The sequence below is a fragment of the Mirounga leonina genome, unplaced genomic scaffold, assembly GCF_011800145.1.
Source record: "Mirounga leonina isolate KUSES-001 unplaced genomic scaffold, KU_Mleo_1.0 Mir_91, whole genome shotgun sequence".
NCBI lineage: Eukaryota > Metazoa > Chordata > Mammalia > Carnivora > Phocidae > Mirounga > Mirounga leonina.
The window spans coordinates 19,073,968-19,314,450 of NW_023270839.1; the positions used below are offsets into that span (position 1 = coordinate 19,073,968).

Consider the following 240,483-nt stretch of genomic DNA (forward strand, 5'->3'; position numbering starts at 1 on the left):
CTTTTAAATGACATTTTGTTTCAGGTTGCCTATATTTTGAAAGTTGCCTATGGCTTTGTATTTATTAAGTGCTCATTTATTTCCCCCTTTTGAAAATAAAGTTGTATATACAAAATTTCGTCCAGTAAACACCCACTGAGGAGTACTGCGTGCTGGGCACTGTGCCAGGCACAAGGGATGTGAAGGTGAATAGGGCCTGGCCCTGGGAGAGTCACATAAAGAGATCATAAATCATAACAATGCCTCGAGGTAAGGACAGTGATGGAGGGTTTGCACAGCGCTGCGGGACTTTGGTGGTAAGACCCTCTATCAGCCTGGAGGGATGGAGTAGAACAGAGAAGCCCCATGACAAAATGATGTCTGACCTGAATCTTAAGAAATGAGCAGATGTTATCCAGGGAAGAAAAGTGGAAAAGGTATTCTGTGCATCAGGGAGCTCATGGGCCACTTATTAAAGAGCAGCCCCGAGGGGTATGGACAGACAGCCACCAGATGCACAGTGGTCCTGGGCTGAGTCGACATACTTGAACCCGAGCAGAGACTTCAAAGCTGTGGCCTTATCACAGAGCACTCACAACTCCCACTGGCTTTTTTTTTCAATATATTTTTTTAAAGATTGTTTTTATTTATTTGACAGAGAGAGAGCGAGAGAGGGAACACAAGCAGGGGGAGTGGGAGAGGGAGAAGCAGGCTTCCCGCGGACCAGGACCCTGGGATCATGACCCAAGCCTAAGGCAGACGCTTAACGACTGGGCACCCAGGCGCCCCTCCCACTGGCTGTTCTGACACGGCCTCCCCCGGCCCCCCAGGCACACTGTGTCCACAGGCCTCTGGAGACCCTAAGCTAGAAGTCATTTCCTCAGGACTTCCCTGAACCCAGCGGGACAGCCAAGGTCTGCACCATCCCTTCCCTCGTCCTTCATGCCTCAGCCAGGGCCCTGAAGAGAGGGCTGTGGGGAGGTCAGGGTGTCTACCCTCACCTGTGATGTTTACTTTCCCTCTGTGCCCGTCCAAGAAGCTGAGGCCCGAGCCCGCAGTCTTCAGGAAGATCTCCTCCACGCTGGCTGCAAAGGCACTGCCCCACATACCTACGGGGAAAGGCAATGCCCTGGGCTCTCACAACTGCCCCCATCTCAGGGCCCGGCCCCACCCCTGCCGCATCCCCAGCCCTCCAGCCCAGACTCACCCTGCAGGTAGCAGATCCGGGGCTCGGGCCAGGGCTGCAGCAGATGCCCCATGAAGAACTCAGAGCCAAAGAGCTCAGTGGGGACGTAAGCCCCATACTTGGGGAAGCCGACCTCGTGGGGGGTGAACTCGCACCACTCTGGGGGCCCAGAGTGAAGGGAATGTTACCCAGGGCCTTTCACCAGGACCCCAGGGTTTCCCCTCACACTCGAGTGCCTGAGCAGGAATCAGACTTGCCACGAGCAGGAGGCAGCAAGCCCACTGTGCGCCAAGGCTCCCGTCTGTTCGCTGCCAGCACTGGCCTCTCACACCCTCCTACCGACCACCGCCTCCACCTGCTTCCCGGGTCCCCACAGCCAGGCACCTGCGAAGTCTTCCCCGCTGATGTGGGTGAGGACATTGATGCTGGCGTAGATAGGGTAAGGGTTCTGGCCCTGGCTGACGGCCTCCTGCTGGTCAGACAGCCTGGCGGGGTTTTCCTGGCAGGCAGGAAGGGAGGCACTTGGCTTTTGGGGACCTCCCTTCGCCCACCCCCAGGGCGTGAGGCCCGATACCCTTCAGGGGATGGCTTGCCCACCAGAGACTGGGGCTGCCAAGGCCGGTGCTCTAGAAATAGCTCTCTAAGGGCCAGGCTTTCGGCTGCAGCCCAGGTAAGGCCACGGTGAGTTTTGTGCAATTCCAGGGGCATTGGGAACACTCTCCCCACTTCTTTCCTGTTTAAGAAAACATATTAGAGCCCAAGGGAGTCAGTGACCTTTTTTAAAGGAAAAACTGAAAAAAAAAAAAAAAAATCCAGTTTACGTTCTTCAAAAAATAAATCATTCAAAAATATGGATTCTTTTCTTAGACATGAGAAATCACTTGTGATTTACATCCACACCCTGGTGGGCCAGGCCCCCAGGCCTGAGACCCTCACTCAGCTCTGACTCCTCTCATCTCCCAGCTTGTGCAGGGCCTGCAGCCCTAGGAGCAGGGGGCAGCTTGGCCGGTTGGTAGGAGACGCGTTCGGCCGAGGCTGCAAGTTGGAACCCTTGGAACACTTTCAAAACACACGAGTGTTAGCGCTCGAACCCAGACCAATCCCAATCAGTATCTCCAGAAGTGGGGCCCAGGCCTGGGTGTTTCTGAAAGGCAGTGCAGGTGATTCTTTTTTTTTTTTTTTAACGATTTTATTTATTTATTTGACAGAGACACAGCGAGAGAGGGAACACAAGCAGGGGAGTGGGAGAGGGAGAAGCAGGCCTCCCTCTGAGCAGGGAGTCCGATGAGGGGCTTGATCCCAAGACCCCGGGATCATGACCTGAGCCGAAGGCAGCCGTTTAACGACTGAGCCACCCAGGCTCCCTGGTGCAGGTGATTCTAATATGCAGACCGACCCGAGAACTGCAGACCCGCCTCTCCCTTCAGGGGTTAGGGCCCAGGAAAGAGGGAGCGAGGTCAGCCCACTCTTGTCCTCAGAGAGCTCAGACCTAAGGGATAGCTTTGCAAATATTCCATCTTAGCCTAGCCAGGAAGGCAGAAGCATGTGCTGGTGAGTCAAGGGTGGAAAGGAGCCAGGTTTGTTTATTATGTGTTCTTCTCTTACCTCCTGGTAGAGGAAATACTCAATGAGGAGACCCCAGAGGTCGATGAGGGAAACACTGCGGCCACTGCCTTCCAGGCTCCCCAGTTCCTGGGCGTAGTACTGTAGGCGCTCCAGGGACATGGCCCCCATCTTACTGCTGCAGACCCGAGCCTGGGCATGTTCAATGGGGCCCTGCAAGGCCACCTGGGACCAGGCTGGGTCTCGGTAGAGGGTGGAGATGCACCTAGGCATAGAGAGCACTGGGGCAGTGGCGCAAGGAGCACAGCAAGGGGAGAGAGGGATGCGAGTGTCTGCGCGTGCCCCACCTCTCCATCCCTTGTACCCACTGCCCTGCCCCACCCACTCAAGGAGGGCTGGGAACGCGGTGCCTTCCTGCCCCTCCGAACCCCCTTGGAGGCAGGATCCCCAGCACCCTCTCAGGGAATCCACCAGACCACCGGTCACACTCCTGCCCCTTCAGGGCTCTCCTTTACTCTGCCCCCTGCCCGCACCTCACGTACCAGGTAGACCCAGAGACCCCACTCAGGTAGGTCACGGTGTCCAGGAGGCCGAGTTCCTGCAGCCCTGCCAGGCTGCCGTACAGGGAAGACATTGCTCGGGTCCCACCTCCCGAACCCAGCACAGCCACCACAGGCACCTGAGCGCAACGATATCACAACAACACTGACCACCACTGTCATTTAGGTACTATTGCTTACAGTGTCAGACCCTGGTCTAAGAGCCTTATACGTCTATCTCATTGAATCCTCACAGCAACCCATGGGATCCCCATTTTACAGAGTAGGAAACTGAGGCACAGGAAGGTTGGATAATGTGCCCACAGTCTTACAGGTGGTAAGTGATGGGCTGTGAAACCAAAGCGGTATGACTTTGGAGATGGCTCTTAATCATCGCACCGGGAAAGAGAGTAACTGGTAGGTAGACTGGATTTCACCCAAATCCGTTAGAGCAGGGTTTCTCAGTCTTGGCAGTAATGATCATTTGGGACTGGGCAATTCTTTGTCACGAGGGGCTGTCCTGTATGTTGTAGGATGCTTAGCAGCATTCCCGGCCTTTACCCACTAGATTCTCGTAGCATCCCTCTCCCCTGCCCTAGTGTTGGCCATAAAGCATGTCTCTAGACAGTGACAAGCGTCCAGTCAAGAAGCACTGGGCTAAAGTGGCAAAGACCGCCAAGCAGCCTGGACCTGCCCCAGACATGAGAGGCACCCAGATGTCTCTTCAGGATCAGAGGTGCCTGGTGGGATCCGACTAGAAGCTTTTTGGCTGCTCAGCTTTTCCATGAGGCTTTGGCTCATTCTGCCCCCAGACTTTTGGTTCCCTTCCCTGCCCTCCTTTCTTCTGTCTTGAAAGAAATGCTCCCTAGCCAGCACTCAGCAAGGGCACTGTCCCTCCGGAGGGCTGGAGGACACAGAGCTCCCCAAAAGCCAGGTCTGTGCCTTCTCTGTCCTCACCCTACAGAGTGGAGAGCTGGCACAGGGCAGGCAAGACCAAAGGAACGGTCTGGGCTTGCTCACCTTGTCAGTGCCGGGAACTGGCTCCAACTCCCGAGCACACTTGCAGCGAGGAGGAAGCCACCAACTTGTTCCTGATTTACCATAGCTCTCTCCCTTGGTACCGCCTTCCCGCCTGCCTCCCGGCCACAGGCTCCCATGGACCCTCCACTTCCAAACCCCTTTGTCCACGGTTATGGACCGAATTGTGCCCCGCCCCTGTAAATGCCTATGTCGAAGCCCCAGTGTGACTACATTTGTAGAAAGGGCCTATAAGGCCATTATATAGGTTATGTAAGGTCACAACAGTGGGACTTTTATCTAATGGTACTGGAGTCCTTGTAAGAAGAGGAAGAGAGAAATTGCCCTTTACCCTCTGTACCTGCTCAGAGGAAGGGCTATGTGAGGACACAGCAAGAAGGTGGCTGTCTGCACATCAGGAAGAGAAGCCTCACCAGAAACCAACCCTGATGGCATCTTAATCTTGAACTTTCAGCCTCCAGGGGAGAAAATAAATGTTTGTTGTCTAAGCCGCCCAGTCTGTGGTGTTCTGTTACGGCAGCCCGAGGGGACTAATACACCTCGCTTGGCCAGGGCTGCTCGTCCCTCATTACACACAGGGTCCTGATTCTCCTAATTTTGCCTACGGCTCAGGCTACCAAGCCTGCCCCTTCCTCCTCTGTTCCCTGCCCTTCCTCAAGGCTTCCTGTCGCCTCTTGGCCACACGGTCCTCTCAAGGGGAGAGGGTGGATGTGACCCTGGTGACCCTGGGGGCCACCTCCTCCATTTCATACCTGGCTACTGTCAGGAGCCTGGCTCAATCCCAGCACCCGCTGTAGGGCCTTGGACACGATCTGCTTCCTCTTGTCCAGAAACTCCTGTTCCCCGTCACACAGGCCAAAGCCAAGGCGCAGGTCAAGGTCTCCAGAGCTGCCTCAGATGGGGGTGGGGGTGGGGTACTGGGCAACCGTTCACTGGTGGAGAGCCTCGGACCCAGCCCATTTTTCACAGTAGCAGACCCACATCCCGTGGAACCCCTTAGAAAGACCTCACCGGAACCAGACATGCCCTCTACCACCCAGGCTGAGTCGAGGCAGCAGAAGAACCCCTACCTTCCAGCCTAGCCCAAGAGCCTTCCTCCTGAAGTCAGCCTTCCTCACCTCATTTCTGCCTTCATACTCAGAACCACCTCCTGGTCCTGAAAGAGACAAGAGCCCCATCCCTGAGTGTCCTGAGTGGGATTCTCCCACCTGCAGCCCCTGTTGCTCTGGTGGCTCTGGCCCCGATGTGAGCATCATGACTGAAGTCCAGGCTGGCCTGATCTTGACCCCCTTCCTCTCAGGCCCCTTGACCTTCCTCGCAGGCCCCTCCCCAGCCCCCTTTTGAGAGCAGGCAGGGGTCCCTCAGGCACCCAGAGAGAGCCTTACCTCCCCCAGGTCCACAAAATGCCTTTCCTCCTGGCCTAAGGCCAAAGAAGAGAGCAGGATGCCCCCGTCACCCAGCTTGCTGGTCTGGGTCTCTAGCTCAGCACCTGGGTCACCCTGCAGAGAAGAAAACACCCTTCATGACCCTTCATGGTGAAGGAAAACGTGCCTCCATGGTGGCCCTGGGACGCCCCTCTCGGCTGGACTGATTCTCTCATCCATGCCTTCCCAGACTATGGGCTCACTCACCTGCAGGACTGTGAGCTTCTCCCCCAGGTCCACATCCAGCCTGGAGCTGATCACTGGATTCACGTGAAAGGTGAAGGTGGCTGGCAGGCCTCCCTCTTTGGGGGGTTGCAGGGGCAAGAACTGTGGCTTCTCGTAGGCCCCAGGCACTGTCAGCTGAATCTGCCTAGAGCCTGGGAAAGAGGGCCCAGGTGAGGACCTAGGTGAGGGGGTGAGAATGGGGGGGATGGGTGGCACATGATGGTAGCACCCTGAACAGCAACTCCCCTTTCTTTCCCCTTAGAAATGCCAACTCATCGCTCTGCTCACTCTCTGGCTCTGTGCCCCATAGCAAAGACACCATGAAGGACCTTGGGGTCCTTTAACCTGCCCTGGTCAGAACTGGGACCCTGGGGGGGAGTGGGAACCACACAGTGCCTAGGGAAGGGGGAAGGGCAGGGAGGGAGAGGGCTCCTTGCCCAGACTTTATGGGGCTGATGATTTTGAGATTATTATATTAAGTATATAAAATATAATTCTATAATAATTATAATGTTATAATTATCACACATTATTATATTAATTAGCAGTCTTCAACTGATAGTTGCCCCATCTCTTGCCTCCGCTCAAGCTCTGGGTTCACCACTTTGGGGAAGGTTTGTAGCCAGGGAGAAAACAAATAGGCAGCAAGTTGTCCTGTCCTTTATTTCCAAAGTGTACGACCTTGCAAGAAGAGAGGGTGTGCAGAGGAGGTGAGAGGAAGAAGTGGGTGGGTAGAGACTTGGAGAAGCAGGGAGAACCAGCCCAGGCTGGAAGGAGGCGAAGAGGGAGGCCTGTGGGCTCACCCTGTTCCAAGTAGCTTTCTGGGGAGGAGGCAAAACCCCCAAGAGAAATGTGCATGACACTCAGACAGAGGGGACTCCAGACCTTAAACATGACTTGGGAGCAACAGATACCCAGAGAGTCCAGGATGACAGATGCTTCGGGAACAGAGGTCCACATGGAATCTCTCCCCCAACACACCCTCTTTGGCACTAAATGAGACCTGGAGACGTGACATGACCCCAGATGGGTAGGGATTAGAGAAAATAAGGAAACAGTGGTTTATGGCTGGAGATTGCTATGTGCTATTCCGAGGCAGAGACAATAGGATCTGTGATGGAGAGAGCAGACAGGCCCCCAAGTGCCACCGACCTGGGTCTGGTCCTGGCTCTCCCACTTTCAGGCTGTGGGACCTCAAGTGAGTTTCTTGTTTGAGCCACGGTTTCGTAAGTTAAGAGGATAATAGTTGTACTTTACGGGGTTGTTATGAGAATTAAAGATAAAAGATGTGAAATGCTGAGCACAGTGCCTGGCTCACAGTGAGTGCCGGAACGTTCCGTGGACTCATCCTGTGGGCTCAGACTCTCAGCGTCAGAGGGGACCTGAGCTGTCCCACAGCTTCTGCTCTGCTCCAGCATCTGGAACCCCCATCCCCATCCTGAGTGGCTGCCCCCTACGGCACACTTCATCAGTGGCCCTAGTCCTTCGCTCCTGGAATTCCCATACTTTGCCGTGTGACTTCAGTTCCTCCCGCTGAGAGGCCAGCTGGATTGCCGGCCCTCCAACTTTAGGGTCAGCCTTGGGATGTGTCTTGGCTAGCAAAATGTCAGTTAGTGGCTGTGATGTGACCAAAGGCTTGAAAACCACCTGCTCATTTTGGCTCGCTCTTCAGACCACGACTGGCCCGCGGGCCACAGAGGTGGATGAGGGACCTATGGCACAAAGCCAGGTCCCTCCTGCCAAGCCCAGCCTAGATCAGCCAAGCATCAGCTGACCATCCGACACGTGAACTAAATAAATGCTCCCTGTTGTCTGCCCCTGAGACTCAGGGTTGCTTTTTGCAGAGCAGTGTTTGGACTGATAAAACTCTATGCTTGAACACTTCCAGGGACAGGAAATGCACTACCTTCAGAGGCAATCCATTCCATCCTTGGTCCGCTTTGAGTGGTGAAACATTTAAGAACTGCCTGCCTTGGACCCACCTTCTAGAAATCAGCAACCCCCAACCCCCAGGAGAGAAGGCAAGACCCAAGGCCATGGGCCAGACTCACCATACTCTCGATGTGGGGCTGTGCCATCTTCCCCGAGGGTGCCCTGGATTCTCAGACAGGGGTGAGCCTGAGGAAAGCAGAGGCCGCTGGGAGCCAACAGTTCACGGGGCCCTCCCTGCACAGGGCCCAGACCAGGGCAGAAGGAGGGGTATCTGGGGTGGGGCCCACATAGCAACTTTGCCAGGGCCTGTGCCTTGTGGGTAGGAGTCTTCTTTAGCAGCACCCCTCCCAGGACTCAGAAGAAGTGGCCCTGGTGGGAAAGGGGAAGGAGGAGAGGGTCTCTGATAACCATGTCTTCAGCAGTCCCAGCAGCCAAGGGCCCCAGTGCACAGGGGAGGAAGGAGGGCTTCTGAGCTGGCCACTCTGACTTGAAGAAGCTTCTTGCCCTGACCCCTGGAGATGGCTCCCTAGCACATTTCCCCTCTCAGGAGGGTTCGAGTGTCCTTCAGAGGCAAGGGGGCATGGTAGGCTCAATCATGGACTCCCAGTCCTGGACAGCCCCAAGCTTGCCTTCCCTACTCACCACCAGGACCCCATTGGTGATGACTTCAGATGCGGGCACCTGGCTGCAAAAGATGATGGGCTCATGGGACATCTGGCTCCCTTCGAGAGAGCTGTTACTCTAATAATGTGACTAAAGCAGCTGGAAGAGCCTGGGGAGCATGGCCAGGTTTGGGTAGGAGTGGGCCTGTCGCCAACACTCAAATGGGTGTCTGGACTAGGACCTTCCCTCTCAGGCCAGGTCAGGGCAGAACCTGGTGACTGACAGCCGGAGCTGTCCATGATTCTTGGCGTAAATGAGAGGGCATGGGCACCACCTGGACTCACCTCTTCTCAAGAACAAATTCCACCTGCAGCTCCTGTAAGTCCTACATGAATGAAGCAAGGAAGAGTTCATTTTCAAAGAGCTCGGAAAGCATCAGAGACCATCCCTGCCCCCTACCCTGCTCAGCTCCAGGGACTAGAAGAGGTGACTGTTGTCGTGGCTTCTCGTGGGCACAAGAGGGGGAGCATCTTCATGAAGAGCTTCATGCATTCAAGACTGTCTGCCAGGCCCTGTTCCTGACACTGAGAGTTTGGTGGTCGCCAAGCCAGACAAAGTGCTCTGCCCTCAAGGAGCTCACATTTTGGTTCCACTCAGGGAAGACATATTTGAGGGGAAACCTTTGTAGGGTCAGTGGTGTAGGATAGAGGAGGGTCTGTCTTGGAGGCCTGGCCTGTGCTGACCTCAGTGCCCTGTGCCAGACTTCTTCTCCTTGAGTTCAGTTCATTGCTGGCACAGGTGGGGTGGCTCACCTGGTGGTTGAGTAGGAAGGTGTGTCTGTAGGGTTGGCCAGGCTTGAGGCTCCTCAGGTCAAACAGTAGCAGGGAGAGCTGGTCACTGTCCAAGATATCCTTATCATAGAGGGTGAGCTCCAGAACATTCTGGGAATGGCAGGTGAGAGATGGGAGCCTGAGGCAGGGCAGGAGGGCAGACAGCCCTCTCCCTCCACTGCCCGGGCCCTTTGCTGGCCCTCACTTTCACAGCACCGTGGACCTGGTAGTGGAAGGTCTCGTTCCACTTGGGGTCACTGCAGTTGGCCACCATCCTTGTCCGGGTGGGGCTGGAGGACGCAGTGGGCAGGCACAGCTGCACGTAGCAATCGGCTTTGGACACTGCAGGTAGGATGGGGGAGGGGTTTTCATCGTCTAGCTCTTATTGTTGGAAAGGTTCCCTGGAGAAGGCTGGGGCAGGAGGGGAAGGAGCTGAGGGAGGGACAAGGAGATGTGGGGAGAGCCAATGTCCTTAACTCCATCTGGACTGGTTACACCTCCCTTTCAACTGAATCCTGTAGTGGCCAGTTGAAAAGACCACATGGCCGCACAGACCGTTGAGTAATCCCCTGAAAGGACTTGATTCGGGCAATGACGTCCCCTTCCATGGTGACCATTGGTGTGGAAAGTGGCTGGAGAACAGATGCTGATTTCTGGCAACAGCGGGCCTCAGCTCAGTCAGGACGGTACTGCCCCACTTGCTAGACTCAAGGAGGAGTCCGAGGTCTGCACAGGCCCCCCCTCCAGCCCCTGCCTGCCTGCCCCGGAGCTCCCTCACTGGGGAGGACTCCCTCCACAGTCAGCACTACCCCTCTGCTCCACACCAAACACACACACACACACACACACACACACACACACAACTTCAAGCCAGTTCCTGCTGAACTCTGGGGAGGCTCCAGGGAAAGGAAGGGGAGAAAGGGTGGAAATGGGGGTCACTCACGCAGATCTGTGCCCTGGATATTTCTGGCCCTCAGCACCTTCACCTGGAGGTCATAGTATGGGTGGGTTTCCTGCTGAAACAATAGGACTCTGGAACTCAGTTCTGGGAAGCTGGGTGGGGGGCCTGATCTGCCCCCTGTGGTGGTGCCCAGCTCAGGCTTCCCTCGTCCCCTCACAGAGCAGCAGCCTGGCCCAGGGTCACTGAAGTTGCTGTGCCTGGGACCTGAGAGGCCTTGGGGCACTGGGACACTCGGAGTTCAGCATGTCGGTGATGAGCCTGGACTTTGGAGTCAAGTCATGCTGGGTTCAAATCTAAGCTCCACCATGGACTAGCTGAATGGCCTTGGGCAAATTACTTGATTTCCTCATGCCTCATTTTCCCCACCTATAAACAGGGGTTTACAATCCCATAGGGTTGTGGTGATTTTTAAATGAGAAGTTCTATAAAGTGGCTGGTATTAGTGCTTCGTATATGTAGCCATTGTTACTAATTACGGATGTGATGCACCACAGATGGGCAGCTCCCCTCACCTCTGTGCTGCTGCTAAGAGCTTGGGAGCCTAAGTGAGAGCTGGAGGAATGCACCCCGGAGATTAAAGATCAGAAGAGAAAGCCGTGACCGACCCCACCCGCCAGCTCACTGACGAAGGCCACACCCCCAGGAGGCTGCAGGTGAAGGGAAACCAGGTGTCACCCAGCTTGTTCTGGTCCGATGAATCCCTAAGGAGACATCCTGGGCCCAAGAGAGGTAACAACAGACTGCACTCTCCTGGGAGTGAGGCCATCCCCTCAAAAGCCCAGCAAGCACCTTCCTCCTTACCCCCTGGGGCACTCTACGGCCAAGCTGGGGCATCCTGGGCAAAGCCAACAGCTGCAAGTATCATGGGGGCGGGGAGGGGGATTATTTCCAAAAGCCAAGGTCTTGGCCAACCTCTTTAATTTAAGCTCCACCAGGTTGGCTAGAGCAAACTGGTCCCAGCCCAGATCAGAACCCAATCCCGGGCTGGCCTGTCTTCACAGGGCCCTGTGCTCCCAAGGCTCCTGCAGTCCACACTTCCCAGGGAAGACCAGGTACTTTACCCGCCAGTGCCTCCACTGAGGTCCCCTCTTCTCTCTCTTATGCAGCAGCACTGCCCCCAGGAGGGGCAGCCCCTTGCCTGCCAGCCACCTTGGCCAGAGTACCCAGTGCATGGCCAGGCAGCACGGTTCTCGGCTGGAAGCCTGCTTTCCAGAGCCACCCTGCTCTCCTCTGGCTCCACTCACTGCTAGCTCAGGTCTGACAGGAAATGTTGAGGGTGGAGCTGGCCACTCCTGAGGACTCAGGGTTGGGTGGCCTGCTGGGGCTGGAGGTGGGGTTTGATGTGCTCCAGGAAGTGACTGGAGTCCAATTCCCTTACGCAGGAGACACTTCAGTCCCTTTCCAAGAGGATGAGGAACTGGTATTCTGGTTCCCAAAACACGGCCCCTGGTTATCATGGGGCTGCTTATGGAAATAGATACCTGAGCCTCATCGCCTAGATGATTTGATTTCGTGGGTGTGGGTAGAACCCAGGTGTTCCTATTTCCAACAAGCCTTCTAGAAAATGCTGACACAGCAGGTGCTGGGGATGGAAGGCAGGAAGTGCTGCACCGGCCTCGTCTCCTCCAGCTAGAAAAAAGTCCTAAAACCGTCTGCCCTTCAAGTCCCACCTTGCCCACAGCTCTTAAGCAGAAACATGGAAATCTCTGGAGCCAAATGTGTTTCCCATCTCTTGTGACATCCCTCATTTATTCATCAAACACTGACAGTCTGCTGTGTACCAGACTTACACTAGGCCTTGCAACCAAAGGTGAGGAGGATCCATCCGTATCCTGAGGAAATTCACGGCATCCTGATGGCTATGTGGCTTTTGCCCGAGGCCCTCTTCCTGGATCGGTGGATATACCTGGATGGTCCAGGTAAACAGGTAGGGATATCATCAGGTGGTATCAGTACCAGTACGGACAGCTAAAAAGCAGGCCTGCCTATCCTTAAGCTCCTGGAGATAAGGCTTTAAAGAGTCCTCTTTTAGGGCGCCTGGGTGGCTCAGTTGGTTAAGCGACTGCCTTCGGCTCAGGTCATGATCCTGGAGTCCCTGGATCGAGTCCTGCATCGGGCTCCCTGCTTGGCAGGGAGTCTGCTTCTCCCTCTGACCCTCCCCCCTCTCATGTGCTCTCTCTCATTCTCTCTCTCAAATAAATAAATAAAATCTTTAAAAAAAAATAATAAAGAGTCCTCTTTTGATCATCGTAAGCCTTAGGCTACAGATGGTACGTGACCATCTGTGGACCACAGCCGTCTGGATGACAGAGAAAGGCAGTTTCCTGAAGAAAGGATCTCTGGGGCAGTGACCTGTTGGGAGATAATTTCTGTTCGTTAACCGAAATTTAGTCATCTCCACTTTCCTCCCCCAGGCCTGAGGTGGAGATTGAAGAAAAACAACATCCAAAAAAGAGGTAATTCAACTCCAAAATGAACCCTGTAGTCGTTTAGACCAGAACCTCCTAGAAAAGAAGGGGATGACTGCATTGGCCAGGCCCCAAGGGGAGGGCCCATTTCTGCTTAATTTGGAACAGAGAGCCAAGACCTGTGCTGGGGTCTCAGAGATTGCCAGAGTACCCCCCTGCTGGTGGTTTCTAGGCACAGTGTGTGGAAGATCCACCTCAGGGGGCCCCGAGGGGGGGCATGGAGTTAGCTGGGGCACACAGAGCAGTCTGGCGTCCCATGCTCTGGGCTGTACGACACCGTCTCCTGGAAGTCACATGCCCTGTACCTCAATAAATAGAGAACTCAGGATGACCACAGATGGCTAAATATGGGGACACAGGACCAAACTGCCTTTTTGGAGCTGGACCAACCTTTCTCAAACATCCTTGGGCCCTTCAATCCCACCAAGTCCACACCTTTCATGACTCTCCCAGTCATTAGGAGCTGCAGGAAGAGGCATGAGGCCCTACTATGTGAAGTGCAAGGGGAAAACAATCGGGATTAGCTAGAGTTCCAGGGTGTCCAACAGAACTTGGTGAGGCTGGAAATGTTCTACACGCACACCGTCCAACCATCAGCCGCCAGCCACACTAGCTGTGCTGGATGGCACAGATTGAGACAGACAGGACAGAGGTGTCACCCTGACTTTTTTTCTTTATTGTTAATTGGCTTATTCTCAATTCTTAGCTAAATCATTATCTCCTGTTATTTCCATCAAACTTCACAGGAAAGGCGGGGGGAGAAGAGACTCACATAGGCTGGTTTCTTGCTTTCTGATGTTTATTATGAGAGATCCTCATGAGTCATTACAGAGCTTTCATCTCTAGCCTTCTCCATACCTCCAGAGAGGGCAGAGAGAGCCTAGGGAAGAAGAATGGAGTCTGGGAAAACTGGGTCGTGTATGTATTCCAGAAGGAAGAAAACACACGTTCTTTATTCTATTGCTTCAAACAGATGTGCCACACAGGTTGTGGGAATGGAAGATACAAACACAGAAAGCCGGGAAGACAGGGTTTGCGGGGCGGGGTGGGGCGGGTTTCTGCTGCACAGAGGGCTGGCCTGATGACTTCACTGCTGCTCCCAGGGGAAGCTCCTTCGAGCTGGTGCAAACAGGTCCAAGGGCAGCAGGGCTTCTCGTGGGTTGGTATGGCCAAGTGGGACACAGCTCTTCCGAAGCGCTGCTCTGCCTTCCAGACCTGAGCAGAGTCCCTGTCTGGGTGTGTGATGCTGAGGGCATGCACTCTGTACTTCCGAACCCTCCCTGGGCAGTGTGCCTGGGAGGCGCCTAGTCTACAACACCCACAAGGCGGCCTACGACACAGACCCCACATGGCGCGGTGCTGTGGTTTACAAAGAACCAAGATCTGTCAAGGCCAGGCTACTCAAACACTGTCAGGGCCGGGCACCATCGCCCACCCTTCCCACCATTAAAAACACAGAAGCATCAAGACTGAGTCTGCAAGACCCCAGGGAGGACAGGATGCAGGGCCGCTCTCCCCGTAGGTCTGTGGCCTGCTGTGCTAGACACTCCTCCTGTGTGCCTCCAGTGCCCTGGGCGGGGGGGGGGGGGGGGGGTCTCCCTGCCCCCTACAAGTGCTCCGGGGATCTGACGCTGAGTTCCTTCATAAACCCGTGTGCGGCTGCCGCGGCCACCTCCCGCGCGCTTTCGGCTGTCCCCGGGCACCTCACAAGCATGCCCGACCTCCCATCCCCGTCAGCTCCTGATCTGATCGGTCGTGTAACAGAGACCCCCTACCTACAATAGGCCGGCGCAGTCCTCCAACCCCTGCACAACAAAGCTGGAGAAGGACGGCCAGGCCAACTGTGAGGTAAGCGGACGACACTGGCTGCAAAGAGAAAGGTGCCAAAGCACAAAGCACTCGGCTCACAGAGACCAAGCAAACCTGTCCTGGGTGGCTGGTGGGTGACCCAGGAGCGGGCGCCTCCACAGGTGTCTGCCTAAGAGGTCATATGCCCAGTGCAGGCCATCCTGAGAACCACTGTCACACTTGGCCCCAGGGGAGGGAGGACGACGCTCCCCTAAGCTTCTAGGCACAGAGCTCTCAGTCCAAGGAGGACCTGTTTACAACATACCTGACAATCAGTTGTCAGGGTACCCTGGAAACTGAGACTTCCTCTTGCTTCTCATTTTACCTTAAGTATTAGTTATCCCCGGTGTGGGGAAAACGGGAGACAAAGCGTGGGGGGAAGCAGTGAGGGGAGAGATAAAGGAAGAAAATCAATAGTGAGGACGAAACGGAGACTGAAACAGGACATGGTGAGCGGGCAGAACCTGGGGGACAGGGGCTCTGGCGGCTACAGAGAAATGACTGTCATCACCTGGAGAGCCAGGGCCGGCCCGCATGGCAAGAGGAGCTCTAGGAAGGCTCTCCTCCCAGGCTCCAGGCCACCGCGCAGGGGGCTCCACGCCAAGTCCTGCACGTGTCTTAAAAGAAAACTCTGCATAAACAATCTCAGGGTTACAGACACTTGAGACACTTTCCTTGTTCAGGTGATTGGTGTGCAAAGGCAGGACAATGGCCTTCCCCACCTCCTCCCGTCCAAGCAGGTAGTAAATTCTCCGAAATTGCCTGCAACACAATAGTATATAAGGTATAGCTAATCTCTTTTTTCTATCAAAAAGCTGGTAACACCAGACCGCAAGTCTGATAAACTCAGAGATGTTCCAGGGCTCAAGGTAGCCAGGAGTGTCCAAATGGGGAGACACCTGGTGGTGGAAGCAGCCTCCCATTCCTAAGGCCGGTGCTCCTTCCCTTCTCTGGGATAGCCGACTGTCCATGAGAAGAGTCCCTGGCATGCTGGGCTCAGGTGTCAGCCGGGTTGACCTCTTTGGAACAGAAGTAGTGCACGACCACTCCGTTGGGGTATCTTGCAAATGCACTGTAGAGAAGGAAAACGGCTCAGGAGAGAAAACCACTTCCTAGAAAAGGTGCCTTACCCAGGTGCCATCCCAGAAGTGACCCACCCTAACCACAAGGAACGGCCCGCCCCTAGGGCCGTTTGGATTTACACAGCCACCATCTCTGTCAAATAACCAAACAGAGCATGAGTTCCGTGAAGTTTGAAGGCATGGGAATATTTCTTATTAAGTCATCAATGTGAAATACAGGGCAGATGGAGCAGATGGTTCTGCTCATCAGAACAAGTTTTTAGGCTAATTCTAACAACATCTTTCTAAAGAAAAGGATTCTTCTACTCACGTAAGAAAAAGGACAAAGCACCCTGCTTTGCAGGCAAGGGGATAGACTAGAGCATATGCTTTAAACAGAATGATGCTGGCTCAGGATTTTACTCAAGTCATGAGGTAGCAGATGAAAAGATCTTTTTCCTCCTTCACTGGCACACCCTAAAAGAGAAGAACTTTCTCCCACATACAACTCCTACACACCCCCTGGCTACATCACAACGTCTAGCTGCCAGAAAGGAAGGGCTCTACAGGCACGCCACACACTGCAAGTCTTTAAATCCTCAAAGCTAAGCCGCAACAGACAACATGGACTGCTCTCTGGAAGCCCAAGAAGTAACAGTGGCCGAGACAGTTAGCAGCCATGCTTTCCCCTTCAGCTAAAGGGCAGAAATCCATCCTGGGCATGACCCACATCACAGCTGAGGCTGCATAGCCATCGAGGAGGCTCACCTGTTCCCAATCTTCTTCTTACACACCATGCAGACCTTCTCCTCCGTGATGATGCATTTCACCTGCTGGTGTAAAATCCGCTCTTCCTGGACCTGTGAGAGGACAGCGACTGGGATGGAAGCCTCAGAGTCCGGCACACAGAACCGAAGGCAGAGGCTGGAGCTGTCTCACCCCCCCAGCCCCCCCAGATGCCTCTAATGGAAACCCTTGCAACCAACTGTCAAGTTGGTTATGACATCAGTTTGAGCTACAGTGTTCAAGGAACACAAAGCTCTGCTTTTGTCTATGGGGAATATGTGGTTAACTGTCTCATACTAAAAATACAACCCCATCCTAGAGTTTGGAAGGTTCATACCCTCAGAAATTCTGCATGGAGAAGGTTCTTGAGCACTTGATTGAACCGTTTTTTTTGTGCATTTTCTTCCAAGACCTTTTCCAGAAAGATGCGTATATCGTTAATCTGAGTGTTTGCTGGTAGAAGGTTGATGGCCTAGGGACAGGAACAGAGATGGGAACAGGGTGAGACAGAACGGGAGTGAGCCTGAGGAAAAGTCTGAAGCCACACAGCTCTCTCGAACCCCAGTCCCTTTCTCTGTCCCCTCCTCTCACTCCTCTCATTCAGTGCACCCCTAAGTGCCTCCCATCTCCCCAGAAGAGCTCCTGACCTTGGTGGTGTCCAGCTTGCTATGGTGCAGCTCAAGGACCTGCAGGGCGGCCTGGAGGTTGGCTTGTGGCTCCAGCAGTTCCAGCTTGATTGGTCCCAGGCAGTGAACACTGGGGGGCGACAGGTACATCCGGAGCAGGGACAGATACACCTGTCTCATACAAGTCACATACGTCAGGCTGGCAGTAAGCCTCCCAGAACCCCTCAGCATTACCACATCTAAAAATAAGAGGGGTTGGTCTCTAGTAAGAGCTGCCCTGGAGCACATAAAATTCATCATTTTTCACATTTTAAAAGATTTTGGTAAAGTCAGCCAACTGAAGATGTTAAAAATTAAGGACTGTTTTTCCTGAGACAAAAAAAATCAAATGCGTTGTGTTTGTTAAGCATTATACTGTCGACAAAATGCTAACACTGCAAAATGACTCAAAAAGATCCCTCCCAGGAATCTGGATTTGACGCTGTGACCCCGTCACATTCTGGCAAATGAGGATTAACCCGAGCTGAAACACCATCTTTCCTACTGGTACTAGTAACACAGGGTTTCTCAACCTTAGCACTCAACAGTCTGGGCTGGCTAATTCTTTGTTGAGGCTATCCTGTGCACTGTTTAGCAGCAACTCTGGCCTCTACCACCTAGATTCCAGTTACCCCGACACTCCCAGGCATGACAGTCCAAAGTGTCCAGACACAGACAAATCCATGTGCATTCTAGACAGAGCACATGAGTGCACCTCACTGCAACCATTAGATGCTCCTCCTCAACAGGCTGACCATAGAACTTATACAAGCTGGGACTCTTTTAAGTAAAGGGGCAGGGGTGCTACTAATCATCACAAGGATGACAATAAGCCAGAACCATCCCAAGCAAACAGGATGTACGGTCACCCTGTCTCTCCTCAATACACATGTGCAAAATCAGTGATCTCAGCAACTCCTACCAGTGTCACCTGTGGCCGCCCCAAGGGGGTGAGGAGTGCTGTGAGGGACAGTGAAAAGCACACATGTTCCCTGGGGCCAGTGTCACTACTTACGTCTTTGCTGCCATCTCTGTTTTGGTCGTAATGCTTGTGGCAGTACCTGCAAGGGAAAAAGTGGTGAGACTAGGCCAGAGCAGCCATGTCGGGAGAGAGGTCATCAATTCTGCCTGCGGGAACAGCCTCATGAGGGCTCCGCAATCAGGGGCCAGCACGGGAGGCAGAGTGGAGGGGAGGCAGCTTTCTGAACCTCTCCCGCTTCTCCTCTGCCTCTCCTCTCTCTGAGGGGCCTGCTGTTGGACTCGTTGGGCGGACTCATTGGGCGGTGCGGTGGCAGGGTGAACGTACTCCTCGGCCATCTTTGTGTCCTTCAGGATGTGCACGTAGATGAAGAGCGCTTGCTCGTGCTTCCCCATGCGGCCCAGCAGCAGTGCGCGCTCTTCTAAGAGGCCTGCAAGGAGGAAGGAGTGTGAGTAACCCTCACCACCACTGTGTGAGCACAGGCCAGGGGCTAAGCTGTTACACAACTGGGTGAAACTATTTGTATTACTTGGGACTTTTTCAAGGAGAAAATTGCTAAAATTTTAAAAAGGGCGAAGGGAGCTATTTTAGAAAGTACTTTATCCCATCTTTTTTGTGATCACTTCTAAACTGGGAAAGAACGCTCATCCAACAACCAAGTGCATAATAAGCGCCCACAATGTGCCAAGCACTCCAGCTAAGGAAACACTTGGGCTCTGCTCCCCCGGAGTTTATACATCAGACAAACGTGTGTCTTTTTCAGACAAATTATGCCAGATTACAAATATTGCTAAATAATGAACTTGCCCAAGAACATGTACTGATGCAATAAACAGGTTTCAACCTGGCCATCAACTGCCAGGTGGTTCACACCCAAAAGAGACTCCTCTCAGTCACGGTACAAAAGCGAATCTTCAGATGGGATAGAACAGCAGCCCTGGCCTGAAACATGGGGCTTTTTCCAGCCCCAACTTTTGGGAAGAGTAGGGAACTGGGGAAAAGAGAAGGATGAGTTTTTGCATTACTTTCCGCTGAAGTGGCTTCTGGCCATGAGCCAGACACTCACCATCAAAAGGAAAGTCACAGATTAGCCGGCCTGGATCATAGTAGCCAGAAATTTCCAAGAACATAAGGAGCTTCCGTCGGTATTCTCCCAGCTCACCCTCTTCCTCTCCAGCAGGAACTGGAGTTTGGCCTTCAAAGGAAACCAAGCTCAAAATGAAACGATGCTGTGGGGCAGCAATGTGGGGTCATCAAGAAAAACGAAGGGGATGGGGTTCAATGATATCACCACAATGATCAGAAAGGGCCTCCAGAGTGGGTTCCAGTTGGATTTTTCTTAGTTTACGGTCTCTACACGACCCCAAAACATCAGCTTGAGAAACAAAGGAAATCAAGCTACACAGACAAGCGCTCTTGCAAGCAAACCTGTTTCTTATCAGCACAGCTGTCGTCTTGCAGACAAATCTGTTCCTTCCCCCTCCCATATGGGCGATGCTCAGCAATGCCCAGATCCAGACAAGAGCTCTTGAGTCTCCCATGCTGGCTCACTTAGCTGCCCTGGCTCCTCTGAGGAACTTCCCACCCCCCTGGGCCCACAGAGAAGAGTAAGGTCTGCTTCCCTGTGCCACATGGCACCCTCGGGTCCCAGGTCACCTCTAAGGCCCAGGGCCACCTGGCTTTCTATTAGAACTGGTACCTGCAGGGAAGGACAGGAGATACTCCTTCATCAGACCTTGCACCTTCTCACAGTACAGCTGGATCAGGCAGTTGTGGAACCGAGAGCCTGTCTCCTCCCAAACGTGGATGACATGTTCCTGAGGCAAGACATGGGTCTACCTGGTACCCTCTACGCTGTGGCCCAGCTCTGTCACCCCATCTCCCTCACATTTTTAAGGCCCAACAGGTCCCATCGAGATTGTCTCCTAAAATAGCTCTTCTAAAACCACCAGGAAATTTTGGAATACAACCCAGCAACATCAAGGATTATTTTCTTGATTTGCAATCTAAGCTCATTCATTAATTTTGTCCCATAATCCTCTAAACTCTTGCATCAGCCCACGTAGTTACGGTTACATAGTTGCATTCCGGTACTTAAAACCAATTTGGTTGTCCTGTGGTCACGGATGAATCTGAATGGCCATACAAATGTGGCTTTGAGATGTTTTTCTTGAACATCATTCTCTTTTATCCCTCTGTACTTTACCTCAATTTAGAAGGCATTCATCAAAGGTAACATTTCCAGCTTGACTACCAAGATCTTTCTTCAGAGGAGGCAGAAATAATCTTCTTTCTTACATTTCTACCAATCCCCAAGTGACACAAACCCCAATCTGAATTGCCGGATAACTGCCCCATGCGGCCCTGGATCCCACATTTAAAGGTTTTTAGTTCAGACCAAAAAAAGATCTTACCAGATAAGGAATAGCCAGACCCTTAAAATTCTCCACTAAGAAGCCAAGCACTCGGTCACGTGGCAGAGACTCCACCTCCGGGAGGTCTTCGGTAAAGATCTATGGGAACAAACCCGAGTTCTAGCAGCAGAACCATCTGACTGCAGTGCTGCCAACCACACACCTGCACACACACACACACACACGTGCACGCGCACACACACACAGTGGAGGGTCAAGTGGACTGCTGAAGGGGGAAGGGTCTACCAGATGGCACCTTAGCTCGTATGACAGACTAGGTCATGGGTGCCGGTCTCCTGATGTCTGCACAAGGCTCTCTCTACCACATTATTACACTGTTGTCTCCTCTTTCCCGGACTACTCCTCTGAACACCAGAGAAACTGCATGAATCCTACCCCCACCACCCCACTGTCCTTAGTCGAATCAGGACCCAGCATGGGACTAGATAAATCCAAGAGACCCCTGTGACCTACCTTCAGGCCATCCTCTGGGAAGTCTCGCAGCACCCACACCGAGTAGGAAAAAATCAAATGCAGGTTTTCTGTGCCTGAGAGGGAAAAGATTCGTCGACAGGTGAAGCCCACCCTGGCCACAGGACTGAGAAGGCAGGTGCCCAGGTTGCCCCCGAATTTACTTTCCAGGGAAGATAGTTCTGTCCAAGCACCAGTCACTTAGGGCTGCTTGGCCCTACTGGGCTGGCTACATGCCAAAGGGCTATCACAGTTCCACCATGGGGGTACTCTTACCCCAACTGGAGAAACAAAGTTGGGTGAGCACAAGGGAGGTAGGGGACTGACCCGCCGGAATCAGAAATGGACGGAGATCAAGTCCATTTGAACACAATCCTTCCCCACTTCCCTTTCAAAAGTTGGACTTACCCAAATGCTGCAGATACTGCACTGTTCTCTCGTGGCCTTTCAGAGGCGAGTTGGCCTTCTTGGACTGGTCCACCAGCACCTGCAGAGCTGGCCATGAAGCGCCCCCCAAAAAAGGTCATTAGCCTCTTCCAGGAGGCACATGCCCACGGGAGAGTTATCGTACTTCAGTGGGTTTCCCCTCTCCCCAGACAAGAGACCCTCCCAGATTCGAGAAGCCCCTGCTCCGGCCACCTTTCTCATGGAGCCCCTTCTTCTCGTAGAGGATGATCAGCTCGCTGTACTTGTGCGCCTTCTTCAGCACGTGCTCGCTCTCCTCGATGTGGCAGTGGTTGTTCTCCAGGCGCAGCAGAGGGGCCACCAGGGCCACATTTGTCTGTGGAGGAAGCAGGACGTCCGTGGCAGCCGTGTCGTGAAGGCGCACCCCCACCCTGTCCCCCTCCTAGCCCAGGCCTGCTTCAGGCCAAAAGGAACTGAGGTTCTGAAAAGAACCCAAGCCAGAGAAGGCCAACCGGCCTTTATCAGGACTACAGGGAGTGGCTTTCACAGCATTATGCTCTTTCACACAGCAGGTTTTCATGTGCTGGAGGGGAGTGGGGGGCAGGCAGGGATACATTCAGGAAACACTGTCCCTGTTTGCCCTGTAGCACCAACCCCAGTCTTACCAGAGAAGACCAGCCCACTGCAAATTCTGGGGCAGTATCTTGCCTTATCCTCCTAATTCTCAGAAGCTGAGAGGTGTCAGGTCAAGGCTAGGTGGTACCCATCATCAAAGATTTCATTCTTACTGATGGCAGTTACCCCAAAGTAGCCCTTTCCCAGCTTCAGGGGACTGGGGAATTGTGGGTACCAAGTGCTTGGAGAACTCACATGGAGGTAGCACTTGAGCAGGGTGGTGTCAATGATTTGCAACAGCTTCTTCTTGGATTTGATGGTGGGAGTGCCTTCCATAAGCGGGGAGGTGCTAGATTGGTGATCAGAGTCATTCAGCTTCTTCACCAACTGGCTTCGTTTCTGCCAAGGCCCGGAAATGTGGGGTTAAGGCCAGGACTAAATCATCCTTATCACCTGAGCTACCAGGTAATTCCAAATACCGCCAACACAGCTCACACCTATCCACCCTGATCTCACATTAGCATATAATCTTTATCGGGGATCAAAAGAGATGAATGCCAAATTGCCACAGATCCAGTTTATGGGTACAGATCCAGTAACAATTATTTATCGGGTAGTTACTACACACCAGGCACCATGCCAAGAACTTTATGTCACCCTATTTTAAACCTACAACAAATGCAGACATTATTATCATCCCTGCTTTACAAGTAAAGAAGCCAAGGCACAGATAATTAGATCTCTCACAAGCAGCTGAGGCAAGTTTCAAATTAGGATCTAATTCCAAAGCCCATGTTCTTTTATTAAAAAAAAAATCAACTTTCTTGAGGTGTAACATGTAATAAAATGTACCCTTTTAAAGTATGAAATCCATTTTGACACGTATGTACATGCATATAACCACGACCCCAATCAAGGAACAGAACATTTTCTATCACCCCAGAAAGTTCCCTTGGGCTCTTCTCAAAGAGTCCCACCCACCTCTGACACCAGGGATCTGATTTTGATCACTAGAGATTAGTTTTTACCTATTGCAGAACTTCACATAAATACAATCACCCAGGTTGCACTACACTGTGTCTGGCAATGCCCTTGGTCTTAGATGCTCCACCATCTCTCTGGCATAGCAGCATCAGTGTCAGCTAACCCACACATCCCAAATGTCAGCGGAGAAGTCCAGGGAAAAACGTGTGCTCGGAGTCCTAAACAAAGACACTGGCAATAGAGGGTTTTCTTCAATACCACAGGCTTAGGAGACATTCTGCCCCGGGAACCTTCTTCACTTGACAAGCCACATGAGCTGTGCAGGGTGCAGACAGACACATGTCCGGGTACCCCTGGAGCCCAATGTCAAGGAAGTGCCGAGGCTACGCATGCCTGACCAGACCTGTGGGACCTTCACTAACCCAGAAGCAGGCGGCAGGTAGCTGGCTTACAATTTCCCGGCAGTCTTTCTCAGTGCCTGCCCAGGGGACCCCTCACAGAGGTCTTCACAACACCTATGGGGAAAAAAATTTACTAAGTTCTCGGACTGGGTGAGTGCCCAGAAAATAAATAATAGCCCTTTGTGACAGAAGTTTGTGGTGAACAGTCTTTAATGGAGACATTAATTTGAGTGTTCCCTTGAAAATTTCACTTATCTCTCCATAACAGTAAACTGGAAAAAAAACAAATCTACTCCCTCTTAAAAAAAACCCATGTTATAGAAGAATATTTATTGACAGAGAAGGATTTTCTCAATATACAGCTAAATTTTTAAAAAGTAAGCTATAGAACTTTAGTTGATATCCATTAGCAATAACCCCATAAATAAATTTTATTTTTATTTTTTTATTCTTTAAAGATTTATTTATTTGAGAGAGAGATTGAGAGATCAAGTGTGCAGGAGCAGGGGGAGGGGCAAAGGGAGAGGGAGAAAGAATCCTCAAACAGACTCCCTGCTGACCGCAGAGCCCAATGCAGGGCTCAAACCCAGGACCCCGAGATCATGACCTGAGCCAAAACAAAGAGTCAGCCGCTCAACCGACTGAGCCACCCAGGGGCCCCAATAAATTTTTAAAAAACCGAATTCATGAATACATATCCAAGCATACCTCAGAGACATTGTGAGTTTGGTTCCAGACCACTTCGATAAAGCTAGTATCTCAATAAAGTGAGTTAAATTCATTTCTTGGTTTCACAGTGCATACAGAAGTTATGCTTATGTGTAAGTATGCTTATGGTAGTATTATGCCTAACAAAATAATGTATATACCTTAATTTAAAAATACTTTATTGCTAAATAATGCTAACCATCATCTGAGCTTTCAATGAGTTATAATCTTTTGGCTGGTGGAGGGTTCTGCCTCGATGTTGATGACTCAGGCTGTGGCAATTTCTCAAAATAAGACAAGGAAGTTTGCCACATCAATTGACTCTTCCTTTCAAGAATGATTTCTCTATAGCATGCGATGCTGTTTGATAGCACTTTACCCACAGAACTTCTTTCAAAACTGGAGTCTACCCTCTCAAACCCTGCCACTGCTTTATTAACTATGTTTATGGGTAATTTTAAATCCTTTGCTGTCATTTCAACAGTCTTCACAGCATCTTCACCAGAACTAGATTCCATCTCAAGAAACCACTTTCTTTGCTCTTCCGTAAGAAGCAACTCCTCATCCAGTACAGTTTTATCCTGAGATTGCATCAAGTCAGTCACGACTTCAGGCCCCACTTCTCATTCTAGTTTTCTTGCTATTCCCACAACATCTGCAGTCACTTCCTCCACTGAAGCCTTGCACCCCTCAAAGTCATCCTTGAGGGCTGGAATCAGCTTCTTCCAAACTCCTGTTCATGTTGATATTCTGACCTCTTCCCATGAATCATGAGTGTTCTTTTTTTAAATTTAAATTTTATTAACATATAATGTATTATTTGTTTCAGGGGTACAGGTCTGTGATTCATCAGTCCTTATATAATACCCAGTGCTCATTACAACACATACCTCCACAATGTCCATCATCCCGTCACTCCATCCCTCCAGCCCCCTCCCCTCCAGCAACCCTCAGTTTGTTTCCTATGATTAAGAGACTCTTATGGTTTGTCTCCCTCTCTGGTTTCGTCGTTTCATTTTTTCCTCTTCCTCTACAATCCTCTGCCTTGTTTCTTAAATTCCACATATCAGTAAGATCATATAATTGTCTTTCTCTGATTGACTTATTTCGCTTAGCATAATACCCTCTAGTTCCATCCACATTATTGCAAATGTCAACATTTCAATTTTTGATGGCTGCATAATATTCCATTGTGTGTGTGTGTGTGTGTGTGTGTGTATATATATATATATATGCGCGCCACATCTTTATCCATTCATCTGTTGATTGACATCTGGGCTCTTTCTATCATTTGGCTATTGGGGACATTTCTGCTGTAAACATTGGGGTGCACGTGCCCCTTCGGGTCAATTACATCTATATCTTTGGGGTAAATATCCAATAGTGCAATTCCTGGGTCATAGGGTAGCTCTATTTTCACCTTTTTGAGGAACCTCCATACTGTTTTCAAGAGTGGCTACACCAGTTTGCATTCCCACCAACAGTGTAGGAGGGTTCCCCTTTCTCCGCATCCTCACCAACATCTGTCGTTTCCTGACTTGTTAATTTTAGCCATTCTGACTGGAGTGAGGTGGTATCTCATTGAGGTTTTGATTTGTATATCCCTGATGCTGAGTGATGTTGAGTACTTTTTCATGTGTCTGTTGGCCATTTGGATGTCTTCTTTGCAGAAATGTCTGTTCATGTCTTCTGCCCATTTCTTGATTGGATTATTTGTTCTTTGGGTGTTGAGTTTGATAAATTCTTTATAGATTTTGGATATTAGGCCCTTTATCTGATATGTCATTTGCAAATATCTTCTCCCATTCTGTCCGTTGTCTTTTGGTTTTGTCTACTGTTTCCTTTGCTGTGCAAAAGCTTTTTATCTTGATGAAGTCCCAATAGTTCATTTTTGTCTTTGCTTCCCTTGCCACTGGAGACGTGTCTAGCAAGAAGTTGCTGTGGCTAAGGTCGAAGAGGTTGCTGCCTGTGTTCTCCTCAAGGATTTTGATGGGATCCCTGTCTCACATTTAGGTCTTTCATCAATTTTGAGTCTATTTTAGTGTGTGGTGTAAGGAAATGGTCCAGTTTCATTCTTCTGCATGTGGCTGTCCAATTTTCCCAACACCATCTGTTGAAGAGACTTTTTTCCATTGGATATTCTTTCCTGCTTTGTTGAAGATTAGTTGACCATAGAGTTGAGGATCCATTTCTGGGTTCTCTATTCTGTTCCACTGATCTATGTGTCTGTTTTTGTGCCAGGACCATACTGTCTTGATGATTATAGCTTTGTAATAGAGCCTGAAGTCTGGAATTGTGATGCCGTCGGTTTTGGTTTTCTTCTTCAACACTCCTTTGGCTATTCGGGGTAATCATGAGTGTTCTTATGGAATGTAGAATAGTGAATCCTTTCCAGGTTTTTTATTTATTTGGCCCAGATACAGAGGAATCATTACCTATAGCAACTATAGGCTTGTGAAATGTTATTTCTTTTTCTTTTTCTTTTTTTTTTTATTTGCGAGAGAGAGAATGAGAGACAGAGAGCACGAGAGGGAGGAGGGTCAGAGGGAGAAGCAGACTCCCCGCTGAGCAGGGAGCCCAATGCGGGACTCGATCCCGGGACTCCAGGATCATGACCTGAGCCGAAGGCAGTCGCTTAACCGACTGAGCCACCCAGGCGCCCCGTGAAATGTTATTTCTTAAAGAAGACTTGAAAGTTAAAATTACTTCTTGATCCATGGCTGCAGAATGGATGCTATGTTAGTATGAAAACATTAATCTTACTGTACATCTCCATCAGAGCCCTTGGGTGACCAGGTGCATTTCAAATAACCAGTCATATTTTGAAAGGAATCTTTCTTTCTGAGCTGCAGGTCTCAACAGTGGGTGTAAAATACTCAGTAAACCATATTATAAACAGACGTGCTGTCATCCAGGCTTTGTTGTTCCATTTATAGAGCACAGGCAGAGCAGATGTAGCGTCATTCTTAAGGGCCCTAGGATTTTCAAAATGATCAATGAGCATTGGCTCCAACTTCAAGTCACCAGCTGCATTAGCCCCTAACAGGAAAGTCAACCTGTCCTTAGAAGCTTTGAACCCAAGCACTGACTTCTCTTCTCTAGCTATGAAAGTCCTAGTTGGCATTTCCTTCCAACAGAAGGCTGTTTCATACACTGAAGATCTGCTGTTAAGTGGAGCCACCTTCATTAATGATCTCACCTAGATCTTCTGGAGAACTTGCTGCAGCTTCTACATCAGCACTTGCTGCTTCACCTTGAACTTTATGTCATGGAGACGCCTTCCTTCTTAAACCTCATGAACCAACCTCTTCTAGCTTCCAACTTTTCATCTGTAGCTTCCTCATCCCTCTCAGCCTTCATAGATTTGAAGAGAGTTAGGGCCTTGCTCTGGATTAGGCTTTGGCGAAAGGGAATGCTGTGGCTGGTTTGATTTCTACCCAAACCACTAAAACTTTCTCCAAATCAGCAATAAGGCTGTTTCATTTTCTTATTCATGTTACTGATGTAGCAGTTTTAATTTCCTTTAAGAATTTTTCTTCTGCATTCACAACTTGGCTAACTGGCACAAGAGGCGTAGAGTTTGGCCTATCTTGGCTTTTGATATGCTTTCCTCGCTAAGCTTAATTATCTTTACTTTTGATTAGCAATTCTTCCTTTTACTTGAACACTTAGAGGCCATTGTGGGGTTAATAACTGACTTAATTTCAAAATTATTGTGTCTCAGGGAGTAGGGAGACCCAAAAAGCAGAAGAGGCAGGAACAGCCAGTTGGTCGAGTAGTCAGAACACACAGACATTTATTAAGTCTGCCATCTTATATGGGCACAGCTGGTGGCATACCAAAACAATTACAACAGTGACATCAAAGATCAATGATCATAGATCACAAAAATAAATACAATAATAATGAAAAAACGTGAAATGTTGTGAGAATTACCAAAATGTGACACAGACACAAAATGAGGAAATGCTGTTGAAAAAATGGTGCCAACAGACTTGCTCAATGCAGGGTTGGTGCAAATCTTCAATTTGTAAAAAAAAAACAAAAACGCAGCATCTGTGAAGCACAATAAAGGAGGTGTGCCTCTAAAGGTCTAGAAGGACAACACTATAATGTTTGTTACTTTTCTCTGGGTGGTAGGGTTATGGGTGATTTGTACTTTTGCTTTATACTTTTCTATGTTTGCCCAGTTGCCTGCATAGAGCATGTATTTTTCCACAAGTATGTATGTTCCAAAAGAGTATTTCAAAAAACTTATTTTCTATCAACTAAGATTTATTCTTTTTAGTTCCCAGAAGAGCTTAGTGTAAATTTACCAGAAATCAAGTACGTTTCCTGCTATCAAGATTTGGCATCAAACAGCTCAATGGTATGACTGAGCAGGGAGATGGAGGAGAAAGAAATGTGCCCAGCCCACCATGACTTCTACAGCATTCATTTATGGAATGCCTATGGAATTTGAGAAGGCCTGCCCTTCTCTGCCACAGAAAAGAGGTACTGGAACTCCCAGGTAAACTCTTCCACACACCTCTGTATCATACCTACCTGTGTCAGGTAGTCAATCAGAGCTAAGTGTGCCTTCTCCAATTCAGCCCCCGAGAGCACAGGCAGCGGGTTAGGATACTGCAGCTGCTTCCTATAGTCTGTGGGCAGCAGGTCCGGGTACAGGCCCATCACATGGGTAGGATCTACATGGAAGGTAAACATGATTCCCCAGAAAGGAGCACAGCAATTTAGGGACCAGATAAAACAAGACCATTACTACAGCAAAATAAGTTCCAGACTGATTTTTTTAAAGATTTTTTTATATTTCACATAATCTCTATACCCAATATCAAGAGTCGCATGCTCTACCGAATGAGCCAGCCAGGCACCCTCAGACTGATTTTTTTTAAAAAATTGACTCCAAGTTCATAAAAACTCAATGAGCTCTACACTTCTATAGTTTGAGCACTATTTATATGTATATTTCACTAAACCATTACAAAAATGCTTGACTCTATCTTCCAAGCCGTACACAAATACACATATGCAGAATTAGAATGGAAAATTTATGAATTCTCTGAAAGTGGAGAAGAAAACATATTCCAAGAAAATATTGCTAAGATATTAAAGTTGAAAAAAATCAATAGCCTTAAAAAATAAAAGAACTGTATGTCAAAAAAAGAATTATTACCAAAACAAATTACTATTACTAAAACAAAGCCAGACAATAGGCTAAGGAATATATTCGCAGCATATATGGCAAGAGGCTAATAAGTTAATTATATAAAACATAAATTGGTAAAAAAAAAAAAGATTTCATCTGATAAACAGGCAAAAGACATGAACAACTGACAAGAAAATAATATAAATAAGTGGGAAAACATTCTGCTACATTAAGAATCAAAGCAATACATTTAATTAGTAAAATTAGTAAAAAAAATTTTTACATGATACTACCCAGTGCTTGCAATATTATGAGACTGAATCACTCTTACACTGACTGCCAAGGCAAAAATACTCTACCTCAATAAGGAAAAAGGCACTTGGACCCACTAATCCCACTTCTAGGAGCTTACGCTAAGAAAACAGTCTAAAGGCGGGGGGGCGGGGGGGGAGACACATCTGAATAAACAGGTCATGTAATGAACATTATTTGTAACAGTGCAATTCTGGAAAAATTGTGGAATTCCTTCAGCAGCAGAACTACAGTCTATTCAACTAAGAGACTATAAGGCAATCATTACAAATTGTAATTATGAAGGGCACACAGCAACATGGAAAAACCGTGTAACAATTCTAAGTAACAAAAACTATAAAAGCATATACTGTTATGATTATCATTACATTGAGATGTACACATGTGAAAAAGCTTGGATGAAAAAGAGACAAAACGAGAGTCAAGGCTAGATCTAGAGTAAATTTTTTTTCCTTTAACACTTCAATAAATGTTTTGTCCCAGCATTACTTTATTTTCATTAAAATTAAAAAAAAAAAAAAAGTTGGAGGACCAGGAGGCCATGTCCCTTCTAGAAGGAGCTGAGCCCCAGGCAAGCAGACCAGAAGAGAAATGTTACCCAGCCTTGCCTTGAAGCCTCCAGAACCCACATCATCCCCAAGAAACCTTTGTCTGACCCCGGTATTTCTGCCAAGCTAGGAAGACTGTGTTTCCTCAAAACCTGAGAACCATGATAATGTGAAACAGACACTCCTGGGAAGCTGAAAGGGACAGCAGGCGGATCTGTGTGGCTGCCACACAGAAGCACAGGCTGAGGAACGCAGACAACCACTGGGGGCCCGGAGTGAACCCACCGCCCTCGCCTAGGCTTTGCCAGGCTCCCGCACCACTGTGTATGTCTACAGATGTGGCTCTAATCACATCGCTCTACTTAAAACCTTGTGATGTCACCTGAAGCCTACAATACAAAGTCCAAAGTCCCTTGCAGCACTCAAGGTCCTCTGAGATTTAGACCCAACATCTCTTTCTCATATGACCTATCAAGCACCACCAACATCACACTGGGCTGGGGCTCACAGACCCTCAGCCACCACTGAGTCCTCTTGCCAACCACCCTTCCTTTACACTCTGCTTTTCCTTCTATCTTCCAGAGCCTGGGCACCTCCTCTTGAGACTCCTGACTTACTTCTCCACAACCCTGGAGATGCTTATTCCAACATTTCACTGATGGTTTTACATGCAAGCGCTCTGTGGCCATATAAGAGGTCTTATTTATCCATGAAGCCCAAGATCAAAGGTAGAGCTGGCACTGACATCGCTTATCTGATTTGCCTTTGGCCCGCATGTTCACCAAGTCCAGGATTATGCCACACATTGAATCCCCAGTAATACAGACAGGTAATTCACAATGGGATTATATTCCTTATGCAGAACAAAGGATACAGATCAACTATGCTCTAGCCACATGGATCTGGCTGCTCCTGGAACACACTAGGCAGCATTCCAAACTCACCACCTTGGCACTAGCCATTCCCTTGGCCTGCAGTGCACCTGCCTAGACACCTGCCCGGTTCATTAAATAGCTTTCTTCAGGCCCTAACTTCTCAGAGATGCCTTCCCTGACCATTTTATCTTAAATTGTAATCCTAATTCCCATCTTCAGTACTCCTTATCCCCATTCCCCTGCTTTATTTTTCTTAGGATTTACCACTTCCCAATATATTATAAATTTGCTTATTTATTTGGTTGTCTGCCCCCTCTCCAACAGAATATAAGCCCCACTACCTGGTACCCAGAATAGTCTCCAACGCATGGTAGAAGCTTGATAAAATTTTTATTGACTAAATAAGTAACGAATATAGTATCTGAACAAATTCAATAGTCTAAGGCTCAACTTCAAGATCTAAATATGGGTTTCAAGAAATATAAAAACTGGGGCAACTGGGTGGCTCAGTCAGTTAAGCGTCTGCCTTTGGCTCAGGTCATGATCCCAGGGTCCTGGGATCTAGCCCCAAGTGGGGGCCCCTGCTCAGTGAGGAGTCTTCTTCTCCCTCTTCCTCTGCACCCACCCCCTGGCTTGTGCTCTCTCTCTCTCTCAAATAAATAAATAAAATGTTAAAAAAAAAAAAAGAAATATAAAAACTATCTTATTCACATTCTTGCCATTCCACACATCCTGCTCAACCACCAAGACTCCAACAAAACTCCATGGTCTCAATGCAGTGTGTCTTCTTATCAAGCCCTTGTGCAAATACCTATAGTACTTACGTTTCTATCTTGCCTTAGAGCTTTTTATGTACAAGTTGTAGGTTGCCATAAGGAAATAATCTAAAATATTGGTTCTTAAACATTTTTAGGATCTAAGACATCAGAGGATGTGATCAAACATACTAATCCTCTCTCTAGAAAAACCCACGTATGAAAAAAATTTTATATCAAGTCTAGGGTGGTTCACAAACTTGATAAAGTCTACTCACAGGCCCTATGTCCCCAGTGGGAGCAGACAGAGCTTCTTTCTCACTCACAAGGGGTAGAAATAGGCCACCCTTATAAGAAACCTATCTGTGGAACACAGTAAAGTGAGAGGCAGGAAAAGCAAACCTGGGCCCAGTCCATCCTACACTAGGGGGATCAAAGGACACTGGGCCTGGCAGTATGACATTCCAGCTGTCTGAGACTATTCTCTGAAGCCCGGCCTCCCTCTGGCTCAGAAGAAACATCCCTCTACAAAATTTCCTTTTGCTCCTATTCCATGCCTCCAAAAGCAGTCTTCTGACTTGGCATCCCAGGTATACTCTGTTCTGCTACAACCTGAGTTTCTTTCATATGAATTAGTTAACACAGTTCATAAGTGGGATAATACTATCATTATGAGGCAAAAGTTGTGTTGGGGGGCACCTGAGTGGCTCAGTTGGTTAAGTATCTGCCTTTGGCTCAGGTCATGATTCCAGGGTCCTGGGACTGAGCCCCGCATCAGATACCCTGCTCAGCGGGAAGTCTGCTTCTCCCTCTCCCTCTGTGCTCTCTGTATGCTCTGTGCTCTCTCTCTCTCCAGTAAATAAAATCTTATAACAACAACAACAAAAAGTTGTGTTGATTTGTATGCAAATTTCCCCAGCTTGTTAATGTTTTAAAGTGACCAGGCAGGCAAGCTTCCTCACAATTTTTTTTTTTTTAAAGATTTTATCCCTTTATCTGACAGAGAGAGAGACAGCGAGAGAGGGAACCCAAGCAGGGGAAGTGGGAGAGGGAGGAGCAAGCTCCCCACGGAGTAGGGAGCCCAATGCGGGACCCGATCCCAGGACCCCGGGATCATGACCTGAGCAGAAGGCAGACGCTTAACAACTGAGCCACCCAGGCACCCAAGCTTCCTCACAATTAAAGAAAAAGCCTTACCTATACAGGGAGACCTAAAGAAAAGAACTGAAACAGAAGTGACCTCTTTTACTGCAAGGAGTGGCTGGCTAGTTAGTAGCTTCAAAATCCACTATACTTTCTATTAAGTTAAACCACCTGGAAAAGCTGAGAGTAAAAATAAAGCAAAGATGTTCCCCCCACATTCATTTTTTGGGGGGTCTCATAAAGAAGTCTATACCCAGGATCAGACTTTTTATTTTGATGAAACTAGTTTCTATTAGAAGCAAATATTCTCAAAGATTTGTATCTCAAAGGAGAAAGCATAGCCACAGAGTTCAAGACTGCAAAGCACTACCATGCTGAGTACCAACAACAGTGGGGATTTAACGTTAGTAGGACAGCTATTGTTTTAATTAGTGTTCCACTTACCAAGCTGCCTATGCCTTGAGTGGTCTGCCCCAACCTCATTTCTCCCATAAGCCCTGTTATTTCCCAAGAGTATTTATTATAGAATACAAGGTTTTCCAGGACCACATTCAAGGCCTCATAGCAAAAATGCCTGCACCTTGATATACATACAGAAGAGTGCCTTGGGTGCCATGTATGAATATTCTAGCCACTGGAAAGAGATCTCACCTCTCTACTGTAAGTAAATAAAGGGATATTAGAAGTCTGTGTTTATGGGTGAGACCAGTTACACAAGATAAGGACTGTAAATATATAACACTGTGACCACCCACAAGATCCTGTGAGGCACGAGGATCAATTGAAATGAGCAGAAACTAGTCCCAGTTTCAGATGTCTAGTACCATTTCTCCCATCCTTTCCAGTTTCCCCTCCCTCTATGAGGTCCATCCAAGGCCAAACCCACGTGTTACCTGTGCCAAGCTTAGCAAAGACCTGCATAGACTCATCAAAACGCTTCTGGCAGAAGAGGTTGAAGGCATACAAGTTCTTGATGTGATGGATCTGTTGCTGCTTTTCGCTGTCGGAATCATCTTTCATTTCCTAAGTAAGAGAGTAGAACAGGTAAGAGCGCATTCATTCAACAAATATTTATTCAGTATATACTAGGGATCAGACAACATCGTAGGAGGTCCGCATGCCAAACTGTACAAGAAAAGCCACGTGGCACCTGCCCTCATAGACTGTCCTGACAATCTAACCACAAGACTGAGAAGAAACTCTGCAATTAAAATGTAACAGCGTTTCTACAAAATATCTGAGCAGCACCCCTGAAAACGGTCAAGGTCACAAAAAACAAGGGAAGAGTAAGAAACTGTCATACAGGGGCGCCTGGATGGCTCAGTCGTTAAGCGGCTGCCTTCGGCTCAGGTCATGGTCCCAGGGTCCTGGGATCAAGCCCCGCATCGGGCTCCCTGCTCAGCGGGAAGCCTGCTTATCCCTCTCTCACTCCCCCTGCTTGTGCTCTCTCTTTCACGGTGTCTCTCTCTGTCAAATAAATAAATAAAAAATACTAAAACAACAAAAAAAAGAAATTGTCATACATCAGACAACACTAAGGACACAGACCAACTAAATACAATGTAATTTCTGGATTTGAAACTAGAACAGAAAAAGGGCATTAACTAATGGAAAAACTGGTGAAATCTGAATAAAGTCTAGAGTTTAGTTTAAAAACACAGAAAAATCAAAACTAAAAACACGGTGAGTGAGGACAGAATGCAGGGCATTTAATGTCACTGGCGCAGCTGGGCAAGGTCCTGTTCACAGTAAGAGCTAAATTAATGCAGCTATTTATTATCTTTGTTTCTTCCTTATAACCTTTTATTCCCCTTATATTCTTTTTAACCAATCTTTACTACATTTAATTTCTTCCTTCAAAATTTTTTTCCATTTCTTCCCTTCTTTTCCTTTCCTATTCTGTTGCCATCACCCCACTCCAGACCACCACCACAGGGCCATACCCCGTCTAAGCCCTCTTGGTGCTTTACAGGTTTTCAGAACCGGCACAGCCTTCTTCTCTAGCTTATTCCCAGATGCTCAAGCATCACCCTCCACTCCAGTCAGGATGAGCTCCAAGCCATTTCTACACTTGTTTTCACTTCTTTAACTTCCTCAGGCTCTTCCTCCTCCCTGTTTCCCCATCTGATCCTGATCTCACCTATTCAGAAAGGGTCCAACCCCGGGATGTCCTGTCTAGCCCACAGGGAACTGTCTGTCCCCTGGCTAAAATTTTGCTCCACATTTTGTCAATGGCAAAGTTTAATGTGTACTTGCCCTCTGAAAGTTTCATGTATATTCTTTGACTTATTTAAATAAAAGACAGGTTCCTAAAGAGCTAAGATGGTATCAACCAAACTTCTTTCATCATAGCACGAACACCTAGTAAGTACAAGTCTAGAAAAGAGAAGGGAAAAATGGAAACCCACTTCCACCTTCTCTACCAAAGATTAAACACACAACCTGCAGCAGGAAGATCACTGAAAACACCCAAGACCTTCCTGTGAAGAAAAACAGATACTAAAAAAGCTATGTGCTGCATGACACCCTTTAATGTTCAAAACTAAATAACATATTCAAGCACACATATATATGTAAATGGTTAACAAAAAACAACCTTTTAAAATTTATTAATTCCAGTGTAATTAACATAGTGTTGTATTAGTTTCAGGTGCACACTGCAGTGACTCCACACTTACATACATCATTACAAGGGCACGCCTTAATCCCCAGCACCTATTTCCCCCACCCCCCACCACCTCCCCTCTGGTAAGTTAAGAGTCTGCTTTTGTGGTTTGTCTTTTTTGTCCTTTTGTTTCTTAAATTCCATATGAGTGAAATCGTATGGTATTTGCCTTTCTCTGACTAATTTCACTTAGCATCATACCCTCTAGCTCCATTCATGTTGTTGCAAATGGCAGGATTTCATTCTTTTTTTATGGCTGAATAATATTCCATATTACTGATTTATATATATATATATATATATATATATATATCAGCTCTTCTTTATCCATTCATCTATTGATGGACACTTATGTTGCTTCCGTATCTTGGCTATTGTAAATAATGCTGCAGTAAGCTTAGGGGTACATATATCTTTTCGAATTAGTGTTTTTGTATTCTTTGGGTAAATACCCAGTAGTGGAATTACTGGATCATATGGTAATTCTTTTTTTAATTTTTTAAGGAACCTCCATATTGTTTTCCACAGTAGCTGCACCAGTTTGCATTCCCGCCCACAGTTCATAAGGGTTCCTTTTTCTCCACATCCTCGCCAACACTTGTTCCTCGTGTTTTTGATTTTAGCCATTCTGACAGGCGTGAGGTGTATCTCACTGTGGTTTTGGCAGCTCCCTCCCCCTTCTGTTTATCTTCTGATATCTCCCCACAGTTTCACGACTCCCCACGGTTTACCTTGCCAAAGGCAGTTGCTTTTCTGCTTGTAGAGATCCAGATATATATTCTTACATCTCAGGCTGATTTTTCACGGGTGTTCAAAATGGTTTGATAGATATCCAGCTAAATTCTGGGGACTAGTTGAAACGGGGTCCCCTTCTCTGCCATCTTGCCTTCACCTTTCATTGTGGTTTTGATTTGCATTTCCCTGATGATGAGTGATGTTGAGCATTTTTTCATGTGTCTGTTGGCTATCTGTATGGCTTTCTTTGGAGAAATCTCTGTTCATATCTTCTGCCCATTTTGTAATTGGATTATTTGCTTTCTGAATGTGCAGTGTTACAAGTTCTTTACGTATTTTGGATACTAACCCTTTATTGAATATATCATTTGTAAATATCTTCTACCATTCCATAGGTTGTCTTTTAGTTTTGTTGATGTTTTCCTTTGCTGTGCAGAAGCTTTTTATTTTGATGTAGTCCCAATATTTTATTTTTGCTTTTGTTACCCTTGCCTGAGGAGATATATCTAGAAAAATGCTGCTATCGCCCGTATCAGAGAACTTACTGCCTGTGTTCTCTTCTATGATTTTGATGGTTTCAGGTCTCACCTTTAGGTCTTTCATCTATTTTGAGTTTATTTTTGTGTATGGTGCAAAAAAGTGATCCAGTTTCATTCTTTTGTATACTGCTGTCCAGTTTTCCCAATATCATTTTTGAAGAGATTTTTTTACCCATTGTATATTCTTGCTTCCTTTGTTGCAGATTAATTAACCATATAATCATGGGTTTATTTCTGAGCTATTCTGTTTCATTGACCTTTGTGTCCATTTTTCTGCCAGTACCATACTGTTTTGATTCCTACAGCTTTACAGTGTATCTTGAAATCTGGTATTGTGATACCTCCCCTCCAGCTTTGTTTTTCTTTCTCAAGATTATTTTGGGTATTTGGGGTCTTTTGTGGGTTACATACAAATTTTAGTACTGTTATAGTTCTGTGAAAAATGCTCTTGGCATTTTGATAGGGATTGCACTGAATCTATAGATTGCTTTTGGTAGTATGGAGATTTGAACAATATTAATTCTTCCATTCATTGGCATGAGCTATCTTTCCATTTGTATCATCTTCAATTTTTCATCAATGTTTTCAGAGTACAGGTCTTTCACCTCCTTGGGTAAGTTTATTCCTAAGTATTTTATTCTTTTTGGTGCAATTGTAAATAAATAGTTTTCTTTCCACTATTTCATTGTTAGTGTATAGAAATGCAATGGATTTCTGTAGATTGATTTCGTATCCTGTGACTTTAGTGAATTCATTTATCAGTTCTAGCAGTTTTTTGGTGGAGTCTTTTGGGTTTTCTATATATAGTATCATGCCATCTGCAAATAGGGATAGTTTTACTTCTTCCTTACTGATTTGGATGCCTTTTATTTCTTTTTGTTGTCCAACTGCTGTGGCTAGCACTTCCAGTATTATGTTGAATAAAAGTGGTTAAAGTGGACATCTTTATCTTGTTCCTGACCTTAGGGGAAAGGTTCTCAGTTTTCCCCATTTAGGATGATATTAGCTGTGGGTTTTTCATATATGGCCTTTATTATGTTGAAGTATATTCCCTCTAAACCTACTTTGTTGAGGGTTTTATCATGAATAGATGTTGTATTTTGTCCAATGCTTTTTCTGTGTCTACTGAAATGATCATTATGGTTTTTATCCTTTCTCTTATTGATGTGATGTATCAGGTTGACTGATTTGCAAATACTGAACCACCCTTGCAACCCAGGAAGAAATCCCACCTGATTGTGGTGAATGATTTTTTTAATGTACTGTTGGGATTCAGTTAGGAAGTATTTTATTGAGGATTTTTCCATCTATGTTCATCAGGGATATTGACCCAGGGATACTGTAGTTCTTTTTTTGTAGTATCTTTATCTGGTTTTGGTATCAGGGTAATGCTGGCCTCAAAGAAGGAATTTGGAAGCTTTCCTTCCTCTTCTATTTTTTGGAATAGTTTGAGAAGAATAGGCATTAACTCTTCTTTAAATGTTTGGTAGAATTCACCTGTGAAGCCATCTGGTCCAGGACTTTTGTTTTTTGGGAGTTTTTTGATTACTGATTCAATTTCATTGCTGGTAACCAGTCTGTTCAAATTTTCTATTTCTTCTTGATTCAGTTTTGGGAAGTTATATGTTTCTAGGAATTTATTTATATCTTCTAGGTTGTCCAATTTGTTGGTATATAATTTTTCATAATATTCTCTTATAATCCTCTTTGTATTTCTGTAGTGTCAATTTCTCCTCTTTCATTTCTAATGTTGTTTGAGTCCTCTCTTTTTTGATGAGTCTGGCTAAATTGGCTATTACCAATTTTGTTGATCTTTTCAAAGAACTAGCTCCTGATTTCATTAATTTGTTTACTGTATTGTTTTGTTTCTATTTCACTTATTTCTGCTCTAATCTTTATTATTTCCTTCCTTCTGCTGGTTTGGAGTTTTGTTTGTTGTTTTTCTAGCTCTTTTAGGTGTAAGGCTAGGTTGTTGATTTGAGATTTTTCAACAAGAAATACATTTTTAAAGGGCACAATAAACACAAATTTAGGATGATGGCTTGTCTGGAGGGGAGGCAGAAGAATGAGATGGAGAGGAACATATAGGTTATGTAAGCTATTTTTCTTGGGTAGGATGGTGGGTTCATGGGTATTTATTATTTTAAAAATGAAAATAAAATAATTTAGGGCAATGCATGAGTGACAAAAAAATAAAAATAAAGTAGTAAGATGCTGAAATTAAATGCCCCAAGAAAAACACAATCTTTATGGGATATTAAATATTTCTAACTATTAAGACTGGATTTTTGTTTTAAATCCAAAATGTATATATCCAAGATAAATACTGCCCTTCAAAAGTATCTATCAGGGGCACCTGGGTGGCTCAGTCGCTAAGTGTCTGCCTTCGGCTCAGGTTATGATCCCAGGGTCCTGGGATCGAGCCTTGCATCAGGCTCCCTGCTTGGCGGGAAGCCTGCTTCTCCCTCTCCCACTCGCCCTGCTTGTGTTCCCTCTCTCACTGTGTCTCTGTCAAATAAATAAAAAAATCTTTAAAAAAACAAAACAAAAACAAAAAACAAAAGTTATCTAACACATGTGACTATAAACATAAATTCCAAAATTTATGATCACTGCTTTCCTCTCAGAAATAATTTACAAAATACTCTAAAAACTAAGCTTTTTAAATATTATCTTCATAAAAATCTCTTCTCTTTTACTAAATTAGCACTGTCTAGTTCAAGGTCTAGGATCAGAATGACCTTTGGTTGTTTCCTAAAATCAAATCCACTCTCTACAGACAATAATCACCACTGGGGATATTTAAAAGAATAAGACAAGTCTCAGAAGTCAGTCTCCACGAAGTGTGTTGGCAATGAGAGAACCGCCAAAGCAAAAGCATGGGCACTACTTGGCTGTGAACAACATTCCATTCTAACATTCAAGGAGAGTGGCAGCCATAAATATAAGAGTGCAGCCCCCCAGTGCAGCAACTCGAGGTGGTTTCAGAAACCTGAAGAAGGCCTGCTTATCCAAAGACAGGGATCTACTGTTGAAAGGAATTCTGAAAAGCCCTCTAGTTGTTGCATTCAATCAGACTATAATCTTACATTATGACTGTTCTTTTATTTTATTTTTTTAGGATTGTTATTTTAATGCTTGCACTGTCTAATTTTTCAAGGCTATTAAATTCAAGGCTATATCATATCTATTAAATTATTTTATTGTCTTCTAAATTCTAGGAGATACTATTATTGTAATTGGCATTCATTCTACATTTGACAGATAAACCATCTGAAAAAGTGAAATTATTTAGAGTTATATAGGTATTTTATGGCAGAGTCAGACCCTGAATCCAAGTCCCTTAACTCGCAGCTCTGTGCTTATTTTACCAGTCCAAACTAAATATAAACATCTAAACCAAAATCACTTGCTTTGGAGAACAATGAGGAAGGCAGACTCAAATTCAAATCTCAGAAATAGTACTTACTGCGAGTTGTAGAGCCAATTCAAACTGCTTGTCCTGGAGAAGCTGTTGGATTTGGGTTGCCATGGGGACAGGAATGAGTCTCCAAACAAAATGATTGCTGGCCACATAGATAATGTTTGATCTGGAGGCAGGAATAAGAATATTAGCAAAAGAGCACAGGCTTTATGATGACACAGGTGATTTTAAAAGTTCTGCAATAATATGGCAGCTATAGTAAAAAAAGAAATTCCTTACCCTCCCGAGGTAATGAAGCGGGGCCTTTGCAATTCAATGCTCTGGACCAGAAGCCTTGGTTCAAATGTTCGGATCTCCACATATCGAGGTAAAACTGCAACGATGTAGGGAGGCTGGTGCTCTGTACAAGAAAGAACACTTTGAGTTATAGATCTGGTCTAAGGCTTTAGGTTTACTGATTGCTTCAGTTCCCCATTTCTAAGCTGCATTCAGATGGGATCTCCAAATAGTCCACTACTCAAATACCAAGCCAGGATCCTACGCTGTGGTATCCAAAGGGAAAAAAAAAAATTTGTTTTGTCCAAGTGACGCTAAGAGAAATCTCGTGCACAAGAAGGATGCATCCAGCTTTGCTGAGAGTGACCTGATCCCACTCCTACCATCAGGTGAAAGCTTCACCTGCTCCCTTTCTCATCAGTCACAAAACCAAGGCAGAGAAAGGGCAGCTGCAGCTGCCCCTAACAATGCATCAGTGGGAGAAGGTTACATGACCTCTTCTTTCATTCTCTTGGGAAGGGCAAGAGGAAGGCAACTTCTTTTTTCCCTAAAATGAGGCTAAAGAGAGTTCCACATTTCTGGCAAAGGTTATTGTTGCTTGAGATTTTCACAGGGAAAAGATGGAAAACTCCACTCGATGCTTAATGGGTCACAAAGAAAACAGCTGGTTGGCATTCTCAGTGTGGCAGTTTTCTACCACTTATATGAGGTCCAATCATGGAAACAGAAAGTGGAAGGGCCAGGGGAGGGAGAAAAGGCTTGTTAATAGATACGGAGTTTTACTGCTGCAAGATGAGAAAGTCTTGAAATCTGTTGCATGGACAATGTGAATATGCAAAACTACTGAACTGTAATAGAATGTAATGGTAAAGATGATGATAGATTTTGTTTTGTTTTTTTTTTACCACAATTAAAATAGAAAATTTTTTAAAGGGAAAAAAAATAAAAAATGAACCACTAGATGCATAATTATCATATAGAAACTTAACCTCAAAGACTATATTCATAGTTTCTTAGTGTGGCTAATTTGCTATGGATTTATTTTTGTCATTTATTTTCTGACAAAAAATTTTTCATAGTATATATGCAGTTTATACAGTAAAAATTTTAAAGCCAGAAGGGAACTGGCCTAATAGTTCCATCACTTTGAATGCTACTGCTGTTACTATGCTAGTATTTTTCATCTTCTAAAAAAATTAAATTAAAAAACATGTTGTTTGGTATTGGATTTTTTACTTCTCTTTTTATGCTGGCCTCATTCTTAAAAACTAGTATAATCCCCTTTATTGTTAATCTGTATAAATATGTAAAATTTCTCTCTCCTTTAATCTGGCCCACTTTAATAAGGTCTAATTTAATAAAAAAAGGTAATCTATAATAGAAAGGCTTTTGGTTGTCATATTATATCATGGTCCGGTCTCCCCAACTCTTTGACAACAGAGTTGGTCTGGATCTCTGTATCTTCAAAACTTGGCAGAGTGGCAGGTATACAGCAGGCGTCTAATAAATGGCCGACAATGACAGTGATTCATCCATTCAGCAAGCATTTCCTAAAAGGCTATGTTATGGGCCCTACTCCAAGTGGATCAAGACATACGTCCAGAGCTCACAGAGCTCCTACACAAAGGAGACAGACGACTCACTGCATCCAGTGGGACAGTGTGGGGGCCATGACAGAGAAACCTGAAAGGGCTTTGGAAGCACCACGGGGGAAGTGATTCACTCTGCCTGCGCGTCGAAGACTTCACAGAGGAAGTGCCACTGAACAGGGCCTTGTCACGTGAGCAGGACAGTGCTGGGCAAAGAAGAAAAGAAGAGGCAAGAGCACAGGTGATGATGGCTCGGTGAGGGGAGTCCAAGACGAATGGAGTCTGGGTGAAGTGGTTCAGTTGAGAGCGTAAGTAAAAATGAAGTTTAAAATGCACACCACTGAAGAAGTTTAGTCTTTGTCCTGTCAGATGGTGGTTCTCCTACCCTACCTAGAAAGAACGCCCTCTTCCTCCCTCAGTATGTTAAGGCACAGAAACGTTTTTGAGAAACACTGCCAAAGGCACTGGGCACTAACAAAGGTTTGAAAACAGGAACTCTCACACTAGGGAATAGGAAGCATAGTTCAAGCATATTACACACATCTTCATCAATTCTACCGTAGGGAACACAAGCGCCCCCCAGAGCACCATGAAGCTTTTCATGAAGCTCTTAGCCCCTCCAACTTGTTAATATACATAATCTTGGGCCTTACAAAATACTGTCCTTTTGACTTTTCTTCCTTCTGATCTGTTCATCTCTAACCACCACCAGAATAATTACCCTAGAACATGATGCTTTTACCAAACATTCTACCAGTTGGGAATCTACTGGCATCTCAGACCTTTGCATGGGCCTCTAACAACCGGCCCTACCCTTATTCCTCCGTAATTCACACCACCTGTTTTAACCAGGTCAGTCTCTGTAATGCTCTGTCACAAATGAGCATCTCCAATCATTTTTCGAACTATTTTTTTCTGCCTAGAATGAAAGGAATTTTTCTTCAAGCCAAGTCCTAAACTCCCTGCCTGGTCTAGTCCAATCTTACCTATGTAATGAAACTTCTTACTGGCAAGTTGAACTTTCTGAACGACTGAATCTCAACTCATCCAATTTAACACCTTAAGCAGTGCCTTGTTTTCTCTCTTTATCCAAGATGTTATCCTTACCTCCCCAGCTAGAGTCTTTAAAGATGGCATGTCTGTATGCCCCACTCCACAGCAGTAACTATTTTTAAAATGCTCACTCTTCTGACTGAAAATGAATTGCTGTGAGGGTGGTCACACACTTCCAGGCAATACCACTGCTGAGAGCCGGAGGCAGGGTAGGAGCAGAAACACTTAATGTGCCAGCCAGAGACTTACATCTAAATGCAATCTGCACCTCCAAGCTACAAAACAACAGAAGCAATAACCACCACGTCAAAAGCACATCAATACTGAGTTACATGTATTACAGGAATAAAGAAAGAATTGCCACTAATTTCCAAATGTAGTCTATCTGGCAGAGGACACAATAAAACCATTACAAAGAAGGTAAAACAAAAAGGACTCAGAAGTAAAACTATATGGCAATAGACAATCACTTCCTAAAACACATAATTCTGTTTATATTTTTCCCCCTCTGGGGCAAAACCTGGCTTCCTACAAAAATCAGGATATCGCATTTTTAATAACTTTAAACACTTGTCTACTTCTAAGAAGGGGAACTGAGAGTAAATGACATTATAAACCACAGTCTGTGAAAGCCATAAACGGAATTCCATTCTGCAAGGATGACACACAACCCCGGCCCACAGTGGGAAATGGCCGCTATGATGGTCTCACCCATGGCCACTGGTATGTCTGTCCAGTTCAAGGCACATTTCTGTGTGCAGATCCCCTCCTCATTGAGCACCACGGTGAGATCATCCTGACCCACAGCCACTTTTCCATCCGCCAGAGGTGCAACTAATGGCTCCAGCTGTTTTCCTGTTGGAAAGAGCTCTTTGATGGACCCTTTTCCATCCACCTATAGGAAGACACAAAGTGAGTCAACCAGCATTCTCTTGCTAGAGGCATGAACACGGCCTGAAAAATCCAAATAAAACCCCGAACCTACAGAAGCCAATAATATTCCTTGTTTGGCATAAGGAAATATTATGGAGTTTGTTATGACAAATTTTGTCATCACAACATAGAACCAGTTCTCTTTTTCTCTAACACAGAGACAAGCATCTAACCTGGCAACTAACAATGTCAAGTGCTGGTGAGGATGCAGAGCAACTGGAACTCTCATTCGCTGCTGGTGAGAATGCAAAATGGTACAGCCATTTTGTTTGTTGGCTTCTTCTAAAGTTAAATATACACTTACCATACAACCCAATAATCCCATTCCTTAGGCACTTGCTGAAGAGAAATGAAAACTTACGTTTACACCAAAACCTGTACGTAAATGTTTATAGAAGCTTTATTCATAATGGCTAAAAATTGGAAACAACTTTGTCCTTCAACTGATGAATGGATTAACAAACCATAGTACATCCATACCATGGACCACTACTCAGCCATAAAGAATATAATGACACACACAATACAGATGGATGTCAAATGCATTATGCTAAGTGAAAGAAGCCATATTCAAAAGGCTACATACTGTACGATTCCATTTATATGACATTCTGGAAAAGGCAAAACTATAAGAGATGAAGAACAGATCAGTGATTACTAGAAGTTGGGGCATAGGAAAAGAGGTTGACTTCAAAGGGGCAGCATGAGGGCATTTTTTGAGTGATGGAACTGCTCGGAATCTTGATTGTGGTGGTGGTTACGTGACTCTAAGCATCTATTGGAACTGTACATCAAAAAGAATGAATTTTACTGTCTGACCTAAATGAATAATTTTTGAATAGCTCGGGCCAAACCAAGATTTCCCACCCTCAAAAAGAGGGTGGCAGCATTCAAGATAGTCAGAGGAAAGAGAGCCTACTCTCCAGCTTCTGGCTCTGTATCCTCAGCCCTCACAGACTTCTTTCAGCACCTATAGGCCTCACTGCTACTCTGCTCATCAGTCAGCTGGAGAGGAGCGACTCCTCTATGAGTTTGCAACTCTGACGCTGATAAAATCAGGATATTCCAACAATGTAAATATAGTACAAATATACTAACTAGATAAATAATGAATAGCTACCACAGTGGGGAGTAGGGAAGTGGGGAGAAATGGACATGGGGGAGAAAGGCTTCTAGAATTGCCAAGACTGGAATATGAGAGGGGTATAAGGCTAAGGAATTTGGATTATTCTATGAAATGCATGGTATATCAACCTATTCTACATACAGTATGCATAATGGAGGAGAAAAACCAATGTCATGGGTATTTACCACTTAGGTTAAGAAAAAGAGGTTATAAAACAATGTGTATAACATGCTATTTTTGTAAATAGATGGAAGCTCATCTACTGAAAGTTTAACGGTGATTATTTCTGAGTGAAGGGATTATAGGTGATTTGTACTTTCTTTATCTTGCTTATTTATATTTCCTTATTTTTTATATTAACATATGTGGCTTTTGAAATTTAAAAAAGAAGTAAAAATAATTTTTAAAATAAATATACTAAAAGATTTTGAGTTGCAGGAAACTCAAAGTCTTAAAAATACTTAAGTTAATACTCGGGGCGCCTGGGTGGCTCAGTTGGTCAAGCATCTGCCTTCGGCTCAGGTCATGATCCCGGAGTCCTGGGACCAAGTCCCACATCGGGCTCCCTGCTCAGCGGGGAGCCTGCTTCTCCTTCTCCCTCTGCCTGCCTCTCCCCCTGCTTGTGCTCTCTCTCTCTCTGACAAATAAACAAAATCCTTAAAAAAATAATACTTAATACTAAAATTAGTTTATAATTCCTGAGCACTGAAGCCTTAAGATGACATTCCATGGTAATGCTGCTGAACGGAGGCAAGCAGCCCTAATTATCTGTTCCAAAAATTAGATACAGGATATGGATAATTCATTATGTAGAGAATTGAGAGTTGATGCTGACTGGCATCAGACATCTATTTGTAGAGATGCTGAGAAGCATAAAAAAAAATAACCAAACATACAAACACAAACCCTGTTATGCCAAAACACCACTTAAGGCAGTCTCTTGACCTGTAGTTCAAATCACGTGATCCTATCCCCCAGGTAAATGGATGATATATGCAAAAGAATAAGTTTTACCCTTATTAGGTAGTAGTCTCTCTTGAAACCCACACAGATAGAATTTTCGCACCAGGCCATGGACTTGGGCACATCTGGTACACTAAAGTCCCCCTGAAGAAAGAAAGCAAGAGTTCAAATGGAAAGACGTTAAAAGAAAAAAAAAAAAAACAAACAACAAACTATGACTTTCCTGTTATTCTGCCTCCACTCTGCAAAATCACCCTCATTCTCATCTAAACACAAGTCTGTAAGTGCAAGGCCAGGAAACCACCTGTAACAAAAATTTATGTCACCCATGAACTGGATGACTAGATGCCTTTAGAAAAGGTGAAACCCACTTTGAAATAAACCAGTCTGTATAAACGATGCAGAACTGGATTACCACTGCCTCTGAAGACCAGGAGACTGACGAGTGGCGGTGAACAGGCTCCCCTGTACTCACGGCAGAGCCTTCATCCAGACAGAGCTCCAAGACTGAAGGCCCTGACCTTCAGTATTACTGAAGAGGAAGCCTTTCAAGCTTTGGACTTCACCTGCAATTCATGGAATTCCCTGTCCTTCCAGAAGTAGAGCTGCAGCTTCTTTTTCACGGCCACACACATCCGCAGCACCTCCTCACCAGTCTCTGTGTGCTGGGAAGAGACACCCGGAGCAAATGAGGGTATGTATGCGATGACTCCATAACTGAGTGACAGCTAAATTCAAGATTTTCTACCTTGAAATGGCTACTAATCTGAAAATCCCCTGTAATACAAAGTCACCCTTGCCAGACAAACTGAATAGAAGAACACCATTTTTCTAAGACATTCTTAGAAACAATAGGCTGAGGAGCACTTCCTCCCCAAGGGCTGCTAGCCAAAGACCCCAACCCCAGCAAATCTCTAGGACATTCATAATTCACACAGGAAAATCCCAGGGCAGGCCTTCACCTATGTAACCGCTTACTCCTTTTTTTCTTAAATGTTTCTCACTCATGGCTGTCAATACATGCTGGTCAGGGATCAGCATGTGTCAGTGGCCATTTTCAATCTTTTAAGGAGGGAGGAGAAGAGAAAGGTCTAAGCATAAAACAATGCATTGTCGATGTAGACCACAAAGGCTAAAAAGTGATCTAAGCTGAGTAGAAGGGTAAGGCAGATTTTGAATAATGTAAGGATGATGAATTGGCACAAATAAGAAATGTCTTTCTCAAATGACCAAAAAACCCCTATAGAGAAAGAATACAATAATATGTTCAGAACAAGGTCAACTTAATGCCCCATTGCTATGTTCGTGATACTGGTTAAGTCTGGATTTCCCCACTAATGGTTTGTTCATGGCAAAGGCTTTTAATCGTGGGTTAGTTGGTCTGATGCTCTAATTAGCACAAACACGGGGAACCCAAATGTTTCCCCTTCAGACCACATACAAAGGGGGAAATTTCTCTAATACAATCCAAAATCAAACACTTTCTCTGGAGTCTCTGCTGGGTTCGCATATCAATGTTATTCTTCCCACCTAATGGTAGGAATAATATAAGAAAGACCCTATTTATTAAAACATGAAGTCAAATTTCATCTTGCCTACACTTACCTGGAGGTCACATGTGAACAGTGAGGCTCCCTTTGCCTTTGAAACCGTAGTGATTTGTTGAAATGTCAGTAAGTCATGGACATAAATGTTATTTTCTGTTTGGAAGGAGGAATAATAACAGTATAAATTATCACAATTCTCTACACACACAAAAATAACTAATGATGAGAAGAACCAAATGGTAAGTGTTGGTTGAAGATGTATCTTCGGTTTCACTAACAATGATTTATTCTGGCCTATTATCAGAATTACATTACAAAATGTTAGAGGTCACTTTTGTTCCTTTAAATTCGGGCTGGCTGAAGCAGAAGAGCTCTCTCGCTACCAAAGCAATCTTACACTCTTTCTCAAGTCTGGAAATTCGTGATGCAATATTTGTACAAGAATAGACTCTCAAAGCTACTTCCATTAGGAGGCCTCAGCGGAAGAAAGGAAATCCTCTGTGGATTTGGTACAATCCCATGGCAAGGATTTCTTTTCTGGCAAAGCAAGCAAAATAATTTCACTCGGGCCTCCTACCTAGTTTTACTCCTGAAGATTTAGTTACTTTAAATGTTTCTCTCTCCACCTAGAAACTTAGTTTAAAATGATTCTACCATCTTGGCCCTGGGCTGAACAGTACAAAGCATGAGGCAAGTTTCCAATCCTCTGTTTGTTAAGAAAAGGCCTTGCTGGCTGCCTTCAACTGAATCTATGGCTTTTCAAATGAGGCCTGAATAGCCCAGCCTTGATGTGTCTCTCCCCTATCTCTTGCCACTCTGCCACTCTCCACCACACTTCCTAGATCTGGCCAGACTCCAGGGCCTCTGCTTAAAATGCTCTGCCTTCCTCTCTCTTCCTGTCAAAATCTTAATCATCCACTAGATGATGTTGTCTTTCCCATTACTAAGATCCACAACATTTTTTATAAATTTCCACTGTAACTTACCACACTGTATCATGATTACTTTCTGTCATTTCAGTCTTCACAATCAGAACATAAATTCAAAGACAGAAACCATGTCTCATTCAACTTGGTATCCCCAATGCCTAGAGCAGAGCTCAATAAATATCTGCTAGATGACTGAATAAATGAATGAATGAATGAATGACACTCCATGGAGAACAGAGCTCAAGTTTATGAGGGATGCTGTTGCCTTTAATACCTGTGTACCCTGCTGTGTCTGGTTTGGAACAGGTCAGTTTCATTGTCTATCAAATTAACCATAAAGAGTGATTAATCAGGTCATAGCTTTTGTTTTTCGACACAGGAGATATAACTGCAACCCCTTTTCTTACCTAACAAGCTGACCAGAATCTTAAACTGGGAAACCACATGGATCTGGAAAAGAACAAATCATTAGACTCAATTAAACATTTCCAACAAGGCTTAACAAATGTTCATTTAAGTACAGTACTAAAAAGGGACTGAAAAGTCTATGCCAATGACAGGGATCTGACTGATATTTATGTGCAATCGCAATTTCTGCTCATTATAGAGGATCTCAGGCACATGATGGATGAACCCAGATCCCTGAATAAATGGGAGAACAGACAGCAGAAGATTCAGAGTTAATAAATAATGTTATCAAAGTTCTAGCTTTGACAGGGTCTCATGGAAGTCAAATATTCTTGTAGTTACCACTATTACTGCCTACCTGCTGAATCTTTTTGGAGAAGTTTTTATTGGATTTCTCTAGTGTCACTTCAAACCTGTTGCAACCTATGGAAAAGAAACAAACGTTCACAGTTCCAAACATGTAAAAATAACCACAACAAAAAACGCTGCTCCACATTCCTGCAGGAATCTAAAAATTCCTAAAGACTGGAAGCTGGAGATCTACACTAGACAGCTGTCTTCACTGAGTACAGGAAGCTGCTTTCAATTCCAGTTTTAGAACAGAGGGTTTCATGCACCTTCACTTGGCATTAGCAGAAAGAATCACACCACAGAAATTCACTGAAGCTGCCAAGGTACTTGTGAGTCTGAAGGTCTTATCCTATAAAACAGTACCTTGGCTAAGTGTTTGTAAAAAGTAACAGTCAAATACCAGAGCCCAAGCAATGAAACCCTGCCCAGAGCATCCTTAGATCTAGACCAACTAAAGCCCAGCAGCTACCCTATGTCCTGCATCATGGGACACAGCAAACGCTCAACACTATCCCCTCAGCTAAAGCAATTTAATGCATCTACACTTACTGCTGCTCTCAGGAGATGCGACATTGGTTGGCACTGTTACAAAAAGGGAAGAAAGTGACATACCATAAAAACATGTGATGCCCGCCTTGTGGAGATGACAAAAACATTCAGCCTCAAAAGTCACCAAAAGGTCAAAAAGAGAATAATCATCATAATAATCACAGCAGTTATCACAAACTAACCAATAACTAAGTGCCACGTTCTGGGTTTAAAAATTTATATATATTCCCTATAACCTCACAACTACCCCCAAGAAGTCAGTATTATTATTCCAGTTTCGTATGTGAGGGACCTGACTGGTCAAGTAGTTAGGTAGCCATCAGGGAGAGACAGCCCAGAAGCAAACTTGGGGCTGACTGTAAAGCCCGTGTGCTGAACCGACACCCTGCCACCTGCCTCCCAGCTTGTGAAGAGACTGTTCACACTGCTGACCCCAAGCTGCTCCCCACAGCTAGTGTGGTCCATGGCTCAGAAGTCTGTGGAGCGTCTCCGAGGCAACCACAAGGGCCTATGCCACCAAAGCTGGTCTTACTTCTTCCACATGTCCCTCAGCAGAGGAGATGAAGGGGCTCTGGAGTTGCGGGAAATTCAGAAACATGCCCTCTATTCTGCCATTATATTTCACAAGAAAAAAAAATTCAGCCACTTCCTGCTTGATAAATAGTTCTGTATCTGAAAAGGGCTTTATTATTACTTCCAACAATTCTCTTCATAAGTAGAATTATCTAGGACTGAGATTCTCAAACTTTGTGGTGTCAGGATTCCTTCACAGCCTTAAAAATTATTGAGAATCCCGGGGCGCCTGGGTGGCTCAGTCGTTAAGCGTCTGCCTTCGGCTCAGGTCACGATCTCTGGGTCCTGGGATCGAGCCCCGCGTCGGGCTCCCTGCTCTGCCGGAAGCCTGCTTCTCCCTCTCCCACTCCCCCTGCTTGTGTTCCCTCTCTCGCTGTCTCTCTCTCTGTCAAATAAATAGAAAAATTAAAAAAAAAATTATTGAGAATCCCAAAACTCTAACATGGGTTGTAGTTACCAATGTATACCACAGTAGAAATTAGACTGAGAAAATTTTAAAATGTATATTTATTAACTCATTTTCAAATATTAGTGAACTTAGTTTTGACCTGGTAAACCTTCTGAAAGGATCCTGGGGACCCCGTGGGGTCTACAGAACACACTTTGAGAACCACTGCTCTAAGGCGATGGCACCACTGAAGTAAACCTGAAACTGTTAAGACATCTGATGTGAGCTAATCTAACACCTCTGTTTAAGAGAGGAGTAAAATGAGGCCTAGAGGCATTTCTGAGCCCAAAGAAGATGACTCACATCTGATCCCAAGTCCCCTTAATTCCAGCCTCTCCATGACATCTTATCATCCTCTCTCTTTCCTCAGAAAGACAGTCTGGTTGCAGCCCTATTTAGGTTTGGAATATCTCAAACTTAGAAACCAAGTTAGTTCTATGGCTGATTCATGGAGGCCCAAGTCTATTTCTATTTCGGGCCATAAACAGGCGAGAGCTGAGCCAGAACTGAACTGTTCTCTAAGGGTATAGGGAGAAGTCAAGTTTCTGATCAGAGCTTGATTCCCAATTGTCTAAGGCCGGTGGCACTGCTACTGAAGTTACCTATGCAGAAATTGAGCCCCAGGAATTAAGGTCTCAAAAGTCACATGGTGAACTCATCACAGGGCATGGAATAATCACCACCAAAGTTCCAAGTCAGATTAGCACTAATATTACCAGTTTGAGTCTATACTGTGTTGAGATTTACTCTTATAGTCTAGTTTTCAATTCCCTACCATTTATATAGCAATGACCTATCAAACAAATCACGTTACCTTGGTATTTAGTATTTGATGCTACAAAGAACTGCTTATCTACTGGAGTAAAGAATATTAAGCTCTCTTATCTCCCTGCCCTGCACAGTATCTGAGCCTATGGTGGATAGTCAAATCATGGTTGTCAAATGCTGAATAAAATCCAAGGCAAGCTTAATTTTTAAATTATAGTCTAATAGGTGTCACAGAATGGAAATATTCTGGCCCTGAGAACTAAAAATTTACAGCAAGGGCAAGCAAAGTACTGCCCCAGGGCCAAATCCAGCCCTCAACATGTCTTCATAAATAAAGTTTTGTTGGAACACAGACACGCCACTCCTTTGCACGCAGTCTATGGCTGCTTTTGGCTAAAATAGCAAAGTTGGTAGTCACAACAGAGATCTCAGAGCTTACAAAGCCTAAACTGTGTTTATTTTTTGGGCCCTTTTGGGAACAAGTTTACCAACCCGATTTAAAGGAAAGTTGAAAAACTTAGAAATGAAATACACCCTCTGCTTTGACTTCTGGTTTCTCTTTCTGACCAGGTGCCTTCCTCTTTCCTTATTCCACCAGTGATGGGTAGTAGAATAGGTCCCCCCAAAATATGCCACTTTGGGATAAGGATTATTTTGAGCTGAAGGGAACTGAGAAGAAGCAGATAAAGAAAGGCTCTCTCCCTACCTCTAATTTTGCCTAAAAACAGAACATACATTTACAAAGGTGTCCGTCCTCCCCTCTCTACCACGGACAGAATTTAATCAGCGGAGACAGCTCTAGACCCTCATCAGCCCAGAGAGGACACCAGAGCAATCTATAAACAAACTTTACTTACTCATCCTTATTCCGTTAGTTCCCCCATGTGTCTGCCTTCTAACAATTTGCCATCCTAGAAACTCAAAGTCCTTTTCCTTTGTCTTATCCCTTCTCTAAAAATTTGTTGTTCATTTGTTAAGATGTTATACAAGCCCAAATTCCAACCACCCCTTTGAGTTACCCATCACTGAGTGTTCCCATGTGTATGTGTAATACACATGTAAATACACTTGTTTGTTTTTCCCGTTAATCTGTCTTTTGTCAGTCCAATTTACTTACATGTTCCCACCCAAGGAACCTAAAATGGGTAGAAGGAAATTGTCCCCACATGCCCTAGAAAGATGTCCTTTTTTCCCATGTTACCCTTGCTCCAGGCTCCACTCTTACCTTAAGCTATTTACTACAGAAAGTTTATTGGGTTGAAAGTTATGAAATTTATTTTTTTCTAATATAGTCAAATAATAACAATTTCATACGGTTTAACACACTCTGGCATTAACAGATTTCTCCAGACTGGAGCTCCAAGGTATATTATCCAAACACATCAATTTTCCATAAAGAGAACATAGAAATAAAATCACAAAACGGAAGTGAGGTGCTTTTTCCCCCCAACAGAGGAAACCCTAACAAAATAAATTTCAAATACTTTAGTTATTATTCTACATTTTTACTGATGAAGTCACATTTGATTGGAGCTTTACTTTTCAAAGTCCTTGCATCTGACCCCAACAATTTTGTGAGACAGTTTATAGAAGAGGAAAATGATATTGGAAAGGACCTACTCAGGCATTCGGCCAAGGAAAAGGAAAGCTGGGTTCAAACCCAGGCCTCCTCTCTCCTAGTCCACCCCTCACAAGTTAACAAAAGTTATTAAATCAATGGTTCCTAATTTTGTTTCTTACTACCACATCATTTAGACAAAAATCTTATTCGCATCAGTAATAGGTCTTATTTCTGACAGTGAGTCTCCTAGAAGCAAGGAGGGGAGGAACACTCAACCTCACCTACCAGATCAGGATAGGGGAATAGACTCTGAAAAAAAAAAAAAAAAAAACCCTAGAGATTTTCTCATGCTTCTCCCCACTTTCCCACTGTACTACTTTCAACCCCAATCATTTTTAATGGCCCAGGAATCACTGATTTCACAGTTGTATACTAGCTATCATAATTTTTTGCATGAGTAATAAGTCACCTCTCTCTTGATGCTGGAGAGCTGCCACTTACCAGTGTCCTTCCGGATCCTATAGAGAAGAAGATGTCCTTGTTTGGTGCCAACAAGAAGCCATTCCTCTGGAAGATAAGAGTGATGAGAAAGGTCAATCAGCTTTAGTTAAAACCCTATTTCTTGAGCTGGGGTTTGTAATCAGAAATCAAAGGGTCAAGAAAATGAATTGCTTTTGATAGCTGGTGCTTTGCAAAGCTAAGGAATATTTATAGTCAAGAAATGTTTGAGGGGACGCCTGGGTGGCTCAGTCGGTTAAGCGTCTGCCTTCGGCGCAGGTCATGATCCCAGGGTCCTGGGATCGAGTCCCGCATCGGGCTCCCTGCTCCGCGGGGAGCCTGCTTCTCCCTCTGCCTCTCTCTCTCTCTCTCTCTCTCTCTCTCATGAATAAATAAATAAAATCTTTAAAAAAAAAAAAAAGAAATGTTTGAGAACCAACCCATCAAAAAAGTATCATCACTGATCCATTACTGATGCAAAATATCCCTGCCTTCAGTGTTTCAAAATTAAACTGACCAAAAATAGGATGAAAATTTATAAAATTATAAAATGGATAGTGTAAACATGAAACTAGGAAACTAATATCAGAAACAAAACTAAACGACATCCTTTAAAGGTTTAATGCTTTTACTTCAGGGAAAATAAGAAGTGCCAAGAATTCATCATTTTAAAAGATGGTCTAGCAGATAAAAACAAGTGTTGACAAAGAAGTGAAGAAATTGGAACCCTCACACGTTGTTGGCAGGAATATAAAATGGTTCGGTCACTCTGGAAGACCATCTGGTTGTTCCTCAAAAGATGATACACAGAGTTGTCATATGACCCAGCAATTCTACCCTTGGGCATATACACAAAAGAAATGAAAACATATGCCCACACAAAAACTTGTACACAAATGTTCAGAGCGACAGCATCTGTAACAGCCAAAAGGTAGAAACAACCCAAATGTCCATTAACTGATGAATGGATAAACAAAATGTGGCAAATCCATACAATGGAATATTAGCCAGCCAGTAAAAGGAACGAAGAGCTAATACATGCTATAATAGGGACGAACCTGACATTATGCTAAATGAAAGAAGCCAGACAAAAAAGGCTACATTATGACTCTATTTATATGAAATATCAGAATAGTCAAATCTATAGAGACAAAAAGATTAGTGGCTGCCTAAGGTTGGTGGGTTTACAGGAAAATGGGGGAATAAATACTAACGGGTATGGGGTTTTTTTTAGGGTGATGAAAATGTTCTAAAATTGTGGCAATACTTGGACAACTCTGTGAATGTACTAAAAACCACTTAACAGTACACTTTAACTGGGTGAATTGTATGATAGGTGAATTACATCTCAATAAAGCTCTTATAAAAAAAAGAGAGAGAGATGGTCTAGGCCAGTGGTTCTTCGGTATGTATCAGAATTATTTGAGGATTTGTTAAAACAGATTGCTGGGCCCTGCCCTCAGTTTCGGATTCAGTAGGTCTTGCAATGGGCCTGAAAACGTCCATTTCTAACAAGTTCCCAGGTGATGCTAATGCTGTTTCAAGGACTACATTTTGGGAGACACTGGTCTATGCTCAGAGGCTCCAAAAAGGGTTTAAATAATTACCCTGATAGATCTGTATTAACTCATTAAGGGAAGGTAAGCATGTACAGACACTTCTGAGCTTTTGGATAGTGTAAAAGGTCATTCATCCCTTGTATAAACTCTCTTGATTGTCTACAAGATAAAATATTGGATAATGGTACAAACTGTTAACTTTATTGAGCATGTATTGCACTCCAGGAAATGCTAAGCACATATCATATGTTACTTCATTAATCCTCACAACTATCCTTTGAGGTATGTTCTTCTTATAAATCCCCATTTTATAGATGAGGAAGTTGAGGCCTAGGGGATAAGTAATTTGTCCAGAGTCATACATGGAGGAAGATGTGTGTAGAAGCGTCAGGATGTAACCACAAGCTGTGATGCAATGTGATTACGAAGGCATCCTATGTCAAAAGAATGGGTGTTGGCCAGAGGTTGTCTGAAAGGCACTGGTTGTATTTATAAAAACAGGTCAGAAGCCTGTTTTTCCAGGTTGATGTCCTTAGTCTTCCAGAAAAATATAGTGATTCTGACTTCTTTCGTGTTTTAAAGCAAAGGCAGGACACAGAAAGTAAGACAGTGTGTGCTCTTAATGACATAAGAGAAATGAGAAACAACACTAGCTCTAAAGGAAGGTTGGAACACTACATCAAAAACTAATGATGTAATGTATGGTGATTACATAACATAATATAAATAAATAAATAAATAAATAAATAAATAAATAAATAAATAAATAAAGGAAGGTTGGTGATTTATGTTGGAGCAGAACGTAGAAAGCAAAAGAAGCAAGTTCACAATGCTTGCTTTGTAAAAGATACTGTGCTTAGAGTTCTACTTATAGATATCACTGTATTGAGCAACTGGGAATACTGAAGTTGATTTTCAGGACACCCACTGCTATTTCAGATATAAATAAAATGAGGTAGAAATTTTTTTAACTCACTTGTAACATACTAAGAATCTATAACCAAAAGGCCAAAAGAATACTCACCATCTTCCCCATTCTTTCCTCCCTACTCTGCTCCCCAAATCCCTACCAGCTCCTGTTTTTGTCTCTTTTAACAGCCTCATCTTAACACTCAGGTGTGCAAGGCCTATCAATTTTACCTCTACAAGGTACCTCACAACAGCCATATCCCAGTCCCTCCAGGGACCCCTGTGATGGCCTCAACTGCTCTCACTATACGTGTTCTTCCACGTTTGCTGTACGTTACTTAGAGCACGTCTGTGATTCTGTCACACTGGGGCTTAAATCCTCATGAAGCTGCACTACCAAAATAATGAAGTCAAACTCATAAGCATGACATTCAAGGGTCTACTTTCCATTTTTATTGAAATGTTTACTTGCCAACAGATGTTTCTTATCAAATGTCTATTGGTCAGAAAACAGAATCAGACAAATTCATTAAAATTAACAAAATTTTTAATTGAGGTTTTATTTAACCCTTTTCACATTTTCATTTGAAGGTGCTCAGGAAAAAATGCATTTATCATACATGTAAAGTGTTGTAACAACTTTCCTTTAATTAGTAAAAGCACCACATCCACGTTCCTAATCCTCACACTCCCAAGGGAAAACAGCGCATCACCCCAGATGCACTAATGGCACACAACCTTGAAGAGACTTGCTTTGGTTAGAGAAGTCAGGGGTGGGGTGGGGGTGCGGCGCCTGGGTGGCTCAGTCGATTAAGGTCTGCCTTCGGCTCAAGTCCCGGGATTGAGCCCCGCACAGGCTCCCTGCTTACTGGAGAGCCTGCTTCTCCATCTGCCCCTCACCCACCTACTCCTGCTCTCTCTCTATCTCTGAAATAAATACATAAAAACTTTGAGAAAAAACATTAATTAAAAAAAGTCAGTGGGGGCTCGGGTGACCAGAGGACCCAACCCATGTTGGGTCTCCACATTCTATGACATGTCATCATATAATACAATCATGGATACAAAACACAGAGAATGAGAGACTTGCAGAGCCAACACAGAGTGGGGTAGACAGTCCCTTCTGAGATTCAACACAGCAAATCAGAAAGTGGAACACACTACAAAAACGGTGTAGTCTGTGGGTAACACATATATAAACAAATGTGAATTAGCCCTAGAGAATTCCTGACAGCCTAATCCTGAGCCACAAGGCTGGACTTTATTCCTCCTGCAAAGTGAGTAGGTGCTGGGCCATCTTGCTCATAATTACCCTAATGAAGCTCCATCGTCCAACAGTACAACCTAGTCCAAGCTCATGTGACGAACAATTCCATCCCTGGCCCAATGCTGACCACTGCAGGGAATACAGAAATGAAAAAGGTAGTGGTCACTTCCCTCTTCCGGGTCATAGGGCAAAGAACAGTGTTCCTTAAAGCATAAGCCTTTTTAGCTGCATCCAAATCACCTGAACTTATTAAAAAATGCACATTCCTGAGTGCTGTTCTCAGAGATTCTGACACAATAATTCTGTAGTGGTGACCTGAAATCTGCATTTTTTAAATCCAATTTTTTAATTATATGATGCATTTATGTAGTTTCAATGTTAAAACTGTGGGAAGTCTGGCTTCCATCCTTGTCCACTCTCCCTGTTTTCTCCCTCTGCTATAGGCAACCATCTTAGTCCTTTTTATCCTACCATTTCTTTGGAAAATAGAATGATTGTGTAGACACACATACAGATACACATACATACAAACATCTGCATTTTTTTTTACAGGTTCTGAATATATATTAAAGTTTGGGAACCAGGGTCCAGAATCAGACATGATTTACTGGATATGTGACCTTGGAAAAATTACTTAAATTCTCAGGTTATTCCTCTGCAAAATGGAGTTATTATTTCATAAAAGTTTAATAAAGATTAGTGCTCAATAAATGGAAGTTATTACTATTAATATCATCATCTATTCATTCATTCATTCCTTCATTCAACAGAAAGATTTAATGAATACCCATTATAAGGAACTATTCTAGGAACTACAAATAAAGCAATGTACAAAACAAAGCTCCTGCTCTGAAGGAATTTTCTAATATGGAGACAATAATATAACATAAAATAGCATTAGGCAGCAATCCATGAGAAGAAGAAAGATAAGGCTGAGGAAGAGAATAGCACCTTGTCTTTTATATAGCATCGTTAGGGAAGGTCTTGTTGATTTATGTGACATTTCAGCAGACATCTGAAGGAAATGAGGAATGAGGCATGTAATATTTAGAGCAAGAGAGTGCCAGGCGGAGGAAAAGAACAAGTGCAGAAGCCCCGAGGTAGGTACATACTTTGTGTGTTATGGAACAAGGAAGACTGTGTGACTAGTAGGAGAATGGAGCAAGGGGTAAGAGCATAGATGGGGTAGATGAGGGGAAGTAACCATAGGCCTGATTATGTCAGATGTAGAAAGCACAGCAAGGACTTTGGAACTTATTCTAGTTGTGACAGGAAGCTATGAAGGGTTCTGAGTAGAGGAGAGATGCAATCAGATTAAGTTTTCAAGGGATCACTCTTCCTCTGTGTGGATAAAAGATTGAAAGTGGCACAATGACACACAAACGGTGATCAGGCAGAGGACTACTACAGTAATTCAGATGAGAGAGGCGGTGCTTTCATCAGAACAGAAATAGTGCAGATGGAGAGAAGTGACTGGATTCTAGACTTATTCTGGAGGTGGAGCAGACAAGATTTGCATATGGACTGGATGTGGTGTATAAGAGAAATGAAGAATGATTCCAAAATCATCAGCAAAATGGGTAAACAGAAATGTCATTTGCTGAGATGTGGGATACAGGTGGACAAGCATGTTTTGGGAGAGTGGAATCAAGAACCATTAAGGCCATGCTATTAGACATCCATATGAAGGTGCAGAAAAAGCAGCTGGATTCTACAACTCTGGAGTTTAGGGAGAAGTCATCATCAGTATCTTCATTTCCATTTCCCAAGAGATGGATTATGGTGTCTCTCGAATATTGTCTAGCCCTGCATGATCTGGCTTCAGAAGGTTCCTGGATGAATTTTAGGTAAAAGGGGTAACAACTAGATATAGCAACATTCACTGCTGCTTAAGTCCAGAAACAGTTTTGAGTCAAGAGGTGGTAAGTAGCCTCCTGTAGCCCAATACCTACCATAGCATCCTAGAAGATAATAAGCATTTCTCATGTAGGGTGGGAGATCAAGGTAGACAGAGGTACCTAGCATTTCCAAACTATCTTTCTGAAAAGCTCAAGTAAAGGGAATCTTTACTGTGACAAAGTGGATTGGTGAGAGGCTGAGATACATGTACTATTAGTTCCATAGGGTATCAGTCAAGGATTCTGGCAAGCTAAGCAAAGCATTGTAAGCAGCTGCATTCACCCTTTCCAGAAGCGTATGTCCTAGGCTGAGGGGGGTACCTCTCCTCCATGTTTCTGTAATAGGCAGCATATGACTCCAGTATCATTTATCTTGTATCATAATCTGTTCCTATGACTTTGTCCCTCATTGTGTGTCCTAGGAGCACAGGCACTGTTTCTTACTCACCCTTTTATCCTTGTCTTTAGCAGAGAACCTGGTCCATATAAGCATTTAATACATATTTGATGACGAATTAGGGAAATGTGTCCCTTTGTGCAGTGTCAAGTCTTTCATTTTTTAAATTTCTTTTCTCCTCTATTTAAATTTTTGCTGAGCATTTAATAACAGAAAATGGAGGTTTTCTTGAGATATCTGGAGGAAGCAAGGTTCTCTCCTTAACCCAAGGGACTAGCACGGCTTACTGTGGGGGTGTGATTTTAAAGAAGCCCAGGGTTGCTAGAGGCAAGATTGTGCACATCAACATGAAGAGCTGTAGAGAAAGCACCCTACTGAAAAGGCTGTGAGGAAGTCTGCAAGACTGCCTGGGTGGCAATGTCCGTAAGTGATGCAGAAGATGCCAGCCACCACCAGACTCCACCAGGCCCATCTTGGGTACCTGACTCAGTATAAGATCTGATTAAGAGTTCTGAACCACCTTTTTATGGCCCTTGATTTCTAGCAACTGGACATTAACAAGAAAGACTGAAATTATTTGTTTGGTCTTTCATGACTGTTATCAGACACAACCACTCTATGAGCATAATGCTCATAATTAAGAGTCAAGGTTTAGACCCCTGAAACCATTTGTATTCTAGAGCATATAAGAGATGCCAGACCCTGCTTTCTGTACTGGCCAATCCCAAGAGGATTACACAAATTTTTAATAGGTTAGGTTTCATGACAGCCTCAAATGATGCTCTTCTACCTACATAGTTACGTAGCTTGAGCACTTTGAACATAAGGCAATCAACCACTTGGCTAGACTGTTTAGAACAACAACGTGAGTTACCTACAGTAATGAGAAGTAAACGATTAGTGATCACTAAGGGAAAAAAGGCATATGGTGTTAACGCATTTAGTGCCCCCCAAATAGTGTTGCTTTTCATCTAGCAAACAACAGAATCATCTGGACAAGTCAGGCCCCGGGCAAGTTGAAAACTCCCCAGTGCCTGCCCCTCCAAACTGAAGACTTATTGGGAATCGAAAGGAGCCAAAGCTGAGCAGTCAATAAGAAAAGCTCTACCGAAAGCAAGAGTCGTACCTAAAATGACTGGGTCCCTGAGGATTGCCCAAACAGTCCCACTGCGCTCGCTGTCTACAATGCTACGCCCTCCCTCATCCCAGGTTTCTTTCGGACAGAGTCCGACCGGAGTTCATACAGTCAGATAGATGCCTGTCCACTTTCCCAGCCTTGTGAAAGGTCGGAACAGCTTCTGCGCTGACCCCGCCTCGGCCCCTCGGGCCCTCAGCTCACCCCAGGCAGCCAGACAGTCGATCTGCAGAGGCAGCTTTTCTAGTATTGGCACCGGCTCGAAGGCGTCGTGCATGGCGGCGAGCAGTCACCACAGCAGTCTCACCCGGAACGGGCCGGGCCGGTCCTGGGCCGGGAACCAGCCCAGTGAAAGGGCCAACCGTGAGGCCGGACCGAGACCCTAGCTACAGGCCGTACGACAACACAGCCATCAACACCGGACTTCCTTCCGGGCTAGACCCGCCTCTTCCGCAGAGGCCCCGCCCCTTCCGCCCCAGCGCCTTTGAGGGACGCGCCGGCGCTTGGGTCCCCGCCTTCCCCCGGGATCCAAGTCACGGAGCCAATTAGCGATATAGGATTTAACAAAAAAGGGGGAAACAAATCTTAAGACTGTTTCAGGCAGCGAATTTGGGCTTTGGCTTGCTAGCCAGGATGGAGATCTGCCATTTAGGAAATTAGCTGTGACGTTTAAGAAAACAAAGCCTCTGGAGATTATCTGCAAAAAGATGGTAGTGTTCCGCACTAACCTAGCGTTGTGGGCGCTTAGCAATTCCTGACCCACTCTCTATATAAACACCCAGTAAATGGTGGTTTTTGCATTACCATTATAATCTCAACCAGTTCAAGTATCTTACCCTTTTTTAAAGGTCGTTCTAGGGCAGTAGTTCTCAAAGTTGATCCCTACACCAGTAGCATCAACACCGCCTGCGAACGTGTTAGAAATGCAGTCTCAGGCCTCATTCGTGCCCTACCAAATCAGAGCATCTGGAGTCGGGGGGTTCAGCAGTCTGTGTTTTAGTAAGTCCCCAAAGTGAGTCCATGCACTTTAAAATTTGAAAACCACCGCAATGAGGTGAATATGGCAACTCCACCCCCCCACTGCCCCCAGAGGAAATAGGAGGTAAGTCATAAAAGTAAGCATTTGGATCTAAAGCAAAAAATGTTAATGAAAAAAGGGGTGAGTCTATGATAAGAAGTAAAAAAAATGGCCTTGGTCAGTTTATTTATTACCCCCTCCTTCACTTCATTTTTATACAATGGCAGTTTCTTCACTTGTAAATTAGGATAGTTGTCCCATCTTTACCAAATGCTATGTCTGATAATCTGGTGAAATATTTTCAAAGTGTTAATACTAACACAAAAATTGCTAAATAAATCAAGTGTTGTGGCTGATTCTCACCACAGCTCACCCCAGGCAGCCAGACAGTCGATCTGCAGAGGCAGCAGAAAATTCAGAATTGTCAGCTGCTGTCCTTGAAGAAGGCCTAATACCTAATAGTTTCAGGCCCAAGGACTAGGAACTAAACAGATCAACATAATACTATAAATTACTTCAGAACCAGTTTTAAGAAATAATACACTGTATCTAATCACAGTGACATAACCCATTAAGAGAAAACAGAATTATCAAGTCCCAGCCTACATAATTTACTATACACTCCTGCTTAGCACAATATGATTTTTTCCCTAGCCTTAAGTCAACATCTACCCACCGTCAGAAAATATTTGACCAACTATCTTGCTGCATCACAACTATTTTTCACTTGCTAAGTTTCAGTATGGAAGAACAGAAGCACACAATAGTACCAATAGCCTTTTGCTAGTGGGTTAACCTGAGAATATAGTCAGTTCTTCATATTGTTCCTTTGATATATTGCCCAGGTGATTTTTTTTTTTTTTAAATCACCACAGCAAACAGCTATAGAGAGATGTTAAATAAATGTAAACACTTTCACTATTTTATGAGTTAGTAAAGATTGCGGTCATGTGGTCCCTGGTTTCACAATAAGATGATGTAGAACAAAAACCATGGAAGGAAAATTCCCACAAGAGTTTAGGAGGAAGAAGGGTCTTTAGAGGCAAGTCCGAAAAAAAATGAGGAAAATATATTAATTTTGTTAAGACTTTTTTATATTAAAAAGTGGCATGAACTTTCTACGTAGAACAAAAATCTTGGGAAGGCAAAATTGGACAAAACCATTAAAACAGAAATATAGTGCTTCAAATGAATCCCATCACCTTGTGATGTCTCTTATAAACAGTCTCTAAACCAACACCAGGTATAAGAACGGTCAATCCTAAAGAATGAGCAGCAGTCCAGGGCCTCCACACTACTTCATGCAGGAAAAACTGTTTCAATTAAGCCAGAAGGACCTGTTTCCTTTGTATTAGCTCCTGCTTAAGCATTACAGTTCCTTTAGCAGGGCGCTCACTCACAAGCACTTAGATGGAGTGCCTCTTTGCATCTAGTGCAACACCCAGTGAATGGCATGAAGGCAAACAAAGCATTGCCTAGGATTCTGCAATGCCGCCGCCCTTGGAGGCTTACAAAACAGTAGTTAAAAGTTCTGGAGTGTGCACCACATTGCCAGCAATGGGATGTGTCACAATAGCAGATGTCAAGAGTTAAGCTAATATTTCTCTCTAAAGTACATCTGAAATAGAAAAATCTTTAATATACACCATTTGTAAACAAAATTGCACTTGATTTTTTTTAAATGATCTGAATCATACTGTAACAGGTTTCTTTCTTGCACACTCTTCTTTTTGTTCTAAATCATCGATAGAACCATGGCTCCTTAACTCAGGATTCTTTTTGTCTCCAAACTACCTCTGCAAGAAGTCTTGGCTTCTCAGGAAATGGAAAAATAATTAACAATTTCCCCCATCACCTATGTAACTCCCTAAATAAATAAAAATTATAGGAAGTTGCTCCTGGAGATTACATATTATGGCGTTGATGTCATAGTTCTTTAGAAGATGTTAAACTTTTTAGTTTGATAGATTAAACAATTTAAACATTAAGGAAGGCTCAGGAACAACACACATAAGTTGCATAAACATCCATGTCTGGGTGTGGGAAGAAAAGGGGCATCAATGTTGTAATAAAACACTTGTAGATTTTTCTCATCCTATGAACTTGTTTTCAGTAAGATGTTCTCCTTGTTCTGACACTTCTCACCAGCTCCAATGCACAAAGGTCAAGGAACAGATCAGGTTTCACTGCCTCCTTTAATTCCATGGAGGAGTGTAGAAGATTAACACAGAAGCTGATCTCTTCCCAGATATTGCCCATCTTCAACTGCACATCTTCCCATTTTTTCTTACTCCATTTTGGACCTTTCAAAGTGTGTGATCATTCGTTCCTAAGGAAAAAAGAAAAAGTTTTTTCTAAGCATTTTAAATGGTCTACATTCCAAATATCTTCTACAAAGATGACACACACACATTTCCCACAAGTACTTTTGCTTACGTCCATTAAACAGTTAGAAACGGTTCCTAACTGGGGTGCCTGGGTGGCTCAGCTGGTTAAGCATCCAACTCTTAATTTCGGCTCAGGTCATGATCTCAGGGCTGTGAGATCAAGCCCTACTTCAGGCTCCATACTGGGCGTGGAGCCTGCTTAGGATTCTCTCCCCACCCACCCCCCACCCCCTCTCTCTCTCTCGCCACCACACCCTGCTTGCACTCTTAAAAAAAGAAAGAAAGAAAGAAAGAAAGAGAGAGAGAGAGAGAGAGAAAGAGAGAGAGAAAGAAAGAAAGAAAAAGAAAGAAAGAAAAGAAAGAAAAGAGAAAGAAAGAAAAGAAAGAAAAGAAAAGAAAAGAAAAGAAAAGAAAAGAAAAGAAAAGAAAGAAAGAAATGGTTCCTAACTGTGAAGATTTTGAAACGTAAGATGTCCAGGCCCCACCTAAGATTAACTGAATCAAAATCTCTAGGTTTCTGGACATTAAATCACAGATCAAAAGGAACTATGTATTTGAGTCAAAGAAAATGAATAAATAAATATCTACTTAAGATTAAACTTAAATGAAAATGTGTACCTCCTCTGATTCACGAATTTAACTTGAAGAAAAAGTCAAGGATGTGGACAAAGATTTAGCCAGAAACATTTCTACTGCAAAACTCAAAATTATGACAAAATAGTAGAAAAAATTAAATGTCCAAAGATATAGGACTGCATAAACAAAATTATGGTATATCCTTATAATGAAATATTACATACTCATTAAAATTACATTTAAAAAAAAGCTCTAGAGATTTGTTGTATACAACAACGTGCATATAGTTAACACTTTACACTTAAGAATAATGAGGATGGTAGATTTTATGTATTTTCATAGTTTTTTTAAAAAAGCATGTTAAGGCAGAGCCTGGGTGGCTCAGTAGTTAAGCATCTGCCTTAGGCTCGGGTCATGATCCCAGAGTCCTGGGATCGAGCCCGCATCGGGCTCCCTGCTCTGTGGGAAGCCTGCTTCTCCCCTCTCCCACTACCCCTGCTTGAGTTCCCTCTCTCGCTGTGTCTCTGTCAAATAAATGAATAAAATCTTAAAAATACCACCCAGGCATCCCCAAAATAAAAAGATGTTAAGAGGCATCTGGGTGGCTCAGTCTGTTGAGCATCCAAATCTTGGTTTTGCCTTAGGTCATGATCTCTGGGTCATGAGACTGAGCCCCATGTCAGGTTCTGCACTCAATAGGGAATCTGCTTGAGATTCTCTCTCCTTCTCCCTCAGCCCCTCCCCCGACTCATGCTCTTTCTAAAAATAAGTAAATCTAAAGAAATTAAAAAATAAAAAGCAGGTTAAAAATTATGTCTGATTAGAAAATAATACTTAGGGGTCTAAGTAGTGGTTCAGTCGGTTAAGCGTCTGCCTTCGGATCAGGTCATGATCCCAGGGTCCTGGAATTGAGCCCCATGTTGGGCTCCCTGCTCAGTGGGGAGTCTGCTTCTCTCTCTCCCTCTGCCCCTCTCTCTCCCTCTGCCCGTCCCCCCCAACTCATGCTCACGAGCAAGCTCATTCTCACTCTCTCAAATAAATAAAATCTTAAAATAGTATTTATAGTATGCCATTTCAATTAAGAAAATTAATGTACTACCATTAAATTTCTTTACTTATGTAATTTTTTTTACCTTAGAGTTAATATTTTTCATTTTTGTTTTGCTTCATTTGCTAAAAGTACATTATCACAAATATACTGAACTCTGACAGAACTGTAAATATATTTTCAAAATGATCAATTACATCAGCTAATCTATCCTTTTCACTTTTTTTCTTAGAACTACTCCTCCTGAAGCTCTCTGGTCTGCTCCATTGTGGACTGGATGCCCTCCAAGACTGTTGCCCAGCTATCACTCTTGGAGTTTCTTACATCATCATCCTGGGAATTTATCCTTGCCTCTCTGTTGGACCCTTATTTCCTGGATCCCGAGTCTTTTTCTTTTTAGTTCTCTCATTTTGTAAAGAACACTTTCTACTACTTTTTTGAGACTGCACACATAGTATTTTATTTCCTGCATGACTAAAAACATCTTTATTTTACCCTCATATCAACAGTTTAGGTGAATATACAATTCTAGGTTGAAAATAATTTTCCTTACAAATCAAAGACATTGTTCTATTATGTTCTAAATTGCAAAGTTGAGGCTGGAGATTCTGATGCCATTTTGATTCCTGGTCCTTTAGAACTTGTTTCTCTTATAATTCATTTAAGTTCTTATTCAGTTCCTGAAAGGTTTTCACACAGGGAAATATGAACAGATGGGTGAAGTCAATACCACCCAAAAATACTATAATAAACCTGTATTGCCATAAAGAGCCCAACGGGGTTTTACATACTCAGCCTTCTCTGCCTGAAATATAGCGGTGGCTGGAGAGCTAAAGTCACAGGGAAGCCCCGAGGGCAAACTATTAGCAGATGCCCTCAAGAAGGAGATTTGGGAACTGCAGAATACACCATAGAAAGCAAAGTGTTACAAAGAAAGGTAAGTTTAATTCTGCATGATAGAGTTCTCAGTTATTTCAATGCACAGAACTGCTAAGGAATTTGACATTGTGTGCTACATCACACAGCAGGTCAGTGGGAAATGAACAATCATTTTTTAGCAGCCAATCCAAAACAATGAGTTAAAATCAGGCAGATGCTTTCAAAGGGCTTTCTAAAATCAAGAGGGTCTAGAATAACCTAATATTCAGAACGAAAGACATGTCCTCCAGTCTGATCATGTAACTTAGGAAAAGAAACAGGGGACGTGTATAGAAAGGAAACATTCTTGAATACTTGAGTTCTCATCTTAGTATTTCTATTCTCATCCTTTTTCAACTATACCAACTATAGTTCTTCAGGGCACTACTGAGTCAAATAAAATTCCCCTGAACAAAGGACCTATGATTTCCTATTAAATCATCAGACCCACAGTTTATATACATGATTTGATTACTAACCTCATCTGAATCCAAAAGGGCTGGAAGTGCTCTGCAGAGAGAAAAACACCAAAATGAACAACATAAAGTCATAAATAGTTCATAAAGGAAAGAATTATGAATACAATTTAAAGCCTTTTTTATAATTATCTAGGATCTGCATCTTATTAATGGCCATTTCAGGGGAATAAAAGCATATACAAAAACAGAAGGTTACTGGAATTGTATAGAAAACAAACATGTTCTGCATTGTGACAAGGCCAATGTTTAATTAAAAACAGTCATGGGAAGGAACTAAAAAATTCCAAAGAATTCTCCCAATGATTTTGGGAAGATGTATTACAGCTAAATCTTTCTAAGGAGAAATGTCATCTGAACAATCCTGATTACTTTTGGTTGTATATCATTTGTAATTTTTATTTAACATCTTTTTAACATTTTTAATATTCTTTTTAAATAATTTAATCTATAAGCATTCTCATTATCATATTCTTCAGCTCATTCACTTAAAATAATAAAAGCAAGACTAACTGAAATAGGATTCTCATGGTAATGATTCAAAAACTTACACATCTGTCACAGAAGAAGGAACATTCTCTTCTACCCACTTCAAATCATCTTCCTGCTGGGAACATAAATACCAGTTGTTACTAAAATGCCCCAAATAATACATGTCAAGTGAGGATATACAGAGGTCTCAAAATTTTTAAATTTAATCTTTTGGGCATTCTGAAGGAGTCTACTCACACAACAAATGGGACTGCTAATAATTTTAAAAACTATATAGTCCAATACGTTAAAAAACTATGTCAGTGAGATATAAAATGATATCTTTAAATGCTTTCTTCTCAGTGGTCTAATACCTAAGAATTTGCCTCATATAAGTTTTGCTCCTTAAAAATGAGTTTAATTCGGGCGCCTGGGTGGCTCAGTGGTTAAGCAACTGCCTTCGGCTCAGGTCATGATCCTGGAGTGCCAGAATTGAGTCCCGCATCAGGCTCCCTGCTCAGCAGGGAGTCTGCTTCTCCCTCTGACCCTCCCCACCTCATGCTCTTTCTCCCTATCTCATTCTCTCTCTCAAATAAATAAATAAAATCTTTAAAAAAAAAAAAAAGACTATTTCATTGTTTAAAAAAAAAAAAAGAGTTTAATTCTAAAGCCCTTAATGTAGACTGCATGTAACATTTTAAAACAAAACAAAACAAAAAACTGCTGAATGAAAAAAAATCTTGGGGGTGCCTGGGTGGTCAGTCATTAAGTGTCTGCCTTTGGCTCGGGTCATGATTCCAGGGTCCTGGGACCAAGCCCCACATAGGGCTCCCTACTCAGTGGGAAGCCTGCTTCTCCCTCTCCCACTCCCCCTGCTTCTGTTCCCTCTCTCCCTGGGTCTCTCTCTCTCAAATAAATAAATAAAATCTTCAAAAAAAAAATATTGATCTTTAACTACAAAAAATACCTTAGGTTATTAAAAGGACTATAACTTGCACTAATGAAAACAATTAAATAGAACCATCAGACTAGGGACGCCTGCCTGGGTGGCTCAGTCAGTTAAGCATCTGCCTTTGGCTCAGGTCATGATCCCAGAGTCCTGGGATTGAGTCCCACATTGGGTTCCTTGCTCAGCAGGGAGCCTGCTTCTACCTCTGCCTGCCGCTCCCCCTGCTTGTGCTCTCTCTCTCTGACAAATAAATAAAATCTTAAAAAAAAAAAAGAACCATCAGACTAGTCTGGTACCTTTTCAGGACACAATAGCAAACCATCTAGTTAAAAATTACTAGGTCTTAGAATCACTTGCTGTTTTTAAAAATGTAAATATAATATATATTAAAAGATCTTTTTATAAAGCAAGCTTAGTTAGAGCACAGATTTAAAAAATCATTAAGGCCTATGCATAATTACTTACCGCTTTGTTTACTTTACTATTTCCATTTGGTTCTTGTTTAGTACTTCTCATTTTCATTCCTTCTGTAAAGGGAAAACAAAGTAGATGGGTTAAGTATATTAATAGACCAGCAATGATTTCAAACATGAATTCACAACATTAAGTTTACTGAAACTGAATTATATAACAATGTTTCTCCATCTTTATGCTAGGAAGTTCCAAGCCAGATTTTCAGCTCCTCTAGTAAGCAAACTGGACATTTAATGTGCAATTATTTACTGAATTTACCACAGCTTCACCTGAAAATTTATACCCTTATTTTTGCTGTCCCCTAATACACCACAGACCAAACTGAGACACAGTTGACACCTAAGTAAAACGACTGTAAAATAATAAACTATATCCAAGTATCCTGATTTGGATACTCACAAACCGTTATACTTGCTCTACTCTATTTCTAAAAAACAGAAAATAATATTTAAAGCACAAATAAAATTTTAACACTACCAAAGCTTTCTTTTAGCATAGGTTCTTTTTGTTCATCCTCTTCCTCTTCCTCAGACAACGGTGAAAAGGCAAACCTGACCGAACAAAGATAGAACAGAAGGAAAAAACTTAGAAAACTACAAAAAATGCTCCACTAACTAGATTTTACAGGCCTTACTACTGAAACTGCAAGGAGTCATTCATAAAATTATTTCAGTGAAAGCAAAATAATTCTTCCTGTTCAGAAAGCTCTTGATTGCCTAAACGTGAGAAGCAGGACGGCATCACACTGATGAGTACAGGCTCAGCCACGTACTACTTATGACTTGAGACAAGTTACTTACTCTCTCTACCTCAGTTTTCTCATCTGAAAATCGGGATAATGAAACACTACTCACAGAGGTGTTTTGAAAAAAGTAAACAAATCATTTCAAAAAATGCTTAGAACAATACCTCACACATAGTAAGCATTTATAAGCATATAAAATCACACAGAGGGAAGTAAATACTCATGTAATTTAAAATCTCAGACTTTGAATTCGTAGTTAAGAGACACAAGTCCTGACCTTTTATGTACCGGTAATTTTAAAATCTCAGTTTCCAAGTGGGGAGCTGAGAAGATGAAGGCCTCATCTTAAAATACCTTTCCTTTACAACTTTGAAGAGATTCAGCTGCCAGACAGGTAATTCTTTTACATATTTTTTTAAATTTTTATTTATTTGAGAGAGAGAAAGAAAGCAGGGGGAGGGGCAGAGGGAGAGAATCTTTCAAGCAGACTCCCCGCTGAGCATGGAGTCCATACATGGGGCTCAATCCCAGGACCCTGAGATCACAACCTAAGCCAAAACCGAGAGTCGGGATACTCAACTGAATGAGCCACCCAGGTACCCCCAGATAGGTAACTCTTAGAAAGCTTTAGCTTTGAACTCACTCTGTACTTACTGTTGCCTATTATCTTCATTCTACCTTGTTTTTAAAACTCCCTTTCATGAATTAAAAAAAACAAAACATAACTCTTTAAAAACTAGGAATAGGGACGCCTGGGTGCCTCAGTTGGTTAAGCATCTGCCTTTGGCTCAGGTCATGATCCCAGGATCCTGGGATGGGAGCCCCGCATCAGGCTCCTTGTTCAGCAGGGTGCCTGCTTCGCTCTCTGCCCCTCCCCCTGCTTGTACTCTCTCTCAAATAAATAAAATCTTAAAAAAAAAAAAAAAAGCTAGGAATAACAGGGAACACACCCATAACCTATTAAAGAATAACTAGCAAAAATTAACAGTAGATGCCAAAGTTAATGATACCTGAGAAGCACTTACTTTAAAGTCAGAATAAGATAAGGAGGCCCACTCTCAATGCCTCAATTCAGTATTATACAGGAGGGCCTAGCTAACGTAAGAAACAGCAATGAGGCAGCAGTATTATTTGGAAAAGAAGGAATAACAATCAATCTACTTGGAAAACCTAGAAATTATCAGAATTAAGAAGACAGAGACACCTGGGTGGCTCATCAGTTGGGCGTCTACCTTCAGCTGGGGTCATGATCCCAGGGTTCTGGGATCGAGTCCCATATCAGACTCCTTGCTCAGCAGAGAACCTGCTTCTCCCTCTGCCTGCTACTCCCCCTGCTTATGGTTGCACTCTCTTGCTCGCTCGCTCTCTAACAAATAAATAAAATTTAAAAAAAAGAACTAAAAAGACAATGTAGGAGGGTTGATGGGTATGATAAATACATAAAAATCAATAGCATTCAAAGGCTCCTGGCTGGCTCACCCCAACAGAGCATGTGATATATGCCCTCCTCCCAAGGGGGGAGGGCATATACCAAGACTTAAGAGGAAACTAAGATAAGCATACTACTGATGCAGGATCAGAGGAATAGAAGAAAAACAGAGAACCCAGAGCCAAACAATTCTTGATGAATAAAAGTTCAACTGTGAAATTTTGAAAAAATTATAGAATAACTTTAGACTTCACCTCAAGCCAGGAAAAAGTTTCTTAAACAAGACACAAAATATACATACATGAAGGGAAAAAAAAAAAAGACAAATTTGACTCCATACTTTCAAGTTTTTCTATGACCAAAAACACCATTAAAATGTCCAAAGATAATCAACAACTAGAAGAAAATACCTGGAATGCTTAGAACAAAATACTGGAATCTAGGTCCGACTGCCTGTAGCCTCCCTGAGGCATTCAGGGGCCATGTTTGTAGTCAGCACTGTGCTTCCCAGATAAGATTCCATCAGCTTGTGATAGACGATGAAACAAATAAACAATTTTCTAAATCTTTTTTTTTAAGATTTTATTTATTTGAGAGAGAAAGAGAGAGCGAGAGGACGAGAGCAGGATTGAAGAGGTTCCAGGAGAGTTCACCCAGGATGATTTAGCAGATGATGATGTCATGTTACTAGATGCTTGGGAACAGATTTTTATTTGGGTCGGCAAAGATGCCAATGAAGTTGAGAGAACAGAATCTCTGAAGTCTGCCAAAATGTATCTTGAGACAGACCCTCTGGAAGAGACAAGAGGACGCCAACTGTCATCGTAAAGCAGGGCCATGAGCCGGCCACATTCAAAGGCTGGTTCCTGGGCTGCGATTCCAGAAGGTGGTAAACTGGTTTTTGTAAGAAAAAAACAAATATTTTGGAGCCACTGTCCCATTGCTGTTTTGAGGGGAAGAAAGGTTTTTTGGTTTGTTTGGTTTTAGAAAATTAACCGGCCCTACGACTATTTTTTAATGCTTACTATTGGTTTGAAATTCTTTTCAAACTAGAATTTTCTTATGTTAGTATTTTAAAATAACCTGAAGGAAATTTTTGTTATGGACCAATGTTAACTCTGCTGGAAACTGACTTATACCTTTTTATATCACCTTTTTTTTTTTTTAAAGATTTTATTTATTTATTTGAGACAGAGAGAATGAGAGAGAGCATGAGAGGGGGGAGGGTCAGAGGGAGAAGCAGACTCCCTGCCGAGCAGGGAGCCTGATGCGGGACTCGACCCCGGGACTCCAGGATCATGACCTGAGCCGAAGGCAGTCTCTTAACCAACTGAGCCACCCAGGCGCCCTTTATATGACCTTTTAAAAGTGAAAAGCTGCACGTAATCTAGGGGAGTTCATCAGGGAATTTTATAATTCAAGAAACTTCAGCCAAACTTGTTCTTTAATATGCCAGAGAAGTAAGCCATAATGCCTTTGAGGTTATTCTCCTTTCCATGTGCTGTGTTCAAAAGAATTGTATATTTGCAGTGAGGTTTATGTTAAGATGGTTTAAAAGTTTGTTGTTATTTTCCTTCTTCAGCCAATGTGACTCTGATACCATTCACTCCTAAGCATCTTTTTCTGAGTAATTTTACCATTTTTGCCTTTTTAAAAGCCTTTGAAATAACAGTTTTTTCATGACAAAATAATTACAGTCTTATCCGGTTGGATGTATGTATTTGACAGTACATGTTTAATACCACAAAGGTTATGTATGAAAAAATTCACTAATGCTGTCTTTCATCATTAAAATGCATCTCTTTTGGAAAAAAAAAATACTGGAATCTAAAATATATAAGGAATTCCTACAAATCAATACAAAAATGATCAACAAGCTGATAAAAAAAAATTCAGATATTAAAAACTGATTGACAGGATAACTAAATGACCAGTAAACACATAAAAGCCATAAAAAGTAATTCAGCCTTAAATGCAACATTTTAAAAATAACAGTGAATATCTCCTCTACCAGATGTGCAAAAATTAAATAATGGGGATATAGGAGGGAAGAGAACTCCTCTCGTACAACTGTTAGTATATATGCAATTTGCTTCAGGTTTTTTTTTAATGCAATCTGACTTTAATACTTTAAAAATTACAAATGTGCATGACCTTCACCCCAACAGTCCCAAGCCTACTCTATTTTCCTTTTTTTAGTTTTTAAAGAACACAAACATTAAATGTATAATAAAAAGGCTACTTTCATGGGATAAAATGGTATCACTTATTTTCTAAGCCTTTTATTGGTATGTCTGATTATAAAATGAGCTGTTCAGTTATGCTGCCTCATCCTTTTCCTCCTTGGTAATATGGGTGGGTAATATAAGCTCTTAACTGTCTAATCACAAAGGGGAGGGCGTGCCAAAGACATGGATGTACAGAAAAGAAAGACAGCCAATTCCTAAATAATTGAGATTTGCCAATAGCTGAACAAAGCAAATTCACATATAAATTTTTAATTCCAAAGTCTGTCACATAAATTTTCATTTTACCCTATTGTTATGAAGTGAGCTGGGCTACTGGCTATAAAAATTGTTCTTTCCTTCCTGACACTGGACAGGTGAGACTCTCATTATAAGTATCACTATCTATCCACTTCCCTTCTTTATTCATATACATACATATTATCAGATGTCAGAATTTAAAAATACCTCATATCAGGTGGTTCAATTCCCTCTTATTATATGAAGAGGAAACTAAGGCCCAGGCTAGTGAAAAGAGGCACCATGACAAAACTCACAATGCAAAAAGGAGAGCTGGACAGGAACCCATTCACTGAATTCCAGACCCAGTGAATATTTTTTTTTTTTAAGATTTTATTTATTTGACAGAGAGAGTGCAAGTAGGCAGAGAGGCAGGCAGAGGGAGAGGGGGAAGCAGACCCTCCACTGAGCAGGGAGCCCAACGTGGGGCTCGATCCCAGGACGCTGGGATTATGACCTGAGCCAAAGGCAGCCACTTAACTGACTGAGCCACCCAGGTGCCCCTCAGTGAATATTCTTTACACTATCTGACACAGCCATGACACTGTCACCCATTCAATCACCCCTAACAGATGACATGGCCATTCAATGGTTAGCGATATAAATAAGAAGTGTCCAAGAACCTCTGGTTGTTTGCAGATGGTCGCCAGAGAACCATGATGACGAAGAGGATCATGGAGAACAGCAACCGCCAGATGGCGTCATCTACCCAAAGCTCCCGCCAATCCTACCAAAAGGGGGAGAAGTACATTTTTATACATAATCTTAACTCTTCACAAAGCCCTTGGCATAGAACAAGAATCAATTATTTATTCCTTCAACTTACATTTACTAGGAGCCTGCTATGTGCTAGGCACTGTGCTAAGTGCTAGGAATAAAAAATAAATGAACACTGTTTCTTCCCTGGTAGTGTTTATTGTTGCTAAAGAAAAGGCACAACTGAATGGAGCACTTTTTTAATGCTTCATTATAGCTCTGAGAATCTTTAGGAAGGATTTTTATACAAGGTAAGAGAAAGTAACATGTTGTTACTTTTTATAGTTTTCATTTTTGTTTATTTTTAACAGCTTCCAAAGAAATGCTACTGGGCAGTCTCTGTGCTCCTATCTTAAGTACATGGCTTCTGCTCAGATTAGCATTATTCATACATACTTAGCGTTTAGGACTCTGGACTTCTTGTTAATAATTTTTAGTTAAGGCAAGACTGGGTTATGAAAAATTGTGATATCCTTTATAATGTTCTCCCCAATACTGGGATATATAGTCAGTCCTTTCTCTCCCACTGTCTGCCAAAAAACCCACAAAACAAACCTACCATATCAAGCTCTGTGATAATACAGAATACTTATGAGGAGGAAAGCATTTCTAACCCTCAGAGTGGAGCTAGCCCTAATTTCTTAAAAGGTGTGAACCTTACCACTGTCATTAACATCACTGTGTATGTATAAAACAGTACACTATTCATAAATGCATGTGCTTATAACTCACCGACTGACAAGTCACTATCCTGAACTTCATGGTTGTCCAGATGATAAACACAATAGATGCTAACAGGAAATGAAAAACCTGGTCAGAGTATGAATGTTAGTTTATATCCCCAATTATTTATCTGATTCTCATCAAGTAGAATCAAACACATCCATAACTCCCAATATATCACAATCATTCTCTCTCATTTATTTTAACACGTTTATTCAACACAAATTTACTTAACTGCTATAAGCAAGGCACACAATGCGTACTCTTGCCAACCCTTTCTGTACTTAAAGAATAGTTTTATTTATCATCTGGCTACTTTGGCAACCCTCAGAAGTGGAAAAGAAGGTATTAGAAACATGTCTTTTTCCAGCATTATCAATAATATGATTGTTTTCCCTTTCTTCATCTTTAGTAACTAAACGTTAATATTTCTTTGCCTGATCAGATGGAAAAAAAGGTTGATAAAATGACTGTAAGACAAACAGAATTATTGGTCCCAATCATAGGCCAGACCTCCCTAATCCTGGTACACAAGCCAAAAGGCAGGCAAATTAGCCTATGTGGGCTATAGTCTAACCTAATGTATATGCATAACGTATATGTTATGCATGTTTAATGACATATGTAAAGGCAATATAATAGCAACATACACTGATCTAAAATCCATATAAAATTCTGTATTTATTTCAATAAAACCAAATAAGCAAATATTAATGTCTTCTAAAAGAAATCTGAACGCATATGACCCTAATGCTAACTTGCCTCAAAAAAAAAAAAGTTTCAGAATGGAGATAGGAAAGGGATATACCAAGAGTTAAAATTATATGTAATCAATTTCCAGCTATTAAAATAAGTGGTTGTCAAACTTTTTTGAACCAAAGACCCCTTCGAGAACTTGACAAAAGTGCAAGACCCCTTCCCTAAGTGAAACACACAAAACTTTCTATGTAATTTTAGAAAGCCCATCTCTGGCCTCTCAGGTTAAGAATCTTTGTTCTAAAGGAAATGCATTTAAACAGCAGGAAGCAAGTCCCCGACTTACCTGCCACTGCCAAGATAAGCGTGTTGGTAAAATGTCGGTACAAAGAGAGTTTTACAATGTTCCTCCGAAGTTTTAACAGCTTCATTGTTTGAGTCAAGCTAATAAATATGTGTTTGCAGGTCAAGGAAATCAACATTCAGAAAAAACAGTAAGCTAGTAAATTAATCCTTACATTTCTTTAAGGATCTGGGGTCATACTGACAGAGCCATGGACGCCAGGCCTTACAGCTCTCACTCTCAACTTTACAAACACTCCAGGCCCACCATGATTAGTAAGAAACTCCTCATTTTCAATGACACTTAAAGAGAGGACAGAACCAGGATAAAATGAGAATACAAAAGACAAGAAAAAAGAAGAGAGGAAAAATATAAAGGAGAAATAAAGATAGGAAACTTTCTAGAGAAACAAAGAAAAAGAAGCAAATGGAAGAAAATGAAATAAAAATGAGTAAGAGGCAAAACAACAGGAGTTAGCATCATCTCCTTTCTTCTTGTAAGGCAGTGGCTCTGTTCTCACTGTCCTAGCTAATCCAGTCTAGAGTCTTACATTCATGCCTACAACCTCCCAGAGTTCTACACTCAGTCCCTTTGTGCCATGCTAAGGAGGAACCTGCCATCACTGAGCTATCCTGAATTAAAAGGACCAGACAATTACAATTGCCTGAGAATCCCAGGCAGTTAGGCTCTAAAAGCAACAACTCTCTACTTTCAAGTCATTATCTCAAGTATAAACTGCTGCACAAAGATAGGGGAGATCTAATGACTACTATAGGCATTTATCTGCTATCTTATGTTCAACTTTCAGAATGAGGGGCAGATATGAAAGCAAGTGAGCTGGAGCTCACTCATGCACTTTAACAGAGCCCTCACTGCTACCTAATTATTGGGTCATCTTCTTGTATGGTCCAGTCTCTCTCCCTACTCCTCTCAATATGCATAGTAGAGATTCACAAAGATAGTGACCTAGAAAAGCTTTGGCCATTTGGACGCAGGACATTTCAATTTCAAACATTTTTGATACATGAAAATCCCCTCAAATTCACAAAATTACTATTTTATTTACACTCAGCCTTTTATAATAGTCACAGTTCATCAGGACAATAATACTGCACAATTGTACATAGGACCAAATAACACAAAAACCAAAATAAATTTTTAAAAATCTCCAAAAGATAAAAGTCCAAAAACCTGAATCCTTCATCCAACAGGCCAAGTCCCTAAATAAACAAATGTTTACTCTTGAAAAGCAGGAAGAAAAGATTATTCAAATAGAAACTTGTTTGTTAGCTGCTGGTTGACTTTTCCTGTAAATGAAATAAGATTTATTTCAAAGAGTAAAGTCTTCAAATAATCCCAAGTCGCTTTTGAATGAGGGTATAAAACACTTATCCTGTAAAGGTTAAAATCTGCTCAATCTACTTAGAATTTTTCAAACAACCTCAAATAGTATAGTTCCTGAAACCATATTTTAAGAATCAAAATATTTACATAATTTTCAAAGCATTTAAGAACTGCCGAAGCTGAAAGAAACAGTAGGACCACAGCAGCCAGTGATTCTAACACTAAGTGAGGTACACAAATAAATCCAAAATCGAAGTGAAATACTCATTTAAAAAAAGGCCAGAAGCTTTTATCTTATTCTCAGTCTGCAGTCACCAACTTTTGATGAAATTTTTAAAATTAAAAACAAAATAACTGCTTACCTGAGCCCCCAGGTTGTTAGAATGAAAATACCCTATTCCCCAAAGTAAGCAGTAATCAACGAAACTGGCAAAAACCATTTGCAGAAAGATCAATGGAAACCCAACTCCAAGGAGAAAATGGACCGCCATCAAACAAGCCAATGAAAAGGATATCCACCAGCACAGGGCAGTGTCTAGGAAAGCCAAGGGGATAAAGGCCAAGGAAGCAAGATCAGTCTGGGCCTGCAGACAAAGAAAAAGAGGTGGTGAAAAAGAGATGTCTAGAGAGCACAGAGAAGAAACCAGCAAATGACTCTGCCTTTACATAATCATCTAGAATGATTCTGCATTCGAACTGAAAGAAAATAAGGAATAATACTTTGTACCTACATCATTCTTCCCTTCTGACAATCGATCACATAGAATGCACAGCTATAAGCATTTCATACAAACTATTGATCACAATCTCAATACAATAAAACATGCTGCTAACTAATACAAGGCAACCACCACAGAGCTCCTAGCATGGCAAGTAAGGTCGTCCATGTTAAGAAGTGACCACACTGAAAAGTCGTGGTGTTACAAGCCCCCATCCCATCCTATCATCTCCCATCATTGTGATTTTGGCTACAAGTCTAATAAGAACCTTCTCATATTTCAAAGTACTGCAGCATTAATACACAATTTTAATTTCCAGAATTATAATACAATATAATTCTACAAATAAGAGCACACCCCAAAATAAAATGTAAGGCAAATATCTGTCCCAAAAACTATGCTGCTTGTTTCACGAGTTTATACATATAAGGTGCTATTTATATAACCGTGATTACCCAAACACCAGAGCATTATTGAAAGGATATCCATAAAATAATACAGGCATCAACTGCTGAGAGGGCCAGGTTTACAAACAGAGCCAAGGGATAAGAAAAATACTATAGCAGCAGAAAGAAAATGAAATTGACAGAGGGTTAAAGTTGCTAAAAGTTGAAGGAAATCACATAGAGGACAGTGTGATCTGAAAAACAAATATGTATCCATAAAATGTTTTATTTAAGGGGCAATTTATTACAAAACTTATTGAGCTCAGTAAGTCAAGTTTACAGCATTTACCACCTTAAATCTAATGGGTGATTACTGAGAGTGATTTTTAAATAAGTAACTACTGGAATGACCAGTTCTTCACATTAATCCAGCTTTAAGATAAACTGCTTTATCATTTTTATTTAGTGCTTTGGTTTCCCTCCCTGACAAAGGGTATGATTTTATAATTTCTCAAGAATGATGTGAAACAATTAGCTGCATTTTAGAAAAGCCTTTGAAACCCAAGTGCTGGTTAAGCAAAGAGCACTCTCACTTTAAAACAAAAAATAGAGGGTGCCTGGGTGGCGCAGTCGGTTGAGCATCTGACACTTGGTTTTGGCTCAGGTCCTAATCTCAGGGTTGTGAGATGGAGCCCCATATCAGGCTCCAAGCTCAGCGGAGTCTGCATGGGATTCTCTCTTCCTCTCCCTCTGCCCCTCCCCAACAAGCGTGTACACATGCACTCTCTCTCAAATAAACAAATAAATCTTGAAAAAAGTAGATTTTTGAGCAAGATTACAATCTTTGCCACTTAATACAAGAATGAGAGCCCACTTTCTGGGAGGAGGAAATGAGTAAGTAGCAATTTGGGGACAGGCAGGAAAGCATTCATTCCTGGTCACACATTAAACTTATAAAGTTCTAACAGATTAAAAAGAAAATTTGAATTATACATACATTTTGAAAATCAGAGTTAAAGGTGATTTAGAAGAAAAAGTAAAGAAGCCCACAGACATTTCCAATTCACCCTCTCAAGACAAAAACAATGTATCTGAACTGACCATATACAACACTTAGATTAAGCAGTACTGACCCCAGTAACTCTGAGGACCCCTTCCATGCCAGAGAACAAAAGATAGAGGGCTCCTGCTACCACAACTTTGTGAAGAGTGACTCCAAGGCGAGGCCTAAACAGGAAGCAAAGAAAGAGTTGAGTACCAATGTCACAAACTCCAAAATAAGTAATAGCAACTCAGGTTAATTAAAATACAGGCCAACAACTTAACAGAGATAAGTCAGACATACTTGATCCACATGAGAAAAAAAAACTCAGAAGAACATATGGTCTTAAACCAAGCTAATACTAGAACTTTAGATCTGGTCCCTAGTTACTATATTAAAAACAAAACAAAACAAAACAAAAAAACTCTTTAATAGAGAATTCTGAAACATTCAATGGTATAATGAACCCCTCTATACCATCATCCAGTTCCAATAATCACTAAGCTATAGCCAACTGTGCCTCATTCAAACCCCATCCACTTCCTATCCTCCCATATTATCTTCAAGCAAATCCTAGATAGCATACCTTTTATTTGTATATATTTCAGCCTATGTTTTTAACCAATAAGGACTTTTTAAAAACATAACCACAATTCCATTATCAAATCTAAAAGTTTTAACAATATAAGCAAATACCTTACTGCAACTCATTAGATAAACTGTACATTTGTAAGCTCAGAATCCAACAAAATATGAAGTCTTTCAAGCACCTTCTGCTTGAAGAAAAAGTCTTGAATCCTTGACATTCAAAATGCCATTCAATCAGAATCTGCATTTTAACAAGATCTCCAGGTGATTCATTAGTGCACTGTAAGTTTGAGATGCACTGCCATAAATCATGTCTACTTACGTCTAAGTAATATTTGTTCTTGTATTTTTTGTCATATGCTAGCAAAGCTCCATATGGGCAAGGATTTTTCTCCCCACTGGTTACCTTAGAAACCTAGGCCACGCCCTGGCATATAGGAAGCATTCAAATATTTGTGAAATGAATTAAACAATTTAAAAAATGAAATCCACTCCATCCCCCTAATCCCACTGAAAACAAAACTCCTTTAAATGAATAAATTTAAAAAATTAAAACCCATTTCTTTAATACCACTTAAAGCAAGACTCCTTGAAATAATTGTCTATACCTGGCTAGTTCCAATTCCTCTGCTTCTATTCTTTCTTGAAATCACTCGAGTCAAGCTTTTATCCTAGCACTTCATCAACACCATCTTATTAAGGTCACTTATATCTTCCATGTAGTTCAACCCAATAGTCATCATTTAACCCTCTGGACACAATCACTCCCTCCGTGAAACAGTCTTTGGGTTTACCTCTCACCACAACAGTCCTTCTCAAATTCCTCTAATTCTGTTTCATCTCATTGAATTCTAAATAACTGAAAATGTTCAAGGGCTCCATCCTTTGACCTCTTGTCTATATACACTTACTTCCTCAGTGACTGCATCCCACTCTCATGGCTTTAAGTAAACAGCTATATTCTGATGACTCCCAAATTCATATCTCTATCCTACTCTCTCCCCTTTATTGCCCCATTTGGTTATCTAACTGAACTCCTAATCTTGCCTCTACTCCAAACTTATTCCACCTAAGATGCTCCTGAACTTATAAATTCCATCCTTTCGGGGCGCCTGGGTGGCTCAGTCGTTAAGCGTCTGCCTTCGGCTCAGGTCATGATCCCAGAGTCCTGGGATCAAGCCCCGCGCATCGTGCTCCCTGCTTGGCAGGAAGCCTGCTTCTCCCTCTCCCATTCCCCCTGCTTGTGTTCTCTCGCTATGTCTGTCACATAAATAATTAAATCTTAAAATAATAATAATAATAATTTTCAGACTTTCAGAGTAACACTCTCACAAAAAATGTGATTTCAAAAACATTTGGGAAGATTAAAAGTAACTAAGTTCACTCTAAAAGTTTGATGTTTTAATGTCATTCACTACATTGCAGACTTTGCTGCATACGCTCAAGTTCTCAGAAGTGAAATAAAACACTTAACATTTTCTAGCTTTTGCAAATCTACAAAATTTTAGATACCTGTCTTACTGCAGAACTATTTCTTATATCAATTCTTTCAGAATTACAATGGGATCCTGCAATACTGTTTCAATTTAATCAGTGTTTTAATATGTCCTTTCCATATAAAAAGTTAATACTTACTTAACTATGCCATATCCCAGGCTGACTATGATGACCAGGGTTCGAGCCAGTGAGCGTTTAACTGCTGAAAGCAGCTCTGCAAGGATCAGGGCACCTTGAACTATGAGAAAGAAGAAAGAGGGAAAGAGTGCTATAATCTAGGTTTGGGAAAAGGCGTGACTCCAGAACCAGAATGTGGATCTAGATAACTAATGCCCTTCAGAATAACCATTGGAATTAGTCCTGTTCAAAGAAAAATACCTCTCCTGCAATTCTTGTAAGTACACAAGCTGATTTCACTTACCTTGCTCATGTGAATAGCAATCTGGGTGCACTCAAATCACCTTCCCTCCCCAACCCCACTTCACTAAAACCTCAACAGAATACCTCACCTACACGGACAGTTTATAACACCTACGGAACTTTTCCCCCATTTTTAAAAACTGGGGAATACACATTGAAAAAATATATATACACTGAAAAGCACAAAACACAAACACATGCAGTTTTCAAATTATTTTCACATCTACTATTTTCAAGCCTTTTCAAAGATAGGGAAAGCTCTGATCAGTAATCTTACAACAATAACCATTAACAATTAAATGGTCTGAGGAGAGAGAGCCAAAGCTAATCACAAAAAACTTCAGTACAATATAATTTCTGTCATTACCTGTTTACTTTAGTGAACCATAAGCACCCTTCTATTTTCTTGGTATTACTATATTTTACCAATTCTTAGAGGCACTTCTCCCTCATATTTTAAAATCTCTGAAATCATAGTAGATCTTATCATCAATGACATCTTACTATTAAGTTAGTAGTATTTATTTCCCTCCTTAGGGGTATAATATAATAATGGTGCCTTAAAAATCAATGGCAATTGAGATTCAATGATGGTGATAATCTTACCCAAAATGGCCACTACTGTTGTAACTTGTGTGGATGTATTTCAGTACAATCACTCTTAAATCACTGAACCCGTAAGTTATGAGATTAAAAACAAAAGTTACAATCATAGTGATTATGCTTAGCTTATTATTACTTAATAATAATTAAGTAACTGAAAAGTTAAACCCACTTAATGACTATTGACCTGAGGAAAACTCACGTCTTACCTGCCCATCATTCACAGACGGGGAAACATTTTTTGGTTACATACCTGATTCTCCTTTGTATCGGATATTCTGAAATTCTGCATAGAAGACAGCTTTCTCAAGCATTCCCAGGAAGATGACAGCACCAATCCAAAACTGAATTCTTAGGAGATCTCTCCAATAGCAGGCAGACCACGCCAGCCACAGAACACCAAACAGGACATATACAATACACATCACCATGAAAAACTGTCATCCAAATGGGTAAGAAATAAAAAGGAGGATTAGGGCCAAGAGCCAATTTAGAATTAATACATAGTCTTAAATTATATTAAAAAATACGTATTCTACCTCCTACTTTAAGAATAATTATTTTATTTCTTTGAAGTTCAATACTACCACAAAAAAATTATCTCCTCTTGCACAGAGAGAAACTACCTAAGGACCTATCATTAAGAGTAACTGTTCTTCTGCATTAAAAGTGCCTTTTCATTACATAAATGAAGAGAACACTTAAAGAGGAAAAAAAGACATGGCAGGGTTAGGATACAACTGAAAGCAATGAAACACAATGTGGGAAAACTATGAAAGGCAAAAGAAGAAAGAAATGAACAAAGGAAATCTGAAAACAGAGTAAGACTATTCCCATGGACACAGACATACACACGACCTAAGTGTCATCATTTAGTTACTTTAAATGTGATCAGAAACTACAGGGTGGTAAGAAGTGCCCCACTCTGGATTCTAGAAAGAATGTGTGATCTGAAATTATCTTTGAGGTACTTTCCAATTCTGAAATTCCTCAAGTCATCAACCTCTTCATTCTACAGATGAGATGAGGTACAGAGTGATTCACTGACACTCTCAAGGTCATATTTTAGTAAGAAGTACGAAACTACAAAGCAGTCTTTTCTGAACTGTTCAGGAACAATTCTTCAAAGAAAAATATTGCCACAAAACATGGACAATCTTTCAAGCTAAACTCATGTAATGTTAAGGTTAAGAATATAAGTCCACTTACAATCATCAAGGGATATTCTTCAAGCGTGAGGTATTCATAGGGACCCTTCACTTCAACAGTCACTGCCAAAACACAGTCCTCAGAATTAATGTAAAGGATGCAGAAATTAAACAAAAACATAGCATAAAATTCGTCTGATGAAATTAATGAAAAGTCCACCGGGTTATTTACTTTTAACCATTTCAATTCTGGTGATTAATACATTTATAGAGCACTCTGAAATTCCTGAGGTGTTCTCATGGTTCATGCTGTGTCCTGCACAGGCCTCCATGCCTCTGCTCCCAGTTCCCAGACACACATCCTGTAAAGACTAGATTGAAGGTATTTCCTCCACAAACCCCAACTGGAACCACAGCCCAGCTCCTCTAAATTCCAAACACATTTCATACATACTTTTTCTTACAACACATCATTAATGTGCTTTGAAAAATAAAGGATTTCATTCCTTCATTCTGCTATCCTCTTTGTCTTCTATCTATCCCTACCTATATTTTCCTATTTATTACTTTATTTACCTACTTCAATTTTATGTGACTTTGCTACATTAATGTATCATTTGCAGAAAATACTTTTTTTTTAAGATTTTTATTTGACAGAGAGAGAGAGCAAAAACAAGCAGGGGGAGTGGGAGAGGGAGAAGCAGGCTCCCCACTGAGCAGGGAGCCCAACGTGGGGCTCGATCCCAGGACCATTGGATCATGACCTGAGCTGAAGGTAGCCGCTTAACTGACTGAGCCACCCAGGCACCCCTCATTTTCAGAAAATACTTAATAACAACAAAGTGGTTTATTTTTACAAAGTATTTAATAACAAGAATGTGAAAAACAGATTTGCCTTACTGAAGCAAAACTATGACTTTTAAAATTGTAATTGATAAAGCTATTTTAGGTCTGATTTGATACTTATGTGAGAAGTGTTAGTCTGTGAAGACAGACTAATAATTGCCTATTCTACAAAAATTTCCTAGTTTTTACCAAGCAAAAAAGACATGCCATTATTAAAAGTAAACCAACAACAACAAAAAAGTAAACCAGGTCCAACATTCGTATGAACAAAGGGAGCACCCCATAATAGCAATCATAAAAACTTTAAGCACACTGGTTATTAAACCTATACCTTCTTAATTTAATAAAATAGCAAATCAAATAATTAGTGAATATTTATATATCCTTTGCTTATTCTACGTCAGGGGTCAGCAAAATACAGCACATGGGCAAATTTGGTCGCCCACTTTTTATAAATAAAGTTTCATTGGAAAACAGCCACATCCATTCACTTACATATTATCTATGGTTGCATTCACACAACAATGGCAGAGTTGGGTAGCTGTAGTAGAGACAACATTTATTATCTGGCTCTTTAAGAAAATTTGGCTAACCCTTGCTCTATGCTAACATATAAAATACATTTACTAAGCACTTACTATGTGACACACACTACAGAAAACAGAGGAGATAAAAAGATGAATAAGATGTCTTCCACCATCTAGTGGATTACCTGATAGAAGGGAGAGAAAGTAGGAAAGCAAGACAGAGAACTGCCCCTCTGAGCCAGACCTAGAAGGATGAGTGTGTATTTCCCAGAACAAAGTAAAAAGCCATCTGGGCAGAAGAAATAACATGAACAAAGACAGGTGTGAAAATACATGATATCTATTTAAAGAACATGTAGTCTGAGACTGCACCTAGTAGCAAAAGGTAAACTGGGACAAGCTGCAGAGTTTTATAAGCCTTGCTGTACAAGATGGACATTTTACAGGCAATGGGGAGACATTAAGGTCTTAATGAAGGCAAAAAAGATGACAAAACTGTTCCAGAGAATTCTAGGAACTTCACATGGCATAGTTAAGTCCATGCTTTAAAGTACCTTCTTCTTGGGGCACCTGGGTGGCTCAGTCGGTTAAGCATCTGCCTTTGGCTCAGGTTACGATCCCTGGATCCTGGGATCGAGTCCTGCATTGGGCTCCCTGCTCAGTGGGGAGTCTGCTTCTGCCTCTCCCCTCCACCCCCCCCAACTCATGCTTTCTCTCTTGTGCTTGCTCTAATAAATAAATAAAATCTCTTTAAAAAAAAAATAAATAAATAAAGTACCTTCTTCTTAGCTCCAAACAACAGATGGATAAAACAAAACAAAATAAGGACATAAGCTCAAAAACAAGATAAATACCTCCAAATATCAAAACTGAACAAAAGCTCAGAACAGTTTAAGAGGCTGAAGCTATGGTCATGTTTGACTCTGGGCCTGAAAAGCAAGCTATGGTAGTTGGGAGTGCATTTCCTATGGGATCACCAAAACTAGTAGGATTCTAAGGAAAAGGAGGAGCAGAGCCAGATTTGATGCATGAAGAGGCTGAAGTGGAATGGAATAGGGCTTCTTTTCCATCCTTTTCAAAGAAAGAAGGTTGAAAGTAAATGTTGGCAACTACTGGGTTAGACTAGTACTCTTTAGAAAGCTATGGGCCTAGAAATACAGGATACATATACATCTTGGGTCCAGAAACTGTGCAGGGCCACCCGCTGGTTTACCTAGAACTGCTATATCCCATAGAACTATAGAGCATAAAACCCATTTCTGGATTGGGAATTAAAAGCATTCAATGCAACAATCTATAAAAAAAATTTTTTTTTAATTAAGTCAAAAGAAATAATGAAATAGAAAAGAAAGATACAGTTGGGAAAACTAACAAAAGCTGGTTCACTGGGATAAAAATAGAGCAAAATACAATTCTACAAAGATTTTTTTAAGAAGTTAAAAGGGAAGATAAAAGCAATATTAAGAATGAAAAAGCTGCAGATACAGATTTTTTGGTAAAGAAGTACTATTCATAACTTTATGCCAATAAAATGTGAAATCTTGAATGACAGGACAGTTTCTCAAAAACAAAAAAAACATCGACTCAAGTAAAAACAGAATAACTAAAAAAACTTATTACTATTAAAGAAAATTAATCAGTCATTAAAATCTATGTAAGGGAGGGAAAAAAAGAACATCAGGCCAAAACACTATTGTAAGTTCTACAAAACATTCAAAAAATGGATAATCCTACCCATACAAAAACTACTCCACAGAATTTGATAAATAGGGGACATTCTCCAATTCATTGAATAAGACCAGCATAACCTGGATGCCAAAACCCATAGATGACAGTATGAGAAAAGACACTATGAACAAAACTTCCAAATAAAATCCTGTAAAACACAAGTCAGCTATGTATATATGTATATGAGTGTGTGTTTGTGTATCAAGACCAAATACTGGCATCTCAGAAATTCAAGAACGGGTTTTTAAAAATTTTTTTTTAAGATTTTATTTAGTTTATTTGAGAGAGAGAGAGGGAACATGAGCAAGAAAGGGGCAGAGGGAGAAGGAGAAGCAGAGTCCCCGCTGAGGAGGGAACCCAACACTGGGCTCAATCGTAGGGACCTGGGCTGAAGGCAGACACTTAACTAACTGAGCCACCCAGGTGCCCCCAAGAATGGTTTAACATTAGAAAAATCGGTTAATATAATGCAACAATAAACAGATCAGTGGGGGAATCTATATGATCATTTTAATCAATACAATCAAAGCACTTGATAAAACTTAGCATTCATTCTCCATACTAAAAAAAAAAGGCAGAAAAACACACTTAGTAAATGAGGAAAAGAAAGAAACATCCTTAACCAAACAGAATATTCTGAAAAGTCCACAGTGAACATAATTAATGGTGAAATGTGCTAAGAGAGACAATAAAGTCAGGAGCAAGATAAGGATGGTCATCATCATTGTTTCATTCAATATTCTACTCCAGAAAGGAGGGGAGGGAAGAAAACTACAAAGTAGGAAGAAACATAAAAAAAGAAACTACAGAAAATAAGACTGGTTAGTTAAGTGACCACGAAATTCCAAGTAAGAGATGATTCCAGGAACTGGGTAAGAGCAGAAAGGAGAATACTAAGAAAAACTGAGACACTAAAAAATTACCAAAGTCAATTAATTCAAAAATTTCCAAGTTTTGACTTGGTAACCAAGTTTTGACGAGTCTAGTTCAGAATACTGAGAACATAATACCAATTATGAATCTTAAAAGTAGGAGGATCAAATGAAGGGAAAATGAAGTCTGGTATCTATAATACATAACAAGAAAGCGTTAAGTGAAGTGCCTAAGACTGTGTCTGGTACACAACACACCTTTTTTTTTTTTTTTTTTTAAGATTTTATTTATTCATTTGCTAGAGAGAAAGGGAAAGAGCGCACAAGCAGGGGGAGCAGCAGGCAGAGAAGCAGGCTCCCTGCTGAGCAAGGAGCCCGACGGGGGGCTCGATCCCAGGACCCTTAACGGACTGAGCTACCCAGGCACCCTCACAACATTCTTAATTATTCCCTCCATTAAAGCAATTTTACACTACCCATCAAGCATGACACAACTAGATAAGATGAATGGTAAAAAGGAACAAAATGTACTTACTGGTAAAAAGATTACTAAGTGAATTTTCTTTTGAGGATTCCTTTGAGGAGGAAATGCCAATATGTACAATAAAAATGTATGGTGCATCTTGCCAAGTTTTCAGTGGATCATGCATTGCCTGGAGAAATAAAAAAAAAAAAGACATCCATCTACAAATCTTAAGAACTAAGAGCACATGTTAATACGAAAATCGTCTTCTGGAATGTGCCCAGAAACACAGCTGAGTTCTTCACTCTGATTCATTAAAAGAGTAGGCACAACAAAACAAACAGGCCTACAGTGCATACAATAAAGTATGTTAGACTACAAATTATTGAAAGACAGGACATTTTATATCTTGTTATGCACAAAAATCACGTATAAACATATTTTTTTTAACAAGGAAAACCTCAGCTAAAAATTACTAAATTGAATCTGTTTCATTAAGCCATGCTAGGATACTTGGTTATATTTTACACAGATAAAGTAAGATTTAAATCACCTCAAAACAAAAACGCCCATGTTGACAGTGAATTATATTATAAACACTAACTCCTGAATTTAATTCCCTTTGTTCAATGTCATTCTCAAGACTACCAGAATTTCTACTGAAAAGGACTCACATATTTATCAAAAATTTAATCATTGGGGCACCTGGGTGGCTCAGATGGTTAAGTGTCTGCCTTTGGCTCAGGTCATGATCCCAGGGTCCCACATCAGGCTCCCTACTGAGCTCCCTGCCACATCAGGCTCCCTGCTCAGCATTTGATAAAAAGCAGGGAGCCTGCTTCTCCCTCTCCCTCTGCCTGCTGCTTCCCCGGCTTGTACACTCTCTCTGCCAAAAATAAATAAAAAATCTTTAAAAAAAAAAATTTTATCATGGCTAGTCTATGTGGAATCACTGTCCCTCATAATAAAGGAAGTGGAGGGAACAGCCTCCATGTTTACAAAACTAGTCACTTGGGAAGAATCTGTTCCAAGGCCAGTCAGTTTATACATAGCCCAAGCAAAAAGCCTTCAAAAGATTTGTTGCCATACTTGCTAGATGGACTATGGACCCTCACAACCACAAGATTAAAACACAAAGATTAAGGAGATAAACACAGAAAATTACTGGCCTCTTCCTTGTGTGAAAGGAGGTATTGCTACTTAGACTTACAATTTATTACCTTCTGGTCTTAAAATTAAAAGAAACTTTTACCCAGACACCTTTGGGTAAGCTTCATTGATCTATGAAACCCCTCAACGTAAATAACAGATTTTACATATTTATGTGTTTTCCCGTGGAGCCACAGGTTTTCTCAAATGTTCAAATTATCCTACAACCCAAGAAAAAGCCAAAACAAGAGTTCAAAAATTATATTCCAGGGGCGACTGGGTGGCTTAGTCAGTTAAGCGACTGCCTTCAGCTCAGGTCATGATCCCGGAGTCCTGGGATTGAGTCCCACATCGGGCTCCCTGCTCGGTGGGGAGCCTGCTTCTCCCTCTGCCTGCCGCCCCCCCTGCTTGTGCTCTCTCTTTCTCTGTCAAGCAAATAAATAAAAAATCTTTAAAAAAAAAAAATTATATTCCACGATACATATCCGAAGTGTCAAAGTAGATTAAATGATTCTACAGCTATAATACATTTACTAGGTTATCTTAGTAACTTAAGAACATAAATGCCATGCTGAATCACATATTGATTTATCTCTGCCTAAAGGCCCCTTTCTGACAAAATTAAGGAGCAATTTATGAGAAAAATTTAAAGCTTCAAAGTTATAGGTACATCATGTCCTTTACCCATAATTCTTTTTTTTTTAATATTTTATTTATTTATTCATGAGTCAGAGAGAGAGAGAGAGAGAGGGGCAGAGGCAGAGGGAGAAGCAGGCTCCCTGCCTAGCAGGAAGCCCGATGCGGGACTCGATCCCAGGACCCTGGGATCATGACCTGAGCCGAAGGCAGACACTTAACCATCTGAGCCATCCAGGCACCCCCCTTTACCCATAATTAACTGAACTTTCCCTGAACTTACATGTGCGTTAACCAATAAAACTTAATTTGGCGTAATAAGCTGCTCTGGTACTAATTTTATCTAACTCTGGGATATACATATTTTGAGCCTGTAAAAATAACCATATGCCAAGTTTTGTCTTGGTAACCAACTTTGACAAGTCTAGTTCAGAATACTGAGAACATAATACCAATTAAGAATCTTAAAAGATATGCCCAGCACTCTTCTCACAGGTTTAACATTATAGTCCTTAATCCTCACAACAACCACGTATGATAGGTACTATTATTAGCTCCTTCATAATTGTCCTTTAAGAGGTGAATGGATAAAATAAACTGGTACATTCAAGTAATGGAATATTATTTAGCACTAAAAAGAAATGAATTATCAAGCAATGAGATCGCATGGAGAAACCTTAAACTCAAAATACTAAGCGAAAGAAGCCAATCTGAAAAGGCTATATATCACACAATTCCAACTATAAGACATCCTAGAAAATGCAAAACTATGGAGACAGGAAAAGAAAACAACAAAAATCTATCAGGGGCACCTGGGTGGCTCAGTCAGTTAAGCATCTGATTCTTGATTTCAGCTCAGGTCATGATCTCAGGGTCATGAGACTGAGCCCCAGATGGGGCTCCACACTCAGCAGGAAGTCAGCTTGAGATTCTCTTACCCTTTCTCTCTGTCCCCCCCATCCCACTCTCTCAAATAAGTAAATCTTTAAAGAAAAAATCAATGACTGCCCGGGGCTTGAAGGGAGAGATGACTAGATGGGGGGAGCACTGAGGATTTTTAGGGCAATGAAACTATTCTCTATATTATAATGGTGTTTATCTGTCATTTTACATTTGATTAAAAACACTATACAACAAAAGGAACTAACACTTATGTTAACTATGGACTTTGGTTGATAACAATGTGTCAATGCTGATTCATCAATTGTAACAAATGTGCCACACTGGCTGGTGCAAGATGGGGATGGGGGACTCTGAGTGTGCATTTGTGGAGGAGTTATGTGGGAACCTTGCCTTTTGCTCTATTTTGTTATGAATCTAAAGCTGCTCTAAAAAAGAAAATATACTAATTTAAAAAACATTACAGTGGTAAATGTATCACATTACTGCTTAAATCAAACCATAAAACTGAATTAATAAAGACATTAAATCTTCTTAGGAAAAAAGGACAGAGAAAGGCCCCTTTGTCTAAAAAACATGTTTTCTGAGAGCTTTAATAAAAGGGGGTAGTGCTGAACTTGTGACTGCCCTTTAAATAGGATTATCAGGGCCGCCTGGGGGGCTCAGTTGGTTAAGCATCTGCCTTCAGTTCAGGCCATGATCCCAGCATGCTGGGATCAAGCCCCATGTTGGTCTCCCTGAACCTGCTTCTCCCTCTCCCCCTGCTCATTCTCGATCTCCAGTAAATAAGATCTTTTTAAATAAATGAATGAATGAATAAATGAATAAATAAAGGATTATTAAAGTATTCTCTTAGGCCCAATTTTCAGGTCGAATGATCAAAGGACAGATAAATCTCTGACTTTTTATTATAATCTGACTAAATATCTCTAAATATTACTTGTGATATTCAGCAGGGTCATCTTTCAGCCAGCTTTAATCACTAGGAACAGGGCTCAAGCCTTGAGTAGAATTTAAAAGTATGCTCTGCACAGGGGCAGCCTGGCTGACTCAGTTGGTGTAGCATGTGACTCTTGATCTTGGGGTTGTGAGTTCGAGCCCATTGTTGGGTGTAGAGATTATTTAAAAATAAATACAAAATCTTTAAAAAAATAAAAGTATGCTATACACAAAATAAATGTTTGGCTTCAACAGTAATTTTTTAAAAATACAATTTACAACAATTTAACCTGACAAACTGCATAAAATCTGTTTTAAATTATAATAGCCATTGTTTGTGAGCCAAGAGGGAAACTCAATCCAATTTTCTTGGGACAATAAATTGCTATAATTTTTCTCTAGAGTACACTGACAAAATACAAAAAAAAACTTATAAACTGTGCATACACTTGGACCTAGCAATTCCACCTCTAGGATTTTAGGCTAAGAAAATATTATAAAAGTGCACAGGGGTGCCTGGGTGGCTCAGTCAGTTAACCATGTTCAACTCTTGATCTCAACTTAGGTCTTGATCTCAGGGTTCTGAGTTCAAGCCCCAGTGCGAAGCCTACTTTAAAAAAAAAAAAAATGTGCACATAGATACAGCTACACATTATGAATTTGGAAACAAAACAATATACATCGTAAAATGAAATAGTATGCAACCATGAAAAAAGTAAAAGAGCACTCAATGTACCAATCTATTAAGTGAAAACAAATTACACAGCAGGATATATAATATGATCTCACTTTGGTCAATATGCATGTGTTCTGTGTAATCACACTGAACTGCTAGAAAATAAAATTACAAGGGATTTTTACTTTTAAGTTATATAAGCAACATGTTTGCCAACATGGAAGTCTTTTGAAATCAGAATATAAAAATTTTTTTAAATCTTCAAAATTAATCACTGAAGTGCTGTTTAAAATTGCAAAATAATGAAACACATAAATGTCTAACAACAGATAGTTTGCTAACAAACTGCAATGTATTCATACAATGAAATACTCTGCAGTGACTTAAATTATGATGTCATAACGATATTTACTAAACTGGAAGGATGTCCATGTTACACTGCCAAGCTAAAAAAAAAAGTTACAACATAATACAAATTGTAGGATTCCCATTATTAAATAAATATAAGCATGCTCAGAGACAAAAGACTATAAAGTAAATATATTTAAACTCTATCAGTGTGTGGTAGTATTACAGATAATTATTTTCTTTGCATTTATGTATGTTTTCTAAATTTTTGAACAGATTAGCAATAAGAAAAAAAACCAACATTGTTAAAAAAAAAAAAAATGTAATGAGTTCTGCAGTGCCAAACTCATCTTTAGGTTAAAATTCTATAACTGTAAGTCAGGGCAGGAAAAGTGGGGACACTTCCAGAATGGCAGAATGAGGACCTCTGAAAATGCACTCACCCCTAAAAGCAACAAGAACACGGGCAAAAATTATCTAAATCAACATTTCTGCAAGTCCAGAAATTAGCTAAAGACTTGCGCCAACCCTAAATGTGTTACCTTAAGAAAAACAGCTGGGTCTCATTAAGAAAAGCAAGCCTGTGGTGTTTTTGTTCATCCTAATCCCATCTCCCTCTTCCAAGCACCTTAAAACCAAAGTTCTCGCAACTGTAACGGCTGTGAAAAACAGCAGTTTGGCAGCCACTGGAAAAAACAGAACAAGTTTGGAGATGCCCTAAAACTGTCTGGCAGGTGCTGAAAAGCTCCTTTCCCAGGTCTTATCTTTTATATGACCTAATCCAGCCTCATTCAGTGGAAAGGATCCTATACTCAGGACACTGTCAAAGGCACTCAGCAGCAACTGTGATAGATCACAACTGTCCCCCCAGCTGATGTTAGGAGGCTGGGCTATCAAGAGGCTGACTAAAAACTTAAAAGGAAAAACTGGAAATGAGATGACCATAGGGGCTTTGAAAAGCTCCAAAATATTCCTGAAAATCTACAAGGCTACAAGCACATGCAGATTTGTGCACATATATGCGGAGCTATACACATACACTTAAGAGAGGCCTGAGAAGGCCCTAATCACTCACCTCTGACTGATCTTAAGGTTCTGCACAAGAAGGAAGTAAAAGTTAAGACAGAGTTTTAAATTGTGAAAGAAGCCAGACACAAGACCACAAACTGCATGATTCAATTTATATAAAAATGAATAGAACAGCCAAATTCGTAGACAGAATAGTGGTTGCCTAGGGCTGGGACAAGGGTGGAAAGAAAAGTGACCACTAATGGCTTTGCCATATTCAAAACAGTGACTTTCTGGGGTGATGGAATTAGATCCTGATTGGTGGTTGCACAACTTGTGACTATACTATACAAAACACTGAATTATAGGTTTTAAAAGGCTGAATTCTGAGATGTGTATGTCTGAATAAAGTAATTATAAAATCTAAAACTTTAATCAGTTTTGTAAAAAGCATGATCCAACATGGTTAACAGTCTTATTTCCTCTATATTTTTAAGAGGTAAAGTTTTGAGGAATTAGTTATCGTGAATTAGAAAGTAAATTATGAAAATAAAGGCATATTTATCATTTTCAATCTTATTTCAATTTTCCAAACTGTCTTCCACTTATATTCTATCATAAGATAACTTTAGATGGAGTTTGAGGTTCTTTCTTAAAAGGTTCTTCCTATTTATGAGTCATATTTATCGGGTGATAATTACAAAAACAACAGATTGTAGCAAATAGGGAAAATTCAGGAAACACATAAAATAAAAATTGCTCATATTATCCACAACGACCATTATTAACATTTTGGTGTTTAAAGTTCATTTATTTTTTTTTAGTAATCTCTACACCCAAGGTGGGATACAAACTGACAAATCCAAAGATTAAGAGTCACATGCTCTACTGACTCAGCCAGGCAGGCGCCCCAACATGGTGTTTAAACTTCCATTCTTAAGTTTCTTTTTTAAATGGTACGATACCAAGATAATTCAAAACACATAAAACTAAGAAAACTGAAATATGTGCTCAATGCCCCAAATTCCCTACCATACTTACAGTTTTGTCTCCAGTAAGGGTAAGATTTGTTCCATTCTCCTTAGCCTTTAAACATTAAAAAAGGAAAATTAATTCAGAATTTTTACTTCACTCTCAGAAATATATAACAATGAAAACAATTACCTCCTGTTTTTCTCCTAAGAGAGGCAATCGCACAAAATCCCCAGAAAAGCTCTATGAAAGAAACATAACATTAAAGAAATATAATAGTAAAGGCATAGTTCAAAATCCACAGAAATGGTTAAAGCAAAACTTACTGTAACAGTAAATAATATGGCACTGACAGACAAAAGATTTCCAATTAACCATAAACAAGTGAATAAAGCCCTGCAGAGAACTAGAAAATAGTATCAGACTAAACTGGCCACTCAATTTTTCTATTAAGAATTAAAGATTTTTAAGAATTAAAAAAAACCTTAAATAGAAGGTATATGCTTAGGATGGAGAGATCTTATGGTTCCCTCTCTTGCTACAGATGAGAAAAATATGGCTCAACATTATAAAGCTTTAGATGCAGAAATGGGATTTGAACGTAGGATTTTTAACTCTTATGCTCCTTCCACCACCACACACTCATGCCTAAAAAAAACTACACTAATTACCTTTCTTATCAGTTATCAGCAGATGAGGCATTCTCCTTCCTGAGTAATTAGGACACGTATTTCAACTCTGTTACATTAGACTGGAGGAGGAGAGGTAAGCTTACCAATAGGGGTATATGCCAAGACCCTGGAAAGATTATAGCAGATCTCAAAGTGAACCTTGGGCAACAGTATACAACAGGTAGCTTCCCATGATCAAATCCAAGAAAGGCCAATCAATCCTCCCAGGCTAGAAAACTAACAGAAAGCCGCTTACTCAACATTCCACTGTTTCTAGATTTCTTATTCTTCCACCATTTTAAAGGTATCTTCTTTTTCCTCCAAATCCATAAAATCTAAGCTATAACAAGAACTCAGTTATCAATTGTTATAGTTCAATTATCAGTTACTTCATTTGCTTATCAATCACTAATTATTAAGTTAAGGCCTTCTTATAAATCAACTTTACTTCTAGTAAGTGGACAGAAAACCTAGCTTTTGGTGAACTCTGCCTCTACAAGGCAATTTGCTAAATATTCAAAAGCAATAAACACAGTAAGGACAAAAAGGCTATAGTTAACAATAACTTTTCAACACCCATAAAATGTATAATTTTTCTATCAAAAAATTGATGCTAGATCCTATTTCTACGAAAAAAAAATTTTAGAATATAAATTCCACTTACATGATTACATATGTGAAAGCATTAAAAACACAACATTATTCAACTCTTCTCCTTTACTCAAGAAAAGGTGTGGGGGGTGCCTGGGTGGCTCAATTGGTTAAGCAACTGCCTTGGGCTGAGGTCATGATCCTGGAGTTCCAGGATCGAGTTCCACATCAGGCTCCCTGCTCAGTGGGGAGTCTGCTTCTCCCTCTGACCCTACCCCTTCTTGTGCAGTCTCTCTCTCTCTCATTCTCTCTCTCAAATAAATGAATAAAATCTTTAAAAAAAAAAAAAAGTGTGAAATTCAACTCTGAGTTCAGATCTGTAGCAATAAAATCTAGAAACACTGATTTTTCTGAGAACGTATCAATTAGATGAGATGACAAGAGAACTGAAAATTGAATGTTTCAAATGCCCATCAGTGGATGAATATATATATATATACACATACACACACACACATATGGTATGTATGTATGTACATATATACACACACACAATTTGTCCTTAAAAAAGAATTAAATTCTGATACATGCTATATGGATGAACCTTGAGAACATTTCACCAAGGGAAAGAAGCCAAACAAATATTGTATGATTCCACTCCTTTTAAGTACCTAATATACTGAAATTCATGGAGACAAAGTAGAATAGTTGTTACCAGGGAAGGGGGGAGGGGAGTGTTATTGTTTAAAGGTTATGAAGTGTCAGTTTGGGATGATGAAAATTCTGGAGATGGCTATTGATAGTTGCCCAATAATGCAAATGTACATAATGCCCCTGAATGGCACACTTAAAAATGGTTAAGATGGTGGCAAATTTTTTTTTCTACCATAAAAAAAAATAGGGATTTGCTTTTTACACACAAAAGAAAGCACATCCTCTTTTTAATGAGATAAATACTAAGTGGCTGACTATGCAACTTTGGAACATGCTTCTAAGTTAGTTCTGTAAGAACAAAGAATTGGGAAGTGGGAAATGGGGAATCACCAAAAATACACATATTACACATTTCACCTCTTCTATTTCTCTCCAACCACTATCAAACATTACCTGTGTTTTAAAGAGTTCACTGCAGTTCTGGAACAACTTTGATGATGTTTGGTATTTCCCAGACAAACCTTTTTTTTCCTTAAGGTTTTCCAAATATGTCTCCACTTCTTCTGCCTATAAAAACAGAAAAATACAAAGTATACAACTTACTTTTCACAAGTAAGGTATTTAGAAGATAACAAATAGATTGCCTATAGGACAGATACATGCTTGGATTTGCTATTTTAAAAGTTAACAGCATCAGATAAAAACTGTGTAATAGTATCCAAGAATCTCACAGTTTTAGACTCTAAAGTACAGAATTCTAGTCCATTGCTCACAAAGAGGACTTCTTCTAAAAATTCTAGGAAGATCTGGAAAATGTGAGTCCAGAAGGTTTTGTCACAAGAAAATATATTTACAAGAGTTAATAAACTAAACTGCCAACACCAACAAAAAGATATACTTGTGCTCATAAGCTAAGATAGAGCACAAAACTGCTGTAGCTATTCATAGCCCACTCTTGATATTCTGAAAAAACTCATCATTTCTGTGGCTGCATCTATCAGTTCTGTGATTTTTCTCCTATACCTATATTCCTAATCTTCCCCTTTTTTTCCTAAGCTCCAGTTTTACATCTCCAACTATCTGCATGTCATTTCCATAATTGTCCTGTGGCAACCCAACATAATTTTTACATTCTTAACTTATCTTACCTATAAAGACCAGATCTGCTAAGCTCTTGACCAGTTTATTCCAAGTATCAAATGTATGAAGGGTTTTTTTTAAGAAGATAATTTTTTTTCAGATTTTATTTATTTATTTGACAGAGAGAGGGACAGCAAGAGAGGAAACACAAGCAGGGGGAGTGGGAAAGGGAGAAGCAGGCATCCCGCTGAGCAGGAGCCAGATGCAGGGCTCGAGCCAAAGGCAGATGCCCAAAGACTGAGCCACCCAGATGCCCCAAATGTATGAAGTTTTTAACTATAAATTCAATTAGTGATTAAGAGGAAAAGATCAATAATGCTTCAAACTATACTCTGGACATATTATCATTTCTCTCTAAATTCTTCAGTCCTTTTAGTCTTCCTCTCCCTACCACTCCTATCCAATGTTGTACAAAAGCAAAAAACAATCACCAACACCACAAAAAAGGTAATGTAAAACCCTAACACAAGGCAGAAATCAAAACGCTTAAGGTTTGAAAAACCAACTAGATGGTGGACATTTTTTAAAGACCAGTTAGAGTATCTTCAGAAAGGAAAAAAGAAATAAATGGAGACTAGAAACAGAATGGAAAAGGCCTGAAATATCCATCTTGGAACCATATATCTTCAGTGCCCAAGTACAGTGTACTATGTCAACTCTGAAATGAGGTCTAAAACTATTTCCACACTACTAATAATAAAATAATATGCTATTTCCCTTGTACTGATAATGCAAAAGTAATGATAGGTAAAATTGCTGCCCCGTATCAGGAACCAAGGCAGTGGCATCTAATTGTACCAGTAGTCGGGACGCCTGAGTGGCTCAGTCGGTTAACTGTACCAGTAGTCATCACAATCGATCACATACAGCTTAAAAAAAAAAAAAAAAAGCCAGTTTTACATAAAAATGTCCTTAATGAAACAGTAAAAACTATTAACGTTATTAAATCTGGACTTTTGAGTTTGTGCATTTTTTTAATATTCTATGAGCCAAAATGGGAAATATGCAAAATATTATAAATGAGATAAAACACTTTACAACTGTTTTGACTTATAACCTGAACTATCCACTTTTTTCATTTGCCTGAAAGAATAACTGACAAGGGGCGCCTGGGTGGCTCAGTCATTAAGCATCTGCCTTTGGCTCGGGTCATGATCCCAGGGTCCTGGGATCAAGCCTGCGTCAGGCTCCCTGCTCAGTGGGAAGCCTGCTTCTCCCTCTCCCACTCCCCTTGCTTGTGTTCCTTCTCTCGCTGTGTCTCTCTCTGTCAAATAAAATCTTAAAAAAAAAAAAAAAAAAAAGAATAACTGACAAACTACAGTAATTCAGATTTGGTTATCTGGGAGATACTTTCTTGAAAATGGGCAAAGGGAGGCTGTTACTTCAAGGAAGACAACCGAGAGTACTCTTTGCCAATGATAAAATTTGAGCTTTCAAATTGTTCTTCCTCACAATGAGCTTAACAGTGTCCAATACTTAAAAAGGAGTTTCTGATGTGACAGGAGGGTAATATTAGCAAACATAACTTCGGGGTGCCTGGGTGGCTCAGTCATTATGCATCTGCCTTCGGCTCAGGTCACGAACCGAGGGTCCTGGGACTGAGCCCCATGTAGGGCTCCCTGCTCAGCGGGGAGCCTGCTTCTCCCTCTGCCTGCCCCTCCCCCTGTTTGTGCACACTCTCTTTCTGACAAATAAATAAAATCTTTAAAAAAAAAAACAAAAAAATATATAATTTCAACTTAATTGTAGAATGAGTTAGTATTTTAAAGATTTATGAAATTCAGTCAAGCAGTCTTTTTGAAATAACCAAAATCAGACGCAGATAAAAGACCAAAGTGCATGACACACCAACTTATTTAAATACAAAAGAGTAAGAATAAAGTTCACTGATATGGTTTCAGATTCCACATTGCCACCAACCTTTAAGAAACTCTACTTGTTATGTTTTGGTATAGAATCAAAGAACACTATCCACAATTATCTGAAAACACTATTAAAATATCATTCCCTTTTCTAACTATGTATCTGTATGAGGCCACATTTTGTACATATACTTCAACCAAAATAATATATCACAATAAACTGAGTGAAGAAGATAGAAGAATTCAGCTGTCTTCTATTATATCCAACATTAAATGAAGGGCTTTGCAAAAATACAAAATAATACCTCTTCTGTGTTTTTTTGGAAAAAATTATTTTTCATTAAAAAAATTTTTGTATTAACATGCAATGCCTTGTTACTGCTATCTTAAAATAAATTAATACATATATCTGTATTTTCTGTTTTAATTTCTAATACAGTAACCCACATGAACAAAAGACTTTTTGGGAACTGCAGTAATTTTTTTTAAGGAATGCTTCATGAATTGGGTGTCATCCTGTGCAGAGGCCATGCTAATCTTCTCTGTATTGTTCCAATTTTAGTATATGTGCTTGTTAGAAGGTGGAAGAGGAACAATAAAGTATTCCACAAACTGAGAAAGTATTTTGAGACAAGAAAACAAAGGAGGCAACTCTCTACAGTTTATGCAGAGTTTTATTCAGGGTAACTTACTGACGGGGAGGAAAATGGGCAGAGGACAATTCACAGCAGTTGCAGAGTTATTCTCTGCAAAATCCAGACCTTAGTCAATAGATATTATACAGTGAGCGGACACATAGGAGGGCACTGTAGTGAGATCAAAGGATTCCCATGCACCTGCAAAGAGCTTGCATTGCACTTAATTAACAGCTAATCATTAATTAGATCTTGTGGCACCATCTGTGCATCAGGAAAGGTAAAGACTATGTTCTCTCTAACAGATTCATGAAGGCCAAAACAAGCCTCCCCCAATCCTGGCTTTGGTAGGCATTCCCCCCCCTTTTAAAATTTTTTATTTATTTATTAAATTCAATTAATTAACATATAGTGTATTATTGGTTTCAGAGATAGAGTTCAGTGATTCATCAGTCTTATATAATACCAGTACTCATATATCACATGCCCTCCTTAATGCCCATTACCCAGTTTCCCTAGCCCCCCACCCCTTCCCCTCCAGCAACCCTCAGTTTGTTTCCTAGAGTTAAGAGTCTCTTATGGTTGGGCGCCTGGGTGGCTCAGTTGGTTAAGCGACTGCCTTCAGCTCACGTCATGATCCTGGAGTCCTGGGATCAAGTCCCGCATTGGGCTCCCTGCTCAGCGGGGAGTCTGCTTCTCCCTCTACCCTTCACCCCGCTCATGCTCTCTCCCACTCTCTCTCTCTCAAATAATAAAAATAAATAAAATCTTTAAACAAAAAAGGTTTGCCTTATGGTTTGCCTCCCTCTCTGATTTCATCTTGTTTTATTTTTCCCTCCCTTCCCCTATGATCCTGTTTTGCTTCTTAAATTCCACATATGAGATCATGTAATTGTCTTTCTCTGACTTATTTCACTTAACATAATACCCTCTAGTTCCATCCACATTGTTGCAAATGGCAAGATTTCCCTTTTTTGATGGCTGAGTAATATTCCATTGTGTATATATATACCACATCTTTATCCATTCATCTGTTGATGGACATCTGGGCTCTTTCCTTCATTTGGCTATTGTGGATATTGCTGCTATAGACACTGGGGTGCATGTGCCCCTTCGAATCACTATATTTGTATCCTTTGGATAAATACCTAGTAGTACAATGGCTGGGTTGTAGGGTAGCTCTACTTTCAACCTTTTGAGGAACCTCCCTACTGTTTTCCAGAGTGCTGCACCAGCTTGCATTCCCACCAACAGTGTAGGAGGGTTCCCCTTTCTCCATATCCTCACCAACACCTGTCATTTCCTGACTTGTTCATTTTAGCCATTCTGACTGGTATAAGGTGGTATCTCATGGTTTTGATTTGTATTTCCCTGATGCTGAGTGATGTTGAGCATTTTTTCATGAGTCTGTTGGCCATTTGTATGTCTTCTTTGGAGAAATGTGGTTCATGTGTTCTGTCCATTTCTTGACTGGATTATTTGTTCTCTGGGTGTTGAGTTTGATAATAGATTTTTGGATATTTCTAAGGTTATGTTATAATAATCTCCAAGGGGCCTGAAACACATAGCCCCACAAGAGAAGCAACTAAACAAACATAAACAAAATGGAGGGCCAAAGATGGGATTCAGTACTGTCAGCATTCCTACAGTGCTGCCAAAGTGAGCAGAAGTCTGCAGTAAATTTTAAGGGTTGAGACCAAAAAGTTTGAGAATTGCTAGCACAGTAGGTTTGCAAACTGGGAAGCACAGAAGATTCTAATTTCAGCTCTTCTCCTGCTAGCTACATGACACTCCTTCCTCTATAAGGTAGGACAGGATGATATTTAAAGTCCAAGAAAGTCTGTTAATTTTATATTCCTTACCTTGAAGTTGTATATTTCATTGTAACAATCAGCACTTTTCAGATACCAGGTTATATTCAAAGACACATCACAAGGTTCTCCGTCAACTATAAAAGAAGAAAACTTTGTGAATAAAGATGATTCCCAAAGCATTTTTCCTAAACTGTTACACATTCTATTTTTCCTGCTAAATTTAGATACTCAAAGACCATCTCTTCTCCCAACACAAGGTACTGAAGTAATATACGTAAAAAGAAGTGGATATTCTTCAGATAAAAGTACTGTTGTTCACAAAAGAAGTTTCTGACCTGCTTAAATGTGTCTACTTTTATGCCTTAAAACCTCAATTTCTGGTTCTCTGTTGCAAAAAACCTGGAAGTGATACAGCAGTCCTAAGTTAAAACCAGTCTTCTATTATCATTCAAATATTTACTGAGCAGAGCACTTAAGTATACAAAGCTACATGACACTGTTAGGCTAGAGAACAGGACTCTGTAGGAGGCTACATTCTAGTTGGAGAAACAAGGAATAACATTAGGGACATCATAAGGCAGTATTCAAAAGAGTTCCACTGAGGGAAAAATTAATGGCTTAGACCTTGAAAGATATCAAAACTAGACAGAAAGAAAAAAGGAAAAAAAGCAAACCTGGCTGGGGAAGGCAGGAAGACCAAAAGCAAAAATGAAAGACTCTTTCCAAAACCCACCTTAAGAGAGGCCTCAACGAACCTCATGAGTCAGAGCCTCATAACTAATTAAACAGTTTGGAAAGAGTATCCTAGTGGACCAAGGCATTAGTCTGAAAATTTGAGAGCATAAATCTGACTATATCACTGATCAGCTGTCCCACCTGGAAGTCAGTTTATCTTTGATTCCAGCTGTGTTACAGAAAATATACTAGAAGATACCTGCCTTATACAAATGTGACAAAGATAAACATGACTGCATCTAGGAATCTATTTTTGGTTCTTAACAAAAGGTCCACACCTAAAATTATTACCTTTCCCTTTTCTTTGTTTTAAATTGTTTTCTCAAATTAATTTTCAAGTGACATACTTTTACGAGGGTCAATTAAAATACACAAAACTCTGATGTGCTAAATAGAATTTATGGAAATGATAAAAAGGATATTTGTGATCTCACTGTTAACTATTCAGAAGAACCATACAAAGATGGGATTAACTCAACAGAGCCAATAAGAAAATCCCCTAAACAGAAGATCTGCAGAAAGACTTGGCTGAAAAAATACTATGTATGTTAAAAGACACCATTCAGAACTTTGAATGGATGGCATTAAGAGACGAAAATGGTCCTGGCAATTTCATGGAAAGCTATATACGATAGCCCTAAAGTATACAATCAGAGACAAGGTAAATGTGAGAAAGCAGAGAAGTAACAAAATGAAAGACAATGTAATTTTTAAGGAGCCTCAAATTCTCCCCAAAAATGAAATGTAAACACTGCAAAATAATGCAGCTTGTGTAAGTTGGCAAAGCACCAGCTGATCAAAATACAGGTGAGAAAAGACTATACATGATAAAAAGGCAGACCGGCATGCAGACTGTCAGGCTATTCAAAAAAACCAAATACTGTTATCCCTAAAAGTTACTCTTATCTAGCACATCAACCTCACAAGACAGACCAGTTTATTTCAGTAATCTGATTTAAACCAAATTTAAGTCATCAGTCAAGAGATTGTATTTTCATAGACATAGTCTATTCTTTATAGAAATTTTACTGGCCCCCTTCACTCCTGTTAGACTGTAAGTTCAGTAAGAGAGAGGGCCTTTTCTATCACTTCCCTGCTGTTTAAAACAAAGCCTGGCACATAATAGGTTTTTAATAACTACTTACTAAATGATTAAAACAAAATCATCCAACTACAACTTACAACTTTGCACTTTCATGGAGAAAGACATGCAAAGAAGCACACACGGATGATCTGAACTTCTGTCCCTGATCCCGAAACAGAGCTATCCATGATCACTTACCCTAAAATAAAGCCAGTTTCAAAAATAAAAGGAAGCCTTTCTTTAATATGCAACAGGATATTCTGGATTCAGATACAGTGGTTTTCTCACTGGACAGACTGGTTTTGTTCTATAATAATCCCTATACCCCGGTAATATCTTTGAGCTTCCTCTTCCAAAGATCCAAATAGTAAAATACTCCTTCTGTAAACAAAGGTTTACTGAACATATTCATTCAGAGCCAAAGGTCTGACAAACCTAAGTCATGTGTTCAGTAAACATCTAACAAGCACACAAAAGCAAAGTCAGTGGTATCTCTAACACAGGACAGATTAAAACACCATGCAGACAATCAAACAACATAATTTGTCTAACTGTATATAGTAAACACCAGAGAAACAAGAGAAGAAAATAAAGTTCACACAAGTATTCTGAAAATTACTCACTGAAAAGACCTTAATTACACTACAGTGTTTATGCCTAGATAGTGCCAGACTATTAAATTTTAAAGTTCATGTTTAGAGTAGGTCAGAGATAGAAACTAGGTAATTTAAAAAGTTTAAGGATCGCTTAAAAACTCAAATAAAAACTTCATGAAATGCAAAAACTCACATTTCAGGAAGATAGTGGTATTTTTGAACAGGATCTTTCCAAAACTAAAATAATTTTTCCCCTGCAAAGATAAAGGAGAGAAAGATAATTAGCATCAGCTCACTTTAATTCCCAAGGCAGAATATAATTGTTATAAAAACCTAAATTTATAAAATGTTTAAGTTAGTTTTCTTAAACAACAAAAAATACATCAACATCCTTCCTTCTAGTAAAATTCAACCATATCCAAACTGCAGTTTTGTAGCTTGGTGCAGACACAATCTTTTCCCCCCCCGCAAGCCATGAAGCAAGGACTCTAGGAGAGAAGCTGACAGAAATCCCAACTTAAATCTTCATGGGAGGTACTCCTTAATTAGTTTATTCCCTTTACTCACTAATCACTGTTCAGAATAATCCAATCATTTCTTCAAATAAACTACTGTATGAGCAGACAAGACGAATTTAACTAGTAACCATTTCAGCAACAACACCTGAAAGTCAGAACCTGAAGATCTTCACCAAATGAACAAAAGCTATAATGCTTGCTATGTAAAAGCTCAAATAAGATTTGGACATTACAACCAGTGAGCAGAGCAGAACGAAACAAAAAGGCCACCGTGGTTTCAAAAGGACAAAATGCTTTTTGGCATTTCCTGGGTGCATCTGATTTGCTGGCTCGCAGGACTACAGCTCTTACTCAAATGAGGTTTAAAGGAGGGGGTGGGGGGACAGAAAGGGTCAACCTATCTAGTAAATTGTCCAAAAGAAAGACTACCTTTACCATATCAAATTTTAGAATACAATTTCTTCCATTTCAGCCATTCTCATGCTAGAATACATTTTATAAATGCCTAGGCTTCCTAATCACACAGCAAAGCTTAGAAGAACCACTGCAAAGTTCCAATGAAATCAAACAACTTCGTAAGTAGAATCACCCAGTAATAAAGAAGTGCAGAGCAAAAAAAGAAAGACACCAACTTCAGATCGCTCTCATCCAACTCGGGGTCACTGGATTCTGTGAAACTTCGGCTGAAAGGGAAACCGTTCTCTACCTATTCATCAACTTTCCCGTCTCAAATAAAGCATTCAAAGTTCCGACTTAGCTGATAAGAAACCGCTCCACCATTCTCCTCCGCTCCTGAAGTGGCCCTGGCACTCCCGCTAACCTACCCACAGAAGTGCACGGCTTTCCACTCCAAGGAGGTGGGTCCTTGCTAACCAGCGACACAGACGCTCCAGGTAATTCCACCCCTTCGGAAGCGGACTTTTGCGAAACCTTCATGGACCCCTAGGGCCGCCGTAGCCCCACCCCTTGTTCCTCCAGGCTCAGTTGCTTCTGAAGTGAACACTCACCGACGGTATCGGAATGTGCCACTTGGATCGGTCGGCAGCGGCGACAGGTGCCGGTCCTACACCGAGGAGCGACAATGGGGACGGCTGAGCCCCCAAAAGAAGAAGAATGACAGGCAGCACCTGAAGCCACGCAGCCGCCGCCATCTTCACAGCCGTGGAGCGCCTACCGAAAGCATTTCACCTTCTTCCGGTTCGCCCCGCCCTCTTCCGGCTCTGCTCTGGGGGCGGGAATATCCGGGTCCTCGAAACCTCGCGGTGCTTGTTTGTTTTGCCACCCAGCAGCCCCTCCCTAAGCCAGCCGTCACGACCTCGTGTGAGTTTTAGACCGTACAGCGCAGGCGTAGTCCCGTGGTAACCCGGTCACCTTGGAGCGTTAGGATGTTCACCAAAAGCCGCCTCCGCTTCGGTCGGCTCTTCTCTCTCCCGGCCCTTAAAGGGCCTGGGGACCAAGCAAGCACCCAGTGTAGCGTTTGGCTCTCTCCTCCTCTCGTTCGCCCCAGCCTGTCATCCCTTCTAGATCAAAGTCAGTCGCTGGGGCCAGAAGTCTGGGAAAGCCGTAAGTCCGCCTGTTTGGCGCGTAGTAGTGAGTTCTCGGTTTTCTGGAGATATTTAAGCAAAGACTGGAATTTGGCAGTGGTAGAGTATAAGCACTTACTGAACTGTTTGGACTGTAGTAGATATGCCCTTTATAAAGACCGTTCTGTATAAAGTATGATGCTGCAGAATTTGACCGGGGAACATCAATCTTCAGCACAGAGCCGGCCAGCACTTTCTATTAAAAACTGAAAGAGTGGGTCAGTTTTCAGTACCTGTGGCGTCACGGTCACTGAGATAAACCTGCAGAAATTTGGCCTGGGTCGGGCAAGCGGTCTCGGTACTTCCTGGTTCTCACGCTCTTGACTTTTATCCTCTAGGGCTCTTTGAGTACACGCCCCCTCCACTGCAAAGACAGTGTTGGTTCCTAATGAAAGCAGTTCTTCGTCGGGCGCTCGTAACCAAGAAAAAGTGGCCAGCTAAATCCCTCGAAACGCAAGTTTGGGCCTGGAAAACCCAGTAGTAAGTGCAGATTTGCTACTCCTCAAGGACCTGGAGAGGACTCCGTTTCCCAGGACCTGACAGTGGTGAAGTCCTGGTTGTAATTTAGAAAAACGTCCAATCGGCGTTTTAAAAAAGACTGCCCTTGGCCTTGCCCTGAGCGCTGCAAGTCAGTCGGATTGACTGGGAAGCCATGGAAGCTGCTGGGAAAGAGGAAATCAGGTAAAGGCCCAGTGGTGGTCCTGCAGGGACTGAATCCAGACAGCAGGGGATAGATAGTAGCTGAAAGCAACATTCTGGTGTTGAAGGTTTTACTGATTGTTTGAATGGCCTCTTATTTGCATGTTTCATATTTATGTACTTTATCATTTTTTCTCAATTCCCCAGGGAATTAGTTGATATTAATAGCCCCTCAAAATACTTTCAGGATGGTTCACAAAACAGTTGAAGAGTTGTGATCAGAACTGTAACATGAGAATTTCAAGCATGTTGCTTTCCATGTTCAGCTGTACTCCCATCTTCCTATATTATTACAGAGCTCATTCTTCAAAGCTGGAAAGCAAAGACTGCAAATTTCTCTAATCTTTGCACAGTTGATTAAAAGAAACAGTGACAAAGGCTGCATCAGTGAAGGATTTGATGACTTCCAAGAAAATAATTTAGTACAGCCAAGTGTATCTGTGTGGGCTTGTTTTCTTAATATCTTGAAATTTGTGTTCAATCATAGTTTACTACATATTCATAGACATGCTGACTACAGCTGTATTCAGCAACATGTCTGCTTGAAGGCCAGTGTGTTTCCCCCTCCTTACAGCCTATGGTTGTTTTAATCATACGGAGGCTAATTTATTTTTTAAAGATTTTATTTTTAAGAAATTTCTATACCCAACACGGGGCTCTCGAACTCAGAACCCCGAGATCAAGATGCTGCATGGACTGACTAATCCAGCCAGGTGCCACTGGACGCTAATTTAAATACATATTCTCTAGTAGCAATATGCATGTATCTTATTCATGTTCTATTCCAGAAACAGCTGTTCTGGGAACTTGGTTTTAGAAAGCATTGGCTCCTAATTGCCAGCATCATCTTAAAAAGCAAAAAATTTTCCTTCTACATCTGTTTCTATTATTCTCCTCCTTGCATATACCTCTGTTAAAGCATTTGTCAGGTTGATTTGTGCTTGTTGGTTAGGCTCTTGTAGGAAACTCAGACACATCTCTTCATATCTTCCTTAGAGCCCAGCACTCAGTAGGAATATTCTGAAAATATTTTATTGAATAAATAAGTGGGTAGATTTTTTTTTTCATTTGGGTTTTTTGTGTGTTTTTGCTTCTGATTTTATTGTTGTAGTCATAGCCTTCAGCCATTATTTTAAAAGAACTCTTCCTTGTAAGTGACAATACTCTTTTTCCAGTGCTTTCAGAGTAATCCCAGAACTTGATGTTTTGTTGTTTATCTTGTGTGATTTACAAAAAGATGTTATTCTGCAGCACAGCGGCTATCGTGTTATGTTATGGCCATGACACAGTTTTGCATTGCAGAAGTTTATTACCTGCGTTCATGCTATAGTTAGAGCAGGAACAAAAATTGGATTCACAGACCTTATAGAAAATATGTTTCTTAAAATGTCTTTTTATTTAGTGTTGAAGATGAAGCTGTGGATAAAAACATTTTCAAAGATTGCAGCAAGATTGCTTTCTACAGGTAAGGAGAGGAAATGTATTACCTAGATCAAAACATTTCAATATTGCAATGTTTATAGGCTTTTTAAGGAAAGGGTCAATTAGGAAATGTAATCATTAAGAAATTCATCAGACAGGAGACATTCACCTTTATACACTTACTTTGTCTTATTTAAATTTCTCAATAAATACATATTTTAAAAGTGTTTATGTATTTGAATAGATAATACTTTTACAGGTTTCAGAAGTCAAATAATATAAAAAGATATACTTTGAAAAGTGTTACTCCCATGCCTGTCCCCTATCACCCCATTCCACATCTTGTCCCTCTAAGTAACCAGATTTATTAATTTCTTATTTATCCTCCCAGTATTTCTTTTTGTAAATACATACATTCTTATATCACTGCCTTTCTTATACCAAGTAGCTTCCTATATATGCTGTTGTGTCCTTTTTTTCTGCTTTATAGTTTATTCTGAAGAGCTCTGCATGAGTATATAGAGATTGCCCTCTCTATTTATAGCTATATAGTATGTACTATGATTTATTCAGTCTCCTTCCTATTGGTAGATCCTTGAGTTTTTAATCTTTTAGCTATAAAATCATGCCATAATGAAAAGCTATACATATGTCATTTCCTACACCTATAAGTGTATTTATAGGATTAATTTCCAGGAATGGTATTACTGCATCAAAGAATAGATACATTTAAAATTATACCTATTACCAGAGGCCCTCTCCCCCATAGGGATTGTACCGTTTTGTACTCCCATCACCACTATATAAGATTACCTATTTCCCCAGAGCTTCAAAAAAAAATTTCTTTAAAATCTTTCTGTTGAATGTCTTTCCGTGATCCTAAACCTGAAACCACCAAAAATTGTATCCTATGTTACAACTTTCTAATTAATTCACACTACTCTAAAGGAAGAAAATCAGATCACCTAAATTCTGAATAGGTACCTTAGAGGGAATTCTATAGGAAACTCTTGGTCATTTTGTTAAGTCATTGGATTATATTGGATTTCCATTAGAATTTATTGAGTTTCTATTGAAGTGTACATTTCATGGAAAGAGGAAGGAAAATTAACAAGCTAATAAATGTCATCTATGAAAACTGCCCCACTTTCTCAATAAAGTGGACAAAATGCCATCCTTGGGCAGTGCTATGTTGAACAATTTCATTCGTATTATTCTTATTAGTACTAATTTTATTGGCACTGTAATAACAAAGTACTCCTGTTAGTACTTTATTAGAGTACTAATACTGCCTGGACCCAGTTCATTTACCATCATAGTGAAGTTTAATGACTTCCACATGATAATATAGTCTTTTGGATGCTGACAGTCACAAATAATTCTCAGGTATTTGTATTCTGTATATCGGCAGGCGTCAGAAACAGCAGCTCTCCAGGAGAGCCACCTATCAGGCATCACTAGACTCAGCCACAATAGGCAAAGACAGCACCAAGTTCCAAATCATCAGCGAAACAACCAAGGTGAGAGAGAAGTATTTCCTACAGAGAATTATTTGTTTCTATATTAAGTTGGGTTTGAATGAAGTAAATTTCCACAAAGGCTAATTAAAACTACGTATGCTTCAAAAATAAACTTCGTTAGGGAAGTAATGTCATCTACAGTAATAATGTAACATTATCTACACTAGTGTAGATAAAGCAATGTTATATACATGAATACTACTTTAACAGTAATGTGAGTGTTAACTTATAGATTGCCTGTGTATCACATGCTTTCCTAGATGTTTTACAAATGTTATTTCCTTTTAATTCGTCCTCATAATACAGAAAAGTGACTAGAAAGTCACCTGCTCAAAGTCATGCAGCTGGTAATCAAGAGTTTTCACCTGCATCTGTCAACTCTATCAAGTACCCATGTTCTGTTACTATTAGACAGTGTGCACTTGAGCGTGCAGCCTGAGCAAGGTACAGATTCAGTGACTGTCCAAACCTCAAAATGTGGGTGGGCCAGGGGAACAAGGGACTATATAGTTGAAAACCTAAGTCACAAATGTTCCATCTCCTAAACTGCTTCACTAGCAGATCACCCTAGTTATTACATACTGAAAGGATTAGAGCAGTATATTAAGTACTTTTTCTCACTTGTCAAGTCATCATGCTACTTCGGATGGGCCAGTCACAGAGGAAGTGCTATATGGGCTGAGCCAGGAAGTGTGACCGTGCACAAGTACCCATGCTCCTAGCCTGACCCTCACTTCCAGAGCCTCCCTGTCTTCTTAGAAGCTAGAGATGCTTCTAAGGCCTCTCAAACCAATATGACTTAATTGGTAGTTCATGTAACTAAAAGACATACTTAAAGCCATGCAGTCTAGGTTCCCTAACAGGTGACTGAGAAGAAATCCCCCCTTTTCCTGCAAAGTTGTGAGAGATCTCCCTGTGGCATAGTTCTCACCCCATGGTGCTGCACTGAGGAACCACTTCAGGGAAGACAGAATAAAAACTTCTCCACAGCAGGGGGTTCTCTATAACATTTGTAAGACCTTTAATTTAGCAAAGGGTTCCAACTTTATTCCCAGACAGGAGGATCAGTTGCACACTGAGGAAGGATACCTTCCTTACAAATTTTAGAAAATTTAGCTATTTCGTAGATGTGGAGTTTTCTAACATACTTTTCTTGCCTGAATTCAAAATAAGGGCTAAAATCATGTCAACAGTTCTGTGTTCTCTATCCCTGTCCCCTGTCCCCAACTTCTGGTTACTTAAGGGTATACTGTGGTAGCAGTATACTTAGTTCATGTCTCTTAACTACACAGATGGGATGGTTAACCTTTCTCTGAAACCTAGTGCTGCTTTTATACCACCTTTTTTTTTTCTGGAGGCATTTGCCCCCTTGCTTGGCATCTTTGATGCCTCTGAGTTCTTAGTTCATGGTACTCCCCCCCCGCCCAAAGTCATAGGTCCTCTACAACTGATCCATGTCTATACTAATCTTTTTTTTTTTAGCATAGTTTGATAGCTATTCATGGGAAAACATGGAGTAGCACTGATTTCCTTCCTGGGGAGCCACCTGCCATTTGCATGTGGTCTAATAGCCTGACACCCAGCCAAACCTCTGTATTCATAGTCAACAGAAGCAGTTGGCTCCAGGAAATGCAAGGAGTCCACTAGGAACCTTCCAAGAGTCATAGTCATTAAGCCTGCCACCAGATGTCAGGTACCTTCCTTTCTTTTTCCTTTATTTTTTTGTTTTGTTTTATGTTTTTTTTGTTTGGGGGGTTTTTTGTTTTTGTTTTTGTTTTTGTCATTTGCTCATTTTCATTCCTGTCTCCAGTGTGTCTAAACCCAGAGAGTTGTAGCTATCCCATAGTCAGGGCAAGAATCGCTTTCCATCCTTGGGGAGCCTCAGTATATTGAGCATCTGAATATCCACTGTCATGAAGACTCATGGTGAAGCAAAGTAAATGAGGCAAAAGCACTCTGTGGGCCAGAATGCAAATGTCCATGCACCTTGATACCAGTGCAGTTAGTGGTAGATCCCCACACACAACCTTTTACAAAACTGTGGATCAGTTCTCTATACACATCCCTCTTTGGAGCCTGAAAACGTGAGAGACAGTGCTGTTCAGGTCAGGTGCCAGAACCAGAGTCCACCAGATCTGGATGCCTCCCAAGGAAAAGAAGCCACAGTCCAGGAGGACCCACAGAATCTCAGCAGAAGGTAGCACATGGCTCAGAAGGGAGTTGAGAAGCCCAACAAGCAAGGGCAGGTTATCCAGGATGTCAGTAACATGGCTCCCAGGACTGAGAACTTTGAGGACCCCTTGGAACAGACTTCATGTTCAGGTATTAGAAATATTGGGGCTGCATAGAGAATCTGCATGCTCTGATCTCAGGCAAATATATATGTTTAGGGGATCACCCTGAAATTCTGGGCTTTCTTGTCACTTGGAGTTGAGATGACTAAGAGAGACTCAGGATTTTATGTCCTCTGTCAGTCTGGTAGAGACAACGAGGACCCGGACATTAATCTCTAAAGTTGTCTGAACCTTGTATCCAGCTCATTGCATAGACAAGCAGCCTCCATTTGAGGTGGTTTCTGGGACGAAATGGGTGTGTCATGGGAGATTTCATGTTAGGACATGGTATAGGTGTGGTCTGGAGATTCAAAACAAGCTGCACGTATCTACTTATTCAGAATGACAGCTTTTTACTTCAGGTTCAGAGAGAGAGAGTCCAAAGTCTAAGAGGATCATATTCAGCTCACAGCTGTAGTTCTCAGATTTCACGGATTCAGCAGATTCTGACAAACCCAGCATTCTTGGTGTCTCTGCCTGCCGCCACACCATTACATCTCTTAAAGCAGTAACTTTGTTCTCAAGATCTGTTAATTTTTGAAATCTTCTCAATCCCCTTCCCCCAATATAAGTAACCAGGAAACAGAACCAAGCTTCATTCAACATTGTCTTAGCTCAGGTTCCCATAACAAAATACCATAGACTGGGTATCTTAAACAACAGATACTGATTTACCATAGTTCTAGAGTCTGGGAAATCCAAAATCAAGGTGTCTTTGGGGACCCTTTTCCTGGCTTATAGACTATCATCTTCTTTTTATATTTTCAGATAGTGGAGAGAGAGCTAAATCTCTGGTTTCTTTTTCTAAGGGCACTAATCCCATCATAAGCCCACCCTCATGATCTTATCTAAACCTAATCACTTCCCAAAGGCCCCATCTCCAGATACCATCATACTGAGGGGCAGTGCTTCAAAATAAGAATTTAGAGTTTGGGGGAGACACAGTTCAGCTCAAACATGATGTTCCTGGGACACGGTCATGTTACAGAACAAACTGAAGTGTGGCCCTGTGTGTTGTCTCCAGCTCAGGACATCTAGGCTTTGAAGAAAAGCCAGTTGTAGGTTAAACTGCATTTAAGTTTTCTCATACAGGGTCCTGTTATAGTGTGTTGCCTATTCCTGATGAAAAAATAATCAGGTAGATATTTGGTAAAGAGACTTCCAAGAGAACATCTAAAAAGAAAGCTAACAGTAAAATGTTGACTGCTTTTTAGAGTTTTGTATTGGTTTTTTTACCAATTTTTTTTTACCTTCAGTGAAAATTTGACCTGGATTGAGAAACATGGTAAAATCCAGTCTTGTGACTTCAGAGCAGAGCAATGTATTCTGTCCGCTGAGTCTAGCTACAAAGCACTGCTATCAAGGCTATCTGGAACAGACCTATGTCTTTGACCTGCTTTATATTGCCAATTTTGAGGCTTTCTCATAACATGGATGACCTTTTAGCAACATGTTTACTTTCCTTTGCAGCCTGTTTGCAAGTTTTCGCCAGAGACTCCACTTCTGGCAGCATCTCCAAGGATGCAGGGATATCTCTGAGCACCTCCATTAAGTCACTCCTTGCCGTTGCCTCTAAGCCTGATGAAAATGGGATTTTGCCCAACCCGCCATCTCCTCAGCAGATGAGGAAGAACTACCACTTGTTAGCCAGTAGTGTTTCTGCAGAAGTGGCCATGAACAGGCAGCTAATTTGGGAACTAGCCAAACAACCAGAAGCACACCTGGACAGGCTGATTGTCCTTAGGGAACGGGCTAATGCCAGCGTGAACTTGCCAGCGTTCTCTGTAGAGAATCAGTGCTTGCGGTAAACCAACTGGCTGCAACAGTGGAAGGGGCAATTAGTGCCCTGTGGCAATTTAATGAACTCTTAGATGGTCCTCTGAATCCTAGGAGATCTTGAGCAACAACTTGCTCACTCTTGTAGGCCTTTTAGATGACTCCTTAGAGTACAGTGAAGACACCTGGTGCCAGAGGAAAGGCAAGATCTGTATCCATCATGGAGAAGTTGACGGGGTCATAATTTCCATTCCTAATACCCACTGCCATTTTAATATGTGTTCTAGGGCTGTTCTGGTAACTCCATCACAGTCTCGACTAGTTGTGATTCCCAGTTCTGGGTAAATAACAGGTTTTGTTTTAATATAATTGTGATCAGTCCACTACTTGAATACAAAGACAAGTCTGTCTCTACCACCATGGTTTTTACAACCTGATATTTTTGCCCATGTGGCCAAAAACAACAACAATAAACTAGATCTATGGATGACAGACTACAGGTTTTGTTTTTATTAAGTATAAAAGAAATCAGATAGGAAAAGAGAATTAATACTCTTTCCCAGACTGTGAGAAGTGAGCCTCTGAATAAAGCTTTATGAAAAACCAAATGGAGACTTGTAGTTTTAAAAGGAACCTCTGGGGCGCCTGGGTGGCTCAGTTGGTTAAGCGACTGCCTTGGGCTCAGGTCATGATCCTGGAGTCCCGGGATCGAGTCCCGCTTCGGGCTCCCTGCTCAGTGGGGTATCTGCTTCTCCCTCTGACCCTCCCCCCTCTCATGTGCTCTCTCATTCTGTCTCAAATAAATAAATAAAATCTTTAAAAGGAACCTCTAAAATGGATTCCTTTCTCTGAGGATTTATCTCATTTTCTCTGCGTAGATGGACATTTACAGATTTTAAATATTTTAAATATTTTTAAATATTTAAGATGCTCAGTTACACGTTTCTTCACTTGTTTTACGTAAATCCATCTTGCTGCAATTTGAGTGTAACTGCTACTATGATCTAAGTACTCACACTAACTCCTAGTTTACGCAGTCTAGCTTCTGTAAGTTAACATATCTTTTCATTGTCATCTCCAATCATCACTAACAGGAAGAAGAGATTCCATCATTTATTTGTATATTACTTTTTCATAAATGTCCAGACAGGAAAAGAAAAGGAATATAGAGAAATTCTTAATGTGTTAGAAGAGTGTAACATTCATGTCCAGGCTTTTTGACAAGAGCAAGGTTTTGGTGGAAGAAGTGAGCAATAACTGGCAATTGAGAAACCTAGAGAAGTGGTTTCTAAACTGTCAGCCACAGAGCCTAGGTCTCCATGGAGGTGTCTCAGAGCTCAGCTCAGGGAGGGCTCAAAGGTAGGGGCTCCGAGCCACTCCCCACTGTCTTTAACCCACATAGCTTTGTTTATTGGACTTCTGAAAATCTGTTGCTGTTTAAAAATGTTTTTAAGTCAATAAAAACAGCATGAGCCAGATCAGAGAAACAAAGCATATGAATATCTAAGGAGATTATATGCTTGGAACATGAAAGCTATGTAGGTAATAGTAGGAGATAATGAATGAATCTGAATATCGACCTTGAAAAGGATTGCCTGTTGGAAAAAAAAATCATTTGCTTAATTGAGCTAAAATGAAAACAAAATGGAGCTTTGACTCTGATTTATGTGTTTGGTTGTAAAAGGTCATTATGGTAAAAAGAAAAGCAGGGTTATTAACTGCCTCCTCATAGAATTAGAATTCTTTCCTGACTGCAGCCTCAAGAACAAAACAGACAGACCAATCTTTGGTTTTAAAAAATACTGTTCTTAAAGAGAGCTATTTTCCTAAAACTGGGAGGATCTCTGAGTAGAGAAACTAGGTGCAATTTGTTCATCATATGTAGGCAGCCTGTGTGCCCTCTGCTTAGGATGTTCTTGCTCATTTTGCCTATCCAGAGTCCTGCTAGTCCCCGAAGGCCCTGCTCCTCCAGAGACAGCCCAGAACCCCTCTCCTTACAAGTCATCATTAATATTCCCTCTGTTCTCCCACAGCACTGTCCTTGTCCTTCTCCCTCAGCACTTACAGCATGCTTTATGTTTACCGTGTTTCGTCTCTAAATTGCAATTTCCCTCTAAGAGTTTGGTCATCTTTTTCACAGCACATCCCAATATTAGATGCCAAGTAACTGTTAGTTGAATTTGAGAGAGCAATGGAAATATAGGTCTCACTTAGGAGAAAACATAATCTGACAGAATTTCAGCTTTATTGGTATTTGAGCACATTTTTAAATCTTAGAATTCTGATGACACACTTGAAGTAATTAAATTTACAAAAGAATGTTAGACATGAAAGGAATAATTACAGTATGATTGGGGTGGGGGAAGGATGATGCTGGTCAAAGAGTATCAACTTCCAGCTGTACATAAAATAAGTCCTGGGGATTCTCCTGTACAGCATAGTGATTATAACTAATAATACTCTATTATATACTTGAAAGTTGCTAAAAGAGTAGATCTTAAATGTTCTCATCACAAAAAGGAAATGGTAATTATGTGATAAAATGCAGTTGTTAGCTAATGCTATAGTGGTAATCATCTTGCAATATGTATCAAATCAACACAATGTACACCTTAAGTTTGTACATTATATGTCTATATCTCAATAAAACTAGAAAAAGTAATTACACTGTGCTCGCTACTACTCTACTATAACTCTACCTTAAGAATTATCTGTAAAAGCAGCCATAGCCACTGTACTCTTTACCTGGTCACTCTCAAGTGTCATGTCACTGCTTAAGTGCCCTGACTACTTTCCTATATTTTCAAGAGGCAGAGTTCCAGCGAAATCATTTTTTTTTTTTTTTTTTTTTAGTGCTGTGATAGTCTCCCTGCTTGCTATCTTACTTGCACCACATTGTACCTGTTCTGGACGAGGGCCCACACAGCCTGCCCAGCTTAGCCTTTCATTGAACACATGTTACAGTGACAATACATGTACCCAAGTGTAACGAGAATTTGGCATCACATGAAGGATTTAATAAAGCATTTGCTGTCAGTCACTGCTATACAGCACAGCGGTTGAAAACTGTCAGAATATTTCTCTGATCAAGCTTTTTTGATAAAGACTGTAGCTCTGTGTTGGAGGGGCTTGCTATCACTCAGAATCCTAAATAATTTGATTTGGGGAGAGGAGAGGAGTCTCATCGAACACTGGCAGGTGATACTTTATATTTTGGGGTCCTTTATTTGGAAGGGAGAGTTGGTAAAGTGAATGATAAAGTAAATGATATTTCTGTAAGAGAAGCATGGAGTTTTGGAAGCTTTGGCACATTTGACCCCTTTTTAAAACTACCTGCTAGAGTAAATCAAAAGGGAACAATAGGTTAGAAAAGCAAATTCTCAGGTGTAGCCCCAGAACCATACCTTAAGAGTCAGTAGAGTAATAGAATGTTCCATAGGCCAGGTGCCCATTGAAATCTCTAAGGAATTGCAGAAGGCACTGAAAAATGGGCAGGTTCATTAAAATGCCCAAAGAGGGGCGCCTGGGTGGCTCAGTCGTTAAATGTCTGCCTTTGGCTCAGGTCATGATCCCAGGGTCCTGGGATTGGGCCCTGCATCAGGCTCCCTGCTCAGTGGGAAGCCTGCTTCTCCCTCTCCCACTCCCCCTGCTTGTGTTCCCTCTCTCGCTGTGTCTCTCTGTTAAATAAGTAAGTAAAATCTTTAAAAAAATAAAAAATAAAAATAAAATGCCCAAAGAATACCTATGAGGAGAAAACTTGTCATACGAAACTAAGATACTACTTGGCCTTTTCCACCATTCTCAAGTAAACTGGATTTTCAAACTACATAAATGAACAGAAAACAAAAGCCCATGAGATCCTAGATGTTTTTTTATTAGAGATTCATGTCTGATTTTAATGTATATATGAATTATAATAAAGATGACTGCATATTAAAAAATACATATTTCTCTGATCTAGATGCCTCATCTTGTAACCTATAGCTAGCCACTTCTGTTCTCTTGAGGTTTGTTGTTGTCTCATGTTTTATTTCTTAAATCCTATATTCTCTATAATTCTGGGTTGCTTCCATGTCCCACTGTAGGCAGAATTTTACCTAAATTCCCCAGCCTCTTAAAAAAGCTGAGAGTATCCCAACCTCCTGAGAAAGTTCCCCAGACCTTATTCCCAGGTATACAGGAAATGCCTTGATTTTAGTATAGCCAAGTCTTAATCATCTATCCTGGGGAACCCCAGTGACCACTTTTATTCTTTATTCTTTTCCATTCTGTGGCTTGTTATCCTTCATCTTTCATTCAGCTGGAATCCAGTTGCCCCTAGTTTTAACACCAAGTTCTTAAGATGTCTGCAGTTTGTCATAGATACAGGGCCATAGGTCCCAGCTTTCCAAAAGCAGTTTCAGTTTATGCCCATCATTCAGTATAATTATTAATAGAGACCTCTTTCATCCTTAAAGGTCCTGGTATGGACAATTATATGTTTGCCTAGCCATAGAACACATAGAAGGTATTTCTTGCTCTACTGTCAGGTATAGCCAAACAAGTACATACAAAGTTTGGGGAGCTTTTTCCTTCATAATTCCCATTGTTCTCCAGTTTATTTGGCCTGTAATAATTCAAACATAGCTTCCTTTTTTTAAAAGATTTTTTTTTTATTTATTAGAGAGAGAGAAAGGGAGAGGGAGCACAAGCAGGGGGAGGGGCAGAGGGAGAAACAGACTCCCTCCCAGCGAGGCCCCTGGGATCATGAACTGAGCCAAAGGCAGATGCTTAACTGACTGAGCCACCTGGGCACCCCAAACATAGTTTCTAATTATTGCAATTTGACTGTAGAACCGACCATCAGTGGGGTAATAACCTATTGAAACTAATCTCGTGTCTGTTCCCAGGTTTCTCTTCTGGCTGAAGTTTATGGTATAGAGGGAAATATTTTCAGGCTTAAAATCAATGAAGAAACTCCCGTGAAACCCAGGTATGAAGTTCCTGATGTCCTCACAAGCAAGCCCAGCACTGTAAGGTAAGCCAAGGAACAAGAGATCTTGGATACACCCTCAATATGGGCGTTTATCAGACCTTGAGTAACAGATTTTGTATGTGCCTCCTGTTTTCTCTATTCAAAGCTACCATCATTTGCCGAGTTCGTTTTCAAGTTATTTGGGGATAAACTTATCCATTTTGTATGTTATCCACTCTGTTTTCTCTTCCTCTACCATGTGATTTATCAGCACTTACAAATGGGGAGAGGCAGAGCTTTTGATCCCTGCTGTCCTTTTTCACAAAGAAAAGGATTCATCAACCCGACTTTGGGGACAAGTAGAAGCAGAGCTATTTAATTTCCTCAGATTAGCAGCAGGGCTCCAGAGATCTGATACACTAGCCAAACTCGCTTGCCGTAATTTATACAGTTAGGGTGACTCACTTTTAATTAAAGGTAGTCTCAGAAGTCTAACATGTGACTTAATTGAGAGTCAGAGATAAATTAATAATCAGTGTCTAGGTGAAAAAAAAATCTTTGGGGATTAAAAAGCATTTTCCATATCCCTGCGGCATCTTCTTCAGTTCTCCACGCACCTTCCAGTGATATTTCAACTTGGTTCTGCCTGTTGATTCCTGTCATTTTTTCATATTATTTCACCAAGGGAATAGAAGATTACGCCAGATGCTTTAATTTTCACTATATTTTCATAGTTTTATGTAGATTATTATTCCATAAAAATTTAATAAAGTCTATAAATTATAAGGAGAAATTATTTCAAATATAGTAGAATCATCGTAAATTCAAAATAGGTCTGTCTGTTCATTGAGCTGCTACTATATGCCAAGAACTTATGAAACAGGAATTAAAAAGAGACTGTTTGTAAGACTTTGCAGTTTGCGTGCACACTTGTGTTTGTATGTATATGGATGTGGGTATATACTTAGTCACAGTATATTATTTTTTACTATCCTGGAGGATTTGCTTTACTGGTACATCCTTTAACATTTTTACAACTCTATTCATAAGCAAAATTCATCTTTACTTCTCTTTTTCTGTGTTATTGTTGCCATGTTTTGGGGTCAGGGCAATAACTAGCTTTGTGTAATAAATATGGCATATTCTGCTTCTGTTCCAACCTCTTTCCAGAGGGCCTGTCTTGACTACTGCACTAACTAGAAAGCTAAAAACTACATTCTTCATCTCCTATATTCCCATGCAGCTAGTTTCTGGTATAATTCAGGTTCTCCCAATCAGATGCACTTACAGGGATCTTGATTTCAGAACTGAGCTTCCCATTTTGCTAATGTGGATTTGGCAGCCATAGAATGTCTCTAGAGGTACATTAGTGAGGGCAGTCATTTCCTGATTTCTGGAGCTGACATGGCATGATCTTGGAGCCCAGCAGTTGCCATAGTGACTTCTGATTATCCAACTTCCTGATTCTAGCTGCAATAGAAGTTCCATTGACCATACAGTTATGCAGTATTGTTCTATGGGTCATTTCTATTACTTCAACACTTCCCATGATGTTGGGATATGTCCCCATATTAAGTCACTTATTTTCTACCTAAAATAACCAGAGTGTTTTCTTTAATCTACAGTTGACTCTTGGTTGATATAGACTTTAGTATCAGAAGTGAGTATAGGTAACAAACCCTCCAGGAGGGGAATATGAGATTGGTTAGCAGATTTGGCTGGATTTGAAAATAGTAAGGACCTGGTTATCATTAAAGGATGAGATATTAGTGTTATGGACTGAATTGTGCCCCCCCCCCCCAAGCTCATTTGTTGAAACCCTAACCTCCTATACCTCTAAATGTGACTATATTTAGAGGTATGGCCTTTGAAGAGGTAACTAAGTTAAAATGGGATCATTAGATCGGACTCTAATACAATATGACTTGTGTCCCATACGAAGAGGATATTAGGACACAAGTAACACAGACAGAGGGATGACTGTGTGAGGACATAGCAAGATGATGGCTATCTGAAAGCCAAGGAGAAAGGTCTCAGAAGAAACCAAACCCACTGACACTTTGATCTTGGACTTCTAGCCTCTAGAATTTTGAGAGAATTAATTTCTGTAGTTTAAGCTACCTACCCAGTGTGGCATTTGTTGTGGCAGGCCTAGCAAACTAATACAACTAGCAGTAAAGCACAGCATGCCATGGCAGAGTTACTTAAATTACTACCCATGGTCAACTGAAATAAAGTGCATATTGAAAGTATGGCCCTTGCAAACCAAGAAATGGGGACATAGCATAGCACAATTGTCATAAAGAACTCAAAACTCTGAAGTGGCCTGTTATTAACTTAACTGAAGAACTTAAAGAAAGAAAAGTACAGTCTCAGGTTTTAAATTCTTAGCTCAGGCATTTGTCAGAAACCAAATAAGTTTTTATGACAGTCCTAAAAGTCTCTCATGTCTGTTATAGCTACCAAGTCCTTATAGCTGAGAGTTTGATTCTGTGGTTCACTGAATTAGACCATGCGTTTAATTTACAGCCTCATCAGTTCTGTGAATTTAGGGCACTAACTGGGAAAAGGGAAAATTAAATATCAACATTTGGGAAGATTTGAATAACTGAGTACCCAAACCTCAGAATTCCATCAAGCCTCCTGTTCCAGCAGAAGCAGCTCCTTTTCCTCTAACATAGCTGATCCTACCTTACTTGGACACCCTGTGTTGACCTCACCTAAGATATATTGTGCAGGGGGATTCCAGTGCTCCTTGTGCCTCATCCCTACCTCCCTTCGCTGCCTTTAAAACCACTATCAGAGCCCAACATGCCTAAGGAGTTAATTACAGTCAAACCCAACACCTACGGAATTACAGGATTTTCTCTTGGCAAAAACCTGGGATATGGATGGAAATGATTTCTGAGGGGCTCCTAGACTGAAGGAAGGAACATAATTTTAGGACCACATTAAATTTATTGACATGAGCACATGTACCAGAAAATCTAGATTTGATATGCTAGCTTGGACAGCAGGGAGTGGATCTAATTATTTGCTTGGTTGGTTAATTATAATCTGTATTCAGCTATGGACTCTGCTAAATGAAGCTGAGCTACCAGAAATTCCTTGGCACAGAGTAGAAGAAATGACCCATAGACTTAGGGAGGTAAAGATGTTGAAGTGGATATATCATATACAACAGCTCATCTAGCCCCTAATTTTGTTTTCCAAGAGGATCCAAAAGATATTCCCTTCACTGAGAAATAAATTGGTAAGGGAACACTTGGAAAGCATTGTAGTGAGTGAATGTCTTTTGTGAGGTAGACATAATGGTGGGAAATGATGCCATCAAAATGGGCTCCCTGAGGGGCATCTGGGTGGTTGTCTACCTTCGGCTCAGGTCATGATCTCAGGGTCCTGGGATAGAGCCCCATGTCACATCAGGCTCCCTGCTGAGCAGGGAGTCTGCTTCTCCCTCTGCCCCTCCCCCTCCCATTTCCCTTCCCCCTGCTCCTGTTCTCTCTCGCTCTCTCTCTCAAATAGATTTTATTATTCTTTGTGTAATAAATATGGCATATTCTGCTTCTATTCTATTCTAGCTGTAATAGAAGTTCCATTGACCATACAGTCCAGCCTTTCTGACAACCAAAACCCATGCTCTCAGTTACCACCCATTTAAAAAAAAAAAAAAAAAGGGCTCCCTGATTTCAGTGAAGATGGTGAGACTCCAGGTGGCAGAATGAAAGCAGAAGCATTTAGTTGATAGAGACATGGTGAACATGTTTCCATAATGTGTAGCCCTGTATGTATGGTACCCAAAATGGTTTAACCCTTGGGGCAATGAACAATATATCAAAGAGTCCATTGGACTGAAATAGATGCACTAAAGTGCAAAAAACAAAAGAACTCCACTTAGGTTTGATGAACAGTGAGATACAACCTCCCACCCAACTCCAGACAGTTTCCAGAACCCAGGCATCTTGCTTGAGAGGGAGGGAGGCCTAGAATCCATGGAGAAGGACTTGATAAGGATATAATAAGAACATAAAATATCCCTCCTCACCTTCCCTAAAGAGGCATGTGACCACTTACCAGGGTGGCTATGCACCGAGAAAGGAATATCTAGACCTCTAAGGGATTTTAAGTGCTGCCTCTGAGCTTACATATTCCTGGGAATCCAGAATATCCTAACAGTCTACCTGTCAAATTAGGGACTGATGGAAGTCAGGAGAGAATCCGTCTCACTATGGACTCAGTGCATCAAAATCCAATCTAGGTTATTTCCTTAGTTTCTGAGTGTATGGTTGGCATGAGAGAGAAAAGCGAAGCGTTTAGTGCACCAAAGTGTTACTAGGCTGTCCAGACCAAAGTAATGATGATGATAGCTAACATTTATTGAGTGCTTATTATGTGCCAGGCACTGCCAAGTGCTTTGCATGCATGATCTCATTTAATTCTCCCTGAAAGCTGTATTTGTTCTTGCTTTTGTTAATTCTACTTTACAGATGAGGAAACTGAGAACTGGATAGACTGATTAATTTGTCCAAAGTTATGCACCTAGTGCATGATAGAGCTACGTTCAATCCAGCCTTTCTGACACCAAAACCTGTGCTCTCAGTTACCGCTTTCCACTGCCTTATCTATGTATGCTATGTTACATGAATATTGATTTACAAATTAATTCTTTTTTTTTTTTTGAGAGAGAGAGCTCATGCGGGGCGGGGTGGGGGGTGAGGAGGGGCAGAGGGCAAAGAAGAGAGAATCTCAAGCAGACTCCTCACCCAGCATGGAGCTCAGTAGCACTCCCATCTCACAACCCTGAGATCATGACCGGAGCTGAAATCAAGAGCCAGGTGGTTAACTGACTGAACCACCCAGGCACATTAATTTGAATTGAGAATCACATTGAGCCATGTAACCTCTTTTTCTCTTCTTGTTTTGTTTTCTAGGCTGATTTCATGTTCAGGGGATGCAGATAGTTTGGTACTGACAGATGGAAAAGGAGATCTGAAGTGTAATATCACAGCAAACCCATTCAAGATAGATTTGGTGTCTGAAGAAGAGGTTGTGATGAGCATAAACTCCCTGGGCCAGTTGTACTTCGAGCACCTGCAGATTCCTCTCAAGCAAAGGTATTTTTGCACATTACTTGACATACAAAGAACTTTAGAAAACCTGATTGTGATTACTAATCGCCTAAATAGTTGATATATCACCATGGAAAATTGGTTCGCCTTATTTGCTGGAATATTGTTCTGAGAAATTTCATCTTTTCACCTGTGCAAGTAAATGCAGGCTTGATGACAAGAATGATTCCCAGACTTTTGCAGACTGATACTCTTAACATATCCTGTGTGTTTAACTGATGGCATTCTCTACCCTCTACACCCCTAAAAAACACTCTGTTGAGACTTGATAAATGTTACTGTGAACTGATGTCTTCAGAATTTCACTTTATCCCCTTACAATAACTTGAGTTATCCTACACTTGAATTTTCAGGAAACAATCACTTGATCAAAGCTGTTTGTGTGGGGGTGACATGAACTGGGAGGTTATGTAATAGGGGGAGATTCTTCTTCCATTTTTACCACTATTGTTTTTAAATCCTCCAGTCTGTAGTTCTACTTTTATCCTAATAATGAACATCTTATGTAATCTGTAGAAAACATTCAACATTCATTATTCCCACGTAGTGATTTTTTTCTGGATTTCAACTTATTTGTATTTTTATATATAAAAGTCTTATTTTCTTATTACAGAGAATAATATCTGTTCATTGTAGGAAAAATAGAAAATATTGAAAAGAAAAATTTAAATACCTGTAATTCTGCAACTTATTAGTACTTTATGAATATTCAATTTTTTTAATTGAAAAATACTGATATACCTCTGGAATAAAACTGCAGGGTTGTTTGGGTAGAAGGGGCTTTTGGTTTTTGCTTTTTACCCTCTGAACAGTTGGAGATTTTCACTATGAGCATTTTACCATTATAATGAAATAAAAAGTGGAAAAAAAAAAAGAAAAATACTGATAGCATAACAAATACCTGTGTACCCAGTACCTGGGTTATTTATATTTAAAAATTTTTTTCTTTTAATAAACTCCCATATTTTTGTTTTAGAGGTGATATCTAAGTTGGGCCTTAATATTTTCATTTATTTTTTAAATAAGCATATGCTACAAAGGGGTATATATTGAAAAGTCTCCCTCACCATTTGTCCTTGAGCTACCCATTCCATCCTTGATAGTAATCAATATTTCCAGTTTTTTATGTATCCTTCCAGAGATAATTTATGTTTATACAGTAAGATACATATGTGCTTTGCTTTTTCCTTTCTTAACACATATGATACCACCTTTACACATTATTCTGCACTTTGCTGTTTTTCCTTTACCAATGTGGTAGTTCCTAATTTCTTTAAAGCAGCTGTATAGTTTCTATTGTATGGTTACACCATGATTCATTTAGTAAATTCCCTCTTGATGGACTTTAAAATTGTTTCTAATCTTTTTTTACAACTACTGACTTCATGGATAACTTTGTATTTGTGTCATTTTGCATACATGCAAGTCCATCCATAGACTAGAGTCATAGAAGTACAATTGCTGATCAAACGGAATTTGTAATTCTGACTGATGCTGCCAAATTACCTTCCATAGAAGTTGTGTACTAGTTCATATTTCCAGCATTTACATTTGTGTTAGGAAAATCAGATTATCCACCTGGAAAAAGATTTAAGTTAGGTCCAAACCTCACAACATTAGCAAAAATGAATCCCAGATGAAAAAAATTACACATAAAAAAAACATAAAAAGAGGCAAAATCAAGATGGTGGTGTGAGAAGATCTTGAGCTCACCTCCTCCCACACACACATCAAAATCTACAACTACATATAGAAAACTATCTCTGAGGAGCGCCTGGGTGGCTCAGTCGATTTAGTGTCTGACTCTTGATTTCAGCTCAGGTCCTGGTCTCAGAGTTGTGAGTTCAAGCCCCATGTTGGGCTCCACACTGGGTGTGGAACCTACTTAAAAAAAAAAGAACACTGTCTCTGACAAGGAACTAGAGACTAGCAGAACAGATCATATACAACTAAGGATATAAAGAAAAAAACACATCAAGATTGGTTGGAGGAGCAGAGACATGGTTTAGTCAGGTCCCACACCCCGAGTGCAGCAACCCACAACTGGGAAGGCTATCACAACTATAGAGGCCTGCCCTTAGGAACAAGGTGTCTGAGCCCCACATCAGGCTCCATGTCCCAGGGAACCTCTACCAGGAAGATGAGCTCCCATAATGTCTGCCTATGAAAACCAACAGTTCTTATGTCCAAGAGAGTCAGAGGGCAGGAGAAAACTGAGACTCTGCTCTTAAATGGCATGTGCACAATCACACTTGGCTTTGAGTCCCAGCACAGAGGCAACCACTTGAAAAACGCCTGGGTGATATGAGAAGGAGATCCATTGACTAATTTTAGGGCATGGGCCAGAATGGCAGGAATCTGTTGGAATGTCCTCCAGGAACAGGTGCACTGGTGGGTACCATTCTTCTATCTAGCTGGCCCAGCATTGGTGGGTGTCATTTCTGGTCCTCTGTATCTACTCTGCTAGTGCCACTCATGCTGTCCAGTGTTCCCCTGCAGACTTGCTCCACCCAAGCCATCTCCCAGCCTGGACCCCCTCCCAGGTGTCTCTACACACTGGCATTCCTGGTGGGTGCCTTTGGCTAGCATCAGAGCTCCTCCTAAGCAGCCTTCAACCCCAGCATTTGCAGCGGGCAGCCTCAGCTAAGACCAGAACCCCTCCTAAGCACCTCCCCCATGGGGGGCCAGCCCTACAAACTAGAACACCTACAGCACTCACAGCTGGACCCCTCAGCAAGCCAAGAAGGAGATATGCCCCACCCACCAGTGCACCCACAGCTGTCATAGCCAGGCCTCACAGCCAGCCATGCCAGGGACCAACCACACATAACAGCATATCCACAACAGTCACAACCAGGCCTTTCAGTCAGATGGGCCAGGGGCTAGCCCCACTAACCAGCATGACCGTAGCAGTCAGTCAGACCTCACAAGACGGTCATGCTGGAGGATAGCCCTACACACCTGTGAGTCTGCACCAATTGCAACCCAGTCACTACAGGAAGGTGCATGCCGCCCACATAGGGAACACACTCTTAGGGCAGCTGACTGGGGTGGCTGGGGGTTTATGCTACTGGACCCACAGAATACCTTCTGCATAAAGCCACTCCTTCAAGATCAGATGTAACTAATCTACCTAATACATAGAAACAAACAGAGACTCAGGTAATGAGGAGACAGAAGAATATGTTCCAAATGAAAGAACAAGCCAAAACTTCAGGAAAAAAACTAAAGAAACAGAGATAAGCAATCTACCAGATAAAGAATTTAATGGTCATAAAGATGCTCACCAAATTGGGGAGATGAATGGATAACACAGTGAAAACTTCAACATGGAAGTAGAAAATACAAAAAGAACCCATCAGCTGAAGGTTACAGTAACTGAAGTGAAAAATACACCAGAGGGAATCAACAGCAGATTAAATGATGCAGAAGAACAGATCAGCAATCTGAAGACAGGGTATTGTAAATCACCCAATCAGAGCAGCAAAAAGAAAAAAGAATTTTTTTTTTTTTAAATGAGGATAGTTTAAGGGACCACTAGGACATCAAGCGTACTAACATTCACATTTTAGGGGGGCCCAGAAGGAGAAGAGAGAGAGAAAAAGGGACAGAAACCCTATTTAAAGAAATAATGGGGGCACTTGGGTGGCTCAGTTGGTTAAGCATCTGACTTCAGCTCGGTTCATGATCTCATGAGCCCTGTGTTGGGCTCTGTGGGTTGAGCCCTGTGTTGGGCTCTGTGCTCAGCAGGAAGTCTGCTTCTTCCTCTCCCTCTGCCCCTCTCACCACTAGTTCTCTTTCTTTCTCTCTCTCAAAATAAATAATTAAAAAACAAAACAATGGCAGAAAACTTCTCTAATCTGGTGAAAGAAATAGACATCCAAGTCCAGAAAGCACAGAGAGACCCAAATAAGATGAACCCAAAGAGACCCACCCCAAGACACATTACAGTGGAAGTATCAATAGTTAAAGATGAGGGAATCTTAAAAGCAGCAAAGGAAAAACTAGTTACATACAAGGGAAACCCCTAAACTTGATAGGCCAGAAGGGAGTGACCTTTATATTCTATATTCAAAGTGCTGATAGGAGAAGAACTTACAACTAAGAATACTTGGCAGGGTTATTCCTCAGAATTGAAGGAGAAATAAGGGGTTTCCCAAATAAGCAAAAGCTAAAGGAGATCATCAACATGAAACCAGCCTTCCAAGAAATGTTAAAGGGACTTCCTTAAATGGAAAAGAAAAGTCCGTAACTAGAAATAAGAAAATTATAAAAGAAAAAAATTTCATTGGTAAAGATAAACATATAATAAAGGTAGTGGTTCAGCCACCTGCATAGCTTGTACAAGGTTAAAAGACAAAAGTAATAAAACCATCTAGACCTACAATAATTAGTCAAGGGATACACAAAATAGTAAGATGTAAAATATGACTTCAGGGGCGCCTGGGTGGCTCAGATGGTTGAGCGTCTGCCTTCAGCTCAGGTCATGATCCCAGGGTTCTGGGATCAAGCCCCGCGTCGGGCTCCCTGCTTGGTGGGGAGCCTGCTTCTCCCTCTCCCTCTGCTGTTCCCCCTGCTTGTGCTCTCTCACTGTCTCTGTCAAATAAATAAATAAAAACTTAAAAAAAAAAAAAGCTTTAAACTATGACTTCAAAAACCTAAAACATGGTGTGGGAGGAGTAAAAATGTAGTGCATTTAGAATATGCTTGAACTTAAATGGCCAAACAGACTTTAAAACAAAGTAACAAGAGACAAGGCCATCACACAATAATGATAAAGGGAAAGATCCAACAAGAAATGACACATTAGACCAGATGAACTTTATACATACATACATGCATGTACAGACATTCCATGCAAAAACAGCAGAATATACATTCTTTTCAAGTGCACATGGAACATTCTCCAGATCAAACCACTTACTAAGCCACAAAACAAGTGTCAATAAATTTAAGAAGGTTGAAATCATTATCAAACATATTTTTCAACTACAATGTTAAGAAACTAGAAATCAAGTACAGGAAGAAAACTGGGGAAAAAACCCACAAACATGTGGCGACTAAACAACATACTACTAAACAACTAATATGTAAATAAAGAGGAAGTAAAAAAATACCTAGAAACAAATGGAAGTGGAAACACAGTAGTCCAAAATCTATGGGTTGCAACAAAAGTAGTTTTAACGGGGAAGTTTATTGCAAAAAGGGCCTACCTCAAGAAACAAAAATCTCAAATGAACATTGTAATCTTATACCTACAGGAACTAAGAAAAACTAAACAAAGCCCTAAATCATAGAAGGAAGGAAATAATAAAGATCAGAGTGGAAATAAATGAAATAGACTTAAAGACAACAGAAAAGATGAGTGAAATGAAGAGCTGGTTCTTTGAAAAGATAAATAAAATTGATAAATCTTTATCCAGACTCATCAAGAAAAAGAGAGGGCACAAATAAACAAAATCAAGTTAAAGAGAAGAAGTTACAATCAATACCACAGAAATACAAAGGGTTATAAGAGACCATGATAAACAATTACATGCCAGCAAATAGGAGAACCTAGAAGAAATGCATAAATTCCTAAAATATACAGTCTTCCAAGACTACACCAAGAAGAAATAGAAAATTTGAACTAATTACTAGTAATGAAATTGAATCAGTAATCCAAAAACTTCCAGCAAACAAAAGTCCAGGACTAGATGACTTCACAAGCAAATTCTACAAAACATTTAAAGAAAAGTTAATACCTGTTCTTCTCAAAGTATTACAAAAATTGAAGAGGAATGAATGCTTCCAAACTCATTCTATAAGGCCAACATTACCTATCATTAAAAAAGAAAACTATAGGCTAATACTCATGATGAACATTGATATAAAAGTCCTATACAGCATATTAGCAAACCAAATTCAACAATGCTTTAAAAGAATCAAACAGGGGCGCCTGGGTGGCTCAGTCGTTAAGCGTCTGCCTTCGGCTCAGGTCATGATCCCAGGGTCCTGGGTTCAAGCCCCGCGTTGGGCTCCTTGCTCGGCGGAAAGCCTACTTCTCCCTCTCCCACTCCCCCTGCTTGTGTTCCCTCTCTGTGTCTCTCTCTGTGTGTCAAATAAATAAATAAATAAAATTTTTAAAAAATAAAAAAATTTAAAAAAAAGAATCAAACATTATGATCAAATGGGACTTATTCCAGGGACGAAAGGGTGGTTCAGTATCCACAAATTAATCAACATGATACATGATACACTGCATTAACAAAAATAAGGATAAAAATCATATGATCATCTCAATAGATGCAGAAAAGGAATTCAATAAAATTCAACATCCATTCATTATAAAAACCTAGAACAAAGTTGGTACAAAAGGAACATACTACAACATAATAAATGCCATATATGGCAACCCATAGCTAAGATCATACTCAAGAGTGAAAAGCTAAAAGCTTTTTCTCTTAGAACAGGAGCAAGACGAGGATGCCAACTCTTCCCACTTTTATTCAACAGTACTGTAAGTCCTAGCCACAGCAATAAGACCAAAAAAAAAAAAAAAAAAGGCATCCAAATAGGAAAAGAAGTAAGACTGTCACTATTTGCAGACTACATGATGCTGTATATAGAAAATGCTAGGTTCCACCAAAAAAACTACTAGAATTAATAAATAAATTCACTAAAGTTGCAGGATGCAAAATTAATATACAGAAATTTGTTGCATTTCTATATACTAATAATGAACTATCAGAAAGAGTAATTAAGAAAACAATCCCATTTACAATTGCATCAAAAAGAATAAAATACCTAGGAATAAATGTAACCAAGGACATGAAAGACCTGAACTCTAAAATCTGTAAGACAATGATGAAAGAAACTGAAGACAGTACAAATAAATGGAAAGATACACTGTGCTCATGAATTGGAAGAATTAATATTGTTAAAATATCCATACCACCCAAAGTAGTCTATAGATTGAATGCAATCAAGATACCAATGAAATTTTTCTCAGAAATAGAACAAATAATCTTAAAATATGTATAGAGCCACAAAATACTCCAAATAGCCAAAGCAATCTTGAGAAAGAACAAAGCTAGAGGTATCATGTCCCTTGATTTCAAAGTATACTACAAAGCTATAGTAATCAAAACAGTATGGTATTGGCACAAAAACAAAAACATAGATCAGTGGAACAGAATAGAGTCCAGAAATAAGTCCATGCATATACAGGTAATTAATCTTCAACAAAGGAAACAGGAACATACAGTTCCTGAGAAGACAGTATCTTCAATAAATAGTGTTGGCTACTGGTATTTACCTAAAGAAAACAAAATACTATTTCAAAAAGATATGTGCACCCCTATGTTTACTGCAGCCTTATTTACAATAGCCAAGATATGAAAGCAACCCAAGTGTCCATCCGTAGATGAATGGTTAAAGAAGATGTGGTATATATGTGTGTGTGTGTGTGTATGTACACACCACACACACACACACACACACAATGGAATTATTACTCAGCCATAAAAAAGAATGAAATCTTGCCATTTGCAGCAATATGGATGGATCTAGAAGATATAATGCTAAGTGAAATAAGTCAGTGTGAGAAAGACAAATACCTAATAATTTCGCTCATATGTGGAATATAAGAAACAAAACAAATGAACAAATTAAAAGAAACAAACAAACAAAAAACAACCCCGGACTCTTAAATATAGAGAGTAAGCTGGTGGTTGCCAGAAGAGAGGTGGGAATGGGGATGGGTAAAATAGGTGAAGGGGATTAGGAGTACACTTACCATGATGAGCACTGAGTAATGTATAGAAGTGTTGAAATATTATACTGTACACCTGAAACTAATAAGACATTGTAAATTTTACCTGAATAAAAAATATATTTCAAAAATGAGTCTAATGTCCACAATAGCCAAACTATGGAAAGAGCCAAGATGTCCATCAACAGATGAATGGATAAAGAAGATGTGGTATATATACACAATGGAATATTATGCAGCCATCAAAAGGAATGAGATGTTGCCATTTGCAACGACGTGGATGGAACTGGAGGGTGTTATGCTGAGTTAAATAAGTCAATCAGAGAAACACATGTATCATATGACCTCACTGATATGAGGAATTCTTAATCTCAGGAAACAAACTGAGGGTTGCTGGAGTGGGGGTTGGGAGGGATGGGGTGGCTGGGTGATAGACATTGAGGAGGGTATATGCTATGGTGAGCACTGTAAATTGTGCAAGACTGTTGAATTACAGATCTGTACCTCTGAAACAAATAATGCAATATATGTTAAGGAAAAAAAAAGATAGCAGGAGGGGAAGAATGAAGGGGGGGAACGGAGGGGGAGACGAACCATGAGAGACGATGGACTCTGAAAAACAAACTGAGGGTTCTAGAGGGGAGGGGGGTGGGAGGATGGGTTAGCCTGGTGATGCGTATTAAAGAGGGCACGTTCTGCATGGAGCACTGGGTGTTATGCACAAACAATGAATCATGGAACACTACATCAAAAACTAATGATGTAATGTATAGTGATTAACATAACAATAAAAAATTTTAAAAAAATGAATCTAGGCATAGACCTTATACCCTTCACAAAAATGAACTCAAAATGGGTCATAGATCTAAATGTAAAATACAAAACTATAAAATTCCTAGAAGATAACATAGAAGAAAACCTAGATGACCTTGGTTATGGTGATGATTTTTTAATACACCACCAAAGGCATGATCCATGAAAGAAATAACTGATAAATTGGGCTTCGTTAAAATTAAAAACTAGTGCTTTGTGAAAAACAAAGTCAAGAAAATGAGAAGACAAGCCACAGACTTGGAAGAAATATTTGCAAAAGATGCATCAGATAAAGGACTATTACCCAACATATACAAAGAACTCTTAAAATTCAACAATAAGAAAATGAACACCGAACTTTAAAGTGTGCCAAAGAGCTGAACAGACACCTTACCAAAAAAGATATACAGATGGCAAGTAAGCACATGAAAAGATGTTCAACATCATATATCATTAGGAAATTGCAAATTAAAACAAGATTCCCCCCAAAATAAAAAATAGTGAAAAAAGTATGTTACAGTACATTTCTATTTGTATAAAAAAAATTTTGAAGGCAAAACCAAATACATGTTGGAGGACTCATACACTTGTGGGAATGCTATAAAGAACAGCAAGGGAATGGTTTCACACAAAATTGAGTAAAGTGGTTACCTCTGAAGGGTCAGGGGAGGAGGTAGATGATACATTTGAGAAGAGGCTCACAGGAACTCCTAAGGAACAAGTCATCTCTGTGGCTTATGTGGGTTCACAGTTCACTTTATATTACTCTTTAACCTCTGAACTTACATTATATATCCATCCATATCCATACTTTATTTTACACTAAAAAATTAACATATAATGCGAATAGACAATTCACAGAAGAAATAGAAATACCATTTAATGTATAAAAAGGTAGTTTACAGCTTTAATGAAAGAAATTCAAATTGAAATGTATTGTCTTTTCTAAAAAAATTTTTTTGTTTGAGAAAATGAGTTTTTTTCTCTTTAACAAATTACATTCCAGTTTTTAAAATCCTATTTTACAAAATCCATGCTAATCAATGCATTGATAGGGCAGCTAAAGTGAAAACTTTTGAGACTCCATCAGAACACTGTCAGGAGGCAGGAAAGTCTTTTCTAAAATTTTAGATTGGCAAAGATTTTAGAAGTGTATAACATCCAGTATTGTTAAGAATGGGGAGAAATGAGCCCTCAAATCCAACTGTACATGATAGAATAAGTTGTCAACAATCATTTTGGAAGACAGTGCATTATGTTGCTCTGTACTAAGGTAAAATTGGGTGAGGGCAGCTGTGTTCTACCTTGCTTGCTTATGTTTTGTTTCATTGATGGATTATGTATTACATGTATAATAAAACTGATAAAATTTTTTAAGGGTAAACAAGAAAATTCAAATATATTTACATTTTAACAAATCAAGCTATTGGATTAATGTTCATCATAAATGTTCAATTTCATAAACTTATGTTTGTAATGACATTATTTTTAATAAGTTAAAAGATATAGTTTATGGGGTCTCAAAATTTGGAAATTAAAATCTTTATCATTGAACAAAATTCTGTCAGTCTTCCCATGAGTGAAACAACGTTATTTATATTGAAACAGAGCTGCCAAAGAAAATAAGAAGGACACATCAGTGGACGCTTCTCAGGTAATCTAGATTGAGCAATTTAGCTTTTTTTAAATCTCTTTCACCATCATTACCATGATGTGGAATATAATGGTTCTGTTCTTCCCTTCCTCTCACAGATGGGTACTTGATAAATACTCTACTGCATATAAATGGGACTACCTATCTCTTTTGCTCACCTTGTCATTTCATTCTTTCATTCATTTGTCTATTCATGTATTCATTCATTCATTCATTCATTCATAAAACAGGTAATTCCTGAGTGCCTGCTTTTGTGCCAGCTGAAAAAATTATGCTAGGCAAGGAGAATCAGCAGTGAGTAAAACAAATCCCAGCCTGTCCTCATGAATCTTAGAATCTAATAGGAAAGATGGACACTGACCAAGTACAAGCATGAGGAGTGTTAAAAAGAGTGCTATAGGAGAATATAACAAGGAACTTGACCAAGATGAGGGTCAAGATAGACCTCCTGAAGGAAATGATTTTCCAACTGAAACTGATGCATGGGGATACATTAGCTAGTCAAAAGGTGGGAAAAGAATATTCCAATAGAGGGAATTTCATATTCAAAGACCTTGAGGTAGGAAGGAGCACATTTGAGGACATTTTAAAATATATATATACTTTTTAGTAGGATAAAGAAAAACAAAGGTAAAGATGCTGTATAACAAGGCCAGAGAGATAGGCAGGGCAATTCTGTGGAAAGTCTTGTAATAATTCTTGCATTCAACAAACATTTGTTGAGTATTTCCTATATGCCAGGCACTGTTCAAGGAATTGGTGATGTATCATTGAATAAATCAAAGTCCCTCATTACCATGGAGCTGGCATTCTTCTATGTCTTGTTAACCTTTTTGGACTTTAAGGGCAAAGGAAAACCCTGGAAAGGTTCTAAGCAGCAGAGATATGTGGTCTGCTGTCTGTTTTTAAAAGATTATTTTAGCTGAATTATGGAAAATGGGCATTCCAGAAATCTTCTCTTCATCCAAAGCCACATGCATCTTTGAAGGATCCCTGACAGTAGGTATGGCCACCAGGAATGGTGAAAAATATTTCCAGTGCAGTAAGGACATGCTTCTTCCTCTTGAAAACTGACCCATGCTGATGAATATGAGAGAGAATATTTCTCCCATTTTCAAATCGAGAAGGACAACTAAGACATAGCTTTACACAGTTTTGTGACAACATGTCCAGTCAGCTTTGGGGAGACCTCTAATTAGATAGCTTAGATAGGGGGCGCCTGGGTGGCTCAGTTTTTAGGCGTCTGCCTTCAGCTCAGGTCATGATCCCAGAGTCCTGGATCAAGCCCCGCATCGGGTTCCTTGCTTGGCGGGAAGCCTGCTTCTCCCTCTCCCACTGCCACTCCCCTTGCCTGTGTTCCCTCTCTCATTGTCTCTCTCTCTCTGTCAAATAAATAAATAAAATCTTCAAAATAAAAAAAAGATTTAGATAGCTTAGATAGTGGTTTTGTGTCATAGATGTCCTTGCAAGAATCTGATGAAAGTTATGAACCACCTCTGTACAACAAAATTTTCATACTGTTTGAAGGAGTTCACAAACTCTAAAGCCCATCCACAGACCCAAGGATAATAGTCCCTACATTAAGAATGCAGTTGCGATTTAAACACACATTCACATAGAGGCTTACTTTACAGAAGCTTATAATTATGAAGAAACCACCTGGAAATGGGCATGGGGCTCATTTTTTAAAAGAAACATGCATTTCACACACACACACACACGCACACAATTTCTAGAAGACTTTTTCATTCTACCAGAGAGGAAGAATGAAACTTGTAAAGCCAAGAAAGGAAACTTGTAAAGCCAAGAAAATTCATTAGCTCTACATCAAAAGATTGTGAACCTGAGCAGTCTTGACTTCTCATGTAGTTTGGCTAACTGAAGCAGGGTGGGGAAGTACCCATCTCATCCAAAATGTCTGCTTTTTACCCAAATTATTTGATTCTAATTATTTTGCCTCACATGTTTACAAGAAAAAAAAAGAATTTTAAAAATCTGACTTTTGTAAAGACTGCATTTTTCAAAGTGTTTTCACATCATTTTGGACTGTGTAAAGATACTTATATCAAATGGTGAGGCAGTTCCTCAGAAAATTCAACATAGAATTACAATATGGTCCAGCAATTTCACTTACGGGTATATATCCGAAAGGGAAAGCAGGAACTCAAACAAATATTTGTATGCTTGTGTTCTTAGCAGCATCATTCACAGTAGCCAAAACGTGAAAGCAGTCCAGAACCCAAGAGTCACTGACAAATGAATGCACACACAAAATGTGGTATATACATACAGTGGACTATCATTCGACCTTAAAAAGGAAGGAAATTCTGACACATGCTACAAAATGGATGAATCTTGAAGATATTATACTAGGTGAAATAAGCCAGTTACAAAAGGACAGGTACTACATGATTATAGTTATATGTGGTATTTGCAGTAGTCAGATTCATACAGACAAGAAGTAGAATGGCTGTTGTCACAAGCTGGGGAAGGACAGTATGGGGAGTTATTGTTTAATGGGTATGGAGATTCAGTTGGGGAAGATATAAAAGTTCTGGAGATGGATGATAGTTGCACAACAGTGTGAATGTACTTAATGTCATTTTAACCTGGTAAAAATGAAAAAAAATGGTGGTGGGGTCCCTGGCTGGCTCAGGAGAGTATGTGACTCCTCATCTCAGGGTCATGAGTTCAAGCCCCACGTTGGGTGTAGAGGTTACTTAAAATAAAAAAATAAATAAAATCGTTAAAGTGGAAAATAAATAGTTAAAATTGTAAATTTTATGTCTATTCTACCACGATAAAAAATTATATTCATGTCAGCTGCAGTTCATAAGGAGGATGACTACTAGCATTTATATAAAACACAGATCAAATTTGTTAAATATACTGACATCACAAACAGGTCTTTTAAAAGATACTCATTTTCTCAGTCTGATTTTTTAACAATCCAAATAAAATATGCTATTGTGGTAACCACATTTGTTGCAGTGTATAAACTCAATTTGCTCCTTTTTTTGTGCCATCAGGAAGACCAAGAGGATCTGGGCCTGTGGGAGGAGAAATTCGGAAAATTTGTGGATGTCAAAGTTAATGGTAAAATTGAAATTGGTGTAGTATTAAAGGAGAACCTGCCAAAATGGCTAAATATCGCTATCTAAAGTCTCTTCAACCTTCCACCCAAATAAGTGATTTCTGTAAGGGGAACAGAAATCTCAGATTTGGGTCTTCTGTTCTTCACTAATGCACTGCAACAGAGAAATAGTGAATGTGTACCTTTTGTGGGGTATGTAAGAGAAGTACAGGCCTCATGGAGTTGATGGTCTCATGTTAGGGGCCTAGGACAGCACACTGCTGGTACTACTCAGTATATCAGACAGCCACAAATGCCACATTCTATTTTTATGAGAGTCAAGTGATGAGAAATGAAGTTCTAGAGCTCATTAGCTCCAACATTGCAAGCCATTGGTTCTCAACCTTTTCCAGGCCTCCCCATCATTCACATGAGTATCACATGCCCATCTGTGACATTTCTCACTAGACAGTGATAGTGGGTGTCGGGGGTGGAGTTTGTCTCTTTAGGATATACAGTTCAGATACTTGGGGCTTATAGAGTTGGAAAAATACTCTCCTCCTCCCTCCTACCAGTAGGATAACAGGTCTTCCCTAACACCTTGAGATTTTCTGTTCTAGCATCTATATCTATAGCCTAGCATAATTATCAGGACTGACAACATGTCCAAAATGTTTAAGTAGGGGGGCCATCAGGCTTTCCTTTCTGTAACATCATAAATCTATTTGACCTTCTCTATAGCATCCCCTTTCCATAAATTCCTTTAAATAAGGACCATTTCATGTCAAATACTTTTACCTAAGAGTAAATTTAAGTCTGTTATTTCTCCTAGTTACTTGCATTTTTCCCATATCTCTAAAATAATGGTCAAATAAAGGAGTTTGTCTCTAGTTTTAAAAAACTTACATATCTACAATCACAGGGAAGGGGTATTTTGAGGAGCCAGGAAAGCTCTCTCTGATGCCCTTGACATTATAGTCCCTGTATGCAGTAAGAATAAATGATCATAAGAAGACACCCAGTCTTCTATCTAGTGAAGATTAAAATTGCTCAGTATCCTTTGTTTGCTAATGTAAAGAAGCATGTGATACATTTTAGGAAAATTTAGATTAGAAAAAAAATCTAAAGCTTCATAGCCATATTTTACAGATAGAAAAGATTTACTATAAATGAGGACACAGAGAGCTTCAGCACATAGCTAAGGAAACACTAATAAGTGACCAGAACTTTGCCTTGAGCATGTTTGTATCCCCACAGTACCTGAATGTAACATCTAACAGAAAAGGCACACACGTGATTTACTGACTGATCAGGGCAAGTTCAGGTCTCTAGATCCCTAGTCTAGTCATCATGCTACACTCATAGGCAAGTAAGTCTCCTTAATTGATTGTCCCACGGAGAAGCAAAACTCAGTATCCTTGTCCCTTCAGGTCCTGCCTCCATTGGTTTGGATTTCTCCTTGCATGGATTTGAGCATCTCTATGGGATCCCGCAACATGCAGAATCACACCAACTTAAAAATACGAGGTAAAGTGAAAACAAAAATTCTTATAGGATACTCTGGTTTCTGGACTGGAAAACTTTGAAGGGAAAATATGTGAGCTTTCCGAGCCTGGGCCAGTATGTGCCTAGCCTTTTCCTCCTTGATAATGCTTGTAGATCTTTAAGAACTTTAAGAGCAGTGGTTTTCAATTTTTATCTTTTTTTTTTTTTTGGCAAAAAGTTGAGAATTATAAAAACTGTAATGTTGAACCTAAAATCTACAGAGGAAGTAAAAATATGGAACTATTGTGGTTGAAGTAGGGGAGAGAGCTTCATCACACTACCTCCCCGGGTTTTGCTTTCACCCCTCAAGGCCTCTCTGTGGAACCTGGGAGAATAAACTATGAAAATCACTGACCTAGAAAAAGGCTTTTACCAAAAAAGGACAATGATCAGAGAATGGAAAAGTGTGGCATCTCATGTCACCTTTGATTCCTTCAGAGAGATAATTTCAAACTAACACTATTGACAAGTAAATGCCAGAGGCATCAGACTAAGAGGAAGCCACACCAAAGAGAAACAGAGTCTGATCAATTCGCTGGGTTCAGATGCTGTTTACACAACAGGTCAACAGGTGGGTGTAGTAACAAGTGAATCAGAAACTGTGCTGCTCACACACCAAGCCAAGCTTTGGACTCCCCACCCCAATTCAGTTCCCCATCTTTCCCTACTCAGCACTGCAGAAGCGTTAGGACACTATTGGTCATTTTGTTTTAGCAGCAGAGAAATACAAAGTTTGCCAGTTATATCTACTGTGCACTTGTTATTGTGGAGAATTCACGGGAAACAGTCCTCACCTCACAAGAAATCCTCAGAAAAGATATCTAAGATATGAGACCATGCATGCCAATTGTCACAGGAGGGGATGCCAAAAGAATCAAAGGAGGAGAATCGTATTAACCGTGGTTGGATTAGGGAAGTGGTAAGAGTTGAGCCTTGAAAAATGCATAGGACTCAAGTGTTTGCAGGGGAGAATGGAGCTATACTATTCATTAATAATATATTTGTGATTGTAACTGATGATAGTCCATCTTTGTGTGTCTCAGTGATGGCGATGCTTACCGTCTTTATAACCTGGATGTCTATGGATATAAAATACATGACAAAATAGGCATTTATGGTTCAGTGCCTTATCTCCTGGCCCACAAACTTGGCAGGACTCTAGGCATTTTTTGGCTCAATGCTTCTGAAACACTGGTGGAGATCAATACAGAGCCTGCAGTAAAGGTGAGCTTATGGATCATGGCTGCATGTCATATGTACGTTAAGAAACAAAACCAATGTGGGGCGCCTGGGTGGCTCAGTCGTTAAGCGTCTGCCTTCGGCTCGGGTCATGATCCCAGGGTCCTGGGATCGAGCCCCGCATCAGGCTCCCTGCTCTGTGGGAAGCCTGCTTCTCCCTCTCCCACTCCCCCTGCTTGTGTTCCCTCTCTCGCTGTGTTTCTCTCTGTCAAATAAATAAATAAAATCTTTAAAAAAAAAAAAAAGAAACAAAACCAATGTAGTCATAGCTCTGGGCGTTGTAGTGACAATTCTCTGCCACCAAAGTCTTTGCAGTATAATCAGTAAAAGCTAATAATATGTACCTGTTAGCTACATATGGATGAGACTTATATACTGTAGGTTAGAGGGAAATTTTTCAGAACTTCATTCCATTCTTTTTTCTAGTACACACAGACCCAGATGGGCCCTGTTGCAGCTAAACAAAAGGTCAGATGTCGAACTGATGTGCACTGGATGTCAGAGAGTGGAATCATTGATGTTTTTCTGCTGACAGGACCTACACCTTCTGACGTTTTCAAGCAGTACTCATACCTTACAGGTACTTGTGGAAGTGTCAGCCTCTTCTTCTATTACATTTCCTCTATCGCATGTATCATCACTGTAAGTTAATATTTATTGCACACCATATAGAATTTATATGCTTTTCAAGAAGCAGGCATTCTCCTCCCACCTTCATCCCATTCAGCTTGGTAAAATTTTATACTGGGGCTAGAACTCTCCACTCTCTAATCCCTAATATTTATTCTCCATCTGCTTTCCTTGGAGCCTTTAAGCCCTGGGCTTTCTCTGCCTTTATCTCAGATAATCAGTGTCCCAACTTGAACTTTTCTGTGTTCTCTTCTCCACTGAAATATACCACTGGCTTTAGCACTAAAGCATTTTATCTTTAAAAGATGTAAAAGATCATCTCTGTTGATGCAGAAAAAGCATTTGACAAAATCCAACACTATTTCATGATAAAAACTCTCAGAAGGCTAGGAATAGAAGGAAGCTTCCTCAATATGATAAAAGGCATTTATGAAAAATCCACAGTTAACACCCTGTTCAGGGGTGAAAGACTGCAAGCTTTCCCTTAAGATCAGAAACAAGACAAGGCTGCCCACTTTCACCACTCCTCCTGAACATTGTACTGGAAGTTCCAGCCAGAGAAGTTAGGCAAGAAAAAGAAATAAAAGGCCTCCAAATTGGAAAGGAAGAAGTAAAATTATTTCTATTCACAGATGATGTAATCCAACATGTTAGAAAATCCCAAAGAATCCACAAAAAACTACCAGAGCTAATAAATAAATTCACCAAAGTTGCAGGGTATATAACCAACACACAAAATCAGTTGTGTTTCTGTACACCAGCAATGAACAATCTAAAAAAGAAATTGAGAAAACAATTCCATTTATAATAACATCCAAAAGAATAAACTACCTAGGAGGGGGCACCTGGGTGGCTCAGTCGCTACGCGTCTGCCTTCAGCTCAGGTCATGATCCTAGGGTCCTGGGACCGAGCCCTGCATCGGGCTCCCTGCTCCGCGGGAAGCCTGCTTCTCCCTCTCCCACTCCCCCTGCTTGTGTTCCCTCTCTCGCTGTGTCTCTATCAAAAAAATAAATAAAATCTTTAAAAAATAATAAATAAATAAACTACCTAGGAATATATTTAACCAAGGAGGTGAAAGACTTATACACTAAAAACTATAAAACATTCCTGAAAGAAATTAAAGAAGTCCTAAATAAATGGAAAGACATCCCATGTTCATGGATTAGAAGTCATAATATTGTCAAGATGACAGTACTACCAAAAGCAATCTATAGATTCACTGCAATCCTTACCAAAATTCCAGTGGTCATTTTTTGAAGAAGTGAAAGAGCTGATCTTCAAATTCGTATGGAATTGCAAGGGGCCCTGAATAGCCAAACAATCCTGGGAAAAAAAAGGTTGGAAGACTCATACTTCCCAATTTCAGAACTTATTATAAAGTTAAAGTAATCCAAACAGTGTGGTACTGGCATAAGGATAGACATGTAGACCAAAGGAAGAGAATTGAGAGTCCAAAAATAAACCTATACATCCCTGGCCAATTGATTTCAACAAAGGTTCAAGACCATTTAATGGGGAAAGAATAGTCTCTTAAACACATGGTACTGGGACAACTGGATAGCCACCAGCAAAAAATGAAGTTGGAACCCTACCTAACACCATATAAGAAAAATTCAAAGTGGATCAGCAACATAAATATAAGAGCTAAAGCCATGAAACTCTTAGAAGAAAACAGGTTAAATCATCATGACCTTGGATTTGGCAACAGATACTTAGAAAAGTCACCAAAATCATGAGCAACAGAAAGAAAAATAAGTTCAGCTTAATTAAAATTAAAAACTTTTGTGCATCAAAGAATATTATCAAGAATGGGAAAAGGCAATAAACAGGATGGGAGAAAATATTTGCAAATCATACATTTGATGAGGGCCTAGTATCCAGAATAAATAAGAACCCATACAACTCTACAACAACAACAAAAAAATAATTCTAAAATGGTCAGAGAGTTGAACAGACAGTTCTCTAAAGATATACGAATGGATTAATAAGCACATGAAAAGTTGTTCAACATCATTAGTTGTTAGGAAAAGGAAAATTAAAACCACATGAGATACCCCTTAGGACAGCAAAAGTTTTTTAAAAATAGAAAATAATAAAGGTTGGTGAGGATGTGGAGAAATTGGAACCTTATTATCTGCTGGTGGGAACATAAAGTAGTTGAGCTGCTCTGGAAACAGTTTCGCATTTCGTCAAAAAGCTAAACATAGGATTTTATGTGTCAGCTTGCCTAGGTCATGGTATCCAGACATCTGGTTAAGCACTAGTCTAGATGTCACTGTGAAGTTATTTTTTAAGATGACATTATACTGTCAGTACTATTAGTTACATCAATAGACTTTGAGTAAAGCAGATTACACTCAATAATGTGGGTGGGCTTCATCCAGTCAGTTGAAAACCTTAAGAGAAAAGGACTGAGGTCCTCTGAAGAGAAAGGAATCTGTCTCCAGACTGCCTTCATACTCAAGCGGCACCTTCCCTGCGTCCTTGGTCTGCCAGCCTGCCTTGTGGAATTGAGTTGCTAGCCCGAACAATCACATGAACCAGTTCTTAAAATCATTCTCTCTATATATATATACGTATAAATATACACATACAAAGCACATCCTATTAATTCTGTTCCTCTGCAGAACCCTAATACACCCAGCAATTCCACTAAAATTGGATGCTTGGATACTTGGATGCCAATGATCATTGCAGCACTATTCACAATAGCCAAAAGATGGAAACAAGCCAAGTACCCATCAAAGATGAGTGGATCAACAAAATGTGTTAAATACATAAAATGGAATATTATTCAGTTATAACAAGGGATGACATTCAGATACAGGCTGCAACATGAATGAACCTTAAAAGCATTATACAAAATGAAATAAGCCAGACACAAAAGGACCAATACTACATCATTCCACTTACATGAAGTACCTACAATAGGCAAATTCATAAGAGACAAAAAGTGGATTAGCTGTTAGCAGAGGCTGGAGGATGGGATGGGCAATGGAAAGTTATGGCTTAATAGTTAAAAGTTTCAGTCTGGGGTGATATTAAAGTTTTGGAAATAGCTAGTGGTAATCCTTATAATACATTCTGAATGTAATTAATGCCACTGAGTTGTACACTTTAAAATGGTTTAAATGGCAAGTTTTATGTATTATATATTTTTGGCCACAATTTAAAAAATGGTAATGTAATATATCCCCAAAAGTTGAATTGTATGCTTTAAGTGGGTGAACTGTATGAATGTGAGTTACATCTCAATAAAGCTGTTACAAATAAAAGTAATGCAGCATCACTTCTGCTACATTCTGTTAAAAGTCCCTGGATCCAGCCCATGTTCAGGGGAAGAGGAATTTGATTCCAACTTTGATGGGAGAAACAACCAAAAATTTATGGACATGGGAAGACACTCATATAGGAAAAAGTACTGTAAAGGTCCACCTACAGACTTTTTCAACATTGTTATTATGGAGAATAAGCCTAGTTTATAAGAAAATGCTTCAAAAACAGTGGATCTGCCACCATGTCCAAAGAAATCCAAGTTTTAAGTTTATAGATTATCTGTTGATGAGGATTTAACTCAATCATATCCCTCCTTCTTCTCTCCCAGTATTGTTATATCATCATTTTTGCTTAAGTCAATATTTAGTGTTTATGCTTTTCAAATGTTCAAGAGTGTCAGATATTTTATTCATTCTTATTTTCTCCCCAGAGACTTCCTTCCCAGATCTCTCTGTCCTGCCCCCATTGGGGTTGTTTCTCTCTGGGCTCCCTGCACAGCTGTCATCCTGGGAGTTTCCTAAGAAAGTGTGCATTAGAGGTACACTTTTTCCATCTTTGCAGGTACAAAAACATCTCTTTTTCTGCCTTCACCCTTGATTGATCATTTGGCTAGCTAGATTGAAAGTTATTTCTCTCAGAATTCAAAGGCATTTCTCTATTACTTTCTATCTTCTTGCTCCAAAATCACTCTGAATTCTGTTTCTTTGTATATGATCTGTCTTTTCTCTCTGAAATATGTTCTGAAATTTCTAATATTCCGAAATTCTGAAATTTGTCAATAAAATGCCTTGATATAGATCTTTTTAAATAATTATTGTGTTGGTTATTAGATGTGGACTCTTTCAGTCTTGAGAAATGTGCCCCTCAGTTTTGGAAAACAATCTTTGATTATTCCTTTGATAATTTCTTCCCTTCCCTTTTCTTTTTCTACTGTACAGATTTTATAATCTCCCTTCTTTTTTTTTTCTGAGCAATTTTATCTTCTAGACCTTCCATTTATGCTGTATGTCTAATTTCTTCATACTTTTTCTTAACCTCTGATTGTTCCTTGTTCCCAGTATCTTATACTAGTCTTTCATGGGTGCAATATCTTTTTTCATCTCCCCAAAGATACTAATGATAATGTTTTGATGTTTACTTTTCTTGTATTGTCCCGGTTTTCTCAGACATCCTTTTATTGTATTTCTACATGTGGGTCCTTCTCATCTTCGAGGATTTGAATAAGGTTCTGCCTGGAAGCCCTCTAGTACTGGGGTTGGAAAGTGGGGGGTGGGGAGTGGATCTTCCATCTGCTAGTGTTCTGGGAGCAGGGGTGAGCTAGACTTCAGTATCCGCCTCACAAGCACTCTGGTGAGAGCTTCCCTCACTTTGCTCAACGGTTACCATCCCTCCCCTGCCTGCCACCTTCCAAAATTTTGTTGAAATTACTCCTCTCCCATTCTCTTTGTTCTTGTGGCTTTATTCTTTATTTCTTTCCTTTACTCTGATTTTATTGGGACTTTAGGAGGGGAAGGAGATAAATGCAAGTGGTTGACCAGAAGTCCTCCATGTTATCAGTAAATGTTTTGATAATAATTTGAGTTTTTCCTGCCTTTAGTCTCCTTGCTTTTAAGTCAGTCTCAACACTGCTCCCTCACTAATTTTTCTAAAACATAAGTCTGCTAAGGTTATATCTTGCCAAACTTTTGATGACTTCCCATAAGAGAAGATTTAGCATTCCTAGCTTGAACTACAGTGCCCCTTACAAACTGACCCTCTCCAATTTCATCTTCTACTGGTCTCTCTCACAATGTAACCACCCTAGAATATTTATTTTTCCCTAAATTTATCATGTACTTCTTTGCCTCTGTGTCTTTTCTATGCCCTGTGCCTAAGTGTTCTATCCAATCTCTCTGGTAGATTCCTCGTATTCTTCAGGGTCCAAACCAAGTGTTACTACCTCTATGAAACCTTTCAAGACCCCACACTTTACTGCAGGCAGAATTTATTAACTCCTCTGTATTCCCATAACACTAGGCTGCTACCTTTAACATAGCAGTTATACCTCAGAGCGGAGCAGTTAATTTACATGCCTGCCTCACCAGCCAAATTGTCACTTTCTTCAGGGTAAGGACTATGTTTTCTTCTCCTTGATATGCTAAGTATCAAGCTCAGTGCTTAGACTCTGTAGACATTCAGGAAATGTTTATCATGTATGTAATTATCATTGTGACGGTAGCCAGCTCAGTTGTCATCTTCCCCTTTCAGGCACACAAGCCATGCCCCCTCTCTTCTCCTTGGGGTACCATCAGTGCCGCTGGAACTATGAGGATGAGCAGGATGTAAAAGAGGTGGATGCAGGATTTGATGAACATGACATTCCTTATGATGTCATGTGGCTCGACATAGAGCATACCGAGGGCAAAAGGTACTTCACTTGGGACAAGAAAAGATTTCCAAACCCCAAAAGGATGCAAGAGCTGCTCAGAAGCAAAAACCGTAAGGTAAAATAAGCTGACCCTTCAAAACCTCTTAATTACAAAGCACTTGTTTAATTTTTAAAACTTGCCTTGGCACATTAGTGGAGGAGAGCCACCTGATAAAAAAGGGCCATGAAAATAATACCATCAAATATAATTGTAACTGTGATAATAGGAAAGCAGTGGTGGAAAGATGGTCCCACCATCCGTCCCTGCCTTAGCTGTCTAGGTCCCCACAGGATAACGGGGCCTCGCATTCAGTCCCGTTTGTTGTGGCCACGCTGTAGGGATATGATGGATACCCCAAAAGCAAAATGTGGTACTGATGTCAACATCAATCTCGAGCTTGAGGACATCATGTGGACACTACAAGGTCTGAAAAGGTTAATTAGTCACATAGTGAGGCATTCTAGGGGAAGCAGGGCTGGCTCCCAGGCTGGTCTGAAGATGGCTTGAGAGATCTGGGAACGGAGACAGCTCAGCTTTTATGGTGGTTAGAGGGTCGGACTTGGGTGAGGATTCCTGTGCATTCCTGGGGCTTGTGTGGTTTGAACTTCCTGCTGGCACCCAAGGAGGAAGCATTAGGGCTTTCTTTGTCAGATGTGGCAGAAGGGTAAGGGGGGATGGAATGGCTTGAAAGCTCTTAACAGTCAATCAGAAATGGAGACAGATTCTTCATTTCCCATTCTCCTAATTTCCCAATTAATAGCTACCATTTGGCAAGTACTTACTATGGGCCAGAGAGTTTGATAGAACACATTATTCTTGCTAGTCATCACAAAATTAAAAGGTAGATCTTGTTAGCCCATTTTTCAGATGAAGAAACTGAGGCTAAGAATAGTTTTGTATTGGGCGCCTGGGTGGCTCAGATGGTTAAGCGTCTGCCTTCGGCTCAGGTCATGATCCCAGGGTCCTGGGATCGAGTCCCACATCGGGCTCCCTGCTCCTTGGGAGCCTGCTTCTCCCTCTGCTTCTCTCTCTGTCTCTCATGAATAAATAAAATAAAATCTTAAAAAAAATTAAAAAAAATTAAAAAATAAATAAAAAAAAAGAATAGTTTTGTATTTTGCACAAAGGCATATAATAAGTAGTAGAGCAAGAATCTGAACTCTGATCTGCCTGACTCTAGAACCCATATTCTTATAAGCAACTATTTATTGAAGCCATCAATCAGATGTTCAAAATGCTGTTCTAAAGATGAGGGAATGCAAAGATGAGCTCCTTGGGGTCTTACAGTGAGTGGGGGAAAGGCAGGTATACAACAACCACAATATTGGGCAATAATATAACAGCCAAAGAAAGGTCAGGGTCAGGAGTGGACTAGGAGAAAGAAGATTGCATCCAGCTGGACTCACACTGGGCTTTGTGCATTTTAGATGAGCCCTGAAGGATGAGCTCTAACTAGCTGAGAAGTGGGGAGGGGGCGGAGACAGTGCAGCCAGAGGCTGAGGCAGCCAGTGGTGTTTGGAAAACAGCGCACAGGTTGGTTTGGCAAGAAAACAAGGCATGTGCAAGGTTTGAGTAGTAGGGAATCTGACCTTATCGTAGGCTGCTTTGTATACATTTGGAGACATTAAAAGTTTTTGAATAAGGGGTTAATATGCAGAATATATGAAGAACACCTACAACTCAACAACCAAAAGCAAACAACCCAATTAAAAATTGGGAAAAGGACTTGATAGACATTTCTTCGAAGAAGATATACAAATAGTCAACAAGCACATAAAAAGATGCTCAACATCACTAATCTTTGGGGAAATGCAAATCAAAATCACAATGAGATACCATTTCATACCATTAGGATGGCTTCTATGAAAAACCAGAAAATAGCAAGTGAGGAGGTGGAGAAATTGGAACACCAACCATGGGAATGTAAAATGGTGCAGCCACTACAGAAAACAGTATGGCGGGTCCTTAAAAAATTAAAAATAAAATTACCATATGATCCAGGAATCCCACTTATGGGAATATACTCAAAGAAATTGAAAGCAGGTACTTGAGCAGATATGCTCATGCAGATAAGCCCATGTTCATATCCACACTATTCACAATAACTAAAAGGTAGAAGCAATCCAAGTGTCCCATCAGCAGATAATTGGGTAAATAAAATGTAATCTACACATATATACAATGGAGTATTATTCAGCCTTAAAAAGGAAGGAAATTCTGATACATGCTACAACATGGATGAAGCTTGAGGACATTATGCTAAGTGAAATAAGGTAGTCACAAAAAGGTGAATACTATATGATTTCACTAATCTGTAATACCTAGAGTAGTCAAAATCATAGAGACAGAAAGAACAATGGTGGTTGCCTGGGGCTGGGCAGAGGAGGGAATGAGGAGTTGCTTTTAATGGGTATAGAGTTTCAGTTTTACAAGATGGAAATAGTTCTGGACATTGTACAACAGTGTGAATGTGCTTAACACTACTGAACTGTACACTTAAAATTGGTTTAGATGGTAAATTTTATATTATGTATATTTTACCACAATTAAGAGTTTTTTAAAGTTTTTGAGCAATGGTGAATTAAACTTTAGTATGTAGAATAAATTTGAATAGACCCGAGGCAGGATGATAAGGTTGTTATAACCAAATAAAGGGTTTTGTGGCTTTAGACTAGGAAATGATAGCATTAGAAAGGTAAAGAGACCTTAGAGACACAGAGCTGTGATTACAGCTCTTCTCAGACCTCCTTCCTAAATATACCTGTACCATTAATTGGGTTGGGAAGGTTTGTTTTGTTTTTTCTTTAGTGTTTGCTTTTGTCAGTATTAGCCTCTAGATGTCTCGGAGCAAGGATGACTTAATCCTTTATGTATAGCACCCAGCACGTCAGACAGAAGCTTAATAACTGCTATTTTGAGAACATGTATTGGTTGGGCAGCAATAATTATGAAAGAGCACTGGCCTGGTTTTGATACCAGTTCAATTTCCATAAGCATGAAAAGTGTTAGGGTTTTACTGACATCTTAAATATTTCAATACTAGTAGTTATTTCTGAGTAAAATCTGAACCTCCAAACTATGATGAAAGCATAAAAACGAACGTATAACTCCTGTGAAACTGATGAGCTCTTCAAACCTCTATGTCCGGACAGCTTGTGGTCATCAGTGACCCCCACATCAAGATCGATCCTAACTACTCAGTGTATGTTAAGGCCAAAGAACAGGGCTTCTTTGTGAGGAATCGTGAAGGAGGAGACTTTGAAGGAGTATGCTGGCCTGGTAAGATAGCACTTTATACACTTATTAATTCACTTGTTTAGTCCCAGTTAATGAAGGTTGCATGGCCATCACCCTCATTTCTGCAAAGATGTCCCTTGCTATAGTGTAAGCACCTTTAAGAAAGAGATGGTATTACCTTCTTTTGTATCTTTCATAACACCTGGTACAGAGTGCTTTGTATACATTTATCAGTCAATGAATGAATAAAAAATGAGCAAGCACTCCATTTCTCTAGGCAAATAAAAATAAAAAGCCAAGAAAAAGTGTTCACAGTCTCTCCCTGTGAATCTTCTATGCCTTGTTAGCTCATAGTTTTGATTTCCCAGACTTTTCATGAGTGACCTCAGCTGCCTCCAGCAACTCTGGATTCTTCATTTCAGAAATTATTAGTTTAAAGCCATGGTAGAAACCCGAGGACAAAGGGGAATCACCACTCTATCATATCCTGGCACTCTATCAGAAATCCACATACTGAAGAGACACCCTACACATTCCTTTTCCCCCTTACACCACTCATGAACATTTCTCTGTTCTCTTTAAGGACAGAAGGGTCACTCCAGGATATTTGCCATGCTTACTTGGGCTATCTTGGGCCATCAGTGAGGGACAGGCTCCATCTGAATGCTTGTTCATTGGCCTTCCCCTGGGCCTCTCAGGTTGGAAGGTCTACTGATTATCACTGGAGTCCAGCATTGCCTTCCTTCATGTCTTGCGCGACCGTGCCTCCACCTCAGCTACCTTATGTCTAAGGTGCCCAGTGATCAGCCAGCTTTTACATCTTTACCGCACATCCTACCATGAATACCACTGTTTCTCACAGTCTACTCTTCTGCCTCTACAGGTCTCTCCTCTTACCTGGATTTCACCAATCCCAAGGTCAGAGAATGGTATTCAGGTCTTTTCACTTTCTCTGCTTATCAGGTTTGTTTTTATTCTTTTGCTCTTTCCTAGTTACTTGGAAGGATGAAAGAAGGAAAAACGTGATAGAATAGAACTACTCCTCTGCTTCATTGAGTAGCTCTTGATAAATACTACTTGGCTGAAAATGCAAGGATAGCAACCACATTACAGACTTTAATGGTGCCAGGAGAGGTGCCATATATATTATCAAAGGCACAAAAGCTGTGATTTCTACCTCAATCATAATAGACTCTGTGACATATCAAAGTACTTAATAATAGAGATTTATATTCTCAAATTACTCCATAAACTTTACATAAAATAATATTCTATAGCTTAAAGATGATGATAGTGACATATATGAGAATATCTTGCAAAGTATAATGTGACATTAAAAATAAGGTATAGGGGTGCCTGGGTAGCTCAGTCAGTTAAGTGTCTGCCTTCGGCTGGGGTCATAATCTCAGAGTCCTGAGATCGAGCCCCACATCGGGCTCCCTGCTCAGTGGAGAGCCTGATTCTCCCTCTCCCTCTCCCTCTGCCTCTGCCCCTCCACCTGCTTTTGCTCTCTCTCTCTAATAAAAAAATAAAATCTTAAAAAAAAATAAAAGATGTAATAAAACTTGAAATTTAAAAAAGTAAGTGAAATAATAAATAATCCTTAAAATATTATAAGAATCCCAGAGAGAACCAGAAAGGCCACTTGTAGAGAACTGTTTTCAACCAATTAGGAGGATGATAATGATGCCTCATATAAATTGAATCCTTTGCTGTGTGCCAAGCACTGTGCTAAGCAGTTTCTGGGCATTTTACCATTTCATCTTCACAAAAACCTCTGAAGTTGGAACTATAATTAATTCTAATCCCACAGATGAGGAAACTGATGTATGGACAAGTTTAAAACCCTACTCAGTTCACCCATGTTACTAAGTGCTGGACCTAAGATTTGATCTCAGTCTGTTTGTCTCTCACGCCCAAGTCTTAACCACTAAACTCTAGTTTCTGAGCATCATATATTAGGACACAGAAAACAACTTAGAGGAGGGATAAATACCATTCGGGTGAAATCTGGCCATGTTCATTCATTTCCCTACCGTCTATGGCTGTTTTCACACTGTATCAGAGTTGAGTTACTGAAAAAGAGGCCTTATGGTCAGCAGAGTTGGAAATATTATCCAGCCCTTTCTAGAAAACATTTGCCAACCCCTGACTTGGAGAGTGCTACAGGAGGACAGTCAAGGTAGTTAAATATTTGGAAACCGTATAGCCTTGTTCATAAAGTATACATGTTTAGGAATAGTTGCAGGTAGAGCCAAAAGAATATATTTAAGTCTCCCCTAGGCATCTGAACGACTGGCATGTGGGTGAGGCAGCAGATGTATTCTGTGGTATCCCAAAAGACAAGCCAGACCCACTGAGAGGATGTTACAAGGGGCAGGACTTTTAGAAAGTAATGGAATGAGCTTCCTGTGGGACTCCCTGTCATTGTAGCTACTGAGTCAAATGCTGAGAGACCAGGGATTCTATAAAAGGGATTTCAATACGGTGTTAACTAGATGACTCAGCAGCCCCTTCCCACTCTCAATTGAACAATTCCTGTGTAGAATACAAAATCTAGACCATGCTAACAAACAGGTATACTGGCTGCCAAGTCTTTCAAAGTAGGGACGGCTGGGTGGCTCAGTCCATTAAGCATCTGCCTTTAGCTCAGGTCATGATCTCAGGGTCCTGGGATCCAGCCCCGCATTGGGCTCCTTGCTCAGCAGGGAGCCTGCTTCTCCCTCTCCCTGCTGTTCCCCCTGCGTGTGCACTCTCTCTCTCTCTCTGACAAGTAAAAATAAAAATCTTTAATAAAAAAGTCTTCAGAGTATTAGAGGGAAGGCAGAATCTTATCGTGGAAAGCTTTAATTGCCCTTAGTTAAGAGTTGTAGCAGATGATGGTTGTTATAGAATCTAACTGTGAACATTCACAACCTTTCCTGTATGGCGGTTCTCCAGAGTAGGTCTTGGAGTGGACTTGCTGGGCAGTGTATATTTCACGGACAATACCACACAGCATTCTTTCATTCATCGACAAATACTTATTGGGAACCTTCTGTAGTTCAGCTACTGTTTTAGGTGTTTGGGATTTATCAGTGAATAAAATGGACAAAATTCCCTGCCCTGTGGACCTTTTATTATAGCATTGGAACAGAAGACAGAACATAGATAATAAACATAGTAATAATACATTAAATGGATTATGAAAGAAGAATAGGATGGCTATCATATTAACATCATCACTATAGGAGTATTATCACGACCAAAGAAGAAATTTACTTCCTAGGGATCTACTGACATCCTCTACATATGGAACGACATGAATGAGCCCTCTGTCTTTAGAGGGCCAGAGCTAACCATGCAGAAGAATGCCATTCATCATGGCAATTGGGAGCACAGGGAACTGCACAACATCTATGGTTTTTATCAGGTAAGACATCCATAAAGAAGCCACTTGGACTCATGTGCCCTGCCTTTTGGGTTGAAAGTCATTTGTAATAGCCATACTATATTGTTCATTTCTCTCTGTGTGACTTTTCTAACAACTGCAATGGATCTTACAGGTTGTAGCCAATATAGGACTTACTATTTCTTTGCACCTTTTCTTTCTCTAATGAACTTGAATTACAGATATTATGAGATTAATGGTAACATAGAAACATCTTCCTTGACAGGAGTCATTAATAAATGGCATTGAATACCTCAAAACTTTTTTTGGAGTAGGCAATGTATAAATACATAAACAAAAGCAATTAAAACAAATTTTTTGAAATTTCACAAACAGGGGCACCTGGGTGGCTCAGTTGGTTAAGTGTCTGCCTTTGCCTCAGGTCATGATCCCAGGGTCCTGGGATTGAGCCCTGTGTCAGGCTCCCTGCTCAGCAGGAAGTCTGCTTCTCTCTCTCCTCCTGCCCTTCCCCCAGCTCGTGCTCTCTCACTCTCAAAATCTTTGTAAAAAATGAAATTTCACGGGACGCCTGGGTGGCTCAGTTGGTTAAGGGACTGCCTTCATTAACTACTTAGCCTTCTCGAAAAATGAAGGGGGGCAAATCAGAGGGGGAGACGAACCATGAGAGACGATGGACTCTGAGAAACAAACTGAGGGTTTTAGAGGGGAAGGGAGTGGGGGGATGGGTTAGCCCAGTAAGAGGTATTAAGGAGGGCACGTATTGAATGGAGCACTGGGTGTTATACACAAACAATGAATCATGGAACACTACATCAAAAACTAATGATGTAATGAATGGTGACTAACATAATAAAATAAACTACTTAGCCTTCTCATTAGAAGATGGTAGAATTGTCTTCCATTTGCCAGTCACATCCAAAACATTTGTCAGTCATTTGCCCTAATTGATATCCATGGTTCTTTGTTATTTTCATCCTGTAACTGTGTTCCTAAGGCCCTCCCACCAACTGGTATATTTTCCAGTGGGAGTTGCTGCCTACATAAACACATACTATCTGAACTGTGCTTTACTTCCTTGAAAGCCTCTTGCTATAACTGCAAACTACTTTAGAGAATTTTCTTATGTAGGCCAGAGCCAGTCACTTAACCTCTCTGAATCTCAATTTTTTTCATCAGTGAAAACGGTCAATCTCAGAGGTTGTTCGATAGATTTTAAGAGAAAATCTTATAAAATGCTTAGCAATAGTAAGCATTGAATATGCTAGCTTATTTACTATCTTCATTTCTCTTTTAATCAAAGAAAATTTTCCACTCTGGATAGGGGAATTTAGTTTCATTACATCATGAAAATTATTTGGTGGATTTTCATATTTTCCATTTTATATTCCCACCTACTGTTGACTTTTTGCATGTTCAGTAGCTTATTAGGGATGTCTGCACAATGTCCTAATCTAATCATCCCTTTGAAATTTTTCTCCTTTATCTTTGTAGCAAATGGCTACCGCAGAAGGACTGATACAACGATCTAAGGGAAAGGAGAGACCCTTTGTTCTTACACGTTCTTTCTTTGCTGGATCACAAAAGTATGGTAAGGAATGGCTCATATGATCAGACTTAAAAACGTAAGTTAGCAACCTGCCTTTTTTTTTTTAACCATTTATGGCATATGTTGCTACTGTTTTGAGGCCTTCCTTTTCAGTGGCAATTGGGAAGGCCTTCGATTGTAGCAAGTGATGTGCCCTGAAGTATGCCTTTTGTCCTGTGAGACAGAGTACATCAATTTTAATAAAGTTTAGTTACTTGTTTCCCATTGAAGAAATGGACACTTAGTTGCTGGGAGAATATCTCAGTTTGTTTGCTGGGATGGTCATCTCTGATTCTGTCTGTTTGATTTATCTAAACCAGGGGAAAATGTCTTCTTAGACATTCCTTCAACCACCTGTTTCACTTAGCAATATGGCTTAAAATAGGCCTGGCTGTTGCTTGTGGTCAGGGTCATCTATAACTGGATTCAGTTTACTAGCTAACGCAGATCTAATTCAACTTAACCATCTTCCAGCAGGAAGGCTCTTTTAAGTGCTCTGGCCTTGCATAAATAACTGGGAGCTTAGGTCCTAGTTTGAAGAATCCAGTCTTTCCTGTATCATAGACATTATTAGGCTTCTTCTTCCAGCCCTGAAAACCAGCCCCTGTGGCACCCTGGAAAAGGCCAAAATATTGTTATCTCAGGCAAGATTCATGTGCAGAGATGCTCACCACAGCATTACTTCCTTAAACAAAAAAAGAAATAAAATCCAAATAAAGGAATATTTATAAAAACATGATGATATATCCATATGACAGACTATTATAAGACTATTTAAAATAGTAGCCTTAATTGCATGAGCAAATGTTTGTGACATCATGATAAATGGGGAAAAAAAGCAGAATGCTTAAATGTTTTTGTAGTATATTATCATGATTTTTTTTTTTTTTAATATAGATGGCAATCGAAATCAGTAAGTTTAGTACCTGGGTGATTATGAATGATTTTTAAATTTTTTTCTTTTTACCTATCTCTATTCTCCATATTCTACAAGGGTCATTTTTAATCACTAAAAAAAGTCAAGTGTTTTTAATGAAAACACTTTTAAGTAGTTTAAAAATGATGATAAAAGATGTGCATACTAAGTAATCTCAGATCCCTTAAATATCGGCCTACTGCCTAACCTTCAGTGCTCTGTGTGGAACTATTGGCCTGCCACAAAGTGTACCAAGTGACTCATTGCAGAGAACACTTCTGTGTCAAGTCTTACACTTAGACCAGTAGCCAAAGAGCGCTTCTGACTGAACAACCATATGAGACATGAAAAGATGTGCATGCTTTTACAAGAACTTTCTTTCTTGATGAGAATGCCGCCATATTGATTTCAAAACCATTTTATCTCATTTGAAGTCAAGGCAAAATTATTAGAGTACCTTTTAAAAACAAAACAAAACAAAACAAAACAAAAAAACAGTCCCTTGAAAAGATTTTTCTTTGCGGGCCATACAACAGCCAAAAATTTCTATGGAAGATTAATACAAAAATAGCTACCAAAGCTATTTTGGTAGAAGATAGACAAAAATGCTTCCAGACTAATCTAGATTAGTAAGATTTTTTTCTTTTGTGGATCTCTTTAGTGGTATATAATCTATCTTCACAAATTCTTATCTACTATACAGTGATCAAGAGCAGTGGCTTTAGAATCAGACTGCCTGAGCTCAGTCCTGCCTCTACCACATAATAACTGTTACTCAGGGTATACTATAATAATCACTGTTTGCCATATTTCTGTCATCTGTAAAATGAAGTTAAATAGTGTTTACCTGGTAGGGTTGTGATGATTAAGTGGGCTACTACAAGCAAAGTAGAATCACCTGGCTCAGTAAGGACTTGAAAAATGTTAACTATTGTTCTTGCTACTATTATTATGTCTCCTTTATGTAGTCTGTACCACTCCTCTTAAATTATAGAGGGTTTTTTTTTTTTTTGAGGGAGTGGAGGAATAGGCATATAAATCAATGGAACAGAATTAAGAATCCAGAAAGAGTCCAACACACATACGATCAATTAATTAGGAAGAGAGTTACCAAGGCAATTCAGTGCAGAAAGGAGTTTTTCAATAAATGGTGTCAGAACCCTGAGTATGGAATGGGGGGAGGGGGAGAGGAAAGAACCTTACCTCTCACTACACAAAAAGTAATTCAAAATGGAATATAGACCTAAACTATAAAAGCTAAAATCAAAAACTTCTAAAAGGAAACATAAATCTTTGTGACTTTGAGATAGACAAGATTTCTTGGAGAGAACACAAAAAGCATGAACCATAAAAGGAAAAAAAGTGCTAACTTGGACTTCATCAAAATTAAAAACCTCTACCCTTTCAAAGATAATAAGAAAATGAAAGTCAAGCTTCAGGTTGAGAGAAAATATCTTCAATATACATATATATCTGTCAAAGGACTTGTACCCAAGATATATAAAGAACTTTTACAGTTGAATAATAAAGACATCTACTTTTAAAATTAAGCAAAAGATTTGAATAGACACTTTACAAAAGAAGACATGAGTGATCAATAAATACATGAAATGATGCTCAACATCATTAGTCCGTAGGGAAATACAAATTAAAACCACAGAGAGACACTACTACACATCCATTACAGTAGCTAGAATTAAAAAGACTGACACTACCAAGTATTGCCAAGAATGTAGAGTGACTGAAATTGTCATACGTACTGATACTGTAAAAGCAGTATAGCCACTATGCCAAACAGTTTGGAGTTTTCTTTAAAAAAAAAAATTTATTTGAGAGAGAGCACAAGTGGGGGGTGGGGAGGGGGGCCTGTGGGCAGAGGGGGAGAGAGAATCTTAAGCAGACTCCACATTGAGCTCGGAGCCCGACGTGGGGTTTGATCTCATGACCCTGAGATCACCATCTGAGCCGAAACCAAGTTGGTTGCTTATCTGACTGCACCACCCAGGCGCCCCCAGTTTGGAATTTTTTTAAGTGTTCAACATACACTGAACACAGACCCAGCAGTTCCGCTCCCAGGTAGTTACCCAAGAGAAATGAAAAACATATGTCATGCAAAGATTTGTACAGAAATGTTTATAGCATCTGCCTTCATAATAGCCAAAACTTGGAAAGAATTCAGATGTCCCTCAGTAGGTGAGTGGATAAACAACTTGTGATCGATCCATACTATGGAATACTATTCATCAAATAAAAAGGAATAAGCTACAACATCATGCTGAGTGAAAAAAGCTAGAACACAAAATAGTATGTTTTATGTTATGTTTATATGAAATTCTAGAAAAGACTTTAAGGAATCAGATCAATGGTTGGGTAAAGTGGAGGGTTATTCACTACAAAGAAGCCGCTTCATGCAGAATCCTATGAATGTTCTGAATCTAAATTGATTTTTTAAACTAAATATTCATATGAAGAGGATTCATTTAAAAAGAATTTTAGTCTGAGCAACATCAGCAAAGCATAAAGCCATTATTTCTGGGGGAAAAAAAGCCCATGTGATCTTTTACAGTTATGGAAATGGTTCTATACCCTGCTTGTGGTGACAGTTACAGGTTTCAAAACTCATCAAACTCTTCACTTAAAATAGGTACATTTATTATATGTAAATTATATTTCAGTAAAGTTGATTTTTTTAATGTTTCTCCTAAAATCAGGCTTGAGTTATACTTCAAAAATAAGTGCCATTTCAGAACATTTTCACAAAAGGTTTTGTGGATTTTAAGAACTTTCTCACATTAGAAGATTAATATATTTTTTTAATTGCTGAAACCAGAATTCGTATATTTTTTTAAAATATTTTATTTATTTATCTGAGAGAGAGAGAGAGAGAGAGAGCCCATGAGAGGGGGGAGGGTCAGAGGGAGAAGCAGACTCCCTGCTGAGCGGGGAGCCCGATGAGGAACTCAATCCAGGGACTCCAGGATCATGACCTGAGCTGAAGGCAGTCGCTTAACCAACTGAGCCACCCAGGCGCCCCAGAATTCGTATATTTTAAGGTCAGAAAGAAATGCTTTCCTTTGCATTAACTTGTCTGTTTCAAATAAAGAATCTATGAAATCAAGTGCATGGGCTGATTTGTGATTTTTTTTTTTTTTTTAATAACTTGTTACCGGTGATCCAAGGTGCTGTGTGGACGGGCGACAACACAGCAGAATGGAGCTACCTGAAAATTTCTATCCCTATGTTACTCACCCTCAGCATTACTGGGATCTCTTTTTGCGGAGGTAAGATGATATCCGCAGGCTTGAAGTGAGAGAAAATAAAAAGCGAGGGTGTTTTTCCGTCAAGCCTGGTCATAAATGCCTTCTCATTTGCGGTTTCAGGCAGGGATAACTGCGGGAACAAGAAAATGAGGAAAGTGAAAGGACGCTTCCAAGCAGTTTGTGTGTCTGAAATGCGGACTTGAAATAAAGTCATCAGAGAGCCCGAGTGCTTCTTTCCCTCTTTCTCTGATTCCTCCTTAGATGCACTTGAGAACTGAGTTTCTCTTCCTGAAACATACCTTTTCTTCTTCAAAGTGAGAAAAATGAAGAGTACAAAGAATTTAGCAAATCAGAAATCAGCCTTACAGATAAGCTTTTTACTCAGGAGGTTTAAAATTCTATGACATATTTTAACTAAAAAAAAAGATACGCTCTTGGGAAAGATAAATTTAGTTAAAATATGATTTCCTGATGGGCTGCCTTCCCTAAATCCTAGTAATTCTCTGCAGATGAGAAATCCCAATATGGAGGCTGCTCAGCATGACTAGTTCCAGCTGTTCCTTGTTTTCGGTAGGAATAGAAGCAAGTTAATGTCAAAAAAACCCAGCAAGTTAATGTCACTTTTTGATAGATGTGTTTCTTATGGCATTGGTCCACATACAAGGAATATGTATCCTGCTTACGGACTAAGCATGAAATTATACCTAAAGCTCTAATTCTGATTGTTTTTCTTTAGTTCTACAATTTTTATCTTGCTTGAGCTGCTGCTTTCGAAAAGAAATAAAGGGGCGCCTGGGTGGCTCAGTCCGTTAAGCATCTGCCTTCGGCTCGGGTCACAGTCCTGGGATCCTGGGATGGAGTCCCACCTCCGGCTCTGCTCAGCAGGGAGCCTGCTTCTCCCTCTCCCTCTGCCTACCGCTCCCCCTACTTGTGCTCTGTCAAGTAAATAAAATCTTAAAAAAAAAAAGAAAAAATCAATTGTCAACCCCCACCACATGGCTAAACACAGACTTAATGAATCAGGTCAACATTTTGCAATTTCTGGGTTTGGGAACATACAGAAATGTTGATCTTGTAGTAAAACCTTTTTTTTTTTAAAGACTATTTATTTGACAGACACAGCGAGAGAGGGAACACAAGCAGGGGGAGTGGGAGAGGGAGAAGCAGGCTTCCCGCCGAGCGGGGAGCCCGATGCGGGGCTCGATCCCAGGACCCCGGGATCATGGCCTGAGCCGAAGGCAGACGCTTAACAGCCTGAGCCACCCAGGCGCCCCAAAACCTTGGACCTTGTGATAAGAAAAAGAGGATTCAAAGAGAATACTGTCAGATCCCCAAACAGGCTGAGTTTTGAAATACGTGCTCCCTAATTTCCGGCCGCAGTGTTGTCCTGGCACTTTGAGCGCACACACAGCCCGCCTGTCCTGGCCGTCTTCAAGCCCTTATCCTACGTGGGTGCAACATGCGTTAGAAGCCCGGTTTCCTCACTCGGCCTCTGTCTGTCTGATCAGCTGATGTAGGCGGCTTCGTGGGGAATCCAGAGGCGGAGCTGCTAGTGCGATGGTACCAGGCTGGGGCCCACCAGCCCTTCTTCCGGGGCCACGCTGCCATGAGCACCAAGCGGCGGGAACCCTGGCTCTTTGGGGAGGAACACACCCGGCTCATCCGAGAAGCCATCCGGCAGCGGTACACCCTCCTGCCCTACTGGTATTCTCTGTTCTACCGCGCGCATGTGGCTGCTCAGCCCGTCATGAGGTAAACAGGCTTCCCCGGTTGCGGGCCCCAGCAGCCAATCTACAGCAGAAAACCCCGGCCATTGGGGAAGGGAGTAATTACACAGTGATTTCAAGAGAAAAGCCATGTGTTTTTAGTCAAATGTCCTTCAGATTACTGAGCACCAGCTGTGAGCGGGGTCAAGGAGTTGAGGTCACAGAAAAACCGGACCCCCCTGCTATTTTGTGATTCAAGTGTTAATACTTGATAGGAGACAGATTTTTTAAAGAAAAAGAAAGTGACTGTAACTGAATTCGCTACTTAATCCACAAGAATCCTCTCATGAACAATTTATTCCGCCAGTCTTAGGCTGTATCTTACCTTAGAGCTAAACCATTCCAAGTTTGAGGCGAACATTTTTCCCATAGTATAAATTATATTCTGATTCTATTTTAGAGGCAGGATGTGGAAAACCAACTTTCTAGGTTAGAGAATGATACAAAGACACATAATACACCGAGGCTTCCAGATCAGCTGATCCTAAACCTGGCTCAGATAAGAATCACCTGGGGAGCTTTTCAAAACTCTAGATTCCAAGGCCACACCCCCAGACCTACTAGGAATCTCCTTGGGTAGGTGTCAGGATCTAGATTTGTTATAAATTTCCCTGGTGATTCTAGACATCAGCCAGATTGAGACTGCTGCTTTGTTACTATTCAGTAGGAAAGTGATATATTTTTACAGAGGCTAGTGAATAAACTAAAAATAAGTTTCTCTTACTCTTACTCATGAGGTTGAAAAAAAATCAGAACCATTAAGTTGATATCCAGCTGCACAGATAATGAAGATTTTATTATCTTCATAAACCCAAATGCCTCCTAGATAGTTGTGTAAAACAATAATAAAAAAAAACAAAAACCACACAACAGTTTCTCAACCCTCCAAAAATGTTGCCTGCTTGAAAACAAGTAAAAACAATTCTTTTCATTTAAATAGATAATGATTAAGGATGCATGCATGAAAGGCAGTGACAGCATGAAAACATGGCACAGATTTTATATCATTATAAAATAATGGTTTTACAAACATTGAATTTGTTCCATACTGAATGTGTTAGGCATTTGGACTTGTGCAGAGCTCTGATTCTGCCTTCAGAGTAGTATTTAGTACTCAACAATCAAGGAAAAATTGTAGGTACCAGAATTCTCAATCTGTCATTGGAACATTTCAGCAAGTAGATAGCTCTTTAACATTAGAAAAAGATACTAATCCTACCAATTGCTTATAAAATCTTAAATCATGAAAAGAATCTTGGCTCTTTGGCTTTTCCAGTTTCCTTTGAATAGTTATAAAATTGAAAATGAAAGTGATTTAATAGTAATAAAACATCTAATGATGTTGAAATAAGAATTTTTTTCTTTTCCCAGACCTCTGTGGATAGAGTTCCCAGAGGAACTAGACACTTTTGGTGTGGAAGATGAATACATGCTGGGTGAGCATTTCTTGATTAATTATCATTATGATAAATACTGTAATTATGTTTTTGTTATATTTCCTAATGTAAGAGCACTAAAAATCAATCCCTAATCTCAGGAAAACCAAAAAAAAAAAAAATTCTGTCATTAAGATTTTTAGTGTATTAGTGGACTGATAACTCTCTTCTGTGGTCAGGTAGCACTTCTCATATTGTTAACTTCACAAACCCATTCTATTTGTGGATGCAATTTGAGATTCTTGTTCTGGATTCACTCCTGGACCTAATGATACCCCTGTAGGAAATGGAAGTAGAAAACAGTAGACCAGATGGTTACAGTAAAGATTGAGAGAGCTTACTTCATGGGCAAAACAGAGTTATTGGTGGTGGTGGTGGTGGTGGCCTCTTCTTTAACAAGGGTTGACCACCAAATCCAGGATATGGAGGTTTATCATCGTGGGAATAGGACTCAAGAAACCAAGCTCAACAGAGAGTTGCCCAAAAGGTGCATCCTATTTCTAAAAAGCAGAAATCCTAAAATGTAAAAAGCCTAGTGCTACCTCTCCACTCATTCTTAGGTCTCAGTTTAAATAGCTACTCCCTTGGAGAACATTTCCCTGACCAGAATTGCTTCTAATAGCTAATTACACCCAACTATAGTCAAAGTCAGTCCCTCTTATTACATAACTTTCATTCCATTTTGTGCTTTTGCCTCTAATTAAATTATAATATCTGTCTATACTGACTGCAAACTCCATGAGGACAGGGACACTGTCTTATTTGCCACTGTATCTCCAGAGCCTAGCATAATACCTGGCACTCAGCCGGAACTCAGTAAATATTTGTACAATTTTAAAGAGTAAATTCTTAAATGGATGAAATTTACATACATGCAGAGCCACAGTCAAAACAAAATTAATAATCCAGATTGCCTTTAAGAGAATTACAGCCTTCCTAATGATAACTGCCCGTGGATATACTCCTATCCATGCTGATCACGCTTCTGGATAACAGTTGTAGGCTCACTGTTCTCAAAATCACTAACAGCAGGCAATGACGCACCTGGAGAAACGCGACGGCTCTTTCAGACTCCCGGCACTAGCGGCGATGTGCAAATGAGACTGATAGACCGTGTCAGGGTCCCTCCCTATTATCCCAATATGCCGTAAGTGGACGAATGATAAGTAAGAATACAGTCACTGGTTTGAGCACCAGACCTCTTTCTAATAATGCGTCTCTCTGATGAATCATTGGTTCAACTAACCAAGGTCTCTACTTTCACCAAGTTCATGGTTGAGTGGTCTCCAAAACCACAGAAGCACTGAAAGGAGAAGGATGTTTTCAGACCTCTTGGAATGATAATTCAACTTTATTTCTTCTCTGTTTTTCAGGAAGTGCTTTATTGGTTCATCCAGTCACAGAACCAAAAGCCAGCACAGTTGATGTGTTTCTGCCAGGATCAAATGAGGTAAGAATATATGACAAACAGCCATGTATCTTGCCTGTCTCCTATCTCCTCCCTTCATTCTGATGAATTAGCCCCTGTTAGGAAATAGATTTCTGCATCATGCAGTTGTGAAGACAGCCCAAATGCCTGTAACAGCTGAAGATTCTTGTAGGTCACAACCTCAATGGAAGAGTGGGGAGAAATTGATGAATAGGGAGAACACCAAGGAAGGTCAGCATGGTTCTTTACCTTCACACTTGGACTTGTGTAAGTGACTCCTTGTAAACACAGGAAGAAATTTTTAGTCTGCTAAGAGGTATCATTTCGCTGGGGGGAAGCATAAGTAAAAAAGACTTTGCTCTTTGTTTCTGGCTCTATCTAAATTCTAAGTTTTTGGTACCAAAACCCGGTCTCCAGACACTCACCAAAGTGGGTAAAAAGTAACAGTGGTGACTTTCCTTTATGCTCCTCTAGCCTCCCAGCTCTTTTGTTGGTTATTGTCATTGATTATTATCACAGTATAAAATATCATCCTGCACTGCTGGAACCCAGGGCATTGAACCCAGGCAGGGCCCAGGGAAGAGGTAGGATTAGCCCCTGGGCTGCAGAGCAGAGGGCCATGGAGAAGAACAGCAACAGCCTCCAGGGACAGACCAAGGATATATGCAGAGGGGCCAGGAGAAGAGGCAGGGCAGAAACTTGGGGCACCAGACCAGGAAAAGAGGGTATGGAATGGGGAGCAAGGAGGAGACAGATCCTGGAGAGAGTCCTTGAGCACTGGAGCATCATCAGAGGCTTCTGCAGGCAGGGGGAGGAGGCATGAAGGTTACCAAACTGATGTGAGACCTCCATGTCAAGATATTCCTGGACTGACTCTGGAAAACAGTATGGAGGCTCCTCAAAAAGTTAAAAATAGAACTACCCTGTGACCCACCTACTGCACTGTTAGGTATTTATCCAAAGGATACAAACATAGTGATTTGAAGGGGCACATGCACCCCAATGTTTATAGTAGCAATGTCCGTGATAGCCACACTATGGAAAGAGCCCAGGTGTCCATTGACAGATGAATGGCTAAAGAAGACATGGTATATATATACAATGGAATATTACTCAGCCATCAAAAAATTGAAATCTTGACATTTTCAATGACGTGGATGGAACTATAGTGTATTATGCTAAGCGAAATAAGTCAATCAGAGAAAGACAAATAGCAAATGATTTCACTCGTATGTGGAATTTAAGAAATAAAACAGAAGGGCGCCTGGGTGGCTCAGTTGGTTAAGCGACTGCCTTCGGCTCAGGTCATGATCCTGGAGTCCCGGGATCGAGTCCCGCATTGGGCTCCCTGCTCGGCAGGGAGTCTGCTTCTCCCTCTGACCCTCCCCCCTCTCATGTGCTCTCTCTCATTCTCTCTCTCTCAAATAAATAAATAAATAAAATCTTTAAAAAAAAAAGAAAGAAAGAAAACAGAAGAACATACGGGATGGGGCAAAAAGGGAGAGGGAAGCTAACCATGGGAGACTTAACTACAGAGAACAAACTGAGGGGTCATGGAGGGACATGGGTGGGGGATGGGCTAGATGGAGGATGGGCTTTAAGGAGGGCACTTGCTGTGATGAGCACTGGCTGTTGTATGTAAGTGGTAAATGACTAAATTCTACCGCTGAAACCAATATTACACTATACGTTAACTAAAGTTCAAATTTAAAAATATGTATCTCTCTATTCCTGGACTGTCTAGGCAGGTGGTGAGGCCACTGAGCCCGCCACGCTCGCTGCTTGGGACTGTCCAGTGCCTGCGTGGCAATACCGTGAAACACCGCTGCCAGTGGTCTCTGTCCACCCAGCTTTGTGTGTTTGCTTGGGCTAGTTTCCTGAGGCCACTGTCACAACTTACCACAACCCTGGTGGCTTAAAACAACACAGAAGAGGCTTGAAGCCCCAAACCAGGGTGTCGGCAGGCTTGGCTCCTTCTAGCAGTCCTGAGGGAGCGTCTCTTCCATGGCTCTGTCCTGGCTTCTGGCGGCCGCCCGCCATCCTTGTGGTTCCTGGCTCTGCAGCCACGTCACGTCACTCCAATCTACGCCTCCGTCTTCACGCGCCTTCTCTGTGCGTCTGTGTCTCCTCTTCTGTTGCTCTTATGGGTGATGTGATGACATTTAGGACCCACCCGGATAATCCCAGATAATCTTCTAATCTCAAGATCCTTAATTTAATCAAATTTGTTACCACAGAAAGTAATATTCACTCCTTCCCAGTATTAGGAAGTGCATATAACTTTCTGAGGGGCCACTTCAGCCCACTACGCTTGTCTTTATTGATAAGACAGTACCCAGGCTTTTCTCCAGAATGTTCATCAATTATGTTCTTTCCTCTTGGTTTCTCCAGTAATTTGTAGTTCTGAAGATGAGGGCTCTTTATAAAGGTTCCCCCACCAAGTAAAAACCTGAGAAAAAGGTTAAATACAACAGATAAATAAATTGTCCTGCCAAGCACTTCACTGAGAGTTTCTCAAGTCGATTTTAACAAAGCAGTAGGCTCCCATTAAGAGGAACTAGCTCCCCTTCTGACGTAGCCACAGATTAATTTTTTAATTAATTTTTAATTAATAAAAACATTTTATTAATGACCTATCATCATTGCAAGCACACTGCAATGACTGTGTAACATATTCCTTCAACGCTATTTCCCTGAGTGTTCTGTGATTGTTTCTCTCACTACATCTTCAAAACCCTAGGTAGATGAGCCAAGCCATTTCTTGCCAGATTTTTACCTCACCAGTTAGCTAGTCCCACATCACACTGTGCAAGGGGGCTACCTACAGTTCCTCGTTGTCACTCTTCCCCATATTTCTAGATGGCCCATTCCCTCTATTTGAAGTCTTTGCTCGAATAGCTTTTTCTCAGTGAGGCCTTCTCTGACCACCTAGTAAGATTACAGACCACTCCCACTGCCCCGGTACTGTCCAGCCCCCCTTCATCCTTCATTTTTCCCACAGAACCCGACACCTTTAACATTCTAGATATTTTACTGATATGTTTTGTTGATGATCTTTCTCTCCCATTAGAATGTTAGCTTCTTAAGGGCAGTGATTTTCCTCTATTATGTTCACTCTCTATCCCCAGCATCTAGAAGGGTACCTGACAGGTAGTAGGCCTTCAGTAAGTACTTGCTGAGGAGCTTGGTGACTGAGCACTAGGTCTGATCTACATAGTACTTTATACCAGTTTTACTCTTCCAAGGCTGGGGACCTTTGTGTATAACACCAGAGTACATACCCTATACATATACCTCTTACTCTAATTAGTTCTGGAAATGGGAGACAGGTAATCCCAAAATCTTATGTAAGTCCATTTTTTTGTTTTGTTTTATTTTTTACCTTTCACTCCCACTACTCTATCTGAAGCTACTGGAATTTGTCAAAGAAAGCTAAGACAATATCTCCCATAAACACAGACACAGAAATCTTTGACAAAACATTAGCAAATTGGATCCAGCCAAAGATAATACATAGAGACAAGGTGGGGTTGATCCTGTTGAATTGAGAGTTCACTGGAGCTGACGATGGTCAGGCCACAGCCCTCTCACCTTCACCGTGGGACAGGGCAGCTCTAGGAAGCATGTGGTAATCCCAGGAGGTGACCTTGTGAAATAGACTGTGGCTGCCAGAAATCATACTGGGCTAAAAAAGAGAAAAAGAGGTTTTTGTTTCCATGCTGCTGCTGCTGGTGGTGATGTCTTAAGGATTTGTCCTATCAGATTACTCTGTAGGACCTTCTTGGTACTTCAGCAACTAAACCGCCTTGACCAGGATCCCAGATAAGAATTTGAACCTTGTCCCTGAATTGTACTCTGCTAAAAAATGATACTATAGTAGCGATCCAAGTTTCCATTTGTCTTTCTCCTGGGTCTGTGTCCTTCTCTGACACTTCCCTTTTCTCCTGCCTCATTTGTAATTTATTTGCTCACAATGTGCTTTTCTTCTTTGGTACTGCTTTTTCTTTCTTCCATCATCTTTTTTACTATAAACACATTAAGTTTATAAGACAACCAGACTATAAAATCCACGAGGGCAGGAACTCTGTCTTTCTGTTCACCCATGCGTGCCTAGCAGTGCTGGGCATGTGGTAGGTTGTTGGGTAAATAACTTGGATGGATGGATGGACAAATGAATGGCCTTTTAGTGAACTTAATCCATCACAGTACTAGGTTAGTCCTTTTGGGGTCTTCATAAAAACATATGTTCTTGCTAACTTCTACTTAAGATTTTTTTTTTAATTATACTTATTTTAGCATTCCAGTTATTTGAAATCCAGATAAATGAATGCTTTACTGAATAATGAGATTGTGAGCAGACTTGCTCAGATACTCTTTTTCATTAGGGTCTGTTCCTTTCCAGGTCTGGTATGACTATAAAACATTTGCTCATTGGGCAGGGGCACGTACTGTGAAGATCCCGGTAGCCTTAGACACCGTAAGTCATTTTCAGGCTGTTATTTTTACCTGTTGTGTTATATCCGTCTGCTTGGGCTGCCACCATAAAATACCACAGACAGGGTGGCTTAACCAACAGAAGTTTATTTTCTCACAGTTCTAGATGTCCCAGATGAAGGTGCCAACAATTCACTTCCTAGTGAGGACTCTCTTCCTGACATGTAGGCAGCCACCTTCTGGCTGTGTCCTCACGTGGCAGAGGGAGAGAGTGAGCTCTCTTAATGTCTCTTCTTATAGACACTAATCCTATCAGTTAAGGCCCCACTTTCTGACCTCATTTATCCTTAATTACCTCTTTCAAGGCCCTATCTCCAAATACAGTCACATTGGTGGTTGGGGCTTCAACATATGAATTTTGGGGGGACACATTCAGTCCATACCATATGCCTACATAGAAAGAACCAAGGGCATTAGTGTTCTAATTAAAAACATTTAATTGTACACCTTAAATGGGTGAGTTGTATGGCATGTGAATTATACCAATAAAGCCGTGAAAACGTGAGATGAAAGTATCCACGTATAGCCTGATTTCACAGTATGAAGCGTCAAGGACAAACAGCTCTTCCCATATATTTCCATTTGTACGCCTAAGAAAAATAGTAACTCTGAAAACGGAGTAAAAATGGCGGTCACCACACACACCATACAGAATGTCCTCCTACAGGACCGAGTCACAAAACATGAGTTTTCAGTTGTAACCCTGGCCCTCTAGGCCCAAGGGAAGGCTGTCAGTTACGATGGTAGAGTCAAGGGGGCCCATCCAGACTGAACTTGTGAAGGGAAGTTTGCTCTTGCCGCTAAATCACAACCACTACTGCAGACCCTAAGTAGTGTTAGGATTCATACAGATATATTGACGTTATTTTTTAAAGCTGTTATCAGTAGTATGATTGGTTGATGAGGGGGAGATAAATGTGCTTTACTTCTTGCTGCCAACTGGGAGTCAGAGGGTGGACATCTTAACTACTCCACCGTCACTCCCAACTTCACTTATTTTCTTGTACTTTTTTCCCTCTTGTACTCAGAGCGAAGTACAAGCCCCCGTATGATCCAAAGAGCTTCCTTACAGAGGATTGTATGGGGACGCAGGAAATTTCCTGGGCTTTCCTTGCTGGGAATGCCATTCCAGAACCATAGCTATGGGCCATGCTTATAAACCTGCGGTTAGAGTCACTTCAGGTGTCTTTGGTGGCCTCTACAACAGAAGTTTCACAAATTTACTCTCAGAATTGAGTCCATCACCCTGGCGATTCAGGGAAGCAGGGAGCAGGAAGAGTGTAGACTCTAGTAAGGACAGAGTCATCTCCCTGAAACCAAGAAACCATAATATTTTTTATGCACACATACATACATGTGGGCCTACTTACACAGGTACAAAAACTCACTCCTTAGCAGGGCCCTAGAAATAAACACGTGTATTATTTGGCAAGAAAATTGAAAATACAAAATAGGAACTACTGATAGGATAGGCAGAAGAGATAACAAATTGATGAAGGGTGAGAAGTTTCCCTGATAATTAAAAAATGGACCACTTTTTAGTCTTGGAACTCTTTTCCTTTTAATGCCATGGCTTCCATATTTTCCATCTGTGTGTTCACAAATTTCTTTCACCTTTGAGTCTATACTTGTAAAGAATGGGAGTCTTGTATAATGAAATATTTTTAGATTCTGCATTGAAATTGCTTTCTACGAATACTCCTTCCCTGAGCATATTGTTCTGTTACAGATACCGGTATTTCAGCGAGGTGGAAGTATAGTACCAATAAAGACGACTATAGGAAAATCCACAGGCTACATGACTGATTCCCCATATGGACTCCGGGTGGCTCTAAGCACTAAGGTATTTGGAAAATGTTACCTTTACACATCTCATTCGTTACTACTTTATCTCTTTACAGGAGTAGTGGCCTTTTGAGTATGTGACACTATGTAAAAATGATAAGCCCCAGTGATGGGATGGGTGCTTCTGATGTTTTTCTAGAAATCAAAGTTTTGAATCATTTCTGAATCATAGTCCAGCTTACCTGGCTTTTCTGGAATTGTTCTGAAGAGAACTCTAAGAACTAGAAATGATAAAAATTTCCTCCGGGGCACTGTGACCCTTGGTGCTCTGCAGCTTGGCATTGATTACCACTGGACGAATTGACCATTGGGCCTAGTCAGCCTGCCACATGGATTAGCCCTAAAACTCAGTCTCCTATAAAAAGGTGCCTATATCTATGCAACATTTCAGGAACACCAGACCCACACAATGACTCTGTTCTCATCAGATGGCTCAAACAACTAAGATCTGGGGTAAAGCTCAGAAGGATCCAGAATTTGTCCTTTTTAGAAGATTTTTTTTTTTTAAAGATTTTATTTATTCATTTGAGACACAGAGATACAGAGAGAGAGAGAGCATGAGCAGGGAGAGAGGCAAAGGGAGAGGGAGAAGCAGGCTCCCCACTGAGCAGAGAGCCTGATGCGGGACTCGATCCCAGGATCCTGGGATCCTGACCTGAGCCGAAGGCAGATGCTTAACCATCTGAGCCACCCAGGCACCCCTTTAGAAAACCTTTTGAGCCAAATGAAACCTATAGCAGACTCCTTTCCTGTCCATTTGCCCACCTATAGTACCAACACAAACTCTTCCTCTTCTACAGGACTGAACACAAATTCATACTCTTATGCAAATATAAAATAATTAAGCTTGCTTTCCTATCTGTTTCACTTAGGACATTCTTATTGGGCCAAATTACGAGCCTCAGACCACAGAATAAATACAAGAGACTCAAGATCCATAGCACATCAAGCATTGTCAATGAACAGTAAACGGCCATTGGCGTGCTGTGACTTTGTTTGACATGCCAGAGGCGTCCTCCTACTGAAAGGAAATAGGAGCCAGATGCTATCCTATAAGTGGAGGGCTTCTAAAGATAGCTGATCTCATCCATTATATACTAAATTTTTTTAGCTTTAGTTTCATTCTGTGAACTTTTTTCAAAGAAGCCACCTATGCCACTGACCATATTTTGTAGTTTAAATTTTTTTCAAGATCTTACTCTTTGAGCTCCTCTTACGTGACTTCCTTATTCATATTATTTCACTAATGGGTATTGAATGTATATATTTATATGACTACATTGTACAGCTTGAATATTAAGTTTTTGTTTAATAAAATTCTTCACAAATTTTTTACTTCCTTTAGGGGGTGACATGCTTTTCCTAGTAAGCTATTATATAAGCACATTCTCTTTCTATGTTTCTATGTTTCACTCTCCAGGATTCTGCCACGGGTGAATTCTATCTCGACGACGGCCATTCATTCCAATACCTCCACCAGAAGCAATTCTTGCACAGGAAGTTTTCATTCTTGTCAGGTGTTTTGATCAACAGGTAAAAAGCTGTGTGCTTTCTTAAATATGCGATCCTCAAAAACACAGCTAATATTTTAAGGTACTACTTAAATTATTGATGGTCATTTATGGAGTGTTTTTTTCAGCTTCACTAAATAATTGACAAGCACAATTCTAACGTATTTAAAGTGTACAACATGGTGAGTCACTACATGTATATACTGTAAAAGGATTCCCACATCAAGTTAATTCATCCATCACCTCACATACTTACTTTTTGTGTGTGTGTGAGAACACTTAAGTTCTACTCTGTTGGCAAATTTCAGTTATACAATATAGTATTGTCAACTGTGGTACCATCATATACATTAGATACTCAGACCTTATTCATCTTATAACAGAAAGTTTGTACCCTTTTACCAGCCTCTCCCTATTTCCATTTGCAAATACAATTTTATTTCTTCCTTTCCAATTTAGATGCCTTTTATTTCTTTTTCTTGCCTAATTGCTCTGGCTAAGATGTCCAGTACTATGTTAAACAAAAATGGTGAGAAGTGTGCATCCTTTTCTTGTTTCTGATCTTGATTCAGCTTTTCCCCATTGAGTATGTTAGCTGTGGGCTTGTCACATACAGCTTTTATTAAGTTGTGGTACATTCTTTCTTTTTCTTTTCTTTTCTTTTTTTTTTTTTTTTTTTTTGAGAGAGAGAGAGCAGGAGCATGGGAGTGGGAAGGGGCAGAGGGAGAGGGAGAGAGAGAATCTTAAGTGGGCTCCACACTCAGCATGGAGCCCGATATGGGGCTCCATCTCACGACCCCGAGATCATGACCTGAGCCAAAATCAAGAGTTGGACACTTTACCCACTGAGCCATCCAGGTGCCCTGAGGTACATTCTTTCTATACCCAGTTTTTTGAGTTTTTATCATGAAAGGATGTTGAATTTTGTCAAATGCTTTTCCTATACCTACTGAAATAATCATATTATTTTTGTCCTTTTTTGTTAAGGTAATGTGTCACATTTATTGATTTGCCTATGTTGATGCATCTCTGTATCCCAGAAATAGATCCCACTTGATCATGGTGTGTGGTCCTTTGTTGAAGAATTCTACATCTGTGTTCCTCAAGGATATTGGCCTGTAATTTTCTTTTCTTATACTGTCCTTGCTAGCTTTAGTATCGCTGCCCTCATAAAATGAATTTGGAAGTGTTCCATTTTTGGAAGAATTTGAAAAGGATTGATATTCTTTAAATGTTCGATAGAATTCAACAGTGAAGCCATCTGGTCCTGGACTTTTCTTTGTTGGCAGTTTTTTGTTTACAGATTCAGTATCCTTACTAGTAATTGGTCTGTTCAGATTTTCTGTTTCTTCATGATTCAGTATTGGTAGGTTGTATGTTCTAGGAATTTATCCATTTCTTCTATTTTATCCAATATATTATTAGCATGTAATTGTTCATAGTAGTTTCCTATGATCCTTAGTATTTCTGAGGTATCAAATATAACATCTCCTCTTTCATTTCTAATTTTATTTAAATTCTAGTATAGTAAACATACAGTGATACGTTTCTGATTTTATTTGAGTCCTCTCTCTTTTTTTGTTGGTGAGTCTAGCTAAAGATTTGTCTATTCTGTTTATTTTTTTTTAAACTAGCTCTTAGTTTCATTGATCTTTCCTACTGATCTTTTTAGCCTCTGTTCCATTTATTTTCACTCTGATCTTTGTTATTTCCTTCCTCCTACTAACTTTGGGCTTAGTTTGTTCTTCATTTTATAGTTCCTTGAGGTGTAAAAGTAGATTGTTTATTTAAGATTTTTCTTTTTCTTAATATAGGCACTTATTGCTATAAACTCCCCCCTTAGAATTGCTTTCGCTGCATCCCATAAGTTTTGGTATATTATGTTTCCATTTTAATCTAAGATATTTTATTTACCTTTTATTTTTTTGTTTGACCCATTGGTTATTTAGGGGCATGTTATTTAATCTCCATATATTTGTGAATTTTCCAGTTTTCTTCTTGTAATTGATACCTCCTCACCTACCATTATGGTCATAAAAGATGCTTAATATAATTTCAGTCTTTTTAAATTTGGTAAGACTTGTTTTTAGTTTAACGTATGGTCTGTCCTGGAGAAAGTTCCATGTGTGCTTGAGAACAATATGTATTTTTCTGCTGTTGAATGGAATGTTCTGTATATATCTATTAAGTTTATCTGGTCTAACATGTAGTTTAAGTTCACATTTTCCTTACTGATTTTCTGTCTGGATGATCTATTCATTGTTGAAAATGGGGTATGTAAGTCCTCTGCTATTACTGTGTTGCCATCTATTTCAACCTTCAGATCTGCTAATATTTGCTTTATATATTTAGGTGCTCTAATACTGGGTGCATAAATACTTACAAATGTTATATAGCCTCTTAGTGAATTGACCCATTATATAACTATCTTTGTTGTCTCTTATTACAGTTTCTGGCATAAAGTCTGTTTTGTCTGATATAAATATTAGCTACCCCTGCTATTTTTTGGTCTCCATTTGCATGGAATATCATTTTCCATCCCTTCACTTTCAGTCTGTATGTGTCCTTAAAGCTGAAGTGGGTCTCTTATAGGCAGCATATAGTTGGGTCTTGACTTTTTAACCATTCAGCAACTCTGTCTCTATTGATTGGAGGATTTAGTTCAAGTTACTTAAAGTAATTATTGATAGGTGATTTGGGGTCCCATACTCAGGTGGGGGCCTTAACACTGGGGCAGTAGGAGTGTGGTCCAAACCTTTCACTCTTCAGGGAGAAGTTGGGAGTTCCCCTCCTAATTGTATGGCACTGTCCCCGGGGTAGTGGTCACGGTAAGCGTGTTTCAGCCTTTCCTACCTGATTTGATGTGGCTATTTCCTCAGTCACCTGATGTATAAGAGTCACTCAGCTAGTTTCTGTATCTCTAAGAGGGAATTGCTCCACAGCTTTACATTTGGTGCATCTGTGGGAGGAAGGAAATTCAGGGGCCTCTTATGTTGCCATCTTGGTCTGGAGTTTCTCTGAAGTATTTTTCAATCCCCCTGTGAACCTTCCTTCCTTATTGTCTCCATCTTCCTGTTCTTCACTCTCTAAAAAATAAAAAATTCAGTTTAAGTTCTGATTAATCCCATTTATCTGCCCATTCAGCAATTCGTTAAGTATCCGATTTCTTAAAATCTGATTGCAGTGTCCAAGTCACATTTGAGACTTCAGTGTCCTTAGGTGATTTCTCTCCAAATGGCTTGTTAAATGGATTCTGGTTTGTCTACTGGTTAGGCAGTCCTCGGCACAGGGAATCATCGTTTCCATCTCTTCATCCTAGTAAACATGATAACCATATGGTTCATGCCTCCATAGGGAAAGATGGGAGGGGAACTCCCAAGGCTAGGATGTTGACCTAATAACCAGTCCAAACCCCTATTCCTCTCATTTTCCTAATACCACCTAATATCCATATTCCAGTTGTGCCGACAAAAGAGGTCGTTATCCCAGCAAGTGTGTGGTGGAGCAGATCTTTGTCCTAGGCCTCAAGAAGCAGCCATCTTCTGTGACCACCCGTTCATCTGGTGAGAAAACAGGTCATTTGTTTGTGTAAACATGGAAGTATCTGCAGCAAAGAAATGATTAGTCCTAAAACTGATGTAGCACGCTTAGCCAAGTGGACCCTGCACTTTCTGATGGAGGTCAAATATACTGGTATCTAGGGGGAGCAAGGCCATCCTGCTTCTCCTCATCAACTGGGCTTTCTGTGAACTGTAAGCTGTTGATATTTTTCTAAGGGAAATTATTTGGGGCTTGAAATAATATTGTAGCTTCTCTGAATGTATTTTTGACTGTAGATGTCTGAAGCCCCAGAGAATCCTACCCATGTTTATGGAGTTATTTAAAGAGCTATATCCTTTCTTATCTACTGAATTTCTTAGATAAATCACTTTGTTCCTTACAATTTCCTTTCAACCAATCTTGCACTCAAAATAATGGAGTGTTTAATGTTTAAAAAATTCATGGACATCCATGGGTAAAAGTGCTATTAAATTGGATTCTCCCAGGTGGGGTATCAGGTTTTATGATCGAGTCAGAAATATTTTAGATTCAAAGGAAAGATTTTTCTCTCCTAGATATTCATCAAATTTTTCCTCTTATTGTCCTGATATTTAGATGGTAAAGATGAGCCTGTGGCTTTTACATATTGTGCCCAAATGTCCACCCTGCGGCTGGAAAAGCTGTCGCTGAACATCGGCGCTGACTGGGAGGTCCACGTCCGATGATGGTGCAGTGTACCCGGGGTGAGCGTGGGAAGCAGCCTGCACCTTTCAGCCTTGCCCTTGGCCTCTTCTGAGATCTGTGCTGCATGCTAATTGACTTCTCTGGCTAAAAAGTATCCATTGATCAGCAGCTTACTAATGAGAATAGACTTCAGGTTTTACATTTTTAGAGGTACTAGTCATACTCTTTGTGTCAAACACCACTTCTTCTCCTAGATGCAACTAGCCCTGCGACATTTATAGAGTTCATTAATCTTCCACTGCTTATTGGACCGTGGTGCTGTGGTAAACGCTGTGGCCCAATGAGTAGCTTCTCCTTGAGCATAGCTGCATGGGTTTGTTTGGTTGTTGTTGTTGTTTTTGTTGTTTTAAGGAAACTATACCCCCAACGGGGGCTTGAACTCACAACCTGAGATCAAGAGTCGCATGCTCTACCAACTGAGCCAACCAGGCGCCCCTGGATGGGTCTGTTTATGTGAGATTTGGGCCAAGCGCACCTTGTGTGGCCCATTTGTGGAAGCTTGCCTCAGGCCACGTGGCAGAGTCAGGCCGGCTACAGCAGCTGAGTTACTCGAGGCCTGTCTCCAAGTGGACAGCAGCCTCTGGTACCCGGCCCCCCCAGTTACCTTTCACCCACTTAGACGTGGGCAAAACAACCCTTTTCTGCTTGTACCGCATACACCGCAGCAACAGAGGGTTACTCACCCCTAAAGACTGACTCGGGAGCAAAAGAGAATTCTTCTCCCTGTCATACTTTTTGGGCTTCAAAGTTCCTAATTAATCTTCTTAAAATCCTAATTTATCTTAATTGTTTTTATTAAATACTGTTTACTAGCCACAGAATATTTGTAACATGAGTAAGCTGTAGCTTATAATTAATAATAAAATGAATATCCATTTCCCTACTCCTGATCTTCAGAAATAGAACACAGGGCTGGGAGGAGGGTGAGGTAAGCGTACTTGCCTTGAGCAAAAAATTTAAGGGGATACAAAAAAAATGCAATCATCAAAATAAATGATATTTTAATGCAGTATTTTTTAAAAATCAAAATTAATGCAAAAAATAATAACAAAATATCAAAATTTTAAATAAAGACAGGATCGGTGTTACTGAGGTTTCCTTTTCCCTCAGGCTCCGATATGGCTTGGCATGGGCTAGAACATTCCAACAGCCCAGTCCCTCAGGAGCCGCCGGGGACCGCCCACGGCCGGCCGCAGCATCTGTGGGGCGACCCCGAGTCCTCGGCGCTCCTACACCAGTGCGCATTTTCACGTGTCCTTCACCCAGCAGCTTGCCGACTGCCACTTCTGTGCCTTGTGGTCCCTGGGCCGCCGTACCCACCCCCTTCCCCCCCAATGCAAACCTTACCATCCCTTCAGGCCCCACCCAAATGCCGCTGTTCCACTAAGCCTTTCTAACTACCCTAAAGACCCCGAGCCCCTATACCCGTGAGCAGTGATGTTGCCCATCTGTGAAATGTTGCTGCACTTACAATGTGTGTTCTACTTCGCATTCTCAGGGGTGGTCCCTTAACGTTTCAGTCTTGTCTGTCTTGTTCCCTGGCTAGAGTGCATGTTCCTTAAGAGCACGTTACATTTGTCTTCTGTCGGCCAGAGCAGCGTTATCCTTGGCTTTCACCAACTATTGGCTACAAGTGGTTAACTGATGAATTTGGTTGATTAAAAAATGAGAATTGGGGCGTTTGGGTGGCTCAGCCGTTGAGCATCTCCCTTTGGCTCAGGTCATGATCCCAGGGTCCTGGGATCGAGCCCCACATCAGGCTCCCTGCTCCGCGGGAAGCCTGCTTCTCCCTCTCCCACTCCCACTCCCCCTGCTTGTGTTCCTGCTCTCGCTGTCTCTCTCTCTGTCAAATAAATAAATAAAATCTTTAAAAAAAAAATGAGAATTGAATGTATTTGTTTCTGATTTACTTTTCTGACAGGACTCTTCCCTCTAGACGAGTAGACATTGTGCATTTCCTCGTGGACACGTTTCATTATATCAGTTGAGATTTGGGCTTTGCACCGTTTGTCAGCTCATACAAACATTTGCAGATTCTTTGCTATTTCTGTAAGTTGTGCAATTCAGGAGAAGGGAGGAAGGTGACATTAGCTGAAGCAGTATTTCCCAGCTTCAGACTTACCTTAGCAACCTACAGTAAGAAACTGAAAATGGGGTGCTTTTACCTAATATAAGTGATGGCTTTTAATAGCATTTAAAGTTGAATAATTAAGACCTATCTTTAGATGAACATCTATTGCATTTATTTTTCCATGTGAAGTATTTTGGGGGGAAGGAATGAATAAGAACTAGTAAATTGTGGGAAACTGCTCTACCTTGACCCAGAATGATACCGAAACGTTCACTTAGAGACACTGAGTGGAGAGAAATATAGTCTGGGTGTTAACTGTTCTCTGCCCTTTACTGCTTCTCCCCCTCCCCCACCCCCTGTTCCTGCAGCTGTGCCCAGAGCGCTGTGTGGGGGTGAGTTGACCTGCAGGTGTTCGATTACCTTGTTGTGGCTAATTCTTGACATGTTACTCAGGAAACTGGATTTCATGTAAGAATTAGAATAATTTCCACAGGGATTGAAACAAAGCTCTCAAATGCATGATGTGTCTCTACTTAAGGCTTAAATGCCAAGGAATGAGTTGACAAATTAGTTTAAAATCAGAAACTGCCCAACAGAAAAACAGGCAAAGGTAATTCGTAAAATAAAGTAAAACAGACAAGCATGAAGGGTGCTCAGCCTCATTAATAATCAAAGAAATGATTTTTTTTTTTTTTTTTTTTGCCTGACTGGCCAAGATGAAAAAGAGTGAAAATGTCCAGTGCTGATGTTGGTGTGGGGACAAGTCATTCTCGTGCATCACAGGTGGAGTTATAAATAAGTATAACCTCTCAGGATGAGTATCTGGCATTAGTGTCGGAACTTTAAATCTGCATACTCTAACCCAGCAATTCCACTTCAGATAAATCAGATAAATTGCTCAGAGCTACTAATTGCAGTGTGATTTACACTGTGGAAAACCAGGAATAAGCTGTGTTCTCTAACAGGGGGCTGGTTAAATACAGCCCTTTCATACAGCAGAATACTATATAATTATTAAAATAACAATATATACATCAACATAGAAGAAACATTTTTGTTAAATGTTTGAGTGATTTCACTTATGTAAAAGTTATAAACTGAAATCGAGGGACATCCTATACTCTTCAAAATGTAAAGGCCATGAAAAACAGGTCTGAGGAAATGTTCTAGATTGAAGAGGGTACAAAAGAGACATGACAACAAATGTGTGTGTGATCCTGGGCTGGAATCTGGGCCTAAAAGGGCATGATTGGGACAGTTGGCAAAATTTGAATGGGATCTTTTGATTACATGGTAATATTCCTAATTTTGAGGGTTATACTATAATTATATAGAAGAATTTCCTTGCTTTTAGGAAATACATACTAAGGTATTAAAGGGTAATGAGTCATCATATCTTTAACATATTCTCAAATGGCTCAGAAAATGTATGTATGTATGAGAAGGAGACAAAACAGAAAAAGGCAAAATGAGTTTAAATGTTACAATTGAAGAAACTGGGTGAAGGATATATAGGAACTCTTTATGCTGTATTTTCCACTTTCCTATGTTTTAAACTATTAAAAAAAAAAAGTTGAGCCATATCTCTATAATATCTAACAGCTTTAAACTGTTTGCTTTCTAGTATTGTAAAAGCTTATAAGCTGTGGCATATAAAATAGGATGAAACCAAGTTAATAAAAGAACATACCTCGATTCTAATGCTGCAGACCACTTCAGAATGTTCCTCAGATCAGCTCTTCTTCACCTGAGAAGCGCTGGACCACGTCAAGTCCTCTACTTCAGGGACACAAATCCTATCCTCTTGTTGGCTAGGACACAAAGGGGAGTTAGTCAGATCTGAGGGCTGAAAGCCATCAGCAGAAGGGAGGAGAGGGAAGGAACAAAAGCTGGGAAGCAATGTGCTTTGTCTTGCAGAACCAGCAGCCAGCCAAGGAGACTCCCCAGCCAGGTGGTTCACCAGATGGCCTCTTATGTGAGCCAGTTTTGGCTGGTTTGGAGCTGAGGACCTGCCAAAGAAGCCCCCCTGAGTTGTCCTAAAGTTAACTTTAGCTCATTATAATACTAAGATCTCCTCCCACGGGCTGAGTTTTCTGCCATTTTTGAACATACAATGTATGCACTAGCATGTTGACATGCTAGGCATGCTCAGTTGAACCAAAGTGCCTAAGCATAGAATATCTCTAAGTTTCTTAATGTATATACAAGTTCCCTGCTCCTGCCCCCCAATACAGAGTTAAAGCTTCTTGTACTAACCCCACAGGAAGACAGTACTTTGAGAGCTATCTTCCCGTCCTTACTTGTAACAAGTAATAAAAAGGTCTTTGTTTTCAACTTACTTGGGTTGTGTTCAATTTAATGCACACCAAACGGCAAAGCCCTTGAGTTCAGTCGTACTCTGAGCACCAGGCCAGCAGCCCCTGGCCCTACACACCCACACTGTGGCAGCACTTTGTTGTTCCTTCACCACAGAGGTCTTACCTGACGGCAGCAGCTGACCAGAGAGCCTTCAGGAGGGCTCACACTAAGAAACAGAATACACGTGGGGTGCCTGGGTGGTTCAGTCGGTTAAGCGTCTGCCTTCGGCTCAGGTCCTGATCCCAGGGTCCTGGGATCGAGCCCCGCATCGGGCTCCCTGCTCCGTGGGAGGCCCGCTTCTCCCTCTCCCACTCCCCCTGCTTTTGTTCCCTCTCTCACTGTCTCTCTGTCAAATAAATAAAATCTTAAAAAAAAAAAAATAGAATACATGTTTACATGTTGATGGGGGCATTTATTTTAGGGCAGATGACCTGTATAGGGACCAGAGAAAGTCCTTCATGCGTTTGGAAGGTCGGCTTGGTCACCATCCTTCTCTTCCCAGATCTGAGTTATCCAGAAGATCCTGGCTGTGGTAAATCTGAGGTGGTCGGTTCCTCATAGAAGTGATCCCAAGATTTGGCTCCAGTTTGACTAGGTACCAAGACATTGTCCGTCCAAGGAGGCTGACTGTACTTGAGACTGACCTATAGGACTAACTATGTTCTGGGCACAGCTCACTTCAGAATAGGTGAACTCCCATGTGTCAACACGACCAGGGCCAATCCCAGATCAGGCCATTCTCCTAAAGGCTCCCTAGAGGAGAAAGCACAGTCTGTCACCAAGAGTTTGTCTTAAAGTTGCGCTGGGCCCTATATCCTGGTTAACTAAAACCAGTGAATCTGGGGGTGCCTGGGTGACTCAGTCTGTTAAATGTCTGCCTTCGGCTCAGGTCCTGATCTCCAGGTGCTGGGATCAGCCTGCATCAGACTCCCTGCTCAGCAGGGAGTCTGCTTCTCTCTCTCTGCCTCTCCTTTGCTCCTGCATGTGTGTTCTCACTCTCTCTCTCTCTCAAATGAATAAATAAAAACCTTAAAGAAAAAAACATGAATCCAATCACCACAGCCATAGAGAAAATCGCAATTCTGGAGTTTGGTCTGTGGGCAGGGTTCTTTCTCTTTTTCACACCTCTTTCAGTATCGGGGTATCATAATCATAGGCAGCAGAAACACAGTCAAAACACATAAATATCTGGAGCTTAATGGTTTTTCATCCATAATTGACCATCCTACCCAAGAGCCTTCTGGGAAATGGAATTCCTATGACAACATCAACCTTTCCACTCTGCTTTTAAGATTTCCACCTACCAAACCTCCTGAATGCCTTGCGTAAATCCCAGGGGCAGCACCCTAGACTAAAATAACTTCTAGGCCCAGGACACAGAAAGCCACTAGCAACTCCACTGGAAACAGATTACCATATTAACCACAGACAATGGAAGCCATATAAAGAGCATTCTAGGAGAAAGAAAGGATGGCATCTGATATCAGATCTGCCTGTCTTATGACCAGCCTCGCAAAAGACTGCAGTGCCCCAGAAAGGCCGGCCAGAATTCGACAGCTGCTTCTTGACAGTTGTTTCTAGCAGGGCTGTGGTATTAAATTCCTCTCCAGTCAGAGCTAAGGGAAGGGGAGCCCTCACTATTTATATGCAAGGATCCAGCGATCTTACACCTAGCCCACATTACTGGAGTCCTAGTTACGCATTCAAGTCCCTCCCTGGAAATCCGAAAACCTGGGGTCTAGTTTGGTTCTGCAGCTGAGTGATCTTGGCTATGTCATTTAATCTTTCCAGGTCTTGGTTTCCTCATTTGTTGAAGAAAAGAGGTAATTTCTAAAATTCTGTGAGCTTTCCACGACTTCACTATAAAATTACAGCAGATATCTCAAGTTTCCTCATGTAAAATAGGGTTAATCAAACCCGCAAGGTGGTCATACAGATTTAAAATATTCTATGTGGGGGGACCTGGGTAGCTCAGTCGGTTAAGTGTCCGACTCTTGATCTCAGCTTAGGTCTTGATCTCAGGACCATGAGTTCAACCCCCATGTTGGGCTCCACACTGGACGTGGCGCCTACTTAAGAAAAAAACATGTATCCTATTGAGTAAGGGATAGGTGGGGCTAGGTAGGGAGAGATAGGTAGGGGGCTACATGACTAGGCTCACACAGGGGGCTACGTGTTCAGGTTCATAGAAATCCTCGATGTGGAAAATGCTAAGGCGTACAAAGCCAGAGATAAGGGAATATAATGAGACTAACAAGAGTACCTCGTTTGTCTTAAATGTCAGAGACAAGATATCTCTGTAACAGCTACAGCTGGACCACTGAAAATTACCAAACGTCAAAGAAAAAGTAAACACCGTTGTCTTAGTGGTAGAGACATCAAGATTTAAGTTCCCTAGTCAGTTCTCAATAAAAGACTACCAGGAAAGCTCACAGTGGCAACCCATTCAGGACCCCTCTCACTCTAGAAAGCTTTTTTCTTTCCTTTCTGTTCCCCCCTTCACTAAATAAACTCACTTCACTTCACTTCACCCTTTTGTGTCCGCGAGATTCATTCTTCGACTCCGTGAGACAAGAACCCTGCAATCCTGTAACACTATGTGTATGGAAAGGAAAAAATAGTAACTTTACTTTGCAGAAACCTGGTAGATTCCACCTTAGCCAGATGATCAAGATTGCTGTCACCTGTGATAAAACACAGGTATATCATGTACCCCCAAATGAGAAGGGCATATGACCACTGTGATATTCTTTCCCCAAATCCATAACCTGTCTAATCAAATGAAAAACATCAAACTCAAGTTGAGGAATATTGTATAGCATGCCTGCCAAGTACTCTTCACCAGTCCCAAGTCATGAGACAAAGACTGTGGAACCATCAGAGATGGGAAGATCCTGGGGAGACATAACAGTTAAATGCAGTGCAGGAGCCCGAATCGGAGCCTGTAACAGAAGAGGAAAAAACAAAACCATTAGTGGAAACACTAAAGAAATCAAAATAATGTCTTTTGTAGATTAGTTAATAGTATTTTACCAGCATTAATTTCTTAGTTTGAATCACTGTACCATGGTTATGTAAGGTGTAAACATTAGGGGAAGCTGGGTGAAAGGCATACGGAAACTCTTACCATCTTGCAACTCTTTTGTAAATCTAAAATTACTTTAAAATTAAAAGTTTTGAAAGCTATGTGCAGTGGCTAACTCACAGCAGGCACTTAATGAATGATGGGTGTTATAAGCAAATGCATTGCTTCCAATAGAGTTAAATCAAAGAAATATTTATTGTTGGAAGAGACAGTGATACAAAGCCATTAGTTGGCTGTGTTGGTGCCGGAGGAACCATTCCAATCACAGATATTGCATGATGTTGGCTGAAATATGTTATAAAAACTAGTTCTTTATCCTTGAAGAGACTTCTGGGAATTGAAATGTGCAGCTCTTCACATGCTCATTCCCTGCCCTTTGTCCTTGGGCCCAGATTGGATTTCTCCCAGAAAGCAGGAGTTTCTACAGCTACTAACAAGCTGAATAAACCTTGTTTTTTAGACCTGCTAATCTGAGAGGGGGTTTTATCCACAACAGTCGTTAAAGCAAAATGAATAGCACCTTGCACTCCATGTGTTTGATATTCCCATCCTACTACGACAATAGGCTCATTTTATCACATGCTCATGTTAGTTACAAGTTACTTGGTGAGACAGCCAAGGAAAGCAAGGTCAGAGGGTGTGTGGCCCAGAGACAGCTCCTCCCCCCGGGACAAATAAGCCAAGATGCTTTGATTGCATTAGCAAAGCAATAAGAAGGGTAAGAAATTTCTCCTCACATAGGGAGATTTCATTCAACAGATAGACAATACATATTTATTAAAAGCTTTCAATGTGCTTAACCCTGACAGTGGAATGGGGACCCAGGGCCCAGCTTCACAGAGCTTACTGTCTTGTAGGGCAAACAGAAAGCTCAATGAGCAGAAACAATAAAATGTGGGTGGGTGCCGTGAAATTTCAAGATGGTATGGAACAGTGGGCTGGGACTCAAACGTTTGAGGGTGGAGAAAGGAAACTTCTCCCACTCTGCTTTCCATGTCATTGTTGAGTTTGAGAGTGGAAGTCAGTCTTTTTAGAGGCTCTTCTAGTGTAGGCAGATAGGCATGCTCTGATTAGAGACACTGTGACCATGTGATCCTGAGCAGATTACACATATCCCAGTGTTGTACACATGGGAAATATTCAGTAAATGCTCAGAGACTGAATGCTGATCTGCACCAATGAGTGACTCTAATGCAACCTGATCTAACCCCAAAATAATGTTAAATTTAGGTCACCTCTAACAACAACATTTATTGAGTGCTTAAGACAATCCTGGCATTATTTTAAGTAGTTTACATAAATTGTTTAATTTTTATGATAACTCAATAACAAAATGACTATCCACATACCCACTCTATAGGTGAGAAAACTGAGACATAGGAAAAAAGGAAGAAATAACTCACCTCAAGTTATATAGGCACAGCCAGCAAGCAACGAGCCCAGACTTTGAACCCAGGCGGTCAGCCTTCAGGCTGCCCTCCCCTATCCTGCCTCTCTAAGAGTAGTAGTAAAGGTCCTTGGGCATTTCCTTAGGGGACCGGAGGACAGGCTGAGGGTCCCTACAAGCAGCAGCTCCAGACACAGGGCTCCTCAAAGCTGCAGCCCCAGCGACCATGAGCCTGGTAGTCCTCCCTGTTTTCAGCTGTCACTTTCCACCTTCTCTCATAGCCTCTAGCCTTGGGCTGGTGAGACTGGTCACGTGGGAGCCGGCAGGGCCACAGTCTAGGACAAGCCCCCACTGAGCCACACGTGGAATGTAGCCATCTCCTGACGGCCCGGGTAGTAGCCACCATGGGTACAACACAAGGCGGACGACACCAGGCGCACAGTTCCCTTCCCCAGAGCCACTTGTGTTCTTATCTGAGAGCCCTGAAACCCACTCTTTTGGAATGACATCCCCCCGGGACTCAAGAGGCAACGCGATTCAGTGACCAATTCCACCTTCTGACTCAGATGCCTAATGTGACGTGCCTGCATAGTCTACTCAGGGGCCCTCTTTGTAGTGCATTTGGTCCAGTATTTATTTGGGGGGTGAGGAGAGACGAGGTATCTAGGTCAAGTGGGCAAGAAAGAGACAGGCGTTTTTCTCAACTGGGGACTCTGCAGAGTGGCATTTTCCACCCAGACAGCTCCACGGGATGCTGACACCATAACATTCTAGAAGAGATGCCAAACCCAACTGAATAATGTTCTGATAACCTAGGGTTTTAGAACGTAAAGATTATGTTCTCAACGATGTCTAGAATATCCTCCTAGAATTCAGGATCTCACATTCACTCTGGCTACCTTTTTTCTCAATATTGTTCTGCATTCACGTGGTGGCCGATGGGGGGACGATCTGCCTACGTGCCGACTCAATAACGCATCAGCAGTTCTTGGCTAACTTTCAGCGTCCAATCTCCTCAAATATTCCCCTTTCGTCTCCTGATAACACCAGCACTCAACGACAACGCGGGAACGTCCCTAGCCGGGTCCTTCTCGCTCCACCATGCCGTCTGGCTGCACGCTAGCCTCCCGGGCTCTCATACTCATAATCTTCCTTCATGTCTATTTTTAGTTTTCCTGGCTCAAGCTTCTCCAGGCCAGTGAAACACAAGCCTCCCTCTCCCCTCCGCCTCTCCCTCTGGCATGCGAGCTGCCGGCAGGAGCCCCCAGGTAAACACCGCCGCCGAAACCCTCTAGTGCTTCTGCCTCAGGAAAACCTCCGACTTAGGGATCACGGCTCGGCTTTTAGGATGGACAGAAGCTGGATGACCTTCTGATGGGCTTTAGCTCCGGGTGTGGATGTGGACGTTTTTCTCTCAGATGACAGAATCACTCCAACTTCCCCTTGGCCATTGCTTCCTTCCCTTGCAGGTAGCTGGATCTTGTTTTCCTTAAAAAACCTTTTCCTTTCAAATTTGCCTGCCATGCCAACTGTCATTAGCGCATCTGTGGCCCCACGGACGGGGGCGGAGCCCAGGTCCCCCGGGCCGATTCCCCAGCTGGGCCAAGGCAAGACCACCGAGGCCGGGGGCGCAAACCCAAGTGGCATCTATTCGGCCATCATCAGCCGCAATTTCCCCATTATTGGAGTGAAAGAGAAGACATTTGAGCAGCTTCGTAAGAAATGTCTAGAAAAGAAGGTTCTTTATCTGGATCCCGAGTTCCCACCAGATGAGACCTCTCTCTTTTACAGCCAGAAGTTCCCCATCCAGTTCATCTGGAAGAGACCTCCGGTGAGTAGCTCGCAGGCTTGGGGTTTTTTTTCCCTCCGAGAAGTCCTCCCCATCAGCACCTCCCCGCAGCTCCACAGTGCACATGGGCAGGAGGGGGAAGGATCCTGGCAGCCCCGTGGGCTCTGTCCTCAGCGGAGGCCAGGCCCATTCTCACTCTCTTGCTCTCTTTTTCTGAAAAACATCTTGCTTTGTATAAAAGTAATGGGAACTCAGTTTAATTCATCCTATAAAAGTAAGCATCCCTTTCCCAGAACAAGTCTTTGTGAGAGTCCTTCCATTTCTCGGGCTAAAATCATGATGTTGTTCCTTAGTTTGTCAGTAGCCATGACTTTCTGCAACACAGAAGCCCTGGAAAGAGGAGAGTAGCCAGCAAAGACCACTTTTTCTAGCATTAAATGTTAGGATGAGAAGAAATCCTAGCAATCATTTTTGTCCACATACCTCACCCCACAAACGAGAAGGGCACACAGAAGAAGTACATCCAGAGAGGGCATGACAGCCCGGATTAAAACCCCTTCTCTTTAGGTAACTCTTCCAGCCTCCAGGTTTCATTTATAGTGATCTATCAGACCGAAAATCCTATCCCCCTACTCCCCTCTCTGATCAGACCTCCCATATGACTCTTATTCTTAATTCAAGGAATTTATTGGGCATCTGCTAGAGCCAGAAAGTGGGCAATTGACTGAGGAGACAACAGTGAACAAGAAAGACAAAAATTGGGGCACCTGGGTGGCTCAGTCGGTTAAGCATCCAGATCTTGATTTCGGCTCAGGTCATGATCTCAGGGTCCTGGGATGGAGCCCCACATTGTCGTGGTCGGGGAGCTCTGCGCTCAGCAGGGAGTCTGCTTAAGATTCTCACTCTCCCTCTGCCCTTCCCCCTGCTCACTCTCCGCCCCAAATAAATAAATAAATCTTTTAAAAAAGAAAGAAAAAGAAAAATTCCTGCTGTCCTGGAGTCTAGAATACACACACACACACACACACACACACACACTGAGGAGATCATTGAAACTGAGGCTCAGTGCTATTCATTAGCTTAATCAAGTTACTCTGGGACCTAGTGCCATTGATGAGCCATGTTTTTCTTTCTAACCTGAGATGCAATGTCCAAGGCTCCTTTTCTCTCCTGATAGTTCTGTGGTAAGTCCTGTGACTGCCCTGAGGACCCTCAGTTTAGAAGAAAGGACTGGCAAGAACTTCATTCCGCAGCCCAGTCCCTGCCCTGCTGCTAGAGGAATGGGACATGTCACATCCCTGTTGAAGTATCTTCGATGACACTGTTCTCCCCTCCCCACATGCCTTCAGGATAAGTCCAAACTCCTTAGCTGAGCTACAGGCCCTCCCACGCAGGCCCCTGCCTACCTGTCCATCTCATCTTCACCCTCTCCCGTTGGACCCCGACACATTCAGCTGCTCTGTTGCTCCAGATCCTGTATCTCAAGGCCTTTGCTCATGCTCTCTGTTTGGAATGACCTTGTTTTTATCTGATCTGCTCCCCCTCACCCTCTCCCCACTGCTCAGGTATCACTTCCTTCAAGCTTTCACATGTCTGTTCCCCATCTGCTGAGAACTGGAACCATTCCTGGTCATCTCTGGACCCCCTTAGCCAGGGAAGGACCAGGCCCACAGTGGGTACTCAGCTGCTGGTGGTGAATGAAAACCCACAGCTGAGGGCATTGAGCATTAAGAGCTAAGGGCAGCCCAGCACTCCAAGGTGGTGGGGGTGTTCCTAAAAGCCTTTTTATTTATTTATTTATTTTAAGTAGGCTCCATGCCCAGCGTGGAAACCAACTCAGGGCTTGAACTCACTACCTGAGCTTGAGATCAAGGGTTAGACAGTTAAACAACTGAGCCACCCAGGCGCCCCCTAAAAGTCTTTTCTAATACTACTGCAGAGAAAAAAAAATTCACACATGCTGTTTTTAGTGAAATCATTGGTGGATTTTAGTCTTAAAAGCTAGACTTGCATATTACTAAGAACAACGTAAGGGTCTGTTATGCTCTAGGCTCTACGTCAGTCCTAAAATGTATACTGTCATTGTCAGTGTGACATTGGGGGGCACCAGAAGACCTGTCTGTTTCAAACTGTGCCCCCCCACCAACCTCCCCTCACGTACAGGTGAAGTGATTAAGGTCCAGAAAGGGCAATCACAAGTTGATTGACATTGAAACAGTGAAATGATTCCAGAAATTTCTGAAGTGTAAAGCACTTCTTGGAGACCTAAGTTTCCCATGCATTCCATAGACGTCGTAACCTTTACCAGGTTCGAGCAGTCTGAAGTGGAGACTGTGTCCTAGGAGAGGCCCTTCCTGCTTTTACTATGTGAGGCACAGAATCACTGAAAGCCAATCTGAGTATTCTCAATCAAGTAGTACTTATTTCAATTGGATGGTGGTGGTGGTGGTGGTGGTGATGATGATAAGGGGAGAATTATTCAAGCCACCTATAATTCTAGTTAAGATGATGCTGTACTTTCAGCCTTTCCCTCCTCAAAGAAGGGACAGCCAGGCCCTCTGTCCAGGCACACCCATAATCTCTTCCCACTCACTCACCAGTGCTACCTCACTCTTTTCCTCCTCTACTAGGGAGCTTCATGCATTGAGTCTCTAGGCCAAACTGATTCCTTTTGCCCTTCCTTCTATGATCTATTTCTAGAATCAGAAAGCAAACAAACCATACAACACTTCCCAATTGTTGAGCCAAATTTTCTGATGACAAACCCCTAGACAGAAGAGAAACAGGGCCTCTGAGAAACTGATTACTCTTGCCCAATTTCATCAGGGAAATGCAAATCAAAAGCAATGAAATAATCACTTTGTTAGAATGGCTAGAATCCAAAGGACATAGAAGTAACAAATGTTGGCGAGGATGTGGAGAAAAAGGAACCTTTGTGCACTGTTGGTGGGAATGTAAATTGGTACAGCCACTGTGGAAAACAGGTTCCTCAAAAAATTAAAGATAGAAATACATTATGATCCAATAATTCCACCTTTTCTTTGGGTATTTACCCAAAGAAAACAAAAACACTAATTCAAAAAAATATATGCACCCCTATGTTTACTGCAGTATTATTTACAATAGCCAAGATATGGAAGCAACATAAGTGCCCACAAACACACACACACACACACACACACTGGAATATTACTCAGCCATAAAAGAATGAAATATTGCCATTTACAACATAGTAGTTGGACCTAGAGAGTATAATACTAAGTGAAATAAGTCAGACAGAGAAAGACAAATACTAAATGATTTCCCTCAAATGTGGAATCTAAGAAACAAAACAAATGAACAAATAAAGAAAGAGACACACAAACAAAAAGACTCTTAAATACATTAAACAAACTGGTGGTTACCAGGAGGGAAGTGGGTCGGGGAATGGGTGAAATAGATAAAAGGGATTAAGAGGTAAAAACTTCCAGTTATAAAATAAATAAGTCGTGGAACTGAAAAGTACAACATAGGGAATATAGTCAATAAGACTGTAATAATGTTGTTTGGTGACAGATGGTGACTACACTTAATGAGGTGAGCACTGATTAACGTAATGTATAGAATTGTTGAATCACCTGAATGTTGTACACCTGAAACTAATATAACACTGTATGTTAATTATGCTTCAATAAAAAAGTAATAAATAGGGGCATCTGGCTGGCTCCGTCGGAAGAGCGTGGGACTCGATCTCGGGGTCATGAGGCCCACGTTGGGTGTAGAGATTACTTAAATAAACAAAAATTTTAAAATAGTGATAATAATCATTACATTTTTCAGGTCAGGTCTTGTTACCACTACAAAATTCTCTGATTTTTTTACAGATACTTAGCCAAATGTGCTTAACAAAATGTGAATCCTTAGCATGGCAGACTCCAGCTTTTCTCTTCATGAGGAGAATTCATAAGGAAAAATTAGGAAGATTCTTATAACTACAAAAAGAATAATTTCTCTCTGGGGGTGGACATGATTGTTGTTTATAGTGGGGGAAAAAAAATGCTAGTTTATTTACAAGAGGGAAGGAGCCAGAACAGAAACCCAAGTGGGGTGGGGGGTAAGCAACGGGGCAGGAGGCCACATACCCCAGTGTCATCCCTCCGCTTGACCTGACACCCAAAGACATCTTTTTTAAGATTTTATTTATTTATTTGAAAGAGAATGAGTGAGAAAGCACAAACGGGGGGAAGGGCAGAAGGAGAGGGAGAAGCAGGCTTCCCTCTGAGCAGGGAGCCCGATGCGAGGCTCCATCCCAGGACCCTGGGATCTTGACCTGAGCCGAAGACAGATGCTTAACAACTGAGTCACCCAGGAGCCCCAACACCCAAAGACATCTTTACTCACGAACTTGTGAAATGCCTGGGGTGAGTAAAAAGTAACTTGTTGGTAAAGGGAGGAAGTGCCTTCAGTTACACAGACAGGATGAGCCAGCACACCCAGAGGCCAGAGTGTGGAAAGCACAGTAGTGGGGAAAGAGAGAGCCATACGGAAGCAACTGCCTGGAACCCCCTGAATGCTGGTGGGGGGAGGCCTCTCCTCTCCGACGCTATGAGGTGGGAGTTCCGGATCTCTGAGGGACTGTGAAGCCCCAACTAACGCCTGGAGAGTGCCCTGCTTAAGAGAAGCTGACACATGGTGCAGCCACTGTGGAAAACAGTATGGAGCTTACTCAAAAAGTTAAAAATAGAACTGCCCTACGATCCAACAATCGCGCTACTGAATATTTACCCAGAGAATACAAAAACACTAATTCAAAGGGATACATGCACCCCTATGTTTATAACAGCATTATTTACAATAGCCAAGAAATGGAAGCAGCCCAAGTTTCCATCCATAGATGAATGGATAAAGAAGAGGTGGGATGTATATATATATAGGACTATTATTCAGCCATAAAAAAAAAAAAGAAATCTTGCCATTTGCAACGACATGGATGGAGCCAGAGTATAATGCTAAGCGAAATAAGTCCGAGAAAGACAAATACCATACGTTTTCACTCGTATGTGGAATTTAAGAAACAAATCAGCAAATGGGGGGAAAGAGAAAGAGACAAATTAAAAAACAGATTCTTAATTATCGAAAACAAACTGGTGGTTACCAGAGGGGAGGTGAGTGGGGGGATGGGTGAAATAGGTGATTTAGATTAGGAAGGGCACTTGTGAGGTGAGCAGCAGGTGATGTATGGAATTGTTGAATCATTATATTGTACACCTGAAACTAATATTACACTGTATGTTAACTGGAATTAAGATAAAAAATTTAAAAGCCAAAACAAAAAAAGAGAAGCTGACACTTGCTTTACCATTTTCATCCCAACTTCAAATCTAAATAATCACCATCACAACTTTTAGAAGTTTATTATATTCCCCAGAATACCAGGAAGATAGTATTAAAACTGCTCTCAAAAATTCCTTATAGGGCACCTGGGTGGCTCAGTCGTTAAGCGTCTGCCTTCGGCTCAGGTCATGATCCCAGGTTACTTGAGAGAGAGAGAGAGAGAGAGAGAGAGCACAAGCAGGGGAAGCGGCAGGCAGAGGGAGAGGGAGAAGCAGGCTCCCGATAAGCAGGGAGCCCGACGTGGGGCTCGATTGAGAACCCTGGGATCATGACCTGAGCCGAAGGCAGACGCTTAACCCCAGGCGTCCCAACCCCTTTAATCTTAAATAGCATCCTGTTTTCTGGCCACACCAAAATGTCCCAGGCTTGTCTTGTACATTTCTTCCCCCAGACCTGGAATGAATCATTTTTGCAAGTAGCCTGGTTCCTTTCAGTCTGAAACAAAGCTAATGGAAAGGGGTGAAATGTGGAGTATAGAGGACCACTGCCTCCCGAGCACCCAGTGCTTGGCCACTGCATTGGTACCCCGAAGTTGGAAGCTTCCTGACAACCCGGGGTGACAACAGAGGTCTCTTGCTCTCACGGTCCCTTCCACGTGCCCCAGCCCCTGCATAAATAACACTCTTCCCTGGGTGTCTTCCCAGCCAGGGGGTCACTTGGCTCGCCGTTACTCAACTCTAAAAAGAAGAAACTCCAGGTTGGCATAAAATAAAAGCTACTCCCTGCCAGTGTGGAATGAGAGGAAAGAGAATTATAGGAAAACCCAGGCTGTGTGCAGTGAGCCCTCTGTTTCCAGGTTAGGAGCCCAGTCGCTGGCTACGTAGCTTCTTCTCCCAGGGATATTACTTATCTTTCCTGAACCCAGCTCAGGAGGAAGGCTGCTTGCAACCTGATTGAGAGTGTCCTCTTCTGTCAGACAGTTTAGAGAGAAGTGGGATCACTGGGCTGGCTACAAAGAGGAAGACCTGAGGGCATCCTGCAAAGTGGTTAAGAAAACTAAATTTAGAACCAAACAGACCTGGTCTGAACCCTGGCTGGCTCAGCCACTAACAAGTCAAATTAGGGGTGCATGGGTGGCATAGTCGGTTGGGCGACTGACTCTTGGTTTGGCTCAGGTGTGATCTCGGGGTCATGGGATTGAGTCCCACAAGGGGCTCCAGGCTCAGTGTGGAGTCTGCTTAAAAGACTATTTCTCCCTCTCCCTCTGCCCCTCCCCACCTCAAATAAATAAATCTTTTTTTTTTAAGTTTAAATTAATAAATACCCTTAAGATGCCTGGGTGTTAAGCGTCTGACTCAATCTCAGCTCAGGTCTTAATCTCAGGGTTGTGAGTTAAAGCCCCATGTTGGGCTCCACGCTGGGTGTGGAGCCTACTTTAAAAAAAAAAAAAAAAAGTAGGGACACCTGGGTGGCTCAGTCAGTTAAGTGTCTGCCTTTGGCTCAGGTCATGATCCCAGAGTCCTGGGATCGAGCCCAGCTTCTGGCTCCTTGCTCTGCAGGAAGCCTGCTTCTCCCTCTGCCTGCCACCCCCCCTGCTTGCCACTCCCCCTGCTTGTGCTCTCTCTCTCTCTGACAAATAAATAAATAAAATCTTTTTTTTTTTTTTTAAAGCCCTTTAGAGAGTGAAAAGGCAACCATGAAGTGGGAGAAGATATTTATAGCACATCTAACCCTTAAGCAATCTGTATCCAAAGATGCCTAAAATTCAACTTGAAAAAGACAAACTCAATGGAAAAATTAGCAAAAGACAGGTATTTCACGGACAGCAAGTAACAAAGATCCAGAAATACATGAATGTATGAAAGATGTTCTGCCCATAACGGGCATAGTGATACTGTCATTGAGTAGCTGTTCTGAGCTAGCACCCTTGAAGTCCTAGTAGGTGTTCAAGGTAAGGTAGTAATTCCTAGGAGCCACGACAGCAAAGGACTAGAGCATAACTCAGTGATGAAGGGCACAGGCTTCGAAGCCAGACAAACTTGATTCGAATCCCAACTCCACCTCTTAACAAGGTGGCCTCGGGCAGGTTACTGACCATTTTCAGGTCTCAGTTTCCTCATCTGTGAAAAGAATACGAAAATCCTTACTTCCATAAAGTTGTTGTAAGGATTAAATGGCATGTTGTAAATGACATACTGAACACAGTGAATCAATAAATAATGATGATGGTAAATCAAAGGCAAAATGAGGTACCCCATTGAGAGCCAGCCCTCTCTTGACTCAGTAGTCATGATGGCGCCGTGCTGGGGTGGGGTGGGGGGAGGTAAGTTCTGGTGAAAGTGTAAATTCAATAAATAATTAGGACTGCCTCCCCTTATATTCCGCAAGACAGCAGCTCCTACTGACAGGGACAGAGATCTAGACATCATAGCGAAGAAGCTGAAATAGCTCAGCAGTAAAATGCTGAAAATGGGGGACGCCTGGGTGGCTCAGATGGTTAAGCGTCTGCCTTCAGTTCAGGTCATGATCCCAGGGTCCTGGGATCGAGCCCCACATCTGGCTCCTGGCTCAGCAAGGAGCTTGCTTCTCCCTCTCCCCGCTCATGCTTTCTCTCTCTCTCTCTCTGTATCTCTGTGTCTCAAATGAATAAATAACAGCTTATAAAAAAAAAAAAGCTGAAAATGGGAGGGGCAGGGACAGAAACAGCCAAGAAATGTATGAAAAAATGCATTTCCCTGATTATGAATGAGGCAGAGCATCTTTTCATACATTCATGTATTTCTTGACCATTTGTTACCTCGCTGTCCATTAAATACCTGTCTTTGCTAGTTTTTCTGTTGAGTTTGTCTTGTTCAACTTGAATTGTAGGCATCTTTGGATACTGATTTTTTTTATTGGTTAGATGTGTTATAAATATCTTCTTGGGGCACCTGGGTGGCTCAGTCGGTTAAACATCTTACTTCAGCTCAGGTCATGATCCCAGGGTCCTGGGATCGAGCCCCGCATTGGGCTCCTTACGCAGCGGGGAGCTTGCTTCTCCCTCTCCCTCTGCTGCTCCCCCTGCTTGTGCTCACTTGCTCTCTCTGTCAAATAAATAAATAAAATCTTTAAAAAATATATTTTCTCCCACTTTGTGACTTGCCTTTTCACTCTCTTAAGGGCTTTCTTAGTTTAAAAATTCTTAATTAAAATCTCTTAAAATTCTAAATTCTTAATTTACTATTTTTTTCCTTTATAGCTAGTGCTTTTTATGTTCTGTTAAGAAAGTTTTTCTTAGGGCGCCTGGGTGGCTCAGTTGGTTAAACGACTGCCTTTGGCTCAGGTCATGATCCTGGAGTCCCTGGATCGAGTCCCACATCCGGCTCCCTGCTCGGCAGGGAGTCTGCTTCTCCCTCTGACCCTCCCCCCGCTCATGTGCTTTCTCTCATTCTCTCTCGCTCAAATAAATAAATAAAATCTTTAAAAAAAAAAAAAAAGAAAGAAAGTTTTTCTTAGGGGCACATGGGTAGCTCCATCAGTTAACCTCCAACTCAATTTTGGCTCAGGTCATGATCTCAGGGTCATGAGATCGAGCCCCACATTGGGCTCTGCTCTGGGTGTGGAGCCTGCTTAAGATTCTCTCTCTCCCTCTGCCCCTCCACCCTCCACCCCCCACCCCCGCTCTCATGCATGCTCTCTCTCTCTCTCAAAAAAATTAAAATTAAAATTAAAAAAAAGTTTTTCCTAAACCAAAGTCATTCTTCTTTATTATCATTTAGAAACTTAATTTTTCTGCCTTTATATTTGGGTCTATAATCCATCTAGAAATGATTTTTCTTATATAAGATAGGGATCACATTTTGTTGTTTTTCCAACTATTCTGTAATGTTACTTTTTAAACAGGGCAAATGTCTACCAAGGTGTGGTTCTGTTTCCGCGGTCTCTACCATGTTCCACTTGTGTTTACTGATCTTTGTGCCGAATCCACATCTTCTGCCAACAAGTCTTGACATTCAGTAGAGCAAGTACTCCCAACTTGTTTTTCTTCTCCAGTATTGTTTTAACTATATCTGGCTCTTTGCCTTTCCATTAAACTTTAGAATCAGGATGTTGGGTTCCACAAAAAATCCTGTTGGGATTTTCATTGAGATTGCATTGAATCAATCTGGGAAGAATGCATGTCTTGACAATATTGAGTCTTCCTATCCATGAAGAAGGGATATCTCTCCATTTACTCGAGTCTCCTTTAGTATCTTATTTTTTTAATATTTATTTATTTGACAGAGAGAGACACAGCGAGAAAGGGAACACAAGCAGGAGGAGTGGGAGAGGGAGAAGCAGGCTCCCCGCTGAGCAGGGAGCCCGATGCAGGGCTCCATCCTAGGACCCCAAGATCATGACCCAAGCCAAAGGCAGAAGTTCAACTGACTGAGCCACCCAGGCGCCCTCCTTTAGTATCTTTTAATCAAGTTCTTTGATAATTTTCTCCACAAAGGTCTTGAACATCCTTTGTCAGATTTCTTCTAGGCACCTTTTGTTTTTGTTGTTTTTAGGAAGGGCATCTTTCTTAAAATTGTACTCAATTTCTCAGGCATAAACATGCATTTGACTTTTATATCCAATATATTTGCTAAACTTAGTAATTCTAACAATTTAACTGTAGATCCCAAGTTATTTGTCTTAGGTTCTGTTTCTATATAGATAGTAAGGTCATTTGTAAATAATGACAGGACCACCCAGTACATTATGCGCAACTGTATTCAGCAACCTAATTCCTGTTTTACTGCACTGGCTAAAACCTCCAGCATCATGTTAATAATAAAGGAGATAACAGAATCTGTCCGGCTCCCAATTTTAAAGGGAACTCAATCTTAGTGTTTCATTGTTGGATAGACTAGATATAGATTTCTATGTCCTCATGTCTGGGGTGTGTTTCTTATAAACTGCTTAGAGTTTAGAAAAAAAATCTAATCTGAAAACCTTTGTCTTTTAACTGAAGGTTTTAGTCAATTTACACTGATTATGAACATTTATTATATATATAACATTTATTATATATATTTATGAAAATATATTGGATTTATTTCTATCATATTAACCATAACCTTTCTGTTGATATTGATTTTTAAATGTTCCTTTTTTCCTCATTCTGCCTTTTCAAAAATGTAATCAAAGTGTTTTCTCAGGGCGTCTGGGTGGCTCTGTTGGTTAAGTGTCCAACTCTTGATTTCGGCTCAGGTCATGATCTCAGGGTCGTGAGATCAAGCCCCACATCAGGCTCCATGCTGGGCATGGATCCCACTTAAGATTCTCCCTCTCCTTCTCCATCTGCCCCTCTCCCACCTAAAAAATTTTAAAAGTGTTTTATTTTTTTTCTTTCTACTAGTTCGGAAGTTATTGACTATTTCTGTTTTTTCAGTGGTTGCCCTAAATGATTAACACACATTTCATCTTGACAAAGCCTGAAATTGATCAATAGCTTTATTTTCCTCATAAACAGTATGAGGACCGTAAGGCACTTTGACTCCAAGTACTCATAATTTTAGTTCTATATTGATTTTACAACCTTAAAAATAGAAAATATTACAATTTTTAAAACCGTCAATATTCGGTCAGATTTACACATGTTTACCAATTTCTTTTTTTACTGTTCCTTCTTGAGTCTTAGACTTGTCCTCCTAAAATAATTTTGCTTTTTCCTAAAGGACCTTGTTTAGAAGTTTCCTTAGTGAGTGTCTATTTGTAGTAAGCATTCTCAATTTTTATTTGTATAAAATTTCCTCTCACTCATGAAATAGTTTTCCTGGGTAATCAGTAATAGGTTGATCCTCATTAATATCATCTGGCTTACATTCTTGCTGAAATGAGTCATTCTAATTGGTGTCCCTTAATAGGCCATCTGCCTTTCTCTCTGACTGCTTTTAAGATCTCCTCTCTATGGCATTTGCAATATCTCTATGATTTGTCCCAACATATATTTCTATATATCTTTCCTGTTTAGTATTCACTGGAATTCCTGAATCTGAGGATTGGCGTCATTGGTCAATCCTAAAAAATGTCTTAGAATATTAATTCTTTTCATATTTTCTATTATCTTCTTCTGGAACTCCAATTAGATATATGCTGAACTTACTTTGCTCTATCCCAAGTATCTCTTAACCGTTTTTCTCTTTCTTTTTAAAAAACTTCCCATATCTTTGATTCTCTGTGTGATATTCTAGGTGATTTCTTCTGCTCTCCCTTCTAATTCACTAATGCTCACTTCAACATCACATAATCCAATTATTAAATTATTAAATTTCAATGTGTGAAACTTAATTGGATTCTGGTTCAAAAAAAGCAGCTATGGGGTGCCTGGGTGGCTCAGTCAGTGAAGTGTCTGCCTTCGGCTCAGGTCATGATCCCAGGGTCCTGGGATAGAGCCCTGTGTGGAGCTCCCTGCTCAGTGGGAAGCCTGCTTCTCTCTCTGCCCCTTCCCCCACCCCTGCTTGTGCTCTCTCTCTCTGAAATAAATAAATAATTTTTTTTTTTAAAAAGCATCTATAAAAGACATTTGGAGAACAACTGAAGAAATTAGCATATGGATATAGATCTTGGATAATATTAGAGAATAATAGTTAATAATAGTTTCTTAGTGATAAGGGCATTACAGTCAGTAGGAAAGTGCTCTTGTCCTTAGGAGATGCCTGCTGTATCCCAAGTATACTTCTAAGTATTTAGGTGTGAAGTGTCATGATATTGTCAACATTCTTTCAAATGGCTCAGCAAAAAAAATAAAATCTATATATACAAATATAGATAGGTAAAACAAAGATGACGAAATGTTAACAATTGTTGAGTCGAGACATAAGCTATATGGATGTCCGTTCTTTAAACTTTTCTGTAAGTTTGAAATTTTTCATAATATAAATATATAAATAATATAAAGTAGAAAACTATGAGAGTAGAAATTTAAATTTTTAATAGCTGGGTTAAATATAAAATCAAGGAAATCTATGTAGAACAAACAAAAATAGGAAAATACAATAAAATTAGAGGAGGTTTAACATCTGATTTTTAGAAGTTTCACAAAAAGAAAGAAAGGAAAAAGGAAGGAAGGGAGGAAGGAAAGAAATAATTGAAAGGGAGAGAAATGTCAAAGAAATAATATAAGAATATTCCAGAACTGAGGGCAAAATCTCTATATTGAAAGGAGTCACTGAGTGCTCAGCAAAGAATAAAAAAATAAACTCATACCAAGGCACATAAATGTGACTTTTGGAATTGGGGGCAGGAGGAATAGGAAGGAAGGGTAGAAAACCCTAAAAGCTTTCAGAGGGAAACGATAGGTCCCACACAAAGGAATGTTCATCAAGTTATACCATACTTCTCAACAATACCAGATGCTAGAAGCAATGAAACCATGCCTTAAAAATTCTGAGGGAAAATGCTTTTCAACTTAAAATACCTAGCCAAATTCTCAATCATGTGCAAAAGTAGAAAACAGAGTTAGCTGGGCAATGACTCAGGGGACTTACCTTCCATGCACCCTTTCTTACAAAGCTGCAAGTTGTTTGCCAATCCAGTCAAGGAATAAATGAAAGAAGAATTAAGATCTGGGAAATGGAATTCCACCCAGAAAGGCACAGTCAGTCCCAGGCCACAGCTTCTAACCTGGAGGGCAGCCAGTCCAGTCTGTAAGGAGAATGAGGCTGCAAAGGAAGGCCTTGGGGGGAGAGCAAAGGAACCACTAGGTTATCTGATGAGTTTAAGTATTTGGAGAAACTGCTTACTGAGGAAAAGCATTGATAGATACATAGAAAATCAGAAAATTATAAAGAATAAGAGAAAAGAAACATTTCTACAGAAAGGACTCTACAGCATAATACTTAGCTAAGAAGTGAACAATATTCACCTAATCATACTCAAGTAAATTCAGAATTTTAATTTTACCAAAATTTGTAACTATTTGGGAAACTATTTGGGAAAAATGGTGGGCAAAGCATAATGTGAGAAGCCTAAATCTCATTTGTCAAAATAGGAACTCTGCTGATACTTTCTAAAAATAATAAATTAGGGCCGCCTGGGTGGCTCAGTCAGTTGAGTCTCCAACTCTTGGTTTCGGCTCAGGCTGTGATTTCACGGTCCTGAGATCCAGCCCATGTCGGGCTCTGCACTCAGCATGGAGTCTGCTTGGGACTCTCTTTCCCCCTCCCTCAGCCCCTCCCCACTGTGCTCTCTCTCTCTCAAATAAATAAATAAATCTTAAAAAAAAAAGTAAAGAGAGATCCATGATGAAAGACTGGACTCTTAATAATAATAATAAATTAAAAACTAACAATAGAAAGATATTATTTAGGGGCGCCTGGGTGGATCAGTCGGTTAAGTGTCTGCCTTCAGCTCAGGTCATGATCCCAGGATCCCAGGAGGACTGAGCCCCGCATTGGGCTCCCTGCTAAGTGGGGAGCCTGCTTCTCTCTCTCCCTCTGCTCTTCCCCCCAGCTTGTGATCTCTCACTCTCTCTCAAATAAATAAATAAATAAATAAACCTTTTTTTTAAAAAAAGAAAGATATTATTTAGAAATATAGAGGTAAATCCCAAAAGAAATTGCTAAAAGAATTAAAAGTTGGGGCGCCTGGGTGGCTCAGTCAGTTAAGCGTCTGACTCTTGATTTTGGCTCTGGGTCATGAGATCAAGCCCCAAGTCGGGCTCCACACTCAGCACAGAGTCTGCTTAAGATTCTCTCACTCCCTCTCCCTCTGCCCCTCCCCTCACTCACTCACTAATTAATTAATTAATTAATTAATTAATTAATTAATTAATTAAATTTAAAAAAAAGAATTAAAAGTAGCTGTCTCTGAGGAGAGGGATTTGCCGGGCAAGAGGCTGCTATTCCTCTATGTACCTTTTGTATTGTTTGATTTTTTAAAACTTTGTTCATGTATAAATGTAATAAAAATATACTTATTTCTTAAAAGAACTGACCTCAAAAATTATATTGAGCTGTTACAGTACTCTGTAATGCTAATGTCATGGATTCAAACCCCAGTGGACATAAGAATCTCCTGGGATGCTTCTTTAAACTGAAGAGTCCCAGAGCCCTACCAAGAATATGTGAATCCTTAGGTCTAGGGTGAATCCTGGGAATCTGCTTTTTAAACTGGCATCCAGGTGATTCTGATGCAGGTCGTCCAAAGACCACACTCGGAGGAGCCCAGAGCAGGTGCAGGCTGGCAGGAGTCAGTGACTGGACAGGGGCAGCATCCCCCGAGGGGGCAGGCTGCCAGGCCCCGGGGTCCACCTGCGTCGGCTCCCAGCTCTCACATTCGAGTCGTCCATCGAAGCATGGTGAAACTTTGAAAAAGCTGGGCTTTCTTGTGAATGTAATTCCGACACACACGTATCCTTCCTTCCCCACCCACGTTCTCTGCCTCAAAGTTCCTGAATTTGTAAGCGTGGAAGTCCGTCTGTTGCCACAGGGCCTACTCTAACGGGGACTTGCGTCTGAGGTCACGTTACCCACCCTCCACAGATTAGAGTCCCTGAATGGCCAGTCAAGGTCTTTGGGGGGATGGGGCAGGGACATCAGGAGAATGAAGGCTTCATTAACCTCAGACAATGGCTCGGAGCAGATTCCTTCTATGCATTCAGCAGCCTGTATAGGATTAGTGTATACAGCATGTTTCGAAGGCCCCATGCTGTATCCCCCTGGCCGCCAGTGTGAAAGGCATGAATGCCTTTTGCTGAGGCAGGGTAAGCCTCTCAGCAACTACATTTTTCCTTTTTAAAGAAAGAATCCCAGCAAGGCCGATGGAAGTCCCCTGGAGTTCTCCAAGCCACCATGGCCTGTCCTGGGGCTGTCCCTGGCTCTCTTGCTCCCCTTGCTGGCTCGCTCTCTGGCTGGCATGGTGTTGCCCCTTGACCGTGGGCTCAGGGGCCTCCAGCCAAAGCTGCTGACTCTGACCACGGCCTTTCTCTGGGCTGTGTTCATTTGCATTGCGCTGCTGAGGGCGGAGGAGTTATATAGGCTCCGGCCCATTCACGGGAGGATTAGGCCTGCACTGAGGGCGCAGGGGGAGAGAGGCCGCAGGGAAGGCCCAGCTCCTCTCCCTGAGCGGCCACCATGCCCTACCTGCTGCCAGGATTCTTCTGTGACCGCGTGATCAGGGAGCGGGACAGGAGAAATGGAGAGGGCACCGTCACACAGCCCCTCAAGTTTGAGGGGCAGGATTTTGTTGTTCTCAGACGACGGTGCCTAGCTCAGAAGTGCCTCTTTGAAGACCGTGTGTTCCCAGCAGGGGTTCAGGCCCTGGGCTCCCATGAGCTGAGCCAGAAAACCAAGATGAAGGCCATCACATGGAAAAGGCCAAAGGTAGGGATGGGAGGGACGGACGGGGCTTCAGGACCCAGTTCCTGGGGACAGGATGTCAGGTGGTCCAGAGCCTTGAAGCCGAGAACCCACGACCTGAGCAAGTGGCTTATCAAGGCTCCCTGACCCATGTGCCCCCAGAATGCCTTCCTGCTTGCTCCTGAAACTGGAGATGTTATTTTCTGTTCCTGAACTAGAGGTTATTATAACCCTCTAGAGGTCTCTGAGCCTGTAAATATTTTTAGGAGAGCTAATGCCCTGGCTTTAATTCGTAGTAAAATAGTAAGGCATAATTGATGATCAAGTCTTCTTGAGAGCAGGTATTCTGGGGATGGTAAAGCGGAGTGGCTAAGAGCACTGAGGCTCGCAGTTGCAAGGAGATTTCCACGAAAGGTGGTGAACAGCTAAGAAACAGGAGGCTGTGGGAGGCTGGAGACGCCTTGGGAACCTTGCGCCTGAGGCTGGCTCATTAGGGATGCGCCGCTTCTGTTTAAACAGAAAGGTCCGTGCTGACCAGCCAGGCTTCTTACAATGCAATGTGGTGCATCCACATTTAGGATTATGTGTTTTCTTGGAGAATTGCCTCCTTTATCATTATGTGATGCAACTCTTTATCCCTAATATTCTTTGTTATGAAGTCGTCTTCGTCTGAAATTAATACAACTACTCCAGCTTCCCTCTGATTACTGCCAGCATGGCATATCCTTCTCTAGCTACCCGAGTCTTTATGTTTAAAGGGAGTTTCTCGTAGACAACATATAGACGAGTCTCTTTTTTTATCCGCGCTCACAATCTCTATCTTTTCACTGGCGTATTTAGACCATTCCCACTTAAGTGATTATGATACGGCTAGACTCCTATCTACCATGTTTGTAACTGTTTTCTATTTGTTAACAATTGTTCTTTGCTTCTCCTCTCACCTCTCTTCTGCCTTTTCTAATAATTTAATATTCTTCATGATTCCATTTTATCTCCTCTCTTAAGTGTATCAATTATACTTGTTTTAATGTTAATGGTTATGCTACAGTTTCCAATATACATTTACAACTAATCTAATTCCACCTTCAAATAACACTATGCTGTTATATATGCAGTCTAACACTTTATACTAGAAAATGCCCAGTTCCTCCCTGGCTTCCCTTCATTCATTTTACCTGTGCATATGCGATCATTACTCAACACATTGTTATTATTATTACTTTAAATAAAGTTATCTTTAGGGGCGCCTGGGTGGCTCAGTCGTTAAGCGTCTGCCTTCGGCTCAATTCGTAATCCCAGGGTCCTGGGATCGAACCCCGCATCGGGCTCCCTGCTCTGCGGGAAGCCTGCTTCTCCCTCTCCCACTCCCCCTGCTTGTGTTCCCTCTCTTGCTGTGTCTCTCTCTGTCAAATAAATAAATAAAATCTTTAAAAAATAAAGTTATTTTTAGATTAAGAATAAGAAAAACCCAAGTTTTATTCTACCTTCCTTTATTCCTTCTCTGAAGATCTTCCTTTCTTTAGGTAGGTCCAGGTTTCTGACCTCTATCATTTTCCTTCTCCCTGAAGCACTTCTCTTAACGTGTCTTGCAAGGCAAGTCTGTGGGCAATAAATTCTCTCTGGTTTTACTTGCCTGAGAAAGTCTTTCTCAGTCAGTCTTTTTTTTTTTTTTTAAGATTTTTTTATTTATTTGACAGAGAGAGACACAGCGAGAGAAGGAACACAAGCAGGGGGAGTGGGAGAGGGAGAAGAAGGCTTCCCACGGAGCAGGGAGCCCAATGTGGGGCTCGATCCCAGGACCCTGGGATCATGACCTCAGCCGAAGGCAGACACTTAATGATTGAGCCACCCAGGTGCCCCTCTCGTTCAGTTTTTTTTTTTTTTAAAGATTTTATTTATTTTTTAGAGAGCGAGCGAGAGAGAAACAGCATGAGAGGGGAGAAGGTCAGAGGGAGAAGCAGGCTCCCCACCTAGCAGGGAGCCCGATGCGGGACTCAATCCCAGGACCCCGGGATCATAACCTGAGCCGAAGGCAGATGCTTAACCATCTGAGCCACCCAGGCGCCCTCTCGTTCAGTTTTGAAAGATAATTTCTTGCAGCTAGAATTCGAGTTTGGTGGGTTTTTCTTTCATCAATTTAAATATTTCAATCCAGGGGCACCTGAGTGGCTCAGTCAGTTAAGCATCCTACTCTTGATCTCAACTCAGGTCTTAATCTCAGGTCATGAGTTCAAGCCCCAGCATGGAGCCTACTTAATAATTATTTATTAGTTTTTAATAATTAATTTCAATCCAGTCTTTCTCACTTACATGGCTTCTGAAGAGAAGTCTGCTGTAATTACTACCTTTGTTTCTCTGTAGGAAAGGTATTTTTCCCCTCTTGGCTTCTTTCAACATTTTTTTTGTCTCTGGTTATCTGCAGTTTGAACACGATATGCCTAAGTATAGTTTTGTGTCATTGTATTTTGCTGGTACTTACGCCATTTGGTGTTCTTTGAGCTTCCTGGATCTGTGGTTTGGTATCTGTCATTAATTTTGCAAAGTTACGTTTGCAAAGTTGCATTGTTACTTCAGATATTTCTTCTGCTCTGTTCTCTGTTTCTTTTCCTCTGGTATTCTGGTTATGCATGTGTTACACCTTTTGAAATTATCCCACAGTTTTTGGATGTTCTGCTCTGGTTTTTTTGGCTTTGGGTTTGTTTTGTTTTGTTTTGTTTTTTCATTATTTTTCCCTTTGCATTTCACTTTGGGAAGTTCCTCTTGTCTCACCTTCAGTCTCATTGCTTTTTCCCCTTGTCTTTACCCAGTTTGTGGATGAGCCCATCAAATATACGTTACAGTGTTTTTTATTTACATCATTTCCTTTTCATTCTTTCTTAGTGTTTCCATCTTCCTGCTTATACTACCCATCTTTTCTTGCACATTATCTACTTTTTCCATTAGACTCCTTGATGTACTCATCATGGTTATTATAATAACGATTCCTGCCTAATAATTTAGACACCTGTGTCATATCTGAACCTAGTTCTGCTTTCTCTCTTCACACTATTTTTGTTTGCCTTTTGGCATCCTTTGTAGTTTTTGCCTGAAGCCAGACATGTTGTTTTGGGTAATAAGTGAGATGGATAATCCTTTGCCATGAGGATTTATGTTAGGCTGACTGGGAGTTGTGCAGTGTTTAATGCCTCTTGTAGCTGCAGGGGCCAGAGCCTTCAAATTCTTCTAGTATTTTTGTTTTGCCCTTCACCCCACCCTCCTCTTGCCTTTGAACTTTCCTAAGTACTCCTTCTCAGTGTTTACACCTAGAAGCTCTTGGGCTGTAAGTGGCTGTTATTACACTGAAGCCCTGTTGATGAGGTGTTAAGGTGGGAAGGGAAGTGTTCCATAATCTAATGATTAAATCTCCACCTTTTAATGGGCCTATGTGACCTTCATACACATTTCCCCATTGGTATAGCGTTTTTTCCCCTTCTTAGGTGAGAAAGGAAGGCTGGAGGGGGCTGGAAGGGACACAGTGCCCTTCCCCCAACTTAGGTAAGACTCTGGAAAAGAGGGGGATCTCTCTTAGACCTTCACCATGAGAACTTGGTGGGATTTTTGGAGGTAAAAACCATGAAAGTATGTGTGGGAGTGGGGGAGGATCATCCCAAGACTGTGGCCTCCAGAAGTTTCTTACTCTCATGCTAGTCTACGCTCAGCCTCCAGAAATTCATCAAAATTACCAGTTAAGTGTTTCTACCACTTCATGGCCTCAGCAGCTTCTGTTCTAGATAAGCACATCTCGGCTGTAACTCTCTAGTTTCACTTGTGTCCATATTTCAGGGTGGTGGATTGCCCTGCAACCTCAGTTCTCTAATGGGTCCAAGCAAAGATGCTGATTTTCAGTTTGTTCAGCTTTTTCTTGTAGTAAGGACAAGAGTGATGACTTTCAAGCTCTTCACATGTTGGAACTGAACCAGAAGTCCTCCACATATATCTATTTTAGCCCATCCTTTTAAGTGTATGTTTCTATTTATTTTATAATGCACAGTATATGTTAGGGCAATCAATATACACATATATAATTTAAAACCAAAAAGAATATTTACATAGGGTTGCATGTTCAAAAATATTTTACTGCTGGAGGTAAACAATAAAAGTTTGGAGTCACTATGGAACACTTCATCTAAAACTAATGATGTAATGTATGGGGATTAACATAAGAATAAAAAACATAAAAAAAAAATACTAAGAAAAGTTTGGAGTCACTGTGCGAACCATGGTACCCAAGAACTGAGGAAATGGTCATCTGTTGCCATTGCTGGGACTCCATCATTGACAGATCCAGTCTCCAGGCTAAATTATAGCCAAAGGAAGAGCTAGAAATCTTAGGTCCCCAAGCTAAAATGACAGAGCTGGGACCATTTACCCTTTGTTCATATTAGCCAACATAAACAGGTCTCAGACCCTCTAGGGGGTATTTACATAGTGTTTTTAAGTAAGGAAAGAGGGAGAAGTATGTGGTAGGGAGGGGTATCTAGGCAAATCAGAGCTTGTTTATGAATTAACCTTCAATAAGCTTGGTAACTGATCCTCACCAAACAGACATCTTTTATGAGGACAAACAGTTAAGAGCCTCTAGGCTGGAGGGCAGGCAGGGATGATTTCTCATTTTATTGTACCTTTAATTCCCCCAGCTCTGTACATACTTGGGGGCTCAATTAACGTTTGGTGAACCATAGCTAAGGTGGTGTTGAAGGTAAATGTGGTATATTGGGGAATCTACTACTGCAAAAAACGTAACTCCATTCCAATACCTGGACCTCCAAATAGATGGACGAGATATCAGAGTAGTTACTGCTGCCTTTCCAAGTAGCCAGCCCTGGAACTGGTGAGCAGGAAGACGATGAAGCATGCCTCTGAATGCATATCCCAAGGAGAAGAAGCTATACCTGTAACAACTAAAAACTGTAGCTACAAGTTGGGTATTTGAATCACTATATAATATATTCCTTATAGCAGGGGCAGAACATCCAGTAGTCAAGGGTTTCAGCTGGCAAGTAGGAGAGACCCAACTCAAATTAGCTTAAACCAAAACAAAAACAAAAACAAAAACAAAAAACTCATAGAATTTGAATGTTCAAGGGTGATGTTGGATTCAGACACACCTAAATCCAGCCCTCAAACCTTGTCATCAAGACACAGTCCCTAATAGCATCTATCTATAGACCTATCATCTGTTTATATATCTGTCCTCACCTCCTCTCTCTCCCCCCATCCCCATCTGTTTCCTCTGAGTTGGCTTTAGTCTCAAGCAGACTAACTTCGCAAGGGGCAAAGGTGCCACTGGCAGCTTCAGGCTGACCTTCTACCAGTTTAGCAACCATAGCAGAAGAATGTACAGTTGACTCTTGTGTAAACTGCATGGGTCCACTTATACATGGATTTTTTTTTTATAAATCCAGTATTGTACTGTAAATGTATTTTCTCTCCCTTATGATTTTCTTAATAATATTTTCTTCTTCCCAGCTAATATTATTGTAAGAATACAGTATAAAATACATATAACATACAAAATACATGTTAAGCGACTGTTTAGGTCATCGGTAAGGCTTCTAGTCAAGAGTAGGCTACTGGTATTAAGCTTTTAGGGAGTCAAAAGTGATATGTGGATTTTTGATTGTGCAGGGGTCGATGCCTCCAATCCCAGTGTAGATCAAGGACCAATTATATATATTTTTTCTCAATAGTTAACAACAAAAGTCTTAGCCGATACCTCATTGACCCAGATTTGGTCATGTGCCCATCCCTGAACCAATCACTCTCACTCACTAGTTGCCCCTACTATATGTCTAGAGCTGGGTGAAGGGGGAAGCTCACCAGAAGGGTGTGATTTGACAGTGGAGCTGTTCCCCAGTGAAAAGGTGAGGTATAACCCTGGGAGAAGGGGCTGTTTTCCAAGGAAGCAAAACACTGGGGAGACCAAAAAACATGTCCGCTATCCCTTACTTGGCTTCTTTTTAAGAGGAAGGAGTCTTGGAGCACCTGGGTGGGTCAGTTGGTTAGGTATCTGCCTCAGGTCACGATCCTGGGGTCCTGGGATCCAGCCCAGCCTCAGGCTCCCTGCTCAGTGGGGAGTCTGCTCCTCCCTCTCCCTCGGCTCCTCCCTCACTGCTTGTTCTCTCTCTCGCTCTCTCTCAAATAAATAAAATCTTTAAAATAATAATAATTTTTTAAAGAAGAGGAAGGAGTCTTGGTCTGGAATAATGAGTTTTACCTTTTGTCTTTGTGGAAAATGGTTTTTTTTGTTTTTGTTTTTGTTTTTAAAGATTTTATTTATTTATTTGACAGAGAGAGACACAGCGAGAGAGGGAACACCAGCAGGGGGAGGGGGAGAGGGAGAAGCAGGCTTCCCGCGGAGCAGGGAGCCCGATGCGGGACTCGATCCCGGGACTCGATCCCGGGACTCCAGGATCATGACCTGAGCCGAAGGCAGTCGCTTAACCAACTGAGCCACCCAGGAGCCCGGAAAATGGTTTTTAAAAACCACAATCTGGGGGCACCTGGCTGGCTCAGTCAGTAGAGCATGTGACTCTTGGTCTCGGGGTTGTGGGCTCTATCCCCACATTGGGCAAGGAGCCTACTTAAAAAATAATAATAAAATCTTAAAAAAAAACCCACACACAACACAATCTGGATGTTGATGTTCTCTTTATTACCAGATTGTTACTGCTTCTAGGTTTTTGGGGAGATTTTTTTGGTGGGGGTTGTTTAGTTGTTTTCAATGCAGAGAGATAGGAAATATTTTCTTAGGAAAAAAAGAAATCATGAGTTATATTTATATATCTAATTCAACTCTAACATTGCAGAGTTGTTACTTAAATTATTTGATTTTGTAATATTACATATTTTCTTTTATGGTAAAAAAAATCTTGGTACCTAATGACATTAATATAAGTTCTTATTTATCATATAGCGTACATGTCAAAGTTTTGAAATAATGACATTATTATTATTATTTCTTATGATTCGTATTTCTTTATGATTTGGGTTTTTGACCTTAGGATCTATCCCAAGAGGAATAAAGAGTCAAAATACTACATTTTAAGTCACTTGAAATAATTCTTTTTATGTGTGTGGTCATGTCACCAACTTGATATGCAGTTAAGCTCCTTTGCTTCAATTTGCTTTCAGCTTTTACAAACTGTTTTTAAAAATTGTCTTTCTTGGGGCACCTGGGTGGCTCAGTCTTTAAGCATCTGCCTTCGGCTCAGGTCATGATCCCAGGGTCCTGGAACTGAGACCAGCATCGGGCTCCCTGCTCAGCGGGAAGCCTGCTTCTCCCTCTCCACTCTCCCTGCTTGTGTTCCCTCTCTCGCTGTCTCTCTCTCTGTCAAATAAATAAATAAAATCTTTTAAAAAAAATTGTCTTTCCTTTTATTTTGGCTTTAAGAAAAAAAAAAAAATTTTTTTAAGTAGGGCTCCATGCCCAACATGGGGCTTAAACTCATGACCCTGAAGTCAAGACTAGCAACACTCTACAAGACTGAGCCAGCCAGGTATCGCTTGGTTTTTAATTATGTACAAATTTACTTGGTTCCTAAGTCAAAACTCTTTTCAGTTATATTCAGTTTTACTTCCATCCCTATTCCCACCACCTTCCCCCTATAGGTAACCTTTTTATGAATTCTTGATTGGGGTTTATCCTTCCATTGCATTAAGAGTTTCAGACAAGAGGTGCATGCCGTGTGACCTTAGCAAGACATTGCATCCAGTAGGAGGGTGAGATCCCCGAGTACAGGGAGCTTCAACTCAACACGGGTATATGGAGTTGTCATGGGGGCTGGCATGGGGAGAGAGACATGCGCAGACACACAAGGAGATACAGAGAGAGAGAGAGAGGGCTGGGTCACAGGGATAGCAAGGCTTCTTCAAGCTCTGAGGAATGGTGTTAAAACCAAAACAAAGAATCTACAATTATTTCAAAATTTTCTAAGTTAAAAAACAAAGCGTAAGTCCTAGAAAGAAAAAACAAGAGCGCCCTCTGTTGGCCGCTGTTGGACTGCACATAATCTGTAGTTGTAAACTACAGCCCCCGCCCGGCCCGGGGTGCGTACTGGGTTAGCTTGAGTCAAGAAATGTGCCCTGGGGCTCCCTGATCTCAGGTCAGGTCTTGATCTCTCAGAGTCGTGAGTTCAAGCCCCGAGTTGGGTGCCACACTGGGTGTGGCGCCTACTTAAAAAAAAAAAATGTACCCTCAACTGACCTGGGGGCCTGCAGGGCCCACACCAAATTTACTCTCTGCTCTCCCCAGCTCTCAAGTGCTACAGACCCTGGGATCTATGCTGATTCTAAATATCTATGTTACCACATCTTGGCAAGAAAGATCTTTATTTTCCTTCCTGCACTTATTTTCCTGGCATAGAAAACAACAACAACAGCCATGCTTTCTGTCGTCCCTTGCCAAAGATACGACAGTAACAACATTGCCCTGACTCTCAAGGTATATCCTTACGTAGATAGTATGTCAGTGTGAGGGAACAATGTCGAACAATGGGAAAAGGAGGCATGTTTCTGGCTTCCGCCACTTACTAGCTGTGTGTCCTTGGGCAAATTCCCTCACCTCTCTGAGCCCTGGTTTCCTTATCTGAAAAATAAGAATGAGAGTATCCAATTCACAGGCTGTTTGGGGGGCTTACCTGAGTGGTGTGTACAACGCTCCTGATGTGGGATGTCAGCACGACATTACATAAGGAGCCTCAATAAACAATAGCTCCTACTACTGTCATTATTTCCTTTCTGTTTCACAGGAAATTTGCGAGAATCCCCGATTTATCATTGGTGGAGCCAACAGAACTGACATCTGTCAAGGAGATCTAGGTAGGCAAGTCCCCTGAGATCATATCCAGCCAAACAATCAAGGGGTGATTAAAAGGTGTGGTCCCTTTACAGGAAGTAAAGGGACAATAATCTGGTTTTGGTCTTAATGCATTTTGGGGAGGAGGCTTTTCTAACAGTACTTCATGCCCATGTATCTATGTGCTGGTGATGGCTTCATTTACTTTCTGTTCCTCCCACATCTCTCATCAGTTCTTTGCCTCCTGTCACGGGAGATATGCCTCATTCCACAGCATCCTCCCTAGAGTCTCAAGGACACTTGCACACCCCACTCCGCAAGATAAAAGCCTTGCTTTTAACTGTACCCACTCCCTTAAAAGAGAGCTCTGAAACTCTGCGCACCAAGCACGTCCCTGGAATCTATATGGAATCTGTATGCACACGGAAAGTGCACTTGTAACTCACTCTCTTGTTGACAATGCCCCAGCGTCGCTCCATATGAAAGGAGTCTTTCCACAAAGATGGCAGTTGCCACAGGATGCGCGTCCAGTGTTCTGTCTGGGTGGTCAGCTTGGCTCTTCCACCAGACCTTCCTCTCAGGAAGTATTCTCTCCGGTGTGGACCGCGGGAAAGCTCTGCGAAGCAAAACTGGAGAGAACATCAACAGGCATAGTTTAAAAGTTGCGGGGAAAGAGCATCCAAGACCCAGTGAAACGAACTTGGCTTATTTGGCCCCAGAAAGAGAGGCTAAGGAGGTTTTCAGTATCTGGGTTCCTGCACCCGGGGGAAGGCTGCCTACAGAGCCCTGGGCAAGCTCATAATCTGGACCTTCTAACAGAAACTGTTTCAAAGGAGAGGCTTGCTTCTTCTGGAGGGGGGTGGGACGTGGTGGGGGAGGGCGGGGGGGGGTAGGGCTGCTGGCCGCTCTTAGTCTCCCCTCTGCAGGCTCAAGGATGCCCTCACATCTGCACAGCCAAACAAAGGCCTTGCACAACTTAACCCATCCTCCTTAGAGGGCAGCTCTGTGACTGCGAGTGTACCAGGCATGCCCCCTGGGCATTCTCTCTCTCTCTCTCTCTCTCTCTCTCACACACACACACACACACACACACACATATAGCAAAATGACTACACACCATGCTCTGCCAGAAAGGAAGTTCAGGGAATAAGAAAATATCCCACCTCATTCTATTGTGAGCAATGTCTTCGTGCCCCCTGTAAACTGGTTGCAGGGCAGCTGCCCAACCGACTTTCCTTCCAGTACCAATGGACTTGGCCGATGGCTCTCAGATGCTCAGGCTCCCCCAAAGGGGAGAAATGCACTCAAGTTGCAAAGGTCTGGGCAGTGCAGATTTCATACGGGTGTTAGGAAGAATGACCCAATGTTGACCTACTGCTCTGTCTTCCTTGAGGCCCAAAAAGGAAGTGAGCTTATATTACAGAGGGAGGAATTGCCTACAGCCTCCAGGTAAACCTGTCAGAAGGGAGTAGGTTACCCTGACCTCATTGCCAAGGGACCACTAGCAAACTGCTCTGGGTCGACACCTCTGGAAGTAGGACAGTGAACACTGAGTGAACTCGTTCGGCAGAAGGGTCAGCTGGGATGGGGCCTTTTTCCTCCCCGGATGTAACCCCTGCCCTGTACTTGCCTGCAGGGGACTGCTGGTTTCTCGCAGCCATTGCTTGCCTGACCCTGAATGAGCGCCTGCTTTTCCGAGTCATACCCCACGATCAGAGTTTCACCGAAAACTACGCGGGGATCTTCCACTTCCAGGTGAGGGAACTGGAGTGTGGTTAAGAGGCCCAGCTGCTGTCCACCCAGCCCCGGTCTCCTGGCCTTGCCTTCCCAGCAGCTTCAGGAAAGGTTCCACCCACACCCTCCCCGCCTTGGCCGTGGGCAGGGACCCCCTTAAGGCCTCAGGCCTGCGAGGAAGCAGTTGTTTATCTCTGCCCCCTGAGCCTGTCTCCCCCTGCCCCCCACCTTCCGCTGTGCCCCAGAAAGGCAGGAAGACATCCTGTTTGCTGGCCTGCGGGTCTATTTTTGCCTCTCCGGCTGGCTGGCTGCTACGCTATTACCCACATCCCTTCTCAAGTAGGTCCCAAGCTACTAGCAATGGGAATTCGTAAGGCCCTTTGGTTCACGAAGGAAACAACGGGCGCCCTGCGTGATTATGGCTCCTTTTCTTGTTGCCCTTTAAGGCGGGTCTATACGGCCTCTCACACTCCCCTTTTCTAGGGAAGGGAGTCTGGTCCCCTGGAAGGAAAGTCTGGTCAATCTGGGGACCAGGCTTCTGGTTCGGCCCCTAAATGAGTCTTTGGTTTCCAGATGCAATTAAACCACTGGAAATTTTCTAGATCCAAATTGTCCTGTCAGAGAGCCAAATCCTGGTGCTGGCCCAGCACTGAAGTGAGTTCCACATGTGGGGATCCAGCAGAGGCTGGGATTCTGAGGCATCGATCTGTTTCCAGCCCTGGAAGCTCCTAATGTCCTGGAACTGACCTGAGTCATCACTTGGTGTACCTGCTGATCTTGTACCTCAGCACTGAAGGCCTCAGAAAAGGTCCCTGATCAGGTTCAGGTTCACGGTCCTGCTGCCCCCTGGAGCATGGGTAAGGCAGCCAGGTCCTCATTTTTGTTTCTCTCCTGGGCCCTCAAGCTACTAAGTATCCCTCTGATATTTCAAGGGTCTTATGCCTCGAGGGTCATATATATAAAGACCAGATAGATTTTTGCCCTCTTTTCAATAAGGGAGAAAATGTCATTAGAAAGAGATTAAACCGTATTTGGCCTTCTTCAGTTAAAACTGATTTGTTCAAGAAAGAACAACATCCAGGGGCGCCTGGGTGGTTCAGTCGGTTAAGCAGCTGACTCTTGATTTTGGCTCAGGTCATGATCTCAGGGCCGTGAGATTGAGCCCCTGTCGGTCTCTTCGCTCAGTGTGGAGTCTGCTTCAGATTCTCTCCCTCTCCATCCAGCTCATGCTCTATCTCAAATAAATAAATAAAACCTTTAAAAAAGAAGAGAGAGAGAACAACATCCAGAACTGGAATTAGTAGACAATGATCCTGTTACAGCCAGAGTCTATTCTGGGCCACTTCCCTCTTCCCTGTCAATCTTTCTTCTTCAGCAGCAATTTCTACCTTGTTTGTCATCAAGAAATCTATAATCAATACGTCACCCTCACCTAGACCAGTAGTTCTCAACACTGGCTGCACATTAGAATCAGTTAAAATACCTAAAATACAATACGTAGACCCCACTCCAGACCTACTGAGCAGGAGAATGAAAATCTCAAGTCCTCAGATGTGCACGGAGCACCTACCATCCCCAGGACAGTCCTGGACTGTGTGGAAGAGATAAAGTGGTAGGTACCTCACTTTCTGCCCCCGAGGAACTCACGGTCCAGTTAGACAAAGATACGCACGTCCCAAACCATAAGAATATGGACGAGCACCAAGGCGCAGAGTGGAGGAAGTGGGACTGCTTGTCAAAGAGACTCTAAGGAATGTGGAGTAGAGACACGTTTCCCAAAGGTGGTCTGACAATGTGACTCGTTGTTTTTGTGCAGTTCTGGCGCTATGGAGACTGGGTGGATGTGGTTATCGATGATTGCCTGCCGACTTACAACAATCAACTGGTTTTCACCAAATCGAACCACCGCAATGAATTCTGGAGTGCTCTGCTGGAGAAGGCTTATGCTAAGTAAGGCAACACTTTAGGATGTGAGGCAGGGCTAGAGGTGGGGGGCTGCAAACTCCAGCCAAAGTCTTGTCACAAGAGAAGGTATTTGTGTGTGCATGTGTGTGCGTGCGTGTGTTTGTGTGAGTGTGTTCAACTGTGACCCAAAGTCAGAGACGATCGGGTCTAGGCAGCAATGGCTCAAACTAAAAACACTATATTTAAGAGTAGAATGAAGACATGTGTAGAAAATCTTTAGATATAGCTTCCCATAGCGAGCACTTTAATTCTGCCTTTAGAATTAAAGGTTGGTGTTGCAAGTCTTGGATCTGAGCATTGTATCTGTGAAGCTCACATCCCAGGGTCTTGCTTGGCTCAACCTCCTGATCTTGCAGTATATTAATAAAGTCATGTTATCTCTCAACTCCGAAGCTTCACCCCAGCTACTACTAATGGCTTTAATGGAACCCTTCCTTAGGGTTTAGGGTATGGTGGAAAGAGAACTATCAGGAGGTAGGAATAGCTGGGTTCCTGTCCCAGTGCTTCCGGGTCTCTGGTGCCTTGGGTAAGCCACTTGGCCTCTGGAGCTCAGTTTTCCAATGTGAAGAAAGGGAGTCGTAGTATCCATCCCATTAGCTTACAGGGTTGTTGGGGGATTAGATAAGAAAACATCACAGGACCTGAGAGTAAAATTCTGGTGGCATGGCACCTGGGTCATGTCTCCTGGAACCCTGTGATCTCAGATTGATCTTCATTCTCTCTCCAAGGCTCCACGGTTCCTATGAGGCTCTGAAAGGCGGGAACACTACTGAGGCCATGGAGGACTTCACAGGAGGGGTGACTGAGTTTTTTGAGATCAAGGATGCTCCCAGAGACATGTACAAGATCATGAAGAAAGCCATCGAGAGAGGCTCCCTCATGGGCTGCTCCATTGATGTAAGTCTGGGGTGTGGGATGCAGGGCAGGGAGCTGCCAACTGTCAGGAAGCCTGTCGTGTGATGAATAGCAGCATAGGGCTTTCCTCTGGGACAGGGTGGATGTTTTTAGGAAGCAGGCACTGGCTCTCAACTTCGAAAATTTCTCAAGGAAGAAGTGTTCCTGGGGATTTTCACCAAAGAGATGGGATAAAGACATTCCAAGCCCTGGACTTTAGGTAGAAATAGGTCCAGAGGCCTGCATCAGCATGGGCCTCCTGTGGTCAGTGGGGTTCAGCCTCAGCATGGCCCAATTATGCTGGCCACATATCTGGTTCTGGACCAGAGCCCGCCATTCCCCAAGACAGCCTCCCAGTCCCTGAGCTTTGGTCTTGTCTCTCTTAGGACGTGGGCTTTGTGTTGTAATCTGAGAGACACTTGGCGAGCAGGCATGGCCTCGGTGTGGCAGAGTGGTGTGAACCGAGACTGGGGCCAAGGGGAAGAGATGGTAGGCTGGCCAGGCCTCCTGACTTTCAGGAGACACACCTGCCCTGGAGACTGCTTGGTGTGTAATAGTCTTGGCCCTTTCCATCACTGAGGAAGGGGCCCAAGCTGAATTCCCGAATTTCCTTCCTTTCCCCATACTCCAAATGGGTCCAAAAGCATGGGAAGATCAGTTAGCGTTAAACACCCATAGATGAACATTTTCTTTCTGTATCACTTTTCTCCATCTTGTCTCCATTCACGCTGTTTATCTCTCCTCTTTTCCTTGTCTGTCCCCTTCCTTCTCTCTATCTCCTTCCCTTTCCATCACCCTCCCTTGTTTGCTCTCGCTCCCTCTCCTGCACTGTCCTTGTCCCCATCGGGCATCAGGATGGCACAAACATGACCTATGGAACATCACCTTCTGGACTGAAAATGGGGGAGTTGATTGCGCGGATGGTGAGGAATATGGATAACTCGCAGCTCAGGGACTCAGACCTCGTCCCCGGAGGCTCAGATGACAGACCGACCCGGGTGTGTACACCTCCAGTTGTCAGGACTGACCACCCCTCTGACCTGCATGACCCGGGCCTCCTGGTGTTAGATTCCCCTCAGCAGCCAGTGCCTCCCACACTGACCTCTGTGTGGGCCTCCCAAGGGTCTGGGTTGGAATAACTTGCCCACTCCAAGGCTCCTGAAGAAGGTGGGAGAGACCGGATTTGGAGGGAATCTCTGTGGGAGTTCCTTCACACCCGTGGTCCTGGCAGTTTGTCTGATAACAAATTAACAAGCAGAAATACAAGAGAGACTTCACTTATTTTAAAATACTTCTCCTCTTCTAATTCATTCAATTGTTCCTTCAACACATATTTATTGAGCTCCTACTGAGTGCCAGACACTCTTCTAGTAAACATACAAAATAGTTTTTGTTCACTAGAATAGTCTCTTCCCTCATGGAGCTATATTCTAGTACTTTCGGAAGTAATGCACGTTCACTGAAGAATACTGCCTGAGCCATCCAGAAAAGCACAGAGGAAAAATTAACCTACATTCTCTCCCATCTAAAGGTAGTAACTCTAAGTATCTAGTATACATCCATCTAGGATTTTTCTTTGCATACAGTTCATCTAAATGTTTGTTTTTAAAATCTCATACTCTATGTACCTCTTTGCAGTTATGCTTTTCTCAGCTAGCTTTATGTTCTTAATATGCCAATATGAATTATATTGTTAATGTGTCTCCTAAAACATTTTTTGGTGGCTGCACAGTATGCTGACATACTGATAAGTTATAATTTATTAACCCAATACCCTATTATTGGAAAATTGTTTTCTCTTTCTTGTGTTGGCTATTATTTTTAAATGCTATCATGAAAACATCCTAAGAGATACATCTTTGTGTGTGTTGTGATGATCCTTTGGGACAGATTGCCAGGGGCTGATTTGCTAGGTGTGCATAAGTAATGCCAAAGGAGTTGTTTCAGGTGGTTTCCCAGGTCTAGACTTGAGGGATGTGTGGGTCTCCTGCCCCATCCCTTTCTATTCAGCATGATCTGGGTCATGTAAGGACTGAGATGTTGAAGAGGCTAAGATGCCAAAGAGCCCCGGCTCCACCCACATCCCTGAGCTTGAAAAGGCTCACGATCTGTACAGCCCAGCATGGCTGCCGGGAGCTCTTCTTAAAGCTGTCACATTACCAGGCAATGTGAAGCCACAGAAATACGGTCTAGGGCTCACTGGGCGTTGGAGATCCTACCCCTCTGCCGAGCATCTCCTGGGGCTGCCACTTGGGAATTTCTGCAAATGGAAAAGCTTCTCCTGCCCCTTAGGCTGAATCATGTCTGAGCAGGACTCACCTCGGGCCTCCTCCAGATTCCCCTCCCTGGGCACTGTGACTCTTGATTTCTCAAGTATCATGTTCTCAGTGGGTCTGGAGGACGTGAGGGGATATACAGAAAGGAGGTTAGACCTATGTTTCATCTAACCTCTTTTCTCACTTCTTTCCTCTTCCGAGAGGAGTCAGCTCTGGGTGGGCTCAGGGGAAAGGGGGAGCCTGAGTCCCAGGGCAGCCGCCATCTGTCCCTGTTCCTCCTCTGAAGACCCCAAGAGATCCAGAAAGGAGTGGGGATGTTCTCGCCTACCTCGACATCATCCCAGCCTCACATGGATCTCCAATGGTCAGAACAGACCTTTTCGGGGCCACCAGCTTGAGGGGAACCACTGGTCTCGGCTGTGTCTTCTTGCCTCTCTGAAAGGGCCAGCAGTGGTCCTTGCACGGCCGGGAGGCCCCCTTTCAGAGCGCGGAGGGGTCCTTGTCCTCGCAGAACCTGGAAAATTACCTCATGTGCACTTTGTCTCAGAGGAAACAGAACTTCTGCCGCCCAACCCCTGACAGGCTGTCTGGTTTTTGCTCCACAGACAATTGTTCCGGTTCAGTATGAAACAAGAATGGCTTGCGGGCTAGTCAAGGGCCATGCCTACTCTGTCACTGGGCTGGAGGAGGTGAGGCTGGTGGGGCGGGAGCCACTTGGGTCGCCTTCCGAAGTCAGGACTTAGCTTCCTGGGCCTCTTCACCTCTGCAGAGCCTGCCTCCTCTCGGGACAGGGGAGGGGGGTGTTCTGCTCAAGGTCTGGGTCCAGTGCCTGTGGCTGGAGGCCCCCCACCCCCACCCCCACCCCCCGGGACGGGTAGAGGTGGATCTTGCCACAAGGTGGCGCTCAGATCATCTTTGCTTTTAGTGCTAAAGTGGCAGTTTTCCCCACATTTCCAGGGAACAAATAGAAATCGCTTTGGTTTTATGGAATTGATTTCACGGGCTCTCGTGTTTCCTGTTCTCCGGGAGTTGAACAGTTACAATACTTTGCTCCTCTTGGCACGTCTGGCTGGAGACAGGAAACTTGTCAGGACCACTGTGCACAGCTGGGCAGGCTGGGCCCCATCCACAGGGATTGGCAGAGACTGGAGGAAGGGGCACCTTCTTCTAACCGGTCCACCTATGGGGGCCATTTGTCTGTAGTCCCTCAGCCGGCAGGGGTGTTTCGTTTTGTTTTGTTTTGTTTTCTAATTCAAACAGAGACACCTAGTGTGCTAGACTGGCCCCACAATTTACACCCTCTCTCCTCCCCTCAAGCTCATAATGGCTGGGAAAATCACTTCTTAGCAGACAGTCAAGCCCTGACCACGGCAGACTCAGTCTTAGGGTGCTGACATTCCCTCTGCCATTCCACAGAGAGCCTCTGATTAGTCTCCTTGACCAGGACCAGGCAGGACAGCCCCTGTACAGGATTCTCTCCCTATCCCCATCCTAGCCCTCAGGGCAAGACAGAAAACCCCCTTTCCAGGAAGGCCCAGACCAAGAGAGCTTTTTCTCTTTGTCCAAGGCCCTGTTCAAGGGAGAGAAGGTGAAGCTGGTGCGGCTGCGGAACCCCTGGGGCCAGGTGGAGTGGAACGGCTCCTGGAGTGATGGGTAGGTGGCGGGGGCCCGCAGAGCCTGGGGCCAGGCTGTGTTGGATACTGCACCATAAGAGTACTACAAATTACCCTCAAAACCCATGATCCGCAGAGGGGAAGAGGGGATGTGGGCTCCAGGGAAGGGCCCGCAGAGGAGCCAGGGGAGCTGAGTATCCACAGACCTCACTGATGGCCATTGGCTGAAAAGGAAAGATTCTAGAAAGCATGGGCTAGGTCCAGGTAGAAGCAAAGTTTGAAGGCAGGGGTCTGGACTAGAGGAGTGATTTCCCTTCTCTGTTTCCTTATCTGTAAAATGGGAGCAATGTTACCACTTACATGGTAAGCTGGAGAGTGCCTAGCTAGTGCTAAGATTTCCTCTCCTTCGCTGCGCCTGAAAGATCTTGCTGCTTATCACCAAGAGGAATGAACCGGGTGCAGCAAAAGTAACAAACACAGGCAAGTTGTATGATGGCTCGAAAACATTTACAAAGCTTTTAGAGTGCACGCAATCACTGGATCCCAATTGCCTCACTGAGTGGGGGGCAGCCCCTCGAGCTCTTTCATTCCCGAGAGGACATAGCCGGACTGTGTAGCTGCGCGTGCGCTCTTCAGCCCCTGGGCTTACCTCCACCCAGGGCACCAGCATTGCTGGTTCATTCAGCTCTACCTTCACTTAGTATCACTGAGCACCTGCTGGACAGCAGGCACAGGTCTGGGCACTGAGGATATTCCCTGAACAGGCAGCCTCCCCGGAGAGACTGGGATAATCTGTTGACTCTAGTCTTCCTACTGCCTCTTGCAGACATTTGCGGCATTCCTTCCCTCAGCAGTGAGACAAATTGTCACTTCCTCTGTGCCCAGACGTTACTACCTGGGGACTTAGAAATGAACAGGGAGGCACAGGCCCTGCCCCTGTGAACTTTAAGTTCCAGTGGGAAGGACAAAACGACCACTAATAATGAAGATAAAGGTCCCAAAGGGGGAGTCCCTCACCTAGTTTGAGTGGGATAGGAAGAGTAGAGAAAGTTTGCCAGAGAGAGCCACATAGGACTTAGGCTCTCTGCTCTGGGAAGGCCCTCGGGGCCCCGTCAGCGGCCCGCTAGCCCAGGTCACCCACAGGGACCCTCGCTGTGTTCTCCAGCCCCATAGTTTGGTGTCCAGCCTTAACCCACATCCTGCCAATGCCTCCACGCTGGGACTGCTGACAAGTGGGGCCCATCTCTGGGTCACTCAAGGAGACCACCCTCCCTGCTCTGGGTCCCTCCTTCTGCTCTCCGGAACCTCCATTTCCCCTTGAGCATTCCCTGACCCCAAGCCCTTCCTCAATCCCTTACCTTGCCAAGGACAACCCAGTTTAGCTTTATTCTCCTCAGCATGACTGAAACACACATGTGCTTCATTTCCTCCCTCCTGAGGAGAGTATGGAAAACCAGCCAGCCTTTAGAAACACGCAGCCAGGCTATTTCCTGAGGTGGCAGGAGAAAGGAAATGTTTACATGCTTGGTCTTCTTCTCAGAACTCAAACAGTTATTTATTGGAGGGCAGGCACTGGTCTAAAACTTTTGCATGCGTTATTTCATTCATTGTTCATCGCAGCCCTCTAAGTAGATGATAATACTCATTCCCCTTTTGCAGTTGGGAAAGCAGACGCTGAGAGGTTAAGCGACATGCTCAAGGTTACGCAGCTAGTACTGGTATTATTAAATGGAATCCTGAGGGGCGCCCAGGTAGCTCAGTCTGTTAAGTGTCCGACTCTTGATCTCAGCTCTGGTCTTAATCTCAGAGTTGTGAGTTTAAGCCCCATGTTGGGCTCCCTGCTGGCCATGAAGCCTACTTAAAAAAAAAAAAAAAAAACTACAACTAATGGAATCCAGTTTGTCTATTTCCAGAGGTCAACTCTTAACCTTTAAAGTGTGAGGGGGGATAAAAACAAACGAACAAACAAACAAAAAACAAAAAACTGAGCCAGAGAGGGATCAAGCCCTTACAAACCCATTTAAGGTCTTACTCCTGCGGATGGTGAGAAGCCATTATTGGGTTTTACACGGAGGGGATCAGATCAGATTTCCATTTTGATGCTTCATGCCTGCTGCAATTTGGAGGTGGGCTAGTCTTTCAACATATTTCTCTTGATACCTCCTGCACCAACCTACATCAGGTCTCCCCTTCTTCTTCCTTCCCTAATTCCTCCATTTTCCCTCCAGTTGGAAGGACTGGAGCTTTGTGGACAAAGCTGAGAAGGCTCGTCTGCAGCACCAGGTCACTGAGGATGGAGAGTTCTGGTGAGTCCAAGACCCAGGAGGACCCCGAAGGGTGAGGGATGAGGCGGGGAGCTGAAATCTCAAACCTCAATCCCCGGAAAGAGGCCATCAGACCCCGGCCCTCAGGAGATCTGGGCCCTGCTCTCCTCCTCCAGTCCAAGGCCCAGCAAGGATGGGGTTCTGAGAGGAGCCGACCAGGTCACGGTGGTGACTGAGCCTGGGACCAGGCCAGCATGATGTGGCTCCTGCCTCACCTGTGCCCCTCTGTGGCACACGCAGCTCCAGCTACTTGCCCCCTGGCCTTTGCAGAGCTGTCTTCTGAGCCAAGGCAGCCCTACTTTGCTCACCCAATGCCATGCTCACCCTTCACTCAGATCATTTCTACTCAGCCCTCAAGTCTCAGCTTAAAGGGAACTTTCTTCAGGATCCCCTGTTTTGCCCAGGCCTGGGATTAATTAGTGAGACTCATCATCCTCGAAATTGCTTGCTTAGTTGTCTGTCTCTCTTTCTGCTGAGCCCAGCACAGTGCCTGGGTCCAGTGCAGAGGGACACGGTTCCATTGGAGAACTAAATGCTGCCAAGCTCTGCCATCAAGGACACAGAAGTTTGAGTCATTACCGGACGAGATGCTAGTTTGGGGTGCAGACATGAGAACAGATAGTGTGCACCCTAACGAGGAGAGACAGGGTCCTCTCTGGGGCCGTGCCCGAGTTTGTCTGAACTGTCTGATCGCGCTGCGCTCGTCCCAGCCTCCCCCATGGGTCTCTCTCTTCCAACCCCTCAGGATGTCGTATGACGATTTCATCTACCATTTCACGAAGCTGGAGATCTGCAACCTCACAGCCGATGCCCTGGAGTCCGACAAGCTGCAGACGTGGACGGTGTCCGTGAATGAGGGCCGCTGGGTGAGGGGCTGCTCTGCCGGAGGCTGCCGCAACTTCCCAGGTGGGAGAGGCTCGGGATGGCGGAAGGGCCGCGCAGAACCAGTTCCAGGGGGAGCTGAGTCTGTACTAAGTTCCCGGGGGTATCTCGTCTTACGAAACCCTCCCCATTTTACCGAGAAGGAGACGGCCAGGCTGAGGAGCGTGCAGTAGGGAGCTGGTAACAACTTTTAAGCAGGACACCGTGTCAGAACGATGCTGCATTCCTAATGCTGAGGATGGGACTGAACCCAGAGTTAGCGGCGACGGCAAGGGTGCAAGCCAGAGATGATGAGAGCCGGAGCAAGTCCCTGGCAGTGGAGATGGAGGGAAGGGGGCAGATTCAGGGGACAGAATATTGGGTGAAGTCCCTGAAGAGTGACTTCAAGTTTCCCAGTTTGGGGGGGCCTGAGGGGATGGGGTCAGTGTCGCAACATAAGACACACAGGAGAAAAAACTCAGCGTGTTGTTGGCTTTTCGGTGGAGTTGGTCGTGGGCTTGTAGGGAGGGGAGTTGAGCTGGGGACATGGGAAGTTTGAGGCCCCTGTAGAATATCCAGGTGAAGATGTGTCACAGAGAATCGGATGCACAGATTAGAGGTCCTCAGTTGTATGATTAGAACTCAACATATATTTGTGGAAGAGAGGATGGAAAGAAGAGAAGAAGGAAGGAGGGAAGACAGAAGGGACAGAGGTAGGGAAGGAGGGAGGGAGGGAGTCAAATGCAGATGGGGGCTGGGATCTGCATCGAAATTATGCAGGGACAGTTAAAAAGTGGATAAGACGGTGTAGGGTCGCAGAACAGTGGGGTGGGAGGGAGGCCTAAGCCCACATCCCAGGGACCAACAGCATTTCAAGGGCAGGCGAGGAAAGGGAAGCCATCAGCAGAGACTGAGAATCACAGTTCAGAGAGGGAGGAGGAGCCAAACAGCCAAGCAGTGGGGCTCCATCTGTAGAAAGGTCAAGGCTACCCACTGCTCCCCCCACATCATTTGACAAATGCCGGAATCACTCCTTCTGTATTTATTGAGCACCTAGAGGCAGGAGATAAGCAGGTCCCCTCTGTCTTATTCCTCTTCCTGCCCGTTCTCTGAGAGGCAGATCCGAACGTACATTTCCTTCCTGGGGGGCACAGACACTTTCTGGACCAACCCACAGTACCGTCTGAAGCTCCTGGAGGAGGACGATGACCCCGACGACTCTGAGGTGATCTGCAGCTTCCTGGTGGCCCTGATGCAGAAGAACCGGCGGAAGGACCGGAAGCTGGGGGCCAACCTCTTCACCATTGGCTTTGCCATCTACGAGGTGTGCAGCTCCTGACCAGCTTCAGCCCCAGACACACATACATTGCTCAGAGGGGAGGGTTTCGGGGGCTTCCCCAGTACTCAGTGACCCCCAGAACTCCTGGTATCAGGCCCACTTGTGTCAGAAGCTCTTAGATATTTGTCACAGGAGGAAAAAAACTCGGGATGGGAGAGGCGGAGTGGGGCTGGGGCTGGCTGGATAGGTGGTGGGAAATCAGGCTTCTGCATTCACTCCATGCTTGCTGGCATTCCCTTCCTGCGTGCTCTTCATCCCGATTCAGATGTGAAATCCACAGAATCTGAGCATCTTCTTTTTTCTGTTTCTCCCCAAGGTTCCCAAAGAGGTATAGAAGTGGCAGTGGCCAACAATTGTGTGCAGCATTGCCCGGGGGTCCTGTGTCCATCAGTGGCACGTCGGGAAGCTTCCTGGTGGGGTTTGACGGCAGGACTATGATAGGGGAGGGTCTTGCCTGTGTCACGAACCCCAGAGAGGGTGCCTCAGGGTGACCTCCCGACTGTCACCGTCATGATGTGCCCTTTCTCCCTTCCCACCACAGACAGTCACACACATGCTCTCACACATTCATATTCATGTCTCACACGCATGTGCACACAATTGCTCATACTCATACACATTTGCACTCACAATTACACACACACACAGTCACAGAGACACATTCTGAGGGTGACTGCCCTCTTTGGGATGGAGGAATCGCCTCCCTCAGACCCCAGCCAAGGCCCCTCCTGCCTCCTTGGGGTCCTTCCCCAGCCTGGAGGTGATTTGGAGCTGACCAGCAGCAGTTCCGGTAAGTGGGGGAATGATAGACTTGGCCTTCACTTCTGAATCACAACAGAAAAGGAGGAGGAAATGGGGTAGGGAGCTCCAGGGATATTGAGCTATTTGAGGCCTTGGGAGTCGGAGGTAGGTAGGTCATGACTGTGAACTGGGTGACCAGGGAGTCGGGAAGAGACCCCCAGGGGGCTGTGAGCAGGACTGGGTGTCCTTCGCAAGGAGCTCAGTCCCTTGGCTCTTCTCTCCATCAGATGCACGGGAACAAACAGCACCTGCAGAAGGACTTCTTCCTGTACAATGCCTCCAAGGCCAGGAGCAAAACCTACATCAACATGCGAGAGGTGTCCGAGCGCTTCCGCCTGCCTCCCAGCGAGTACGTCATTGTGCCCTCCACCTATGAGCCCCACCAGGAGGGAGAATTCATCCTCCGGGTCTTCTCCGAAAAGAGGAACCTCTCTGAGTGAGTCAGCCCCCCGTTCCCCACCTGTCCCTAAAAGCCCATGCAGCCCATTCCAGAGATTGGAGGCATGAGGTAGCTGGGCCAGTCCCCTCTAGAAGTCCTGGATAGGCTGACCAGGCTGCCCCTCTTCCCCTGCTCCCGAGCCACTGGCCCCACCTCCTCCATTCAGTCAGTCTGTCATCCCACAGATACTTCTTGAGCATCTGCTATGTTCCAGGCACTCTTCTTCTAGGCACTGAGGATAGGCAGTGAATCAAACAAAGAAATCCCTGCCCTCATGGAGTTTAACATTCTAACAGGAGACAAGGCATGGGGATAAACACACACATATATATGTTAGAGGAAGATAAGTGATAAGAAGAAAGAGAGAGAGTAGGGAACAGGGAGAGGAGGCATTGGGGGTGATGGAATTTTTAGGTAAGGTGGCCAGGGAAGTCAGCATGGCCATATCCTGCATTTTTGGTCACTGCAGATGAGCTCATAAGCCCAACTCCTCTGAACTCTGCCCTTGAAAGAAACACAAGGTCCCTGGGTAGGTGGCTGGGCCTGAATTTGAGGAGCTCTGGGCAAAGCCAACAAGAACCCATGTGTGTGCCCTTGGCTGCTGGGGCTGGTGCCGACATGAGGCTGGTTCCTGCGGTGGGAGAATTAGGTCCTGGGGTTCCTTTGAGGTCAGTCCCGATCTGGCTCTGAGAAGCTGCGTGACCTGAGCAAATCCTCTCTGTGCTTCCTGCTTGCTCCTGGTGACACTGAGACCCTCCCCCCAACCATTTGTGTTTCTCACAGGGAAGTTGAAAATACAATCTCCGTGGATCGGCCAGTGGTGAGTGGTTTGGTTCTAATGTGTGAAAAGGTCCCGAAGGTCACCTTCCCTAACCCAGGCAGGGAGAGAAGGGTGGGGGGAGGGGAGAGAGGGTACTGGCAGAGGAAGATGGGAGTCGGGGGGCATGCAGAGCAATTCTTTCACATTCTTGCAATTTTTCTTTGCCATGACTAGAGTAACAGGCCTCATGGCGCTGGGGTCACATAGCCCAGGAGCTAGGACATGCAGAAGGGAGTCCTAGAGGGGAGAAGCGGTTTGAACTGCTAGAGGGAGGGGTCAAGGCCATAGGAAGGGACACCAAGGGCAGCAACTAGCTTGCATTATGAGGGCCAATCTCAGATACATAATATACACACTGGCTTTGGAGTCAGTGTCAAAACCTGGGTCCTCCACCTACCACCTGGGTGATTTGGACAAGTTACATAACCCCTCAGTTTTCCTCCTCTGTCAAATAGGGATAATAGGAGGTGCCTTGCAAGGCTTTTGTGATGTTGGAATCTGTGAGATCATGTATGTGAAGTGTCTGGCACAGCATGGGCTCCCACATGGTGGTTATTAGTCATGGGCTTTATATCTTACAAGGTACTTCTCCCGTGCATTACCTCACCTGATTCTTGCAAGGTTTCTGAGATGCAATAAGATTATTATCCCTGGCATTAAAGTAAGGGAGGAGAGGCTCAGTGGGGTTAAATGGCTCCCTTGAGTTCCCAGAGCTCACAGGTGGCAGGGCTGGAACTGACATCCAGATTCCTGGAGCCCAGGCTCAGGCTCTTTCCTTGGTCGCCATGCCGAGACCTGTTCCCAGGGATGTGAATCCCAGAGTTACAAGCACAGAGTTGGCGTTATGTGGTGTCTCCTTGTATTAAGGAGTCTTGTGCCTGCCTTGGGCCTTGGGGCCCTGGTTTGTAAACCAGTCCCTTGTGCTGTGTGACTTTGGCCAATAAGAGGACAGCAAATGCCCCACCGAACTGTCTTCTGGGTAGTCATACTCACGGTTCTAATCCTGACCCTGTCCAAGTGCCTTCTGAATTATCACGGGACACTGGTTTTAGTATTAAGTGCATTTGGTTCTGCTCTTATCTTTTATTTTATATATTTTTAAATATTTTATGTATTTATTTGAGAGAGAGAGAGAGAGCACGCAAGGGGTGGGGCAGAGGGAGAGGGAGAGGGACAAGCAGACTCCCCTGAATGTGGAACCCAATGCAGGGTTTGACCCCAACATCACGACCTGAGCCAAAGTCAGACGCTTAACCCACTGAGCCACCCAGGCGCCCCTCTTCTTATCTTTTAAACATTAGTCATCAGGGTAGTGTATTTATCAGGCATTTCAAACTCAGGAGAGTATGGGAACTGGCATGCCACCTGAACAGGGCAGGCAGGTGTGGGGGTTTGGATGTCCCTGGACACACGCATATGGCCTGCAGCTCTCAACTGACTCTTAAGCTTCAGTGTTGGAGGGACAACTGGAGTGATGGTGACTGTGGCATCTGGAGGGCGCAGACAGCAGCTACTCTCAGCTCCCCATTTTTGCCACAGCGGGTCGCAGGCACATGCAGCCTGCCAGACCTTCTAGTTTTATTTTTTAAAGCCCAAAACCTAGATTTCCATATTAAGTCTCTCCCTATGTTAAATATTTGCAAAAACAACAACAGAAAAAAACAAAAAAGAAAACAAAACCCAAAACTCTGTAAATCAAACAAAATTCATTTTTAGGCCAATTTGGGTGAGCCACTTCTTTTGGTGTTTTAGTAACTAACTTCCATTAAAAATACAAAACACTGGCACCTGGGTGGCTTAGTCATTAAGCGTCTGCCTTCGGCTCAGGTCATGATCCCAGGGTCCTGGGATCGAGCCCCGCATCCGGCTCCCTGCTCCGCGGGAAGCCTGCTTCTCCCTCTCCCACCACCCCCTGCTTGTGTTCCCTCTCTCGCTATCTCTCTCTCTGTCAAATAAATAAATTAAAAAAAAATACAAAACATTAGCCAGAAGATCCCTTTCCTGGGCGGTGTCCAGAATAGGAGTGGACTATAAACCAGAGCTGCCGCCAGGGCAGCCGCCAGTCTCTGAGCCCGGAAAATTCTCACCTCCCTTCACCCTCCAGGCCTCTTTTGGTTCTGTGTAGCCCAGATTCCTGGACCCCGGAACCTCACCCGAAGCTGAGGACCAGGTCACAGGGAAGCCAAAAGCCACTGGGTTTTCTGGAAACTTGACTTTCACTTATTCTGCATTTATTGTTTCCTTTCCTTATGCAGAAAAAGAAAAAAATCAAGGTGGGTGTAACAGGGTGAGTGGGCAGACAGCAGAGGGTGTTTGTGCATGTGTGTGTGTGACAGCATGTGTACCAGACTTGCCTCCTCCCTCACTGCCCCCCCCCCCCGCCCTCCTGGGCCCAGCTGCTGGGTGTGGACCAATGTTACACTGGCCAAGGGAAGGCTGCATGCCAGGCACTCTTCCAGGTGCTTTGCATGGATATACTCAATCCTCACAACGACCCTGTGAGACTGGTACTGTTAGTATCCCCACTTCCAGAGGACAACAAGGTACAGATGAACTGACTTGTCTAAGGCCACAGAGCCAGTAAGTGGCAGAGCCCGCACTGGGAGCCGGGCAGTCTGCCCAGAGTCTGCTCGGCACCCCCATGCCCACCTCTCCAATGAGGGAGGGAGGGGATGGCCAACCAGTGAAAACAGACCTCTTGCAAAAACCAGAAGGAGCACCCCTTCTTTCTCAGAAGTGGGTTTGGCTCTGCTAAGCAAGGCTTGATTCTTGGGGGGAATGGCAGCTGGTTGTTTCTCAGGGTACAGTGAGATAGGTGTGTGAGGGTTTCCAAGGAGACGGTCTCAAGATGCCAGCCACCTGCTCTGTAGACAGGACTGCTCCTTCTCCCTCCTTTCTTTTCCCTGCCTGCTCCCCACTCCTCCTTTTTCCTTGGCCTGCTGGGGTTAGAGCAGAAGAGGATGCCCAGAGAGGCTAAGTCATTGCCAGGGCTCTTATTCCAGGAGAAGCTCTTGCTCCAAATCCCCTTCTAGACAAGTGACCTCTCGTTCCAAACGCAGGCTCCGCTAAGCCATGGGACCCAACAGACTTGGCATGCTGTGTCCAGCTAGCAGTGGGGAAGAGGGAAGAGATCTTCACCCTCACAGCCCCAGAGGAGCTCATCAACCTGACTGGTTTAATGGGGAATGAGAGCTACCTGGGCAGCTTCCCCTCTTGGGGTCTTGGTAGGTTGTGGTGATCTATGGATTCACCAGGGCCTCTAAGATCTCCTCCTACGTGTCCTGGTTATAACCACTCGGCTGTAAGGACACTGTTGCTAAAGGCGACCATGTGTGCTTAAAGCATCTCAGGGGCCTCCGAGCAAAGCTTTCATCTGGGACCAGGGGCACTGTTCCCTTTGTGTGATTTTAGAATTCAAGACTACAGTTGTTGAGCAATTCCAACTCCCTCCTACATCCTTGTTCCATTTACCCCATAACCTTCCCATGGTCTCCAGGGCCTACCCATGATGGCTAACCCTTTCCAAATTTTGGGTTGACCACTCAGAGTGCCATCCGGAAATGACTGACCTTTGAGCATCCTCAAGCCCATGAGGTAGTAGCCATAGGCCATCAGACAAGGTTTGGTGTTAGTGTTTATGGTGGTTCCTGGAAAGATCCAACATAGAGGTCCTCTGAGTACTGAAGCTGGTGTAGATCAGAGCTGACATTGATCAAGCACCTACCACATATGAGACACTGTGCTAGGGGTAAAACATACACTGCTTTCTGTTACAACAGTATCTATAAGGTAGGTGCTATTATCATTCCCTTTCTATAAATAGTTTACAGATATTCAGAGAAGTGAAGAAACTTGCCCAAGGACACACAACTAATGAATGGGGAAACTGGAAGCCATATCTATCTGCTCTAAACCATGTTTCTTGCCCTCACCAATCTGGTTCAGGCTCCTTACACTCCAAGACCTGTCTTATCCAGACCCACACTTAGGCCCGGAGACGTATGCCTTAGCAGGGGTGACCCATGGACACACCACGTCCAGAGGCACACATTTCCCCTCCAACTGTGATCCACACTGGCTCTAGGACCCCTACAAGAATCAGTTGCTTGAGCAAGACCCTTTGCTTGAAAGGCAGGGCAAGCCAGGGCCTTTGGGGCCTGCTGGGAACCAAAGTTCTGGAAGCTTGTTTCCACAGGTCTGCCCATGGTGCTGTTCTAGATGAATAGCATGGGAAAGCAGACGGAGATTCAGAAACTGGTCAGATTGCTTTTCTGCATTGAGAGACTGATTGCCCCATTGCTTTCTGCACGGCAGCCACAGCCCTGACGCCCTAGCCTTCTTCTAGTTTTCCCTGTGCGGCGTATGGCTCCAGCTAGGATCCACGTAGCATGGCAACTGCTCTCTACTCTTTTTGTGTCCTCTTCACTTGCATGAGCATGTCTTGAGTGAAATATTTTGCAGTACAATTTTATACTCGGTATCTCATGCGCACCCCCACCCAAGAGCCCTATGGGAAAGGTCAAGCAGGTTTTGTCATCCACATTAATGGATGAGTAACCTGAGGCCAGAGAGGATATTGCTTGTATGTGAGGGCAGCGCTGGACTTCCAGCTCAGTGTTCTGACCTCTCCCCCACCGACCGTGCCACTAATCTGAGACTTTTTTTCAGTCTGTCCTCTGCAGAGTCGTAGAGGTTCCTTGGCAGTGCCTCCCAGCTACCATGGGTGACATGGGTGTGCTGAGGGAAAAAAGCTCTACCCTCTTCATTGAGCAGAGAAGCTTGTTCTTAATGACTTCATATACACTGGGCTTCTGGAGAAATTTAATTTGAACAGTATTTCCATTTGAAAAAAAAAAAAGCCTTCATGATATTTGAAAATCATTGCACTAAATCACACTGCTTCTAACATTCTTAGCATTTTCACGTGTACTGACGGCCTTGTTTAACCCTCAGAGCTCCACCATCAGGAGATAAGGAACTGAGATAGTTTCTATAGTTTACAGATATTCAGAGAAGTGAAGAAACTTGCCCAAGCACACACAACTAATGAGTGGGGAAACTGGAAGTCATATCTACCTGCTCTCAACCCATGTTTTTACTTGAAACATGCTTGAAAGGCAGGGCAATGGAGGCCCATCAAGACTTAGCATCTTTCCCCAAATCACAGACAGCTTGCTAGTGGCAGGGATGGAGCTGGGACTGAGGTTCAAGAGCTCCCAACTCTGCTCTTCTCTTCATTGGACAAAGCTGCTCCAGGAAGGAGGCTGCATCCACATGCCCGCTCAGCCTGTAATCCCTGCTTCCTTCCTGCCCCTTCCCCACTTCCCTCTTCTCTCCAGCCCATCATCTTCGTTTCGGACAGAGCAAACAGCAACAAGGAACTGGGTGTGGACCAGGAATCAGAGGAGGGCAAAGACAAAACGAGCCCTGATAAGCAAGAGAAATCCCCACAGGTTTTTGAGCATGTGGCATGAATGGGGTGGCCAGCGTACCGTGGGGTCCTCTGGATTGTAGGGGCTGTAGGGTGGGGTGTCCCTATAGCATCTGGAGGTTTGGATGTATCCCACTGACCTTTTCTCTCATCAAGTTCTCCTAAAATTTGGGGTGCTGCTTGGGTGAATGTCTTGGGGGTTGGCAGCCATTCCACACCAGTCCTGGGCTTGGGAAGGACAGGCTGAGCCTGCCCGCTGGAGCCCCCAGCCCGGACAGTGAAGGAAAGGGGAGGCAAAGTCTGAGACGCAACAGCTTGAGAGAGCCCAAGACAGAGCAACCCCTGTTTCCTGGTATCTTCGAGCTCTTGACAGTGAGAGGATAGAGGATAGTAGCAGAAAAGGGGGTGGACCTCAGAAATGGAGGCCCGCAGAGCCCAGGGAAGGGTATTCTATTGAAGTGGGGAGAAGGGGGCATAGAAAGCTTAGTGGAGCTGAGGCTAAGGGACCAAAGCCCACAGACAAAGCCAGGGCCACGTCCTCTATGCTGCAGTGTCCATGCAGCGGAGTGGGGGGTCCTCTGAGGACTTAGCCTTGAAGACACAGGTGGACACAGGTGGCTGGAGGTGTCAGAATGCTCTGGTCCCCTCTGTCCTTCTCATCTGGTTGAGAAGGTCAAGTTGAAAACAGTGGGGGGAAGGCTCTAGCTGGTGGGGGTGGGGAGAGAGGGCCAAGGGGGCTGTCCACATGTCTGCATGGCTGACGTAAGCTCTCTGGCTAGGATGTCTGGAATGAACGGTCACTGGGGCCTAGAGGATTCTCACTCCAGCTCACTAGGCTCAACTAAGAAAGAAAAGCCTTTGTCCTGTACCCAGCTCCTGCTGCCACCTAGGCCTGTTTAGGCACTCTGGCTCATTCGGCCCTGAAAGAACTTTCCTCCTGCATCTGCCCATCTCCCTGATTACCTGTGAACCAGTTTTCCTTTGTGCTTCCACAGCCACGGCCTGGCAACACTGACCAAGAGAGTGAGGAGCAGTTGCAATTCCGGAACATTTTTAGGCAGATAGCAGGCGATGTGAGTACTGCCGACCCTGACTCCTCTCCTGCTCAAATGACTGGTTATTTCATTATTGTTCAGTAGGGGTCATTAGGCTTTTGGTGGAAGCAGGGGCTATGTATGTGTAGCACAGAAAAAACCCACCAGTCAGGTCCTAGACCATCATCCGCTTGGGTGGCTCAGAGGCCTTTTTGCCCTGAGCTGCCCACTGCAGTCTGGACGCGGAGGGCGCCGTGTCTTCCTTGGAAAAGCCCCGGCTTCCCAGGACGGCACGGCAGTGAGGGAGACTTGACAAGCACGGGGACTTGTTTTGCAAACCCTGTGCTCCATCAGGAGCTGCCCTCTAGAACTGTTCTTCTCTACTCCCTTCCTCCTCAGGACATGGAGGTCTGTGCAGATGAGCTCAAGAATATCCTTAACACGGTTGTGAACAAACGTGAGTGGCTCACAGTGTATGTGGAGGATGGGCAGGCAGGAGCGGGTGTCCAGGTACCTGAAAGAAGCTCCTCACTCTTTTCCCTACCGCCCAGATAAGGACCTGAAGACACAAGGGTTCACGCTGGAGTCCTGCCGTAGCATGATTGCCCTCATGGATGTATCCTTCCTGCCGCTCTTCCCCACTATGCTTCTCTGTCATCAGCCCCTGTGCAGCCCACGGGGGCCAAGGCAACAAGGGGTGCCCAGTCAGAAAGAGAGGCCCAAATTTGTGCCTAAGGGAGGACTTGAGGTCCTGAGCTACTGGTCTGAAGGGGGCTGTTGGAGGAGGCACAGTTGGGCAGGACATTGGGCTATAACCAGCTCCTAACCTCTGCCCTCACCTTAGGCCTAGGATTCTGCCTAGGGCCTGGTCCAAGCCAACATGGTCCTGAGGAGACAGGCTCCCTGGGTTTTAGAGCAGACACGAACTCTGACTGCAGAGGCGTGGAAGGGAGGGTTAAATACCAGGACAGGGCGGTGGGAGGCTACCTGGGGCAGAGCCTTCCTGTGAGGTGACCTTCCCTGTAGTCGCTAGAACCCCCTCCTCCCAGTCCAGGGGGATCTCGCTATGCGTGTCCTGTAGCCCTGACCTCCTTCCTCCAGACAGACGGCTCTGGGAGACTGAACTTGCAAGAGTTCCACCACCTCTGGAAGAAGATTAAAGCCTGGCAGGTGAGAAGAGAAGGAAGCATGGGAGTGAAGGAGGGGGGCTAATTCAGGGGTTTACTGTGTGACCTCTGTCTGCAAATTTTCTGTTGCCAGAGAATTTTCAAACACTATGACACAGACCAGTCTGGTACCATCAACAGCTATGAGATGCGAAATGCAGTCAATGACGCAGGTGCTGGGGAAGACAGTGGGGGCGGGGACGTGGACAGGGCTGGTGGAATCAGTGGGTTGGGGGGACAGAGGAGGGACACGGGGTGGCTGAGAGGCAGGGAATAGGACAGAATGCAGGCAAGGACTCAGCCTACTTCCTCCTTCCCCACGCCGCCCTCCACAGGTTTTCACCTCAACAGCCAGCTCTACGACATCATTACCATGCGCTATGCAGACAAACACATGAACATCGACTTCGACAGCTTCATCTGCTGCTTCGTCAGGCTGGAGGGCATGTTCAGTAAGTGGGGGGCCGCCCTTCCGCACCCTGGGGCCGGACGGCAGCAGCGGTAGAAAATCTTGGCCTGACCATCTTCCAGTCTACTCTCTCCAAGCTGAACAAAGGCAAAGGCCCACTTTAAGCTCAGAATGGGCTGGTAAAGGGAGGGTGATTGTGCATACTCTGCCTGGCACATTTTTGTGCTGAAGGACAGCACTTAGCACATGGTCTTCTGAAGAGAAGTTACAGTAGTGGAGGGGAAGTGAGCCCGTAACTGCCTGTGTTCTTCCCCACAGGAGCTTTTAATGCATTTGACAAGGATGGAGACGGTATCATCAAACTCAACGTTCTAGAGGTAAAGCCTAATAGAAGCAGTATATTCACCCTGTACCTTAAAATTCCAGGTAGAGGAGCCAGTGAGGGCGACTGGAGGCACTGTGTGCTCCTCACTTCCAAATGCTGGGGGAGGGATGGCCTAGGAAAGGAATAGAAAGGCAAGCTCATAGGGAATGAGTACTGGGGGAAGACTCCAAAGGGTACTCAGATCCTAAAAGGCTTTTCTGCTGGAAAACATACCTTCCTAGTAGAGACTGGGGAAGCAGGCCCTAAACCACTGCTTCTTAGAAAATCTTCCCAGGGTCTGGCATGCTGGGGCTGTCCTTCTCCCCCCACCCTATCAGACCCTTAGGTTGGGCTCTCTTTTCTTGGTTGCATTCTGATCTTGGGACTTCCTCTTTCAGTGGCTGCAGCTCACCATGTATGCCTGAACCAAGCTGGCCTCATCCAAGGCCATACAGATCACTCAGGATTTCCATTTCATCCAATATAGCTAGAGCCACTTACCTCAAAGGACACTGTAGCTGCGCCCTGCCCGGCCCCCCAGCAAGCCTCCAGGCACCTCATCGGTCTTGTTCCTCCTCTGCTTCACTCCCCACTCGGCCTCAGGGCATCTGTCGATCTGTCACGCCCACATTGACCCTTCAGTTAAGAAATGAGAGAGAATAATTTTGTCCTTTTGCCACATGGAGCCAAGTGTCTGTCTGCCTCAGCAAGTTGTAGCCCAGCTGAGACATTTGCTCAGGATCTGAGTGGCCTCAGCTCTGAAGTAAATGCTCTCCTTAGCTTGCCCTAGGCTGTTCACAGAAGCATTTGCCAATGGCACTCAGCACTTCCTGTGCTAGTGTCCTCCATCGCCTTCGTGTCACCCATGGGACGGTAACCAAACTAGCACTTGGTTCTGTCTCATTGTTTCAGGATGGGCCTGCTCCGGGATAAACTAGCTCAGTGGAAGAGGGCTGGATACTTTGGGCTGTCTGACTCATAAGTTTGGCTGCATTCTGAAAAAGAGTTGATCTAAATAAAGGCATGTGTATGGCTGGTTCAGTTGTGTTTTGTCTTCTCACATTTAGAATATCAGCCAGAGCAGGGCTGAGTAGCTTCCAATGTTACACTCAACTGTCATGCAGAGAGCCCGAGTTTCAGAAGACAAGAGACACATATGCACACACAAACAAAACCTGGACCCCATGGTAACCGTGCCTATTGGCATTTCTTGAACATAGGAATCACTCCGATACTTTTCAAGATTGGTAAGAAAGGGAAGAGCTGTTGGTGTATAGAATATCAAGAATAAATGAGCAGCCCTGTCACTGGAGGGGCCAGTTACCTGAGTGTAATGCAACAGAGATGTAGTTGTGGTTTTTGTTTTTGAGGAGTGTCAGGTATACAACACTGTGATTGGACATCTGTAGACACTATAAAGTAATCACCCAAAAGTCTGCTTGCTATCCATCACCCTACCATCCACCCCATTTCGCGCCTATCACCCACCTTCCACCCCTCCAAACCTCTCTCCCTCTGGTAACCACTGATCTGTTTTCTGTATCTGAGTTTTGTTTTTTTAGATTCCATGTACAAGCAAGACCATACAGTATTTGTTTTTCTCCTTCTGAGTTATTTCACTGCTTAATACCCTCAAGGTCCACCTATGTTATTGCCAATAGCAAGATTTCATTCTTTTTTTATGGCTCAGTAGTATGCCATACATATACACCACAGCTTCTTTATTCACGCATCCACTGATGGACACTTAGGTTATTTCCATATTTTGATTATTGTAAAGAATGCTGCAGTGAGCATAGAGGAGTGTAGGTATCTTCTCAAATTAGTGTTTTGGTACCCTTCAAATACTCTGTAGTTCAATAGCTGGATCACACGGTCATTCTTCATTTTTTTAACAATCTCCATACTGTTCTTCAAAATGACTGCACCAACTTATAACCCACCAAGTGTCCAAGGATTCCCTTTCCTCTACATCCTCACTGACACTTATTACTTTTAATCTTTTTGATAAAAGCCATTCTGACAGATATGAGGTGATAACTCATGGGTTTTCATTTACATTTCCCTAATAATTAATGATGTTGAATATCTTTTCACATGCCTGCTGGCCATCTGAATGTCTTCTTTGGAGAAATGTCTATTTCTCTCCATTTTTTAATTGTTTTTTGTTGTTGTTGTGTGAGTTCTTCATATATTTTACACATGAACCCCTTATCAGATGTATAGTTTCCAATTATGTTCTTCCTTTTAGTAGGTTACCTTTTCATTTTGATGATGGTTTCCTTTGCTGTGCAGAAACCTCTCAGCTTATCAAGTCCCACTTGTTTATTTTTGCTTTTATTTCTGTTGCCTTTGGAGTCTGATCACAAAAACAATGCTAAGACTGTTGTCATGGAGCTTACCACTTATGTTTTCTTCTAGGAACAGGTCTCACATTCAAGCCTTTAATACATTTTGAATAAATTTTTGTGCATGGCATAAGATAATGATCTAGTTTCTTTCGTTTGCATGTGGCTGATCAGTTTTCCCAAAACCATGTATTTAAGAGAGTGTCCTTTCTCATTATATGTTCTCGGTTTCTTTATCAGAAATTATCTGTACAGGTGTAGGTTTATTTCTGGGTTCTCAGTTCTCTTCCATTGATCTGGGTGTGTTTTTTGCCAGTACCATACTGTTTTGATTCCTATAGCTTGGTAGAATAGTTTGAAACAGGGAGCAACCAGCTTGGCTCTTCTTTGTTAAGATTGCTTTGGGTTTTGGGGCTCTTGTGCTTCCATAAAAATTTGAGGATTGGCCCCACATTGGGCTCCCTGCTCAGCGGGAAGCCTGCTTCTCCCTCTCTCACTCCCCCTGCTTGTGTTCCCTCTCTCCGCTCTGTCAAATAAATAAAATCTTAAAAAATTTTAGTATTGTCTATTCTATTTCTGTGAAATATGTCATTGGGGCTTTGACAGGGATTGCGCTGAAATCTGTAGATCGCTTTGGGTAGTATGGCATTGTAACAATATTAATTCTTCCAATCCATGAGCACCGAATATCTTTCCATTTATTTGTGTCTTCTTCAATTTCTTTCATTAATGTTTTATAGTTTCCAGTGTATAGGTCTTTTACTTCCTTGGTTATATTTATTTGTAGGCACTTTATGATACAATTGTAAATGGGATTTTCTGGATTTGATAGTTCAAACTATTATCAGTGTTTAGCAATGCAACATATTTTTATATCTTGATTTTGTATCCTGCAACTTCACTGAATTCTTTTTATTCTAAGTTTGTGGGGTCTTTGGGGTTTTCTATATATATATCATATCATCTGCAAATAGTGAGTTTTACTTCTTCCTTTCCAATCTGGATGCCTTTTATATCTTTTTCTTACCTAATTGCTTTGCCTAGGACTTCTAATACCTATGTTGAGTAAGTGGTGAGAGTGGGCATCCTTGTCTCGTTCCTGATCTTAGAGAAAAAGCTTGCAGCTTTTCCCCATTATGTTGTTAGCTGTGGGCTTGTCATATATGGCCTTTATTATGTTGAGGTATATTCCCTCTACACCCACCACTTTTGAGAGTTTTTATCATTAATGGGTGTTGGAATTATGTCAAATACTTTTTCTCCATTTATTGAGATGATCATGTTTTTATCATTCTTTTTGTTAATGTGGTTAATTACATTGATTTACAGATGTTGAACCATCCTTGTATCACTGGAGTAAATCCCATTTGATCATGGGGTATGACCCTTTTTTTTAATGCATTGTTTAATTTGATTTGCTAATATTTTGTTGAGAATTCTTGAATGTATATTCATCAGGAATACTGGCTTATAATTTTCTAGTGTCATCCTTGTTTTGGTATTAGGGTAATGATGGCCTTATAGAATGAGTTTGGAAATGTTCCCTTCTCTTCTGGTTTTCTTTTTTTTTGGAAGAATTTGAGAAGAATTGGTATTAATTCTTCTTTGAATGTTTGGTAGAATTCACCAGTGAAGCTGTCTGGTCCTGGGCTTTTGTTTGTTGGGAGGTTTTTGATTATTGATTTGAGTTTCCTTACTAGCAATCAGTCTGTTCAAAGATTTTCTGTTTCCTCTTGATTCAGCATTGGTAGGTCGTTTCCAGAAATTTATCCATGTTTTCCAGGGCATCAAATGTGTTGGTATAGAATTGTTCACAATAGTCGCTTATGACCCTTTGTATTTCTGTGGTATCAGTCGTAATGTCTCCTCTTTCATTTCTGATTTTGAGTCCTCTTTTTTTCTTGGGTGAGTCTAGCTAAAGGTTTGTCTGTTTTATCAAAGCAACAGCTCTTAGTCATTTATCTTTCTACTGTCTTGGTAGTCTCTTTTTTATATAAATATATTTGTTTCCTTCCTTCTACTTACTTTTGGGCTTCGTTTCTTCCTCCCCCCCACCTTTTTTTTTTAAGAGAGAGCATGCACATGAGTCAGGGGAGAGAGAATCCCAAGCAGGCTCCACACCCAGCACAGAGCCTGACGCACGGCTCAATCTCACGACCCTGATATCATGACCTGAGCTAAAATCTAGAGTTGGACCCTTAACCAACTGAGCCACCCAGGTACCAGTTTCTTCCCTTTTTTTTTTTAAGTTCTTTTAGCTATAACATTAGACTACTTGAGCTTTTTTTCTTGAACTAGGTCTGTGCTGTAGCCCATAGATTTGGTATGTCGTATTTCTGTTTCATTTGTCTCTAAGTATTTTTTTCTATCTCCTTTATTTCAATGACCTATTGATGGTTCAGTGGCATGTTTAATCTATTTTTGTGGTTTTTCCAGCTTTCTTATTATAACTGATTTCTAGTTTCATACCATTGTAGTTGGAGAATATGCTTGATATGACTTCAATATTTAATTTATTGAAACTTGTTTTGCTGCTAATCTAACCAGGAGATTGTTCCATGGGCATGGAATATGTATTCTGCTGCTTGAATGGAATGTTCTGTACATATCTATTGAGCCCATCTGGTTGTGGCACAGCTGTTGCAGAGGGAGGGTGAACATGGAACATGCCCAGCCCAGATGCGATGTACTCACTTGGCCCAGTTGTGGTGTGGCTGCTTGCATAGGTTCAGTGGGACAAGGAGCATGCTTACCAGTGCTAGCAGGCTAGAGGGAGGGCACCAAACATGGTGCCCACCAACTCTGTTACCAGCTAGTTAGAATGAGATTGCAAAAATGGCACCAGCCAGTGCTTCTGTCCCCAGAGAAAGTCACTGCAGGTTCTTGCCTGTAGTCACGTTAGGATTAGCAAATGGGTCTCTCCCTCAGTTATAGTCTAGGCTCTT

The 240,483-nt window shown here is 42.2% G+C and overlaps 5 protein-coding genes, 1 long non-coding RNA gene and 1 pseudogene across 13 annotated transcripts in view; 2 read left to right on the top strand and 5 right to left on the bottom strand.

Annotated features, from left to right (window-relative positions):
• Positions 1-11,528, bottom strand: part of PLA2G4F (phospholipase A2 group IVF) — a 16,779-nt gene extending 5,251 nt beyond the window's left edge. The window contains exons 1-16 of the mRNA XM_034994178.1: positions 11,342-11,528; positions 10,263-10,335; positions 9,525-9,661; positions 9,302-9,430; positions 8,834-8,874; positions 8,529-8,571; positions 8,006-8,072; positions 5,937-6,106; positions 5,691-5,804; positions 5,424-5,461; positions 5,058-5,193; positions 3,271-3,407; positions 2,771-2,993; positions 1,550-1,664; positions 1,187-1,324; positions 981-1,088 (exon numbers count right to left, since the gene is read on the bottom strand). Coding sequence (XP_034850069.1) covers positions 981-1,088; positions 1,187-1,324; positions 1,550-1,664; positions 2,771-2,993; positions 3,271-3,407; positions 5,058-5,193; positions 5,424-5,461; positions 5,691-5,804; positions 5,937-6,106; positions 8,006-8,072; positions 8,529-8,571; positions 8,834-8,874; positions 9,302-9,430; positions 9,525-9,661; positions 10,263-10,335; positions 11,342-11,452 — 1,780 coding nt within the window. The 5' untranslated portion in view covers positions 11,453-11,528. The remainder of the gene's footprint in view (positions 1-980; positions 1,089-1,186; positions 1,325-1,549; positions 1,665-2,770; positions 2,994-3,270; positions 3,408-5,057; positions 5,194-5,423; positions 5,462-5,690; positions 5,805-5,936; positions 6,107-8,005; positions 8,073-8,528; positions 8,572-8,833; positions 8,875-9,301; positions 9,431-9,524; positions 9,662-10,262; positions 10,336-11,341) is intronic.
• Positions 11,529-13,529: 2,001 nt separating this feature from the next.
• Positions 13,530-61,424, bottom strand: VPS39 (VPS39 subunit of HOPS complex). Its single transcript, XM_034994540.1, has 25 exons — positions 61,172-61,424; positions 53,806-53,871; positions 49,413-49,477; positions 49,054-49,096; positions 47,776-47,870; positions 46,737-46,835; positions 46,222-46,314; positions 43,860-44,043; positions 40,510-40,630; positions 40,276-40,396; positions 33,761-33,890; positions 28,631-28,773; positions 22,248-22,391; positions 21,612-21,753; positions 21,381-21,467; positions 20,976-21,049; positions 20,502-20,600; positions 19,787-19,904; positions 19,154-19,282; positions 18,415-18,517; positions 18,124-18,169; positions 17,091-17,240; positions 16,781-16,915; positions 16,426-16,517; positions 13,530-15,668 (listed from the first exon to the last, which is right to left on the bottom strand). The coding sequence occupies exons 1-25, from the start codon at positions 61,242-61,244 to the stop codon at positions 15,593-15,595; spliced, it is 2,628 nt and encodes an 875-aa protein (XP_034850431.1). The 5' UTR covers positions 61,245-61,424; the 3' UTR covers positions 13,530-15,592.
• Positions 61,425-62,641: 1,217 nt separating this feature from the next.
• Positions 62,642-106,828, bottom strand: TMEM87A (transmembrane protein 87A). Of its 4 annotated transcripts, none has more exons than XM_034994545.1 (20): positions 106,620-106,828; positions 105,288-105,348; positions 102,728-102,813; positions 97,682-97,795; positions 95,505-95,555; positions 95,382-95,426; positions 88,757-88,874; positions 84,310-84,371; positions 83,354-83,537; positions 82,216-82,315; positions 80,084-80,177; positions 79,050-79,121; positions 76,505-76,613; positions 75,472-75,530; positions 74,607-74,710; positions 69,762-69,835; positions 69,276-69,337; positions 67,942-67,994; positions 67,394-67,424; positions 62,642-64,314 (listed from the first exon to the last, which is right to left on the bottom strand). In XM_034994545.1, exons 1-20 carry the CDS (start codon positions 106,761-106,763, stop codon positions 64,273-64,275), a joined length of 1,665 nt encoding a protein of 554 aa, XP_034850436.1. In that variant the 5' UTR covers positions 106,764-106,828; the 3' UTR covers positions 62,642-64,272. The 4 variants fall into 4 exon arrangements, with proteins under 4 accessions (XP_034850436.1, XP_034850433.1, XP_034850435.1 ...); XM_034994542.1 differs by having other exon boundaries at positions 67,942-67,997; positions 106,620-106,827; XM_034994544.1 differs by lacking the exon at positions 79,050-79,121 and adding an exon at positions 78,361-78,429 and having other exon boundaries at positions 67,942-67,997; positions 106,620-106,826.
• LOC118003764 lies at positions 100,712-100,811 on the bottom strand (annotated as a pseudogene).
• Positions 106,829-106,957: 129 nt separating the features above from the next.
• Positions 106,958-178,320, top strand: GANC (glucosidase alpha, neutral C). Of its 5 annotated transcripts, XM_034994536.1 has the most exons (26): positions 106,958-107,175; positions 107,534-107,675; positions 109,297-109,359; positions 110,728-110,836; positions 119,835-119,962; positions 124,831-125,013; positions 135,203-135,248; positions 138,278-138,344; positions 139,752-139,848; positions 140,910-141,090; positions 141,532-141,685; positions 147,260-147,495; positions 150,573-150,699; positions 151,541-151,620; positions 153,926-154,069; positions 155,540-155,636; positions 159,729-159,830; positions 161,318-161,561; positions 162,947-163,011; positions 164,385-164,461; positions 168,843-168,917; positions 170,664-170,777; positions 172,200-172,312; positions 175,750-175,853; positions 176,446-176,573; positions 177,685-178,318. In XM_034994536.1, exons 1-25 carry the CDS (start codon positions 106,998-107,000, stop codon positions 176,553-176,555), a joined length of 3,036 nt encoding a protein of 1,011 aa, XP_034850427.1. In that variant the 5' UTR covers positions 106,958-106,997; the 3' UTR covers positions 176,556-176,573; positions 177,685-178,318. The 5 variants fall into 5 exon arrangements, with proteins under 5 accessions (XP_034850427.1, XP_034850426.1, XP_034850430.1 ...); XM_034994535.1 differs by having other exon boundaries at positions 176,446-178,320; XM_034994538.1 differs by lacking the exon at positions 106,958-107,175 and having other exon boundaries at positions 107,545-107,876; positions 110,703-110,836; positions 176,446-178,320.
• A 4,989-nt stretch (positions 178,321-183,309) lies between these two features.
• LOC118003462 lies at positions 183,310-189,056 on the bottom strand. Its single transcript, XR_004677350.1, has 2 exons — positions 188,671-189,056; positions 183,310-183,945 (listed from the first exon to the last, which is right to left on the bottom strand). It is a non-coding gene; the product is annotated as an uncharacterized LOC118003462 (long non-coding RNA).
• CAPN3 (calpain 3) lies at positions 186,735-235,898 on the top strand. Its single transcript, XM_034994541.1, has 24 exons — positions 186,735-187,306; positions 211,674-211,743; positions 213,357-213,475; positions 215,271-215,404; positions 216,148-216,316; positions 217,168-217,311; positions 219,195-219,278; positions 220,157-220,242; positions 222,431-222,508; positions 223,272-223,432; positions 224,542-224,711; positions 225,043-225,054; positions 225,755-225,963; positions 226,750-226,786; positions 229,042-229,059; positions 232,126-232,239; positions 233,213-233,290; positions 233,651-233,708; positions 233,803-233,867; positions 234,353-234,421; positions 234,512-234,590; positions 234,753-234,869; positions 235,145-235,203; positions 235,589-235,898. The coding sequence occupies exons 1-24, from the start codon at positions 186,998-187,000 to the stop codon at positions 235,613-235,615; spliced, it is 2,466 nt and encodes an 821-aa protein (XP_034850432.1). The 5' UTR covers positions 186,735-186,997; the 3' UTR covers positions 235,616-235,898.
• The last annotated feature ends 4,585 nt before the right edge of the window (positions 235,899-240,483 follow it).

Bases quoted from the DNA above. Each gene is read 5' to 3' on its own strand.
- VPS39 (XM_034994540.1), bottom strand. From the start codon at position 61,244: ATGCACGACGCCTTCGAGCCGGTGCCAATACTAGAAAAGCTGCCTCTG. The intron at 46,836-47,775 runs GTAAGTGTAGGC...GTCTCTTCCCAG, and splicing joins TGTTCACATGTGACCTCCAG to CACACAGAGACTGGTGAGGA. The intron at 18,170-18,414 runs GTACGTTCACCC...TTTCCCTTGCAG, and splicing joins GACACAAAGATGGCCGAGGA to GTACTGCCACAAGCATTACG.
- TMEM87A (XM_034994542.1), bottom strand. From the start codon at position 106,763: ATGGCGGCGGCTGCGTGGCTTCAGGTGCTGCCTGTCATTCTTCTTCTT. The intron at 105,349-106,619 runs GTGAGTGTTCAC...TTATCTTTGCAG, and splicing joins GGCACATTCCGATACCGTCG to GGGAAAAATTATTTTAGTTT. The intron at 83,538-84,309 runs GTAAGTGGACTT...TTTGGATGACAG, and splicing joins AAGAATATCCCTTGATGATT to TTTTTCATGGTGATGTGTAT.
- GANC (XM_034994535.1), top strand. From the start codon at position 106,998: ATGTTCACCAAAAGCCGCCTCCGCTTCGGTCGGCTCTTCTCTCTCCCG. The intron at 138,345-139,751 runs GTAAAATTGAAA...TTGTCCCTTCAG, and splicing joins TGTGGATGTCAAAGTTAATG to GTCCTGCCTCCATTGGTTTG. The intron at 147,496-150,572 runs GTAAAATAAGCT...ATGTCCGGACAG, and splicing joins TCAGAAGCAAAAACCGTAAG to CTTGTGGTCATCAGTGACCC.
- CAPN3 (XM_034994541.1), top strand. From the start codon at position 186,998: ATGCCAACTGTCATTAGCGCATCTGTGGCCCCACGGACGGGGGCGGAG. The intron at 217,312-219,194 runs GTGTGTACACCT...TTTGCTCCACAG, and splicing joins CAGATGACAGACCGACCCGG to ACAATTGTTCCGGTTCAGTA. The intron at 234,422-234,511 runs GTGAGAAGAGAA...TTCTGTTGCCAG, and splicing joins AGAAGATTAAAGCCTGGCAG to AGAATTTTCAAACACTATGA.